General features: G+C 43.1%; 1 protein-coding gene and 1 long non-coding RNA gene across 3 annotated transcripts; both read left to right on the top strand.

Moving 5' to 3' along the window:
- The first annotated feature begins 62,064 nt into the window (after nucleotides 1–62,064).
- Nucleotides 62,065–69,134, top strand: LOC128413573 (uncharacterized). Its single transcript, XR_008330373.1, has 3 exons — nucleotides 62,065–62,204; nucleotides 67,790–67,850; nucleotides 69,065–69,134. It is a non-coding gene; the product is annotated as an uncharacterized LOC128413573 (long non-coding RNA).
- A 34,257-nt stretch (nucleotides 69,135–103,391) lies between these two features.
- On the top strand, nucleotides 103,392–269,980 carry SEMA3E (semaphorin 3E). Of its 2 annotated transcripts, none has more exons than XM_053387680.1 (17): nucleotides 103,392–104,031; nucleotides 195,785–195,945; nucleotides 203,502–203,561; nucleotides 206,911–207,030; nucleotides 232,048–232,141; nucleotides 240,324–240,452; nucleotides 243,583–243,725; nucleotides 245,963–246,077; nucleotides 247,943–248,012; nucleotides 248,818–248,962; nucleotides 254,080–254,302; nucleotides 256,306–256,397; nucleotides 257,824–257,865; nucleotides 259,610–259,776; nucleotides 262,838–262,905; nucleotides 266,566–266,705; nucleotides 267,823–269,980. In XM_053387680.1, exons 1-17 carry the CDS (start codon nucleotides 103,920–103,922, stop codon nucleotides 268,273–268,275), a joined length of 2,334 nt encoding a protein of 777 aa, XP_053243655.1. In that variant the 5' UTR covers nucleotides 103,392–103,919; the 3' UTR covers nucleotides 268,276–269,980. The 2 variants fall into 2 exon arrangements, with proteins under 2 accessions (XP_053243655.1, XP_053243656.1); XM_053387681.1 differs by having other exon boundaries at nucleotides 103,393–104,031; nucleotides 240,324–240,443.
- The last annotated feature ends 18,378 nt before the right edge of the window (nucleotides 269,981–288,358 follow it).

The following is a 288,358-nucleotide window of genomic DNA, read 5'->3' as shown; positions in this document are numbered from 1 at the left end:
CACATTTTACAAAATACTATTTTTTCTGGCTTTTCTAGCAACATATTCACATACAGTTTCATCATATGAGAGCTTCCTTGCAATGTCATTTTCTAGACATTCTAGACATTTTCTTTATATACATAAAGAATTGAAGCACTCTTCAGCAAAACAGCCAACTTACTGTGACCCTCCATCTTTGCAATATCTTTGCTAAACTTTGGGATTGTTGAAATATATACAGCAAAAAATTAATCAAATTGAGTTGTGTGACTCAAATTGGGTCTACTAGATCCAATCTTTTTTAGCAATATGGAGTATAGGCGCTTCTGGGGATCCTCTGGGATTAGGGGTCCTGAAGTTTAACAACCCTTAGTTTCATAGTAGATGTGTCCATGTCTCCGTATCGATTTCATTATGTAAGGCACTCTTGAGTTGTTTGCTCCAGCCTCATGGCATTATCCAGCCTCTTTTGCTTCATACCAGAACCGAGTCTGAAACTAGAGTTTTTCTTTACCAATAGTTTGAAAACTTTTACCTTTTGTAACTAAGCAATGTTTTGACTGCCTGTGCATGTTTTCTGACTGCTGAATGGAAAAGCACATGAATCTGACCTTTGAAGAGTTTTGTAAGTAAAGCATTTTATGAGGTACCAAACATGGGGTCTATGTCTGTGCTTAGGGAAGTAGGATAACTTCGAAAGAGCTTTTAAGAGGGGACATTTTGGGACTCACTAGAAGGGCACATCTTTGTAGGTTTTACAGCCTATATTTCCATGTTTTTCTGTGCTGCATGTTTTGTGATGTTAAATCTCTGCTGGAGTGCTCTCATCAAAGAGTTCTTGCCCCCAACTTAGTTCTTGGCTTCCAGGATTTCAACAACAACTTCTCCCGAAGAATCCTGAGAACTGTAGCTTGTTAAGGGTGTTGAAAATTGGAGCTCTGTTCACAGGATTATTTCAATGTAGATTGGATATGTTTTATGTTGTTTACCTAAGGTCCTCTACTCAGTTGTTGGCTGAGCTGAGATTTAAAATTCTTGAGGTCACAATATTACAGCAGCTCTTAGTAGCTGATCCTTCTGGGCTTACTTTTGATTTCTCCCACCCAAGTTATCCAGATGAATAATGAACTCTCTATTTATTTTTAACCTACTGTGATTGACATTAGCTATGTCCCATTATTTAAATGTTTCATTTTTGCTGTTCAGGTAAAGCACGACAACAAATGTATCTGACACACTTATCTGATTTTAAGTATCATAATGGCTGGAAACAAGAAACCGTGGATGAACCCAGCAGATTAAAGAATATTTCACCCCTCTAAAGATATCATGTTGTGTTACAATGGGAGGGAAATTCAATCTCTTTCTTTGCGCTTTCATGTGCAGATAGAAGATCTTCTCATTGTGGGGAACTGGGAGACATGGCAAATTTTGGTAATTTTTTCATGTTTGGTAGGTAAACAATGCTTGGCTTTAATTTCACACTGGAATGTTCTCTGTGTGTATATCAAATGCTAATATAATTTGCCATATCAATCTGGAGTTCAACACTGAAAGCTTGAGAAAGAGATAATTCTGAGATCTGTCCATTTTCCATTCCTCTCTTTGCCTGCCTCTGATTTCTATCTGCTTCATATTTCAACACATCAGTCAAATAGATGGTTTGACATGTGAGTTTAATACCATTTAACTTGTCCTGAAATGAATTACCAGGTCACCAGGCTGACTACAGCTAGATTCATATATCTTACTTTGCTAATCCCAAGTACAGATTCTCAGAACAATGTATACATAAACCAATTTTGCACAAGAGTTACTCCTATATAAACTGTCATTTGCTTAGAAAAAAAGAGCAAAGCATTCCTGCATTTTTTTAATTAAAAAAATCCCATTCATGTTGTATATATTTATGTTCCTGCTTACCATAACATTGTCTCAAAATGAGTGTATTCATTTCCCCATATGCTTGTGGAGGATGGAAGTGAAAAGAGATGCTTTCACATGTGAGAAGTACCACACAATCCTATGTACATTTACTCCAAAGCAAGTCCCACTGTATTTAGCGGAGCTTACTCCCAGGTACACGTGCCCATGGTTGCAGCCTGAAATTGGTTCTTGTCTCAGCTGGGTTTGTGATGAAAATGCAAAACCTACATGTGCCAGGATAATGATTTGCATTATAAATGCCTCTCTCTTGCTTTCCAGGCTGATCAAAGTTCAAATGCATAACGCCTGAGCGGCTGAAAGGCAATTTAAGCACCAAGAATGAAAACACTCAGAGAATAATGATTCTACCTTTATGGTATGCTCAGGGCTTAGATTTCACTTTAGAATTCCACTTTAGATTCTCAATCCTTTTTGAAATTAGTGACAAGGTAAGAAGAGTAGGCTTACACCCTACTCTTAGATACAGCCCAAGTTAAACTTGAAACACCGCACACTTTTAAAATAGTTGATTATTTAAGTGGAAGAGGGAAAAGGACCCCCGCACAGGAAGGAGCAGCAAATCTTCAGTCCTGCCTAGTAGAGCAGGTGGGAGGGACAATTCATCCAATAATCCTTTCTATCCCCTGCAGACCTATGTGGTAGGTCCAATGTCACCTTTTTTTGTCTTTTCAATAGCCCATAACTATAGGAAATGTATCGGCATAAGACAAGCAGACACTCTTCTTTGGAAGGAAAGGTGTGTTCCTTGTGCCTGCTTATATAAGCTGATTGATTTCATATCACTCATTGTACAGGGGCCAGAAATACCCCAAGTCCTAATCACATCTGGTCTGAATGAAACAGGGCAGGAGGGTGGGTAGATGGACAGGAGGACTGAGTCTCCTACAAAAGGTAAACAGGCCTTGGAAATGTTTTCTAGAGCAGCTGAATTTTGACGTTCTCCCCAGTTATCCAGCTCCCCAGTTGGAGCCGGCATCCCAGTGCCAAGCCATCACACTGTGCAGGTTTCTTTGCAAAGCAAAGCTCAGATTTATGCACTTCAAGCTCCTTCACTGCTTCCTGTAGCCGATTCTTTCAGGGTGGGACACAGTATTTCACGGGTGCAACACAATCAATCATTGTAGAAGTCACTGGAACGACATGAAGGATGACTGGACATTACGCTCTTGCAATCACAAGCTGGAGGTTCTTGGCAGATCTGTTAGACAACTTCACGTTGTTGCCTAGGACTGCACTGTATAGGTGTTAGCACGCCGGCTGAATTAGCTTATTGGAAAGTACTTCTGCTGAGGTAGCATCTGGAAAGTACTCTTGTGTGTGTGCCAGATTTGTGAAGCTAATAATGGAGTATATCCTCCACAGGCTCGGTTTTGCTAGCAGAATATCACCCTCTTTGGCTTTGGTTCAATAGATTTGTTGCTATATAAAATGAAGTTCTGAAAAAGTATATATTAGAAATCTAGGTTCATTGGACACATGGAAAAGTAAGGATTATTGAAGTACCTACATTTATAAAATATGTGCTGTTCTAGATGGTAATAAACTGTAAACATCATATCTTCTTTCTAAAAGTCCCTGGAAAATTAGGCCTCTAGTTTAACTGGGGAACTCAACATTATGGGCATATTAACACCTTAAAAGTGAGATTCCTATATTGCAGGGGGTTGGACTAGATGACCCCTGGGTTACCTTCCAGCTCTAGAATTCTATGATTCTATGAGATACTGGAATGAAATTTGGTACAACTCCTACCACATTATTCTACATTTGATGTTCAAATCTTGGCTCAACCTATTTTTAAAGGAGCGGGGAGCAAAATATGTGGAAATGGTATGCACATGCAGGATGTTCAAATTGCAGTTGCATATTCAGATCTTTAAACCTCCCCCTTAGATAAATTCAGACAAGACTCAAATTTTGGTTTGGTTTTTGGCAGAATTTAGGCCACAACTTTATTGATTACAGCATAGGCTGGTTGCATAGGCTCTGGTTCGACTAGCTCCTTGCCATGCAGGTAGCACTGACCCAGGGCACCAGCATAGGTCAGCCAAGGGTGAACACCTGGGTAGGCAAAAAGCTGGAAACAGACTATGTTTACCACCCAGATGCCCCCCTAGACTCAGTCACGGGCACAACCCCCTCTCAGGGGTTGACCAAACCATTGAGTCCCTGGATTCCTTTAATGGAATACCCTTCACATAGGGATGGCGAGAGCGTTCTCCCATCCCTATCACCTGAACCAGAGCCTATCGGCAACCTTACAAGTTGTGACAATTTGCTACGCGGCAGGCGAAACCCAAATGGTAACAGCCAATCAGCCAAGTGGAGGAAATTCCTGCCGTCCCCCTGTCCCTACGACAGACGACACACAACGGCATAGCAAGGTCAAGCACACAAGCCCTAAACGTAGGGAGAGGTGGGCGGGTGTTCCAATGCATGCACTGAAAGAGGAAGTTCTGGGTCATGTGCATGGGTTTATATAGGCCCCTTGGTCTGTTTAGTTTGCGTCCCATTGGCCTGATTCAACCCAGCATCAAGGGACCTACCAATTGGGTGTTGTGGCTATTCAATTGAACCCACCCACAACAGAGGGTTTGGTTGCCAGGTCTCACCGCAACACATGCCCTTTGCTAGGGAGGACCTGATCTCTCTTCCACCTTTCATTTGCAAGGGGACCAGGAAAGCTGTAAATTCAGCACAATGCAATACTTCTTGCATGAGAAAATTCCACAGTTTTGCCGTGTAGAAGTACTTTCTGTTGTCTGTCCTGGGTCTTTCAGCTTTATTGGGTGGCCTCTGGCTTCTAGTGCTATAAGGGAAAAATTCTTTCTTTCTCTACTTTCAGCACACTATGAGTAATTTTATATACCTTTCTACATCTCAAGTTCAAACCCCAGATTCACCCCATGCCTGTTTTTGAGGGCGGAGGAAAGATCCCAAATAAAACATGAAGAAACTATTTGATATAAAATAAATGTATGTATTTTATCAGGCATTTTTGGAGGCCACACAGCGAAAGTGCTGTGACATCACAGACATATTTCACAATTGTTTCCTGTTAATTTAAATTAGTATCTCTCATTTGAAATTTAATCCTGGCTCCAAATGAAGGGTTTGGATTTGCTGCAGAAATTCCTTTGTCTGCATGTTCTACCTTTCTGATATCATGATAAGTGTTCCAGTTACTCAGTTCTGGATTAAGTTTGATTTCTAAGATGTTGCACATTGGACATTTTCATTACGCCATTATGCTGATGGAAGGGTACAGGAGGAAAATTTCCTCAAGGCTTTAAATTTCGATATTGAATTCAGTCTTTTGTGAGCAAAAGAAAACAGCTTGTTCCTTTAGCCTCATCATGCTGCTTTCTTGTGGTGCAAGTAATCAGCCATTGTGGAACGGACTGTTTCTATAGACCGACTCATTCTTTGTGGCCAGGCATGTCAATGAGACAGCTCATTGGAGGGTTTTTCTTACCTCCGAAATATGAAAAGTGATCAGACATTTTTATAAAAGCCCCAGGGAGTTTAAGACAAAAACAAAGTTGGTTAGCCACTTGTATTTAATTTTGGAAACTAGTCTTCCTAACTCTTCAAAAAACAAATAGATAAATCAGGCATACCATTTTGAGGAAGCCTTTCAATATCCTGGAAATCAAGCTATTTATAGCAATAGAAAAGCAACCAGTATGAAGCTGTGTCCCTACTATGTTCTTCTGTGTCTCCATGTTGAATTTATTCTCTTACGTTATTCAGCTGAGCTTCATGCAGTAAAGTAGCTAAGAGTCTGAACCGGTCTGAATCTTGCCTGTGCCATGAATTCATGAGGTAGCCTGCCATTTCTCCCTCTGCACACCACACCCCGTCCGTGATGTGCGGAATAAAAACAGGGCTGCCCTACCTTCCACACAGCGTGTTCTTCTTCATGGAGAGTGTTATGTACTGAAGTTCTCACCCTGGACCAGCAGGGGGATACTGTAGATAGTTATGCAAATGAAGGATCAAAAGTGACGTTCAGTGATTGGATAGTTTTAGAAAGTTGTTACAGTAACATTGTACTGGAGCTCTATATAAGCAGGCTGACTGAGCCCTTCAGCTCAGTTCTGTTCTGGCCTCTGAATAAAGAAGAGCTGTTTGAAGAATCGCTGTGTCGTCTGATATGTTCACCCACAACTTAACAGAGAGCACGTGTTGCGGTGGGGTCTAACAAAACATCCCACTGTTGCTGGGCAGGTAACTGTTGTTTGCCACCATTGCGATTGGGCTCCTCTTTGTCGCTGGGGAGAATTTAATGTTGCCATTTTATGATTGACAGCCTAGAAGTTTTAAATTCCCTGCATGCAGCGTTGAGCTTCCTCTTTTGCTACGCACATCGGATCACCTGCCCACCCTCTCTATATTTAGGGTTGTTTGCTTGACCTTGCTATGCCTGGCATGGGGTCGTCTGCTTTTGGGGCAGGGGTCTGGTAGGAATTTTGTCCATTTGGCTGATTGGCTGGTGCCATTTGGTTTTTGCCTACTGCGTAGCAAATCTTCACAACTTGTAAGGTTGCAGTTAGGCATTGGTTTTATGAATTGGTTGGTGGAGGGGTATGGATTGGCTGTGCCTGCCCCTCCAATGCTGCTGCTGCTGCTGCTGCAAGGGTATTCCATTAAAGGAATCCAGGGGCTCGCCATGCTTTTGTCCAACCCCCTGTCAAGGGGCTAGGGCCACCCAAGAGCCCCTGGGAGTATTTGGGGAGAGGTGAGGGCATGGTACCCAGCTCCATCTTTCTCCCCAAAATGTTTTCCCTTTCTGACTTTCGCAGGCGTGCGAATGTCAGTCTGTCCTCAGGCGGGGACAGATAGTCACAACCAATGCCTAAGCAACCTCCCACATTTTTTGTATTTTAATAAAGTTGTGGCCAAAATTATGCCAAAAACCTTCAACAAAATTTCTGTGTGAATTGTGTTTTATTGGGGTGGCTTTGGGACCTCGACACGCAAGTGGTGCAATATGTGGAACAAGGTATGCCAAGTCTTCTGAACACACTTAAGTGCTACGTATATAAATGCTGGCAGTATAATTTATTCACACTGTAAAGAGGCCAGTCATAGAAGAAGGTTTGGGGAAATTATGCTCCAGTCAAAATATAAAGTTCCATGTTTTCTAGCTGAGCCAAGGATTAAGACACGTGGCGTTCCTTGTAAATTCCTAGAGGGTACATCCTTGTATATGCACAAGGCGGGAAGAGAACTATAGGAAAATAATCCTTCCTGCTGCCTTCCTGCTCAGAGAACATCCGCTTTTTCTTCATGCAGCTATAGAAAAAGGATGCAAGTCACCAGATTCAAATCTCAACCATGAATGAATGAATGAATTTATTAATACGGTCACAGACCAGCATCAACACACACAATATCACAGATCATAAAAAATATCAGAAATACAAAGGACAATATGAATATAACAAGGATTTAAATATAAAAATTAAAATTAATTATTAACGTGCCCCCTGTAATTAACATTTAGGGGTTTGGTCACTATGGGATACCACTTGCTTCCTGCGATTGATTGCAGACGCACAGAATTTAGCTACACTTAATGTAGTCTTGGGATTCTTGTCCTCTAGCAGTAGTTTTAAACTATGGTGATCCGATTCTTTCCTGGACTTTTGCAAAACAGGTGTAATAAAAATCAAACGTATATCCTCATAAAAACGACAACGTAATAGTACGTGCGAAGCAGTTTCAACTTCCAGCGAGCCACAAGGGCAGACCTGTGCTGTGTATGGTTTACCCTCAAATCTGCCCAAATCTCAACCATGTATTTTGTAATTGTGAAGCATATTTTCTCTGACTTATTTTACTGCTTTTTTTTTCTTCAATGTTATATGAGTAAACAATATTTTTATCTCCGGCATTACAGACTTCTGTTTAGAGTGTTGGATGAAGGGGAAAATTCAGTCTGCCTGAAGCATCCTAGATAATTATATATATATATATTTTTTTTAAGGAATATTTATTAAATTTTCCAATTTTTTAAACAAACAAACAAACAAAACAAACAGAAACATTAAACACAGGCATAAAATTCATAAACCATACTTTTAAATAACAAATTTCTCAGACCTCCTCATACTTCTCCTTCTTGTATCCCAATTAAGATTATTTGTTCAGCAAATTCTTCATTTAAAGCATTACAGCTTATAACATTACCTTATTTTTCAAACCCTTTCTTTTCCCCATCTATGTTCTTATATATTATTGCAGCTAGAAACCTCTCAATTTCAATCCAACACCATCTAACTTTCTTAAATTTTACAATGTTTCTGTAAATAGTCCTTAATTTTTTTCCAATCTTCTTCAGCCGACTCTTCTCCCTGGTCACGGATTCTGCTCGTCAATTCTGCCAGTCCCATACAGTCGATCATTTTCATCTGCCATTCTTCCAGAGTGGGTAGATCTTGCGTCTTCCAATACTTTGCAATGAGTATCCTTGCTGCTGTTGTAGCATACATAAAAAAGAAGCATCCTAGATAATTATAGAAAGCTACACAGCTTTGTTTCTGTGTTAATTCTGCAAAGAACGGCACATGTTTAACTCTGTTAAACCAGATGTTAATTTTATTCAACTGAATAAAGAAGGATAATTAATAAATTATATATCCTATCCTCCAAATCCATCCCAACTGAAGGTACTTTTCCTTTTCCCTCAAAGCACACTGCAAGTCTGTTCCAGTATAAAGAGTCGACACAGGACAGTCCCATTTGCTCCTTCATCTTTTCACCTGCCAGTTTCTGCCCTTTTCCAGTCCTACCATTTTGCTGACCTGACCTCTCTTCCCCAGCCACAGATCATTGCCAAAGGAAGCCAGGTCCCCACCTATAAAGCTAAAATAATCCAACCTGCCATGTGGCTATGCAAGAATGTAGCTTGCCTATGGTTGTGAGCATGGACAGGGTGTTTGGAAACAAAAGAAATAATGGAAGTTCATGTAATTCTCAAGCTCTTCAACAAAGCCAGGTCACCCTCTTTTCCTTCGTTTTACCCATTTCCATCACTTCTGCTGTGATTTCAGCAGCACCCTGCGCAACGCCAACATTCGACACCCCCTGCCTCTCGCTTTCCATTCTACATCACAGGTGCCATGCCCAGGCTGACCGAACCAGTTGGGCTCCCTTAAATCTGCCTCTGCTGTGATGTAGCTTGACGTGTAGCATCATGCATGGTTTTTGTTTTGTTAGTTTCAAAAGTTCTGCTGTGTTCAGTGCAACCGAAATGTTGACATCGGCTGTTGTCTTGAAAGACCTACATTGGCTCCCGGTACGTTTCCGAGCACAATTCAAAGTGTTGGTGCTGACCTGTAAAGCCCTAAAGAGCCTTGGTCCAGTATACCTGAAGGAACGTCTCCACCCCCATTGTTCTGCCCAGACACTGAGGTCCAGCTCCGAGGGCCTTCTGGAGGTTCCCTCGCTGTGAGAAGCCAAGTTGCAGTGAACCAGGCAGAGGGCCTCCTCAGTAGTGGCACCCGGCCTGTGGAACGCCCTCCCACCAGATGTCAAAGAGAACAACAACTACCAAACTTTTAGAAGACATCTGAAGGCAGCCCTGTTTAGGGAAGCTTTTAATGTTTGATGCATTACTGTATTTTAATATTTTGTTGGAAGCCGCCCAGAGTGGCTGGGGAAACTGAGCCAGATGGGCGGTGTATAAATAATAAATTATTATAATATTATTATTGTTGTCTGAAGGTCCTCACAGCTTGGAGATGGGGTGGTGCTTGCCATTTTGTTTGCCAAAGTTCTGGACAGTAGACATGATATGGTACATGTCTGAGAATGTCTTTCTGGCAGGCCTTTGCAGGAAAACTGAAGGGAGAATAGATAGAATAAAAAGCTCATGGATGTGCTAGGTGAGGTTGTTTGTTCATCACAGATGGCTTTCATTTTACAGTGGGAGGAGGTGGTGGGTTTCTCAAAAAATAAATAAATTAAGGCCGAAGGGTGACAATCTAGCCTAATTAATTATTTCGGTACATATGTTGGAGCTTGTGAGGTGCCTCAAAGTGTGTCTTTCCTCTTTCTTTGCCTGCTTTCTGTAGGTAGGTCTGCTAATTTAGAGAGGCAGTTTCCCAAGCCTCTGTCACATTCCCTTTCCCAGTGTAACATTTGAAGGCTGTTGCATTTCTCCATTCTTGGGAAAGAAAAACCCTAAAGCAGTGCTAAAGGGACCCACTTAATGGACTGCTCAACAGATTTGTTTAATGGGCGGCAGTCATCGGTTTCTATTCCCAACAGGTGACCAATTCTGTTTTCCCCTCCACATCTTTCCCCTGTACTAACTGCCGGCTTTAATTACTGGCAAGAAGTTTAAGCAGTTGCCCCAAAGCACTAAAATTGCCAGTGGGAGAAGGGCTTTTCCTCCAGTAAGTTCTCCAGAAAAGCGCTGAGCATAAGAGCTCCCGTTCTCAGCAAAGAAGTGTGTGCACGCATGTGCGTGTTTTTGTGTGGACGTTTTCTTCAGCATGTGCTGTTAATGCAGATGCATAATTCCACCTGGAGACCCACCTGCAGTTCCCACTGAAGGCCCCCTTATGGTGTATGTTTTGATGGAGATGGATGTTTCCACTCAGGAGCAGAATCCAAAAGGCCTCTCCTCATCCAAGAGGGGAGGTGTTGTGGGCGGGACGCGATTTCTGCGTCATGCAGGGGGCATTACGCCCCCTGCCCCACTCACCTGGCTGGCACACCATGCCCACAGGTAAGCGCCCAACCGGGCGGCTTGGAGGGGGCGTGGTTTGCAGTTTAACTTACTGCTGTGCCAGCCATTCCGTCTCATTTTCCGCCTTCCTATCGCAAGTCACCCACCCTCCACTCCCTTAGAGTTTAGGGTTTAGTTTTTTCTCTTGGCCTTGTTATGGACCTTAGGTTGGTCGCCCAGGTTGTCCTGAGGGCCTGGTAGGAATTTTTCCATCTGGCATTAGGCCTTGTGGTTCTTTCGCCTACCTCGTAGCAATCGCCACAACTTTTTTGGTATTGGCGGGTAGGTTAGGCATTGGAATGTGTTCGTGGTGTGTGGAAGGGCTAGCTGTGGCCATCGCCTACCCCTTCAATTTTGGGTATTCCGTTAAAGGAATCCGGCGGTCGTGGATCCTGTCCGATGCCTGTGTGGCGGGGGGCCATGGCACGACCCTCGGTGACATCAGGGGAGAGCCTATAGTTGTATTAGCATCAACAGGCTCCACCTTCTGGTGAATAAACCCCCTTCGGGCTCACCCCGTCTCCGAGTGGGTGGAGTCAATCTGTCGTGGTCCAATGCCTAAGCCAATACCTTTTCACTTGCTGTAATCAATAAAGTTGTGGCCATTCTTGCCCATTAACCTTATATTCCGTGTCCGTCTGTCTTCATTCCACAAAGCGAGATCGGGTCCTCGAACCACAACATACACACACACACACAAACACACACACTGTGTTTGTGGGAGCAGCGGTTATTGGTTTCTTTTCATTATGTATTTTGTGTTCTCATTTTGTATTTCTATGCTGTGAACCACCCTGTGATCTTTGGATGAAGAGTGGTATACAGATTTAATGAAATAAATGAATAAATAAGGATATCTTATTTGTACATTTGGAATCCAATGAAATTGTCTGGGGCATCAGCCTCATCTTGGAAGTTCAGATCATTAAGACTCCCAGTTTTGAAACATGGTGGTATCAGTGCAAGTTGAGGTCTGGTCATTTCCACATTTTGAATTGTATTCTGAAAACAACTTTCAAGGGGCTGAAAATTCCTTCCCATGTGGTTTAAACCAGGATAGGATGATCTCTGATCTAGATACGTCACTCATCACACTTGTGAGGAAAAGGCAACTTTTCTTGACTTCCCAATACAAAAATTTTATGACGTGAAGCCTTTTTTGCCAGATAAGAAAAACTGCTTTTGCTTAAGGCAGAATTTGGGTAGCTTTCATTTGCAGTTAGTCAAGGGGAAGTCAGCATTGTTGTAGATCTTTAGTCTTTTCCTCCAAACCAAGATGACTTGAATATCAAAAGCAAACACATCTGACATTTCTGGGGAGAAGTCTTATCTGACATCCTAGTTTGTGGGTGAAGAATTACCAGGAGGAGGGGAATGCAATATTATTTCCCTCACTGCTTGTCTCTTTCACTGGATATAACTTTGCAATTGTCAAATGTGGGATTATAGATTTTAACTAAGGCTGTGTACACATGATATTTTAGTTTAGAATCAATAGAGACTGAGTAGTTGTTGTTTTTTCTGCATAGTCCCCGCAGTATTTGTGGTTTTATATTTTGATTTTGTTCTGTGAACTGCCCTGAGACCTCCAGGTATATGGCAGTATATAAACTCAATAAACAAACAAACAAACAAACTACAGTGGTACCTCGGGTTAAGAACTTAATTCATTCTGGAGGTCCGTTCTTAACCTGAAACTGTTCTTAACCTGAGGTACCACTTTAGCCAATGGGGCCTCCCACTGCCGCCGCGTGATTTCTGTTCTCATCCTGAAGCAAAGTTCTTAACCCCAGGTACTATTTCTGGGTTAGCGGAGTCTGTAACCTGAAGCGTCTGTAACCCGAGGTATAATAATAATAATAATAATAATAATAATAATAATAATAATATCTGATGTAAATCAGCCTCATATAATTGTTATTATAGCCAACATGTTTAACTCTAATTAATGCATGAAAGGGTTAAGACCATAGTGTAAGCTGTATTGCCAAAACCTTTGTTTTTTCTCTCTCTTTCACCATGTTAACTGACCAGTAAGGATGTGTAAGCTGAATCCTCCAAGCTTAGACCACATTGCTTTAGCAAGCCATTTTTGTGTTTCTACACAAGTAATTTAGAAACTCTTACCATTTTTGAAACTAAGTTGTACTGCCTGTCTTTTCATGCTGCTGTATGGAAAAGCACATGAATATGACCTTTGAAGAGCTTGTAAGTAAACTATTTTTAACTTACCAAACATGTGGTCTCTTTCTATCCTAGAGGAAGTGGGGAACTTTGGAAAGACCTTAGAAGTGGGACTTCCAGCTTCTGGTGTTAAATGGCACCGTGGCTCATGCCAAGCATTCAACTGTAGCTTGAAGAAACACGTCAACAAGAAGGATGTGATCAGTGCTTTTCAATATAGAAAAAACGTGCTGGTACTCACCATGAAGTTGTTACAGTAAGTAACCTTTAACATTTTTTTTAAAGGGTTCTGGTACTGCATACCCTTGAGTACCCCAAGAAGAAGAAGAAGAACACTGGGAGAGGTAAACAATCTTGTGACACTTTTGCAAGGAAGCATTTAGCTTGCAAAAAGCAGAGGTTATGAACTCTTACTATTTTTGAGAACTTTATACTTGCCTGTCATGTTAGGTTTTTCCATGCAAAGTGTGAATATGCAACCTGCCACTTTTGGACGAGAGTTTGCCATATCGTGTGTATGATGGCAAGACTCTGACTTTAATGTCTGCATCAAATTCGGTTTAATTGCATGATCTACTTTCCAAAGTTTAAGATTACAGAGCAAGGTAACTGGCAAATGAACTCTTATGGCAAATGTAATCAGATGGTTGGAACAGCCTTTTCAAACAACAAGTTGTAATGACAGGATATGGTTTAACGCTCAATGAAGGTAGCATCTTGTGCTTTAGGGTAAATAGTGTTTGGGTTCTTTTTAATTTTCTCCATATTACATGTGTGGACAAAGATGCAATAGAAAGTGTTGTCTTGAGATGAGTGTTGGTTTTAATTGGTACTGTTCAAAGAGAGAATAAGTTTGAATTCCGCTGAGGAGAGGGGGAGATCTAGAAATGAGCTGCGATATATGTTACCAATAGCCAGAACAATTTTCCAGCACAGTGGTTTTCATCTGTGTTTTGGGGATCCCTGGAGTTCTTTGGATCTAGGAATTAGAAGGGTCTAGGCATACAGCCTTGAAGGGACACGGGTGGCGCTGTGGGTTAAACCACAGAGCCTAGGACTTGCCGATCAGAAGGTTGGTGGTTCGAATCCCCGCGACAGGGTGAGCTCCCGTTGTTCGGTCCCAGCTCCTGCCAACCTAGCAGTTCGAAAGCACGTCAAAGTGCAAGTAGATAAATAGGTACTGCTCTGGCGGGAAGGTAAACGGTGTTTCTGTGCGCTGCTCTGGTTCGCCAGAAGCGGCTTAGTCATGCTGGCCACATGACCCGGAAGCTGTATGCCAGCTCCCTCGGCCAATAAAGCGAGATGAGCGCCACAACCCCAGAGTCGGCCACGACTGGACCTAATGGTCAGGTGTCCCTTTACCTTTACCTAGCCATACAGCCTATTCCCTCCCACTCCTCAAAAAACCTCACTAATGCTAATGTCTGGTAAATTAAATCCTCCTTCCAGTGTAGGCAATTGTATTCTTTTAAGTGATATGCAAGGTGAGAATTGCCTCAAAGAAACTTCAGAATAGCACATTAATATTTTGAAAACATGCTTGGGGAATATTTAGAGAAATACCATGTGGCACATATATTATTTGTGTCAGGATATTCTTCTTTAGTGAGTTAAGCTTACCCAAAATCCTATATTTGAGTAGTGCCCATCAGTGGAGTTTTCTGTTTTTCAACCTGTTTTAATTTATTTCAATCATCTAGAAAATTTCTTTAGGGGCCCAAATCCCTAAATATGTTATGACCTCTGGACACCAGTGAAATTGCCAATTGGTATACAAAGCTGGTAATACACACCTGCCCACTGGCATTAATTTATATGAATTACGTTTATGTAAAAATTATCAGCAGCAACTGAAACAAATTTGTACTTAGCCACTTACCTGTGGCAAGGAAGAAATGTCTACAGGCAACAAGGCAGGGGAGCTTTATGACCTTATTTGTTCTTTTAAAAATTAGGCCCAAATGACTAATGTAGATATTTGAGAGCTACTAATTTTAGTGTATTTACTTGCAAAGCTGAACTAAAGTCATGCCTCTATGTGGAGCTACTATGCATGTTACACCTGCATCTTAATTTAGAAGAGGTTCCAAGCAGAACATATACAAATCTGTAGTTTGATATCTATAAGAAAGGAATTCAGGAAATAACCTCAACTCTTTAAATCTGGAACCCGCTCAGTCTGTGCAGTTTCCACCAGCATTGGGAAAAGCTCAGATAGCATTTTTAACAACACAGCACCATTATATACTTTAGTTGATAGGTGGCACTGGACTTAGTTTTATCTGAGTGGAATCAGGAGTTTGCAGAAGAAGAAGAGTTTGGATTTGATATCCCATTTTATCACTACCCTAAGGAGTCTCAAGTGGGACACGGGTGGCGCTGTGGGTTAAACCACAGTGCCTAGGAATTGCCGATCAGAAGGTTAGCGGTTTGAATCCCTGGGACGGGGTGAGCTCCTGTTGCTCGGTCCCTGCTAACCTAGCAGTTTGAAAGCACGTCAAAGTGCAAGTAGATAAATAGGTACCGCTCCGGCGGGAAGGTAAACGGTGTTTCCGTGTGCTGCTCTGGTTCGCCAGAAGCGGCTTAGTCATGCTGGCCACAGAGTGCCTTACATAATGAAATCGATATGGAGACATGGGCACATCTACTATGAAACTAAGGATTGTTAAACTTCAGGACCCCTAATCCCACAGGGATTTAACAATCTCCTTTCCCTTCCTCTCTCACAACAAACACTCTGTCAGGTGAGTGAGGCTAAGAGACTTCAGAGAAGTGTGACTGGCCCAAGGTCACCCAGCAGCTGCATGTGGAGGAGCGGGGAAGTGAACCCGGTTCATCAGATTATGAGTCCACCACTCTTAACCACTACACCACACTGGCTCTCCTGTTGTAACTCCTGTTCAGTTCTTATTTGGAAGGGACAACTTGTTTAGATTCCCCACTGGTGTTTCCTTAAGTCAGGGATGGGGAATGAAGGACCCTCCAAGGGTTGTTGACCTCCAACTTCCACCATGTCAAAGAGCAAGTTGGCAATAAATCGCACTGTGCAAGTTGGAGTTACGTCTTTATTAGCATAAGCACGGCCTTCACAGACTTGGCTGAGTGTCAGGCCTAAAGAGCACAACAACTCATGCCCCATGAACCAGTTGCCGAGACTGAAAGGCCCTGCTTCCCCACAGCTGTCCCCTCCTCTCCAAGGCTTATTCCAAGCAATCAGAGACTGTGTCTGCATGCAGCCTGCCGCTGCTCCGCACTTTTCATGCCTCTCCTGATTCTGGGAGACAAGTGGGATAGGGAGCTTGTTGCAGCAGGAGGGGACACGCTCATGCCTCATCACCAGTTGGACTCATCTCTGCCTCTTGGCTGCCCTCCTCCCACTCACCGGCTTCAGCTTCTACCTTTGATCCTGAGCTTCCCTCTGCCACTGACTTTCCCAGCTCATTACGTCCTGTTGCCTCTTCAGCTTCCGACAACTACCCCCCTCCCAGTCTTCTTCCTCTGACCTCCTCCTCCCATCATCCCACCACCAACACTCCCTGTGCTCTGAGCTTTCTTCCCTTGGGGGCTCCCCAACTGGTTCCTCCCACCATTCCTCTGTGTCCAACCAGTCCAGGACACACCATCATTAGCCATTTTGGCTGGGGCTGATGGGAGTTCATCAACATCTGGAGGGTCACGCATTCTCCATCAATGCTCTAAACCTTCCGTGACTCTGTTGTTTTGATCGTATCCCCCTGGTTAAGAGGGCAAGAGTTTAACTGAAGTTAATTAGAAAATGTGCACTGTAATTAAGTGTATGTTTTGTTGTAGTCAGAGAAGCACACATTGATCCTGCAGCACTTTAATTTGGATGTCATCACAACTACACCTGAGGAAGAGGCCTCTGGTTTGGAAAATGAGCACTTAAATGACCCCAAAAGGTAATCTTATCTGCAAATGTCTTCAAAGAAAAAGCCCCCTCTGTATACAAAACTGTTGAGGAATGTTAGTGAACATTTTCTATGCGGGTCCCAGAGCAGCGAAGAGCTCTAATGGTGTTTGCAAAAGGAAGTTTCAGTGCTAGGAGGAAAGTGTACTGGAGACTTGTAGTGTTTTTTAAATTGCCTGTTTGTTTTTAAATAATGCAAGTTGAGCAGGTGAGAAATCAGAGGGACCCACAGGAATGAAAACTGGTAGTCTTCAAACTCATTCTTTCTTAATGACACCATAATCTGACAGTTTCTCCAGGTCACAACTTGCCAATAACCTCGATAAACTTAGTTGGTTCCTTTGCTAGTCACAATCTATACTCCCACAAGTCTTCGTTTTCAGACCCCATACACTGACACATAGATGCAACCTCTAGTAAACTCCATGGACAATTTGTGCCTAAAGATCTTTAGACAGCAAATTTAAAGAGACTGCCCCTTCTATCTGTTGGCTTAATTATCAAGTCTTAATACAACAGCATTCCAATGCCGTCAAGATTCAGGAATGGTTCATCAGAGCTAGCAATAAATCTGGCTGAAGCAGAGGGGAAAAAATTGTAGTTGATATTGTGGATGCCTATTGAATGCCTTTGTGTGTTAAGATTTCTTGCATTGGCCTTCCTGAGAATCATTGTGATGAAGGACTAAACAGCAGTGGCGTAGCGTGGGGGGTGCCAGGGGTGCCAGCCGCACCGGGCGCAACATCTGGGGGGGGCGCGAGTCCAGAGGGCCCAGCCACGTCGTGCCCTCGGCCCGCCCCTATTGTCAGAGCGGCCGACCAGCCTCCGCCTGCTCCTACCTTGCCCACCTGAGGACTGCGGCAGCGCCCGCCCCCGTGGCCACCTACCCCGCCCCGCCTCGCCCATTGGCTCGCGTCCCTCGGCCCCGCCTCTCTCCGATGGCCGCGGGGGTGTCCTGCTCGGCGCCGGCGCCTTTTTTCAGGAGGTAGGGAGGCTGGACGGGGAGGTGGGGTCGGAAGCGGGCAGAGAAGGAGGGGAGCTAGTAGCCAAAAGGGCTGCGCCGGCCGGCAAAGGGCCGGGGAAAGTTTGGAGAGGAGAAACGCACCGTCATGATTTCCCGGTGGAAGCGGCAGGATTAGGGATGGCGAAGCGTAATTACGCACGAATTTCGCTGGGTGAGAGCTTTGGGGATCGATCGGTGGAAATGGGAATCAATTGGAATATGAGAAAGAGAGAGAGAGAGGGACCATCATTCATAGGCATAGATTTGTAGGGTTAGGGGGCGCAAATCCACGGGTTAGGGGGCGCAAATTACTTGCCTTGCCCCGGGTGCTGACAACCCACGCTACGCCACTGCTAAACAGGCCCTTTTCTGCTATGGAATTGTCTCCTGGAGGTCATGCATCAATATGCATCCCTGAAGCCTATTCATTTTAATAGATTGGCATATGATTTGAGCTGATGCTTTGAATGCCATGGCTGGCTTTTATTGTCAGTGCTGTGTAAAATTGCCTGGCTCACTTTTTGGGTATGGATTTCCTGGCGGTTTTAAATTGCTTCATGTTTTCTTTTAGTATTGTAAATCACCAGGCAGCACATATACATTAAATAATGAGGAACCTTTGAAATAATGTGACCAGTACTATGTCCTTTCATATGGGTGATGAAAGTTGCTTATCAGCTTTACCTTCTTTTTCAAAACAAAAAATATCAGTGATTAAGATGATCATTATTAATTTCCCAGGGTTTCTGACCATTTTCTCCTGGCTTTTAATCATAACTCTACCCAAAACAACTGGCCAGAGGTCATCCAATCCCCACCCCCACACTGTGTTTTGTAATGTTAAACTTATTCTAAACTTAATTATTGGTCTAGGAGAATGTAAGCCACATACACTGATGGGAGAGGTTTACACTCCATTGAAATCAATGAGCAGCCCGATCCTCTGCTTATTCAATCCAACTAAGTTCATTAAAATCATTCCAAAATATTGCAGCCTTAACTTTGGTTGAATCATGCTCACTTCTCAAATTAAGCTGCTTGAGTCTCGTGAGTATAGGAGGGGTTTGTGTGTAGGAAAAATGGCAAATATCATGAAATGCAAACTCATTTCATGAGACCTGGCAACATGCTTGAACCTTCATGTAAGCAAGAGGGGGATATGGGCTTTTCTTTAGGCAACTTTGGGAGAAGGGATTGTTGGAGATCAAGCTGTGCAAGAAAGAAATCCCAGAAGCACAACAGAAGTCACAGGGGGGAAATGTATTTCTTTCCTGTGGGAGAATGCTTTGCATTTCCAGAAAGAGAGAGAGAGAGAGAGAGAGAGAGAGAGAGAGAGAGAGAGAGAGAGAGAGATGCGCTCAGGCCAAACAGAGGACAGTCAGTTTTAATAATCAAAGCTGGAATGGAATGTCACTTCAATGGTACTAGAGCTTCTATTAGTTCTGACAAAAGGGGAGTTTTTCCAAATGATAAAGATCAAAGGAATCGAGCTAGGGCTGGGAGGAGAGCTCAGATAAAATTCCAGTTCTACTCTCACATTATTACCTAGCCTGTGCAGTTTCTCTCCTGTCTAGCCTCCCTGCTGCTCATATGAAATATAGATGCAAGGCTTTGCCTCCGTTCCAGCCACTCCCTATCTCCTTCCAGGTTAATCTCTCCCCTATCCTTTCCAAACACTCCACACAAATTCATTTCTCTGCTATCAGCCTTTTCCATCCTGCTTGTTCTTTGCCTTCCATGTCTCGGTTCCTTTCAGATACGTGCATCATTTGTTATTCCACAGCACAAAGACAATTGCAGCCCACTTTTTGGAGATCCCATTAGTGCAGAGACAGTTTTCTAATTTGCAAAGTGTCTCCATACTCTTGTGTAAGGTGGGGAAGAGAAAATCAACTCTGTGACAAGATCTACCCACCCGGGAAGAATGGCAGATGAAGGTGATGGACCTGATGGAAATGGCCAAAATGACGGGCAGAATCCGGGACCAGGGAGAAGAGTCGGTTGAAGAAGACTGGAAGAAATTTAAAGTCTATTTACAAAAATATAGCAAAATTGAGGAAGTTTAGAAGGAGTCTGGAAAGAAACTGTGTGACTTTTGTATAAATATCATAAAGGACTTAAGTTAAATAGATTGTTAAAGGAAATGAGGGAAAGTAAAATTATACCATGTTAAGATAAATTAATGGTTAAAAATTGGGGAAAGATGGAAAGGATTTGCTGAAATAATTAATTGAAGCAGAATACAAAAAAGGGAGGCGGGAGGAGGTCAAAGAAACAAGCAAATGAAGTTAAGTTAATAAGGTTTATTGCATTTTTGTGTATTTTCTTTCTTTGTTGTTTGTTTTTGGTTTTTCTGTTATTTTTCTTGTTGTTGTTTCCTTTTCTTCTTTGTTGTACTTTTAAAAACCTTTTAAAACTTTAATAAATATCATTATAAAAAAGAAAATCAACTCTGTGTTTTGTCTAAAAAGCCAGTTTGGAATATTGCACCAATATATAAGGTAAAAGAGGGGATGTGCTGTGGTCTAAACCACCAAGCCTCTTGGGCTTGCTGATTGGAAGGTCAATGGTTCGAATCCACGGGACGGTGCGAGCTGCCCTTGCTCTGTCCCAGCTTCTGCCAACTTAGCAGTTCAAAAGCACACCAGTGCAGGTAGACAAATAGGGAAGGTAAACGGCATTTCCATGCACTCTGGCACTCGTCACAGTGTCCTGTTGCACCAGTAGTGATTTAGTCATGCTTGCTACAAGACCCGGAAAAGCTGTCTGCGGACAAATGGCGGCTCCCCTGGCTTGAAAGCAAGATGAGCACCGCAACCCCATAGTCGCCTTTGACTGGACTTAACATCCAGTATATAAGATGGAAGGGTGGTGGGAGAAAAGGAATGCTGTCAAAGTCCTTGCCTGAATAACAAAGATATGCACTGGGACATCTGGAAAAGGGCACTTTCAGTTTGGCCAGAGAAACATCCTCAGTTTCTTTGGCCCTTGAGATTTCAGCAGGTGCCCTGATTGTTGTTTAAGGGCTGATGGGGAATGATTTTCTGCAGTCAAAATCATCCTTACACTAGCCCTAACCAGAGCCTAAATCTCAAGCTGGACCCTAGGAAATGTAGATATGACAATCCAGGTAAGGAAAGACAAATATGACAGGCTAACCTATGGCTACTCCCAATGCAGCTTTGAGAATGTTGCTGCTTTCTGCTTGCTGCGTATTCACAAATAAACCCTTTTAAGGTAACTGCATTTGCTGTGTAAGACATCAAGGCTGCAAGCGTATGACCAGTTTCCTGGGAGTACTTCACTGACCCCAGTAAGGTTTAGTTTGAGTAGGCATGTATAGGATTGTGCCATAGGGGACTCTGGTGCCCATTAAGTTTTAATGACTTGTTTTCCAGATCTATATTTAATCATAGGGGTGTATGGAGGGCTAGGGGAGGGGTAGTAACTTAGGGGTAGTACCCTACATGCTCCTTCTGGGGTAGTTTGTCCACCTTGGGTCCCTATCTTGCACTCAGCTCTCACATGCGGTTCCTAGAAGCTGTCAATATGTGACAGCAGCCACACCCCAGCTAACAGCTTTGACTGGCCAGCCGAACCAGGTGAGGGGAGTCAATGGGTTTCAAACACTCAGTGAGTTAGGGAGTTTCCATGTATGCAAAGACAGGCACCGGCAGATTGAGCAGATGAGACCAGCAGTGGGGCAAGAAAGCAACTACGGCATGTGCTGTAGAGGGGAAACATCTGCACTTGCTGACTTGCCAGACAACTTCAGGAGAAGAAAAGGCTCAGGAGTAAACCCTACACAAGGCTTCCTCAACCTGGGCCTTCCAGATGTTTTGAGACTACAGTTCCCATCATCCCTGACCACTGGTCCTGCTAGCTAGGGATCATAGGAGTTGTAGGCCAAAACATCTGGAGGGCCCAGGTTGAGGAAGCCTGCCCTACACAAATCCAGAGTAGAGTCCCTAAGATGGTTGGATAGTGTCTTGTACGCCTCCTGGCAACTCCTGCAGCCAAGCTGGTGCCAAACATCTAATTTCCTATGGACCACATCAGAGAGGCCTTGTCGCCTGGGCAGTCGAGGACCTCCATACACACTGCCCAGGATTGTGCCCAGGGGACATCAGGCTAATGCAGCAAAACAATGCAGGAGGCAGCAGTTACAAATTACTGGTCTCTGCAGCCCCAGCAGGTGCTGTGATTATCCCACAGTTTGAATTCACCCCAGAGGCACACTCCATTGTCTCTCAATGCAAACAGATGCCAATAACAACAATTTAATCATCACAACATTGGTTTTGTGTTACACTAAGGTCACAGGGACAGCGGGTGGTGTTGTGATCTAAATCACTGAGCCTAGGGCTTGCTGATCAGAAGGTTGGCAGTTTGAATCCCCATGACGGGGTGAGCTCCCGTTGTTCGGTGCCAGCTCCTGCCAACCTAGCAGTTTGAAAGCACATCAAAGTGCAAGGAGATAAATAGGTACCACTCTGGTGGGAAGGTAAATGGTGTTTCTGTGTGCTGCTCTGGTTTCACCAGAAGCGGCTTAGTCATGCTGGCCACATGACCCATAAAAACTGTCTGCGGACAAACGCCGGCTCCCTCGGCCAGTAAAGTGAGATGAGCGCCACAACCCCAGAGTCATTTGCGACTTGACTTAACTGTCAAGCGTCCTTTACCTTTTTTTATTTTTTTAAGGTCACACTAAGCATGTTGATGTTTATGCCCCACAGACTGATTTTATTCTGGAATCTGGCAGGACTATTCCTATATTTGCCAGTGGCAATTTGCATATTTGCATATCTGGTGGCACTTTAGGCAGATGCCTGTTTAGCCAGCAGAATTATCTCAGGCCGACTAGACCTCATTTGTCTGTTCATGGCCCAACTCAGAAGATCCCAGGAGCAGACTTCCGGGTTGGCGCCATTGTTTAATGGCGGATTCCCTCCGAGCTCCGGAGGGAATCGGCTCCGTAGCGTCTGGGTCTGGCCGCTGCGGCGAAGCGGGGACCCTTAAAATCACAGGCGCGGATGCCTGTGAACACAGAGACTCGGCGGGCACCATTTGCGCCCCCCCAATCCGCGCCGGAGCCTTTTTAAAGGCTTCGGAGCGGAGGCAGGGTGAGGCGCGGTGCTGAGAGTACTCCCTCGCCTACGGAGTGAAGCCGCAAGCCATAGACAGAGAGCGCCAACTTCTTCCAAGACCGACTGGACTCTAAAATATAAACCCGTGAGTAATACGGAGATTGGAACGTTAAAAAACTTAATTCTGGATTTGGAACGAGCGGGAAGGGGCTAAAAAGGAAGTCACCCCCCCCCCTCTTTGTAAACAATTTAAAGCAAAGGACTGGGCAACTAAGGTCGAGAGAACCTGTTTCTTAGTGAAAAGATCTTGATTTCACGGTTTTGACACTATAAGGATTTACTGGAGGATAAAAAGAATTTGGGGACTGAAATTTCACCCCCCCCCCCGAGACCCGGGAACGTCCTAAGAGAAAGTCTGTTGCATGGAAGATTTTGACAGCTGTCAAGAGAGCTGCGAGTCAGCTAGTTGCCAGCTGGAAAAAGAGAACATTGTTTCTGCTGTTTTTGTTGTTTTATTTGAAAATAACGAGGGCTGATACAAATTAACTGGACTTTTGGTTTTGAGTTGAAAGGAATATTAAGGAACTAAAATCCCCCTAGAGGGGTAATAGGGATACTACATTACAAAAATGGCTGGAGCACGTAAATTTCAAGCAGAACTGGATAGAACACTCGCTCTCTTGGGAAATTTGAAAGATGAATACAATGTTATGTCTACAAAGATATCACTACTACACTGGACAGTGAACAACAGTTTTGAGCCTGATAAGGACTTGAAACAGGAAGCCTATTTAACTGAACAAGTAAATGAAACTGAAAGTGCAGAAATGATGGAGCAAGGTGCTGTCTTTGAAGAAAATGAAGGAGAAGCAGGAGATGTGCAGGAGTTAAAGGAGAGTTACAATATGAGGCCTGACATGATGATAAAAAAGGACAATAAAAATTGGATGTGGAAAGCCTGGTCTGAATGGGAGATTATAAATCTGCGGAAGGTGAAAGCTGGAGCCTTGGGGACATCTGGATCTGTAAGAAATTTGAAACAAGAGTTGGAGCCCCCCATAGGCTTCGTGTTCAAGTATGGAAGACTGGCTGGAAGCAACAAGGATTCTGCTGGGCCGGAGCCCCTCCGAGACTTGGGGTTTAACATTAAGGACTATCAAAGAGACCGGCAGAAAGGAACTGAGAGAGATAAAAGGGCCTCGGACGTGAGGTCTCCAGGCTAAATAAATAACATAAAGACTGATGGACATTGGTTGGGGACTGGAACCGGGAAAAAGGGCGGGTGGAGGTTGGGATCCAAAGGGTACATAAGGATAATTTGTTTTTCTTTTCATTTTTAATTAGTGGTAAGGAAATTGGGTAAATCGTGGAAGGGAAATTTTGGTCGACTTTAGGAAAAAGGTTTAAGAACAATTAATGAGGTATAAGTATTGATGTGTGTTTTTAATAAGGTAAAATTGGTTTCTTCTTTTTTAAATTAATTGAAAATAAGATTGTAAAAAATAAATGGAGGAAATGGAAAAAAGAGGCAAAGTAAAATAATGGTATGTTAGAATAAATGTATAAATTAAGGTAAAGAAATAAGTTAAGGACTTGCTGAACTGATAATTTAAATTGGAATACAAGAAGGGGAGGTGTGAGGAGGTCTGAGAAATAAGGTTAAGAACAATAAGTATGAATAATTTTATGTGTTTCTTTTCTATTTTTTCTTTTTTTGTTGTTTAATTTTGTTATGTATTTTTTTTTGTTTATTTTTTGTTCTTGTTTAATTCTTGAAAATGCTAATAAATATTTAATAATAATAAAAAAAACAGAAGATCCCAGGAGCAGAGAATGAATGCAATTAATGCAAGGCGTATTCTCTGAGACGGACAAAGCAGCTGACATCTAAACTGTGCTGTATTTTTATTGTAAACAGAGCAGGGGAACATAATAATTGCTGGGATGGTTAAATTCTGAAGCAGTTTGCAGAGGGAAGATGCTGTAGATATATTAACTGCATTTGCTAAACTTATCCTGTTACATCTTATTCTAGTGATCTCTTCTTAATTGCCCTTCCTCAACTATAAAAATGCGAAATGGCATATTTTGCTTTAACATGTACAGGGTGGCACTGCCAACATGATTAAATCATTTTGAAGGAACAGCTGTTTTCTCTCAATGAAAACAAACAACAAGCCTCAGTCTTTTGGAGAATGAGTAAAGCCAATTATTTAGGTTTTGCCATGTCTGCAGCTCTTTCTGAAACTCTCTGATTAGCCTTTCTTTTCTTTACTCCCATGCACAATATAGTTTGCTTGCCAATAACTGGATTGAAAGTATTGGATTCAGACTAAATTAGTTGCACTGAGTTCCCAGTAAAATCCATGGGACATAACTCAAGTCATGGCTAAGTTCTTCCACTGGCACGTCAGCTGCCATACACCTGCTCATTCCTTGCTAATTAAATAAAAATTAACATTTTTGTAGCATTGTAGACAATGCACAAAACGGAAAGAATGGCTGAAGCCGCAGTCCTATGTCTGCCTACATGGGAGTAACTCCCATTCAACTCAGGGGGCCTCAGACGCATAGGATTGCCCTGTGAATTATTTCCTAAGCTGGCTACATAAAAGGTAAAGGTACCCCTGCCCGTACGGGCCAGTCGTGTCCGACTCTAGGGTTGTGCGCCCATCTCACTTAAGAGGCCGGGGGCCAGCACTGTCCGCAGACACTTCCGGGTCACGTGGCCAGCGTGACGAAGCTGCTCTGGCGAGCCTGCACCAGCACAGCACACGGAAACACCGTTTACCTTCCCGCTATAAAGCGGTACCTATTTATCTACTTGCACTTAGGGGTGCTTTCGAACTGCTAGGTGGGCAGGAGCTGGGACCGAAAGACGGGAGCTCACCCCGCCGCGGGGATTCAAACCGCCAACCATACGATTGGCAAGTCCTAGGCGCTGAGGTTTTACCCACAGCGCCACCCGCGTCCCTGGAGCTGGCTACATAAAAAGGTGCTAATCACACCATGTACTGTTGATATTTGTCTGTCTCATAAGACAACGGAGTGCACCTCCAGGGGTGAAGACAAACCTCTGTGTTAGCAGCAGTCCAGTGTCTGCTGGGGCTGCAGAGACCAGTAATTTCTAACTGCTGCCTCCTGCTTTGTTCTGCTGCATTAGCAGCACTGAAGTGACCTCCCTGGCGCGCAAGCCTGGGCAATGTGCGTGGAAGTCCTGGGCTGCCCAGGTAACAAGACCCCCCCTCTCGCCCTTGTTGATGTAGTCCAAAGGAAAGCAGAGCAAGGTATTTGAAACCAGCTTGGCTGCAGGAATTGCCAGAAGGACATGTACAAGGTGCCATCCAACCGCTTTAGGGACTTTGCTCTGGATTTATGTAAAGTTTACTCCTTAGCCCAGTGATGACCAAACTTGGCCCTCCAGCTGTTTTGGGACTACAATTCCCATCATCCCTGACCACTGGTCCTGTTAGCTAGGGATGATGGGAGTTGTAGTCCCAAAACACCTGGAGTTTGGCCATCAGTGCTTTTCATCTCCCAAAGATATACTGCAAGGCAGTGGAAGTTTAGGGTCAGAGTTTTCCTTCCCCTAGATGGGCTAGGTTCCCAGGTTCATGAGCCCCTCACTTCCCTCTACTCTACAGCATGTGTAGAAACCACTTTCTTGACTGTTGGATCCCCTCTTGGTCTCATCCGCTCAATCCACTGAAGCCTGTCTTCACATGCAGGAGAAGTCCCTAACTCACCTAGGGTTTGAGACCCATCAGCTATCCTCACCTGGTTTAGTGGTCAGTCAAAGCTGATCCCGGGATTGTGGCCGCTGTCACATGGTGACAGCTTCTAGGAGCCGCAGGTGAGAGTTGAGTGCAGGGTGGGGACCAAAGGCAGGCAAACTACCCCAGAAGGAGCAAGATGTGTCCCCCATATACCCCTACACCCCTAGCATTAATACTAGACAATATAGGGTCATTAGAAGGGTTACTGAGAAAAGTGTTTAGAATACTCCCAAGTTTCTAATATTATTGTTTTGCTGCAGCATAATTATAGAAAAAAATATTTAAGATACATCATTTCTGTCCGGATCAGTTTGAATATTCCAAATGGTTTTCATGACTGGACAGAATATAATGCAGAACACCAGCAATTGCTGTATTGAACCCAAACATATATATTTTTTCATAAATGGCATAATGTTTGGTTCAAGTTTAATTTCTTATATAAAGCTGTTATAGGCTTACTTGCAACACAATTTCTCAGTTACAGAAAGGTAGCCGTGTTGGTCTGCCATAGTCAAAACAAAAAAAATTTTTTCCTTCCAGTAGCACCTTAAAGACCAACTAAGTTAGTTCTTGGTATGAGCTTTCGTGTGCATGCACACGTCTTCAGATACACTGTGTATCTGAAGAAGTGTGCATGCACACGAAAGCTCATACCAAGAACTAACTTAGTTGGTCTTTAAGGTGCTACTGGAAGGGAAAAAATTTTTTGTTTTCACAATTTCTCAGTCACTCCAGAGGAAGATGGAATTACGTTTGACTATTCCAAAAGCAATGTAGAGACCAGAAAGCAAAACTGTACTTAACACACAGCTATTGCATTTAATAAATAACATCAAGAACAAGAAACAATGGAAAGCTTCCCCCCATCTGCTTTTAAAATGAACCAGTAACACGCTCTATTAATCCCTAAAACATCTGAATGAATCATATTAGCAGTAGAAGAAAGAAATGAGAACAATTTCCCACAGTTTCATAAATGGTCATTAATTATATTAGAGAGACAGGAAATCCATATAATTTATAGAGTTTTAACTCCGCATGGCTTAAGTGGGAGTAACTTAAGGGCAAGTCAGCTGAATGGCCAGCTCTGAAAAAAGTTGCGTTTGTAACAAAATACGGGGGAAATGAACAATATAAATTATCCAGAAGAGGATGTCGGGAGCTGTACGGAATTGCATTTTTATTATATAGCCGTGGGGCTGCCCCCCTGCTTGCTCCACTCACCACCACCCTGCCACCCCCCCCCCCCGCCCACATTAACCCTCTTTATCACTCCATGCAACTGCTAAACTTGCTCTTCACCCTCCCACCCCCATATCTGAAGCCTCTTCTTCCTCCTGTCCCCTGGTGCTGCTTTGCACCCTTGCTTTCACCTTCAGGCACACTCCTCCATGCCTGCCTTTTATGCAACACCCTTGCACACAGACCAACCCCATTGTAAACGTCTGCCCCTTCCAGCCCAGATTGCAACTACTCATACCCAACTGTGAAGCCGCTCCCCACTATTCCTCTGACCTTTTCATGCCCCTGCTTTCATTTTCAACCCCGTCTGCATCTACACAGATAGATAGATAGATAGATAGATAGATAGATAGATAGATAGATAGATGATAGATAGATAGATAGATAGATAGATAGATAGATAGATAGATAGATGATAGATAGATAGATAGATAGATGATAGATAGATAGATAGATGATAGATAGATGATAGATAGATAGATGATTGATAGATGATAGATAGATAGATAGATAGATAGATAGATGATATAGATAGATGATAGATAGATAGATAGATGATAGATAGATAGATAGATATAGATAGATAGATAGATGATAGATAGATAGATAGATAGATAGATAGATAGATAGATAGATAGATGATAGATAGATGATAGATAGATGATAGATAGATAGATAGATAGATATAGATAGATAGATGATAGATAGATAGATGATTGATAGATAGATAGATAGATGATTGATAGATAGATAGACAGATAGACAGACAGGCAGACAGACAGACAGACAGACAGACAGACAGACAGACAGATAGTCCCTTTGGTCTTACCAAGGCTTATTACGTGTATTCAACCCTATGGGGCATTACGGTGTTTGGCTTGTTCCTATTAGTTGTCTGGGCAGAGGACTCTGCAATACTTCAATCTGTTCCATCTGCTCCACGCTGCTTAAAGAGGGCTATCAATCTTCTCTGACAGGGACCCCTCAAATCCTAAAACATGGTTTCCATGGTAAATTTTAATGCCCGACTAAAGATTTACACGGGACGCGGGTGGCGCTGTGGGTAAAACCTCAGCTCCTAGGACTTGCCGATCGCATGGTCGGCGGTTCGAATCCCCGTGGCGGGGTGCGCTCCCGTTGCTCGGTCCCAGCGCCTGCCAACCTAGCAGTTCGAAAGCACGTCCAAGTGCAAGTAGATAAATAGGGACCGCTTACTAGCGGGAAGGTAAACGGCGTTTCCGTGTGCGGCTCTGCCTCGCCAGGGTAGCTTCGTCACGCTGGCCACGTGACCCGGAAGTGTCTGCGGACAGCGCTGGCTCCCGGCCTATAGAGTGAGATGAGCGCACAACCCTAGAGTCTGTCAAGACTGGCCCATACGGGCAGGGGTACCTTTACCTTTACCTTAAAGATTTACAATTGCACCTAGAGGGGGGGAAATGTCATGATTCCAGTTTTCATGGAAAGGAGGGCAATCGTCAACAAAGAAACCAACAAATTGCCCCACTTAGTTACACTTGCTAAAGCGACCATCTCTTCTGGGAATGTGACAAGACAAGGGCACAGCTGGAATGAAACAAGTGGAGCATAATGGGGAGACTTTTCCCGTCCATTCAAGGAAGGACAGTGCGGTAGCTTAAGTCCCTTGCCTTTTTTTCTGCCATATCCTCCCCGGTTATTATTTCCTTTGAAGTTGGGAGAGGTTAAGCAAACAAATGCAGAGGTCGCATCACTAGACCCGAGTTTTGGCAACACCTCTGGCTCCCACTAATCCTCATTTCAATTTGTCTGCTCTTCAGTGTCAAGATCTGCATTGATATCCTTTTGGACCTGGTTGGAGAGGCATGCTTTATCGCTTGGGTGTGAACAAGTTTATAAAATGGCCAGAATGGGATAAGGCGGCTTGACAGGGGATTAGGCCGTAGCTTCTGGTCAAGAGATCCTTAACTAATTTGACATCTCAGATCAAAGCAGCTTTTCTGAATCAGCAATTTTATTGGCCGGTACGTCTCTTTCTGCCTCCCGTCTCCTGACATATATACATACGAAGAATTCTGGCTAAATTCAAACTTAGGAGACATTTCACTTTAATTTTTCAGAAGATGGGGACCATTTGAAGACTCTCCATAAATCATAGAAGCATACGGCTCCACTCTCTTATCCAGTGCTTTCTTTCTTAAAAAAAAATGTTTAGGGGTACTCTCTTTTTCCTATTCATATTGAAATACTGCCCCTCAATGAGGCCATACTTACGGTAGATTCATGAAATGTTATGGGGTATGCGTCCCCCTGCGTCCCCCAGGAAAAAAAAGCACTGCTCTTATCTGATTTTACAGCTAACCAGGGCTGAGGTTATTATTTCTCCTCTTCTATTTAGGTTTGCTTTCTACCATTTTGCTCTCTTAGCCCACAAAATCTGGCCACTTTAGAGGCAAAAGCATGGACATGAACATGCACATTAAAAAATAGAAGCGTCGGTATGTTATGATTAAAGATGGACCCTGAGTCAAAACCACTTGACGATGACTGCTTCTCAGGATTGTCTTCTATAATGACATGCTCCACATCTGTTTGTGAAATCAGTTGGACTCAGGGCTCTTTTTCACAGGACTCATGGGAACTGTTTTGGTGCTGTCTTCCTTCTGTGTTTAGACATTTGGCCTGGCGCAAGTGAAAAGAAAAGTCCCAACTCTACGCAGTGTGAAAAATGTTATTTGGAATTAATTCAATCATATTTTTCTGGTATGGGTTATTATTGGGGGTGTAGTTGGTTATTTGTCGTTGTGGATAATGCTTGGCCTTTGTCTATCATCCAAATGGAAAACCTTTGTACAAACTAAACACCGTTTTCATACTAAGCCTCCAGAACATACTTCGGAATTGGTGCCTTTCTTGTCAATTTCCCATTAAATGGCTATGGAAAGTCAGTGTGGTCATTTTTAATGGCATCAATGCAGAATAATTGAATGTTTTGAGAACTACATGAGCAGGAGAATTTCCAGTTATACACTTCAAGGTCAGATATTTGTAATGTCACAAAAGGTAAAGGTCAGAAGCTAATCCATTCTGAAGGTAATTCATGGATCATATTTAAATCACTTCAAACCCCTGTTTGAAAAAGCCATTGCATTCCATTTGCACAAGCTCTCTTTCTTCCTGTCATATTATGAGCAGTTAAGAGTCCTCCACCATTGCCTTTCACTCTGAAATGTTTGAACAGCTATTTCTAAAACAAAACCTCTTTTGCTAACAGTTATTATAGAGATTTAAACAGGAAGAGAAATGACAAAACGTAGCTGGAAGCAATTCATTGATTTCAAAAGCATGTCAACTCTCCTATATTCATACCTATATCTTCAAACTCAACTGGAAAGAAAATGTACCACAGAAGAAATTTCTGGGTGCTTATTTGCATCATATCCAAATAACTTCTGGATCACTGATGCCAATACCAAAATGGTGTTCACACATTACATTTGACTAGTGTATAATCTGTGCACCTGTGTACATTCACATAGTTCATATAGTTTTTCAATGAGTGTATAGTCTGTGTACCTTTGTACAGAATAGTTGAGTTGTGTCTGTCAGCAAGTGTACACTCTTTCCAACAAGCTCTTCTGCATGTACCTATGTTCAGTGCCATGTGTGAACAAGCCTTAGTGTCCGATAATGTGCACTCCAGTAGATGAAGTGTCTTCCCCTCAACTCATGGTGTGGTTTTGCTTCTAGTCTTCTGTACTGAGGAACCGGCAATAGCACAGCATGGGACACGCATGGCAGGCAGTCTGTTCATGGTTTGTGCCCCAATGTGCACCACAGCTTGGCCACCTGCGCTTCAGATCCATGGGCCAGCAATCAAAGAAGGGAAACCACAAATATAGATAGAACCGTCCAGTGTAACGATGGGACAATGTAATAATATACTACCACAAATAAATAAAAGTTGAATCAAGACATTCATGTACATTATGTTGGCTAGTGGGGGGGAATGTTATGTCCAGGAGTTCTGAAAGAGAAATGTTCTGATTCTCCACCTGACTCTTTAAACTGGAATTTGTTAAGTGTGCTACTTCTGAAAGTCAAAAATCAAATTCTCCTCAGGATACTGGTTCCCCTGTATGTTTCAAAATCATCTTACTCATATGCATGAGGAAAATGTCAGGAGATGCTAAGGTCAACATATTTTCAAAACAGTGAAAACTACTGTAAGTGCTGCAAATGCAGTAGCAGGAAGGTATTCTGAAGCGCACAATCATTTTATCTTCACATCTTAAAGACAGTGAAAATGCTTTTTGTTCTTCAGTCTTCTTTCACAATGCCACCCAATTGTTCTCTGTATGCATAGAAAGCTTTCTCTTCTAGTCCTGGATGTAACACATTGATTCTGACTTTTGATAACGTGCTCCTCTCAGTATTGACGCTCACTTGTTCATTGCTGCATTCAGTGGTGATATGCATACAGGAATGAATTTCATATTACCACAAAGCCAATCCAAATGCAATGCTTCATAGTTGGGTCCGTTCAACTCCTCCCCCAAGCCAAGCTGAATGAAGTGTGTCCCATTTTCTACAAACCTATAAGGGATTTGTAAGAGTATTTATTATTATTTGTTTTTAGTGTGTTTTTACCCTGCCTTTTGACTTCTCAATTTTTCTTGGATCCCTGCTGTTTCTTCAACCACCAACGGGGAGGGGAAGGGCCAAATGGCTGGCTGACCAATGGAGGTGCTCTTGCTGACATATTTCCCTCTGATGGAGCTACGGAGAATTGTTGCAAAAAGGCATTGCGAGGGAGAGGCACCAAACAGCAGTTGGCCCTAGTCAGGCCAACAGAGGCAGCCCCACTGTCTTGCTTCTTTTTCTGATCCTTCCGCCTGGGATTTTCAGAAGGCGCCATCTTGTTCTCCCTCCCCTTCCACTCGCTTCAGCAGCTGCAACCATCTTCCATGGTCTTCTGGCATCCATCCTTCTTGTGGGAAGTGATTCCAGCTTTGGAGACTAAATCTTGTTACCCACCCTCAGAGGACCGTAATCTCTCGAGTCCTTTGTAACAGCAATGGACATGAAACCAACTGAAGGCAGGTATTTCTTTGTATCCAGTCAGTGCTACGGAGAGGTAGCAGAATTACCTACCTGCCATGGAAGCTTAATGGAAAGGCGCAAGGGTCGGGCTGTAAATCATGCAGAGATGCAGCAGAGAGCCTCAGCTGTGTGGGGGTATTGTGGGCTCAGGGGCATTTTTAATCAGTGTACATCCCATGTCACTTATAGCATGTCCAAGCACACCTTTTGGGAATTGCTGTTATACCCAGGGGCGTGGAAGGTTGGCTCATCATTTTATACTTTGGAGTCTGATTTCTGAGTTGAGTTTTATGTGGTAAGTATTTTCTTTTGCTGTTTTATGTAATGCAAGTCTCTAATTTCAGAATAAGCCAACAAGTAAATTACAGTTTCCAGACAATGCATATAGAATTTTCTAGTCATTATTTGACTCTTATTACCTTACGCAGTAACTTGGTTTTTATTTGAGACCACGTTGACTTGCTTATAATCTGTCTTGACACAGCATCTGTTTGTCATTGACTCTGTGGTTATATACGGATGGTCAGAGACATCAATATAACTTATTTTTGATCTCACTAGGAAGTAATTTATGTATTCCACATTTAAGCCTGGATTTAACTTGCTGCTTAATTTTTTATAATGCACTTGCAGAAGCTTCTTCATATAGTTGTTATCACAATAAACTTGATACCAGTGTTGGGGAAATGGAGTCCAGGGTTGCTTTTATGGAATTGCAGTATACTCGTAATGTTTTTAGTGACAGCAGCAAGTTTCAGCAGAGGCTTTTACCTAACCTGGAATATGCTTTGTTGGGTACTACAGCTTCTTACAGGTGTGCACTGCAAATAATGGGTGGGTACCCTAGACTTTGTAGGAGGCTGGCATACATTCCCATACATAATCTGCTTTGTCAGCTGCTTAGAGTATTCATATATATATCGAGCCGATTCTGAGGAAAATACCTCGTAGTACAGACGACACCTATATCAGACACCTCTTAGCTGACAAAGAGCCCGAAATCAACAGGCCTGTGGCAAAGTACTGTTACATTGCAACAAGAATAAGACGAGCAATGATGTCAGCAACGGAGTTCAAATTGTAAACATCGAAGGAACGATAATAAACAGTAGTGACATTTGAATTGAATTCTTAAAACCTTAAAAGTCGAAACCTGGTCATAAATATAAGCACCAATTCTGTGAATTGGCCATATTTCCACTGTTATTTGTAGCACAATACTACTTATAATGTCATATTTTTATAAATTGCTTTCTGGTCATTGACTGTATTAAAGATATTCGAATTTTGAATTTTATTTTTGAATTATTATTATCAATACATTGTTGCTTACAATTGTGTGTCTTTTACCACTCTTGTGGTTGTTATTTAGAACTGTGCCAGATATGTGATTTTGCTAATAAAATATCTCTTCGAAATTACCCCATAGAAACTGGAACTTCGTGCTGAGTGAAAATCATGATACAAAGCGTGTTCTCCTTCAGGGAGAGCACGTGTTGCGGTGGGGTCTACTGAGCCACCCCCTTTGTTGCTGGGTAAGTTCTCCAAGATGGCCAGGGGGCATTGATTGGATTGCCGAGTTGCTGGGGGAAAAGTTATGTTGCAATTTTGGTGGGAGGGGTAAAAGGTTTAAATACTCTGCACACAGCCTTCTACTTTCTCTTTTGCTGCGTGCAACGGATCACCCGCCCACCTGCCCTAGAATAAGGGGTTGTTGCGTTGACCTTGCTATACCTGTCATGGGGTCGTCTGCCTTTGAGCAGGGGCCTGGTAGGAATTTTTCCACCTGGCAAATTGGCTGGCTGGGTGGTTTTTGCCTACTGCGTAGCAAATCGTCACAACTTGTAAGGTTGCGGTTAGGCATTGGTTATAAATCTGGTGGAGGAGGGGTTAGGATAGGCTGGGCCTGCCCCTCCATGGTTGCTGCGGAAAGGGAATTCCGTTAAAGGAATCCTGGGGCTTGCCATCTTTTCGTCCCATCCCTGGAATGGGACTAGGGCCGGCAAGCCTTCGGGGAGCAGGCGGGTGAGAGTTGAGGGTCTGTGTCTCAGCTCCAATTCTTCCCCGACTTGCTTTCCCCCGCACTGTCTTTCGGTGGTGCCCGGAAGTCAGTTCTGTCCCCAGGCGGGGGGACAGATAGTCTTAACCAATGCCTAAACAACCACCCACAGTTTGTATTTTAATAAAGTTGTGGCCAAAATCATGCCAAAAATCTTAAACAAAAAATTACGTGTCCGTTGTGAGTTATTTTGGGGGGTGGATTGGGGACCTCAACACGCAAAAAGTGAAACACATTGTGGGAAGGCAGTATGGAATACCTAAGGGCTATAACAGAAAGTAAACACTTCCAGTGGATAGAATGAAAAAGCCAAAGTGATTCTCTTTGCCAGTTCTACATTCCCAGCCTAACAGAGCTCTATCCAGTTATGCTATACTTTGAGTAGACCTGTTGAAATGAATGGGCTTGACTCTCTGGAATTAAAAGCACAGGTTTTGCATTTCCCTCTTTTATTTCTGCTCTGGGTTTCTTGATGGATAGTGAGCTATTGTTTGTTTCCATAATTTTTTTATTTGTAAATAAGTTATTATTGTTTTTTGTTTTTTAATTCCTAGCATGGTTGATTGACTATTGCAGCATTATAAAAATGGTAAAATAATTATCCCCCAAAAGTGTACCATAGAAAATACAAAGTTCAGGTTCATTCTTTATCAGAATGCTTTCTTTCCATTCCCCCCCCAACACTGTTTTTTCTGTAGCTTATTTCCATGGTGAATCCCAGCAAAATCCCTCCCTTGCTATATTATTTGATTGTTTCTGGAATGAGGACTTAAGCACTGAAATGGCCAAATCCCGATGGAGGTCATTTTACAATATTAACATGCTTGCAACTCTTAAACCGCATTTCACAGAGAAACAAGGCAATCCTATTTCATCTTTAAAGGCTCCCTCTGAACTAGTGAAAGCTACAGAGATATGTTTTGGTTAGAGATGCATGAAGGCAATGTGCTTTAAAAGCACCCTGCGATCATATTCTTTCAGCATGTCCCATTTAGTAAACCTTCTTCAAAACAAGTTCTTAATACTGACTAATGCGCTTAACATGACTTTAGGGAAAACATTGATAGGCCTCAGAAGTAATGTACATTGTAGGATGTGTACCTATAAAACTCAATGGTTTCCTTCATCAAACTTCATATCATAATTAGTACTATGGGATCGGGTGGGGGGACAAATACAGTCCTCCATGCCTGACTGTCTCCAGGCCAGAGCTTGAGAAAGGTTCAAGTTCCTTCTATTCATCTACAAAGCCCTGAACAGCTGAGGACCAGGGTACCTTGGGGACCAGCTGAACTCTTGGGGACCAGCTTGAGATCTTCTGTTGGAGCATCACTGGTTATTCCCTGGGTGTTTTGCCTGACTGGCATGTGTCCTTGAACTCTGATATTGTTTCTTCCTTGCCTGAATGGAGGGCAGAGAGGAGCAGACAAGTGTATGGAGAAACTCCCCTACTTTACAATGATGATGATATTTATACCATGCCCATCTGGCTGGGTTTCCCACTCCTTGTTCTGCTCAACAATTCTGCCTCTGGCTCACTGACATGTGGGAATGTTCAGGGATGCAGGAGAGGATATATTGTTTGATTATATCCTTTCCAACTTGTGTTAACAAGTTCACAATTTAGCAGAGTAACATTCCCCTTTTTAAACTTGCAGTGGATGCATTTGCTCAGGCTCACTAAAGCCTCTATAATAACTGTCCTGGTATTTCCCCCTTTATTCCCTTATAAAAGATAAGATAACGACACAGTCTTCTATAAAAGTATAAAAAGAGTTTACTCACATATCATTCTGTTCACAATTGGATCCCAGAAGGCAGACTTAGCTTAGAAAAGTAACATATATCTGGAAACTATCTCATAAGAAGACAGTCCCTTTGTCCTCTTTGGCTAAGCAGTTGTTGCTTCTTCAATGCATGTAGTCAAAAGAGTGAGAAATGGCTGCCCTGCCCTGTGCTTTTGTCATTACCTGACAGGTGAGGCCACGCCCACCTCTAGTCACATGCAGAGGAAGTCTGTCCCAGCCCAGAAGGAAACAGGAAGTATACCTGCTGGCTGGGCAAACATTCCTCCCCATGTGTAAACATGTTCACTCTAGGAATGTTGTACTTGACTGCTCTTGTGTTTCACATCCCACATGACACGTGACCCTTGGAAGCATGCCCAAAAGGGAATATGTCCCTCCCACTGAAAAAGTTCCTCACCCCTGACTTAAAGCAATAGAGTGAAATAATGATACTACAGCAGCGATGGCCACCAACTTGGGTGGTTTAAAAGAGAACTAGACCAATGCATGGAGAAGAGGGATGTCATTGGCTACCAAGCAGAATGGCTCCACTCCGCCTCCACAGTTGGGAGGTAGCAGTGCTTCTAAATCTCAGTTGATGGAAAGCCGAAGCAGGGAGGGGGCTCTTCCACTCAGATCCTGCTTGCTGGTTCCCATGGGCATCTGTTTGGCCACTGTGAGAACAGGATGCTGGACTAGATGCATCAATGGCCTGATCCAGCAGGCTCTTTCTTATGTTCTTCTGCCCTCTTCTTCATTGGGGATCCAAAGTTATTTTTGAGTTGATCAGAATTAACATTATAAAAAAATTCCTTTCAGTAGCACCTTAAAGGTAAAGGGACCTCTGATCATTAGGTCCAGTCATTACCAACTCTGGGGTTGCGGCGCTCATCTCGCTTTACTGGCCGAGGGAGCCGGCGTACAGCTTCCGGGTCATGTGGCCAGCATGACTAAGCCGCTTCTGGCGAACCAGAGCAGCACACAGAAATGCCGTTTACCTTCCCGCCGGAGCGGTACCTATTTATCTACTTGCACTTTGACATGCTTTCGAACTGCTAGGTTGGCAGGAGCAGGGACCGAGAAACGGGAGCTCACCTCGTTACAGGGATTCAAACCACCGACCTTCTGATCAGCAAGTCCTAGGCTCTGTGGTTTAACCCACAGCGCCACCCACGTCCCTTAGAGACCAACTAAGTTTGTTGGTCTTTCGTGTGCATGCCCACTTCTTCAGATGTGCATCTAGAGTCAACATTCTTTGCTTCCTGCAATTGGGCACTAAACTTTGTTAGCATAAGTGGCAACTGCTTCTGCTATCCTGTCGATTTTCTGTTTAAACCTTCTTACAGCAGTTCAAAAGTGGTTAATAAGAATGAGAATGAAATATGCTCTTTGCTGTGTTTTGAAAGTATTGATATTTGAAACGGAAGGGAGAAATGCTCCAGAGGCTACTTTTTCATGACAATGTTTCATGGATTTACTGCAAACATCTGCCTGCCAGGTAAGACGTGTGCTGCTTAGTGCTCTGATGAACATAAAGGGATAGACTAAGTAGAGAAAAGAAAAGTATTGATTGAACAGTCAAGATGTCGTTCAGGCCAGTGAACATGCTGCTGCCGAAGGAGAAATTAGTTTTCCCTGAAGGATAATGAAGGACAAGTGAAAATGGTTCTTCAATTATGCAAAGGTTTTGTCAGCTGCTTAAAAATTGGGGGGGGGGCAAAATGAAAGAGCTGATTGTTAGCAGTCTGAAGACCTCCACAGAATGCAAATTGCAGTCCATGAGTCATTGATAGCCTGTGTGGTATTTTAGGTTTGTTTGTTTTAAAAAAAAAACCTTTAAAAAAAGAATATGACGCTCTTATCAGGACCAGCTAGCATTTGAAATATTGGGGTCACATATGGTCGTCTCATCCACAACATGCTCTTTTCAGGGCTCAACCACAGTTCTGCTTCTTCCACCACCTCCCTTGCTGCTTACCATTGAATCAGAACAAACACCAATCAGTTTTTTCTGTGAATTGACGTTTGTTCCTATACAGGGCCCATCCAGACTTTTGTGCCACATTTCTAGGCTCAGGTCAGTGCTTTAAAGCACTGTGTCTGAGCGCTCCCCCCCCCCCCCGGTGCTTCCCCCATGAAAACCTGTTCTTTGCCGCTGAATCGGAGCAAACAGCAACCTGCAGAAAACCCAAATTGCCATTTGTTCCAATTCAGCGGTAAAGAGCAGGTTTTCCCAGGGAAAGAAGGGAGACAAATGAAAAACTTTTTAGACCCATTCCTAGAAAGCATGGACAAGCAGAAGCATGGACGAGCCCTCCCTCCTTCATTCAGGGTGGATTCCATATGTTCAATAAATATCTGTGGCAGACTGGGCGCTGCATTTTAGTAGCAGGTGCCACCCACTTGACCTAGATGTTCATTGACATGTTGTGGGATGTGAAACACAAGAGCAGTCAAGTACAACATCCCTAGAGTGGACATAAAAGGGGATGTCTGGACCAGCCAGTCGGAACCTCCTGTTTCTCCTATGCTGGGACAGACTTCCTCTGCATGTGACTAGAGGTGGGCGTGGCCTCACCTGTGCAAATAACAAAAGCATAGAACTGGCCACCATCTCTATCTCTCTCTGACCACATTCATTGAAGAAGCAACATCTGCTTAGCCTAAGATGCTCTCTTGGCTTCCAGCCAAGAGAAGACAAAGGGACTGTCTTCTTATGGGATAGTTTCCAGGTATATTACTTTTCTCAGCTAAGTCTGCCTTCTGGGATCCAATTGTGAAAATAATGTGTGAGTAAACTCTTTTTATACTTTTATAGAAGACTGTGTCGTGTCTTATCTTTTTGTTGTTGTTTAGTCGTTTAGTCGTGTCCGACTCTTCGTGACCCCATGGACCAGAGCACGCCAGGCACCTCTGTCCTCCACTGCCTCCCGCAGTTTGGTCAAACTCATGCTGGTAACCTTGAAAACACTATCCAACCATCTCGTCCTCTGTCGCCCCCTTCTCCTTGTGCCCTCCATCTTTCCCAGCATCAGTGTCTTCTCCAGGGAGTCTTCTCTTCTCATGAGGTGGCCAAAGTACTGGAGCCTCAGCTTCACGATCTGTCCTTCCAGTGAGCACTCAGGGCTGATTTCATTAAGAATGGATGCGTTTGATCTTCTTGCAGTCCATGGGACTCTCAAGAGTCTTCTCCAGCACCATAATTCAAAAGCATCAATTCTTCGGCGATCAGCCTTCTTTATGATCCAGCTCTCACTTCCATACATCACTACTGGGAAAACCATGGCTTTAACTATACGGACCTTTGTTGGCAAGGTGACGTCTCAAGATGCTGTCTAGGCCTGTCATTGCCCTTCTCCCAAGAAGCAGGCGTCTTTTAATTTCGTGGCTGCTGTCACCATCTGCAGTGATCATGGAGCCCAAGAAAGTAAAATCTCTCACTGCCTCCATTTCTTCCCCTTCTATTTGCCAGGAGGTGATGGGACCAGTGGCCATGAGCTTCGTTTTTTTGATGTTGAGCCTCAGACCATATTTTGCGCTCTCCTCTTTCACCCTCATTAAAAGGTTCTTTAATTCCTCCTCACTTTCTGCCATCAAGGTTGTGTCATCTGCATATCTGAGGTTGTTGATATTTCTTCCGGCAATCTTAATTCCAGCTTGGGATTCATCCAGCCCAGCCTTTCGCATGATGTATTCTGCATATAAATTAAATAAGCAGGGAGATAAAATACAGCCTTGTATCTTTTTATGAGGGACTAAATGGGGAATTATGGGACACGGGTGGCGCTGTGGGTAAAAGCCTCAGCGCCTAGGGCTTGCCGATCGAAAGGTCGGCGGTTCGAATCCCCACGGCGGGGTGCACTCCCGTTGCTCGGTCCCAGCGCCTGCCAACCTAGCAGTTCGAAAGCACCCCCGGGTGCAAGTAGATAAATAGGGACCACTTACTAGCAGGAAGGTAAACGGCGTTTCAGTGTGCGGCTCTGGCTCGCCAGAGCAGCGATGTCACGCTGGCCACGTGACCCGGAAGTGTCTCTGGACAGTGCTGGCCCCCGGCCTCTTGAGTGAGATGGGTGCACAACCCTAGAGTCTGTCAAGACTGGCCCGTATGGGCAGGGGTACCTTTACCTTAAATGGGGAATTACCTTTAAAACTTATTAGAGAGGCTTTAGTGAGCCTGAGCAAACGCATCCGCTGTGTAAGTTTAAAAAGGGGAATGTTACTCTGCTAAATTGTGGAACTTGTTGGCACAAGTTGGAAAGGATATAATTAAACAATATATCCTCTCCTGCATCCCTGAACATTCCCACACATGTTGGCAGTGTGCTTATATATGTAAGCTGCTTGGAGGGAAGGTGAGATTTCTAATTAATAAATAAGTGAGATATGAATGGAGAAACACATAAATAATGGGCAAACACTGGTAACGCTGTGTACTCAAGGCAGGCCCGGCTGGCAGAAGTACTGCAATAGCCTGCCCTCATCTAAGAAGGGGAAGAGAGTGTTCCCATGTGGCCTTTGTACACCAGGAGGTGCATTGGGGAAAGGTACATATTTTTTGTGTAAAGTTACAAAAATGTGCGACCATGCAACAGGACTGTGTCACTGGATATTGTGTCGCTCACTTCTGAGATTGGTCCAATGATGGAGAAATCCCAAAAGTTCTCAAAATCCTTCTGCTACTGTAAGCATGCCCTGAATTATAATGTAACGCTTGCTCATTTCCGTTTTCCTGTTCTCAAACCAAAACGATGGCTCCTGTAAATAATCAAACAGTCTGATATGCAACCTCTTATTAAAATGGCATTCTTGAATGTTAACTCATTTAGTTGTCCGCATTCTGTTAAGCCCATTTTGAAATACTGCAGTTATTTCCTTTCTCATTAACTCGCATGCTAATACAAACTTTGTTTGTTTTCAAATCCAAGATCTGCAGAAAGGTCAGCCCCTTGCTACCTCCTTCCTTTCTAAGTCAGTGAAGGTCTGAAAGGTTAAAGCAAGCTCACAATAGTACACAAACAATGAAAGATAACACCAGAAATGAACAACTCCAAAGGAAAGGGCAGCATAATGGGAGAGGAGGACAACACAGCTTTGCAGCTTTATAATTTGTTTGCAGTGCAATGAGCATGAAAAGGTGGCTTAACCCTTAGGCCATTTATGGAGATAAAAGAGAAGTGTGTAGGGGGGAGGAGACCTTGAATGTTTCTCTTCCTTCTCAAAACGTGAATGAACATTGGTATGAAAGCATGAATGGACACTTGTGCAAAAACAATCAAGGCTAACTTGAAATAACTCATTCGCTTATCCAGAGAGACCATATATGTTAGACAATGTTGGTTGCGCCTTTTACTGCAGTTCACATTTTCAAATCTCTTCGCTTGGTTGTATATATGGATTCATAGAGACTAAACAGACCTTGTACACAGGGAGTCAGCAGCCATCTCTGTCGATTGCAAGTGTTGGGAAAGTGCCGCCGGGATGATTCCCAACGTGGCCACTCACCACATGGTTCACTCTAATCCAGGGATGTGAAACCTGTGACCCTCTAGATTTTGATGGATTCAAATCTCCCATCAGCCCCAGCAAGGAAGCTTGGTCCATGGTCATGGCTTAGGGGAACTGCAGTTCACCCATGCCCCAGCGCTGCTCTCAACCTCTTCTCTACGGTTGCATGCTGTGTATGGGATCATGGGGATCATGAACCATTCATAAAACAGAAATACAATATTCAAAAAAAGCATCCAAGTGTATTGTAGCAGAGCAGAACATTGTGTCCACTGTGTTTCGTTGCCTCCAGCATCCATTGATCTTAGGCAACCAACTTGTAAACGGCAGCGCAGCCCTTTGTGTATCTACTCAAGAGTAAATCTCAGTGTTTCCACACCTGTATGTATATGACTGCAGTCTAAATGGGTTAGACCAACTTGAGAAACACAGGTATGCAGATAATATCTAGCCTTCCAGCAGGTGTAACATTTAAACTGTCCTTTGACAGTTTTATGAAGCAAATCCCAGAAATACATTAATTCCCAACCCTCACAGAGCTAGCAGTTAAACAAATAAAAAGCTATTTAATGGTGGTTCCTAATGCATGTTGATGCAGCAGGTATGACAAGCTGCACATTTAGCAGCTAATTAAACTCAAAATATGAATGATGAGAAGAGTTCCCCTTTCACTTTTTTTAATATTTTTTTTACTGCTCCATAAACTCTTCCTATCTTCTTTCTGGCAAAATGAAAGATAAAAATCCTTTAGGGATTCGGTGCCGTGGAACCAAGTTTCATTGCTTTTAATTTAATTTTAAATGGTTGTCTAAATTTCTTACATAGGTAAAGGTAAAGGACCCCTGACAGTTACGTCCAGTTGCAAACGACTCTGGGGTTGCTGTGCTCATCTCACTTTACTGGCCGAGGGAGCCGGCGTTTGTCCAGAGACAGTTTTTCCAGGTCATGTGGCCAGCATGACTAAGCTGCTTCTGGTGCAACAGAACACCAACACCAGAGCAGCACACGGAAATGCCGTTTACCTTCCCGCTGGAGCAGTACCTATTTATCTACTTGCACTTTTTGGCATGCTTTCGAACTGCTAGGCTGGCAGGAGCTGGGACCAAACAATGGGAGCTCACCCTGTCACGGGGATTCGAACTGCTGACCTTTTGATTGGCAAGCCCCAGGCTCTGTGGTTTAGACCACAGTGTCACCCGCGTCCCTTAATTACTTACATACCTACTCTGAAATATCAAGGATTTTAAAAAGATTTCTGCACAAGCTGATAGAGAATGGCCTTCGAGTGGAATTTGCAAAAGGGCCAACTCATGTTCCCCTTTTGGTGTGCTGCAATGTGCTCTCTGTTCTTTGTAGCAAGCACTGAAGAATCCATGTGGATCGCCCGCTCTGCCACAAGAAGAAGAAGAAGAAGAGCTTGGATTTGATATCCCGCTTTATCACTACCCTAAGGAGTCTCAAAGCCGCTAACATTCTCCTTTCCCTTCCTCCCCCACAACAAACACTCTGTGAGGTGTGTGAGGCTGAGAGACTTCAGAGAAGTGTGACTAGCCCAAGGTCACCCAGCAGCTGCATGTGGAGGAGCGGGGAAGCGAACCCAGTTCCCCAGATTGCAAGACTACCGCTCTTAACCACTACACCACACTGGCTCACACCAAGCCCAGGCATCTTTTCATCACGCTTCTTGAAACCTCCACACGCTGCCGCTGCCACCATGCCCATAAGCCTCCTCCTCCCCTCAGATGATTGAATGTATTATATATTAGGCCACACACACCATCCTCTTGCTGAAAAGACTATAAGCAACTGTGTGGGTCATCAAGCAGCCTTTGATATTAGCACTGGGTGTGCATGCAATGCCTTGGTGTGTATTGAGTTGTTCGTCTGTGTTCTGTTCTGTAATGTATATATCATTTCTTTGATATCTCAGAACCTTTTGATGATCATGCTTATGTTTATCATGTGCAGTGCCACCTCCCACACCAGTGATATTTATGAATGGTTAGCAAGGGCAGAGTTTTTTGTTTCCTACAACGGCTTCCTTCCTTTGAAGTTATCCACTCTCTACCATTTCCATTGCATGTTGTGACATTTGGGGAAGGGGAGAATTAAGAGCAGCTCTAGATAGGACTCCATGCTTACCTAGATTATAATCATTTAGACTTTGGAGGAGGTATTGATCTTGGAGTCAGCTGGGCAGTTCTGCTGCCAACACCATGTGGAAACAATGCAGCAATCCTTAGGAAAGGACCAGTGAATAAAAGGAAGCAACGTTAACAGTTGTTCTCAAAAAAAGTCTATTTTTTTATTGCTGTTATAGATAGAAAAAACATTGTTATCGTTTTTATATAAATCACTATCTTATTTTTATAAATCATGGCTAGGCTCCAATGAGCAACATTGGGCATGCCCAGGGATTTGGAAGTTGTTTTTCTAAAAAAATAATGCTTATTTTCTTGAAGTGGCATTATTACAAGCTGCTTTTTGAAGCCCTCTCTGTTTCCGTTTGTCATGTGGCAGGAATGGGAGCTGCTACTTCAGAAAGAGGGACGCGGGTGGTGCTGTGGGTTAAACCACAGAGCCTAGGACTTGCCGATCAGAAGGTTGGCGGTTCGAATCCCGGCAACGGGGTGAGCTCCCATTGCTCGGTCCCTGCTCTTGCCAACCTAGCAGTTGCAAAGCACGTCAAAGTGCAAGTAGATAAATAGGTACCACTTTGGCGGGAAGGTAAATGGTGTTTCTGTGCACTGCTCTGGTTTGCCAGAAGCGGCTTAGTCCTGCTGGCCACATGACCCGGAAGCTGTACTCCGGCTCCCTCAGCCAATAAAGTGAGATGAGCGCTGCAACCCCAGAGTCGGTCACATTTTGGATTTTGGTCTGATTCAAATGTAAATAACAATCCTGACCTGGTAAACATAGTTTATTGGCCCAGAACAAACCATGTGCCTATGGGCTCCTTCTTTGTTCCTCTCTTTCTTTCCTCATTTTATGCATGCAGCTTCAGAAAAAGTATATATATATATAAAACCAGACACAGTTTCCTGTGAATTCTAACCTGTGGGTTGTATTCAATCTAGCGCTATGCAGATTGTCCCATCAGCACAAAGATGTCTCCTAGTGCGACAAAACCATCTCTTCCCCCCCCCATCACAATCTTTTAGGGGATTCCCACAACTCTCTAGAGAAGATTTAGGAACATGTGTTATGGAGGGCTCTTTCCGCACCTGGATATGAAACCAGGGTACACAATTCATTCCATGGTTTATGGATCAGAATCATTACTGTTTATCGGAAACTTACAGTAAGTTCCAGCATTGCTGCAGCCAATAGCTCAGCAAGTGGCCTTAGAAAAGCCATTATCGTTGCGGATCCAGCCCTCATCGGCTGCCTGTGGCTAATAATAATGATTTACCTCACAGTGTTCCTGTTAGTAAGATACAGTGGCACCTCGAATTACAAACGCCTCAGGTTACAAACGCTTCAGGTTACAAACTCCGCTTAGCTGGAAGAGTTACCTCGAGTTGAGAACTTTGCCCCAGTATGAGACCGGAAATTGTGTGCCGGCGGCACAGAGGCAGCAAGAGGCCCTATTAGTGAAAGCACACCTCTCATTAAGAACAGTTTCAGGTTAAGAACAGACCTCCGGAACAAATTAAGTTCGTAACTAGAGGTACCACTGTAATGTATTTGAGTGGCTGCAGAAACCCAGCCAGATGGGTTATTGTTATTGTTGCTGTTGTTGTTGACTGTTACTCTGGATATATTATTGCTTCTATGAAATTTATTTCACATATCAAATGAAATATTTTCAGCTTATCCTCTGTTACTGTCCCCATCGAAGTGGTTTGAAATGGGTTTCTAACATATTTTACACACACACACACAGTTCAAAATAATGTTACATGTTACAGGAGAGAAATTTGTGACAATTGCAGCAGTGTATTTTAATCTCTTCTTGTATGTAGGGGAGATGTAAAGCTTTCCATCCCTGCTACTCCTTACCAAGGGGGTAATTGTTATTTTTTGTGTTTCATTACATATCTGCTTCTCAATTAGTTTCTGTTTTCAATCATACTTGAGCTGTTGTTATAAGAATAAAGAAATCACTTAACAGAGAGAAGATGCGAGGTCCCTTGCCAACTCACCATTATAGTAATGTGTTTTCAAGTAGTTTATTGTTTGCCCTGGCAAACAGCTCCTTTTTGATGCAATTCCATTGCTTATTGAACTTATCTTCTCCTTGGCAGCAAGCGTAACTCCCCCCAAGAGGGGAATGGCTACTTTGGCTCAGAAATGGAGCTGGGGGATAGAGGGAACAGACCTGGGTGCAATCAGTTTTTCTTCAAGGATTTCATTCAGTTGCTGTCCGTGATTAGACAGCTACAGCCTCATTCAACACAATAATAAAGTTGTTGTGCCTACTAGTCACCAAGATGAGCATCTATTTTTCAGTGATAAATCCCAATGTATTTTTTTTAAAAAAATCTCTTGCTATTCATCCCATTTCCGCTCAAAAAGGAAATATAAGTTGTTGTCTTGATAATGTACGCTTTCCAGAACTTAGATATTCAAATTCTGTTTCTGAAAAGCTAAAGGAGATTAAGAAGCAGCTGCGATGCTGAAAACATTTGGGATGCTTAAATCCCATTGACTTCAGGGGAATTAAGCAGTTTGACTGTGTGTGTAGGAATGACTCCTAAAGCAAGATACAGTCCCAGGTGTTTTAAATGTATCTGACCAAATCACACTCAGAGTATACCTATTGAAATCAATGGGCTTAACTGAGTCATATCATAGAATCATAGAGTTGGAAGAGACCACAAGGGCCATCGAGTCCAACCCCCTGCCAAGCAGGAAACACCATCAGAGCACTCCTGACATATGATTGTCAAGCCTCTGCTTAAAGACCTCCAAAGAAGGAGACTCCACCACACTCCTTGGCAGCAAATCCCACTGTCGAACAGCTCTTACTGTCAGGAAGTTCTTCCTAATGTTTAGGTGGAATCTTCTTTCTTGTAGTTTGGATCCATTGCTCCGTGTCCGCTTCTCTGGAGCAGCAGAAAATAACCTTTCTCCCTCCTCTATGTGACATCCTTTTATATATTTGAACATGGCTATCATATCACCCCTTAACCACCTCTTCTCCAGGCTAAACATGCCCAGCTCCCTTAGCCGTTCCTCATAAGGCATCGTTTCCAGGCCTTTGACCATTTTGGTTGCCCTCCTCTGGACACGTTCCAGTTTGTCAGTGTCCTTCTTGAACTGTGGTGCCCAGAACTGGACACAGTACTCCAGGTGAGGTCTGACCAGAGCAGAATACAGTGGCACTATTACTTCCCTTGATCTAGATGCTATACTCCTATTGATGCAGCCCAGAATTGCATTGGCTTTTTTAGCTGCCGCGTCACACTGTTGGCTTATGTCAAGTTTGTGGTCAACCAAGACTCCTAGATCTTTTTCACATGTACTGCTCTCAAGCCAGGTGTCACCCATCTTGTATTTGTGCCTCTCATTTTTTCTGCCCAAGTGCAATACTTTACATTTCTCCCTGTTAAAATTCATCTTGTTTGTTTTGGCCCAGTTCTCTAATCTGTCAAGGTCGTTTTGAAGTGTGATCCTGTCCTCTGGGGTGTTAGCCACCCCTCCCAGTTTGGTGTCATCTGCAAATTTGATCAGGATGCCCTATTCATTTATTCCAATGGAATGACCTCATTAGACATAACCCTTAGTAAACATGAGTACGGGTCCAATCCAATCGGCACTGGCAGGCCTTGATGGAGGGGCGCAGCCCGCACAACACACACACACACCAGGCATGAACACTGGCCAGGGTAGAGGGTGGGATCAGGATAAATGCCCCTTTGCCTCACCAGCTCTCAGGCAACAAAGAGGCCTGGATTAGGCTGGCTGCCATCTCTTGCTCCAGAAAGAAGGACCAGAACCAATGGCTTCAAGTTACAAGAAAAGAGATTGTGACTCAACATCAGAAGGACCTTTCTGATGATGAGAGTTGTTCAACAGTGGAACCGATTCCCTCAGGAGGTTGTGGACTCTCCTTCCTTGGAGGTTTTTAAGCAGAGGTTGCACGGCCATCTGTCATGGATGCTTTAGTTGAGATTGCAGTGGCTGGACCCTTGGGGTCCGTTCCAACTCTACAGTTCTATGATTCCTTTGACCAGATGTCAAAGAGAAGAACAACTACCAGACTTTTAGAAGACATGTGAAGGCAGCTCTGTTTAGGGAAGCTTTTAATGTTTAACAGACTACTGTATTTTAATTCCTTGTTGGAAGCTGCCCAGAGTGGCTGGGGAAATCCAGATGGGCAGGGTATAAATAATAAATTATTATTATTATTATTATTATTATTATTATTATTATTATTATCCTCTGCTGGCCCCACTTTTCCCCACACCACTAGTTACTGTCAGTGGGGACGCTGCTGGCAGTAGCTTCCACCCATTATTTTGGTGGGCACACTTTGCCAGTGGTGCTTACTTGCTGACGGTCAAGCTTCCACAATGGCAGAAGCTGGTGAAGCTGGGCACGCCTGGGCAGAGAGACATCCCCACTCAAACCACTCAAACCCACCTGGTGGATCAGAGGGGCTGGATGGCTTTGCCCTGTGGTCACAGGTATGCCTACAGATATGACACAAACTCAATTTCTGTATTTTCCAAAATCAACATTTTTGCTTCAACAAGCTTTTCTGGCTGGTTTCTGTCTTAGATGTTCATGTTTCATTGCTTTTAAACCAATCTTAAGTTATTTTTTTAGCTGCTTTCAAAACTATTTTCAGCTATGTTTATTATACATCTGTAAATTGCCTTGACACACATGTAAATTACAAGTAATAAATTAATAAATACAAATATGAAGAAATGCATATCTCTTATTAAGTATTTTTGGTTGATTTTATTCTTATAAAATATTCTGATTTACTTTAAATGTTTCCTGTGTCAAGTGTTTGGATTAAAGGAGGGGAACTGCCACTGATAATCAGGTATTTATCATTCTTTCCTTGTGCCTTACATTAAAACAACAAGATACCTGGTTCAAATAAATGGAAGTTAATTGTATCCACTCTCTAATTACAATAAATTATAGAACACAATTATGATCCCATCATCCATAATTCTTCCCTGACAGGAAGCATAAGTAGTGGTGCTCTCAAACTTTCAAGATCATTATCTAAGAAACTTCTTCACAAGGTGACAGTTGTTTTCTCTCTTGTTGGAGGAGATACACCTGACTAACTCTAGCTCTTCCCGCCTATGTTTATTCAGAGGTAGGCTAATTATGATGATACTAATGTGAATTCACAATGGTCTTTAGACCATTAAAGTCATTTATATCACTCAAGTTTTGTTTCAGCACAAAACTTTGAACCAAAAAATAACCTGCTTTCACTATGAACCTACAACCTTGCACAACTGGATTATTTTGAACAGGCTTACACAGTCAAATGAGGAAACTTTTAAAATTGGTTTTAGTAAATAGGTTAGGCTCTAGGTATGTTCAACTTTTTCCCTGGCAGATTAAAACTAATTACAACAGCAGAGGGAGCTGTGTGGGAGGTTTTAAAGATCTTTAGACGTTTCAAAGCAATTTGAAGGTCCATTCTGTTCTTGTTACATAGACTGCACAAGAAATCTTTAAAATCCTCCCGTTTTACTCACATAATGAGTTTATATATAATTCTTTATGTACGCATTTTCACAATTTGAAATTTGGATATAGTATGGGTTGAACTGTGGAATAGAATCATAGCATTGAACATTATCATTATTAGACATAACCAATTTTAAAAACAGTCAAATAAGTGATAAGATAGTGAAACCAGAATGAATGAATTTGGGCAAGTCTGTTGTGTGTTTTTCCATTATTGTCTACTAGAAATACATATTATTTCAGCAAGCACAACTTTGTTGGTTTGGGCATTTAGAACTTGAAGGGAGGAAAGTGTTGAACAAAGCGATAGGTCCTGACACCTTTCTCACTCAGTAATTCTTGCCTCTTTGTGCTAACTTCATGTGCCAGAGTCCAGGTGGGGCAAAATCAGTTTAAAGTGTTCAGGTGGGGGGAATATGTGTGCATCAGAAGGAAAGAAGGCCCCACATAGCAGGTGATACCAATAGTCAGTATTCTGTACACTGCCTGGCAAAAGCCAGTGGGTGTACAAGATGGGTGACACCTGGCTTGAGAGCACTACATGTGAAAAGGATCTAGGAGTCTTGGTTGACCACAAACTTGACATGAGCCAACAGTGTGACGCGGCAGCTAAAAAAGCCAATGCAATTCTGGGCTGCATCAATAGGAGTATAGCATCTAGATCAAGGGAAGTAATAGTGCCACTGTATTCTGCTCTGGTCAGACCTCACCTGGAGTACTGTGTCCAGTTCTGGGCACCACAGTTCAAGAAGGACACTGACAAACTGGAACGTGTCCAGAGGAGGGCAACCAAAATGGTCAAAGGCCTGGAAACAATGCCTTATGAGGAACGGCTAAGGGAGCTGGGCATGTTTAGCCTGGAGAAGAGGAGGCTAAGGGGTGATATGATAGCCATGTTCAAATATATAAAAGGATGTCACATAGAGGAGGGAGAAAGGTTGTTTTCTGCTGCTCCAGAGAAGCGGACACGGAGCAATGGATCCAAACTACAAGAAAGAAGATTCCACCTAAACATTAGGAAGAACTTCCTGACAGTAAGAGCTGTTCGACAGTGGAATTTGCTGCCAAGGAGTGTGGTGGAGTCTCCTTCTTTGGAGGTCTTTAAGCAGAGGCTTGACAACCATATGTCAGGAGTGCTCTGATGGTGTTTCCTGCTTGGCAGGGGGTTGGACTCGATGGCCCGTGTGGTCTCTTCCAACTCTAGGATTCTATAATTCTATGATTCTATGATTCTCCATGCTTTCAGACAGAAGCAACCTTTCCCAATCTGACCTGGAGATGCTGGGGATTGAATCTGGGGGTCTTCTGCTTGCAAAACAGATGCACTGCTATCGAGTTGCAACCCATTAATGGGTAGGGAAAGGTTAAGCCACCTCAACCTACCTGCCAATGCTCTGCTGTTAGTCTCTCTCTCTTCGTGTGTATACACACACACACAAAACAAGGGTTTCAGAACTCCAAGTTCCAGATTTAGGCTTAAATCCAAATTCTGGGGCTGGCCAAAAGCTTTTAGTGGCTTTCTCCATCCACTGTTTCTACACAAACCTTGCCACACTTTGGAACATTCTAACCAATTACTTCACTCTTCCTTTGGCACAATTTTTGGTGTGTGACTTTGCATGGATTTTTAATGACTGCTGATGAAGCCATAACTTATTGCAATGTGTGTGTAAGTATTTTAGTCTATAGCATGTAACAGGGAGGGGACGTGGGTGGTGCTGTGGGTTAAACCACAGAGCCTAGGACTTGCCAATCAGAAGGTCGGCGGTTTGAATCCCTGCGACGGGGTGAGCTCCCATTGCTCGGTCCCTGCTCCTGCCAACCTAGCAGTTCGAAAGCACATCAAAGTGCAAGTAGATAAACAGGTACCGCTCTAGCGGGAAGGTAAACGGCATTTCCGTGCGCTGCTCTGGTTCGCCAGAAGCGGCTCAGTCATGCTGGCCACATGACCTGGAAGCTGTATGCCGGCTCCCTCGGCCAGTAAAGCGAGATGAGCGCTGCAACCCCAGAGTTGGCCACGACTGGACCTAATGGTCAGGGGTCCCTTTACCTTTACCTATGTAATGGGGAGCAAAGCGGGGACTGCCTTCTGCAACGCTGGCCAGCTTCCCATTGGCTGCAGGTAGCTCCTGCAGCCAATGGGAAACTGTGCATGCCTCCTTCATGCCGGAAGGAGCGCCAGAAATAGCGTTTGCACATGTACGTGCACACTCCGGCCCACTGACGCGTCTGCAGGACCATGAACCAGCCCAAGCCACAAAAACTTTGCCGACCCCTGGTGTAACACCAGGTGGGAAGAGTTTTGCCACACATCCATTGCAAACATATAGCAAAATGTAAAAAATGTTAGCATCTATTCATAAACTTGAAGAATCTTTGTGACTTTCAGTACAGTAGAAACTTGCCTGCTAAACTGATGTACTGATTGGAACTTCGTGGTTTTATCACTTCCTAAATGTTCTGGTGCTCATAAAACATATCAAAAATGCATTTCAGAAAGTGCATTTTGAGAGAAAATACTTTTAAATATGGATTTAAATTGGGTTCTAAATAATAATATTAATTCAGAAATGGCATGGAACAGATTTGTGAATAAGAAAACAGTATCAGTCTTTTTCCCTTGGTAAGGGCACAGAGAGTCTACCCGTATTGTCGTTTTGTAAGGTTCCACGTGCTGGGCATATAATTCAAGAGGATAATTTGCTCTGTAGATGTAAGGTTGTTCCGTACAGTTCTGTTGATGGTTTCGGTTACCTTCTGCCAAAAATCTTTCAATATAGGACAATGAAAAAAATATGTTTTAGAGAAGCATTATCCCTATTGCATTTCCAACCGTTAGATACCTTAGATAGCCCTTTTCAAAACAAACGTAATGGGGTCCAGTATATTCTAAATATTATTTTTTGTTGGATGAGCCTCAATTTAAGATCCAGAGACACCCTTGTTATAGCAGTTAAAACAGTTTCCCACTGTTAAAGGTGAGTCTTCATTCTGCCAAGCCTACCATTCTTTCGTAGGCAGAGTGGGGGTACATTTTGGATCTATTACTGTTGGGCTACTTTGTCGGGGATTAGAGTTGCCCCCTCGCTGTGTTTTGCCTGCGTGAGAAAGATCTATTTGTGTTTACGTGCCAGACTCTGGACCTTACCAATCCCAGCGCCTTTCGCGACTTTGCCAAGCCCATGGGGGCGCAAACCAGAGAGAGGAAAAGGAAATTTCTCCAGCGTCACGAAGAAGTAGAGAAGAGCGAAGGTATTTGTCCCATTTCTACCCCCGCTTTCTGTATATGTTGGGAAGAACCAGGAATATAAATTATAATTATAAATTATAAATTAACTCCTGTTTCTTCCCAACTTTATACTGTATAATGTGGTTATGATGTGGTACTGCACCAGCAATAACTAGGCCAGGGGTAGACAACCTAAGGCCCGGGGGCCAGATGTGGCCCAATCGCCTTCTAAATCCGGCCTGTAGATGGGAATCAGCGTGTTTTTACATGAGTAGAAGGTGTCCTTTTATTTAAAATGCATCAATGAGTTATTTGTGGGGCACAGGAATTTGTTCATCCCCCCCAAAAAAATATAATCCGACCCACCACATGGTCTGAGGGACGGTGGACTGGCCCATGGCTGAAAAAAAGTTGCTAACCCCTGAACTAGGCAATAAGAAATATTTGTCCATCCATTTGTGCTCACATAGGCTCTCAGATTTAGTTGAAATTAAATCCTGCTGATGTTAGGAGTTATTACTTTCTGGTAATTATAATAACTGTAATTATAATACTTCTTTTTCTGGTAATTATAATACTTCTGAGTAATACCCCTCCCCACCTTCTCACTATATAGAAGGATCTGGCAACTTCTGTTTCAGTGTATCTGAAGAAGTGTATGTGCACACGAAAGCTCATACCAAGAACTAATTTAGTTGGTCTTTAAGGTGCTACTGGAAGGAAAAAAAATTTTTGTAATAACTGTGAAGTTATCATAGGTCACTAATTAAGTGTTGTCTGTGTGTGCCCCCCATTTCTACACATTCCTACATATATTCAGACCTATTGCTGCTTGTCTTTGCTGTTTTTCCTATCCCATTTAGTGCTCTGGTAACCGTTTGGCTGTATAAACATACTTGCACTGACTGTATAACACAGTAGTCATAAAGTAATAACAACATTACAGCTTCAGAGTGTATGCTATTAAAAATTTCAATGCAATGTTACGATGAGGATTTTAAAAGCCAGAGAACTGTGTGATTCCCCACAGTAACCACCATTTAGTCCTCTGCTGACTTATATAACAGAACGGGAGATGTAGGCAAGGTTAATAAGCATTTAACAATGTGGCTACGAAAACTGTGAAAGCAGAACTCAGAGGCTTAAAAGTTTTAAAATCACAACGTTCCCTTACCTACAGTAAGTAAATGAAATCCATCTTCTTGAAACTTAATGCCTTTTGATATCTTAACTAGGTGCAAAGGTGTTCATCAACTGAAACATTTTTCAAGAATAAGGGTCAAAAAGTGAAGTGGCTTGGAGTGGAGTCAGGCAGTGGTGGGTTTGCATGTTGAGGTCCCCAAGCCACCCCCAAATAAATCACAATTCACACAGAATTTTGTTTAAGGTTTTTGGCATAATTTTGGCCACAACTTTATTAAAACACATAAATGTGAGTGGTTGCTTAGGCATTGGTTCCAACTATCTGTCCCCATCCAGGGACAGAACTGACTTCTGGATTCCAGCGAAAGTAAGCGAGAACAATATTGGGGGGGGAAATGGAGCTGAGACCCAGGCCCTCACCTCTCCCCGCATGCTCCCAGGGGCCCAAGCCCCACACCAGGAATTCGGACGAAAGCATGGCGAGTCCCTGGATTCCTTTAACAGAATTCCCTTGCAGCAGCAGCATTGGAGGGGCAGGCACTGCCAATCCATGCGCCTCCACCAACCAAAAATTAACCAATGCCTAACCACAACCTTACAAGTTGTGACGATTTGCTACGCAGTAGGCAAAAACCAAATGGCACCAGCCAATCAGCCAAATGGACAAAATTCCTACCAGGCCCCTGCCCCAAAAGCAGATGACCCCAAGACAGGCATAGCAAAGTCAACGCAAGAGCCCTAAATTAGGGAGGGTGGGCGGGTGATCCGGTACATGCAGCAAAAGAGAATGCTCAATGCCTCATGCCCTGCATATAAAACCTTTGGTCCATCCCACGAATCGGCAACATCAAAATTAGCCCAGTAACCCAAATAGCCCAATCACTGCCAATGGCCATCTAAATGATCCTGCCCAGCAACTGAGGGGGTGGCCTGTCAGACCCCCACTGCAACACGTGCTCTGCATGAAGGAGAACGCGCTTTAACCATTTGGCATGGATTCCAGTTGCTAGGCTTCCAGAGTGGGGAGGCTGCTCTTGCACCTGTGCTCTGCTTGTGGGCTTTGCTTCTAGCTAGCCCCTGAGAGAACAGGATACAGGACCAAGTGGGCCTTTGGTCTGGTCCATTGGAGCTTTGCTTATGTTCTTATTAACAGAAATGTATAAGAAAAAGAGAAATGGGGGCAGAGAGGAGCAGAAGTAATGACAAAACACTGCTCTGCTTTTTTAAGCTGCCATCTGGATAGACATTGGCCTTCAGCTTCCCCACTTTTCTCCTTTCCAGTGCTGAAAAGAATATATTTGGACCCAGAGGTATTCTGGGGAGAGGGTGTTGGCTGGAGGTCTGGGTGACTGCAGCAGATTGCATCTCCCCCCTTTCACCATTTTCTTAATACATCTCAACTCTCAATGTATTTACCATGGCCAGGATCCAAAAAGCACACTTGAGGGATGCCCAGATTTTCTGATATTTTCCCCTGGAGTATCAGAACCTCATGCCATATTGCAACCTACTTTTGAAATTCCTCTCAACCTCAAAAGAGGCTTACTATACGGAATGGAAGACTGCTCTTTTGAGGAACAAAATATCAAATCCCCATTTGGTGCACAGAACTGAATTGGAAGGTAGAAATTGAGGGATATAACAGGAAGGGAGGAGTAGCAGCATTATATGTAAAGGATGTGGACGCTTGTGAAGAGGTCCAGTATACCTGAAGGAGCATCTCCACCCCCATCGTTCTGCCTGGACACTGAGGTCCAGTGCCGAGGGCCTTCTGGCAGTTCCCTCACTGCAAAGCTACAGGGAACCAGGCAGTGGGCCTTCTCAGTAGTGGTGCCTGCCCTGTGGAATGCCCTCCCACCAGATGTCAAAGAAATAAACAACTATCTGACTTCTAAAAGACATCTGAAGGCAGCCCTGTTTAGGGAAGCTTTTAATATTTGATGAATTATTGTATTTTACTATTTTGCTGGGAAACCCAGCCAGATGGGCAGGATATAAATAAATAAATTATCATCATCATCATCATCATCCATGATCTGGAGCATGGAAGGCAGATTGAGGGTGTGGGGTAAAAATTGTAGGAGAGAGAAGCAACACTGACCTTACTATGGGTGTGGGTGTCTACTAGATAGATAGATAATACTTTATTCGGCTATAAGCCCACAAGGTAAAACCAATCAATAAATAAAATAGCATTTTACATTCTAAAATATCAACTAAAATATTTCAACGCATAATCTCCTTCACGTTACATACAATCTCTAGATGTACCATATTGTGGCCTTGAATATAAAGATGGTGGATAGAGTTTACTAGATTTTTAATAGTCATGCAGCATTCCATGAAGTCTTTTATATGAAAGAACTGAATTCAGGAATCTGGCAACCTGTAATGTTCTATAAGAGTCAATGTCCTGGAGTAAATAGGCTAGATGTAATTCAGGTGGTTTAGTAACAGTTTCCAAGATGATTGAACTCAGAATCCTTGATCGGGGAACAATATATAAAGGACAATTAAACAAGATATGATAAAGGGATTCTATTGATTTGCTGTCACATGCGCATAAAACAGAGGTTTTACCGTTAGAAAATCTATTACTCAGCACATTTGAGGGGAACACATTAAATCTGGCTCTAACAAAAGCGAATCTATGCGACGCAACCGATAAGGTAGACAGATATCGAGGTATCTGGGACATAAATGTAATGCCCTGATTTATCGGGGAACATGTACCTCCACCTGTAGTAAGATTTTGTTGCAAATCAACCTCCTCCAATCTTTGTTTGATGACCTTTTTTGCTGTAATTAGATCTAAATTTAGTATATCGGAAGGAGAGATTCCATAAGACAACAGTTTGGAATGGATTTTTGTTGCCCATGGGCTGGTAAATTCATCTCTCCAAAGGCACTGAATAAGATGGTAATTGGGCAATTTATGCCAAAGGGACAGCCAGTAATTAAAGGCATGTCTCCACATCAGGATCTCTAAGGAGGGGGTCTTAAGTTCTAAGCGAATAGCCGAGTTGCTTACACAGGAGGGTAGTTTCAAAAGGCGTCTGAGAAAAAGATTTTGCAATGTCACCAGAGGCATGAAGTTTACAAAAGCACCCCATAAAGGGACCGCATAGACCATAGTTGCAACCACTTTTGGGTGTCTACTGTAGACCACCAAGCCAGACTGAAGACATGGATGATGCCTTCCTAGAACAGATTACTGAACATTCGAAAAGGAGAGATATAGTAGTCATGGGAGACTTCAGCTTCCCTGATATCTGTTGGAACTCAAAGTCCGCCAAAAATGTAAGGTCTCACAAATTCCAGAAGGTGGGAGAAACAACAAGGGCATCATCTACATTGGACCTGGTCCTCACTAGCAGGGAGGAACTGATTGACAAAGAGGAGGAGGAGTTTGGATTTGATATCCCGCTTTATCACTACCCGAAGGAGTCTCAAAGCGGCTAACATTCTCCTTTCCCTTCCTCCCCCACAACAAACACTCTGTGAGGTGAGTGAGGCTGAGAGACTTCAGAGAAGTGTGACTGGCCCAAGGTCACCCAGCAGCTGCAAGTGGAGGAGCGGGGAAGCGAACCCGGTTCACCAGATTATGAGTCTTAACCACTACACCACACTGGCTCTCAAAGTGGAAGTACTTGGAAACTTGGGATTAAGTAACCATGTCCTCCTGGGTTTCATGATATAGAGGCAAGAGAAAACTGAGTGTAGTCGGACATGCACTCTGGACTTTAAGACAGCTAATTTAAGAAGATTCTAGAACAGATAATTCAACAGAAAAGGATGCTGTGATTACTAAGACCAGGCATCCCCAAACTCAGCCCTCCAGATGTTTTGGGACTACAACTCTCATCATCCCTAGCTAACAGGACCAGTGGTCTGGGATGATGGGAACTGTAGTCCCAAAACATCTGGAGGGCCGAGTTTGGGGATGCCTGACAAAGACCCAGGATGGGTTTCTCAAAAACAAATCATGCCAAACAAATCTCATTTCTTTTTTCTTCTTTCTTTTGATAAAGTTGTAAAATTGGTGTAAGATGTAGTGAATCTTTATTAAAGTATTTTGAAAAGTCCCCAATGATATTCTTGAGGAGAAGCTGGTAAAATGTGGGCTGGACTAGGTAACTGTTAGGTGGATTTGTAGCTGATCGAACCCAAAGAGTGCCCATAGATAAAGGACTTAGAGGAAGGAATTGAGGGGATGCACAGAGACACCAAACTAAGAGGAGTAGCCAGAAGAAAGTATGTGTAAAGTATTTGCTATGCTCAAGTTAAACTTTTGGAATTTGACTTCTAATACCTAACAAAACCAGGTAAAAAAAACCCCAAGTAATTAGTGACTTCAAGCAGTCAACTGGATTTTTTTTCTTTCTGAGTTTCATAAAAATTTAGAGAAAGAATAAACATTGTAATGCAAGGTTAGGAACTGTAATTTTGATTTTGATTTCTGACCTCCACAACAGGTAGATACTGGTGGTTTTTTCCCAGGGAAAAAAGAGAATCATTTTTATTAACCCCTTTTGCATGCATTCATGGCTACAACTATTCCCCAATACTGTGTTCCAAGTGGTCATGACTTTTAAAAGGTCAGGGACTTGCTGGAGGAGAGCATCTCTCCAGCTGCATAGGTCTGTGTACTTTGTATAAATTCAACTCTTGATGTGCCTTGTATTTTTCCTTATTCTGTGGTTGCTGAATGTATTATTTCACCAATGTGTTTCATTTTGAAATATATTATTTCAGCACCTTGTGTGCCAGAACAAAAATTATATCCATAACGCCACCTCATAAATTTGTGAGCCTGCAGATGTTACTCAACCCATACGCTGCTTGTGAGACTTCAGACTGATTAGCAAAGCCCCTTTTCATCTTTAAAAGGATATTAAAAGAGAGGGAGTCCTGGAATTACCATTTATGGTCCAGTAGCATTTTGTTTTTAAGTTGCCTAAGCTGAAGCCTTCCTTTGGTGAGAAGTTTCCCAAATCCCTGTTGTATTTCAGTAGACTTAGTCAATACAGTAGTGATCATTATTAAATTATATTCACTATCTTGCAAGTTACGCATTGGGAAACTTATTCTTCACTAGTGGTTTTCACGTGTGAATCGGGGGGACTCCTGGAAGCTTGTCAGGGGGTCCTTCAAATGGGAAATCAGCTGTTGTGAGTAAAAAGTAAAGGTAAAGGACCCCTGTATGGTTAAGTCCAATCAAAGGCGACTATGGGGTTGTGGCGCTCATCTCACTTTCAGGCCGAGGGAGCCGGCGTTTGCCCACAGATGGCTTTCCGGGTCACGTGGCCAGCATGACTAAACCGCTTCTGGTGCAACGGAACATCGTTTGCCTTCCCACCACAGTAGTATCTATTTATCTACTTGCACTGGCATGCTTTCAAACTGCTAGGCTGGGAGAAGCTGGGACAGAGCAACGGGAGCTCACCCCGTCCCACAGATCCGAACTACTGACCTTCACTGGGAGCTTCCTTTGTTGTAGCATACACTCACTGTTAACACAATGGGGTCCAACTAACCTGGCCAATGACATGCATGAACTTTGCATCCTCCGGCCCATACCCCAGTATCCTGGCCAGTTATGGGGGTCAGCATGGTCAGGCTCCCACACCATAGCGAGTGGAGGGGGTGGCTGACAAGAGCAACTTGGAGCTGTTCCTTCTCTTCACTATCATAACCTTCTTGTTTGCCTGCCTCCTGTTCTACCCAATGAGTATGAACAACCAAACAACTGTGGGTGTGAGAGGGAGTGCCTGGCACTGCCTTCTTACTCACTGTCTCCCTCTGGGAAGCAAATGGTGAGGCAGAGGAGCAACAGAGCCAGCAAGTGGGCCGACTTACTGAGGGGGCCCACTGAGGGTGTCTTGCAAGGCTAGCCACCTACAAGTCATCCAAAAAGAAGAAATGCATCACCCAAAATGGACACATTGGCATTTGCGATTGCTGATATATAGGTATAGATGGGAAATAATTACTCTAATTTAAATAGAAATAGAATGCCTCTCTCCATAGTGGAAAGGTCTGGCCAGGGGACTTGGGTGCCTTCACAGTCTGCTGTCCAAGTGTCGATGAGCAACTTCAAGGCCTCTCTAGCCCTCTCCTCTCATCGTTCTTGATCCCTAGACAGAAAGAGGACTGAGCAGGCCTTCAGACAGAGGACTGTCCTCCAAAATGCCCTTCAAACAGAGGACGGTCCTCTGTGAGATAGGACACATATCAGGGCTGGCCCAAGACATTTTGGCCCCTAAAGTGAACCACAAAATTGTGCTCCCTCTGAACCAGGGGAGAAGGGGTGGGAGAAGATCTGCAACAGGAAAAGGGGCTGGGCAGAGGAAGATCTACATCAGGATCTGTTGCCCCTGTGAATCCTGCTGCCTGAGGTTGTAGCCTCAGCTGTCTCACAGGTGAGCCAGCCCTGACACGTGGCCAGGATATGTCCTGCCCAGTTTTGGAAGCTAAACTACTGTCGCACATTAGTATTCTCAATGCAAGGGTTTTCCAAACTGCATACAGCTCTGTGTTCTTGACTTTGTGACCCACTTCTCTTGAGGTACTCACTACTATTTCAAAGTGGTCTTGCTTGTTTCTGAAAAAATTGAGAGAATTTTTTCTGTATGCCACGGCTGCAGCTCGAACATTGATAGCAATGAACTAGAAAGGGGAAAATGTTCCAACCATAACGGACTGGCAAAATAAATTATAGGAATATGTAGAAATGGCACAACTGACTAATAGCCTGAGAGACAACACAAGACAAGTATTTGTACAAAAATGGGATAAATATAAGAAATATTTATGAAATTATAACAGTTGTATAACATCTATGGCAGCATTTGATTGACCCTTATATAGTGAAACATATGAGAAATAAGTCAAAAGGTACTAACTGTTGTAAGAATGTATTAGAAGGAATATAAAGAATAAATCAATAATGATAGGTATATTCATTATAGAATAAGGCTATACACCAGGAAATGATAGGAAGTCAAACAACACCTTTTTCTTTTTTCTGGTTTTTTTCTTTCTTTAATTCATATTAATAAATAGATAAGACAACAAAAGATAGTAAAAATGCGAATCAGTTTAATTTATGTATGTAAACAAAATACTACTTGTATATGGTTTTTGCTTACACGGATTATATATATGTTTACTCAAGAAGATGTATGATACATATGTATATGTATATGTTATACAATATATGCTATATGAAATGTGTCATATGATATAAGAGATTGTTAATAAAGGGGGGAAAGAAAAAAGGGAAAGAAAAATAATACGTTGTGACCTGCTTCTCTTGAGGTACTCACTAATATTTCAAAGTGGTCTTGCTTGTTTGTTGCAAGGGGTTCTGGAAACCAGAACAAGGACTTGTGAATGTTTGCATTCCCTGCTTTTTATAATATGCAAACTGACTGTGATTATATCAGCTAACTTATCCTTCTATCTATCCTGGTAGCCCAGTCTGGAGGAACTAAAAAAAAAAATCAATGGAGAAAACATGGCTGTTTTCAGAGTCAGCTACAAAGACCATCACTGTCACTAGGAAGGCTCTCATCTTTCCTGCTTTTCTGTGATGCAAAATGTTTTCCATGGGGCACAGGGCCATGCCAGCTGGTTACCATGGCAACACACCGTAGTTCTTTGTTGAGTTCCACGTTCTAGAACACTGTTCGCCTTGTAATTCCTTAATCGCTACCTCCAACCTAAAATCGGAAAAACACAGCTGGTTTCCTACAGCCACCCACGTGGGCCGACATTTATACCTGCATGTTTTAATAGCAGACGGAGGAATTTCACTTTCCAGAGGCACAATATAACCAGGTGTGGGACGGGTTTCCTGTCTGTCTCCCCACGCTGACCTTCTTGGCAAGGCGTGAGAGGCTGCGCAAGGGAGGAATCCAAGGCCGTGCTTCTGTTCACTTCTTTCATACTTGCTTCAAAGTCTGAATATGTTAGTTAATCTTCGATATGCAGCATGTAAAATATGTATATCAATGATGTGTGGCACATGGCATTGGGTCATTTCTGTGCCAAATGGCCTGTTTCTGTTCGGAAATGCCCCTCAGAAATGCCCCTCATCACCAGAAGAGATGGGGATGACTATGTAAACGATAGGGGACGCGGGTGGCGCTGTGGGTAAAAGCCTCAGCGCCTAGGGCTTGCCGATCGAAAGGTCGGCGGTTCGAATCCCCGCGGCGGGGTGCGCTCCCGTTGCTCGGTCCCAGCGCCTACCAACCTAGCAGTTCGAAAGCACCTCCGGGTGCAAGTAGATAAATAGGGACCGCTTTCTGGCGGGAAGGTAAACGGCGTTTCCGTGTGCAGCTCTGGCTCGCCAGAGCAGCGATGTCACGCTGGCCACGTGACCCGGAAGTGTCTGCGGACAGCGCTGGCCCCTGGCCTGTTAAGTGAGATGGGCGCACAACCCCAGAGTCTGTCAAGACTGGCAGGGGTACCTTTACCTTTACCTATGTAAACGATCATCCATCCTTCCTCTTTTCCCTGTGCTTTCCATTGGGGAAAACCGCTCTTTAGTGCTCTTTAGTGCTCTATCGGAGCAAACAGCAATTGGGGCTTTCTCTGGTTTGACGTTTGCTCCCATTTAGCAGTCAGGAGCAGGCCTTCTCTGGGAAAGGAGCAGGGCAATATGAAGATTGCTCGGACTCATGTCTTCTAGGCATGGAACAAGTGGAACTGTGGACTTTGGGCTTTCAAATGTCAGCGGTGCCCTCTGCAATGACAAAATTTGTCACCCTCTCACCTTCCATTCTAAGTTATTGTTGCAGCACCCCCTGGAGCACCCTATCATTTTGGTGCCCAGTGTGGGTGAACTGGTTGCGCTCCCCTAAACCCACCTCTGTTAACAGCTCCCTTTTGAGTTCAGGAACACACAGCTCTGTTGCTGCCGACCCCCTTGTTCCTGCTCTAGAACTCCGTAGCTCAGCTGCAGACCTTTCTGGCCCTGCTGTGACCCCACTTTATAGACCAAGTACTGATCATGGGCAGGGACGCGGGTGGCGCTGTGGGTAAAAGCCTCAGCGCCTAGGGCTTGCTGATCGAAAGGTCGGCGGTTCGAATCCCTGCGGCGGGGTGCGCTCCCGTTGCTCGGTCCCAGCGCCTGCCAACCTAGCAGTTCGAAAGCACCCCCGGGTGCAAGTAGATAAATAGGGACCGCTTACTGGCGGGAAGGTAAATGGCATTTCCGTGTGCTGCGCTGGCTCGCCAGATGCAGCTTTGTCACACTGGCCACGTGACCCGGAAGTGTCTCCGGACAGCGCTGGCCCCTGTCCTCTTAAGTGAGATGGGCGCACAACCCCAGAGTCTGTCAAGACTGGCCCGTACGGGCAGGGGTACCTTTACCTTTACCTTTACTGATCATGGGCAGGTGGGCCCAAGATGAACACCACCACCATTGGGCTGGAGCCCCAGCAGCTGCCCCAAAGTAAGCAGGGTTTCTTTAGGCCATTTTGATTTTCAGCAGCAAGAACGGAAATTTGCAAAGGTTTGGCCTCATTCAGGTAAATGGCCTCATTCTTTGACTGCAAAGTCCAAGAATCGAGTGGCTTGCCAATTAGCTGTCACTATTCATTATTATTAACACAGTGTTGCTGCAAGCCATATTTAGGGCACTGACTTTTTGAAGAGATTAAGATTACACCTAATAAACCACTTTTGACGACAGGAGAAAAATGTGCCAGGAGTGCATCAGCATCTGTCACTGACGCAGCTTCTCTGCCTTTGTGCAGTCACAGTGGCTTGTAAATCGCAACTCCCTGCTGTCAAGTGCGCTTGATTTGTGGGGCGTTTGCATTTTGCAAATCCCTTCGCAGAGTGGAGCGGGATAGAAAAGGAGCAGAAACTGGTCTGGTTCAATGTCTACCCCCAGGAGGCCAGGGACACAACAGTGGCTCCATAATGGATGGCAACGTCTTAACACATGGTGAACTTACGGTCATTTGTTGGTTTCTGAGATTTCATTTAATGGAGCTGTGAATGTGGCAGATTCAGAGAGGGGTGTCAATATTTTAAAGTTCTGTATTCCAATGCAGAGGATTGTGTTAAGTGGGGCCCGTGGCCATTCTCCTTCCCCATCCTTGGACAAAGCCATGTGCCCCACAACACACTATTAAGTTTTGTTTATTAGTGCATTATCTGATCCCTTCTTGCACATGACCTCAGTGTCTAGGAGTACCTTTTACCAGCTTCTGTTAGCAAGACAGCTGCGGCAATTTTTGGCTCAAGATAGGCTGACTTCTGATGTCAGTGCACTGGTGGCAATCTCTACATTTCATTGCTACAATGTGCCCTTTGTGGAGTTGCCATTGAGGCTTACCTGGAAGCTGAAGCTACTGCTAAATGTGGAGGCCTGGCTGCTCCCTGAGGCAGAATATCACTGTCATATACCGTATTTTTCGCTCCATAAGACACACTTTTTTCCTCCTAAAAAGTAAGGGGAAATGTCTGTGCGTCTTATGCAAATAATACTGTGGGGAGGAGGGACGGACAGGAGCCATGGCTCCCATCTGTCCCTCCTCCTCGGCTCCCTTTAAAGCATCAAAGCGGGACAGGAGCCACTTACACGGGTGTAAAGCAAGCACAGCAGGAGCAATGTAATCCCTCCGCCCCCACGCTTGGCTGCCCCATTGGGATGGGAGGACGATACTCTTTTTTTTTTAATAATAAATATTTTTATTAGATTTTCCAATAAAAAAAACATTTTTACAAAATTATACATCCATTTTTAACTTAAACCCTTTTTTCCAGAACTTCCCTCAGCTTGTCTGATAATTTTCTGTTTATTTTTTATCCTCGTCTCACATTTCCCAATATTATATTGCACTCAAATACTCTTAATCACATCATATTTTTTAAACAATATTTCTAACAGTAATTTCACAGAACTTCTTGAAAGCCAACGAACGTTGTTTGCTCATCACAGAAATTTTTGATATACTCTGTAAATTTCTTCCAGTCCTCGGAGAATCTCTCGTCACGTTGGTTCCTAATTCTCCCCGTCAATCTGTCCATTTCTGCGTATTCCATCAGTTTCATCCTCCATTCTTCTTTCGTGGGCATCTCTTCCTGTTTCCATTTCTGTGCCAGAAAAATTCTGGCTGCTGTTACTGCATACAAAACTAATTTCACATCTTTTTTACTAATTTCATTATCCAGTATTCCCAACAAGAGAGCTTCTAGTTTTTTTAACAAAAGTATATTTCAACATTTTCTTTAACTCATTATAGATCATCTCCCAGAAGCTTTTTACCTTCTTACATTCCCACCACATATGGTAAAATGTTCCTTCTGTCTCCTTACACTTCCAACATTTATTACACACTTTATACATTTTACCCAGTTTTACTGGTGTTATATACCATCTATATAACATCTTCATAACATTTTCCTTAATCCTTAATCCTTAACAGGCTGTAAACTTTAACCCATCCTTCCATAATTTAGTCCATTTCTCAAATTCAATATTATATCCGAAATCTCTAGCCCAACTAATCATAACAGATTTAACCTCTTCGTCCACAGTATTCCATTCCAACAATATTTTATACATTTTAGATAAAATTTTCACTTCATTGTTTAAGATTTCTTGTTGAAATCTAGATTCTTTTTCAGAATATCCCCTCTCTAAAACCTCTTTTTTAAACATTTCATTTAACTGAAAATAATGCAGCCAATCCTTAACATATTCTTTTACTTCTTCATATGGTTTCAATTTCCACTTATTTCCTTCCTTTTCTAATAGTTTCTCATATGTTATCCATCTCCCGCTCATATTTATCTTTTTAATACTCATAACCTCTAATGGTGATAACCAATGTGGAATCTTTGGTTCTAATACATTTTCATACCTATTCCAAACTCCAATCAAAGATCCTCTAAAGATGTGGTTCTCAAACCCTTTATGTATTCTTTTTTTATCATACCATAAATACACGTGCCAACCGAATCTCTTATCATAACCTTCTAAATCCAATAATTCATTATTTTCTAACTTCATCCATTCTTTCAACCAACAAAGACATGACGCTTCATAATATAACCTCAGGTCTGGCAGGACGAAACCTCCTCTTTCAGGATGGGAGGACGATACTCATGTGGGCAATGTCCCACATCCCCACAGGTGACGTGCCACCACGCAAGACCCTCCCTCCGCCACTGGTCTTGCTGGGACAGTAGTGCCTTCCTTTGCGGAAGTGTGAAATTTGAAGGGCAGCTGTGGTTTGGTCCTTGTGTTGTGTACGAAGGTGTGAATTAGGTAGGTTTGACTTTAAATGGGAATTGAATGAGATTTCTCCCTCATTCCTCCCTCATATGAAAGCCCCCAGAGCTCTCTGCAATGAACAAAAAGGAAGAAAGTCCCACTTCTTTTGGCTTTATTAAAATAATTGTTTAGCACCAAACCATACAGTTCTTAGATCTAAGGGACTCAATGTGGGAAGCTCATATATTTCCATTACCTTCCCCCCTTACTAGGGGATAAAGTCTCTCTTCATTTATTCAGGACAGTGATGATGGTTCTTCATGCCACTGTTGACTGCTGTTCACTTTACATGGTTGAAATATTATTCTGATATACCGGTAGTTTATTAAATAGTTTAGCACAGTGGTACCTCGGGTTATAGACACTTCAGGTTACAGACTCTGCTAACCCAGAAATAGTACCTCGGGTTAAGAACTTTGCTTCAGGATGAGAACAGAAATCACACGGCAGCAGGAGGCCCCATTAGCTAAAGTGGTACCTCAGGTTAAGAACAGTTTCAGGTTAAGAACGGACCTCCGGAACGAATTAAGTTCTTAACCAGAGGTACCACTGTACAACATTTGATTCAGAATATATTTTTTTCTTGTTTTCCTCCTCTAAAAACTAGGTGAGTCTTATGGAGCGAAAAATACGGTATATGATGCTACTGCTGAAAGATTTGCACTTGCTGCCAATGAGCTTCCAGGCTGGGTTCAAGGTGCAGGTATTGGTGTACAAAGCCCTGTAGAACTTGGGATCCTACATACATAGGTTCAGTGATTAAACTAAGCCATCTCCCTGGCCAGTGGGGATGAGGAGGTGTTAATGAATCGGGACCAATTTTGTAGTGTTTCAAGAAAACTCGAGCCCTCAGCAATGAAACACAACCCCAAGCACCTGCCATTTTGAATCAAAGTTCTGGTCATAAATAATTTCAAGAAAGGTTATATAAAAACAACATGTTTGTTTCTCATATGGAAGATGAGTGGAGGAAATTGCTAAGTAGAAAACCCTGTTGGCCCCGCACGATACTTCGGTTCCAAGATATGTTTAAGGCAATGGCTTTTCCTTTGAATTTTTCAGTGTATTGAGGTGCTCTTGGGAACAAGTAGTATCATTTCAGACATTCTTTCATGTCCTGTTAAATTTGCAGGGCCGGAGTATCCATCGCAGCTGCCAGCAATAGAAGTCAACTTTGTGCCCCCACCTTACAGGTAAGGACTTGAATAAAAATTGCATAGGTTTTACTTGTTTGGGGAATATATTTTCCTAGCAATACCCATGAAGGCAACATTTATGCAAGCAGGATATCAGAAGGAGACTGCGGGTCCCTCTGGGTGTCATTGGTTTGGATTCTCAAATGCTTGCAAGTTATGGTAACATTTTAATTAGTATTTTAGAGTTACCATTTTCCACTTGGCAAAAGGACTACAGTAGGCCTTTCAGATATTCTACTCATTATGTCTTATTAGAACCAGGCAAGTCAACATAAATCTTGCTTCCCCCAGGATGAATAGATATCCCCATTGGCTAATAGCTATCGACCAAGGAATTTCTCTTTTATTATATTTGTATGCCTGACATATTTTTGTAGTATGTTAATAAGCATACATAAATGCCTGAATAAATGCACCGTGGAGAATACAGGATATTCTTTCCTCTTTACGGCTTGGATGAATGAAAGCCCATCTCTGCTGTTGCCTCTACTGCTTGGGAAGTGATGCAGTCTTCCCATGATACTGAGAAGGGCTAGAAAGCCTAAAGGTCGCCTGGGAGAGGCCACTGACCATGGTCTAAGCTCCTGGGAAGCCAGGGCTGACAGAAGAAGTAGCCATAAAAGGGCCCATAATGCACACCAGCTCCAGCTTTCAACCTTATCTCAGTGGAAATGGAAGGAGCCATCTTTGTAATGATCCATACACTGCTAAAGTACAGAGGTGGAGCTAGCTGCTCTGGCACCTGGAGCGATGCACACGCTGTGCACCTGGGGGCAGGGTGAGCGTCCCACAGGGGTGGGGCGGCGAGTGTCCTGGGGAGGCGGCACAGCAATGTCATCCCCCCTCAGGGATGACACCCAGGGCGAACCACACACCCCGCATCCCCTTCCTCCGCCAGTGCTAAGGTAACAACATTATTTACCCTCAGCAGTTCACAAACGAATTCTGTAAAGAGGATAAAAACTCTTTAGGAAGAAAGGCGAGGTGAACATTCCTTTTAGTACTGTATTTCCAAAGCAGGAACCCAGCCAGGGTATCAACTAGATGACAGAGAGCAAAGTTTGTGGGAGGATTGCCATGATATGGAGACTGCTGAGGCGCTGTTCAAATTATTTGAATCTGGAGCAGTTATTGGATAGATGATGATGATGATGATGATGATGATGATGATATCTTAATCTAGAACCAATTTTTTTTTTGTATTTTCCCAGAAAGAACTGAGCCAAACACTGGTGACAAAAGATGATCTGATAAATTAAAAACAAACAACTCACCCAGGAAGCAATGCCTCTATGCTGTGGACTTCCTAGTTGGCTGAGCACTATTAGAAATGAGATGCTGGACTAGACAGGACATTTGTCTAATTGTGTCAATTTCCGACTATAACTGCGCTCTATGAGCTTTATCTGATCTGTGGTCCCAAAGAAGGTGTAATAGTAACTCATTTTAAAAATAACACCTTCCATCCAAAAGGCCACCAATCAAATATTTTGAGAAAATAAACCTATAATTGCTTCATTGTATCAGGCCAGGCCCCGGACAAAAAGAGAGACTGGTTTATAAAGTGCTTTGGACTTGTCGAAGAAAATACTCATCAAACTCTTTCCATCTGCATTCCTTTCCCTTCTCATCAGTAAACCTAAGTGTGGAATAACATTTAGTATTTGCGTACTTATTGAACTCTTATAACAACTTTTCTGTTGCAGCTGTTAATTAAAAAAAAAAGGGATTTCAACATAACTACTTTGAACATGAAGATAGATGGTATTTCTACTGAAGCCACCATTCTCTTTGAAGTTTATATATCAGCTCAACACATTTATACATTTTCAAGGTCAGGAGGAAAAATGGAAAGTAGATTTTAATGGCATCTCTGCCTTTAAACCCAGGATATTGGAATGCAAAGGGGCATATAACCTCAGGGAGTGGTGTGCACTTGAATTTAATGTTTCAGATCTGAACATCACCTCAACTGGGCAGCCATTTTCACAAGGGAGTTGGGGAAAGAAATAGCCAAACATATTTTTATGTGAGATATGCCTTGATGACTAAGATGCCATAATGAAATTTGGTGTGTACATTCAGGATACTATTCAACATTTCAGGTTTAACTCTGGCACCCATTTTCACAGTAGGAAAGAAAACAATCCAAATACATGGGATCTTAAGACCTTTAAATCACCAGTTTTTACTAGTATTTTTAGCCTGTGGTTGAAACATGCAATATCCTCCTAAGACTTTGACCAGAATAAGATAAAAAATCCAAATTGATCAAAATAATGTTCAGGAGACATGACTCACACATGACTTTGATGCACTCAGTTTTTTGTGCGCTATTTTGCATGGCATGGTTCCATCGCAATTACTTTTCAAAAATATGTAAGCCTCAACTGCCTTCTCCAATTGTTGTGGAAGGTCCTTTGATCCTTCTAGGCAAAGAAGTCTGGAAAGTGTTTTTTTTCTCTCAGTCGGAGATGGAAATGATGTAAACATGCATGACTTGGCAATATCACGTGACCCTTATTTTTCATAATTATAAGAGGCAGCGGGAGTTGGATCTGGCACAGTAAACTAATCAATCTAGCATGGAATATGGCTTCACCTCAGCATTTGTAATGATCTTTGTTTTTAACTCTTTGCAAAATAATTAAACATTCGTGTGAATTTGCACTTTTAAATAAATTCCATCAACTACACTGATTATTCCCATTCCTTCCATAATGCAGCAATCCATCAAATCACAAAGCACCCTCAATGCAAACCTAGGATTCACTTTTATACGTATGGAACGTATCAACACAAATAAGTATGGAACCATCAACACAAATAAGATAAATCGTGTCCTCCCAAAAAGAGGGCATCTCCTCCTGCTGCTGGTCTTCCTTTGTTCTATTTGCTTGCTCCGCCTCCTACTTCTTGGAGACTCAGGTGCAGCCAATTCCTTCTCCTCTGGAGCTGAATCCAACCCCCTTCTACCACCTGCCTCCTGCATCTCTATGCTGCTGCGAAAACTTACAGGCAGCATTCCAGACCGACAAATTGTGTCCTCCCTAAAAGAGGGCACATGTTGCAGTGGGACCTGGAGACTGACCTCCTCATTGTGGGTGGGTCTCTTGGATAAGCAACATCGCCCGATTGGTGGGTCCCTTGTTGCTGGGTGTAATCTGGCCAATGGGGTGCAGCCTAAACAGTTTGAGGGACCTATTTAATCCCTTGCACATGACCCAGAGATTCTCTTTCGGCTTGTGCAAATGGAACACCCGCCCACCTCTCCCTATATTTAGGGCATTTTGCGATTGACCTTGCTATGCTGTCGTGTGTTGTCTGTCATTGGGACAGGGGCACAGCAGGAATTCCCCCCACTTGGCTGATTGGCTGTTGTCATTTGGGTTTCGCCTGCCACGTAGCAAATGGTCACAACTTGTAAGGTTGCGGATAGGCACTGGTTCAGGTGATAGGGATGGGAGAACGCTCTTGCCATCCCTATGTGAAGGTATTCTGTTACAGGAATCCACGGACTCAACTTGGTTTGGTCAACCCCTGAGAGGGGGTTGTGCCCGTGCCTGAGTCCAGGGGAGCATTGGGGGGAGTGAACAGAGTCCCCGGGCTTTTCACCTACTTCAGGTGTTCACCCTTGGCTGACCTATTATGGAGCTCTGGGTCAGCGCTACCTGCAAGGGTGTATGGAGCTAGTTGAACCAGAGCCTATGCAACCACTCACTCTTCTGTAATCAATAAAGTTGTGGCCTAAATTCTGCCAGAAGCCAAAACTAAAATTTGAGTCAAGTGTGTATTTATTTAGCGGGGAAGTCTCTGTGTCTGAACACGCAAAGGAGGGCATTAAGCTTCTTGGTTTTCTCAAGGATTATTCCTAAGGTTGTTCCTAAGCTGTGGGGCTGGTGTCGGGAAGAGAGCCCGGCAGATCTGTTCTACCACGTGCCGCACCAGCATGGTTTGTGAAAGCTTTATAAAACTCTCAGAGGATAAAACCACTCTTTAAAATAACAACAACAACAATAGTTCACTGGTAACAATTTTATTTTCAACTTAATTGGACCACAGCATATCCTGAATTTTATGTAAATTCAAAGTATTGCCTTTCATATTGAGTTGACGATACAGAGGAACTCTTTTCAGAGTTTTCTTAATTCTTCAGTCTTAAAAATCACAGGCGAAGCTGGGTGCAATCCAACAGAAAGCAGTTGACACTAGGTTCCTTTGAAGCTGCAAGTGATCTTGGCTGGATCCAGGTTTGAAGGGGGCCCTTTGTAGGTCAGTGATGGCAGCAGTGAACACCTGTAAGTTAGAAAGTTGAAATTCCCATGCTTCCCTAGAAAGCCTGACATAACATTGCTCCAGAGCACAGTCAGTAATGTGTCCTGCTAGTCAGGGTGGCCCATTTCATTTTGCAGCCTGAAGCAAAACAAGAAGGTGTTGCCATCCCCACCCTGGCTGAAGCCTTGCTTACAAGCTGCAGCTTCCAGTGAGGTCTGCAAGATATCACTGCCACTTCTTCTTGCTTCTCCTGCACCTGTGACCGGTGATGAGGCATCACAAGGGTTCTGCGAGAAAAAGCCACATCTCCTCATTTCTCAGCGGCAATGGCAGAGGCAGGCAGGGTTGGAGAGTCCACCACTTGACGTAGCTGCCTCCGTCAGCCTCGTGGTGAGGCTGTCCCTGCTGTGGGTTTCAGGCAGAGATCCAAGGTTGCCGGTGGTGATGCTGACCCTGAATGGGATAGGATTTTGTCATGGCTAAGTAAATCCCACTGACTTCAACTGGATTTAGTTATCCATAACTATTCTTAAGGAAATCAGCCCTGAGTGGTCACTGGAAGGACAGATCCTGAAGCTGAGACTCACTTTGGCCACCTCATGAGAAGAGAAGATTCCCTGGAAAAAACCCTGATGTTGGGAAAGATGGAGGGCACAAGGAGAAAGGGATGACAGAGGACGAGATGGTGGGACAGTGTTCTCAAAGCTACCAGCATGAGTTTGACCAAACTGCGGGAGGCAGTGGAAGACAGGAGTGCCTGGCGTGCTCTGGTCCATGGGGTCACGAAGAGTCGGACACAACTAAATGACTAAACAACAACAACTACTACTACTACCACTGGCTTTTTCTTCCAAGCAAAAGTGAAAAGGTCATATGGATGCCATAACATGGAAGCACGATTTCTTGGAGTGTGGTTTTGGGAAATGTTTGATAGGTGGCAAGCAAATCTGCTCTGTGCGGCATTCACTGTTGCTTTAACACTATCAATAAAGATTACGTTTATTATAAATTACATTAATATAGAAAGTAATGTGGCAAGTGAGAGGAGGCTGAGCCTGAACCATCGCTTGGTGAGAGCACCAGCCCTGCAGCCACTCAGGGAGAGCTTTCAGGTAGTTTTGTGTAGCCTGGGCCTTTACAGCTTTTGACTCATCAAGCCAAGTATAGCCTACCAGCGACATAAGGTGGTGCTTGATATATTCCCTGTTCTTTGCTGTTGTCCTGGGACTGGGAAAACAGGGTTATCAAGCAGCACATAAGATGTAATATAGGATTGATGTGGACTGTAGTCAGTTTGGTTGTTCACCAGCTTCACAGATCTTCTTTAGGGTATATGGTGCACAGCTTCTAGAACTAACTGAATGCCTACATGACTACCTCTCTTCCATCCTTCAAATCTCATTTTTCCAGGAATTCTTTGGATTGTAAGCTCCCTGGGGTAGAGACCGTCTCTCTTGTCCTCCAGGAGACACTATATTGCTGTTGTGCATATGCTACTACTAAGAACAACAGACACCTCAATTCTAAGCAGGTTAGGCACGATCTTAGGCGGAGATCACTTCTAAGTCGGTGGCATTAGTCGGATTGAAATGCTGCCTTTGCTTCTGTGAACTTTGTTATTGCCATGCCTTTTTATTTTGGCTACTTCTACATATGCATAGCAAAGGAAATTTCTTCAAAACCACAATGACAAAAAGAACGTAGCTTCACCATCTGCCCCTGTATTTACTGACAGGTGCTAATTGGCATAAACAAAGGGATTCCATAATCAACATTTTGCTCCATTGAGCCAGGCTCTGTATTCAACTGCAAAATGAAAGTTCTTTGAACTTCACCAGTTGATTGAGAACTGGAGTTTGGCAGGATATCAAATGCTTAGCTTTGTATCGAGGCTTAAAAGTGAAACTACTTGTTAACTGTCAGGGCTGGGAAGGGGTGTAACAGCTTGGCATTATAATAAGCTTTGATTGGAAGTGAAAAGAATTTTAGTAGTGGTATGTATTTCAAGCACTTATTTTTTTCTTTTAGCATTTACTGGGCAATGCATCATAAAGGACAGAAAATCCAGAAAATGTGAAGTTATTCAGGCACAGGCTGAGCTGTTTTTAATGGGTCTCCTCTACCCTCTGACAAGAAGGTTAATTTTACAGGATGGAAGTTCCTATGGTGTCATGAGCCATAATGCTTCTGGCTCAATCCTGCCCACTTTTATTTGGAAATAAGTCCCACTTACACTCCAGTTTCTTTTGTCTACTCAGATTGATATCCTAGGCTTAGCACACCTGCATTTTCAGCAAAACATTTGACAAAGTCTCCAATGATATAATTTCTTTTTTGGAGGGGTCCACGGTATTAATTTTTTAAAATACAAACAACATCAAACATACTGATAGAAAAGTGGGAAAGGAAAACTAGAGGGAGGGGAAGAGAAGGGAAAATAATACCATACATTAATTTGTGTGATACATCGTTTGTAATCATAATCACAATCCATCAAGAAATCACTTTATCATAATCTTCTAAACTATATGCTCTACACAAACTTAAATGGATCATCGGGGTCCTATGTTCCGTCGTATTAATGTATATCAAAATTTCAGACCAAATAGCCCTAATTACTCCCCTAGTTACTTTTCTTTGATATGTGAGGCACTCAAAAAGACCTATATCCCAGACTCTATGAAACCAATAATCAATCAAGGGAGGTGAGCAAGATTTCCATTGACTGGCTATTGGCATTCTTGCTACTGCTAGTAATAGAGAGACCAGTATCTTATGAGATACTCTGGCATTTCTATTGCTTTCTATCGAAAGCAAGGCCAAGACTGGATCTGCTGTTAGTGATTGATCTATGATTTGAGAGATAATGATAAAAACCTTTATCCAAAAACTATATAAAGCTTCACATTTCCACCGCATTTACATATAATGTCCAATAGTATTACAGCCTTGACAGAAAAGTGGAGAGAGATTTGTATTGATTTTGGAAAAGTGCACCAAATGCCACCTAAGTATCATTTTTAGAGCTGATTCTTAAATCCTAGGAGATAATAGTTTTAATGGAGAATTTACCCAAATGAGATCCCATTTATGTCAATCAATCTGACATTTAAGGTCTCCGTCCCAGGAGGTCCTAAAACCCTGGGAGGAGCCTATTTGATACCAAGCTTTTAGAAACCAGAGATATTTGAGCAATTAAGGGTTCAAAAGTAGTTAGAGAACATAAACCCCATACAAGCCAGAGATTTAGCAAATGTAGTAATTTGGATTTATTGAATCCATGTATGTGGTATATTTCCATTTTTTCCCTTTAGGGAAATGGGACATCCTTGTTGATAAGCTGGGCTGCATGATAATGCTGTTCAAAGCTAGTTGAACAAAGTTACCCAAGTAGTGTAGAATCATAGAATTGTAGTGTTGGAAGAGACAACAAGGGTCATCTGGTCCAAACCCCTTAAAAGGGAGGAGCCCAATGTGGGGCTCAAACCCACGACCCTGAGTTTAAGAGTCTCATGCTCTACTGACTAGGGCTGCGCTCCAGTTTCGGCTGAGGCCTGAGCAAAGTCAGGCATGTCCAGAGGGGCTGACGGTTAGGGTGAATCACATCCACACAGCCATGGATCGCTGTGAGTTTAGTTGGATTGGCCTAGAGCAGGGGTAGCCAGCTCCCAAGAGACTGTGATCTACTTACAGAATTAGAAACTGGCAGTGATCTACTCTCATTTTAAGGGGGTTCTACCAGTAGATCAGGGACGCGGGTGGCACTGTGGGTAAAACCTCAGTGCCTAGGACTTGCCGATCGTATGGTCAGCGGTTCGAATCCCCGCAGCGGGGTGAGCTCCCGTCTTTCGGTCCCAGCTCCTGCCCACCTAGCAGTTTTAAAGCACCCCTAAGTGCAAGTAGATAAATAGGTACCGCTTTATAGCGGGAAGGTAAACGGCGTTTCCGTGTGCTGCGCTGGTGCTGGCTCGCCAGAGCAGCTTCGTCACACTGGCCATGTGACCCGGAAGTGTCTCCGGACAGCGCTGGCCCCCGGCCTCTTAAGTGAGATGGGCGCACAACCCTAGAGTCGGACACAACTGGCCCGTATGGGCAGGGGTACCTTTACCTTTACCAGTAGATTGTGGTCGACCTGTTGGACACCCCTGGCCTAGAGAAATCCATGGCTGCTAGGAGGTAGGACTTCAGGCAGGATGGAGAGGGAGGCAGGTGGGGAAACTACACAAAAAAGCACACGAACACAAAGGGAACCGGATTTGCTGATATGTGATTGAATCCCACCCAAATATAGCAAAAGTCTGAAGGAAACTAAGGTTTCTTGGCCAACCTGCAAACTTTACAGTTAAGCTGCACCTCCTGTCAGCTGTATAGCATTGGCTGGCTAGAGGCAGATGGAAGTCTTTTGTTGCAGGCAATCTGATGAAGGCAATATTGCCTGTGGTTCTGCACATTAAACCTACTGTCAGCTCTGGTAAATGTGTTTTGCTTTCAATTAAGACAACAATGGAACAAAATAAATGAGGCAATGGTCCCTTTATCATTTCCATACTGAAGTCTCTCAAAAACTGCTGCTTATTTCCACACAATGTTTAGAGCCATTTCAGACTCTCACAGACTCCAGGGGCTTCTCCCCTTTAAGGAATGGAAGAAGACCAGATTGTAAAGTGATAGACGACTAACCCAGAAAATTATTGTCTTAATCCATAGCCTGCAGATAATAATTGGAAACTTAGAGTATGGCAAACTGACTGGATATCCTGGAGGCAAAATATGGAAATCATTATTGTCAAACCCCAAACATGATACATTTTGTGTGTGTTTTTGTTTAAAATTTATGAAAATTGGTGTTGTGTGGCAAACCAAAAATGACAGAGTAGAATCTTAAGATTCATATCTGAAATTACTGACTCTGTCTTTCTCAACTGCATAGGACACCATCTGTTGTTTCTTCTCTGAATATTCTCCTATCCTTTTTTCCTCCTCTTGCATGAATATCCTAAATCAATTCCATTGTTGAGTGGTGATGGAGAAACGCATTTAATCAAATGGCTTTTAAGGTAGGAACAATGGGGGGGGGCACTGAAAAACAGGAATCAATTGCTAAAAATAGAGAAAGAGTTAAGATTATGTAAAAAATAAACAAAATGGAACACTTTCTTGCCTGCAGTAATAACAGGATCCCTTCTCCTGACTGAAGGCATAGTTTTTCTAATAGATTTATAGAACAGTAAATGAATAGGCTCTTCATATTTGTTATTTATAGGTCCCGGCCTTTTCTTCTCATTTTAGCCTCCTTTCATTTTAGAACATTTTCTCCTGATCCCAATGAACATATTGACTCTAGCTGTTTGTACTGAATTCTATGGATGCAGATGAAAAGAACCAGCTGCTATAATTAATGTTCTTGTCCCTATTGTTTACTCTTCTACTGTAGTTTCAGACTGGAGGTGAGAGGCCTTTGTGCTGGACACTGAGCAAACATAAGGGAATGGAAGGAGAAGTCAGCACAGATAGGTCATTGGGCTGTTTTTAGCTAGGTTACATGAGAGATGTCCAGCTCTGGGGTCATAAAACTGCTGCAAACATACTCTCAGAATGCCCCTTCCACTCTATGATTTCACCAAAGGGGAGCAGTCATTTTCCATCTTCTGGAATCAACTCTGCTCACAGAAGTAGACCATTCATATAGCAGCATTTGCCGTGGGTAGTCAGCTACAGTAAAAACTGCATTGACTCTTTGAGTCAACCCACAAACTGGTGGGTTGTCCAAGGTTAGTCCACAACAGGAGCACTACCACAATGCAAATATATGGTAAAATGTTAATAAATGAGTCCCCAAATGTATATTTGGGTTAAAAGTGGGTCCTGGGTCTGCAAAAGTTGAAGATACCCTGCTTTTCTAGGGTTTTATATTGTACATCACAGCAGGTCTCCCACCACAGTCAGTCACCTTCCAATGCAGAGAATAACAAGGTGAAGGCAGAGCTCAATATGCTCATCCCTCGCCTTTCTGTTGATTTAATCCAGAAGACAAACACTGAAACAGGGCTTGCTATGTTCTCCTGTTTTGCAGAAACGCTGTAACTCATCTATGTCTAATATAACAGTGATGCTGACCAGATACGTCACAGCCTTTTAGGAACGGTTGATAGATAAAGAATTCCACAGCAGTGGAGTTGAAAAAAATTGTCACAAGAAAGCTTGTCTCCATATGTGTTTTCTTTCCATCTATTTTCTGCCACTTTATCCTGCCAGAATTATCAGCGACGGAAACTCTAAGGAGTTAATAAGTTAATGACTTGGTCATTGGGATCAAGAACTGGAAGACCCTGGACTAAAGTTGTCCACCCTGAGAAATACCAGCTGCCCCCCCAGTTGCCAACCCAGAGGGAAGTGTATGTAGAATGTGGTTGCTCTGGCGACATGACTTGTGGGCCGTTTGCTTTGCAGTGCAAATGAACCACCACTGGCCAAACACCTGAGAGCATGACAGCTCTGATGCTTTTCAGTGAAGTTAGTTTGCAAGCTCAACTGCGAGAGGCTTAATGCTGCAGTCAAAGGCAGCATCTGTGAACCAGCCAGATAAGTCTGAATTGAAAGCGAACTGGCATCATCACAAGTGATACAAAGATAAATGGGATAATGTTATAGCAGTGTATTTCAGAGGGTGGGGATTTTAATTAGTAAGAGCCCACCATTCTATTCAGTTTCAAGTTGTCTCTGGAGTCTCTTAATGTCCTCACTCTGGTGGTTTTAAAATCTGCTTGGTTATCCTTCTACACTGAAAAACTGCTTCTATCTGCAAGCTGTCTGAGTGACCCCAATTTTGAATGAGGGACTAATACCTAACCTCAGTCAAGGTGGCAAAATTTGATTTTCTCTCTTCTAAATTGTATCAAGGCATCAGATGTCAACACAGGTTATAAGGTTTAAAATTCTGCTGTGTGTTCTCCCCTTTTTTCTTCCGCTTGTGCCCTCTGATCAGCAGCGCTGCCCTCTGGGTAGGAATCTGATCTTGTGCTGGAGTAGAGTCAGCAATATAAATAATAATAATAAAGGTCATTCCTTGAGCATGATTAATTAATTTAACATCTCCTGCCAGCTAGGAAGCAGTAGGAGGGAGACCTGGCACATCCAGCCGAACAACGGGCTAGCCTTCAAAATCTTTGCCAAACCTTCAGGAAATAAGGTCAGAGCCTGATCTCAGTTAGGCTTGAGGGGATGAAAACATTAACCAAGTAATAACTCTTGTGCTCCCATCACAGTGACAGCTAGTCACTAATTGAAGAAAGCAGGGTTCCTGTTCCAGTACGGTTATTCCGATCCTCTTTGAAATGGCTGTTTGACCGAGAGGTGATCATGATTTACCTTTCTTTTGGTTCTGTTGTGTAAGAGAAGAAAATAATATGAATTGGATGCGCATGTCAACATCTAAACAAACACTTTTTAAAATGAAGGTTGGTTCAATTAGTGATTTGGCTATAATGCTGGGAAGGCATTTTGCTTCTAGGCTCAGCTGAACAGCAGGAAAAGGTGGCTGCTGTCTGATTTAGGACAGTGGGACCGGTTCTTCCACATTGGGCACCTGGCTTATGGGATGCTGCAAGGCAACTTAATTAATTCATTGCAGTGAATTGAGTAAAATGGAAGGCAAGAGGCAGGGGGTGCCAATTGTGGCTTCACACAGGGCACTGCTGAAATTTGAAAAACCAAAGTCCAGAGAGAGAGAGAGAGAGAGAGAGAGAGAGACTAGGGGCTGCACCTCTGCTGACTTCATTCACCAACCTTAGACCTCATCAACTCTCCCCAACCCCAGTTTGTTAAACCCCTTACAGCTCTCTTAACCTCCCCTTCCCACACAGTTAGCCAAAAAGAACCCTTGCCCTTAGATCTCTTCTTTAGTGGTAAAAGCTTATTTTTCAGCTTGGATTATCCTTTTTCTCATGGGAAGTGGTTCCTGTAAAGCTTCTGCCATGGGCTTATCATCCGTTAAGAGCAAGACTTTGTTCAGCTTCTTGCTCTGAAAATTTGTGATCGTGCAGTCAAGTATTCTGAACCTATGACCGAAGTATCACACGTATATGCCTTTTTGTTTTGTTAACTGGCTAGTCTTCCATCTTTGTCATACATTGGACCTCTATTCTACTCTGGTTGTCCTTCGTAAATGTTTTCATGCGGCACAGCCCAGAACTGAATCCACTTGAAAGGCTTCTAAATTACAGCTTGCCTCGTTCTGCACACCAGTACAGCTGTAACATGCACCACAATGGAAAACAATAAGTACAGAGAAGCCAGGGGAACACTAGCCCAAAGTGCAGACTGCCAGTGGTCAATTCAATGGAACATAGTTACTGATGAATCTATTTATGTGTTCTTCCAGAATACCAGGGCAGCTTGCATATGGTTTGCAGACAGTCTCCTATCACACAGCTTATAGGGACAGATGTGCCATTTTCCAGAAGCTGAACTGTATTATGTTCCTTCCGATCACACCCTGTTATAACAATTTGATACCACTGCTGCTTGGCTTAATATTCACTACTGATGGTTCACGGTGTGGTTTAGGTAATTATAGGCTATTTGCACATTTCTATTTACTCTGGCTCTAGTGCATTTCCACCAAGAACGAATGACATTAGCCAAAACCCATATATATCCTGCAGTCGCTGGAGAGATACTGTGCGCTTTCCTTCAAACCAGCTTCCATTCAAGTCGAAAACGTAATTCACAGTTAATCTGAGGTGGCGACATTTGAGACAGCCATTGCAAAGGCGCAGAGGTCAGCTTTAGTGAATTGGAGTTCAGCGCAGCAAAACAAATCGAGCAATGGGCATTGGGTGGAGACATCCTCAGCCCCGCAAGTGTACAGCAACGTAAAAGTGTGACTTGAAATACAGCAGAGGGAAATAACCTTGCTGTGTTTTGAGGCATTAATGTGTACATTGGCTTTGATTCTGGGCATAATGGTCTTTTGATCTGGTAAGCCAGCCCTGCAGCATTGGAGGGTGGGATTCTGCTAATTCTGCAGAGTGGGGCCCTGGACCTCTACCCTGACAGCACCGCTACTGATGCAGCAGAACCAAGCAAGGTAGCAGAGCAGGCAAAGAGGAGAAAGTGTCCTGGAGTCCCACAACCGCACACTGACAGACCCCAACAAATTTGCACCCATGTGACATTCCACCTTCAAGGCCATTACTTACAGAATCAAGCAAGTATCCTGTTTCCAGAATTCCCTGTGGATGAGCTCAACTGCTCACTGCACCCTGTGCTCAGTCACCCAGTGGAACATACCTAACAGAACAATGTGTGAGGAGTACTGGCTTTACCAAGGGACCTACTGGCATAACTATTTGCATGTTCACAGGACGGTATGACTGGACGGTCGACAATGGCAAGGGCTTTCCTGCAGCAATTGTGCACTGAAGCTTCCGGTAGTAAGATATTTTGGAGACAAGCGATAGGAATTGTGGGTTCATTTTCCAAATTAAAAAGAGAAATTCAGTCTCCTGAATTAAGAACACACTGCTCCTTTTTATGTGCAAAGCTAAAAATTATTAAATATTCCATAGAATGCCCTATAATTATTTTATAGTATAATTCCAATAACATAGTAAAATCGGGGGTTATAATGTCACATTCATCTTAAGAAAAACATCTGTAGACCAGAAACCTCAGCTCTGTGTGAGATCTAAAACTTGTCAGTGTGCAAAACCGGGGGGGGGGGGATTCTGGTTTATGGCGTGCCCTGGGAAAGAATTGCAAATCTTGATGGTTCATGTGGAAATTTACTGACGGCTCTGTAAAGTGGTGTTTTCAACTTTCTCACTGTGGAAATTATCCAGAATTCCTGCCAACACTGTGATTTGGTCCCATAATTAGTGCTAGTTCCTAAACAAGCATGGTCTATTTTTGGAACTTCTTTCATAGCTGGCTATTCAGCCATCCCTTATTTTTCACATTTTCCCTACATTCATATAAGTGCAGGCTTTTATCTGTCTGCTTTCTACCCAATGATCATTAACGTTTCCAAGGGCCTCCTTTGAGAACCCAAGTAACCGGTGCTTTAGCTATGAGTAACACCGTAGATATTTCTCAGGTAGTTCTTTTCATACCAGGCCTACAGGTAGCCCCACAGAAAAATCTTGGAAGATCTCATTTGACTGTTTCTTTTCCTACTTGACTGGTAGTTGTGTTTTACCATTTGATGTCATGGGTGTCGGAAGACAACTTGTGGGTTTTTAGACTTAATATTAAAACTCTAATCCAGTACTTTAGATCCATTAGCAATAATTTCAAAACTCAACTAAACAGTCCTCTCACTGCAAGCCTCCTTTCCCTAAATCTGCTGTGGGTTTTCTCCCAAGCCTCCAGAGCAGATTTTTGGGGGGCTGGGGTGCAAGGAGAGGATTCAGAGGGGAAGTTCCATTGCACAGCCAAAAGAATGTGTGTTTCAGTATCACACATTTGGTCAAGCTTTCCTCCTGCACCATCCAACATAGCTGTGAAGAGGCGATCAGGAGTAGTTTTAAATTAACTGCTGTTTAGTGTGATGTCGGAGTCCAAAGAAACTGTGGTTAGTCTTAACTTAAACAAGCCAAATTCTAACTGTGGTTTATGAAGCTGTGTCGTTTCAATAATTCATAGTTTAAGCACCATTTAGGTTTCACATATAATAACTAAACGGCCTATAACTGAAAATGGAATTGATGGCTTTTGCTCTCCTCCTCGCAGCTGTGCCAGAGAAGAAAAGTAGAGGGCAGAAGGATATGAGCCCAAAATTCACAGCTTAGTGTTAGGTTTGAAGCAGAGTATTCTCTTGGGGGCTTGTAAGAAAATTCACCATTGTTGATAATCCAGATACATACAGTGGAATGTCTTATAATCAGCCATTTGCCGACACTCCTATGGCAAGAGGGAATTCCAAGCAGTCAGGAAGATTTCATAAACTGTAAGGGATCACAATCCCAAACAGATTCACTTAGAAGCAAATTCCAGGTAAATAATGGATTTTATTTCTTGACAACAAACCTTAGGGTGGCAATAAAAGCTTTTAGGGAGTGTGAGTCCACCCCACCTTTTTTTCATCAATTTCTACTTTTTAATAATGAAACAGCAGGTAATAATTTTGCCCTCTCTTAAAGTGGCGGACCACTATTCTAATTCTATATTAAAAAGTTAATATTTAGGTTCCTGTGATGTTTTCATAGGATAAGCTTACCTTGCACTTTCTTTTTCCATTTCCATTTCAACTGAGACATTCGGTACAAAGAGTTTTTGTTTTTTTAATATTAGACTCTGGAGTCAGGAAAAAATTCCAGAGTTCTGTGTAAAGCAGATTCATACAAAGTGGGGTGTGCACAAATTTAACTTTGAATTTGGATGAAAGTCAGGCTTAAATATACCACTCCAAAGGGCTTTAAGTTCTGAATTTGAGTGAGGCTAAAGTTATATTGCAAACTTGTGCTGGCATTTGCTTCTTTGACTTGGATTGGAATGTCTAGAATGCCTTTTTGTATTTTGGTCATTTGAATTCAAGATTGAATAGAAGGCAGATGTAGCCCAATCCCTTCCAGCATAAGAAAGTTGAACCATGATTAAATGTGGGTTGCATTTTTTCACATTTAAATTATCATAATCCTGCCAAAATTGAATAATTTACAGTGCAGTCCTTGGAGTAAGACTCATTGAACTCAATGTATTGAGAAGCTCATTGAACTTCTGTTGTTGTTTTTAAAGTAATATTTATTGCTTTTAAAGATTACAAAAAAAGAAAAGAAAAGAAAAGAAGACAAAAGAGAAAAAACAAAAGAGAAAAAACACAATACAAAACAATATATAGACAATACAAAACACAACCCAAACCCATTAAACTAAACACATCAAACTAAACTAACCAAAACCCACTCCCTAACCCTAACCCTAAATAAAACAAAAACAATTTAAAAACATACATATATCATCCCTTTTCCATTCTCTATCTTTCATTCCCTTGTTTCCTCGACCTCCTCTCACCTCCCTTTTTGTATTCCACTTCTAATAATTGTTTCAGCAAATCCTTTCCATCTTTCTCCATTTTCTATCATATTGTAAATTTTTTAACCTTATTTTCCATTAAAACTAAAATACTTGCACCTGTCCAGAAGGAATAAAAGTATTGTTAGGTTGGAGTCTCCCCGAGATTTGATCTTTAGCATCAAAGAATATGAAGAAGACCTGCAGAAGGGACTTGGAAAAGAGTTAAGAGCCTCGGACATAAGATCTCCAGGTTGATGGACTATATGGAGTTGACGGAAAGGACTGGCAGAATCCGAAACCAGGGAGAGGAGATGGTGGAAGAAGATTGGAAAATTTAAAGTTTATATATAGAAATATGGTAAAACTAATGAGTGATAGAAAAATGGTGGAATGATATTTTATGGACTAAGCAGAAATGTTATAAGGAGTTAAGCATAAATAAGTATTTTAGTTTTAATGGAGAAGCTCATTGAACTTCTGAATGTAACTGTTAAAGTTTCAATGATTTGAAACAGGTGCATCACAATCCTAAAAACGCTTGCTCCCTAGGTTCCAAGGGACTTACTCTTAAGTGTGCATAGGATTGCATTCTTAAGCTTGTGCTGAATTCTTACAGAAAGAAATGAGAATTAAAAGGTTTAATTTTGGCCGGATCATTCCAAATATTATTTTAAACATCACATAGTTTTCATTACACTTACAAGTAACAGTATCACATTTAAACTGTATTATTATCTTTTTCCAGATTTTAGTCATCATGAATTTATTCAAATACTAGCTCTCATTTACTACACTCTCATTCTATTTGTGGTAAAGGTAAAGGTACCCCTGCCCATACGGGCCAATCGTGTCTGACTCTAGGGTTGTGCGCCCATCTCACTCAAGAGGCCAGGGGCCAGCGCTGTCCGCAGACACTTCCGGGTCACGTGGCCAGCATGACGAAGCTGCTCTGGTGAGCCAGCACCAGCGCAGCACACGGAAACGCCGTTTACCTTCCCGCTATAAAGTGGTACCTATTTATCTACTTGCACTTAGGGGTGCTTTCGAACTGCTAGGTGGGCAGGAGCTGGGACCGAACGACGGGAGCTCACCCCGCCACGGGGATTCGAACCGCCGACCATGCGATCGGCAAGCCCTAGGCACTGAGGTTTTACCCACAGTGCCACCCGCGTCCCTCTATATCTGGTGGTTCTTCCCAAAACATAGAATCATAGAATAATTGCAGAGTTGGAAGGGGTCCTGAGGATCATCCAGTCACACCCTCTGCAATGCAGAAATATGCAGCTGTCCCATTCAAGGATCAAATCTGCAACCATAGCATTATCATTGCACCATGCTCTAACCAGCTGAGCTATTCAAGCTGGATATTAGCTTTATAACATTCAGCATTTATCTCAATGAGAGTTTGTTCTAACAGAGAGTAGGTGAAACAGCTAGTACCAACATAAAGCAATTATTATGGCTTTCTGAATATAGCTTCTTTATTATTATTAAATAACCAAGAGATGAGAGTCTCCTTGTTGATAACTGGAGACATGTCAAAGGTGCCTTTAGGCTCTTTGCTTGGGAATGTGTTGTTAGATTCATCACAGAGAATTAAAGAAAATAGTGACTTCTAAAAGCTGCAGTTGAGTCTGAAGAAAGATACTTGAGCTGAACTTCTGTGTTAAAAGCTCTCTTAGTCTCCCAGTGAAAGACATCTTACAATGTGCTCCTACATATCTACTCAGAAGCTGTGCCGGATTTATGTATAAACTAAACAAACTATAGCTTAGGGCCCCACTCTCTTGGGTGCCCCAAAAAAATTCAAAGGGAAAAAATTGGATGTGCATTTCCAAAATATAGGATATAAACAAATAAAATAAAACCTACATACAGCAACAGTGTTTTGTGTTGTGTAGGCTCCTATGATGTAAGTAATGGGCCCTGCCTGCTAGCCTGCTCCCTAAAATATCACTGGTTTGCTCATTTCTATATACAGGGTGCCTACATTCTGCATGGACTAGTTGCATGGCAACATGTAGGTCCATAAATTACCATATAGCATATAGTCAACACAAAAAACAGCAATAATTTGCTGTTGACAAAAGACAGCTAGACATATAAAGGGCCCCATTACTTTCAGTAGCTTAGGGCCTCATCAAACCTAAATCCAGCCCTGCTCAGAAGTAAGCCCCACTGAGTTCCATCCAACTGCCAGGTATAGGATGGCAGCCTTATAGCCATTTCCTCCTGGCGCTACTGATGTTTCAGTCCCCATAAGCCAGGACGTGGTATCCCGTGGCCCTGCTAGATGGTTTTCTCTGAGCTAGGGTGCCTCTCCTGTTCCCATCACCTCTGATCATGCACCACGCTGATGAAAGTTGGACTTCAGCAACATATGGAGGGTCACAGGTTCAGTACCACTGAAGCATCACCAGTTGCATTGATGACTATCATTCACAAAGACCTCTTAATTAATACACTTAACTGGTCTAGCAGTATGACCAGTGCATGCAGTGCCATCCAAGCAGGTGCAGGGACTGTCTCAAATGTACACACTGCAATGTGAATGTGACTTAAATTTTCCTTTTGGATTGAAGCTGGTATAAGGGATAACACAGAAACCAGCAGCATTTCTCCAGAAACTGGATAGCTCTGCACTGTGGGTAATGGAGTACAAAGCTAGCAGTGGGAGCCAGAGTACATGGCAATGTGTGCACAGGCTGAGACTGAGAGTGTGTCAGATAGCTGGAGAGGAGTTCCAGGATCAGGACTCAAAAATAGCCAGAGGGGCCTCTTAAAGATCTGGTGCCTTATCGATCCACTGCTGCAAAATCCATTTCGGCCCCAAATTAAACTGATAACTTGGTGGGTTGATAACTTGGTGGGTCTGGGCTTCCCCTAACCCTCAGCCACCTTGTGCAGTTCTCTGCATCCAAATAAAATAAGTATTTCAAGTAAGATGCAAGCAGAAATATGGTTAGTGCACAAGGAGGGGTGAGAAACATGAGGCACTTAAGCTGTTGCTGGAGTTCAACAACATCTGGGGGGTCACAGGTTTCCCCAGCCCTGGTGTAACAGAAATAGTTTTAATTAATTCTCTCTCTGTGTGTGTGTGTGTTTTGTGGGAGTGAATGATTGATATCTCGAATGACGAGACATCAGTAATGTTACAGGTATACAGGAGAGAACCTGTACATAATATTAATAACACCTCCTTGGACGGTTGAAAGGTGTTTACTGCAATTTCGGTTCCCTCTCAGAAACAAGTTGAGTCACGGTTCCAAATCATTTGAACAATTAAGTGATGGAAAAATGCAACCGATCTTTGATAGCCATACCAGGAAAGCCACAAAATGGATGAGCCCTGAAAAATGAATTGCGCTCCAGCCCATTTGAGGTGAAGAGTTAAGACAGGGCGAGAGATAAAAGCCTTCCACGTCCTTCCGGTGAGGCTCTTCTGAGATCAACTGCCAAAGTTTTATCCCCTGAGGCTGGCAGTTCAGCATCTCCTTATTAAATTCACACAAAGATGGGGATGGGGGGAGATTTAAAACTATCTCAACGGTTCTTAATTGTGCTGCTAAGTGGGGTCAGATTCCTCTAGGAAGCTAATGGCTGCAGGGAGGGGAGCCTGTTCACCAACCCACCTAAGAAGATTTCACTTACGGAAAAAGTCCCAGCTTGTCCAAAACAGCTGGTATTAGGAACCTGGAAGCATTATCAGGTTACCCTGTGAATCTGCTCATTAGTTATATATTTAAACATTTCTATACCACAGAGCCTAGGACTTGCCGATCAGAAGGTCAGCGGTTCGAATCCCCATGATGGGGTGAGCTCCCGTTGCTTGGTCCCTGCTCCTGCCAACCTAGCGGTTCGAAAGCACATCAAAGTGCAAGTAGATAAATAGGTACCGCTCTGGCGGGAAGGTAAATGGTGTTTCCGTGCGCTGCTCTGGTTCGCCAGAAGTGGCTTAGTCATGCTGGCCACATGACCAGAAAGCTGTACACCGGCCCCTTCAGCCAGTACAGCGAAATGAGCGCTGCAACCCCAGAGTCATCCACGTCTGGACCTAACGGTCAGGGGTCCCTTTACCTATACCGCCCATCACCAAAATGGTCACAGGGCTGTTTAGATAAGAATGAGGCAAAGCAAACTGAGCTTAATATAGGCCACCCCAGATATATGCCACACCACTTTGAAAGCAATACATACCTTCCAAGTGTCCCAGTTTTGAAATTGGACATCTTCCAGTGTTGGGTTAAGGATGAACATGCAGCAGGAACCAGGAAGGTAACTACCGGTAGTTCTTTAGATTTAATGTCCTTATTTGTCCCTTCGAATAGTATGAATAAAACAAGTATTGGAGTGAATTGTATGCAATCTTTAATGATTTTTTTTAAAAAAAATATGTAAATGTTTCTAGTCATATTTGTTGCGCTTTTGGACACGCCCACCACAAGCACCCTCTAAAGTCTTGATGACAAAGTCTTTCCTGAACGGTGACTCTTTCCTAAAGATCAACTTTGGACGTTAGGACTTTGGAAGTTGCTAGTTTTCCTTTCCTCTCCAACCAATTGTAAAAGCAAACTCTACAAATACAACGAAGAGTTGAACACATTGTAATAGAATTTCCTGCTGCCCGTTTAGCTAATAAAAAAAGGCATGAATAATTTGTCCAACTGGCTTAATTTCACGACAGCAGTAGATTAGCATCTAGTGAGTAAGCCCTCCTTTTAGAAGTTTATCATGGTAGTTGTTATGGTAGTTATTTGCAGTAGTAAATTTCTGCAGTGAAGTCAAACCACTTATTGACATGTAAATCAGGGTATCCCCCAGGCAGTTGTATTTCGTCCACTTTTCTGCTGTTACCTACTGTTACCTCTCTGTTTCAGGGAATGGCCATGTGTTTTGTGTTAGGGGCAGCCAAGCCATAGCAAATGGCAGTCTGCAATTCTCCGCTTTAGTCATGCCCTCCTTTGGTGTTTGGAGGGAAAAGACCACTTCAGTCCAAACACAAGCTTGTGAGTCAGAAAACTGCCTGCAGAATAATGACTGAACAAAAGCAGTGGTTCCCCCCCACACAAAAAAATAAGTTTTTATGAAGAAACTGTTCCAAACAGCTGACAGTGACTAGGTGGGGCTCCCTGTCACACGCACACACACGCACGCACACTGCCCCGTGGCAGCGCAAAACTGAGGGGCTGCATGTTGCAACTTATTCGGCCCTTGAGGGGTGTGTATCTGATTGCAGAGATCTCAGTGTGATTGTAGATATCTCACCTGCCAAATCCTGCCACTCAGCTATTATGAAACATAGAAGTCTATTTTGGAACGGAATAACATGCACTGGCCATAATTTAGATTTGGATTTTTTGAGTTTTGGAATTCTTGCAATTCCAGCTGCTATTTCCTTCTCCCTTGGTGTCCCCTTTCCCTTCACTCCAGCTCTGCTACTTCCTCCATTTTCATATAGGACTGATGATGAAGATGATGATGATAAATATTTATTAAATTTCTATACCGCCCTTCATCTGAGGATCACAGGGCAGTTTACAACATAAAAACACAAAAAGACATAACATAGTAACCAATAAAAAAAAATTAAAAATTGTCCAGTAGCACCTTAGAGACCGACTATGTTTGTTCTGGGAATAAGCTTTTGTGTGGAAAGAAGTATCTGAAGAAGTGTGCATGCACACGAAAGCTTATACCCAGAACAAACTTAGTTGATCTCCAAGATTTTCTTGAAGAAACCAGAGGCCTTTCTCTTGGGCATGGTCGGCCAAGTGGTGCCAAAGAAGGACAGAACTTTTTTTATGTATGCTACAACAGCAGCAAGGATACTCATCGCAAAGTATTGGAAGACGCAAGATCTACCCACTCTGGAAGAATGGCAGATGAAAATGATCGACTGTATGGGACTGGCAGAATTGACGAGCAGAATCCGTGACCAGGGAGAAGAGTCGGCTGAAGAAGATTGGAAAAAATTTAAGGACTATTTACAGAAACATTGTAAAATTTAAGAAAGTTAGATGCTGTTGGATTGAAATTGAGAGGTTTCTAGCTGCAATAATATATAAGAACATAGATGGGGAAAAGAAAGGGTTTGAAAAATAAGGTAATGTTATAAGCTGTAATGCTTTAAATGAAGGATTTGCTGAACAAATAATCTTAATTGGGATACAAGAAGGAGAAGTATGAGGAGGTCTGAGAAATTTGTTATTTAAAAGTATGGTTTATGAATTTTATGCCTGTGTTTAATGTTTCTGTTTGTTTTGTTTGTTTGTTTGTTTAAAAAATTGGAAAATTTAATAAATATTCCTTAAAAAAAAAAACTTAGTTGATCTCTAAGGTGCTACTGGACAATTTATTTATTTTTCCCTGACAGCGTCAGACCAACACGGCTACCTGAATATAATAACCAACAAAAAGAGTACCTCCACCCCAGTTTAAAAGACCATGGATGGTTTAGTTAGTCAAAGGCCTGGGAGAAGAGGGATGGTTTTGCCTGGTGTCTAGAGATATGTAATGAAGGTGCCAGGCGAGTTTCCCCGGGGAGAGCATTCCACAAACAGGGAGCCACCACAGAAAAGACCTGTTCTCATGTTGCCTCCTCTTGTGGAGGGCCCCAGAAGATGACTGTAGGGTCTGAGTTGGTTCATATTTGGAAAGGCAGTCCTTGGCGTATTGCAGTCCTGAGCCATTTGGTGCTTTGTAGGACCAGGATTGGAAATATATGCTCAAACTGTCTTGCCCTGGTGAGCAAGCAGGCTGCAGAATTCTGCAGAATGTCAAATCTGAGCAACAGCACAAATACGTGATCCCTAGATTGTGAAATATTCAGCAGGGAACACCCTTCTGCTGACCTGACTAGTTTCCCCCCCAGATAAGCTGTGCATTTTATGTCAACCTATGACATCTATTTTCTGACATTGGTTATGCTACAGGTTCAAGGCATAGTACAATTTAATCTCCTATTTTATAGGTCGCTTTCAAAACACCAGATGTCTTATTGCTTTGTCAAAAAATGCAACTATACTTTCTGGTGCCTTAAAAGTTGTCTTCGGCACCTCTAGAAAGTCATGCCCCCCCCCACCTTCCAACCATCCAGATTGGCCAATCAAACTTTGAGATACAAGAGAGCAGTAAGTACTTTCACACTGCAACACACCAATGGCCTAACTGGAACAGTCACTTTGCATTCCATTGCACTATTGACAAACGTGTAATTATTTCCACAAGATTTGTGTCTACTTGCTTTCTTGCTGACTCAACAAATAGCACTTGAGCCCTGTATCTTTATTTAAATCCTAAGAATTACAGCATTCTGACAATGGATTTTAATTTTGATTCTAAAGTACAGAGTCTGAAACCACAGTGCCTGTTCTCTCTTTTTGGATGGATTTCCATGCAGTGATTTGTGGAACGTTTTGAAGATAGGGAGCTGTGCCTTGCTCATCCATTCCTGCTAATGATGTGAATGTTCTCTGCAGGGTGCCAACCAACTCCCCGAAGATAGGAGTGTTCAACTATCTAGCAGCTGAAACAGGAGGTACTGCTACTTCTGCATCTTCACAAGGTCATAATTTAAAGGATTACTCACATGCTGTTTGATGTCTTGTCATATATCCTCCTGCTAGCAGATGAAGTGGTTGGGTCGCCACTAAAGCAAGCCTCTTCAACCACTGGATTTTATTTTTTTTTAAGTAGTAGTTGCAAGTCTGCCCAAGTAAATATACATCCAGTGGCTGATGTCAAGTGTAAAATGTAACAATAATAACAATGATCAGCAAAAGCGTTTCTGGTAGAATGATCACCCAAGAGAGAGACTCTCGCTCTCAAGCGATGCAGAAAAAGAACCAGTGAGTTATGCTCTCACAAGATGTTCTGTTTGGAAGAAAATGCACCCTGTGCTCATTGTTCTGGCAAATGTTTTTAATCCAGCCATAATGAATGACAAATACAGTTAGATCTTTAGGATTTTCCATTGGTAACTTGTCTGAGTTAGACATTTGGGACTGCAGCTGGAAAAAATGATGATTCTGAAGTAAACTGCTTATATTTATTGATTGTACTGAGTTAACTTAAGATGGAAATGTTGGTTACCAGTAAGTCTCTGAACCCAGTGTCCAAATACCAAAGAGACACAATCCGTCTGAGACCAATAGTCTAAACTCGGGTATCTTTATTCTTGATTACAGAACCCAGGTCTCTTGACAGTGTAAGAATTTATCTCCGACTCCTGAATAAAACATGTTTTGAACCCTGACAGTAGAGGAACCAGTACTAATATGCATTCAAGGATTAAACATTGTATCACACACAGTCCTCTGCCTTCACACAAACTGGTAGTGAACACATTCACTTTCAGAACCTTCACCACTTCAGTAAGCAAAATAATATTTTTTCTGCTTTTGTCAATTTTAGTAGATATGTGAGCCCAATACTAGTGACAACAGATTAGTGATGACTACTTTATTAGCTGTGGTTTCCTTTGCTAGCTTTTCCTCCTATCGTTATTTATCCCTTGCTACTAGGTTGAAAGGGACACGGGTGGCGCTGTGGTGTAAATCACTGAGCCTTGGGCTTGCTGATCGGAAGGTCAGTGGTTTGAATCCCCGCGACAGGGTGAGCTCCCGTTGCTCGGTCCCTGCTCCTGCCCACCTAGCAGTTCGAAAGCACATCAAAGTGCAAGTAGATAAATAGGTACCACTCCAGCGGGAAGCTGAACGGCGTTTCCATGCGCTGCTCTGGTTTCACCAGAAGTGGCTTAGTCATGCTGGCCACATGACCCGAAAAAACTGTCTGCAGACAAACATCGGCTCCCTCGGCCAGTAAAGCGAGATGAGCACCGCAACCCCAGAGTTGTTCGCGACTGGACTTTACTGTCAGGGGTCCTTTACCTTTACTAAGTTGAAAACCATTATTTGCACTATTTACGGATAAATGAAAACTGGCATAAGTCATTGGTTTGTATGCATCAATTGCACCATGAAGCATCGATAGCTAAATACATTTCTTGAATTAGTAGATTGCATAGTGTGCCCAGAGTACTGTTCTCCTGTACATTTGTTATTTGAATCACCATCATCCCAGAAAACTACATGGATGAGAAAACCAACCTGCAGAGTGTCTCTGAGAAAAGGACATGCGAGCTTCAAAATTTAAAAAAAATCACAACACACACAAGTTGCTCTGGAATCTCTGGTGCATCCAACATGGTTGCATGTGCAGATTATTTATGCAAAGAGTTAAATGAGCATTTGAACTGGCTCTTGCAAAATATGAGCTGTCTTTTATAGCCCAATTCTATTTCTCTTTCCTAGGAAGGAAGCCTCATTCATTTCAAGAGAATTCAAGTGTGCACAAAATTGCACTCCCGCCCCCCCATATATTAAAATGGAATTTTTGTATTGTGTATTTGGGGTTATGGCCATAGCATTTGCAAAAATGAAGCAACTCTTTATGTGTTTGTTTTTTTAAAAATATTTATACACTGCCTTACCTAATAAAAATTGCCCCAAGGTGGGGGATAAGAATGCAGAAAATGTAACAGAATAAAACGGCCCCCCTGAAATTCCCAAAAACAATTTAAATGACATGTGATGCAAAGCATAGTTCACACACCAAGAAATCAGCAGCAAAATATTCCCACAGCTGAACAATGTTGCCTGTCTAAAAGCTGCCTGAATCATTGTTCATCCATGGTTATGGCAAATATTATCCCCAATGTAATTAATATACTCATAATTCATAATTTCTTGCAATTTTGACATTAGGATGTCAAAAGTAGAACTGATTTTCAGATCTCTCAAATGAAACTTTAGATGCCTGAAACTGGTTTCAAGCCTGAAACTAATTTGTGATTAAAACGGTTTATTATTTATCATTTAAGTTACATTTAACAAAATAGCCATGTTAAAAATGACCTCAGAGTTGGATATAAAATACTGTAGGATCAGGATTTGCTATTAAGAAGCTAATCAAGTATATTTGACATATTTGGGGATGGGGCGTCTGTCATATCCATGTCTCAGTGATGTACAAAGGGACCAATTAACATAAAAAAGAGTGCATAAAAAGGTATACTTAAATAGCAATAGGCATGTCAAAATATTTTAAAAGATAGTGCTATTTAAAAACTACCCCCCAAAAAAAAAACAAGACAAAGATTTGCGAAACAAAATAAACTTTACTAACATTACTTATTAGAATTGTTAGTAGCTCGTTACCAAGTGACTTATACAACGTATTTTAAAATATTAATATTAATACATTATACCATAAAAACAAAACAACCCTCCCCAAAAGGTGCTGTGTATGCGAACCTTCCTTGTTATGGCAGACAGCCAATTATAAGATTCATTTTTAGAATTGTCATGGCTTTGCAGACAGCTAAATATTAATTTCTCTCAATCGGAAATGAGCATGTATCTGTCTACAGTGACAATAAAAAAGGACAGGCAGAGCACCTTTATTATTAAAGCAGAAAGGGACTGTCCTCCTTCAACAGGTGTTCAAATGTGTGCACATCATAGCAGCAGGACAGCATTAGCTGTCACTAGTTTCTCTAGTTGTGGAGAGGAATGTGCATTCGAACACATGTCTCGCTGGAAGTAAATCAGTGCTGACAGATTGTGGCATTCTGTTATGCATTCTGTTTTCTCTCTCTGCTTATCCTGTGCAAGAGTTTCTATGCCCAGCCCTTTGTGCAATAGTTTCTGCATCCCTCCCCGCCACGGAAAATAAATTAAAATCAGATACACAGAGGTTTCAGGATAACTATCCACACCCAGACAAGCAATAAAATCCATCTTAGAAAAAGAACACGATGGATTGTCACAGCTTGTTTGTCAAAAAGAAACCAAGAACAACATGGAAACGGCACCTCAAAAATGCATTTTTGGCAACTTGAACTGAAAGCTTGAGGTTTATTAAAAACCGTTAGACAGAAAACTAGATCCTGTCCAAAGGCACCCAACTTTGAAAAACTCTTCCCATTACGGGGCTGGGGGGGGTGGAATTTGGCCAAAAACAAAGAACTCCGGAAGATCATGGTTCAGCAACTGATGTCAACTAGATTTAGAGAAGGAGCCCTTGATGTACTTCGGATGTTGCACTTAGAAACTGACGGAGCGAATTCCACAAAGCCATGAGATGGAAGCCAAATAGCTGGGGAAATGCCTTTGCCCAAGGGGGACACTTTATACCAACAGTACTTACTGGGAAAGCTCAACTCCTGTGCCCTAGATGCTCCATAGTAAATGGAAGAAAGAGGGCATGCTGTAAGATAGAGGTTGAAAAATTGGCTTTCTAAAACTAGGGGTCAGCTGGGCAAACTATTGCGGGGGGAGAGAGGTAGTACCAGAACACAGAAGTTTAGCTACCTTCTTGTCCTGCAGCCATTAATATTTTTTGTTTCATTTTGTTTTTGTTTTATGGATTTGGGAAGCTTTCCCCACCACTGTTGTTTCTCAAAAATGAATGGTATTTGTGTATAGAAGCCTTCTTCTAATATACTATTTATTGCCGCATCTGCTAACAGCTTCAGTGCTAGATTATGTAAACACTATTGACAGGAAACTACTGTAAATATCATAGCAGCTTATATAAAACAACTAAAATACAATTTTTAAAAATTACAATTTTAAAAAAACCCGTATGAAATAAAATAAGCAGATCTAGAAAATGTTTTTTTTAAGTGGATCAGGAAGTCTGGGGAAAGAAAAGCTGTCCCCTCCTGGTACCAATATGCTACCAGAGAAGGGGCCAGACAAACTTTTCTGGGGAGAGCATTCCATTTTGGAGGAGCTATTCCTAGACAGGTTATTTCCTTGGCACAAAAAAAAGCATGAGAGACAAAACGGAGCCATGAGACTTCCAGGTCCACTTTCTGGAAACTACGCTCCAGAAAGAATCAGAGCCATCAACATCGGATGGCGTGGCTCTTTAAAATGCCCTTGTGCGTTTGGAGGGTGAGGTTTAAGCCATCGAAGGTGAACAATATGCTTTTTAAAAATATTCCCATTTCTGTTCCCGAGGGCAGGAAAGGGGATTCCCAGCTCCAAGGACTGACAGGAGGTTCTGTGTTTATAACAGGCTGTTAACTTTCTAGACCAGTTTTTAAAATACGGTAAGGACATACATTGACCAATTCCCAGGCCCGGGGGCTTCACAACAAAACTTCATTTTGTTTTATAGACTTGACACAGAAAATTTATTATAATGTCTTGTTGTTCAGCATCATGCTTTATATCATGTCGTTGAATTTACATTTCAGTGTACATGTTCCTCCTCTGCATGGCAAATCTGGGAGGGGTGTTTAGTGTTAAAAGCCCCCCCACCCTTTCCCAGGGGTTATCTTAGAAGACTTGAGAGCAGAATGAGCATTGGAATTGGGCAATCTGTAGTTAAATTATAATGGTGCTTATTCTGGTTCAATAAATATTTATAGCTTTGCAGGGAAAGAAAAGAAAAAAAATCATACCCTGCCTTAATGATGGAGACATGTATCGAATAACGTTTTGTTTGTTTGTTTTTTGTCAATATGCAAAATGTCCATTCAAAAGTGGGCTGCTGAAGGCTGGACCAGAAATGTATCATCATCACAAGGACATGACTGTCATGTTTTGAAACTCCAAAATAGAGAAGTAGAAACCACTCTTTCCTTGCTAATGACAGTGAAGACCAAAAAACCATATATATCTCTCCTTATAACCATGAGGGCTAGTAGCATGATATTTTGTTTTCAATTTCAAAGGAAACCTTTAACAATCATTGTTTCAATATCTGTATCAGTTGTGTATAACTTGTTCTCTCATTTTGTATTGACTAGAATAATAATAGTAGTAGTAGTAGTAGTAGTAGTAGTAGTAGTAGTAGTAATTTATTTATACCCCCGCCCATCTGGCTGGGCTTCCCCAGCCACTCTGGGCGGCTTCCCAAAAAATATTAAAATACTGTAATACATCAAACATTAAAAGCTTCCCTAAACAGGGCTGCCTTCGCATGTCTTCTAAAAGTCTGGTAGTTGTTGTTGACATCTGGTGGGAGGGCGTTCCACAGGGCGGGCGCCACTACCGAGAAGGCCCTCTGCCTGGTTCCCTGTAACTTGGCTTCTTGCAGTGAGGAAACCGCCAGAAGGCCCTCGGAGCTGGACCTCAGTGTTCAAGTAGAACGATGGGGGTGGAGACTTTCAAATATACTGGACCGAGGCCATTTAGGGCTTTAAAGGTCAACACCTTGAATTGTGCTCAGAAACGTACTGGGAGCCAATGTAGGTCTTTCAAGACTGGTGTTATGTGGTCTCGGCAGCCGCTCCCAGTCACCAGTCTAGCTGCCGCGTTCTGGATTAGTTGTAGTTTCTGGGTCACCTTCAAAGGTAGCCCCACGTAGAATGCATTGCAGTAGTCCAAGCGGGAGATAACCAGAGCATGCACCACTCTGGTGAGACAGTCCTCGGGCAACCTTTTTCACCCCAGAGGCTGCATTCCTTTCTGAATAACCTTCCAGGGGCCACATTTGAAAGCGTGGTGCCAGAGCCAAGAGTGGATGGAGCAACAAATGAGAGTTTTATTTTATTTAGTTATTTGTTTTATAAAACGTATATACAGCGTGATTTAAAAACAACACCAACAACCTCCATGCAGTTAAAAAGAAAAGAAAAAGACAATGAAATCATCCCTAAAAACCTTTGTGCAATAGGCTAGTTTCTATGCAAGCTCATAAACCCCTCTCTCTTCTCCATCTAAGGAAGCTAGAGCAATGATCAGACTTCAAGGACACATTTGAGCCAGGCAACACTCAAGCAAGGAGTGAAGCAGGGCCACTGAGTGGGGTGTCCTGGGGAGAGTCCCAAAGGCCACACTGAGAGGTATTTGGCCGCCAGGAACTGAGAGCCCCCACCCCTGGGCTAGAAGACAATGCTACTTATTTGCTCTTCATCTGTAGACAAAAGCACCTCTGAGCTTCACAATATTTCCTGCCTCATTTTCTAGTTCTCCGAAAAAAGTACCACTACAACAGCAGGGCCTGCAGCAGAATGTTCCACACAGAACCTGAGCCCCACGTCTCCATCGTTCTTCAGGAAGAATCTTTGTTCTTTTTCCAAGCATGAAGTCATCGCTATCAATTCCAGTTGCTGGAATCACCTGAGTCTGTTAACATTTAATAGAGATGCTCCTTTGAGCCATAGCTTGGGTTTTGCTATTGCAAACACAGGAGTTGTCTTGGCCTTGGCTATGGAAGACTCCCAGCGCAGTACAGCTTCTATACCTTCTTGTACACTTCATCATAAGCAAGGTTTTACAGCACACCACACTTACCCGAGACGTTCCTTTAACTTCTTCCATGGGAAGGAATCTATGTCTTTGAGGACATCACCCCCTCTCACCGCAAGCTCCACCAGGGTCATACATAATGCCACACCGAAGGGGTTGAGGGGCAAAACAGGGGTAACATGAGAAAGACTTATCACATGGGCCCACATGTACATTTCCTACCAAAGCCTTCTGTTGAGATCTGCTGAAATGGCCCAGAAAAGAGGAGACTGAGAGGAGATATGATAGCCATCTTTCAGTATCTCAAGGGCTGTCACATAGAGGAGGAGGCCAGCTTGTTTTCCCTTGCTCTGGAGGTTAGGAGTGGACAACCAACTTTTGACTCCTGCCTGGCATCAGCACCAATGTGTGGCCTCCAAAAGATTAACCCCAAAGGAAGCAGGCCTACCCATCTCTGTTGACTGGCAGGGGATCTCCAAGATTTCGCACAGGGAGCTAGAAATGCCAGCAATCGAATCTGGGACTTTCCAAAACCTGTGCTCTGTCACAACCCTTTAAGTTACCCAGCTCTTTTGCATTGTCTTTTGTTGCAAAGTATACATCTGAAATCGAACAAGGAAGCTGGAGGGACTGAATAACATAACAATGAAAACCATTCAGGTGAGCAGCAAAATTGTCCCTAGCACTGTGGGAAGCAGAAGTCTCCTTCAGGAAGTGGGATAGATTAGCAAAGGGATCCAGAATTAATTGTCCTTTCCAAGGGAACTGGGCAGTCATGAAAGTAGCAATTAGAAGGCCGTAAATCTGAACAACAGCTGCTTGAAGGAGGTTCTTGAAGGGGATTTGAGGGAAATTTGATGTCAGTCACACAAGGGCAACTGGAGAGGTGGAACTCAAACTTTTCCTTCAGTCTCCCTATGCACACGCATGCTCTTGGAGTCTTCAGCATCACAAGGGTGTGTGTGTGCTTTCATAATTGCTCTATCTTTGCCATCTAGCCTGGATATATCCATATGGCCTGAATGAATGCTGGCCTCTGCCACACCGTTGCATTTCAGCTGGGAAAACAGGATCATTTTTTTTAAAAAAAAGAAGAAGAAGGAAGACATGAGAGAGAGAGAGAGAGAGAGAGAGAGAGAGAGAGAGAGAGAGAGAGAGAGAGACTCACTATGGGTGTGTACACACACATACACACTCACACACTCACACACACACCAGAGTGCAGTGAAGTTTTTCTCCATGTATTTCATAGCTCTTCCCCCCAGCTTTTCACATTAGCAAGGCTTCATTCACTTCTGTGTTCATGCCAGGGGGGGAGCACTGACAGGGTGGGGGTGTCTTTATCCTACACACACATGCATTTTGGATAATGTCCTATGAATGTATATTTAAAAACCCCACACTGGAAATACAGAGTGCACAGTAAATGGGAGTGTGAACACAGCCATACTCTCCATTTATCAAATTCTGAAAAGCCCAGGATCCATCATCACATGCTGGTGTCACATTGCCAGCAAAATTCAACTAGGTGGCTGCATTTTGGGAACCTAGCCAGCTCCCATGACTGAATTATGCAGTTTTAATCTGGGGCATTATTGAAAGGGGGAAAGGCGGGGGGGCAGATCATCTCCCTGTGGAACTGGAAGCCTCCAGGGCTTAGTTGAGATCCCACCACCATTGCGTCTTTGAGTGTAACCCTGTATTTCTTCCAAGTATAAAGTAGGCAAGGTCTCATTCACAGATGCCATGCCTTGAGCTTGTGCCTGTTTAGTGTCTCCTAGCTAGCTAAGTGCAACAGCTGCTTTCTTATTACATTTACGTGGGGGTTACGTTCCAAGGCACCACACAAACATACACGTGAAGCTTCGTTTATTTGAAACACCATCGAATACGGCTGCAAACGCCCCACAGTAGTACCTCGGGTTAAGGACTTAATTCGTTCCAGAGGTCAGTTCTTAACCTGAAACTGTTCTTAACCTGAAGCACCACTTTAGCTAATGGGGCCTCCTGCTGCTGCCACGCCACCGCCGCGCCATTTCTGTTCTCATCCTGAGGTAAAGTTCTCAACCCGAGGTACTACTTCCGGGTTAGCAGAGTCTGTAACCTGAAGCGTATGTAACCCGAGGTACCACTGCATTCCACCCCTTTTTGTGACTTTTTTTGGGTCACCTCTGAGTGTGGTGTAATGGTTAGGAGCGGTTGACTCGTAATCTGGTGAACCGGGTTCGCGTCTCTGTTCCTCCACATGCAGCTGCTGGGTGACCTTGGGCTAGTCACACTTCTTTGAAGTCTCTCAGCCCCACTCACCTCACAGAGTGTTTGTTGTGGGGGAGGAAGGGAAAGGAGGATGTTAGTTGCTTTGAGACTCCTTCGGGTAGTGATAAAGCGGGATATCAAATCCAAACTCTTCTTCTTCTTTGGGCTGATGCACATATGCATAGTTGCACACATATTAAAGAGGCGTAAATGGGGAGCTGCCCATATTCAGGTGTCTGTCCTGTTCATATCACAAGAGGTCCCAGGATATAGAATCATAGAGTTGGAAGGGACCCCAAGTGTCATCTAATCCTACTCTTTGCAATGCAGAAATAGGCAAGTGTCCCATACGGGGTTTGAACCTGCAACCTTGGCATTATCAGCACCACGCTCTAACCAACTGAGCTATCCAGGCAGCAACAGACGATTTGAATCGCAGAATTGTAGAGCTGTAGAGTTTGAAGTGACTCCAAGGGTTGTCTAGCCCAATCCCTGCAATGCAGGAATCTCAGCTAAAGCACGTGAGGTCGCCACCTTGTTGAAGCTGTGCAGGTCTGGGTCTGATTAGGGCTTGGATGGGTTAGGGTTAGGGTTAGGAACTACGCCTTGGAACTACGCCTTGAGTTGCATGACAGAAGAAAGATGGGATAGATAATAATAATAATAATAATAATAATAATAATAATAATAATAATAATAATGGAGTGGGTGAAAGGAGCAGAATTCTTCCCCACTTTACTTGGCTGAACACTGAAGGACAGAAGTTTCTTTCTCAGCCTGGTGGGAGTAAAGGGCCTATAGTAACAAGGCCTGAGGGAGGAAGGCAACAGCATGCCTAAGGTTCAGATCCACTCAGCCAGGGGTGGGAGACCTGTGTCCCTCCAGATTCTGCTGCACTACGCCTCCCCATTGACTATTTTGGCTGGGACTGATGGGAGTTGGAGCTCCACAGGTTCACTTCCCTGCCCTCACCCTTGTACACATTTTATTCTAAAAATCACTCGCCTGCCACTGTAGGGAAAAGGGAATGGGAAAGAGGCCGAAAGCAGCCACTCCTGCCACATTTCAATTATTTCTGTATAATGCTTCTTTGTGCAGATCATGTGCACTATACAGTAAGCCTGCAGCTCACACACATTTAACTTGTGCACATTCAGCTTCACATGTGTGGGGGGGGTCAGAAAGGGAGCAGGGTTCTGGGAATATGACTTTGGCAATCCCACCCCCCATTGAACTCAAGATTTTGGTTTTACGAGATTTTGGTTTTAGGCATGATCCCTGAAATGTACTCGCCATGTAAGCTGCAGGTTTACTGTGCTTATAAGAAGAGCCCAGTTGGATCTGGTGAAGAGCCCGTCTAGTGCAGCATCCCATTTAAATGGTGGCCAATCAGATGCTCACGGGATGCATGCAAGCGGGACTTGAGGGCAAACATGTCCTTTGGGCAGTGGGTGGATGAGGACTTGAAATGTATAGGCCCCTGTGTTACTGAATGACTACACTAAACTGCTAACTATCCTAGAGAGACAATCGATTCCTCTCATTTTTTGTTTCATATACAGTGGTACCTCAGGTTAAGTACTTAATTCATTCTGGAGGTCCGTTCTTAACCTGAAACTGTTCTTAACCTGAGGTACCACTTTAGCTAATGGGGCCTCTCGCTGCTGCCACTGCATGATTTCTGTTCTCATCCTGAAGCAAAGTTCTTAAGCCGAGGTACTATTTCTGGGTTAGTGGAGTCTGTAACCTGAAGCGTATGTAACCGGAGGTACCACTGTACAGTATTTCAATTCCGCAAAAGAAATGTTTTCTTTGCATTGGAGTCTGGAAATAATCTTGGAAGGAAATCCCATTTAAATGAATGGGACTTAACTTCCAAGTAAATTTGATCCTTTTGTGTCCCCTCTCCTCTCTTTGACACACACACAAATAAATTTATCCATAGCATTAATTGGTTTAGGCAGCATTTCTATTCAAAAGTAAGCCCCATTGAGTACAACTGGACTTACTCCCAGGTAGCTATGTATAGAATTGTATCCTGCAGTTTATTTTATGCAACGGGACTATAAGTTAAATGTGTTTCTTTAAGAGTATTTAGGCTCTGCTAAGTTATTGCAATATGGGCTGAAAGCAAAAAGATCTTTCGATCTTTGAGTGCATTAAATGGTTACCTTCCTATTTCCCTTTCATGTGTTAGAAAAGAAAGATTCCTCTGCGGATATCTTTGTAATATGCAAAATGCAAATTCCTTCCCATTTAATTGATTAGTGCGCATCGGAGGACAATTATTTAATGGCTTGACAGCCCGTCTAATTATCTGTCTGTGCGTCTGGCTCTCTAGATACAGAACTCGAACCGGGAATCCGGCAGCATCGCTTGCTTTCGGCGCGTGGTGGCTCAAACCGGGCTTTAGGAACATGCTCCCCGCTGCATTTCCCCAAAGGGTGGTGGGGCGGGGAAGAGAGAAACGTGGACCTCGTCCCTGGCCATTCAGCCCCTGTTCCCGGGAGGACCGGGGGGCGTCCATCTGCACGTGGCCGGAGATGCTCCTTGAAAGAAGCCGCTCCCCGCGCCGGCACCTCGCCAAATCGCCCTGAACTTTGCCAGTGACTGCAGGGAAGCAAGCTGCATCCCTGCTTAGGGGTGGATCCGACAACTGCAAGAGCCCTTCTCGGCTCCAATTAGCCAAAGGAAAGAGGGAGAGGGAGACAGGGAGGGAGTGGAGGTGAGCTGCGGATTGGGGGGGGGGGAGGAAGGAGTTGCTTGGCAAGTCCGAGCAAGGGGCTGAGTTCTGGAGAGGACCGAAGAGGGCTGCTTCTCTCCTCCAGCACCCGCTGGCGCGCACGCACCTCCTCGCCTCTGAAGGAATCGCCTCGGAGCGAGCGAAAATCGCAGCCTCTTCCTGGACTCGAGTCGCAGAGTTTGCTGCCACCGAGCCCAACAAGACCCAACAACGCAGCCCACTTGACGCCTTGCTTGTGCAGAAACCACCGTCTTAGGGGAGGGCGCCTTCTTCTCTTCCTCATTCTTCCTTTCTTTCATGATATTGGCCAGAAGAGGAAGAAGAAAATGACTGTTTCTCTGGAGATCCCTGAATTTCTTCTCCTGAATGATTTCCCATGAAATGCTCCACGGGGAACCTGGGGTGGGAAAGATCTAAGTACTCTTCGGAGTGAAAAGCGGAACTTCTGAGCTTTGCTATTATCGATTTATTAACCCATTAAAACAAAGAACATCCTCATTATTCTGGGACAGCATGGCAGCTACAGACCTCTTCATTTTGGCACTGTCTAGTGTTTTCCTAGACTTCTGGAGTCCGTGCCACACGACAGACACAAGCCAGCCAAGGTTACGCCTGTCACATAAAGGTAAGGCAACTTCCGTATTTTTGTGTGAAATGCCTTTTTTAAAAATAAAAATAAAGAATGCTCTCATTGGCATGGAATTGTGCCACCAGCCGTAAGTGCCATTTTCTCCCAGGCGTTTCTGATGCGTTTTTTAAAGATTTGCCTTCAGAGGACACCTTCGCTTCCACTCTTGCCAAACACGTGCACCTGCGTTGTACTGTACCAGCCAGGAGCTTGTGTGTCTTTAAGATGCAGACAGCAGAGAGTGAAACTCTGTCATTCACGTTCACCCTCAGCAAGTGTGAGCAAGTCTAGATGCTGCGATGTAGCAGTCTCTTTAAGATGAGCTGGCGAACGAGGCTAACACAGCCAGCATCACACACCTGGAATATGTTCAATTACCGTGCAAAGTGGGGGTGTCTGAATTCTAGGAGTTTGCCCCTTAAAAATATAAAGTTCAGGGAGGGATGTACTGAGACTTCTCTGTATTGTGAAGCTGCCTCCTGATTCAGGCAGAACCAGCCCAGGCAAGCGGCTCAACTTTGCAATTCTGTGCTCCCCAAAATAATCATTAGGGCACCCCAAATTGGTGTATATATTGCCCTGCCATTGAAGGACTGGTCCCCATTAAGAATTAGCAGGTTAAATTGAATCTCTCTTTTTGGATCTAGGCTGAGTATTTGGCAGAGTGGGGGTGGGCTGGATTCCTAAGCCGCCAGATGAATCATCTTCCAAACGAACAAGTGTCATCACACTGTAATTAAGCTGACTGACTGCCAATAGCAGTCTGCTTCCAGCTTAAATATATAGCCCAAAGTCAAATGTTACTTGACTAGAAAATATTTGTGCCTTTCTGAACTGTTTCTCAACTCTCCAGGTTTAGTGAAGGCAAGAGTGTCAGAAAGAAAGCACCTCGTCTTCCCAAATCCCAGAGTTTAAAACCGCGCATCTGCTAATATTTCATCTCTGCATAATGCCTGCAGCAACCCAGGAAGTGAGACTCTCATTTGCTCATGATGGGATTTGGTGAAAAGCGGCTTTGACAGAGAGGCTCACCTGTGGCTCCTAGGGAGCAGGGGCAGGGCTGAGCATTTGCCTAGTTCCTTGCAGACGCAGCATAGGTTGAAAAGTTATAAACCCAGGAGCAAGGGCCCCCGCCCCCATACCTCTGGGTAAACATGCCTGCACCCTGACTTGCACTACAATGGTTGCAACAGATGGTGCTTCCATGTCCAAATACCAAATCTACATTGAGCCTCATCCTATTCATATGTAAGGAAGTGTCATTGTGTTCACTTGGGCTTATTGCCAAGTTAATGGAAATAGTTCTGCTGCTGTGAAGCTGCATCTCTGCCTATGTATACAGACACGTGTTCCACTTTGTTCAGGGGGGCTTACCCCAAAGAGAGGGTGCAGACATTTACTTGGGAGCTAAGCCCCATCGAACTGTGTGGGGCTTGCTTCTGAGTACGCATAGAGGGGGCCTGGCTGTTAAGGCTCCCACACCTGTGTTCACGTTCTTGGGAATAAACCTCATGTCATTCAGTGCGTCTTGCTTCTGAGTAAACTTGTGCCCTCCAGATGGTTTGGACTACAAATCCCAGCAGCTGTGCTGGTTGGGTTGATGGGAGTTGTAGTCCAAATCAGGAGGGCACCCAGCTTGGCAAGTACTTTTCTCAAACCAAACTATAGGCAATAGAACTATTTAAATGGTTAGACTTCAGACATTAGAAAACTGCTGCATTAGTCTTAAAGTGTTTCTCAGATTTCTTCTTACTGATCACCAGTTGGAGTGTTTAAAATACGTAATATTTTTGTCATTATTGAAGATGAGTAATGTGCTTTAGACAGGGATGATACTGATAAGTAGCTTAGTATTATATGGCCACCTCACTTAACAACCCCACTAGCATCTGAAACATATGAGTGAGGTGGCCATATAATACTAAGCCATATATTAACACTATGTTTATAGCCATATATAAACCAGAGTAATTGCTCACCATTCCCTGGTTCTCTACTCACTATTGTGAGTTAGAACCCCCATTTTGACACTAGACATGCCCTCTAAAGAGAGTGGAAGGAGGAAACTCCATTGACCAGTTTGATTCTAGTTGTGGTGACAGGTGAACGACAGGTTGCCAAGAGGAAACTGCGAACTGATCTTCAGTATGCATCCTTGAGTTGCAACTATGCTTCGTAGAGTGATACAAACTGCTAATTGCAAGGAGAAAACAGAAAGATGGAATGAACAACAAAGTTGACTATTCTAATTTATCAGAGTGTTTTGCTCAACCAATACTCTAGATTAGGTTTGATTTTGTTGTTGTTTGTTTGTTTGTTTGTTTGTTTATACCTCACCTTTTCCCTTGATGGGACTCAACATAGCTTATATAAGAATAAAAACAGCTAAACACATATATTTTTTAAAAAATTAAACATTGATAGAATTGCATGATTAATAAAATCACACATGGCTTACTATGGTTTACATAGCATATCCCTACAAAGCTCTCTGAAGCACAGTTGTATGGGGCACCCCATAAGAAAATAGGTTTGTGATTTGTCTGGATCTAAACACATCAGCACCAATCAATGTGCTTGCAGTGCTGGTGGAACATTCCTGCCATGTGCATTTATACTGTCCTACCTGAGTTTCATTCTGGCCCAGACGTAAAAGTAATGTCTCATCGTTTGAACAAACAAGTGATCGATTGTCCTCACTGAAAGGAAATGGCTTGATTGATTCTCCTCATTCCCTCCATAAACATTTTAAAAAATATATCTGAAAAAATCTCTGGTTACAGGGATTTCAAATTACCCTAGCAACTATTAACCAAACAATTGTCCTCGCTGGAAATAATTGCGGCAATCAGACGGTTGCGTAAAACCCCATTGATCTCAAATTGACATCCACACATAATACAGTCCTGCAACTATCACAATGTACAACAGTCAATTCCCATAAAGTGGACATAACTTTAGACTGACTGTGTGCGGTTTTGTGTCTGAGGTGCGTGTGTTACTGTCTGAAATAAATAAACCTCTTTTTGTACTTCTGCACAGCAGTACATTGGTTGACAGTTTGGGCTGGCTTCCTGCTAGGTTGCTATTGGTATTAGTGCTTCTGCATTCACTTGCTAGCATAAATGTTTTCCCGATGGTTGAAATGAATAGTGCATTTCACTATGTTTTTCTTCAAGTATTGCAGGGAATCAGTAGCAACACATCATAACTCTGGCAATTCTTTTACATGAAAAAATGTCTTTCCTAGATATTGCTTGTACTTGAGTCAGCTGCCATTCATCCCAATGCATTCTTCAATATGATGAGAATTTGTCAGGTTAAAGGTCCATTTTCCATGTGTGTTTTACAAAAGCATATAGTGCAAGCTACTTATCATGAGTAAGCGGCTGCAACTTGGGTTGTGGTGGTCAGAGCAATGGGGAGGGGAGGCCCAAGCAATTCGAAGCAGCAGACTTGCTTGTACCCTGGGAACAGCAATTGCCATTCTCCCAATCCAAAGAACCACAAGAACAATGGGCAAATGCTGCTGGTGCTATTCAAACATGTGTGCATGATTGTCTCCTGTCTGAATTGTATAGTCCAGAGGATGTTGCTGTGGGTGCCAAGGGCACAAAAACATAAAGATGTGGAGATTGCACCACAACCTTTTCAGCAAAGACAGTCTAAGCTTTGCAGCAAGTTGCCATTTCGTTGTAATTAATCCCACTGTGTGCCTAAAATGTAACGTTCGTGTTAGCACTCAGTGATCAACATTAATGAGTGCATGCAGAGTTCTTATGATGTGGCCAAGCACAATGGAGAGTTATTATTTTAAACAAAACCAAGCACCAGCCTTCTCATCACCCGGTGCTTTCTTTATCATGTGATGTGCAGAATTGGTAAAAGGTGATTTCTGCAATCTGAAGAGAAACCACAGTGTGATGTGCAGAATCGGTGTGGATATGCCCTATAAGAAGAATAATAGGATCATAGAATTATAGGGTGGGAAGGGACGCCGAGGGTCATCTAGTCCAACCCTATGGTGGCAGTGCAGGAATCTCAACTAAAGCACCCATGACATGTGGTAGGCTGGTACTAGGTTTTGTAAGAGCCCAGCAAGTCTACCCTTCCAATGGTTGACTTATCTCAACTGGAAGCACATACCAAGAAGGCTAAGGGAAAGGGGTGCTTAACTCAGAAGGCGGTCTTGCCAGTGGTGGAGGAAGAGGAGAGTAGAGGGTGCACCACCCCCAGCAGCATGATTCTGGTGGGGTGCCATCGTGGCTGCCCCCCCCACGCTGGGTGCCACGCCCCCTGGCAGTGTGCCACGCCCCCAGGATGCCCGCCAGCCCTGCTCCCGCCTGCTCTCCACCCCGTCACCCCCCCGGTGCCAGGGCATGAAGCTCCGCCACTGGGTCTTGCTCCAGGGGTTCATATTATCCTCTGAGGTTCCAGGCAAGTTCCTCCTATGAAGAGTCCAGGGTTCAGGGCTTATTGGGCCACTTTCTAGATTTGCCTATGGCAATGAGGCACACTACACATCAGAACTGTGTTGTGCACAAACACACACAAACACGCACTACACGCTAACATGAAGATCCAGCCTCAATCCCAAACCATGTTGTTTAGAATCAACAGATTGGCGTGACCCAGCCTTAAACTCTATACAAAATTGCCTAAATGGCTATTCACTTCCCCAGGTGTTAGATATTCGTACTATGACATTAACACACACCCCAAAAAATTGTACTGGAAGGTTAAGAGAAAAATTACAGTGATTCTGCCACAGGCCAAACCCAGCCCCATTCGCAACGCACTAATTGGATTGTGCAAACTGCCCCTCTCTCTGTGAGAAGCCTGAGGGCAGGCTCTTTTTTTTGAATGGAAGCTTGGATTATTGGGAAAAAGAAAATTCTGTACTTGTTTCCAGACACGGCATGAAGTACACATAGTTGGGATTCGGATGGCTTAAGCTCGCTTTTTGTGAAATTCGAATGCTAAAATATTTCACCCATCCAAAAGGTGTTTAATGTTCACTTCAGTCTACGTTACTCAAATACTCCTGCGGATAAATGCTTAACTAATTAGATGGCTGAACAGGCTTTCCAGAAATGTCACTGCAGAAAGCAATAAAATGAAGTGTGTGAGAGAGACAGGCATAAATAATACCTTCCACTCTGAAGTAATAAGTTGTTTCCTTCTTCGATTGGTCTTTTATTGTCTTGTTGATGGCCAGTGATTTGTTACATTTGCAGTATTATGAAGTGTTAGGTAGTTATGTACATTTGTGAGGTGTAACTTCTTAAACAACTGCTTTCCATCTGTTTTGCTTGCGTAGAATGACTAACATTAAGACTCAGGTAAGAAAGAGCCCACTTATCACTCAGCAACTTGCCAGTCACGTTCTGAACTCTTGAGAATGCATTGTAAATATTAGCATTTTTGCAAACATCTTTATCTTCTATTTTGCCACGACTTTCCCTCGTAATTGCTTTTGGTGATAAACTGACATGCAGAAACCTGTTAAGAAGAACAGTATAATTGGTGCCTGGTGCATGTGTTCATGAAGCCATTCGTGATTCAGAAGCATTTTACAAAAGAAACTGCAGTTGAACATTTTAGTGAAATTCTCAAGGGTGGGGTTTTTACTTTAAGATGGAATGAAGGGCTTCCCTTAAAAACAAGACAAGTAAGAATACTGTTATGTACTGAAGTTCTCACCCTGGGCCAGCAGGGGGATACTGTAGATAGTTTTCACTCAGGTCCACATATGCAAATAAGGAATTGAAAGTGATGTTCAGTGATAGGATAGCTACAGAAAGTTGTTACTGTTGCATTGTAGTTGAGCTCTATATAAGCAGGTTGGCTGAACCCTTCAGCTCAGCTCTGTTCTGGGCCTGTGAATAAACAAGAGCTGTTTGAAGAATCGCTGTGTCGTCTGATATGTTCACCCACAACTTAACAAATACCAGTCTCAGGCCCTTGGTAGCCAGCCTCCCCAGGTCCCCGTACTTTGGGTACAGAACAAGAGAAGACATTGTCTGGTAACTTCTCTCATGGGGAAGGCAGTCAGGGAGGCTGCAGGGAAAATATTTAATGGAAATAAAACCACACAAGTCACCCTCACCCATCTCACAATGATATGGTACTATCTACCCCATACACACTGAAATTAGGAAGAAATTCTGAAGTGCTCTGAGAACAAGGAAGAAACACAGAGGCCTCTTTTTGGGGGGAGAGGGGAAATTTGAGGAATTGGGATGTCAGGTTTCAGTACCGTACTAACTTTGACTCATATATTGTGGTTGCTGCCTTTTCCAGGTTAGAAAAAAGAGACAATGGACGGACTTTTGTAAACCAAGAAAATATTTAATAAAATTATTTTAAAAGAAAGAAAGAAAGAAAGAAAGAAAGAAAGAAAGAAAGAAAGAAAGAAAAGGATAAGAAAAGCATTTGAGTCTTCTTCAGGAATTCCTCATGTGCAAGCATAGTAAAAGGGGATTAGCCCTGTCCCCAAAGCCACACATCTTCTCCCATTCCTGTTGCGTTGGGCATTATTTCTGAGGAAGGTAGTCTGCGCCAGTAAGTGTTAAGTTATCATGGGAGAGGCAATGGGGATTAGCATGCTAGCTCCTCTCTCTGCTCATAGCTGTTGTCCTCATCCTCCAACCCATTTAGGGCGATCTTCTAAACTGAGAGCATCCTGTGCCCATGGAAGAGGAGTTTGGATTTGATATCCCGCCTTTCACTCCCTTTAAGGAGTCTCAAAGCGGCTAACAATCTCCTTTCCCTTCCTCCCCCACAACAAACACTCTGTGAGGTGAGTGGGGCTGAGAGACTTCAAATAAGTGTGACTGGCCCAAGGTCACCCAGCAGCTGCATGTGGAGGAGCGGAGACGCGAACCCGGTTCCCCAGATTACGAGACTACCGCTCTTAACCACTACACCACACTGGATATCAAGATGCTCAGATGTTTTAGGGGGATCCTTGGGAAAAGATCAGGGTTCTAAAATACATGGGGAACCACTGTAAGTACAACAGGCTTCCCATTTCATAAGCTGACCCTCCAAATGTTGGGGGATGACGAGAACAGTGATGAGGTGGCAGAGCTACCACGCTTGTCCTTGCTGCCCCATCACATGATGACGTGGCGCTTATTGGTGATGCCTGAAAAGGTCTATAGTTGCCCAGGGTTCTAAATCACAAGGGGAGCTTCCACCTATTAGCAGGATTCTTGCTTGAGAAGTTATGCCCAGCAGGGCCACAGGGGCAGCTGTGTGACTTTGGGGTTGGACACAAGAACTCAAAGTCTCTTTTAGCACTTTGACCTTCTTCATGCAGCCAACACCCGAGGAAAGCTTTGGTGGAGGAGAATTGCATCTTATGGTTGCTAGAGAGCAAGAATGCTCATCTTCTACAACAAGGGATAAAGGCCAACTTGAAAATCAATAGCAAGCTGAACAGCAACTTATTGTGTATTACATGCATAATGAAAAGTTAAGACTTTGCATAATGTTCTGCACAAATGCCAAGACTAGGGAGACAAATTGCCTTTCTAATCTCTTTTGTACCTTAAATGTTGACTGGGTACACAAAAGGGTGGACAATCTTGAGGCTTGTTGGGCCATCTTTTTCTTTTCTTTTCTTTCTACTAGTACCCCAACATCTACCAAGCTGAGTCAGGTACAAATGGCATAGAATTAAACTACAGGGTGCCTCTGATCACATTCTGAGCCTAGGAATTTGTTTTCAGTACCTGAGTTCACAGTTCACACAAAAGTCCTGCCCTACTTTGCTTTCTTCAATTCAGCAGCCTAATCTGGTTGGGAAAATCATTCAGTTGTTGCAGTTGGCCAACAATTAGCCTGTGATTTGGACAACTCTGTCTTGAAAGTGTGGCTTTAAGTATTCAACTTCCTCACCCTACCCTTTCCTATTGAGGCCTGGTTATTTAGACTTTAAGCACTCACCATGGAATAGCCCCAAAGCATGTTGCCAAGTGTTAAATTGTGGGTGAACAGCGATTCTTCAAACAATTCTTGTTTATTCACAGGCCAGAACAGAACTGAACTGAAGGGTTCAGTCAGCCTGCTTATATAGAGCTCAAGTACAACGTTACTGTAACAACTTTCTAAAACTATCCAATCACTGAACGTCACTTTCGATCCTTCATTTGCATAACTATCTACAGTATCCCCCTGCTGGCCCAGGGCGAGAACTTCAGTACATAACAGCTTCGTACCCATGTTTTCCTTCTCACAGATCCCAATGTTTGGTGGGGGTGGGACACACACATGTGTGAGAGATTTGTTCTTCCACCCCTAGTACCTGGAGCTAACAATGGCCAATTGGGTCTTCTTCTGAGTTACCCAAAGGGCCTCAGTGGGACCTACATGTAAAGGACAAAATCATGAACATTTCAATGTTGTGAGAAAACAACATCTGTGTCTATGTAGTAAAACAGCTACTTTGAGATCTTGTATAGAATGTCCTGGGAGACTGAAGTGTTCTCCTACTGGTTTCTCTGTCTTGTGATTCTTGATGTCCGATTTATGTCCGTTTATTCTTTGGCGTAAGGTTTGGCCTGTTTGTCCAATATAGAGAGCTGAAGGACACTGTTGGCATTTGATGGCATATACAATGTTAGACGATGAGCAATTAAATAGTCCCGAGATGGTATGTGTGATGTTGTTGGGGCCAGTAATGGTGTTGTCCGGGTGTATGTGGCAGCAAAGTTGGCATCTGGGTTTATTGCAGGCTCTGGTGCCAGTGTCCATGTTACGTCTGGTTGTAGTATTATTGTGGGTTAGGAGTTGTTTAAGATTGGGTGGCTGTCTGTAGGCAATGAAAGGTCTTCCTCCCAGAGGAAGGAATTTCAAAGAAATACAAATTACAAAGGAATTTCAGAAATAGACTGGAAAGAGAAGCTGCTGAATTGCAACTCATTACCAAACTTAAAACCATGGAGAGACCTGGTCTGAACAAAGACATTGGATTCTTATCTCATTATACATGACAAAGCCATTTTTCACCTTCTCACCCCTTGCTTTTTCCTGTAAGACCTATTGCAGTCGTTAAGAGTCGTCAACAGGCTCATCACAGCTATCTGCCAATCACCCATTCCCACCACCCTTCTGAGTAATACCCCTCCCCACCTTCTCACTATATAGAAGGATCTGGCAACTTCTGTTTCAGTGTATCTGAAGAAGTGTGCATGCACACGAAAGCTCATACCAAGAACTAACTTAGTTGGTCTTTAAGGTGCTACTGGAAGGAAAAAATTTTTTTGCTTTGTTGTGTCTATGATGCAAGACTGGTCACAGCAACTTCACATATCATGGGATAATTGCAGTTATTGTTGTAAATTCAATTTATATCCTGCTGTTCCTCTTAAAGGGGCCCAGGGCAGCCAAAACCAAAATGGCAAGACAATACCATTTAAATGAAAACATGTTTAAAACATTTTAAAACACATACTTGTTTCCTTTTGACTTCGTGAGAAATGTAAGTGTTGGAATTCTTAGGCTTGTAACAAGATCCTAGAAGCTACATAAAATGGCCTCAGCATCGCCTTATTCTTTGGTATCTAATTCTATGGATCTAATTCTACTCTGGTGGTCTAGCCTGTCGCTGATAAGTCTTCCAAATTGCAATTATTCACATGGTCCACAGAGACAATTGCACATTTATATTAAGCCGTACTGTATCTGTTTACACGCCTTTGTCTCTGCCTGCAGATATAGACTTGAGAAACAAACATGGAAAGCACAGGAAACAGACACACACACAAAAGTAGGCTGCTCATAGTGTTTGGAAAGGTGAGAATTGTATTATGGCGAGAGCTTATATGGAGTGTGAATACAAACAGGAATGATAATCGGAATTTATATGTGTTTGGGAAAGGCTACACAGCAAGCTGTCTGTGACATTCTTGAATCCTCTAAGAATGCAATTGTATTAAGCACTGTTTACTTCCACTCTGTTTTGTAACTTAGTCTATATATAACACAGTCAGACAAAAATTGATGCGGTTGATCAAGCTCAAAATTATATTCCGATTGCATGATTTTTGCGTGTTAAGATCCCAAGACCTCCCCCAATAAATAAAGACACAATTGACACAGAATTTAGTTTAAGGTTATTGGCATAATTTTGGCCACATCTTTATTGATTATAGATCATGAGTAATTTGCTTAGGCATTGGTTCCTGACTAGCTGCACCTGACCTCAGCAGGGCAGCACTGATGACTGGACACTGGCAAAGGTCAGTACAGGTAAACATCGTGGGGGAGCATTGGACCAGGCACAGTCTCAAACTCACGCCAAATGCTACCAGGGGCTCTGGCGTGGCCCTAACCCCTGAAAGGGGATCGGACAAAAGCAAGGCAAGCCCCTGGATTCCTTTAATGGAATACCCTTTAGTGCATTGGGAGGGGCAGGTGTGACAACTCTACTCCACCTTGAGCCAATGCCTAACCGCCAAACCTTACAAAGCTGTGACAATTTGCTACGCGGCAGGCGAAACCCAAATGGCACCAGCCAATCCGCCAAATGGGAAAATTCCTACTGGGCCCCTGTCCCAAAACAGACGACCCACGATGGCATAGCAAGGTCATAATGAACCCTAAATATAGGGATGGTGGGCGGATGATCCGATGCACGAAGCGAAAAAGAGGAAGCTCAATGCAATGTGCAGCGGTATATAAAGGTCTCTTGGTTAATGCATGAAATGATCCCATTAGCCAGATTTACCCCAGCAACTGAGGGACCACCAATCGGGTTGTTGTGGCTATCCAATTGCTCCCACCCACACAAGCAGTGAGGTCAGTCCTGATGATCTCACCACAACACGTGCTCTCTGGGAGGACAACACAATTTGTTAGATTGGCCAGGTTTGCAGCAACTGCTCAAAATTTGAGGAAAATGATTTGTTATTATTATGTACAGATAACTTGCAACTTATGCACATTTAGCTTGTGTGCATGCAGCTTTAAACGCTTGACTTAAAAAAAAAAAGGAAAGGGAGTGGGGACCTCTGGGCAAATAGACAGACAATCCCACCCACTCTGAACCCCAATGCGTTTTGACTATATACGGTTTTGGCTTTATGCACAATGCCCTGCGTAAGTTCAGAATTGCCTGTATTGCCGTATTGTTGTGATTTATCATTGTAGGCTGCCTTGTGGAGATGCTTTCTTGAAAGGTCGGTTATATTTACAAAAAAGCAAATAATCCCTTGTATTTGTTCGGACTCATCTTTAGTTTTCCTCTAGAATTGCTCTACTCAAGAGAACTGGGGAGCGAGGCAAACAACTGCAGTGCTTCTTCACATATGGAATAACATTAATTATCACTATTATTTTGCCAGAAGCTGTGGTAAAGGCTTAGATGGCCCTTTAAAAGGAAAAAGTACATGTTGGATGGGTCTAATCATAGTTGTCAGCCGTGATGTTCAGGCTGCCTCTGTTTCTGAAGCAACCTTCGCTTGCACAGACTCTGGACCTTGGAATAGCAGGTGCTGGGGTCAGCCCTCTTCATGCTTGGCTCATGGACCCGATGAGGCATTGACCTCCCACTGTTGGAAACAGAATGATGGGCTGTATGGACCCTTGAAAGCATTTCTTGTATTCCGTGAGTAATTTAAAGCAATTGATTTGGTAGCATGCAAAGTGGCCATCAGATTCGTGGTAGCTATGTTCAAGATTGTTGTCTCCTCGTTTATCTGAAGCCGAGCTGGGCTTTGTATGCTTTAGATCTCCCCTCAGCTCCTCTCATAACTGCATCTTGTCAACAAAAGCTTCTGTGGATTTTGTGCAGCAGGACTTGGAAGGGTTTGAAGTTGCTTGGCAAGAAGAAGACGGCAAGCTGCGTCGACTTCACTCCTCAGGCTGTTTTCAGCTTTTGTTCTTTACATTGGAGAAGAACTGAGTGTCACTTGAAGTTACAAAACATGAATGGGCTGGATGTGGCTGTTTCTGTTCTCTTATCTCTCTGCTTTCAAAGTGACAACACCATCTGTTGGAAACTTTATGGTGCAAGTCAGGGCAAAACAAAAGTTTTACTTAATGTCGCATTAATATTCTCGAGGTGATTTACTGTATGCTGTGCAGCAACACACATCTGTTTTCAGCCTTCCTGAGGAACCTTGGGTCAACGAGTACTGTAAAACGTTGCAGTTGGGAATACTTAGCATTATTAAATCTGGTGTCCTGGTTCTCTTCATGCTGCCAGACAAAGATGATGAAACGGCAGTGTGCAGTCAGCACTAATTAGGAACCCCTCGTCTTTTTTTAAGAAACATGCTTCCCCGGGAGAGGGAAAGGATAGAAAACCACTTCAGTCCATTTGAAACATTTGTTCATTTTCGAAGCTCTTTTCCAGTTTAGCTGGTGGCCATATGTCCAGTCTGCTGAAATCCCCCATGGGGAGCAGTTTTGCAGCCACAGGAGCATGGAAGAAGGAGCATACGAGACAAATGGGCCACTGAGTTTGCCAGGAGCACCCTGCATGAGGCCACTGGCACATTTCTTTTACCTGCTGCGTAGTCAGACTGCTCATATATTTGTTCCTACTAAGGATGGCAGCTTGGGGGATTTTAGCATGAGATGGAATGGCACTGAACATTCCAGGGCTGATGAGGCATGAAATGGAGTTTCCTGTTCAAAAACAGATGGGGAGCTTTGTATCACAAAATAGTGAGACCAAAAGACCATCTAGTCCACGGGTGTCAAACACAAGGCCCGCGGGCCGAATCCGGCCCGCCAGACCTCGTCATGTGGCCCGTGTAGCCGTCGCCGGCCGCCAGCCTTCACCTTTTATTCTTGCTCTTTTTTTTGACACAAGAAAGCTGCCTCTTCAGCGCATGCGTGGCAGCCTACAAGCCAGAGAACGTCTGCCCTCTAGCGGCGCCAGCCGTTCTACACAGGAAACCTCCACTTTACATGCATTCAGGAAACCTCCACTTGTTTTTATATTGAGCGCATGCCATCCTGTGATGTGACAGATCCAACAGCTGCCTGAACCCTTCTCTCCTGTACTGTAAGTCCTACAGATACAACCAGCCCTTTGAGGGTGACCAAACTGCTGATGCGGTCCCCGATGAATTTGAGTTTGACACCCCTGCTCCAGTCCATCAATTCTTAAAGTTTTGTTGTACAGGGGACCACTGTTATGGTTTGCTTCTTCTTTGTGAACCTCCACAAAGTATAGGAAATGATGCATAAGATGGAATAAAAGCATCCCAGAAGTCTCCAGTCAAACATGGGTAGAGCCCTCAGGCTTCCCAGAAATATTATGTTGGAGAAGGGAGAAAGTGGTAGTGGTGGGACACTTTGTTCCTCATGGTGCGGAGAATGGTATATAAGTCCCTGCATCTCTCATGGGGAAAGATGCTCTGCAGCACCCATCTCTTCCTTCCACCTGCTTCAAGGTAAGTTTCTGGGGAGATTGGGGCTAAGAGAGACAGCAGTCAGTTTGCAGGTTCAGGATGGCCACTGTCTTGTTCACAACAGGGATACCATCAGGGTTGTGTCCACCCAGATCCTGCTCACAGATATTCAATCAAATGAGCACCAGAGCAAATAGTCATGACAGTTCAAAACACTCCCAAATTAAGGGACAGCAGAAGGTGAAGCATTGCAAGGGAGGGAAGCTTGGCTAGTTGCTGAGTGAGCATTACTGAAATACCGGTAATAGTGGCAAAGTTAAAAGAATAGTGACACAGCACAGCAAGCCTTCTATTGTTTCCCCTTTTTCATCACTGCATGCACTCAGCAGAACCTGCTTGAGATGTAGAAGTGCAGATCAATCAACATTAATCACCTTGGCATTTTCATCTACTTTCATCTGGGAGACCACCTGAAAGTGCCCTTTGGGCAACATGTAGTCTGTGGGCCACAGTTTAGAAATGTGGAAGTGTACCTGTGACACAGGGCCAGCTATCTCACTCACCTTTAGGGTTGACATATTTCAAAAAGTAAAAACAAAGACACCCTGAAAATTGTTGAGCTTTTTAAAGGAAAACCCAAAAGTTGTTTATTTTTCTATTGACTTGTCTAAGATCCAGGACTGTGCTGCCTTTCGGAAATTCCCTCTGAATATCAGTTCCACCTTTGAAATCCAGGTAATCTCTGGGGGAAACCAGACGTATGGCAGCCCTTCCCAAGGTCAGTCCCACCATGTCCCTCAAGTGAAGTACAGGTGCAGAAGAAGACAAATGATGGGGAAAGGCAAAAGGAGGAGGAGGAGGAGGAGGAGGAGGAGGAGGAGGAGGAGGAGGAGGAGGAGGAGGAGGAAGGATCACTGCCAGTGTACATTGAAACTTATTAGTCAAATCATCCCAAGAAAAAATTAACTGGGTGCATCTCCATGGCACCTGGTGTAACAACCCCTGGTGCTTCAAAATAGGCTTCCATCATTTGTGACTCATCAAGTGGAATCCAACCCTTCAGCCATGTACAGAGGCCCACCCCTTTTTAAAATTATTTTTTAACCTACTTGGAACTTGGGTAATTAGTCAGGCCACAATGTATGATTGGCGGCTTCATTGAATTTGGGATGCTGCACATTTTGTTGCCAGAGGCAGTGTGGTGGAAAGAGCCTAAGGAATGGGTTGTAGGAGGAGAGACTTGCTTGAGAGGTTCTTCTCACATCTGTTTTCTAATTGTTGTCTTCACTGTGGTTTAGCTTCATTTGCCTTATGATGCAGCTGCTAAGTCATTGTTATTTATTGGACCTGATTTTATGATTTCTGAATTTTTGTGTTTTGTTATTTTTTCCCCCTGAATACATTTAGTACTTTGTTTTACTGTTCCCTACTTTGGGATTGAAAATATTCAGCGAGCAGCTGGTACTGGGTCACACTCAGGACTGAGGAAGCAGGGGAAAAACAGGGTTACGTTCTGTGTGTCCATGTACAAATAAGTGTGAACCATCTCAGAGTCTCCTATCCTATACTTTTAGGATCCTGTTTTTGCCTTCTTAAAGAAACACAGGAACTGCATTTCAGAAAACGCTTCTACAGTCTTCATGTCCACTGTCAAGTTCAGTTCTGATAACTGTATTTGCCCTGAGTCGATCACTTCTTAGATGCAAACAGCTTTGGCCACAAGAGGAAAGAAGGAATGCTTAAGCACTCTCCTGTTTGCCGGAGACATTCCTTTTGCCCTTGGGTTTCTTGCCTCTAGATAGTTTCCGAGGTCACCCAGATGGCAACAAATGCCAGCCAAGCATCTGCATAGTTTCATTCTGGAGAGTGAATACCTTAAGTCAAAACTTTGTGCATCTCCTTGTGTTTCAGGGAACATCCTTAACCATTGCAGATACAGTGAAACTAAGCAAGCAAACGGTCGGTCCACAACTACACACTTAGGTGGTTATCTGTAAAACACACAAACAAAAGAAAGTGCTGAACTGTCAAATGTCTCTCTGGTATTGACAGAATACGTGCACTAGGGCTGGGAGATATCTATTTTTCAATATATCACCAGATCAACATTGTGATATATATATATGTATATATATATATATATATATATATATATATATATATATATATATATACACACACACTGATGTATAAGCTGAATAAATAATAATAACAATACTGATATATCAATAATGTGCTAAATAAAGATGGAGCTCTGTAGAGACACCAGCTGGCCTCACGGTTTTTCCTGCATCCTGATTTTTGCATAGCATACACATCATGTTTCGTGATATATAGCCAGGTCAAAAATTATGAAACCGATATCATGATGTGGACTTCAAACCAGTTTTGGACAATATATTGATATATCACCCAGCCCTAACATGCAACAGCCTGAGGAAAACTAGCTTTAACATTCTGCATGCTCCTTGCAGGTGCCCATAAATATATATGCACATAGGTTTGCAGCCCAAGCCCCTCATTGGGCACGTGTCCCTTGCATGTCATAGCTGGGCTTTCCACTTATGGATCTGGGCCTTAGTGGTAATGTAGGAGGGCAAGTTGTCAGTTGTCAGACTGAAACATCAAACCACTCTCCTTTCTTTTGGTCAGTTTTGGTGGCTGCATGCCACACAGGTAGACATTTCTGTGTGCTGTGAGTCATCTAAGGACCCAGATGTATTGTAACTGGTTTGTAGGCCATCATAGTTCCATAACTTATGTTTTTTCCTGTGAGTTTTTGACAGCTAAGTCCACAGTGTAATATGCCTCTGTTTGAGGCAGAGATATACTCCGAAGTCTGCAGCCAATCCAAACTTAGCATAGCATGAATGAGTGATCCTCGAAACCATAAGTAGGCTGGAAATTGCAATCTTCATCAGGAAGTAAGGATAATTCACTGAATAGCATATTTGTTAAGAATTATTTGCTCAGCATCTTGCTAAACTCCCTGTTGGCTGCAGTATATGATGTTTGGTCGTATGCCAATGCCCTGAGAAAGGGCAGATATATGGTCCTCTCTGGACTCACGGGCTACAGTAAAGCGGCAGCTGTTGAGGAAAAGAAATTTCACAGTAAGTGTGTGATCCTTACGAAATCACATTGCTCACATTTTTTGAAAGTTTCATCAACACGGAAGCAGCAACATTTTCCAAGCCGTATGGTCCTGTGAGTGCATCATCTGAACTTTATCATTTTGCCTGTTTCCAGATTCCTGGCAAAATGAATATTTACTAATAGATTGAGAAGGGACTTAAATGAAACCCTTTCATATGGTAATGATTATTTTTGGCAAGCAGTTAAATGTGGCAGTTCTGCAAGCCAGCGAACTAATATTGGGAAGAAAGGCGTATAGAATCCCAAGTCCTTCTGCAGTTTGGCATCTGCTCCAAACTCCCCTCTCTTCTGTTTATTTATTTTTTATCTAAAGGGCTATTGGCTTCAAACTGTGATGCAATTAAACTTCTATTGGAAGTCAAATGGGAAGCTTCTTAATGGTTCTAAATTTGTTTTATAAGGATGCGGGATTTGAATTGTTCCTTGTAATGTGCAACAGATTTATTTAGCAGGCTTACGAAAATAGAGAGAAGCAGCTGTAAATCATTTGACTTGTAGCTGCTCATGAGACCGAGGGGTATAATTTATTTACTGATGAGTCAAGAAACAAAGCAGAAGAGCTACAATCTATAAAGTCATGATCCCCCTTTTTTAGCCTTCCGGAGTGACAAGCCTGTAGCCGACAACTGTACCATATTAACAGGAGTTAGTTTGCTGGTGGCTTTGTTCAGTTTATTACTATTCTCACTAGCTGTACTTCTGAAGGCTTGAAAAACGTTATGGCTGCTTATTTTAAAAAGATATTTGGCCTGAGATTAAGTAGCTGGCATGCTTACCTGTAGAACAAGATGATTTTTGCTACACCTTTTACAGCAGCAGCAATCCATTTGGGGGGGGGGGGAGAAAGTGAAATTCAACCCCTTCTGTCTCAAAACAGATGGTTACCGGCACTGTCAGAGCAAACAGCAATGACCAGCTTGACTGGGAGCTGTCCACATCACCGTTATCAAAAGGCACTGTGATACATTCAGAGCCTGGAACTAGGGTAATAATCAGCTTTATTTGTTGTTTTTCTGAGTATTCAGCATATGGTTAAAAAAAATGCATGATAAGAACTCTGGGCGATAGGCACACATAACATTCATAATGACATTACTTGCCACCGTACACATAGCAACCTCAATACCTGCAGTCTAACACTTGGTTTGTGTTCAGTTTCTTGAGCATGGCCACATTTAATCCTACAAGCTTGACACTTCAAATGTCCAGAGCAAACACTTGGCTCTCATGGTTGTTATTCTCTTGCAAATATAACATTTTAAGTGTGTTTTAAGTGCATTATTCAAATGTGACACTAGATGGCAATGGTGAGCTTATGGCAAATTCGATATTTATATATATTTTAAAAAATTAAAAAGCATTTCCACAGCGTTATTTATATATGTCTAGATTCCACCTTGGTTTCAATTCTGGTTGTGGTTCCTCCTGCTAATGCTGGGTAGTTCTGATACTTGCTTGCAACTTGGCCAGCAAAGCAATTAGCCATGTGACCCAATCAATAAGTGCTATTCTGCAGGCCATATTCTTTCTCTCACTTTTGCTGCTCGATAGGGCAAATGCAAACTATTATTTATCTTTTAGGAGCACCATTTAAAAAATAGAATCCATTAGCTAGGTTACTTATGTGGTAGAGATCAGCCAAGTCATCCCTGTTTGGAACTCTTGAAAATCTTTTTCTTCCTATACAGTCGTACCTCGGAAGTCGAAAACCGTGCAAGTCGAACATTTTGGCTCCTGAATGCCGCAAACCCGGAAGTGAGTGTTCCGGTTTGCAAACGTTCTTCGGAACCCGAACGTCTGATGTGAGTTCTGTGGGTTCCGATTGGCTGCAGGAGCTTCCTGCAGCCAATCGGAAGCCGTGTCTTGGTTTCCGAACATTTTGGAAGTCAAACGAACTTCTGGAATGGATTCTGTTTGACTTCCAAGGTACAACTGTAATGTAAAAACAATAGGGAAGTTCAGAGGAAACGCCTCCTCTACTGAGAAAAACACAAAAGGGAAGTACTGCCCAACCTTGGTGATAATAGAATAAGTAAGGAGGATGCTGCAGTCCAGTCTAGGAAGAGAGGTGGTAAGGGAACACCTAGCTAAAGGTAAAGGGACCCCTGACCATTAGGTCCAGTCGTGACCCACTCTGGGGTTGCGGCACTCATCTTGCTTTATTGGCCAAGGGAGATGGCGTACAGCTTTCGGGTCATGTGGCCAGCATGACTAAGTCGCTTCTGGCGAAACAGAGCAGCACACAGAAACGCCGTTTACCTTCCCGCCAGAATGGTACCTATTTATCTACTTGCACTTTGACGTGCTTTCGAACTGCTAGGTTGACAGGAGCAGGGACTGAGCAACGGGAACTCACCCCATTGTGGGGATTCGAACCACCGACCTTCTGATCGCCAAGCCCTGGGCTCTGTGGTTTAACCCACAGCGCTACCCGCGTCCCATGAACACCTATCTACTTTAAATGAATTCAAATCCAGGGGCTGATGAGTTGTACCCAAGGGTACTAAAGGAGCTTGCGGGTGTAATCTCACAGCCTCTGCCTAGGATGTTTGAGAATTTTTGGAGAACAGATGAGGTCCCTAAGAACTGGAAACAGGCAAATGTTTTCCCCATTTTTGAACAGGGGGGAAATGAAGATCAATGTAACTACTACCAACCAGTTAGCTTATTGTCAATACCAGGAATGGTCCTAGAACAGATAATTAAAATGTGAGCACTTAGAAAAGGATGCTGTGATTACTAAGACCCGGCATAGGTTTCTCAAAAACAAGTCATGCCAGACCTATCGCCTTTCTTTCCTTTTTTTATAGTGTTACAAGATTGGTGGATTAGGAGAATGCTGTGAAAGTAGTGTATCTTGATTTCAGCAAGGTTTTTTGACAAATTCCCCCATGATATTCTTTCAAGGAAGCTAGTAAAATGTGGGTTGAATGAGGTAACTGTTAGGCGGATTTATAGCTGGTTGACTGGTTGTAGCGGATACATGTGAAAAAGATCTAGGGGTCTTAGTAGACAACAACATAAGTCAACGGTCTGATGCAGCAGCAAAAAAGCCAATGCTCTTCTTGGCTGCATCAACAGAAGTCTAGTGTCCGGATCAAGGGAAGTAATAGTCCCACTCTATTCTGCCTTGGTCAGACCACACCTGGAATACTGTGTCCAATTCTGGGCAGCACGATTTAAGAAGCATGTTGACAAGCTGGAATGTGTGCAGAAGAGGGCAACCAAGATGATTAAGGGTCTGGAAAGCCTTATGAGGGACAGTTGAAGGAGCTGGGTATGTTTAGCCTGGAAAAGAGGAGACTGAAAGGAAATATGATAGCCATCTTCAAATATCCCAAGGGCTGTCACATGGAAGATGGAGCAAGCTTGTTTTCTTCTCCTCTGGAGGGTGGGACTCAAACCCATGGCTTCAAGTTATAAGAAAAGTGATTCAAACTCAACATCAGAAATAACTTTCTGACAGTAAGAGCTGTTAGATAGTGGAATGGTCTTCCTCAGGAGGTTGTGGACTCTCCTTCCTTGGAGATTTTTAAACAGAGGTTGGGTAGCCATCTTCCATGTATGATCTAGCTGAGATCCCTGCATTGCCAGAGATTGGACAAGATGACCCTTGGGGTCCCTTCCAACTCCACAGTTCTATGATTCTATGGTTAGTTGTGGCTATTAATTTCAGTGGATTTATTCTGAATATGACTAACATTAGATACAACTTGTTATAATTGGAAAAGGGAGAGAAGTTTGCTTCATTTTATGATGCTTTTGCAGTTCAGAAACAATTGTTACTCAGTACTCTAGACTTTACATGCTACTGTCATTTATAATTAAGCTGGATGTTACAGTGTGGGTGGGTGGATTAAGCAAGAGTAAAAGAACATAAAATTGCCTCTTTTATTTATCAGGCATTGAAACAGCTGGTTTAGACTGTTGTGGTGCTCTAAAGGCTAGACGGATTTCAAAAGCCAAAAAGCTTATAAGACGTGGTGTTAGTTTCAGGATCTTCTTTCAGTGAGAAATTCATGTGGTATGTGTTTAAAAAGTCTTTCCTCTTATCTCTTTTTCATCTTACATCACACTTTCCATTTACAAGAACTTCAAAGGAGCCACCACCAATATTCTGCAAAGGTGTAGAATCAAATCCCATTTAAGCTGTTGGGGGGTTTTTTGGACAAGTGTGTTTGTGTATCTGGCAGCATGGAAAAGAAAGGACAGCTCAAACTGCATGGCTTTTTTAAAGCACTGAATGGTTTTGTTTTTTTCCTTGCACCATGACTGGTGCCCCCTTCACATGTAGTGCACATGAAGAAGAAGAAGAAGAAGAAGAAGAAGAAGAAGAAGAAGAAGAAGAAGAAGAAGAGTTTGGATTTGATATCCCGCCTTTCACTCCCTTTAAGGAGTCTCAAAGCGGCTAACATTCTCCTTTCCCTTCCTCCCCCACAACAAACACTCTGTGAGGTGAGTGGGCTGAGAGACTTCAAAGAAGTGTGACTGGCCCAAGGTCACCCAGCAGCTGCATGTGGAGGAGCGGAGACGTGAACCCGATTCCCCAGATTACGAGACTACCGCTCTTAACCACACTGGCTCTCTTAGGGAAACCTTTGCATCTCGAGGTGGCAGTGAGGCTGTGTCCCTGGTCTCACACCTGCTGCCACAGGTGTCTCCAGCATTGCCTAACAGCATCCACACATAAAGGTGGACAACTGCAACAGGGGAGCCTGTGCTCAGAGACCTGCATGAGCTCCAGCTTATATGGAGCCTTTGCACATGGAGGTCTATGCATGGATGAGACAGGGCCGCCCAATGCCCCAACATCATGTGAAGCCCTCTTCATGTGTACAATGCATCGAGGTGAGCTTAGCTCTAGTGGCAAAGTGAAATTGCACTTTGGGAGGGCAGCTGTTCTCCCATTCCCTGATTCATAGGCCGCCAGCAGTGATGCTCTGCTTTGTGTGAATTCACTATCATGATCGTTATCATTTATTAAATTTGTATACCGCCTTTCATCTGCAGATGCCAGGGCAATTAACAACAACAACAACAACATTATTATTATTATTATTATTATTATTATTATTATTATTATTATTTTATTTATACCCTGCCCATCTGGCTGGGTTTCCCCAGCCACTCTGGGCGGCTTCCAACAAAATAGTAAAATACAATAGTGCATCAAACATTAAAAGCTTCCCTAAACAGGGCTGCCTTCAGATGTCTTCTAAAAGTCTGGTAGTTGTTTTTCTCTTTGACATCTGGTGGGAGGGTTTTCCACAGGGCGGGTGCCACTACCGAGAAGGCCCTCTGCCTGGTTCCCTGTAACTTGGCTTCTCGCAGCGAGGGAACCACCAGAAGGCCCTTGGCGCTGGACCTCAGTGTCCGGGCAGAACGATGGGGGTGGAGACGCTCCTTCAGGTATACAGGACCGAGGACGTTTAGGGCTTTAAAGGTCAGCACCAACACTTTGAAATGTGCTAAAACGGTACTTGATGCAATTGGACCATTTGATGCCCTGGTCACCCACTTTACAACCCTCAAAAAAGGGAGGTGAAATTTAATGAGCGAGGGCTTTCTGCAGTCAGGACACATAAAGAGGAACGCCACTACAGTGGAACTCACGACCAAAATCCGTTCCAAAGGCCCGTCCTTATGGCGAAACGGGTCACTGGGAGAGGCGCCATTGTGCGCAGGTGCGGGCGGTGATTGCCTGCTTCTGCGCATGCATGAATGGCAATTGCTGCTTCCACGCAGGCGCAAACAGTGATCGCAGCTCCTGTGCATGCACGAACAGAGGCAAACCTGCCAGTTACTTCTGGGTTTGCTGTGGTCGCAACTTGGAACGTCCGCAAGTGGAGGCGGTTGTAAGTAGAGGTTCTCCTGTACTGGCAGAAACTTGGGCTGACTTCGTTAGACATCCTGGAAAGATACTTGGTTTTGCATTTGCCACTCAGCTCCAGCTTCATCCACAACATAGACCCTGCTTTACCCACAAATAAGCCTGGAATCATGACTCTCGCAAAGGGAGCTTTCTTAGAGCAATGTCCCTGGCACATTTGCCACATGGGCAAAGCCTTGGAATCTCACTGAACATGGAATAAGCGGCACATCTTGTCTGACCAAAGTTGGATGATTCAGATCTTCTGCTGTTTACCATGCTGTGGGATTAACCACTAATATAAGCTACTCCATTTCAAAGCATAAAGGAGGATTTTGTTGTGCAGAAACTTCCTAGGTTCTTTCTTGCATTTCCTGGCTAAACTCCCAACAGTATTTTGAACTTGAGGTGACATTTGGTGCTGTAGCTTTGTCTCCTTGCAGCCATTTTGAGAATCCAAGTGAGATTTGGGGGGGCTCTGTTTGGAGGTGAATGAGGTGGCCTCTGATGAAACGAGGTCTCTGGTTTCTCTTCAGCTCTAAATACAAAAGGGTTTTGGCGGCACATCTGGACTTGTAATTTTACTGGCAATGTGCAGTTCTTCTTTACAGTTTCCATTTGGAATGTCTGAAGCATTCTATTATTATTATTATTATTATTATTATTATTATTATTATTATTATTATTATATTCACACTCTGGGGATACCACCCAAAAGGCCATCCATGGCCCCCCACTCCCAAGATCACCTTACACTGATGTCAGCCTTCTACATTGACTATTGTGAACAGCTGATTATACAGCACATGATGCCCATTTAGCATCGCATGCTTAGCCATCACATAGTCTACCAAATATTGCTATCTGATTCTTTAGTACTTTGCTCCATTATTTAAATATGTGCTAAGGCCAAGACTTCTTATTTGCTCTGCCTACAGTGTTTTTGGGAAGTAGCTACCATGGAGGTGTGAAGATCGTCTTTCTCAAGCCCACACCAGACGATGAAGTATATGCTAAATTTATATCCAAGGAACTAGCCACCCACTATTCTGCATTTATTAGTTTTTGTTGCTTTTTTCATCACTCGTGGCACCACTTTCGCTCAGTATCTTATTTCTCTAATAGGACAAGCATACTACTATGCTTTAATTCTCTGCCTTGGGATTTATATCCTGAGATTTCTTTTTTCCTGCTTTGACAAGGGCCTGTTCATTATTTATATAAACCCAGGCTAAATATTGAGGGAGACTACAAGGTAAGCAAGGGAAATTTAACAACTCCAAAGCTAAAACAGTCATTTTGGGTTAAGATTCCTTTAGGTAAAGGTAAAGGGACCCCTGACCATTAGGTCCAGTCATGGCTGACTCTGGAGTTGCGGCGCTCATCTCACTTTATTGGCCGAGGGAGCCGGCGTACAGCTTCCAGGTCATGTGGCCAGCATGACTAAACTGCTTCTGCCGAACCAGAGCAGAGCACGGAAACACCATTTATCTTCCCGCTGCAATGGTACCTATTTATCTACTTGCACTTTGACATGTTTTCAAACTGCTAGGTTGGCAGAAGCAGGGACCAAGCAACGGGAGCTCACCCTGTCGCGGGGATTCGAACCGCCAACCTTCTGATTGGCAAGTCCTAGGCACTGTGGTTTAACCCACAGCGCCACCCGCATCCACACAGAGGCAAACACACAGGAAACACCCGGTGCCCACTAAAATTATTTCATTTGTAAGGGCTGAAATAACTTTTGTTTTCAAGCAGCTCTTCAGTAAAGGCGCCCATATCTGTTGCCATCAATTACTAGCACATTATTTAAATTGCATCAAGCAACTCCCTTCCAGTTGTACAGAACGCTATTGGGTAAAGAACTTTTTTGAAAATGTATTTTACTTTTTTGGGCCACCCTGTCCCTTTGAGTCAAGTTCAAGGTTCAGCTTTAAAATCTGCCCACCAAATAAAGGATGGGTAGAAATTTGATCCCGTTCGATTTTTAATGCAGACCTGCCTAATTCCCATCTACCAAAACAATATGTAAACTGAAACACAGCTTTCATTCAAAATGCACACCTTCCCAAATTTTGTGACACTTCTCCAACCGGATAATGCTTTAAAAAGTGCACATTGGTGGAAAGGATGCATGAAAATGTGCATATATTAGTGAAAATAACAGAAAATGCCTTGTATTGGGGGGAAACGCAGGCAAAAATGTGTATATAAAGCTAAATTACACACAAAACGTGTATGATAAATTTGCACCAAAATGCTGGTGAATTTTTATGACGACTGTTTTAAAAAATTCAGAGTGATGCAGAAATATGGAGAACTGAATTTAAGACTGGAAAAATGGAGAACAAAGAAATGGAATGATCTGCCTATCTTTACCACCAAAAGCCTAAACAAACACAGATAAAGCCTGTCACATGCCCTGTTTTACTTTCGGCCATGAAGCACTATGGAGAGAAAAGATTTGGATGAAGGAAAAAACTGGAGGCTTCTTAAACTGCAATAATAATAATAATAATAATAATAATAATAATAATAATAATAATTTATTTATTTATTTATTTATACCCCACCCATCTGGCTGGGTTTCCCCAGCCACACTGGGCGGCTTCCAACAAAATATTAAAATACAGTAATCAGTAATCCATCAAACATTAAAAGCCTCCCATTTCTGTTTCCAGGGCAGCTGTTTATCAGCTCCATCTGGTACGCAGGCTGAGACCCTATCTGCCTGCGGACTGTCTCGCCAGAGTGGTGCATGCTCTGGTTATCTCCCGCTTGGACTACTGCAATGCACTCTACGTGGGGCTACCTTTGAAGGTGACTCGGAAACTACAACTAATCCAGAATGCAGCAGCTAGACTGGTGACTGGGGGCGGCCGCCGAGACCATATAACACCGGTCTTGAAAGACCTACATTGGCTCCCAGTACATTTCCGAGCACAATTCAAAGTGTTGGTGCTGACCTTGAAAGCCCTAAACGGCCTCAGTCCAGTATACCTGAAGGAGCGTCTCCACCCCCATCATTCTGCCCGGACGCTGAGGTCCAGCGCCGAGGGCCTTCTGGCAGTTCCCTCATTGCGAGAAGCAAAGCTACAGGGAACCAGGCAGAGGGCCTTCTCGGTAGTGGCGCCCGCCCTGTGGAACGCCCTTCCAGCAGATGTCAAAGTGATAAACAACTACCTGACATTCAGAAGAAATCTTAAGGCAGCCCTGTTCAGGGAAGTTTTTAACGTGTGATATTTTACTGTATTTTTGGTTTCTATGGAAGCTGCCCAGAGTGGCTGGGGAGGCCCAGCCAGATGGGCGGGGTATAAATAATAAATAATTATTATTATTATTATTATTATTATTATTATTATTATTATTATTGGACCTACTTTGTGGAATCTTAAGCGCATTTTAACCCCCCACCCCACCCCCAAGCAGAACAGACTGCTTCAGTAAGTAAGGCACCTTTCAAGTACGTTTCACTTTATCAGTTTTAGACCTACCTATCTGGAAAACCAGTGTCCCGCGGATCTGTGATACTCTGCTAATCCATATGCCAGGGTTTAGGCATGTACTTATATGGATGTAGGACCCTTCTGAAATCCATAGGTTTTATTTCCATGTAATTCGTTTAGGAAATAGTGTACGGCAATGAAGATAAAGCCCTGGGAACCATACCAAGCGGTGCAGCTGTTGTTTTGTTTTTGGTGCGTTTCCCTATAATTGATTCTCTGTTCTTCTGTAATAGAAAGAAAAAGCTCTTACCCTATGCAATGAATGCATGGGGCTCCCTTCACTAAGTGTTGAGATTCCTAAGTCTACTTCATGAGCATCATGAGAGCTGTTTCCAGAAGATCCGGCTCCAGGCTCTTTTAGTAGCCTCTTCCTGCAACTGGAAGAGGGATGCGGGTGGCGCTGTAGGTTAAACCACAGAGCCTAGGACTTGCCGATCAGAAGGTTGGCAGTTCGAATCCCCGCGACGGGGTGAGCTCCAATTGCTTGGTCCCTGCTCCTGCCAACCTAGCAGTTCGAAAGCTCGTCAAAGTGCAAGTAGATAAATAGGGACCATTCCGGCGGGAAGGTAAACGGCGTTTCCATGTGCTGCTCTGGTTCACCAGAAGCGGCTTAGTCATGCTGGCCACATGACCCAGAAGCTGTCTGCAGACAAACGCCGGCTCCCTCGGCCCATAGAGCAAGATAAGCGCGCAACCCCAGAGTCGGTCATGATTGGACCTAATGGTCAGGGATCCCTTTACCCTTTTTTTACTCCTGCAACTGGAACAATGGAGGCAGGTGGAATCTAGACCCGGTGGGACATCCAGGTCACAAGGGCAGCATCTAGGAGGTTTCCGTCCTGTGCTCACTTCTCAGTTCACATTGGGCAAAAGATTCCTGTGTTGCAGGGAGTCCCTGTTAGGATTCATCCCCCGTGTTGCAGTCACTTCTTACAAGCTTTTGACGCTCCCGAACGACCAGGAGGGAGAGAACATGCCGGTCGGGCATGTGTCTCTGCTGGACACCTACTCGTGTGTAGGACTTCCTGACAGTCCCTTCCCATTCTATGCTTCTAGGATTCAGTTAAAAAACATAGGGCTGTGTAAGTAACCACATTTAAGTCATACCTCGTCAGGGATGCAAACTTCATTTTTTGTTCAGTTGTGTTTTCTCAAGCCTGTAAAATAATAAAAAGGCAAGACCCCACCTCTACTGGTTGGTTAGTAATAACTCTGTGGCTTGTTTTCAGTTAAGAGAGGAGTTCCAACCTACAGTGGGACCTCGGGTTAAGTACTTAATTCGTTCCGGAGGTCCGTACTTAACCTGAAACTGTTCTTAACCTGAAGCACCACTTTAGCTAATGGGGCCTCCTGCTGCTGCTGCACTGCCAGAGCACAATTTCTGTTCTCATCCTGAAGCAAAGTTCTTAACCTGAAGCACTATTTCTGGGTTAGCGGAGTCTGTAACCTGAAGCGTATGTAATCTGAAGTGTATGGAACTTGAGGTTGTTGTTGTTTAGTCGTTTAGTCATGTCCGACTCTTCGTGACCCCATGGACCAGAGCACTCCAGGCACTCCTGTCTTCCACTGCCTCCCGCAGTTTGGTCAGACTCATGTGGCTTCGAGGTACCACTGAGGTACCACTGTACTTTCTCTCAGGGAAGTGGACAGAGGATTGCAGGCAACTGTTCACCGAAATAAAAGCATAGCAGTAGGGCATGGGTGTACTTGCAACATTGCCTGGAATTTGCTTATATCAATGCCAGCAAGCTGTAGGACCACGGTGGGAGGGTGGAGGACAGTTTCCATCAACCTGGTGCTCCTCAGCTGTCATCCACACCATTCACCAGGACTGTGCTGGCTGGGACTGAAAGAAGTTGCAGTACAGGGCACCTGGAGGGCACCAGGTTGACAAAGGCTGGTTTGAGTTTAAATTGCATGGTGCGGTTGGTTTCTTTTTTTCATGATTTGCTTCTCCCGTGTTTCAGTTCTAGTAAATATCCCAGACCAATTTTCATTTGATCACCCTTTCAGTCCAAACATCCTTCCTCACTCAGACAGGACCCTACTTTTCACCTCAGTTTTCTCTGCCACGTGCCAGCTTTCAATTATTTAAAAAACAGCCTTTCCAGATCCCTGTCCTGCACATATCTCCCACCTCCTAGCAATTCCGGGGATGAAGAGGAGAGAGAGAAAAGACAGCGATCTGCTAGCATTTCCCCTTGTCACATTGCTTTGAAAGCTAGAATCAGCTGGGCCAATCAGCTGAGCCATGACAAAAAGAATTCATTCAGACAGAGATAAAGGAGATTTATATTGCTGAAACGCTTCCAAACTGGGAAATGCAAAGTTTCCCTGAGCCAATTGTTATTTGCTAGCTGTACTTCATGAGAATGGCTCTTATATGAGATCTGGGGAACAGGGAATTGTCAACTCCTCAAGATGGAAATAGCTACCCTAACAAACATGGCTGCACACCTTTCAACCATTTTCTTCCTATTTTTGTAGAAGTGTCAATTATTTTTTCATACCTTGTGTCACAGTTCAGGCTGTATAAGTTTGGCAGCTCTCTCTTTCTGTCTCCCTTTTTAAATATACAGAACTTGCATTTCCTATACAGCATTTAAATTACTGTACTTCTAGTTGTTGCAAACTCCCCTCTTCCTTTTTTTAAAAAAAATATCATTTTTTAAGGGTCTTATGGCACTTTGAAGACTAACAGAGTTTTGTTTGGTCGTGGCATAAGCTTTTGTTGATTATAGCTCAGAAGATAACGGAAGCTTCCGTTGACTGTAGCATATATATATATATATATATATATATATATATATATGTGTGTGTGTGTGTGTGTGTGTGTGTAGCATATATATATATATATATATATATATATACATGGGCATGGAGGGGGGAACAGGAGATATAACTGTGACACCAAAAAAGCTCTGAGATGCACCACTTAATTATTATTATTATTTAATATTAAGTGATATACAAATGATTTTAAATGGAAAAAGGGAATAGTAATCCTGTAACTGGAATAAAAACATGTGAAAATCCAAGTGTCTGTGTTCATGTGGAGATTGTAACACTGCCCTCCAGTACAATTTCATGTCGCTTTTCTTGTTGGGCTTTTTGCAGTAAGAAAGGTGATGAGATAATTGCACTTGGAAGTGCAGGATAACGACCACATTTTGAGCAAATGAAGAACTATCTGGAAGTTGCATCCGTTTCTCCAGCTTAGCCAAAATGTAGTTTTAAAACTGTTTTCAAGCAGAGGTTTGAGGCCACTAACCAGTCAGGGCTTCCCATCCCCACAATTGCAAGCAGAACCTCACTACCAGCACCAAGAGCTTTCAATCCACTAGGTGGATTTCATTCATTCAATGAAAAGTTCCTCCCGAAAAGTGCCAGATTTACGTATAAGCTAAACAAGCTATAGCTTAGTGCCCCACTCTCTTGGGTGCCCCAAAAAAATTGAAAGGAAAAAAGAACTGGATGTACATTTCCAAAATATAAGATAAAAAACAAATAAAATAAAACCTACATACCGCAACAGTGTTTTGTGTTGTGTAGGCTCATATGATGTAAGTCATGGGCCCCGTCTGCTAGCCTGCTCCCTAAAATATCACTGGTTTGCTCATTTCTAAAGAAACTTTTGTTATTGCCAAATGCCAATGTGTTTGCTTTATTAAGTTTGTTGTGAAGAAAAAATCATTTTAAGTTAGAACTTAATAATTATTTCACTATTAATATACTTCTTCATTGTATTTCACTATTAATATACTTCTTTTTAATTGTATTTCAGTTCAACAATTACTTTGATAAAAGACATATTTTGTTATGTGCAAGTGGCTTTAGATACCTATGAGATCCATAAATGACCATATAGCATATATTTGACAACAAAAAACAGCGACAATTTGTTGTTGACAAAGGACAGCTGGACATATAAAGGGCCTCATTACCTTCAGTAGCTCAGGGCCTCATCAAACCTAAATCCGGCCCTGCAAACACACCCAAAATAAAGCTTGCTTTTTTTTATCTAAAGAGTTTCAGTTAAAAACAGTGATCTCTGGATTACCAAAAACAGTGCCTTGCAGGCATCACATATTTTCCAATACCTCCGGAAAGTCATGAGGTCGCCAGATGCACCACACCAGAAAAGACATTCCACAAACAGGGAGTGGCCACGGAAAAGGCCCTGCCACTGGTCAACACCAATAGGGCAGCCCTCAGATAGAAAGAAGCAACATTTCAGAGCAGAAGCCTTGGAGTCCCATTTCCCTTCTCCCTCTCTTGGAGACACAGCAACAGTTAAATATGGAGGCATGGATCAACTCATTCCATCCCAGCTCCAGTCCAAATGGTTTATACACAGCACTTTAAAGCCGTTTAACATGGACATTGTTATGTACTGAAGTTCTTACCCTGGGCCAGCAGGGGGATACTGTAGATAGTTATGCAAATAAGGGATCGAAAGTGACTTTCAGTGATTGGATAGTTTTAGAAGGTTGTTACAGTAACGTTGTACTGGAGCTCTATATAAGCAGGCTGACTGAACCCTTCAGTTCAGTTCTGTCCTGTCCTGTGAATAAACAAGAGCTGTTTGAAGAATCGCTGTGTCGTCTGATATGTTCACCCACAACTTAACAGACATGATTTCTGAATTTTCATTTGGCATGGTCTTCTTTGTTAACCCCCCCACTTGGTTATCCTTTCACTCAGTTCATTGAACTAGTTTTCCGGCTGGTGGGTCTCTCTTGCTTACCAGGAGGAAGGCGAGGACTGAGGCTGTGGGGAGACAGCCTGTCCTATGGTCCTGCCAGTGCATTTGCAGTGCACTGACCTCCTCGCTTCTTCTGCTCTCCTCCTCTCCATCCCCATGACCAGCAGTGCTTTACCTGCTGAGTATCTAGCGTAGGAGCTCCACCCTACCTGGAGAACAGCTTCTGCTTTCACCACACCTGTCACAGATGCTCCTGCGCAATCCACATTGCCAGGGTTTCTTCTCCAGATCTCCGAGCCCTGCGCTCATGCCCATGTTTAATTCACCCAAAGGTTTTAAACCCAGGGAATCTCAGGATATCAACCCCATTAGCGGTTCTAGCTGCCAGAACATCTTAAAGCCTCTTATAAAAAGAGCCTTGCTGTTGTCCGTTCAAGGAAATCATTCCAGGGTCCCAAGGCACTAACTGTTCCCATCTGCCACCCATTTATCCTCCTCTATTAGCTAGATGCAGAGATAGAACCTTCCTGCTGCTCTGAAAAGGTGCTTGAAGCATGGAGTGGGAGAGGTTCGTCATGGCTCTCATTGAGTCCTGCTCTTTGTGTACACCAGTGGTGTTTGTAAATTCACTTCATATCCACATAAAAGGCACCTAAACCCAAGGGCTCTGATGTTACTCCTCTTAATAATAATAATAAATAATATTTTTTTATTTATACCCCACCCTTCCCAGTTTAAAAACTGGGCTCAGGAAAGCTAACAGCAAATATAAAACATTGATTAAAATGCAACTTAGAAACAGCATAAAACAGCATAAAATACAACATAAAATGCAGCATCAATATCAATAAAATTCTAAAATTCAGGGGTCATTTTTTTTTGGGGGGGGGGGAACAAACCCAGTCAGTAGACATCAAATGATCACCAGGGCTAACTGGCCAAGTTGGTCCTACTAGGGCCAGCAAGGAGACCGGGGAAGAATTTAAATGTGGGGTCCCAGAAAGGGTTTCTTCATAGAAGAGGAAAGGGAAAAGGGGATAGAGGATCAGGCTAATTCAAATTGAAGGCCAGGTGGAATAGCTCTGTCTTACAGGCCCTGCGGAAGGAGATCAAGTCCTGCAGGGCCCTAGTCTCGTGGGACAGAGCATTCCACCAGGTTGGAGCCGTCACTGAAAAAGCCCTGGCCCTGGTGGAGGATAGTCTGGCTTCCTTAGGGCCCCAGGACCTTTAATCTATTATTATTCATGGACCTTAGGGTCCTCTGCAGGACATACCAGGAGAGGCGGTCCCGTAAGGAGAGCATTCATTCTTAGATACCGTACTTGGATGTCAAGAATCTCTGTTCAAAGACTTGGGCACAAGTGCTTCATTTTCTGTGCCAGGGGTGGGTGGGATACCTTCAGCCCATGTTCCCAGCACAGATCCCACTTTGGCCTGTGAGGCTATTCCCCCCAGCTATGCCCACCTGCCCCACACCTGACAACATATGTGATGTCATGGGGGGGCAGGTAAGGATGTGGCCATAGAGGAGGAGCCAGGAGGTGAGCTCCCAACAGCTGCTCTGGAAGTGGGACACACATGCAGCACAAATCCTTCCACGGAGGTTTTCAAGCAGAACTCAGATGGCCATCAGTCTGGTAGGATCTAGTTGAGATTCCTGCCTTGCAGGGGGTTGAACTAGATGGCCCTTAGCTCTACAAGAGGGTACTGCTGGATTGCTTCAGGGCCATCACTGCAGATAACTAAAATGAGTCTTGCAGCTACTATTTCAACAGGGGTCAGATGACACCAGCTAGCTAGTAGATTTCCTCCTCCTTCTTATCAAATAGTTGCATGAGGTGTTTCTTCACAGTGAGCTACTCTTTAGTAGCTGCAAGGCTTCCTGCTTTCTGACTCCCCTCTCAGACTGCTTGCAGAACTCTACCCCAGACAGAAGCCAGTTGTTCTTATCTAAATCTGCATGCCTAGGTTTGTTCCAAAGCAATCGTGGAAATAGGTGCTTGACGTGATGGCCTTCAGCTTTAGGAAGAAGTTGTCATAGTTACTGATGTTCTCCAGGCTGTGTTGGTCTATTAGGCTGGAGTCTGCTGGAGATTTATATCTGTGTAGGCCATACAGCCAAAGAATGTAATCCTTTTCGGACACCTTTCATGTAGCCAATGTATTGCTGGTGTGGCCCTTCTGTATCAGAGCAGCAAACCTAGTCCTATTTATTAAAAACATTCTGCCACTTTCTAGAGGAAAAAGTCTTTCCAGGGTAGCTAAGAATCAACACAAGTGCTTTGAAAAGACCTACAAATTTAAGCTTAACACACCAGCATATAAAACAGGTTCTAGTTTGGATTAGAACAGTAGTCCAGTAGAAGCCAACCAACAGTTGTGTGGTGTAAAACACGGAGCAACTGCAGTTTAAAAGCTTGTCCATCAAAGGCAGATAAGAATAAGAAGTCAGTGCAAGGTAGCTTTCCCCAACCTGGTGCCCTCCGGAAGTTTTGGACAACAACTCTGACCAGTCCTTACTGTTGGCAACACTGCCTGGCACTGCTGGGAGTTTGGAGCCCAAGAACGTCTGAAGGGCCCTAGATTGCGACAAGCTAATATGTGGTGTATCTGTCTTCCTGGCTTGTCCTGTGAGGACCAGACCAGCCAGCTCTCAGCTGTGAGTGCTGGCTAGTTTCTGTTCTGCAGTACAAGCAGCAGCCTGCTGGACGGTATGTTCCCTCTGTAAAATGTTTCTGATTAAAAGAGTGGCATTGCACATTCTCTGCATGGCTTCCTCTTCATGATGGCTTTCATGCAGGCTCCTGGAATTGGTGCCTCCGAAAGAATAGGATGGGGGTGGGTCCTGCGCCAGAGGCATGTGAGAGCCTCCCTCCATGTAAACTGACCCACAGAGACTTGATTTAGGGACATATTCAATAGAGCTTGCTGAGTTTTGGACTGAACCTTCTCAATCTGTCAAAATCTGATGTGGAACTTTTAAAAAATTTTGTGATCCTGTTTCACAACATGCAAAATACAATTATTCTCTCTGTATATACTGAGCTATGCCCAAAACTAAATTATATTACTTGTCAGAGGCTCAGGAGCAGAAGAGCAGGGGAGAGAGCAAATAGAGAGCGGAGAAGAGGAATCAGAGGGGAGCGTAGGGGAATATGACAGTGGCCCGAGAGATTCCATGAGCTTCTCCAGCGAATCAGAAGATTCCCAGGAGGGGGCGCCTATGATAAGGGCGAGGCGAGTCCCAGGGGGGACGCTCCATAAACAAGGAACCAGAGGGGACTCCCAAGGGAGTAGCGGAGGATCAGGACCAGTTCCCCCACCAGAGCACAGTGGGGGGGAAGAGTCACATGAGTCAGGACCAGCTTCTCCTCCAGCGGGGAGAGAAGATGAGTCAGGGGTAACCACGCCCCCATCGGGGAGTGGGGAAACGGAGGGAAGGCCTGGTCCAGCTAGCCTCCCCGAAAGAGGGAGCAGTGACACAAGTGTAACGGTCAGAAGGAAAGTGGGAGGCTGCGCGCGCGCGCCAAGTTCAAATGTGGAGGAGCGCGGGACAGCAGAAAACCCGGATTGGGAGCCAGGTCCTAAAGCCCGAAGGAGGGGGGGAGAAGAGTCGGGGGACTCAGCGTCAGAAGAATCTAGGAGGGCTGAAACTCCGACTAGCAGGAGGACCCAGAGAAAGAAGGAACAGAGGAAGAGGTGGAGTAAGGCTAGAATCTTAAGCTGGTGTCAGGGGGGAGGAGATTCAGATGGGACTTCTACGGTCTGAGGCATAGACGTAGCGTTGCGCGCTGCGTGTCTGGAAATGAAACTGAACTTCAATAAAGACCTTTTTACTTGAGGAAGAAGCAGCGTTGATCTTGTGTGAGCTGGGACCTTGGGCAGCGCTGACATTACTGATCTTTTATTTATTTATTAATGGAAGTATTTATATAGTGCCTTCGCATAAAATATCAGGACAGTGTGCAGCAATATAAAAACCCATTAAAAGCAGCACAGGGCAGTTGTTAAAATGACTGGCTACTCAAGAAGAATCCAAACAACTTCATAGGCCTGTCTTCCAAAGTTGCCTGAAAATCAGAAGCAAAGCTAGCTGCTGAATCTCTGCTGGAAGAGGGTTCAACAGCACGGGACCAGAGACACTAAATGCCCAACTTTCTGCTGACGCCAGTTAGGTCTCTGTGTGGCCTAGTGGTTAGAGTATTGGACTGTGACCTGGGAGGACAGGGTTTGAATCCCCACTCAGTCCCCGCTCATTAGGTGACCTTGAGCCAGTCACCATCTCTTAGCCTAACCTACCTCACAGGTTTGTAATGTGGATAAAATGGGGTGGAGGAAGAGAAACGGGGAGGATGTGCACCACTTTGAGCTCTTTGGAAGGTGACATAAAAATGTAATAAATAAATAAAATAAACATGGGGGACGACTAACAGTGCTCCTCTGGAAATGAAGGGTACCCAGAGTAGACCCATTGAAATCAACGAACCAGAGTTAGTCACACCCATTAACATCAATGGAACTGCCACTGGATACAACCCAAATTACATGCCTCAACATTTTCCTGTACTGCATTACTCCAGTACATTCTAAGTACACCCCATGAAACAGTCATAAGATTGTCTGCCCTCTCTAAACTTTGCCTAGATCAGTCAATTTAATCGTATTTATTATGCCCCACACAACATTATCCAATCTTAAAGTTTGGGAGTCAGGGCCGGCGCATCCATGAGGCAAGGGGAAGTGACCGACTCAGGTGGCAGGATCCACCAGGACAGCAGATCCCGCTTCCAAGGGATGTGTTGGTCGCTACAGCTGCCACAGGGCAGTAAGGGCTGTATCATGTGCTTTGGAGGTTGGTTCTGCCACCTTCTTATTATTATTACTTATTAAATTTGTATATACCTTATCGGCAGTTGACCCCCAACTCCACATCTGCAGCAGCCTCTCGGTGAATAGGAGGTGCTCCTGCTCTCCTCCTTCCCTGAGGGGTGACTCAGTGTGCCCTCCGCCCTGCCCAATGGCCTGTGCTTCCCACTTCAACCATCTGGTAAGATTGCTTTGACCCTGATCCCCCATTCCCAAGGTAGCTCTTCGCTCGCCCCATCTTCCCTAGTGGGAGAATGCCATTTTGTGGTTCGCCTCAGGTGCCAACATGTCTTGGGCCAACCCTGGTGGGAGTCCTGAACATTTATGGAAATGTTCAGGATGGCAGGAGAGGATATATTGTTTATTGATATCCTTCCTAACTTGCGCTAGCAAGTTCCTTTACTTAGCAGCGTTTATATTCCCCTTTTACATGCATAGCGAATAGCTGGTTGCAGGCTCGTGTAAGCCTCTGACTATTATACAATTCAATCTGTCTTCAGATTGAATTGTACGTCCTGGTAAGTTCCCTTGAATCCCTCTTAAAAGAATAAAGACGCCACAATCTTATTCAAAGTCAATAAAAGAAGTTTACTTACATCAGTTCACAGTTGGATTCCTGAAGGCAGACTTAGTTACAAATATGTACATGTGGATCTACCCCATGGGGGGGGGATAATCCCAGTGCAGCATTCCTATCCTAGCTAAAAAGCTGGTCGAATGAAGAAGGAAGTGAGAGAGAGAGAGAGAGAGAGAGAGAGAGAGAGAGAGGTGTGCTGCATGACTCATCTTTTTGTTACCTGAACAGGTTAGGTCACACCCACCTTCTATCACATGCAAAAGGAAGGATGTTCCAGCCAGGAGGAACAGGAAGTTTCAACTGGCTGGACCAAACATTCCCTCACATGTCTTCTCTAGCATTACAAGGAATGTTGTACTTGACTGCTCTCAGTGGATTACATCCCACATTTCTCCAGTTATTTAGCAGTTAATACATTAATAACCATTTATTTCTTAGAACCTGATTGTTGGAACTAAATCATTAATATCCCCTAAAAGCATAACAAGTAGATCTATTGGAGGCATATATCCTCTGACTGTTTCTGGTTCATTTTGCACCTTGCCCCAGAATTTCTTTATTTTAGGGCAAGGCCAGAAAGTATGCTGCAGACACCAACGTTTTCAAAGGTCTTTGTTTTTTTAAGGGATTCCATCATTTTAGTTTCCCGAAGCCTTTTCCTTCAACCTTTCATCAAACTGATGAACTGCCATACCATTATTGTTTAAGAAATCTTGGGTGAATGGGCTTTGTAGTCTGTTATGAGAGAGAAAGTACTCAGCTTTTAACTATCAGCCCCACGTTCCGCCTCACAATTTTGTAATGGGGACTCTCCCCCACCACCACCAGAAAAACCACATCCCTGGTGAGCAGCAGTTTCCATACTTTCAATTTTCTCATCAAGTCTTCCGCTGTGAGCAGCCGGCAGGGTGCTGAAGGCGGGTGCATAAGTAACAATTGCTGTTCCCTATGGGGTATTCAGGAATGAGAGCTCCCTGGTGTTTCTGCTTTCCACGAAGTACAAGCCCACCAACTTCCTGGCCTATTAATTAAATGGGGGGACTATATTCTTCATTTCACTAAGGATTAGTTTGAAATGTCTCATCTGTCCCACATCCATGGGGCTCATATAGTAGGCTTTTTGTTTGCATCTTGAGGGATCAGTTTCATCATGTATGGCAGGCAGCGCATCCATAATCCAAATGGGTTTGACCATTGGGAAGGCATAAACAATGCAACACATGCAGGACAGTTCAGTCACAAAACAAAGCACTTTATTCCCCTTCTTTTTCTCAGTATATTTGACAAACTGATCACACTTAAAGATGGGGAAATTGGGATACGTCTCTGCCTCTAGCCAGCCTGCGCACGTTAATGCCAATTAAAGGATATCGTTTATTAAAATAAAAATAAAAGTTGTGTGAAATAAATCCACACAATAAAAACATGACCTGAATTGGTTGGGCTTCTGAATTGGTTGAGCTTCGGTCAGGACATCAAAACAAACAATCTTTGTAATTATTTTTTTAAATGAAAGAATGTGTGATCAACACCTGGTACTTCATTCAAACACTCAAGCAGCTCCACTTAAAATAGCTTTCTCCCCTTCCCTCTGAAGTGGCTACTTACCTTGCAGCTACGGAAATACTGAAATATTTAAATAGCATTAGTGCTTTCCATCTCCGGTTTAACACTTTCCCATTCACGCTGTTTAAGCACAACAGCGCAGCTCCGCAGAAGGACCACAGGCCTAAGATGAGGACAGGGTGGAGGCAACCTATTTTATACAGCTCTCTGCGTGGCCTCAGACCACGGGTCTTCAACAGGTGGGTCTTGACCTGCTCCAAGGTGGGTCACAACAGGAGCAGTCCCACTATGCAAGAATATGGTAAAAGATTAAGAAAGGGGTCCCCAAATGCACGTTTGGCTTAAATGCGGGTCCTGGGTCTGAAAAGGTTGAATTAGACCAGGCATAGACAAACTTGGCCCTCCAGATGTTTTGGGACTACAATTCCCATCATCCCTGACCACTGGCCCTGTTAGCTAGGGATCATGGGAGTCGTAGTCCCAAAACATCTGGAGGGCAGAGTTTGCCTATGCCTGAATTAGGCAGTTCAATCCCGGCCTAATCTACTGCACCAGTGTAGTTGTGAAGCTCCTGAACAGATCTACATTCACAACCTCCTCACTCATTATAACTCATTGGCTGGCTTAGATCTAGTCATTATCTCCCAGCTGAAACTCTCTCACAGAATTGTTATGGGATCAAAATGCATAGCTGTCAACCGTCCCTTATTTGGCAGGAAAGGCCCTTATCCCAGCGCCGTGTCCCGCTGCTGTCCCTTATTGATGATGTCCCTTAAATTTCCCGGGTTTCAAAGGAAGCAGCTCCTCTCCCTCCCTCCCTGCCAGCCAGGGAGGAGGGAGGCTCCAACTGTGTTGCTTGGCTGCGTTGCTCACCTAATAAGGAGTCTGAGAATGACTGGGGGGGTGGAGCTTGCATGCCTTGTGCCGATCAAATCGGCCACGTTGCCGGGGGACTCGCCTTTGCTCAGTGCTTCCCAGCAGAGAGAGGTGATGTGGTTTTCCTTGCTGCATCCCCTTTGCCGGGTTGCTGCGCTGTGGGAACCATCGCTTGAGGCTTCGTTTGGCTGCTGGCTGGGCTTTCTGCCTTTGGCTTGGAGGGGCTCAGAAGTTGAACATATCTGTGTTCTGAAAATCCCTTATTTTGGCTGCTGATCCCTTATTTTCGAGGCTGCTGGTCCCTTATTTTCAAATCTGTAAGTTGATAGCTATGGCAAAATGAGATTCGTCTATATAACCCATTCAGAGTTCCTTCAATAGGCACGTGTAGGGAACTGCTGGTCCTGCAGATTCAGCTATGCTACAGCTCCCATGAGCAAGCAAGGCCAGTGGCCAGAGAGGATGTCGGTTGTGGGTCAGCAACTTCCATAGGACCCAAGTTCCCCTACAGCTACTTCAAGCTACATTTGATCACCTAGATGGTAATGAAAAAGATGCCATCCCTTAGAAACACAGAGCCAGAACATTTACTATCACTTAGTGGCTTTATTGTCTGCAAACACCAAAAGGTCCCTTTTTCTATTTTTAGTGCGCAGCAGTTGGTTACTTAACAACCCACCCATAACCCCATTAGGCCGGATTGCTTGAACTTCAGCTGATTTAGTGCCAGGAAGTTCAAGCACCAAGTACTTTAGATTAATTTAGCTGCGGATCTTGTGGTGAGATTTTGGCTCTTAGGTACTCAAGCAAGTATTTGAAGACTCGTGTTATGGAAGCGTTGGAGGATTTGGGACAGCGAGCTTTTAGCTTGAAGACTCTTGAGAGGGGCAATCCCTGCTAGTTTTGGTGGGGCTTGGTTTCAGCACAATCGTTTAAGGCCAAACAAGATGTCTCGAACTGTGGATCTCTTGCAGCGGGTTTAAAAAGGTGCTTGCAGCATTGAGATGGGAATGCAAAGCAAAGTGCAAATGGGATAACTATAAGAGATATTTACAGAATAATAACAGTAGTACAATATCTATGGCAGTGTTTGAATGACCTATGTTTAAACAAACTGTTAAGAAACTTGGAAAAAGGTACAAATTGTTGTAATAAAGTATTAGAAAATACAGAAGGAGTAAGGTAATAATGGTAAGTACATTCATCACCAGAAAGATTATATGCATCGGGAGATGATAGGAAATCTATTCTATGCTAGTAAAAAGATAGGAAAAAAGAGATCGCATAAATTCAATTTATGTAAACATATGTAAGATTATTAGTAAACGATTGTTTTCGTCTTGGTATATGTATGTTACCTATGAATTTCAATAAAGTATTTAAAATGGGGGGGAGGAGATGGGGGTGCAAAGCAGATTGGAGCTACCCTCGCTTCAGGAGAACAGTTTAACCCTTTCCTTGAGGCATAATCTGTGGAGTGAAGCTGAACCTATGTCTGTGGAGCAGAGCTACAGTGTAGGTTCCACCCCTTATCATGCATATATTCATTTGAATGTCAGAATAGCACCTATATACTTATAGGCCTCTCTCCGTGCAATTTGAAATCCTAAAAATCAAGTTTCCTTATTGCTTGCGAGAGCGTCCTACACGTGAACGGTTCCACCTATGTGGGTTCCATCCTGACCTTCAAACTGGCGTTACAGTTCTGGGTAGAGCACAGATAATTGCCCACCCCCACCCCCCACGCCATGTATGTTTAAACAGTGTCTGGAAAGGACCTACGTTGTAAATACTGTATAAATCATTCCATTCCACTTTTCCTATTGTGTATATACATCCAATAAACATAAGGAAGGTCTGTATACAAATGATAAGGGAGAAATATTGAAAGAAGAAAGGCGCTAAGGAAAAAAAATCAGTAAACACAAGTTGGCACAGCATAAAGTGGCCGGGAGATTCTTTTGAAGAAACCACACTAATCCAAATAAGCGCATTCAGAGTTCAGTGTTTGTACAGCACATCTCATTTTGAAAACTTATTTTAAAGAAACCTGTGTCTGATCCAAATACATTGGGCCTTTATGTGTCAGCTCCCCAGAGAAAGGTGTGCTTGGTCCTCTGTTCTCAGTCACATAGAAAGCCTGTCGACACACACTGGGTTTATTCCCAATAGTTGTAGGATTGTGTTAGGATTCTTGCCCAGTTAAGAACATCCCTGCACACAGAAAGCTAGCATGCCAGGATTTTGCCCTGTACTTTGCTTATGTTGCTCTGCAAATAAATGAATAAAAATCTGGGATGCGAAACCCAGACAGCTAAACATTGACCCTGGCGCATGGGCTGCTGCAGAGGATAGGGAACAGGTTTCTTCCTTCTGTTTGCTGCTGTGGGAGAGGCTGTGCATTTCCTCCTCTTACTTTCTGAGTGCCTAACTGCATCCAGAAGCCAGTGACTGGAAAAAGAGACTGTGATTTACAGGTCAGCTTCATCCCTGACAGCTCTGAAATTAAGCACTACAGGGAAGCACCTGGGCTGGGAGGACGGGGGGGGGGGGGAGACCAGAGCATACCAGCAAGAACAGGATTTCTCCTGTGACTGGTACTTGGTCTCTCCTTCTTCCAAGCTCCTACAAAATCTGCCTGACTCCTAAGTGCAAAATATACATTAAAACTGCACCTTTTAAATAACAGAATCAGTCTGGTGCACTGGGTGGAATGCGGATGATACCCAGCTCTACCTCTCTTTTAAATCGGAACCAGTGAAGGCAGTGAAGGTCCTGTGTGAGTGCCTGGAGGATGGATGGCGGCTAAAGGATTGAGGTTGAATCCTGACAAGACACAAGTACTGTTCTTGGGGGACAGGGGGCGGGCTGGTGTGGAGGACTCTCTGGTCCTGAATGGGGTAACTGTGCCCCTGAAGGACCAGGTGCGCAGCCTGGGAGTCATTTTGGACTTGCAGCTGTCCATGGAGGCACAGGTCAATTCTGTATCCGGGGCAGCTGTCTACTAGCTCCATTTGGTACGCAGGCTAAGACCCTACCTGCCCGCGGACTGTCTCACCAGAGTGGTGCATGCTCTAGTGATCTTCCACTTGGAGTACTGCAATGCACTCTATGTGGGGCTACCTTTAAAGGTGACCTGGAAACTACAACTAATCCAGAATGCGGCAGCTAGACTGGTGACTGGGAGTGGCCGCCGAGACCACATAACACTGGTCTTGAAAGACCTACATTGGCTCCCAGTATCTTTCTGAGCGCAATTCAAAATGTTGGTGCTGACCTTCAAAGCCCTAAACGGCCTCGGTCCAGTATACCTGAAGGAGCGTCTCCACCCCATCGTTCTGCCCGGACACTGAGGTCCAGCTCCAAGGGCCTTCTGGTGGTTCCCTCACTGCGAGAAGCCAAGTTACAGGGAACCAGGCAGAGGGCCTTCTTGGTAGTGGCACCCGCCCTGTGGAACGCCCTCCCACCAGATGTCAAAGACAAGAACAACTACCAGACTACCCATCATCCCTAGCTAGCAAGACCAGTGGTCAGGGATGATGGGAGTTGTAGTCCCAGAACATCTGGAGGGCCAAGTTTGCCTATGCCTGATATATGCATCACAAGCAATGCTTGTGTCCAGTTATGTTGTAATGTGAAATGGAAGGAGTCTAGCATTTGATGGAGTTGATGCGTACTACACTGTGGGCTTAGGGTGTCCACAGAGCTCTTCTGAGATTGGCCAACTGCAGGAGAACCAATGCCATGGGGAGGCAGCCACAAAGCTCGCTGCACTTTGAGTTTGGGAGGAACTTGTGCGTAAGCCAATATGAGGCTTTTTTAAAAAAAGAAAGATTAACAAACTCAAGTTGGCCTGTGGTCAGAACAAACACTGAAATATTTACAAGATAGAAACCCACATGGTTTTGGACCAAGGGATATTTTTTGATTCTCCACCCATTACTCATCATATCACCCCTTGGTTACTGAAATTACATCACTCAGCGAGCTTAATAGAATAAGTTCTAACTTGTGTTCATTATTTTTGTACACCATGAATCACTGCAGCCCAAGAAGATTTTTCTGAAGGAGGTGAATGCAGAATCCAGTAGAGCACTCTCCATTTTGATTTTTTAAAAATTATTTGTAAAAGAGAGGCAAGTGAAATAGCAGCATCAGCACCAGTTTGGATGTTCCAGAAAGTGAATTAGTTCAGCAGTCCTGGATTCCCCCTGAGGTTTTGTGATAACAACTTTCTCACTCTTAAAGCCGTGTTAATGGATTTGGTGTGTTACCCATACTAATGAAGGATTTCATGCAAGCACAACTCACGTTATTTAAAACTAACTTTCCCTTTGCCTGAGGTGGCTTTTTTTATTATTTCAAGGGCAACACTGAGTAATTCCATCTAAATTATTTTACCTCCAGGACTAGCCTAAAGGCAAGTGCAGAATAAGTAGCTGCTAAGACTAAAGGTGCCTAGTGAATTCTCCAGCACAGAATTCTTTTTATAGATATAGCATTAGTCTTTCCTTCCCTGTTTCCTGACGCTGTTCGTAGGTTGGCGGGGAATAGTGTTTTCTTTTTTTAACCAAAGTTTTTTATTACAATTTTTGAACAAGACGAAGTAACATTAAAACAAAACACACACACAAAAGTTAAAATAGAGAACGGGTACATAGGTTAAGATTATCTAACCTTAGAAATTGGAAATGCAAACATACTGGGCACATACTATGATACATAAGTCTCAACCAAACAATCTGTTTTCTTTGCTGTGCTTGTGTTGATGCATTGCAGGTTCAAATGAGGACACAGACTGCAAATAGTTAATTCATTGCTTTGTGGAAGGTGATGACTTCTCCTTCCATGTTGAAGTACAGTATTGATGGTTGATCCTGGTGTACGTGTGCCCAGTGCTTAGTTCATGGCCTAGTAGTAAACTCAAAATAACAGGAATGTAATTCAACGAAGCGTGTATGTCTCTGACATGACTTCACCCCAAACTGGCCTGCAGTGAGGCAGTTTCACATCATGTGGACAAGAGGTCTAATTTCTGCTCCACGTTGCCAATACCTGAGGGACAGAGCTAACCATTTATCATGGAGCCTCTGGAGAATAGGGTGGCGATGCGGTCTAAACCACAGAGCCTAGGACTTGCCAGTCAGAAGGTCGGTGGTTTGAATCCCCATGACGGGGTGAGCTCCCATTGCTCGGTCCCTGCTCCTGCCAGCCTAGCAGTTCAAAAGCATGTCAAAGCCCCCCTCTTGTGGGAAGGTAAATGGCGTTTCTGTGCACTGCTCTGGTTTTGCCAGGAGCGGCTTAGTCATGCTGGCCACATGACCCAGAAAAACTGTCTGCGGAAGTGGACAAACGCCGGCTCCCTCGGCCAGTAAAGCGAGATGAACGCCGCAACCCCAGAGTCATCTGCAACTGGACTTAACTGTCAAGGGTCCTTTACCTTTTACCTCTGCAGAATATCAGCTTTTGTTGTAACAGATGCATGCTCAGGTCAAAGGAGGTAGATGAGACTGTGATGGAGAACCGCTTAAGTTGAACAGGACATTCCAGCTGCCTATTCCACTCATGGAGGTATGATATATCCATCTTAAATCTGTATGAGAACCACTTATATAAGCTGACTGCTGGCTTTGGCAAGCCAGGTAAACCGGGCAGATCTTCCAGGTGCCCTGAGGGTACCGATGATACACACAGTGGGTGAAAATTGGTGGCATTCAACTTTTACTCAGGCTAGCCCATTAAAGTTAATGGGCCTAACTTAGTCATCCATTAAGTTCAATGGGTCTACTGTGAGTTGACTACCACTCAATATGTTTAAGTTCTAGAAACTACCACTTACTTGTGTTTAGCAATGCATGGAACACTTTGAATTTGCCCACCCTATTCAGATGTTGCTCCAAACCTATAACCTGGAAAGGCATCAAAGGCTTCCACATAAAGGTCTTTCTACCTATTTTTAAAACAGGGTTGTGTCATAAAGTTAATCCAGCATGTGCGTATGGACCTTTTCTGACTAATGAGTGAGCGTCTTCCAGTTGAGTGAATGGTCAACTTGAATGGTAGGGAGAGTGGAAGTAGAAAGATTTGAACGGGGCCAGATCAAAAGTTTCCAATTCTAGAGGAAGATGGGGGCACCTGTGGGTGCTGTCAGAGTCTGCCTGTTGTCAGATATTCAGTCTGCAGCTGTGACAAAGATGAGTCGTGTATCACTGGGAACTGAACGTATCTATAGGTTTAAAAATTTCTGGCTCTTCTAGCTCATCTCTGGATTGAAATCTGCTTGTAACAATACAGGAATCAGAAATATCCTGACACTGAGCAATGCAATGAGCAGTGATGTCTGCAGGCTGCTCTTTGTCAAGCAAGCAGGTATGAAAGGCAAAATTATAAATAGCAAATGTGTCTTCTGAAAGCAGGGGATAAATGCTGACGAGCTGGTTTACTGTCAGAAATTACCAGCAAGCATAAGCTTTGCAATCTACAGCTGAAGCGCCCTGTTATTTGGATCTCAGGATATATCCAGGTGTACGCCGTGGTATACTTTGACTGTATAATCATCTTAGCATTTTTGCATGATAACTCATTCTTGTCCCAAATCTCCTTTTCCTTGTGTTGCAAAGTTAGGGATTAAACTGGAGGTTTAAAAGTCAACCTGAACTACAGTGAGCCCGTCTTGTACACAATAAAATATATGGCAGATTAATCTGACATTTGATGGGGGAAATACAGCCTCTTTAATTACTTTATTTTACAGGATCAGCTTGATTTGACTCTTCTCAGCACTGCCTACCCTCATGTTTTAGCCGCATTACTGGGGAAAACTAATAGTTTCCACTCTGGTGGATTCTGGATTCACTGATAGGTCTTGCTGTGTTCACATGCTCTACAAACAAGCACAGCAGAAGCAAATATTCAGGCCACACTCTTTGTCTCCTGTGCATGTGTGATGAAGACAATGAATGTTTTAATAACTGTCTTTGTGTGTTTTGTTCCTTCCAAAGCGCTCAAGGCAGCTGACATTTTAAAACAATGGTTTGCAGTTTAAGACAGTCATGGAGAATCTCAGGCCCAGGTAGACCTGCCAGGACTCCCATTTGGTCACAGCGTGGTTTGTCCCCAGACCTTCCCACCTGTCCATCACTGGGTGCCACGTGACCCACAGGGCCAAATTACACCAGTGGCTGGTGAATACTGGCAGATTTTGAATTGGGTGTCTTTTTCTTTCACTCTGCAGAGACAGAAGAAGACACCTAATTCAAGAAGTACTGAGCTACAGCTAGAAAGGAAGGACTGGGAGTGCCATTCAAATATTGTACTAGGACTTCCTCTGTAGCCACAGCCATGACTTGAAAATAAGTAATTTACCTTTGCAGCCTTGGCTTGCATTCAAGCCAGAGCTATAGTGTTAAAATCTTCTTTTGCAGCCGCAGCTTTTATTCAAGCCAGAGGGAAGGAAGAATTGGGAGTGCACCTAGAGCGCGCTTCTGATTCTTCCTTTGCAAGCCACAAAGTTCAAAGGAGGTTGTGTTCTTAGTTCCGGCAGTGGGAAGGGAATCAGTGTTTTCAATAAAATTAGAAAAATCAAGCCATGAGAAAGAATAAGGCAGATATATGAAATAGTTGTTGGTGAAAAATTCGTTGTATTTCCCTATGTCAAAGTTCATTGGGTCAACAACTTCCATTCTCAAAATGCTTGCTTTGAAAAATAAGAATCTGACAAGAGAGAAGGTTTGATGTGCCGCATATAAGCAAAGAGTAGCACAATGCTGGGACTTTTGATACTGGCTTTCTGCTATCTGCATCCCCTACATGAGAGCCAGTGTGGTGTAGTGGTTAAGAGCGATAGACTCGTAATCTGGGGAGCCGGGTTTGCGTCTCCGCTCCTCCACATGCAGCTGCTGGGTGACCTTGGGCCAGTCACACTTCTTTGAAGTCTCTCAGCCCCACTCACCTCACAGAGTGTTTGTTGTGGGGGAGGAAGGGAAAGGAAAATGTTAGCAGCTTTGAGACTCCTGAAGGGGAGTGATAAAGCGGATATCAAATCCAAACTCTTCTTCTCTTCTTCTTACATGGGGTCCTTGCATGCTCACATTTACTCAGCAAACTGTGTTACAGGCTAGGAAAGTGTTCTGCCAGGAAGTTCTGCTCGTGCTTTAGAGGGCTCTTGAGGAAAATCCCAGTTGTCAGCTGTGCTGTGTGTTGTTCCAAGAATGGAAGACTAAAGCTGTTGGGAGAACGGAGGAGAATTAACAGAATAATACATTACATGTTGCATTTCTTTTTGAGAAATATTGACTTGTAGCATTTGAAGAGAGAAGCTTTATAACCTGACTGGCCCCTGCTAGCAAGCCTTTGTTGTTTTATAAAGGTGAATTTCCACCGCTACTGGAATTTAGCCAACAGTGGGCTAGGTATATATTATTTTTCTTGCCTTTAAGCTACCTTTGATGTAACTCTGTGATGTGCTTAGACAGTGATGCGTTGATCAAAAAGCTTTTTAAAACTTTGTTCCAGCAATGGCAAAAAACACACACCCAATACTCCTATTCATATACACAATTATTTGGAAGTGAAGCCAACCAACACAGCATTTTGTGGATTGTGCTAATACAGTGGTAACTTAGTTTGCATACATCTTGGTTTGCATACGTTTTGGATTACAAACACGTCAAACCCGGAAGTGCCTGTCCCGGTTTGCAACCTTTTTTGGGATTACAACCCATTTTTTTGGGATTATGGACCCATTTTTTTTGGAGCCCCCATTGGCGAAAGTGTACCTTAGGTTACAACCTGTTTTGGTTTACAAACTGACCTCCGTAATGGATTATGGTTGTAAACCAAGGTACCACTGTATCCCATTAATTTAAATGTCACTCACTTCCGATTTAATTGCAAACCTGCAAAGCAATAGGGACCTTGTGCCTGCGAGGACATGATGATACCGGAAAGGGCTGGTCCAGCCCTGCCTCACCCCAGCCCCATTCAGGTAAGCAGCAGTGACACCAGTTCCAAGAGGGCAGCTTTGTGGGTCCACCCAGTGCTTTTCCCCCTAAAAAAAATGTTTAGGGGTACTCTCATTTTCCTACTTATATTGAAATACTGCCTCTCAATGAGGCCAAACTTAGATTCACAGAATGTTTAGGGGTTTGCATACCCCAGCGTCCCCCCAGAAAAAAGCACTGGGTCCACCCCATAACATGTGGGACTACTGAGTACAGTTCTCAGCATGTTTACTCAGAAGTTTGTTCCTCCCAGTTCAAAGGAGCTTACACTCCATTGTGTATTTGGGATTGCACCTGAAAGTAGTATTCTTGTAAATTGTTCGTTATTTCCTCTTGAACCTAGTTCCAGTCTCTTTTCTTTCCCCCACTCATATGGACTGAGGACACCTTTATTAAGTCTCCTACCCAACCCATAACCCATATTCTTAACTCACATCCCTATCCTATGAAGCAAATCCTATGGAATTCAGAGGGGCTTGCCAGGTAAGTGGAGTTAGGACTGCAGCCTGAGACCCTTTTGTTTTTAAAGTTGCGGTACTGCTTAAAAATAATAATAATCCAAAGTTTACAGGAAGAAAATGGAACAAGGCATTTGCATGTTTGCCACTAGGTTGGACACCATATAACATAAAATAAACTATTGTTATTTAATCCAGCCACTCTGTTTCCAACCAAGACTTTGACATCTGCTGCTTCTTCCATAAGCTATTAAAGGTTTCTCAGACCTTTGGTCTTAGGAATTCTGAGAGTCAGGGTCACTCCTGTTGGGAGTTTAAATCTTGAGCATCAATCTCAGAACTGGGTGAAAGAGGCAAAAGGTCATTCTGCATGAGTCGTCTTCATCAGAAAATTCATATGCTCCTGATAATAAATCTGGAAACGAAATGTTCCCCATCTACTGCTTTGAGGATAGCCTAATAAGAGTTTATTAGAGAGGTTAGAGGATGTGGGATTGCAAAATAAGGACAAGATACTCTCAGAGGTATGGGAAGGTTGTTAAAAATGCATTTAGAAATAATATAAATAAGATTTTAAAGGATCGGTAGCTGCCATTTTTTAAAAGCCCAAGTTCTTTTCTTATCCTAAACTTCTTATCCTGCTCTGCTACTCTTGAAATTTATTTTCATATTCCTGTTGACCTAATTTTGGAAAACAGGATCTTGGCTCTGCTTGCTGCCTGCTCTTATGCTGAATGGGTGTGTAATTTCAAAAAGTATTTTGTGCCATCATTTTGATTAATGAGTTTTTGTAAAGGATTCAGAAATCTCTTGCCTCTCTTGATTTCTTCATGATAATCCTTTTAAAAAGGATTAATGCTTTGTTGACATCTATCCAGAATGCCAATCAGTACTGATTTTTTTGGGATGACTGCCACCACTGGGGTATTGCTGCCGTTTCACTTCTGTTGTGTTGGCACAGGGGCAAGGACTTTACCCTTCTTAGCTTAGGCTTTTGTGGAATTGTACTTACCTAGAGAGCAACTGGATTATCTCAACTTTTAATACTTGATCTGCTTCCATTTTTTAAAAAAGTTTGTTTTATGAGCAGATTGTCTTGATCCCCTGCATTGTTAGATGTTGACAGCATCATTAAATTCCTCTAGCTGGGGTAAATTTTATTTAGCATATCTTGTCTGTTTAAGTTTCTATCTCCTAAGGATGGTAGATAGACGGTTGGTGAGAGCACACTTTAATTCTTGAGCTCAGAAAGGTCTTCATAGAATCATAGAATCATAGAGTTGGAAGAGACCACAAGGGCCATCGAGTCCAACCCCCTGCCAAGCAGGAAACACCATCAGAGCACTCCTGACATATGGTTGTCAAGCCTCTGCTTAAAGACCTCCAAAGAAGGAGACTCCACCACACTCCTTGGCAGCAAATTCCACTGTCAAACAGCTCTTACTGTCAGGAAGTTCTTCCTAATGTTTAGGCTGGAATCTTCGACACCTCCCTTTCCATGGAGGCGCAGATTGCAGCTATAACAAAGGCGGCATTTTTCCATCTCCGCCAAGCTAAGCAGTTGGCTCCTTACCTCTCTCGCCCTGACCTAGCCACTGTGATCCACGCGACGGTCACCTCCAGACTGGATTATTGCAACTCGCTCTACGTGGGGCTGCCCTTGAGACTGACCCAGAAACTCCAGCGGGTGCAGAATGCTGCAGCGAGACTCCTTACGGGGTCTTCGCTGCGAGATCACATTCATCCGGTGCTATATCAACTGCACTGGCTCCCGGTGGAGTACAGGATCAGGTTTAAGGTGCTGGTTTTAACCTTTAAAGCCCTATACGGCCTAGGACCCTCGTACCTACGGGACCGCCTCTCCTGGTATGCCCCACAGAGAAACTTACGGTCTTCAAATAAAAACATCTTGAAGGTCCCAGGCCACAGAGAAGTTAGGCTGGCCTCAACTAGAGCCAGGGCTTTTTCGGCTGTGGCTCCGACCTGGTGGAACACTCTGTCACAAGAGACTAGGGCCCTGCGGGACTTGACATCTTTCCGCAGGGCCTGCAAGACAGAGCTGTTCCGCCAGGCCTTTGGCCAGGGCACAGCCTGACTCCCTCCCTCGGCAATCTTCGCGGAGCTCTGGCCCAATGGTGGCCAGTGGCTTGAATTTAATTAATTTTATAATGAATGATTTTAGAGTGTTGTTTGTGTTGTACTTTTGTATTGTTTTATTGTTGTTAGCCGCCCTGAGCCCAGCTTCGGCTGGGGAGGGCGGGATATAAATAAAATTTATTATTATTATTCTTTCCTGCAGTTTGGATCCATTGCTCCGTGTCCGCTTCTCTGGAGCAGCAGAAAACAACCTTTCTCCCTCCTCTATGTGACATCCTTTTATATATTTGAACATGGCTATCATATCACCCCTTAACCTCCTCTTCTCCAGGCTAAACATGCCCAGCTCCCTTAGCCGTTCCTCATAAGGCATCATTTCCAGGCCTTTGACCATTTTGGTTGCCCTCCTCTGGACACGTTCCAGTTTGTCAGTGTCCTTCTTGAACTGTGGTGCCCAGAACTGGACACAGTACTCCAGGTGAAGTCTGACCAGAGCAGAATACAGTGGCACTATTATTCAGTTATAGTTGCTCCCCCAATGTTGTAATTTTGCTATCTTATATTGCCGAGTGAATTATTGCACCTTTTATTTTTATTCTATTTGCTTTTTATTAAAAAAAACAGCTCATATAGATGGTTTTGTACTGTCATGTGTCTCATCACTGCTTTTTTCAAGGGGGTGCAAGTAAATAGAGAGAAATACAGCAAGCATATTTCATTAGGTGTGATTACACACTTAATTGCTTTACCACATCCATTAGTAATTATATTAGTATATTCAAATATAGAGACACACACAAAGGAAATTGATTGTGAAATGTGTATTGAAATAAAATTAATAGTAATAATAGTAATTAAAATGGGGTACATAAGATAGAGCAGGGGATGGAGGAGGAAAGAAAGGAGGAAAGGAAAGAGACAGGAAAAAGGAAAGGAAAAATTAAGGAATGTTGAATGATGTTGGATTGAAATTAAGTGGTTTTTAGCTGTAATGGTATAAAGGAATATGAAAAAATGGTTTTTTATAAGTAAAAATTTAAGGTTATAATAACCTAAGATGTTGGATAGAAAATAAGGTGTTTCTATAAGCTGTAATGCTTTGAGATAAGGATTCGCTGAACAAATAATTTGAATTGGACTACAAGAAGGGGAGGTATGAGGAGGTCAGGGAAATATGTCATTGAAAACTAAGTATTGTGAACTATATGTGTTTTTAAACTTTTTTGTTTGTTTTTTGTTTGTATAAAAATTGGAAATTTTAATAAATATCTTTTTTAAAAAAAGGAAAAAGGAAAGGAAAGGGGACAGAGAGAAAAAGAGAGAAATGGAAATGGGGAATGTATGTGTTTGTATGAATGAATTATTGTACTTTTAAAATATTATTTGTGGCAATAATATACTGTTCACCACTTAAGGGGACTGAAAAGAGGTGTATAAATGAACAACAATGTCAATTATTTTTAAGCAGAGCTTTTCTCATTGATATATTTATAAACCAAAGCAAATGATTAGAGGTCCACAAATTATTTGTGCTAATGTCCAGTTTCTCCTCTCTCTCCTGTCTTCTCTGAGACACTAGTGGAGGTTCTCGCTTCTCGCTTCCTCCTTCCAGGTGTCTCTGGGGTGCCTGAACCAAGCCTGCTTCTTGCACGCTCAAGAGGACTCACAAGGAGGGATGCTCTGTTGCTCTGTGCAAAACATTGGGGGTTGTCCCCAAATGGCCGAAATATTGGGAAATTTTGGAACAAGAGGGAGATAGACTAAAACTGCAGAGTTTTGAGAAACTAAAAAACAAAGTGTGAGATTGGCTTCATTATTATCAGATAATGGAGGCATATAATTTGGACAAGAAAATTGGCTTCCAGGTGGAAAAATCAAAACTAGAAACAGAACTGTTAGAACCCAAAATTAAGACTTTGTCAAAGATGTATAACTTGCTGTTGAAATGGAATACTCAGGATGAAACGGTGAAATCTGCTATGATTAAATGGGCACAGGATGTTGGACATAACATTATGTTTGCTGACTGGGAACAGTTGTGGACCACAGGTATGAAATTCACGGCATGCAATGCCTTAAGAGAGAATATTATGAAAATGATTTACAGGTGGTACATGACCCCAGTCAAGCTCGCAAAAATATATCATTTGCCCGATAATAAATGATGGAAATGCAAAGAAACTGAAGGTACATTCTTTCACCTTTGGTGGACGTGCCCAAGAATTAAAGCTTTCTGGGAAATGATCTATAACGAAATGAAAAAGGTATTTAAGTATACCTTTCTGAAGAAACCAGAGGCCTTTTTTCTGGGCATTGTCGGCCAATTGGTGCCAAAGAAGGACAGAACTTTCTTTATGTATGCTACGACAGCAGCAAGAATACTTATTGCAAAGTATTGGAAGACTCAAGATCTACCCACTCTGGAAGAATGGCAGATGAAGGTGATGGACTACATGGAATTGGCAGAAATGACCGGCAGAATCCGAGACCAGGGAGAAGAGTCGGTGGAAGAAGATTGGAAGAAATTTAAAGACTACTTATGGAAATATTGTAAAATTAATGAATGTTAGAAGGATGTTGGGTGAAAAGTTATATGGTTTTTAGCTACAATGCTATAAGGAGTATGAAAATATTGGATTATTAATAGACAAAAATTTAATGTTACATTATTTTAAGATTAAAGATTAGGATAAGTAAAGAGGGGAAGGATTTGCTGAACTAACAAATTAAATTGGAATACAAAAAGGGAGGTTTGAGGAGGTTCGGGAATCAAGCAAATGAAAGAATGTGATGGAAAGATGGAATTGTTTTTTTATTTGTATTTTTTCTTTTTTCTTTTTTCATTTTGTAAAACTCTAATAAATATCTTTTTTAAAAAAAAAACATTGGGGGTGGTCCAAAGGAGCAAAACAGACTTGCTCACAAGCAGGTGCTCCACTTGGTCAAGTCATGGCGTGCTGGTAGAATAGGCAATGCAGCTTATCAGCAGCCTGTCCACAGACGCACAGGGCTGGTACCTGAAACGCATCCCCTATTCAAATTTCCCTTGTTGCCACCTGTTAGCATGTACCACAACTTTCCCTGATGTTACCACAGGCATTTCCCTGCCTTTCCATACACAGCAGGTGCCAAAAATATATGGAAAAGTGGGGGAAAAAATTTACTATGTTTCACAGCGGGGGGTGCAGCCATGGGCTGGTGTTATGTACTGAAGTTCTCACCCTGGGCCAGCAGGGGGATACTGTAGATAGTTATGCAAATGAAGGATCGAAAGTGACGTTCAGTGATTGGATAGTTTGTATGCAAATGAAGGATCGAAAGTGACGTTCAGTGATTGGATAGTTTTAGAAAATGGCAACAGTTACATTGTTCTGGAGCTCTATATAAGCAGGCTGACTGAGCTCCTCAGTTAGTTCTGTTCCAGCTTACAAATAAAGAGCTGCTTTGGAAGAATCGCTGTGTCGTCTGATATGTTCGCCCACAACTTAACAGCTGGGATGCTCTTTTCAGCATCAGTCTTTGTCAGAGACATGGCCAGCAGAGAAGAGTCTGCAGAGGGGGAGGAAGAGGCAGAGGAAAACAGGAACTTGATTCTTTCACACCATGAAAGTGAGAGAAGCCCTTGCGTGTTCAGACCCAGAGACCTCCACCCTAAATAAAGACACATTTGACTCAAATTTTAGTTTTGGTTTCTGGCAGAATATAGGCCATGAAATATACTTAGAGTCGAGAGTGGATTTCATGCTTTTTATTCAGCTCATAGTGGTGAGGAGGAATGAATGTCCCCTCTGCTTTATATACATTATTTACACAATGGGCTGCACGTGATTGGCTAATTCCGGAATTCTCCTGTAGGCCAATCAGGTTGTGGATTCACTTCCATCGGGAGCCAGATTGGGTGGCTCCTGCAGACCAATCTTACTGCTGCACTGTTCTAGGACCAATCAGACTGCTGCATTTTGGATTCTATTGTTCTAGGACCAATCAGACTGCTGCATTTTGGATCCTATTGTTCTAGGACCAATCAGACTGCTGCATTTTGGATCCTATTCAACTCAGTACATAACAGGCCACAACTTTATTGATTACAGAAAAGTGAGTGGTTGCATAGGCTCTGGTTCGACTAACTCCCTGCACCCTTGCAGGCAGCGCTGACCTAGAGCTCTATCATAGGTCAGCCAAGGGTGAACACCTGAGGTAGGTGAAAAGCCTGGGAACAGACTCTGTTCACTCCCCAGATGCTCCCCTGGACTCAGGCATGGGCACAACCCCCTCTCGGGGGTTGACCAAACCAAGTTGAGTCCCTGGATTCCTTTAACGGAATACCCTTCACATAGGGATGGCGAGACCGTTTCCCCATCCCTATCACCTGAACCAGAGCCTACCCGCAGCCTTACAAGTTGTGACGATTTTCTATGTGGCAGGCGAAACCCAAATGGCAACAGCCAATCAGCCAAGTGGGGAAAATTCCTGCTGTGCCCCTGTCCCAATGACAGATAACACACAGCGGCATAGCAAGGTCAATCACAAAATGCCCTAAATATAAGGAGAGGTGGGCAGGTGTTCCGATGCACAAGCCGAAAGAGGAAGCTCTGGGTCACGTGCATGGGTTTATATAGGTCCCTCGACCCATTAAGACTGCGTCCCATTGGCCAGATTCAACCCAGCAATGAGGGACCTACCAATCTGGTGTTGTGGCTGTCCAATATACCCACCCACAACCAAGAGGTCAGTCTCCAGGTCTCACTGCAACACGTGCCCTCTTTTAGGGAGGACATGATTTGTCAGTCTGGAATGCTGCCTGTTTTCGCAGCAGCACAGAGATGCAGGAGGCAGGCGGCAGGTGGTAGGAAGGGGTTGGATTTCAGCTCCAGAGGAGCAGGAATTGGCTGCACCTGAGTCTCCAAGAAGTAGGAGGCGGAGCAAGCAAATAGAACAAAGGAAGACCAGCAGGAGGAGGAGGAGGAGGATATGGCATATATCTGGCCTTGGGAGGGGCCAGAATTTGGTTGAGTCAACTGACTCCGACAGTGAGGAATGAGTTGTGGGAGCTCGGACTGCTAAATAAACCTCAGCTAGAATAACTGCCAGCAGCCCATGTCTTGTGTGAAAGAAGTGCTAAACCTACTTCCGGGTTAGCGCCATCGGCTAATGGCGGATTCCCTCCGAGCTCCGTAGGGAATCGGCTCAGTAGGAGTTGGGTCTTGCCGCCGCGGCGACGCGGGGACCCTTAGAAATCACAGGCGGTGAAGCCTGTGAACTTGGTGACTCAGCGGGCACCATTAGCGCCCCCTCGACCCGCGAAGGAGCCTTTTTAAAGGCTACGGAACGGGGGACGGGGTGAGTGGCGCGGTGCTGAGAGTCGACTGCTTCTCCTGCGGAGTGAAGCCGCGCTGCCATGGCCGGAGAGCGCTGACTTCTTCTTGTGAATTGGACCTCAAAACAACAACCCGTGAGTAGTACAGAATTTGGATTTGCAAAGAAAATCTTTTTTGAATTAGGCCCGATCGGGGAAGGCGTAAACAGGAAGTCCGTCTCGCCGTCCTGTAAACAACCTAAAACAAGGACCTGCTAACTAAGGTCGTGAGAATCCTTTCTCTTTATTGGGCAAAAGACACTAATTTCACGATTTGGCACTACAAGTAATTGTACTGGAGGATAAGAGCTAATTTTGGGAGCTGAGGTACCACCACCCCTCAGACCCGGGAGTGATCCGCGAGAGAGCCTGTTGGAAAGGTATTGAAGAATTTGACAGCTGTCAAACTAGCTGTCAAGACAGAAAAAGGGAACTTTGTTTCTACTGCTTCTGCTGGCTATATCTGTGACAATTTGATTATACTTTGTCGAAAATAAGGAAGAACTGATACAAACTAATTTGATTTTTGGATTTGAACTGGAAGGAACACTAAGTAACCAAAATCCCTCTAGAGGGGGTTTTGGGACATTACAAGAATGGCTGAAGGAGGTGAAATTCAAGCTAAGTTGGACAGAGTCTTTGTTCTCTTGGGAAAGCTACAAGGCCAAGTTGATGTTTTGGCCACAAATGTTGCAACTCTGGACTTAACAGTAAACAAATTCATTGAATTTGCTAAGGATTTGACTCAGGAAGCTTATGCAGCTGGCCAAGAAGAGAAACTTGAGAGATTTGAGAGTGAGGGGAAAGAGGTATATGTCGTTCCTGAGGAAAAGGAAGGAGGAGCTGCAATGTTGTCAAAGATAAAGGAAGGCCAGAGGCCTGACATGATGGCTACAAAGGAAAATAAGAACTTGATGATGAAAATCTGGTTTGAATTGGAAACTGAAAAATGGAGGGATCTCCTTATGTGGAGATCTGAAGACCTAAGGATTACAAATTTGATTAAGGTGGAAGGTGGAGCTTTGGGGACATTTGGACTTGAAAGGATTAAGAAACAAGATTCAGGCTCCACTTTTAAATATGGAGATCTGGCTGGAAGAAACATGGACCTTATTGGGCTAGAGCTTCTCCGAGATTTGGTGTTTAATACCAAGGACTACCAAAAAAACCGGCAGAGAGGAATTGAGAGAGAATTAAGAGCCTCGGACGTGAGATCTCCAGGCTGATAGTAGATGGACTGATGGACATTTGTTGGGGATTGAAACCGGGAAAGGGGGGGTGGAGTCTGGGAATCCAAAGGGTGTATAATTTAACCTGTTCTGTTTTTATTTTGTTTGGATATTTGTATGAAAATTGGGGAAATCGTGGAAGGGAATTTAGGCCGACTTTAGAAAAAGGTTTAAAGAATAAGCAATGATGTATAAATATGAAGTCTATAAGGCAAAATTGGCTTTTTTAAAAAGAACTAAATATAAAAAGGTTTAAAAATAGGGACAAAAACTTGTTGAACCAACAATCTGAACTGGAATACAAGAGGGGGAGGTGTGGGGAAGTCAGGGAAATATGTTATAGAAAATAAGGATTGTGAACATTATGTGTTTTTAAACTTTTTTTGTTTTTTCTCTTTTTTTGATTTTTTATTGTACTATGGGAAAATCTTAATAAATATCTTTAAAAAAAGAAAGAAAGAAGTGCTAAACCTGACAGTCTGTGAGTCTTCTACTTCTTAGTTCCTCCCTTGCTTTCCTAGCATGACATTTGCAATAGCAGGCTGAATAAATGAATAAAATACTAATGCCTAATTAACTAAGGAGAATCCTGTGGCATTTTCCCTCTCCCTTGGGAATGAACTTTTCTTTGATTTTTTTGAGACCATATAATAGGAGGTCGCTGCTTGCAATGATGGATTCAGTCTGCCTTCCTCCTGGCAGTTCTTCTTACACTTGCTTGGCTTCAATCATGTCACAACCTTTGTTGTTTCCCGACAGAGTCCCAGTATTATGGGCTAGCTGACTGCTTTCATGGCTTCATATTTGACACCTGTCATAATTTTTTATAAAAAAATCAGATGCCAGCAGTACTGAAGTATAACGTCCCATGAATTTTAAATTTTAAATTTTGCACTTGCAATTTCCGCAGAAAGTGTTGGGCTTTATAAAAGTACCACCCCATTCCTATTATATAATCATATTATATAGTCCCCTTCATGACCATCACTGTGGGGAAATATCCATTCGGATTTAGCATGATATTTCCAGAAATGCTGTGCAACCTTGTTCCGATGTATGTCATTTTCTCCCTAGTGAACAGACTTCATCGCTGTGTGATGTTCTCATCAAAGGGATCAGGCAGGTGAAATATGGTGTGCTCATCTGCACCTTCCTGATTCAGATTGCGCCGTTGCCTCTGGCAGAGAGATAGGCAGGTGCCGACTTGTTCCATGAAAAAAACTTGCAGGTAGGGAAAAAAAGCCCAATCATTTTGTTTCAGCACCACAGCACCCTTTCAACCCCATTCTGGTCTCAATTTTTTACTTTAAATTAATTTGGGGGTAACTTATATTTCAGGTGGTGGCAGGGGAAAAAAAGGTACTGTCAATATTTTATTTCCCCTCCCCACCCCAGAACATCAAGGTAATTGTGATCAAGCAGGTACATTTTTTTCCAGCTGTAGATCAGAAACTTAGTAGCTGTGATGAGGGGCCAATCAGCTTTTAAAAGGCAAAATGAGCTTTCAGCTTGCATAAAATCAATTGTTTGATACTGTATAAGGATTAAAAATGTGGTTGGTTTTTTGGTGTCGTAATTGTGTTTTTGGTGAACCTGAAAAGGAATCTTATTTTGGGCAAAGCATTTCAAAATACAGGCTGCAATTCTGAACACATTTACCAGGGAGTAAGCCTCATTCCACACTGGCCCACTGTCATGTGAAAATTCACAGGGTTTGGCTGAAAATCAATAATATTTTCACTTAGCCAAACCCTTATCCAAATCCACTGTTGGTATATAAAAAGATTCCATCATTCCAGTTTAAAATGGTAGAATATTTACCAGGATGCTTAAAGAAAGTGAACTATTTTCTTTTCCTCAGAAGCCATCAATGACTAGTGGGGCTGGACTGTTGTATTCTGTGTTCAAAGAACTGCAGGACCCAATGGTTCTTTGCTTTCATATATTTCTACCCTGTTTTTTAATAAGCAAACATGCTCACCAGCTGGCTTACAATGATGTAATAAAACAACAGAAAATTAAAACCAATAGCAATCTTAAAAATTAAATAAAGACCATAAAAGATTCTCTCCCCCCCAAAAAAAGAAACCCGATAAGGGAACCTATTGGTGATTAAAATGATATTCTGAAGTCCATTGAGAGCATTGTTTCCAAAGTCACAGCAGGGAGGGGCCGTATCTGAAGTGCTCTGATACCAGATATGCATCCATTTCCCCAATGTGGATACTGATTCCACATGCTGTCTCTAGTTTTCCCAAATGCGCATGTTCAGCATAAGGGTGAAAGTGATCTATTCCATTGTTCTTCCATGCAACTGAGAACCACATTTATACATGGAACCTTTTTTAAAATTATTATTTTTTTGCACTATGGCTGAACGTGAAGATATCAGGGAATGGGGCCTACAGGCACACCAGTTTGGGGATCTGAGGGCTGAATACGCAACATCTTCCCTCAGCACCTGCCCAGCGAATCCATGTATGGAACTACAGAGTCAAAATATCTATCACACCAAATATTCTGACCAGCAAGAAGTCCACTGTGCAAATGGCAGGACAGCAAGTCCTCTGGCACAATTCCAGCAGTCCTGTTCCAACCCTCTGGGGGCTTGGATCAAGGGCTCCCAGCTGCTAATCCTTGAAGGAAGAATTTTAGACTGTATTAACTGTCATACCTGAATTTTTGGATGTTGATTCCTAGGAGAACTTCTCTTGTTGCTTTCTTCTCCTACTTAACCTGTTTTAGCTTTGGATTGTAAACTCATGGCAGAGTCTGCTAAAAAAAATATCTAAAATGCTATGTACCCAATCTAGCATTATTTATGAATGACAATTAATATGTTTTCCATCTCTAAAATGTATGAACTTGGACAGTGGTGGAACTTAGAGCTCTATTAGAAATCAAACTGAGGAACATTCAACGTGTCATTCCTTAGACGTAACTGCCCTCTCACGGGAAAAACAGCCTTTTCAGTCTCCCAAAGGAGCTTTCTCCACTTTTCTGCTGAAGTCAAATATTTCAGTGCTTACGCTGCATGATGCCTGCGAGTGGAGGGCTCTGAAAATCTAGGAGCAAAATTACAATAATATTGATCTACCGAAGTCCATGGGGTTGATGCTCTTCCTGGCTTCAGTGCTTTCTTTCTCCAGTAAGCCATGTTCCCATTTGCGGCTGCTTCTGATAATGCCGCCTTGAGATCTAGCCGTGCTTGGAAGCCAGCTAGCGGGGTCAGCCTGCTTTTATGACGCCTAATTGATCCTGTCTTAAAGCATTTCGGCATTTCTCAGAAGTGTAATTCTGTTTCCTTTCAGTGTGCCTGAAAAGGAATAATGTTGGGAGTTTGTCGTTAATTCAATTATTTTGCTCTTGTGAAAATGTTGACAGAGTTTCCTACCGCTGGGGGGGTTGAGAAAGTGCCCTGGTGGTTAAAAAATGATTGGCAGCCCAGACACAACTTCTGAATTGCAATGTGAAATTCTGGCATTCTTGGCTCTTTTGCTGCATATCCTTTGTGACAAACCACTAGGCAATACATTTAAGCCATTATTCCAGCAAATTGATTTTCAACAGCAATTAATGACTAATTTGTTGGATAATGGCCTGACGGAAAACAGACTAGTCAATGCCTATTTGGGTGATGTACAGTTTTTTTAAAAAATATTATAGGGTTTATTATCATCCTCCTAAGTTCTTAAAGCGTCCTGTGTCTGACTTGATTTCCAGGCAGCTCTGGAATAAGGAAAACGATTCCCTCCTGTGTACATTTTTGAAAAATAGTGTATGAAAGTGAGACTTTTCGGAGGGATGGAATGCAAACTTGTCAGCAAGATTTGTGGAACGCCCTGAAGCAAAACATCTTCCAAACGGATGCCTAAGTGATCGCAAAGCCACTGCGAGGGGCTGGGACAGCTAAAAGCTGCGTGGAAATCGGGGTTTTGATTCCTGCTCCTTGGCTGACCTCGGGCCTCTTCTGTGCGCCTGCTCTCAGCTCCACCTATATCACAGGTTTGTTGGTGTCGTGGTAAGAGTGCCAGACAGGGCTGGTCGACCCACGCTACATGATTCAGAGCCCCCGCCCCTCCAAGTGGCCCTATATTCCAGGGACAGTCCTGGATTTACAGAAGCCATCCTGGTTTCTGATTTGATCGTGGAATATCCCGCTTTTCCTTAAGACGTCCCTGTTTTCATCTGAGAAACGTTGGAAGGTATGTGAGCCCCGAGCCAAGGAGATAAGGAACTATACAACCTTCAGAAGAGATCTGAAGGCAGCCCTACATAGGGAAGTTTTTTAATGTTTAATGTTCTATTATGGCTTGGGCAACCCAGTCAGATGGGTGGGGTACAAATAGTATTACTGCTGCTACTACTACTATTGAATAGGGTGTCCCTATTTTCATTGGGTGGAACACAGGTGGCACTGTGGTGTAAACCACAGAGCCTAGGGCTTGCTGATCGGAAGGTCGGCGGTTCGAATCCCCACGATGAGGTGAGCTCCTGTTGCTCAGTCCCTGCTTCGGCCAACCTAGCAGTTCGAAAGCACATCAACATGCAAGTAGATAAATAGGTACCACTCTGGTGGGAAGGTAAACAGCGTTTCTGTGTGCTGCTCTGGTTCGCCAGAAGCGGTTTCGTCATGCTGGCCACATGACCCGGAAGCTGTCTGTGGACAAACGCCAGCTCCCTCGGCCTATAGAGCGAGATGAGCGCACAACCTCAGAGTCGTCCATGACTGGACCTAACAGTCAGGGTACCTTTACCTTTTTATTTTCATTGGAGAAATGTTGTAATGTATGCCTGCCCCCATGTCAGCCTTTGATTCCCACTTCAACTGTTGGGTGAGGTTGTTTTCCACCCTCCTGTTCCTCCCCAATGTAGATATTCCCTCCCTTCCCTCCTTATTCCTTCCTTGCTCCTAATGTAAATATTCTCTCACCCCTTCTTCCCATTTTGTGGTTTGCCTCAGGTACCAAAATGTCTGGGGTCAGCCCTAGTGTCAGACTAGGACCTGTGAGACCAGGGTTCAAATCCCCACTTGGCCATGAAGCTGACTGGGTGACCTTGGGCCGATCACTGCCTCTCAGCCTAACCTACCTCACAGGGCTGTTGTGAGGGAGAACCATGGATGCCATGAGATCCTTGGAGAAAAGGAAAGAAAACTTCCAAGTACTTTGGAGGAAAATGCCAAGACACAGATGTGGTAGGCAGACAGGGCAGTAAATATTCTGTACCACAGATTCTGTGCCAGGAGGAAACTAAATGTTGTGTCCTGTGCAAAACAAGCAATTTAAATAATTTCTCTAGTTTTGCAGAATATATTCTGCTTCAAAGGGAAAGTCAATGAATTACCCAAAGGCCCTGAGGCCCAACTCTGACCACCTGAAACCTCAGCGGTTCCTCTGACTGTTTTGTCAGGCAAATTTGTATTATCAAATTTATATTTATGACCATAGCAGGGCTGCTCCTACCACTAGGCAAAGTGAGGCGGCCTCCTCAGGTGGCACATGCAGCCTCCTGACCAGGGATGCCAACTTGGATAAAATATTGGGGGCAAGCAGGTAAGCCCCACCCTGCGGAATCAATCACATGACACAGAGCATACACACCATTTCAATAGCAATGCCCATCAACTTTGGGGAGACAGCCCCCTCAAATATTTTATTGGGGGGGGCAAAGGGACCTTGGCCCCTAGAAGTTGGCTCCTATGCCCCTGACCATCCTTCCTGAGACCACCTGTCATTCCCCTCCATTGCAGGACAGAGCTGGGCTTGGAAATTTGCTGTATCCACTGCACCTGCTTCGTAGTGTTTTTTATCAACAGCAATGGAAAGTTATGCACCGCATGTATTGTTTCTAATTAGATTCAATCTAAGGTCAATAAGAAATGCTATGTGTTCAAAGTAAATATTTCTGGCTGTTTTTGTTCTATGAATTAGAAAGCCAAACTTGCATTTTTGAAACTGCTTAATTAAATTAAAATATGTCGTCTGTAGATACCTGATTTTGTTTTCAGACCTGTTAGGATGTGTTTTATTAGCTGAAAGATTACTACATAGCTGAAGAATTATTCTCCCATTTGCTAGGCATGTAAATTAGAACAAAATTCTTGTGCTTCTCCAAACTATGAACTATGTATGCGGCAGTATGTTATGGCTGAGTGCATGTGGTTTGCGCATTTTGTTTTTGTTTCTTTTTGCCTTACTTAATCCATCAAATAATTTGATAGTATCTTTTAATAACATTAACAGTAAGTAAGAAAGAAAGAAAGAAAGAGAGAGAGAGATTTTATGACCCTGCAGTTTGAGTACCATGATTTAAGATCCCACATGTAGGGCAGAAAAAATAAACTGCCTTCCTTAAGAAACTTTAAAGAAGGACATTAGAGTATCAGCATAAAACGACCCTGCAACAAGTACAAAGTGTTCTAGCAATTTACTTAGCTGGATCTGACCATTTCATTCATCTTTATCTGCACAGTCTTCTCTAAAGACTGCTTACAGATTCTCTTTGGACTATGATTACTTTGTGTGATTGTATTTAGATATCAATTTAACTGCAACAATAACCTAGCCCAGCCCTTGGTTCCACGGAGCCATCTACCTGAACGGAAAAATAGCTACTCTGTTCCTAAAGTGACACAAGGAGGCTTTGGGGATAGCTCCACCTTGAAATTTAAAGTTATAGACTGTCTCAACCTGAAAATGTTGGAACCTGTATTTGCATTTTCTTTGCGGTGTGTGTATATTAAATATGAATTATGAATTAAATGAGAAATATCTCACCCATGGACAATCCATGAACACAATTGCCTGACACAGTAAGCTATATCTAGGCAAGCATCTGCCTTCTATAGACTGGCTAAGTGTCCTATTTTACAGACGCCAGTCCTCTGCTTAGAGGACTGTTCTCTATTTTGAGGAGCTTTCTAGTCCCAACCTGATATAAAGATACAGAACCATTAGAATGGAGAGCAAGCCTATTGAAGTTGCCCATCAACAGTTAGCTCTGCCTAATCTGCAGACTGATAGGAACAGAGGTCCCTTGCTCACAGCCTTTCCCTCTGTGGTGAGATGTCTTCTATTTCTATTTACAGCTTTACTCAGTCTCACTTTCTGAACGCCATACCGTTTTTGAAGAGACACTCTTTTTAACATAAGGAAACTGCAAAGACTTTTCCCTACCCACGTTTAGGGATCGTCCACATGTCTGCTTGTCCTGTGCTTAGAAAGCATGGGTTGAGCTGCTTTCTGTTTGCCCTGCCACTTTCCCTGGGAAAACACGCTCTTTAGTGCTGAATTGGAGCAAACACCCATCTGTGGAAAATCCAATTGACCTTTGTTTCCATTCAGCAGCAAAGAGCAGGTTTTCCCAGGGAGAACCAGCAGGACAAGCAGAAGTCTGGACTAGCCCTTGTAGGCAGTCTGAAGTAGGGTAGCAATGCATCCTACCTTACAGAAGCAGTCCTTATTTGAAGAAGACTTCTCTTTGAAGGGCAGCCTGGTCCAACACTGGTTTAAAAGCTGAAGAACCTTAAGAAGGAAGAGCTGGAGACCTGAAGTTTCCCATCCACAGTTAGCACCTGGGCAAATGCCTCCACTGTGGAGAGATGGCCTGTGCATCTCTACATAAGAAGTAGCATATGTGAAGTTTATGAAAATCTGTCCTGTTTGGGGATGCACCCCTATTTTGGTGATCACCCAAGCCTGCTGGTGGCTCTCTCAGCTCCACTAACAGCTCTGGCCTGGGCAGGTCTAGAAGATAGAAACAGGGCATGTTGAGAAAGGCCTTGCATCCTTCTCCCACTTCAAGCAGGCCCTCCTTTCCATCCCACCACCCTCACAGGGACGTTGGTGGGGATACAGGTGAAAGCCTTCTTGGTGGCTGCTGCCAGACTTTGGAATTCTCTTCCCCAAGAGGCTAGACTGGCTCCCTCCTTCTTGCGCTCATGCTGGCAGGTGCAGACTGTTTTATTCCAACAGACCTGGGGGAACTGTCAGCTTTTAAGGAAAGGGCTTTTCCTACCGCCGTTCTGTTTTCACTGGCTGTATTTTAATGATTTGTTTTTACTTTATTTTAATTCTGTTATAGTTTAATTGCTTTTCAGCTGTTATATTTTATACATCTTTAGCTTTCTGTGTTTCATTTGTGCTTCTTTTAAGTAAGCTGCCTTGAACCCCAGCTCTGAGAGGAAGCTGGTATACAGTATAAATAAATAAATAATAAAATAATGATGATGATGATAATAATAAAATAATAATAATTAATCAGAATATTCTGCATGCAAAACAAACTCTTTACTCCAGGCCCAGTGTCAGTGCTGAGTTTTGCTGTTCAGCGATTTCCTCTGAGACCGAGTTCTCCTTGATTAAGTTTTTCAATAAAGCCCTCCTTTTCCTTGTCTGGCCTCGCCACCCCACCCCGCCAATCTCAAAGTGAGAAAGAAGACACCAGTATGTAGAAACTTCAACAAATAATACTATGGATTGCATGGAAGATTCATGTGCGAGATAATAAGCTCTCTGCTTCTCCCTGCAGGTCCCCTGCTCCCTTCCTTCCATTCATCTCTCTGCATCCCTTTTCACTTAGAAGCACCCAACGTCTGGTGCATTCCCCATGCAACGTATTCAGAAATAGCTCAAAAGATGACTGCTCTTGAAAACCAAAACCTGATGACGTGGCCTCAACCTGCCAAATGCAGCTGATTGTGCAAACTGCTGATTGTGCAAACCGCTGCACTTACGAGCCTGGGCTCATTTTCCCTTTGACAAAGTGTATGGTTATCAGGGTTATTTAGCTGAGCCAATGAAATCCTGCCTTTAAAAAATGGGTGTTAAATAAAGTGAGGAAGGCCGTTAATGTTAACTCGCTGCAGAAAGCCATCTGGGGTTAATTTCGATTCGTATTAGAGGCTTTATTATTTTTAAGTACAATTTGACAGCAAAGGAAACACAGACACGAGGTACTGATGGACACAAGGATATCATTAGGAAGGTGTTTGTTTTTTTTAAGACGGTCTTTTAAACATCTTTTGTACTGAACAAGGTAACACCTAAATATGGCTAAACGTGATTTGTATCATCTCTGTATGATATTAAGGAAACCCATTATTCCAGAGAGAAGCTGTACTTTCTCCCTGGAAGGGACTGGCCCTGACATTAGGATGAGAATGAGTTGGCTGTGTCAGGTAGCAGATCTTGAGTTTGTGGGGTGGGCATTGGTCATCCTGGCAATTCCTCCTGAGTTGGCACCATGATAGTGATGCTTGCTTGCTGCTGGGTAGGGCTGGTTGACGGATCTTGCCAGTTGTCTTCCCACAGACAGTGGCCATTGGGCAAGACCCCCAGCCAGGTGGACAGGGAGTGAGGCAGCCAGCCTAGTCCACACCTGCACATGAGATACTCTGGTCCCGTGATGTAAGCACTGCAAGAGGGAGCCGCTTCAAGCAACAGCAAGGTTGCTGGAGGGCAGAACTGCATCTTCTTAGCTGGGCTGCATCCCTTGGTGTGATGCAGGATGCAGTCCCACCCCTTTCCTACCCTGCCACTTCGCTTCCAGAAGCATCTGGCTGATCAGTTTTGGAAACAGGAAGTTGCGTGTTCAGACCAAGAGACCTCCCTCCTTAAATAAAGACACATTTGACTCAAACTTTAGTTTTGGTTTCTGGCAGAATTTAGGCCACAACTTTATTACAGAAAAGTGAGTGGTTGCATAGGCTCTGGTTCAACTAGCTCCCTACACCCTTGCAGGTAGTGCTGACCCAGAGCTCCAGCATAGGTCAGCTAAGGGTGAACACCTGAGGAAGGTAGAAAGCCTGGGAACAGACTCTATTCACTCCCCAGATGCTCCCCTGGACTCAGGCACAGGCACAACCCCTTTTTGGGGCTAGCCGAACCAAGTTGAATCCCTGGATTCCTTTAATGGAATACCCTTCACATAGGGATGGCGAGAGCGTTCTCCCATCCCTATCATCTGAACCAGAGCCTATCCACAGCCTTACAAGTTGTGACAAATTGCTACGCAGCAGGCAAAACCCAAATGGCAACTGCCAATCAGCCAAGTGGGGGAAATTCCTGCCATGCCCCTGTCCCAACGACAGACGACACACAACAGCATAGCAAGGTCAATCACAAAATGCCCTAAAAGTAGGGAGAGGTGGGCGGATGTTAAAGCTGAAAGAGGAAGCTCTGGGTCACATGCATGGGTTTATATAGGTCCCTTGATCCGTTTAGACTGCAACCCCATTGGCCTGATTGAAACCCAACATCGAGGGACCTACCAATCGGATGTTGTGGCTATCCAATAGACCCACCCACAACCAAGAGGTCAGTCTCCAGGTCTCACCCTCTTTTAGGGAGGACACAATTTGGAGTACATTGGCTTCGTTTCTTTATGTTCCTGAACCTGTTCTTACTCCACCCATTGCAGCTCATTTTGTACTGGGGGGGGCAGTGAGGACTTAGCCAGCTCCTGTTCACACAGGTCCCTCTTTTCCTCTACAAAACCTCCCTCCAAATCTCATATCTTTGCTATGCTACAGTGTAATAAAACCCAGGGTATAGTGTCTGGCTTGCATTTTTTAAAAAATAAAAATCAAACACCTAGGTGCCAGGGGCCAGTCTCTCCCCCTCTCTCTCTAGGAGGCCATTCAACATTAAAGTCATTCCCTGAGTTGCCTTCTGACATTAAAACACAGGCAAGTCCCCCCCGTGCACATTGCTCAAGGCAATGCAAACAAACTGCAGCACGGACGGCCTCCGTGACTCGCAGCGAGGGTGCTTGCTGTGCAGCAATGAGCGGCCAAACTTGGCTGGGCCTCTGGCAGCACCGTGTCAGGGCTGCTGCGTGAAGTGCTATGAATCATGTGCTTGGGAGACCGATATATTCAGATGCCTAAGGTTTTCTGGTATCGAGAGGCAGCCTGTGCCTATAATTCTGCATTAGCGTTAGATTAATGTGTACGGTTACATTAACTCCGGCTGCCTTCTGAAATGTGAAAGCACTACGTAATGACAGCAGATTATATTAGAAGCACGGAGCACTAAAGACTTTAGATTTATGAACTCTGAATTTCCCAGGAGCAACTATATTCCCAGCGTAATTTTGTCACCCCAGCAGATGGAAATGAAATAGGAGTGTTTTCTCAAGTGCTAAGTATTTCCAGTTAACTTCTCCGGTGCTCCCCTCCTTTGCTCTAAGCCCTCATTGTTCGCAAATCCATGTGGCTAAAATGAGGTTATCGCCAGGCGGTTCCCTTTTTAACTTTTGCAGTGGAGAGACTGGTTTACCAGGTAATGGTTTTCACATATTCAAAATAGCCTGTAGTTTTGCTAGTTTAGATCAAAGCTCTGTTTGGCTGTTTGGTGTCCTTGGGTACCAGGTGTGTGAAAGTGCCTGCAGGAATAGGTGCCTCAGAGGCAATGTCCCAGCTGACACACGAGAAGATCAGTTTGAGCCTTCTGCATGCGCAGGCTTTTCGGAAATGGAGGCAAGGACTTTAATTGACCAGAGTTCCCACTCCCTTCAGATGAATGCTGACCAAGTCTCTGCTTGGGGTGTGGCTGGGGTATATGGCATTTATGGGACATGGCTAGGCCATGACTTCCCTTCCTATCTTTAATACCTATGGCAGTGGACTAATATGATTCTTTTATCCGAAGTAAAAATAAAAAATAAAGATTTTACCTTAAGGTTTGTATATTTTTGCAGTCATGAGGGTTAGATCCTTGCCGAGATTTTCAGATTTTCAGGGTATGTGCATTGGTACACCAATAGGACTGCCATTTCCCCAGACATGAATCAAAGATGGAATTGAAGCACAACAATTTTAGTGGTTTCCCCCGCAAAAAAGTTTCCGGGCGTTTTTGAAATATAGCAATGCTACCCTGCAACATGGGACGCGGGTGGCACTGTGAGTTAAACCACAGAGCCTAGGACTTGCCGATTGGAAGGTCGGTGGTTCAAATCCCTGTGATGGGGTGAGCTCCCGTTGCTCAGTCCCTGCTCCTGCCAACCTAGCAGTTCGAAAGCACGTCAAAGTGCAAGTAGATAAATAGGTACCGCTCCAGCGGGAAGGTAAACGGCGTTTCTGTGCGCTGCTCTGGTTTGCCAGAAGCAGCTTAGTCATGCTGGCCACATGACCCGGAAGCTGTACACCGGCTCCCTCAGCCAATAAAGCGAGATGAGCGCCTCAACCCCAGAGTCGGTCATGACTGGACCTAATGGTCAGGGGTCCCTTCACCTTTACTTTACCCTGCAACATTTCTCAGAAGAAAATAGGGAGGTCCTCTTCTACACCAAGAAGCTTCTCCTGCATTTGATCTGGCTGCACACAAACATCATATACATCTGTCACCCAGCAACAAGGCTCAATACTCAAAGTTACAGGAAAGGAATAAACACTCCATGTGTTTCCTTAAAAAAAATGGCTGCTTGCTGTCAGTGGCATAGCGTGGGTTGCCAGCCCCTGGGGCAGGAGGGAGGGAAAAGGAGTACATGTGTTCATTCAACTGCCTAATGGTGTCCGCATCACCCAAGAGATCGCAGCTACAGAGATATGAAAAGAAGAGTCGTTCTGTTGTCTGGAGAGGTCACATCCTGGGTTGCATGGAGAAGCCGTTTTCAACGGAGCCTAGTGATGGAAGCGTGCAGCTGTATTGAGGCAGCACCAGCTATTGAAATATTGTGCCCCCCTAACAATTTTGCGCCCGGGAAAACCGCTCCTGCAGCCCACTCACACTATGTCACTGGCTGCTGAAGCATTGCAATTAAAGAATTTAAAGTGGATTGGTGACCTTTCCCTTCAAAAGTGTAGGAAGGGCTTTGTACACCAGCTTCACCATTTCCTTCATTTGGTGCAGGGATTTTATTTTCAGTAGAAACAGGACTCCATGTTTGCACCTGCCTACCCACCTACACACAACAACAACAGCAAATTTTAATAGTTGCCTGAGGCAGGAAGGGAAGGGAAAAGGAAAACCAGGACATTCCGGGATCAAATCAGAAAGAGGGATGGCTTCTGTAATTCCAGGACTGTCCCTGGAATAGCACTTGGAGGGTATATTGCTATAGTATAGAAACAGATCTACAACCTCAAAAAATATAACTTTAGCAGGAGCACTTAGTAACAGGAGCAGGTAGGAAGCAGAACAAAGAGCCCCCTCCCTAAAGGAAACACCTTCAGCAGTAAGAAAAACAAAGGAGAATATCTGTTCTGTAGTAATAGTAGAAAATATTATTTCTTTTCCTGAAAAACACATATTTCAAAATCTTCCATGTGCAATCAGCAGGTCTCTAAACCATAACAGAGTGAGTTTGCCCTTTTCAGCATAACTAAATAGAGAAGGAGCAGAGGTCCTGCTGATATATCACATATTCGTGCAAACAATGGTTAGGCATAAACAGCAGGGAATCCTGTTCATATATTTATCTAGGCTATGAGATGTGTTTTAATACATGCAATTGAGCAGAGGCGTTAGATCCTCTGTTTGTTTTTCTTCCTATCTTCGTATTTAATGTCTTTAACTCCTAGAGATATTTTCTTAGCTTCTGGCTGATTCCTTGCTAGAAATGGTACTGTGGGGAGTGCCTTTTGCAGTGCCTACATTCTCCCCATTTGAATCACAGAATTGCTTGTGTTTATAAAGTCGTCTCTGGGGTAGGAATAATATACCGTCCAAGAATTCTTGTCACGTCGTTAGACGTGATCATTTTCAGTTTGCTTCTTTCTGAGTTTAAACGTGAACACATGTATGCCAGAAAAGGCAAAGCATGGGGCAGACTGCAACATGGGGCAGTGGTTCACATGATTTTCGCTCCTGATACTTATTTATGTTACCACATGAAAGGAAGTTGGTAATTGCGATAAAGAGGACTGAGACACTTGAGAGTTAAGGTGCGCTGAACTCAAGTGTCACTTGCTATCAAGTAAACACATACGCTTGGACTGCAAGGATTGGGGCTACAATTTGAAATACAATTTTAAATGTATATAAATAATCAGAGTGTTATTCCCACTGTTGATTCCAGAACTGTAGTGTGGGGAGGTAGGAGAAATCAGTTTTGCCCAAAGCTGTTGATTTTTTGTGCAAAATCTCAAAAAAACAAACAAACCACCGTAACTTATTGAGCTATTTTTAAGGAAATTCACCAAAATCTACACTTCTGACATGGGTTGCCATACGTCTGGATTTTCCCGGACATTTTTAGTGATTTCCGCCTGGACGCTGCTTCCAACGGCCAAATCCTGGCTATGTCCAGGAAATTCCAGACATATGGCAACCCTAAGCATAGGTAAAGGTAAAGGTACCCCTGATGGGTGGCGCTGTCGGTAAAAGCCTCAGTGCCTAGGGCTTGCCGATCAAAAGGTCGGCGGTTCGAATCCCCGCGGCGGGGTGCGCTCCCGTCGTTCGGTCCCAGCGCCTGCCAACCTAGCAGTTCGAAAGCACCTTCGGGTGCAAGTAGATAAATAGGGACCGCTTACCAGCGGGAAGGTAAACGGCGTTCCGTGTGCTGCACTGGCTCGCCAGATGCAGCTTTGTCATGCTGGCCACGTGACCCGGAAGTGTCTGCGGACAGCGCTGGCTCCCGGCCTATAGAGTGAGATGAGCGCACAACCCTAGAGTCTGGCAAGACTGGCCCGTACAGGCAGGGGTACCTTTATCTTTACCTTACCCCTGACTGTTAGGTCCAGTCACGGATGACTCTGGAGTTGGGGCGCTCATCTCGCTCTATATGCCGAGGGAGCCAGCATTTGTCCGCAGACAGCTTCCGGGTCATGTGGCCAGTTTGACTAAGCCACTTCTGGTGAACCAGAGCAGCGCACGGAAACGCCATTTTCCTTCCCACCAGAGCGGTACCTATTTATCTACTTGAACTTTGACGGGCTTTTGAACTGCTAGGTTGGCAGGAGCTGGGACCAAGCAACGGGAGCTCACCCTGTCGCAGGGATTGGAACCACCGACCTTCTGATCGGCAAGCCCTAAGCTCTGTGGTTTAACTGACAGCGCCACCCACGTCCAACCCTAAGTATAGGCAGCAGTAAAAAACAAAACATAAAATAACAAATTGCTTTAATATGTGAACGATAGCAGAGTATTAATGTATAGAAGCACCAGTGTTCATATCACTCAGACACCAATGTTGGAGGTCCTTCTTCATGTGCCAACTCCACAAGAGGGTGTCAACATGAGAAAAGGGCCTTTTCTGCAGTGGCTCCCTGCTTGTGGAATGCTCTCCCCAGGGAGACTCACCTGGCACCTTCATAAACATCTCTAGATGCAAGGCAAAAACATTCCTCTTCAACCAGGCCTTGGGTTGATCCTATGTCCTTTCAAATGTGCCACCACCCAACAAACCTCATTTGGTAGTAGCCCAGTGGGCAGGGTCTCTCAAGACAATCTTAGCACACAAGAAGGGGACCATTTCAAATACTTAGGGCCCAAGTTGTTAAGGGCTTTGTACATTAGGAAGGTAAGATTGTATGGTGCCCAAGAAGGGCCAGCGGGGAGGGGAAGCAGCATGGATGTGGTCTCTCAGGAGCCATGTCACGGCCGTGTACCAAGGTATAGCAGGCCGTGGCAGAGCTTCATGCTCCAGCACCGGGGGGCGGAGAGCAGATGGGGGCGGGGGGCGCGTCTCGTGGTGTGGTGCGCTGCCCGCAGGGGCATGACGTGCATCCTGGAGATGTGGCATGTCTCTTGCGGGGGGTGGCACCCAGCACTGGTGGGGGGCAGCCACGATGGCACCCCATCGGGATTGCGCTACCAGGGTCAGTGCACTCCCCCCGCACTCCTCTTCCTGCGCCAGTGACAGCGGGGCACAGTGGCACTGAAATCAGGGCACATGGCATTCCACATTGTGAACCCACAAACCCCCTGCCATCCTGGTAACCCCTCTGACTGGTGCCCGCCTTGTAATTCCTTCGTTCCCAGGCTGAAACAGTTTTATTCTCTCCTACATTATAAATTAAATTAATTGGTTTGGATCAAATGGGAATGCATTTCAGAAAAGGATTCTGCTCTCTGAGTTGCTTTTTTAGATGCATTTGGAAAGTGCTATTATTTTGTGTTTTCGTAGTCATTTAATAACTTGGTTGCATTTGAATTGAAAAGTCTTATTTCCATCTCTCCACCCCTCTCACTTCCTCTCAAAGGAGCCCAGGGTAGCAAATGCCACAATGTTAGCACAACACAATTTAAAGTAAAAATTAATTAAAACCACCTGGAAACGTTGAGATGCACTTAGAATATCTAGAAATGGTGGGCCATCCTAAGGTTTTGTGCCTGGAGGGTGGCATGCAGAGATACCTTAAATATATAGAAATAGAGTTTGGCAGCATAGAAGTGGTGCAACCTCATTTATCCGGTGTTGTGGAATGTCTCCTTTCCTCTTCTGCTTTCCAAGAATGCCCAAAATCATTTTCGATTTTTGAAATAATTTATCTTACTTTGGTTTCCTACATTAGTCAACGTTGTATAGAAATAACATAATTTGAGCTTTGGAGTGGGGGGAACTCATTTGTCAAGCTCTGACACATTGGCTACCTTGCAAAAATGTGTAGGAGCCCATCAGTTGTACCTCGCCATGCAAATGTATAAATGAAAAGCAAAAGGAGTGGTGCCACTCTTAAGATATGTGTGATTAATGAGATACAGTCTTAAGTTTATTCATCTTTGCACTTTCTTATTACCTCACAGTTGAAGGGCACAGCAATGCTTTGATGAGCATTCTTATTTCATTTATGTTCAGGGGGAGTTCATCATACTTCATATCAGTCATCATTTTTCTTGTCTGTTCACCCCAGGACTTTGCCTTCTCCACCAATAGGTTTCCTACTTCCAAAAGACTCCATTATTGCACCCCACATCCAGTCAACCTTGATATCCTTCTCTCCCACTCTCTGCTGGGAAAACAATTCTACATTCCACAAGTTACAGGAGGTGCAGTGCTGGGTCCTATTATTCAACTAAAATAAAGGCATTAATAATGTGGCTTCCTCTGTAGAACGCACTCCTGCCTTTGGAGCTGACATACATATGGCATTGTGATTTCTACAGAGAAAAGCAAACTTGCTGTGCATCTGAAATCCAAAGGCTTGTTGACAAGTAACGTTCCAGCATCCAGTAGCAGATAAATGGCTCTGGTCTACACTCCTGGAGGAAATTAGGAAGAATTATGGGGCTGTCAAACAAATTATGGGGGAATGAGAATGTTAGGGGCCCTGACAGAGAGCTTCATGAGGTGGTTCAGATATTGCCGCACAATGGCTGCTTCCCCAGCTAATGGGGTGGATGGCTGTTGCAGCCCATTGTGGCGGTTTCACTGAAGCACCACTTTAGCTAATGGGGCCTCCCGCTGCTGCCGCACCACCAGAGCATGATTTCTGTTCCCATCCTGAAGCAAAGTTCTTAACCCGAGGTATATTTCTGGCTTAGCAGAGTCTGTAACCTGAAGCGTATGTAACCCGAGGTACCACTGTATTGGGTAAGTAGGCAGAGCTTGGGAGCAGATACGGAGTGGTGCAGGCTTCACTCTGGTCTACCCGCCACATATAAAGACCGGCTGCACCCAACCCCAGGAACCGCCATTGGCTGAAGAACATCCCAGAACCTGCATTTTGGGCCTTGGTGTTTGTTAAGTCTAAAAAGCGATCAGTTACTCTGTCAGGGGTGCCCAAACTTTTTTCAAAGAGGGCCAGATTTGATGAAGTGAACATGCATGAGGGCCTACCAAAGTTGTTTGTTGAGTTTTTCTTTTACCCCAGGACATGTACTGCCACGGGGGCCGGATTAAATTGACCGACGGGCCGGATTGGGCCCCCAAAACGGGCTTTGGACATGCCTGCTCTACATCCTTTCGACAATGGCAACATTAAATTTAAATAAGAGAAGAAAGACACAGTTTACATATGAGCAATGTTTTCTTTCATGTCACTATAGCTTGTTGTTGTTGTTTAGTCATTTAGTCGTGTCCGACTCTTCATGACCCCATGGACCAGAACACGCCAGGCACTCCTGTCTTCCATTGCCTCCCGCAGTTTGGTCAGACTGATGCTGGTAGCTTCGAGAACACTGTCCAACCATCTTGTCCTCTGTTGTCCCCTTCTCCTTGTGCCCTCCATCTTTCCCAACATCAGGGTCTTTTCCAGGGAGTCTTCTCTTCTCATGAGGTGGCCAAAGTATTGGAGCCTCAGCTTCAGGATCTGTCCTTCCAGTGAGCACTCAGGGCTGATTTCCTTCAGAATGGATCGGTTTGATCTTCTTGCAGTCCATGGGACTCTCAAGAGTCTCCTCCAGCACCAGAATTCAAAAGCATCAATTCTTCGGCGATCAGCCTTCTTTATGGTCCATCTCTCACTTCCATACATCACTACTGGGAAAGCCATAGCTTTAACTATATGGACCTTTGTTGGCAAAGTGATGTCTCTGCTTTTTAAGATGCTGTCAAAGACAAAAGGCATATAAAAGTCACTAAAGCTAGCTACCCAGAAAGCAAGCAGGCATGAAATTGTTCACAGGTATCCTTTTCTGCCCCACACCTCCCTAAAAGAAGCTTTCTGACATTTTGCATACTTGATTCTTAAAAATGACCCAGAATCCAGCCTCAGTTTGCTTGTCGGTTTTTCCTCCTGTCGCTGCTCAGTGGTTTTGGATGCAGTTTGTACTTTCTCAGCCCTTGTCCTGGCCACAGCATTTGAGTCGGCAGGCTCCCATGCAAATCCACCAGGATTCTCGGAGGAGTTCTGAAGCATCTGCTTGTTTGGATGTCATTGCAGGAGCAGAGTTTTAATGCTCGCACTTCTGGGGGGGGATTTGAATTTCCATTAAATCTAAAGACTTACAAAACATTTTCAGTCTATACTGTAATGTGTGGCAGGCTGTCTGCTTCTGGCACCAGTTGGTTGCATTAGCATGACTTGAAGCCCCTGGAGAAGAAAGTGGTCAGAATGTTTATAGTCCAGCTTCTGAGAGGGAATGTAAATTGGCATGCCAGGCCAAACCGGCTGACATTCCCCTGCTATAGCACAGTTAAAGGTGCAAGAACTCTGCCCTCTTCTTCCCCTTGCCTCTCCTCTCCCATGCACACAACACTTGGTTAAAACAATTTAAACTGGATAGAGTAGTGAGAATAAAGTAAATATTTAAATAAAGGAAATTTCTTGCATGTCTTTAATGGAATTCACATAGAACCCAGTATTTCAAGAGGCATAAGCAGTATAGTATATACAGAAAGCATGAGTGCGCACATAAATGTCTATCACTGAAATATTTCCCAGTATAGAATGTGGAGAATTTGAAAAGAAGAAAAGAGGCATGGCTATTCTTAACAGAGAAGGTCTTCTTCAAAATTTGTTCCAAATAACAGTGCAGCCCTCAACTTAGCAGGGTTGGATGGAGCTGCCAGTTCTGGTTCTCTCACTTTTTTGTTTTTCCAATCTTAAATTCAGTTCTCTACATTTTACAGCAATTCATTATTTATTTATTTAAGTCATCATGGAAATCCCTCAATATTTTGGCATGAATTTCTCCCAGTAAACTCATGTCTATCTGCATTTTTGACAAATGTACACATTGTTGCAAGCCGTTTCCCCATATGCACTGCTTAAGGTTATTTTCGCTAACGCCTTCATTTTTATGCATATTTTTCTCTAATGTATTCTTTTCGCGCAAACATTGGTTGGAGTACTGCATATAAAAATTCAGATAAGCGCAAATTTCAAATGATAGCTGTGCTTTGCAGCTTATATTGCTTTGTATAGTGCAGATTTGATAAATTTCACTTTAAATGCTTCCGGAGTTGGATTTCTCTTCCATCCCTGCTCCCTGGTAAGCGTTGTGGGACTTCGCAGGCTCACTGTTAAGACTGTGTTTGTGGAAGACAGTCTTACTCAGGTACGAGTGATCGCCAAAGAAGAAGACGAACACATATATGACATCAGGTGTGGGGCAGGTGTCCAGGACTTACCTGAAACGGCATCACATGCCAACCGGGGAGACCTGGCAGTTCTCTTGAGATAACTACAGTGGCTGCTAATTTGGGGGATTTCCCTAAAGGGCCTTTTTCTGGTGAGGGGAAAAATACTACTCATTTGTAACATTATTTTTTAGAAAAAGAAAAGAAACATGCTGCTTTACTTTAGCCCCCATTAAATTGCATAGTGAACATGTGAAAAATGTGTGGGCACAAAGTATATCAAGCAAATTAGAGAACTGAAAAAGAAGAAAGAAAATTTTGTGTGGCTGCAAGGTAAAGGTAAAGGGACCCCTGACCATTAGGTCCAGTCGTGACTGACTCTGGGGTTGCGGCTCTCATCTCGCTTTATTGGCCGAGGGAGCTGGCGTACAGCTTCCGGGTCATGTGGCCAGCATGACTAAGCCACTTCTGGCGAACCAGAGCAGCGCACGGAAATGCTGTTTACCTTCCCGCTGGAGTGGTACCTATTTATCTACTTGCACTTTGACATGCTTCCGAACTGCTAGGTTGGCAGGAGCTGGTACTGAGCAACGGGAGCTCACCCCATTGCAGGGATTCGAACCGCTGACCTTCTGATCGGCAAGTCCTAGGCTCTGTGGTTTAACTCACAGCGCCACCCGCATCCCTCCTGTGTGGCTGCAAAGTTGACCACAATTTGCTATCGAATGTGAAAAACAGTGATAGGCATTCCTGACCCTGTCACTTGCAAGGCAGGTATTTAACTGTTTCTCCACCCACTTATTCCGTGCTTGAAATTCCCTCTTCCTGAAACCGCCATGGAAAATATAAATAAGAAGGCCTCAAGGATTTAAACATAACGTTCAGTTTGCCCCAAGGCTTATGACTAACAGCAGCAGAAAAATTCTTTGAATCCAGAAAATATAAGCAAAATGGCTTAATTGCAATAGTGTATTTACATGGCATAACACAGCATTTTGTGCAGAACATAGGGTACTATGAAAAAGAAAAATATTTTAAGTCCAGAGTATACAATAGTAGCATTTTCTAAAGGTTGCCATTTCTCTGTTTCCAAGCCAAATTAAAATTATCAGCAGTTGCTCACACCCAGCCTAAATTCATATGAAAAATATACCGGTAAGTCTGCTTTTGTTTGGGTTGCTATTTTATGTGTTAATTTGGCAACATGGGTTTTTCTGCCCACTCCTCCAGCACTGTTTGTGATGGCAAACGGCCTCTTCCACTAAAATAGTTTCACATTATAAAACAGCTGGCACCAGCTGCATTGAATGTTTTGCTACATGCATACGTTATAATTAAAACATACACATTTTTATGGGCTGTGGTGCCTTCCCCTTCTGATCTTTGTTTGAACTGGCAGAGGAGATGGGTTATGCAATGGTGTCCATTTAGTCTTCTTGCCATTCATGATTATATTGTCCCAATGGTCTCTACTCCAGCCAGTGACCCACAACCAATTCCCTGTAAGCCATCAAAGAAATCCCTCGCAGAGTGTGAATGATATCATGGAGATTACATAAGGAAACAACCTCGCCAGACCCTTCTGAGCCTCTGGAGGTCTTGACGGCACCTACAGAAATTTTGCTCTGGAGAAACAGGCATTAGAATAAAACATCACAAATGCAAGGCCATGCTCCAGTGCACCACTTTAATTCAGAATTGCAACTACTTGTTCCATAACAAGGCAGGCTAATCTTGTGGCTGCCACATGGAAGAAGCCACTTTAGATCTTTCTATGTGGCGGTCTTAAGTTGTGGATGTCAGGTGTGCGTGCAGGAGCCAGGCCCTGTGACCAGTAGGACTCTGCAGGACTAGGGCCTTCCTAAGTTTGTTCTGAAGAGGCAAGGTGTGGTCACACAGGTGAGGCCAGTTGGTAACTCACTGTTAAGTTGTGGGTGAATATATCAGACGACACAGTGATTCTTCAAACAGCTGTTGTTTATTCACAGGCCAGGACAGAACTGAACTGAAGGGTTCAGTCAGCCTGCTTATATAGAGCTCCAGTACAACGTTACTGTAACAACTTTCTAAAACTATCCAATCACTGAACGTCACTTTCGATCCCTTATTTGCGTAACTATCTACAGTATCCCCCTGCTGGCCCAGGGTGAGCACTTCAGTACATAACACTCACAGCACCTAGTGGTCAGAGCCGGGAAGGGATATAAGGTCAGCATTTTCCCTTCGGGTCTTCGCCACAGCAACATGTTCCATGCCTTGCTGCGTTTGACTCCTTGCCTCTTGATCCTTGGACCCTTGCCTTCTGGACTCCCGTGTCTCTGACCCTTGGACTTTTGCCTTTCTGACTCCTGGCTTCTGGACTCCCGTTCCTGCTCCCACCCAGCCATCTTGCCCCCGGTCCCGACGTCCCCGGCCCGTGAACCGGACCGTGACAGTGGAGTGCTGCATCATGCCAGTGCAAATTTGGGATCTAGGGTTTGGTTATGCTTAGGGCTATCGCTTACATTCTTTTAAAAATGCAGTAACAATGGCGGACCTTTGCATCTCAAATTTCAGTGGCACCCTGTGTGACGTCAACATTTGGCACACACAGAGCCTCTCGTCTTCCATTCAACATCATAGATGTGGTATCCCTGAGCAGTGGCGTAGCAAGGTCTGGTGGTACCCGGTGCGGGAAATTTCTTGTCACCCCCTCCCACACTGAAATCTTGTTGGACTCCCAAGAGACTGCGATCTACTCACAGTATAAAAGGACTGGCTGTGATCTACCTGTTGTCATTGCCAGGAGTTTTTGAGCTTTTTTTAGGGAAGGGTTGACCAAAGTTGTTGAGCTTTTTGGGGGTTACAGAGTTTGGGTCCTGAGTTGAGGGAGCTTCCCTCCTTCCCTCCACCCGCTGCTTCCTTCCCATCCTCTCCCTGCCTGCCTGCCTCCTCCAGCAGCCAGGGAGCCCAGGGCTGTCAAAACGAAGGGGAAATGGAGGAAGGCAGCCGTCGGCTCGGGATAGGTGGGAGTCACGGGCGGGCAGCACTCCGAATGTTACCCTCCTTGGAGATGACATCTGGGGCGGCGCCACCACTGCCCCCACCTTGCTCCACCCCTGTCCCTGAGGCTTCAAACCCAGGGCGACTGAACCAGTCAGGCTCCCCGGCATCTGCCTCTAGTGGTAGCTACATTCCATGCAACTTTGAAAACTACTGGAATCAGATGGCAGAGGACTGCAGTGTTTTCCTCCTATGCTGACCGTGCATTGGATAAGGGCTGGAGAGATCCAGCTTCAAATCCCCACTCAGTCACGCAGCTCTCCGAGAGCCTAACCGACCACAGAGAGTTGTTGTAAAGATAAATTTCATAAATCGTTCAACCCTGTGGCTGGCCCTCGTTGTTGTGGTTAGCACCCATCTGTCTTGAGAGGCAACAGAGAGTGCCTCCCCCGGTGAAGTCAAACCACTGCATTACAAAGGACTGAAGTGCACTGGTGGAGGAGGAGGAGTGGGGGGGAGCCCACTGCCACCTGGAGCGTGATCCCGGTGGGGTGCCATCGCAGCTCCCCCCCCCTTTTCGCGCTGGGCACCATGGCCCCAGGATGCACGCCACGCCCCTGCGGGCAGTGCATCTCACCCCCGGGACGTGTGCCAGCCCTGCCTCTGCCTGCTCTCTGCCCCCCGGTGCCAGAGCATGAAGCGCCGCTACTGCTGAAGTGACCTTCCCAGGTTGCAAGTCTGGGCAGTGTGTCTGGAGGTCCAGGGCTGCCCTGACAACAAGACACAGACACCCCAGCCTCGCTGGAGTGGTCCAAAGGAAAGGAAAGCAATATGTTTGGCATGCTCAGCAGGAAGGAAGACAGCAAGAGCCTCAGTCGAGGAGGTTTAGCTGTCAGGGGTACTGCAAACATTCACTTGTCCCTGCTAACTAAATGTGCTCTATATTAATCAATGTACTTCTACTGCAAAGCTTCTGTCTACAAAAACGCAGAAGTGGCAGAGCTCCCTGCTTTGTGCATGTTGCTATGTGTGAAGTAGATGAACGGATGCATGAAGTACTTAATAGATCTAAGCTCTGATAGGAAACACAAAGGAAGCCAGCCTCACACAACTGATGGAAGCTAAAACATTTCGTGTTTGTTTTCTTAAGCAGCCTTGAGCTTGGGCAATGCTGAGTCTATAATTAGAGATTGTTGGCTCCAAGTACACAAAGTCTGGGCACATATGTTCTACCAAGTTTTTTCATACCTAGGACTCGGCTACACACCTGCAAATAAAACGTTTTAAATATGTTGTAAAGTACAATATTCAAATGTGAGACTAGATGGAGACAGTGAGCTATGCAAAATTCAATGTATTTTTCAAAATGTTTTTGTTTGTTTGTTTGTTTTTTTTAAAATATTTTCACAGCATTTTTTAATATAGATTCCACCCTAGTTTCTGAAAGGCTAGCATCTGTGATGCATTGCAATTGTTCATGGCGACTACAGAGACAACAGCTGTATTGCCCAGTGAATGTATCATTTCATTTATCATACTTTTATCCACATCAAGGCAGTGCATGGAATTTATCCTCACAAACACACCTATTACATATGCTGACAGGCCTATGCAACGGTATAAAATTTTCTGGAGTAGTCAAGTCATTTAATGATTGTTCTGTACTGCTTTTAATTGTTTTTCATGTTGCTGTACACCACCTGATGTGTCGCAAGAGGACAGTATGTAAATATAAGAGCAAATAGTCCCATTGGGTTGTGTGTCTATCGGGTCTCCCTTGTGAAATCTGTTGAACTGTGACTATAGAATTCGGGCTCCATGTAGACCAACAATGATGTTGTTACAGAAAGGTAGCCGTGTTGGTCTGCCATAGTCAAAACAAAAAATTTTAAAACTAAGTTAGTTCTTGGTATGAGCTTTCGTGTGCATGCACGAAGAAGTGTATCTGAAGAAGTGTGCATGCACACGAAAGCTCATACCAAGAACTAACTTAGTTGGTCTTTAAGGTGCTACTGGAAGGGAATTTTTTTTTGTTTTTAATGATGTTGTTGTTGTTGTTGTTAATTAAATTTGGTATTGGCTTTATTTTGCCCAGGACAACCCAAAGAAACTTACATCCAATCAACCAACCAACTAACTAACCAGACAATAAACCCCACAGTGATACATTAAAACCAAGAGGAAAGAGAAATACATTAAAAACATCCCACCCACTTCTAAAAGGCCATAGTTAGCTAAAGGCCAAAGGGGGAAGTTATCACCTGGCGCCTAAAGATTTGTAGTGAAGGCGCCAGGCGAGCCTCCCTGGGGAGACCATTCCACCACTGTAGACAAGGCCCATTCTAGAAGATGGTTGTCCTCTGGGCAGACTGCCAGGAACTCAAGCTTTCCTACAGGACCATTGCTCCCATAGCAGCCTCCTCAACTTGTGGTCCAGAAAGGCACAGGAAGCTGCCTTGTACTAAGTCAGTCTATAGTTTATCTTCCAGCACAATATACGGCAATCTGACTAGTATCATTGTTTTAGATTGTTTAACCTCAATCCTTAACAATACTACAATATATCACTAAATTTTGTTTTTGGCGTGAGTGTACTTATTGCGGAATGCCCCACACACTGCCTCAGATATTCCTTCAGAGCCATAATTTCAAAGTATGTTTCCTTCAGTCCTTACTTAAGTTAAATTATAATGTGATCTTATAGGCGAGACTATTCAGCTATGCAAGTGGTTAAAAAAAATAATGAGTCATGCTTAACAATTCTGTTATTAAAGTTGAGAAGGAGGAAATCTAAATCTAACAGAAAAGCAGTGACTTCCAGACTTTAAATGCTGGAGTCTTTCAAAATCTACACACACACACACACACACACACACACACACGGGATGAGGCAGGTATTCAAGATGTGCAGAGCTTGAAATGAAAGAAGGTGATTTTGTTTTGAGTTGGGGCCAATGCCCTTCAATCTGAGCCTGACTCAAAGTGGGGCTTGCTCCCCAACTTCTGCAAAAGGATATCCTGGTTGATGATACTGAAAGCTGCCAAGAGATCAAGGAGGATCAACAGGGTCACAGTCCCCCTTCTCTCTCCTGACAAGCACAGGTCGGCCAAGGTGGTTTCAGAGGTGCTCAAACTGAGCCAAACCCCTGAATGAAATGGATCCCCAAAAACAGCCTCAGCCAAACTGCCTGGATCTGGTTGGCAGCCACCTTATCAAGAACCTTGCCCAGGAAGGGGGTATTCATAATCAGCTTATATTTAGGGCTTGCAGGTCCAAAGACAGTGCCTTCAGCTTCAAAAGAGCTATGTAAAAGCTTTCAGTCGGATGGTGCATGTGTGTGAGTGCCTGTATCTTACTTTTCATAAATCAAATAAATGGGGGTGGTTCAGCGCAGAGAATATATGGATCAAGGTCAAATCTTGCCTCTGCTATGAACTCACAGGGGAATCTTAGGTCAGCCACTCTCAGCATCCGCAATGTGGATTATGGTAATTTTGCTGGTGGTAAAATCTCAGAGGTACTGAACATATTATGAAACATTATATACCCACTTAATGGGCTGTATGTACTCACTGTTAAAATAGAATATTGCACTTGGTCAATCCAGATTTTCTGTCAAGAGAAGCCAAATTGTACAGCCTGTATAAATTATAAAAACTTGTATGCTTTCCCTACTCTCATTGTGCTGAACATGAGAAGGGCAAGGATGCCAAAGAATCATCGCAAACCACTGGAAAACTGGTTCAGCCTCTTCTTTAGCTTTTGAGATTTCAGCTGCCACAGAAACTTGCTTTAAAAGAAGGGGGGGCAGAACGGGAAAAAAAGGCTAAGATTCTCAGTAAACTGAAGCTGATTGGTACTATTCATCAGTTTTCCTCTATGGGCACAGCAGTCACTCTGGAGCCCAAATTCCTGTGGAAGTGCATCACAATAAAGTAAGACTCTGGAGGGGGGGTTGTGCAAATACTATAACATGCTAATAAATCAGACTTGTGAAAATTCACAATCTGATTTAGCTGGATTATTTTGCTAATGATGGTATGCTTGTGTGCATCTATAATTCCTGCTGATACTCTGCAGAAGCTCTGAACGTGCAAAGAAGGCGCTTATTGGGACAGTACATAACAATACAGCAATTTGTATCAACTGTCACGTTTCGCAGGCTGCACGAGATAGGAAACATGTGGCCTTATCCCGTGCAAATCAGTAAATCCCTGCACATTGGAATGAGTGGCGCCTTTCCAGTTGTTAACGCCAACTGAAAAACGCTGCCCCTGTACTGTTTTTGAAAACTGTATCAGTCCAAGATCCTGCTGCTCCACGTGGGATGGATTGATCCTAGTAGCGATGAGAACTTTCTTTTTACACATCATTTATTAACTGTTTATATTTTCTGATTCTGGACTCAATTTGTCACTTTGCATTCTTCAACAGATATGCCATATTTTCCCCCCATCCCCAGTTTTAATGGCACAACTTGAAATCTATGGGTTTCTATGGGAGGGAAAATGTCCTTTTTTGTTGCTGTTCCATTACTTTCTCTGCCCCCGCCTTTCCCTTGTCAGTACAATGCTGCTTTTGTGTTGTTATTCCTTTAGATGTTTGGGGATCAAGATAGCTTTACATGAGCTGCCAGTCACATGCCATGCTAGCCTGTGGATTGAAGGCCCAGTGTAACTCTCCAGGGATAGATTGCTTCTATCCATTATTTCAAAGGAAATTCAATTTAAACATCATTCCGAAGACCAACCCTCCCTGCCCCCACCTCTTCAAATTCGGCATCTTCATTTTAAATGAAGGCAGCAGATACCTTTTCTGTCAAAACACTGTAGGAAGAATTCCACTCTGTCTCAACTGGTAATAAGCGTGTAGTGACTGGTACACCTTAATAAATCAGCGTCCCCAAGGACCTGTCTGTCTGTGGCTGATCAGAAGAAATACGTTGCTTTATTTGAACCACGTGTGCTTTCTAAAACATAATGATCCATGATTTCAACTATTAAAATGATTTTAATTTGATGTGTATTATAAAATATTTGTAACCACACTGCTGCCAGATAGAAAGAGCATTGTATCGTTCCACATTCCAGACTGTTTAAATGTTTCCGTGACCTTTTGTCAGGAAAAGTATTGGAGACTCGCATTGAAGTATTGAATGCCTATTCATTTTACAATCTACATGTTGAATAGGGGGCAATGAGATAGGTGTGCTAGTTTGCAAAGCAGTACCTAAGTTCCCCCAAAGTACCATGTTTGGTGACCTTCAAGTCACCAAATTTTGGGGTCTAAAGCAGGCATAGGGAAACTCGGCCCTCCAGATGTTTTGGGACTACAATTCCCATCATTCCTAGCTAACAGGACCAGTGGTCAGGGATTATGGGAATTGTAGTCCCAAAACATCTGGAGGGCCGAGTTTGCCTATGCCTGGTCTAAAGGTTCCTGAAGCATTCACTCATTTCCCCAAATTCCTCCCTCTCCCAAATTTTCCCATTCAAAACTCAGGGGGGTTTTGATGATGTTCAAAATAGTTTACTCATTTCCCTGATGTTCCCTGAGACCAAGGTGAGGGATTCTATGGAATGCAGATAGAATTGATAAGAATAATGATCTGTTGTGACCTTCTTGTGTTTTGGCTCATCCCCCCCTTTTCTTCCGTCTCCTTCTTCTTTCCTCTTTCTTTTTTCTTTTTTCTTTCCCATAATGGCTTATGTTCTATGCCATGTACTTTGATATTCTTTGTAGTTTTTTAGCCTTTTCCATTATTATTATCAACGATTTTTCTTTTGTAATTTTGGTTGTTTATATTTATTTGTATTTGTTTAAAGCAAAATAAAAATAAAACAAAATAATTTACTCAGTGTGTATTAATAAATCACCAAGAACTCAAGGACTAATGAGAGGCATTGACTCTGGTGAAAGCTTTTGGAGAATAAAGATAAAGATAAATTTTATTGTCATTGTCCATATATACACAGTATACACAACAACGAAAATCAAACACCCACCCAAAGACCGGGTTCACATAAGTGGTTGATCAGAGAAAAATATAAACCGTTTTCCCCAGAAAAGGTTTCTTCATTATGATTGTTTTTAACATACAATTAAAACAGTAAACTATGACAATACAAGCAAACATTGGTGTACGGTGTCTGTTATATCACAGCTCTGGACCAGGTGTTGGATTTTAAATTAAAGCTCCTGATTAAGAGGGTTGCATTTATTTTTTTCCTGGAAGCAATTAACATGGAAATGATTACTAAGCTTCCAGTAGATTCCACTAGATTTTCAGAAGACACTTTTATGTTGTGTAAAACACTACGTAAGGAAGTGTCAGGAAGTCAGAATACGCTGCTGTCTGAATGTTCATGACTAGACAAATGGTGGCTTGCTTGTATGAATTCATTTATCTAACATTACTTCAAAGTTTTCATTGGAGTCAGTTCATGTGATTAGCTGATACATATGACCCAGAACTGTGATGGGGCTAAAAGCTCTTGGCATTGAACTTTTCTGTAGAGATACTGCCCTATTCTACGAAGGCAGGTCACTGTGGAGCAGCCACCAAGGAAGGCGTCCTGCTGGAGTTGACCATGATGTTCAGATAGTGTACAAAGAAGTGTTCTCTTACTCATTTCCAAGATTAGTGTGGCAGTGTTGCTGGCTGGTTTTATAGGTATATCATATCCCCTTCTCCATAATGTTGTGATACCTCAGTGGAGAGGCTATAACTCAGTGGCACAGCATGTGACTTTGCAATGAGGAAGATCTCAGGCTCACTTTCCACCTTAATTTAAAGGATCTTAGATAGCAGGGCTGGGAGGTTCCTCAGCCCAAGACCCAAGGCTCCCAGTTAGAGGAAATAATACTGGATCTGAGTGGGTCAACTGTCTGACTTGGCGTAAGGAAACATCACATGTTCCAGTTTAGACAATTCTTGGAAATTTGCTTCTCTGAATTATTAGTGTGACATAGTCTCAGCCCCACAAATCTGACCCAGTTGTACAGTTGACATCAAGTACTTTGCTGACAGTGAGACTGTCTGTCACATATTGATGTCAATAGGAATTTTGATTTGGCAGAACAATGGGAATCTCTATTATCTAGTCTCAAAATCTTCAACCTTTCATCTGTGTGGAGAGTTATAAGCCTCTGATATATATATATAGATAGATGATAGATAGATGATATAGATATTCTGAAATGCAAAAGAACCCTCCCAAACAGTAAACTTTATGCCCACCCTCACTCCCTTTTTTTTTAATGTCTCTTTCAAGTTTGTTTTTTGAGAAGAGACCACCAATAAAATGGTTAACATTTTAATGCTGTTCTCTTCCAAAAACTCTGAAGGACGATTGAAAAAGGATACTAGAGAACTTGTTTGTTTCAATATTAGATTAGGGATTTTATTAGATTATAATTACCAGTTTGTTATTGAATTAGTTTATTTGAAAGGGTGCTCATTTATTTGTTTGGAGAGGAACCTGTTCCTAAGGTTAAATTGTAAAATCTGAAGCTATACAAGTTGCCTAATGTTCATATGTAGAGTTTCTGCCCCAACCCCTTTCATGGAAACTCCAATCTCCCAGTGGAAACCTGGGAGGGGAAGCAAACACCATAATTCTTTGTGATCATGAACTTTGGTTTCAGTAGGATTATAAAAAGACTCCTGCCATAGATCTTGGCAGGTTTGTTATGTTTTATATTTCCATTGTTAAGATCTAAAAACAGATCAGTTTCAATGACACTAGCTGAATTTGATATGTGTTCACAAAGGAGCATAAACCAAGTTCTTATAGGAGATGACAGAGGAAAAATTAGGAAAATAATTTCAGTCATACAGAGCCGCTTAAAAATCTAGACAGGCTGTAACCAATTTTACAGTGTAGATGTGTCTCGTGTTTTTACAGCCTTTTGGATTCTGTGCAGTAATAGCAACCAGATCCAACTGAGAAGGGGAAATGTAAACCACTCTGTCTTGCTTGTCTTCAGGATGGCTCCAGTAAAAAAAAAAAAGTGTCCAATCTTTTCTTTTCTTTTTTAAAGTGTGAGGATAAATTTCTGAACTTCATGAAACACTTAACCTGCTCTAAGAACAATAATCACTCTATTTAATTTCAGATGTTGACTTGTCTTTATGAATTACAATTCGCTTTTGCACCTCCAGTTTATGGCATGGGAAGGCTTTAAAATAAAGCACAACTCTGAACAATTCTGCATGCCCACGGATGAGATTGCTTGAGGTATCTGGTCCATTTCCCCTTTCTGGTAAAATCTAGAAAGAGACATTATACTGCCCCTTCCATCACCACCACCACCCCACCCCTGGGTGGCACGAGCAGCAGGGCTGCGTAGACAGCAGTTCTCCATCAGGCCTTGCAACCACTGGCCAGGGGGTTGGGTTGTCATCTAATTTTGCTCCCCCTCCAAACAAGAAGTCTTTCTGTCTTCCCCACACACCTGACTATGTCTATCATTTTTTTAAAAGGCATTTTTTGCATTCTCTTCTCCAGCAGGTACCAAGAAACGTAGACAAATTAAATGTCTTGGTAGCCTGCCAAGATCCTGACAAATATTCCCAGGTTTAAGAATGGCAGGAAATCCATTTGACAGCCCTTTACTAAACTGATAGTTGAAGACACGAGGTGCCCGTTAGATGGTCTGCTCACATTACATGAACTTTGTAGATTATTACATTATACAGTCTGGGATATTATTGCTTGGGACATATGGTAACGTGGACCGTTGCTCCATAAAGAAATCATGAAAGGGGTTTCTTGCATATTGATGTGTTCAAAATGCCGCTCACCAGTGCCCCACATCTGGAAGGCATCTTCCTTGAAGGATGCTCTATATAATTACTTGAGATTGAGGAAGATTTCACAAGAGGTTAGACAATGTGTGAAGTAGCTCTGCTTGTGCAAACGATATACTCTGTAAAATCTTTCACCTGTCTGTCAGAAATGTCTTCACAGCTCTGACTGGAATATCAACTAGGTGTACAATAGATAATGACTGAGGTGCCTTCCACTGAAAAACTATTGGGGGTCATGGGATTCACTGTTCTAAAAGAATTCTTTTCTTTTTTTTCATTTTGGTGCTAACTTCAGTCACCTTTCTATAAAGCTTCCCATTGTGTGACCAGGCAGTGACAGCTCCAGCCCCCAGGGACCATAAGGAAGGAATAAAGACTCTGACAACGTTATATGGAATTAAAATTAGGCCACAATTTTATTGAACTTCTGACTATAGGAAGACCTTGGCTTAGGCCTTGGGCGTGTATCCCTCCCAGCCCCCCAGCTGGGGGGAACTGGGGCTCATCAGGGTAAATGGGATCTGGGGGTGCTCTGCCAGACGTAAGTGTAGCAGGCAGCCCAGCCCATATCCCCACATGCAGGGTAGTTCACTGATGACCTTTTGGTGTATGGCCAGTGACACCCATATATATAACCACTTTAAGAGGGGAACCCTGGAATCGCCGCCGCAGGGGGCTGAGTCACCACTTCACCCCCCCCCATATAGGGAGGAAGAGACTACAGGATTCCACCCAAGGCCATAACCGCCAAAGTTGTGATGAATTGCTACGGGAAAGACAAAACCTGCCAATGCAGGAAAATGTCTTCCCAGTCCTTCAACAGCAACCAGTCAAAGACCGTAGCAGCACCCGCTAAGCAGGAAGAGAAAAGTTAACCTGCAAACAATAAAACGTTAAACAAAGGGAGGGGAGGGAGGGTGAATCTCCAGAGCCGACTGCCTGGCTATTGTCAGCTCCACCCCCTATTTATAAATGGGGCTGGCCCCACTTCCCAGCAAGAAACTTGATTACTGAGGCTGGGCATGAACCTCCAAAACTAACACTGAGAGGCAAGCCAGCCCCTGTTGCCAGTAAGCTCCCTGGGAACTGTAGCACCATGAGCGATCCCGCACTATACAATGTATAGTGTGAGTGCTCATTATTAAAATGAAATATGTTGTCAGTTTTCACACTTACTTGAGACTAAGAGTAACCTGTATCTGCTTAAATACACATCAAATCAAACTGGGAGGAAAATATTGTTTTCCCCTCATGTGTTTCAGTTGAGAACCTGTTTTACTTTCAGTGCAAAGCATTGGCCATGAGATCCTTTTTGCTTGTGATGAATTGGTGCTATTGAAAAATGAACATCAAAATGTACTAAGATTCCGTAAAAAATGTACTAAGGGATGCTGAATATTGTAAATATTTATGTACGGCCTATTGTGCCTGGTCACATGAGAACAGGACTGAAAAGTCTCTGCTAGGGCTCTCTCACCCAACAGTAAAGGTAAAGGTAAAGGTACCCCTGCCCGTGCGGGCCAGTCTTGCCAGACTCTAGGGTTGTGCGCCCATCTCACTCAAGAGGCCAGGGGCCAGCGCTGTCTGGAGACACTTCCAGGTCACGTGGCCAGCGTGACAAGCTGCATCTGGCGAGCCAGCGCAGCACACGGAACGCCGTTTACCTTCCCGCTGGTAAGCGGTCCCTATTTATCTACTTGCACCCGAGGGTGCTTTCGAACTGCTAGGTTGGCAGGCGCTGGGACCAAGCAACGGGAGCACACCCCGCCGCGGGGATTCGAACCACCGACCTTTCGATCGGCAAGCCCTAGGCGCTGAGGCTTTTACCCACAGCGCCACCCGCGTCCCATACAGTACTTACCACAAACCTGAACCCAGGAATCCAGTAATTCTCCTTTTTATTTTATCTAGTATTTTTCTTTTAGCCAAAGTTCAAAAGCCAACTGGTTTGAATTTTTGAACAGGGGGTGAGCCTCAAGATGGGTCCTGTGGAAACTAGCTTTCCGCCTTCCTTCTAGAAGGTTTCTCACCTGAGATCTTAGTTCTTTCCCCATTCAGAAGGAAACTAAAATCCTTAACTCTTGAGTATTTCCAGAACATTCATATCTTAAAGATGAGGCTGATGAAGCGTCTCCTTTCTCCTGCAAGCTTTTCTCGCCTCCAGCTAATGTTCTCCTGTCCCTAGTGCACAAGTGTAAGCTTGCTTGAGAGGTAAGAGTAGACTGGAAAACACTCTCATGTTAGGTTGAGCTGGGCCAAGTGTCATTGACTTGGAAGGCTTCAAGAACACACAAATTAGGAAGCAGGCCAGGGTTTCTCTTAACTAAGAACAGCAATAGGACATCTATGACGGAACCCAGGTATAGCTAAGGTTTAGTACCTCTTAGTGACCAAACTGTATAATGACATTATCTATACCATCACCCAATCACTTGAGGTCTTTCTTTCTATATTTGAAATTGTGTGCTTCTAAGCTCCAACCTTTGCTCCATCAGACATCAGACCTGATGGCGTGGTAGTGTATTTTTATTCACCACATATATTTATATACCTTTTGGCCCAAAGTCTAATGCAAAATACATATAAAACGAAAGTACAATGCATAAAATACATCAATCAAAACAATATCAAACAGCAGAAGCAGTCTACATGTCTAAGGTTCACTAGAACTTGCAGCTCTTTATGGCAATGTTTCTGAAGTAGAAATTGTTTTGATCATTTTCCAAGGCTGCAAAAGAAATGGCCTTGCTTTTTCATCCTTGCCAACATGGGGTTGATAGGTTCAAGACATAACCATGAGACTAGAATGCATATTTTTGAATAATAGTCACCAAAGATATCACAGCAATGGTTACACCTCTTGGAGACATGGACATGGCTTGTAGTATCTTGTAATACCTTTATTATGGCATCTTTGGTGGTTGTAGGGTGTGTGTTTTTTGAGAAGAATTTAATTTAGGATATATAATCTACAAATCTATATTGTTAGTCCTGTAGTAAGTGTCAGCATATAATTGTGTACAAAATCTAGCTATCCGGGTATAAACTTGTTAGGCATTAGACGATTTATGTCAGGACAATACAGTTGTATATCTCTGGCAAGTAGAAGGATGAAATCAATTGATTTAAGCTAACCTTTCTGATTTTTTCTAAAGATATCTTTCTTGAAAAAAGAAGACTCTCCTTATTGTGTGAGTGTACGAGTGATGTATTGAGAAGCAATATTGAATAGGAAAGCTCTTCACTCAGCCTTCCTTTAAGGTTCAGGGAATTCAAAAATGAAACCCCAGGTATTCCATAAAGTTAAAAGCTTGGGAAGATCTGACTGTCCCGGAACCATTTTCCTAATTTCCCAAGGGAATATGAGTGTAAGGCTTTTCAGCACTTATAATGTACACTTTGTTTGTGTTTCAGAGCTCTGGGATTTGAACAGAACATCAGTCTTCCATAGTCCATCTGGATACCTCGGCCTTCATGTAATGCTTCTGGATGAGTATCAAGACCGGCTCTTTGTGGGAGGAAAGAACCTGGTATATTCTCTCAGCTTAGACCGAGTCAGTGAAAATTACAGAGAGGTACAGTAACTATATATGCTACAGTAATAGCAAGACATTCTTTATAATGTCTTATATAATGTCTCTCTCTCTTTCTTTCTGTTGTGGAGCAGGAAGGAGGCTGGCTTACCAAATGGAATACAAGGAGCACAATACTCCAGGAGCACCATTTGAGCAAGCTCATTCCAAAATGTCCACTTCAATGAGGCCTTATGCTGGATAATTGACCTTTAAAGCCCTTTGTGGTCTAGACCTTTAAAGCCCTTTGTGGCTTAGGGTCCTCGTATCTACGGGACCGCCTCTCCTGGTATGCCCCACAGAGGACATTAAGGTCCATGAATAACCATAGTTTAGAGGTCCCGGGCCCTAAGGAAGTCAAACTATCCTCCACCAGGGCCAGGGGCTTTTCACTGATGGCTCCGACCTGGTGGAATGCTCTATCCCATGAGACTAGGGCCCTTCAGGATTTAACCTCCTTCCGCCGGGCCTGTAAGACAGAGCTATTCCGCCTGGCCTTTAATTTGAATTCAGCCTGATCTTTTATTTTCCTTCTCTTCCCTCCCCCTCCCTTTTTATGAAGATCACCCACTCTGAGATCCCATAGCTAATTCTCCCATGGCCTCCTCGCTGGCCCAAGTTGGACGAATTCAGCCAGCTAGCCCTGGGGATTAACTAACTGATTTTTGATTTTTATTGTTATTCATGTTTCTATACCGTATTTTATGCTGCTTTTATAATTGAGTGTTTTAAAGTGTTTTAAATTTGTTGTTAGCCGCCCTGAGCCCAGTTTTTGAATGGGGAAGGGTGTGGTATAAATAAAAAATTATTATTATTATTATTATTATTATTATTATTATTATTATTAGTTTCCTCATGTGCCAAGATCTTGTGTTACCTTGAATGTAACACATAACTGGGGTAATTGAAAGCGATTGTACATAATTTTTCTCTTTTTTTAGCATTCACTTCTTGCATTTACTTTGAGTGCACAGTTTCTCATGAGTTCATTTGTGCAGACTCTTGCCTCTTCGTTGCTCTGTCTCTTAGTAGATAAAGTTGCCACTAAGTTCAGTTGTGTACATGCTCCCATTCGCTCTGCATCCGTGGCTCCCACTGCTGATTTAGAAAGCAGTGTATGTATGATGTCGGCCACTATCCGTATCTATCCTATCTATCCTACCCTGCCATGTGTTGATACATTTCCGCCCCAAGCCAGCTTCAATCCAAACTAAGAGAAGGAATGACCTGTCTGCGTTTTAAGCCACAAATGTTCGTGCAAGCTTAAGGGAGGAAGGATTGCTTTGTGCTGGAGGTAGAGAGTGGGACGTGGGTGGCGCTGTGGGTTAAACCACAGAGCCTAGGACTTGCCATTCAGAAGGTCAGCAGTTCGAATCCCTGTGACAGGGTGAACTCTCGTTGCTCGGTCCCTGCTCCTGCCAACCTAGCAGTTCAAAAGCACGTCAAAGTGCAAGTAGATAAATAGGTACCGCTCCAGCGGGAAGGTAAACAGCGTTTCCGTGCGCTGCTCTGGTTCGCCAGAAGTGGCTTAGTCATGCTGGCCACATAACCTGGAAGCTGTACACCGGCTCTCTCGGCCAATAAAGCGAGATGAGCGCCGCAACCCCAAAGTCGGTCACGACTGGACCTAATGGTCAGGGGTCCCTTTACCTTACCTAGAGATTGGTAGAGATGTAACAAAAATAACAAAAGTTACATGCCATTTGACATGAAACCTCAGAGATGTTAGATCTAAGGTTTTGGTTTCATTTGACATCTTTCACCTTTCTACCACCATCTACCACCATCTTTCACCTTTCTACCACCAGTTGAAAATTGGATGGAGTCTTCAGAAGCTCCACTGCCATCTCTTGCCTGTGACTTTTAGCTCAGCTTGGGAAATGACAAATGTTACACCACTTATATGCCAGCAGTGGGGAATCCACCAATTTTGTGAATTATATTTTTTAAAAGCCTGACCGCTTTCATCTGCATCAATTCAAAGCATATACAGCACATCTAAAGATGCAGCTTTATCTGATTACCATGGTATATAATTTCAGCGTGATAAGCAGGTGCCACAAACACTCAAGAGGTGCCCATATACGTTTATCTCAATAGGAAAGCAATCTCTATAAGAAGTAGCATCAGAAATCCTTCAGACAAGAATAGGGAAGATTTACTGTAAGGCAAGCTATTATTTCCATCTGATTATGTCCACTGATAGCATACGGATCCTGGATTGCAAGAGGATGCAAAGGCATTTAGAAAGTAATGTATTTTTCAGCTATTAAGACCAAGTCTGTATCCTATGAAATGACACACTGAATATTCAATGTCTGTTTGCAGGAGGAATTTTTATTCCGTTTGAACAGATTCTTTAGATTCATAACTATTGCTTCACTTCCTGCATAGCTCATTGTTTCGCCTGGAGGCTTCAGTGCAAGACAGCCAAATAAATAATAAGTATTTGTGAAACACTATGCAAAAAAAATGTGAAAGGGGGGAGATGTGTAGAGGAAAATAGTCTATATTATTATGCTGTCGAGACGCAGCATTGCAAGTTTTAGTTTCCTTTGGATGAGAGACAACTGGAGTCTTACAGTATCTTATAAAATGTTTTATTTACAAATGCACACCTGAACCACAGTGGAAGCAAGCAGACCATTAGCAGTTGATAGGGTGGGGCAGAGGGTGTTGCATTCCTTATTCGTCTCTTTTTAAATTTCTATCCCAAGTTATCCAATGTGCAAAAGAAAGAAAAAAGGTCATAGTATGAATGAGCAATGTGTTGGACAGGCTCCTCAACAGACCTGAGACCTATAGCATAGGATAATCACAGAGCAGTTTACAGTATATACATGAAATGTTTGCATGTAATAATTCTACATTTAATAATAATTCTACATAATAAAGAAGGCTGATCGCCGAAGAATTGATGCTTTTGAATTCTGGTGCTGGAGGAGACTCTTGAGAGTCCCATGGACTGCAAGAAGATCAAACCTATCCATTCTTAGGGAAATCAGCCCTGAGTGCTCACTGGAAGGACAGATCCTGAGGCTGAGGCTCCAATACTTTGGCCACCTCATGAGAACAGAAGACTCCCTGGAAAAGACCCTGATGTTGGGAAAGATGGAGGGCACAAGGAGAAGGGGACGACAGAGGACGAGATGGTTGGACAGTGTTCTCGAAGCTACCAGCATGAGTTTGACCAAACTGCGGGAGGCAGTGGAAGACAGGAGTGCCTGGCGTGCTCTGGTCCAGGGGGTCACGAAGAGTCAGACAAGACTAAACGACTAAACAAAAAATAATTGTACCTTAATGCTGTCAGATTCCAACTAGGGGTTGTGTTCCAATTAACGAACGTGTAGTTGATTGGTCATCTGCCTCTTAACTGAAATCTTGATTAAACCCGTCCAAATAGCTGCTTTTCAGTTTGCAGCAAATTCACCACAGCTGCCTTTTTGTGTGTCAAACAACTTGCAGTTTCATTAACAAATAACATCACTTGTTATTGGAAGGAAATGCCATTTTTTATATTTTCTCTTTCATTCCCAATTACAGAAAGAAAGAAGTACTAAGATTAAAAAATTAGGGCTGAGTTGGAGTCCTTCTAGAATGTTCAGTCCCAGTCTTCAGCAGAAAAATTGAATGGCATTTCTGTGACTATTTTCCAGGAAAATAGTCAATTTTGGGAAGCGGGGCCCAGCTTATTCATTGTAATGTTTCTGCCATGATTTGTTAGCTATCTTGGAGGAGTTTTTCTCATTATTAGAGGCAGAAGAACAATGGGACAATGGGTTGACTCCAACTAAATTACACACAGAGTAGACCTATTGAAATTAATAGACCCAAGTAAATAATGGTCATTAATTCCAGTGTGTCTACTCTGAGTAGAAATAGTTTTGGATGTAACCCACAATTACAGTCTGATATAGTGAGGAATAGTAATGTATAAGAACAGGTAAATAATCCTGTCTACTTTCCCCCTCTAAAGACTAAAGTCAGCAGAACTAATAGAAATACTTTAATTACTGTAATGGTGCACAGTCTTAATAAATCTCTTTTTATCTTCAGTCCCATGAAAAGGGATTGTATTGGATTTGGTCAGATTGCTGTGCTGTTCACATTTCTCCAAGAGTGGCTATGAACCGAGGTTTTATTTAGCCGGCTTGGCTTCAACCTGATGGATGATTCTGATTAACAAATATTTTTCAGCAACAGAAAGGAAACATGTTCATCACAGATGTGTTCGCGCTCTCATTAAACAATTGAATGATATCTTAGAAATTTCAGCAAGAAGGAATGGTTTAGGAATCTCCAAGGATGAAGCAATAAAAACTTGGGTGGATATAAAATGCACTTGGATTTTTATGAGGCCATAACTTGAAAATAACTTAATTGGCAAAGAATGTACGGTGGTCACTCTCTCTGGGCTCCTTACTTTATGGCTATTTCTTCTGGTCCCCAAAGGTCACTTGGTTCAAGAAACACATTTAAAGTAAATTAAGTAGGATCGTACTTGTGAGTTGCTTGTTTGTGTGTCCGGGTCCGTGTGTGTTAAAAAAAACACATGTACAAAAAAGTTCTACTATGAATCCCCATATTTTCCAATCTCTATCATCCAAGGAGCTCAGGAAGATTCAGGAGCTATCACATTTAAGCTGGGTTGGAAGAGATTCCATTCACTTCACCGCTCAATCAGCTACCTACAATATGCCGAGCATTCCTTTAAAATAAGATTAGGGCTTCTTCTGAGGCTACAGAGAGGCTAGGCGAGATTTTTTTTTTAAAAAAAAAGCTATTTATTAAAATTTTCAATTTTTATACAAACAAAAAACAAAAAAAAATTAAAAACACATATAGTTCACAATACTTAATTTTCAATAACATATTTATCTGACCTCCTCATACCTCCCCTTCTTGTAGTCCAATTCAAGTTATTTGTTCAGCAAATCCTTATCTCAAAGCATTACAGCTTATAAAAACACCTTATTTTCTATCCAACATCTTAGGTTATTATAACCTTACATTTTTACTTATAAAGAACCATTTTTTCATATTCCTTTATACCATTACAGCTAGAAACCACTTAATTTCAATCCAGCATCATTCAACATTCCTTAATTTTACAATATTTCTGTAAATAGTCCTTAAATTTTTTCCAATCTTCTTCTGCCGACTCTTCTCCCTGGTCACGGATTCTGCCAGTCATTTCTGCCAATCCCATACAGTCAATCAGCTTCATCTGCCATTCTTCCAGAGTGGGTAAATCTTGCGTCTTCCGCTAGGCGAGATTTTGTACTACTGTATATGTCTCATTTGCATAGCTGCTCTTTTTTTATGCTCAACTTGGTTACATTTATATTATATTAAGTAAAGGTAAAGGGACCCCTTTACCTGTTAGCTAGGGATCATGGGAGTTGTAGTCCCAAAACATCTGGAGGGTCAAGGCTGCCTATGCTTGGTCTAAAAGAAGACATGTTTCAAAGCTACTTCCTGCTATCGTTTCAGCTTCCCCCCTCCAGCATAAATTTATTGCGTGCTTTGTGTATTTCAAAGGTGAAATAAATGTGATGGTTAAAGAAAAATTGCTCGTGTTGAAATGCTTCAGAGACTGACTCATGGTCATGACAGTTATTGAGTAACTCTGTTTGAACAAAAAAAAGTCACACACAAAGGCCAACAAAATGTGTGCTAGTATAATATCATTCCAGCTCAAATGCTCTGGAGTAATCACTGAGCGATAGGGATTGCCAGTTTGCCAAAAGGTTGTCATCTTGGCAAGCACCCAATACCAAGTTAAAGATGTAGTCATCATGAGGAATTCTCCAACAGTATATAATACCTAGGAAAATCACACATGGAGGGCTAAAGGCCACCATTTACAATCAATTAGTTTTTGGCTTTATGTACTGTGCAAACATAGCTTACATTATCTGCATGGAAAATATTCAGCAATTAAACACTTGCAATCAAGGAGAGGGAATGCATTGTGCAAAGGCTATAAATCCACTCATGTGCTGTCTGTGCATATGTGCAAAAAGGATGTTGGCCAAGTTACTTTCTTCGGCTGAAAGATAGATTTATCCATGGTAATACCCTTTCGTTGGCTCCATAATCTGCTGGTGAGAAGTTGCAAGTTTCCACGTTCTTGAACGTCATCCTGCTTTTCAAACATAAACTGTTTAAAACTCAGTCGGAAATGGATAATGGTTTGGATTTTGACTGTCCATTGGGAATGCCCTGGCCCATACTGCCACTTGCGGAATGAATTGACTTATTGGACAATTGTATGGAGGCTAGATTATTTATCTGTTTAGATGTTTATTTACATGATATATTGATTCCCACCCCATCAAAAACCATTTTTGAGGAGGCTTACTTATCATAAAAATAATAAACAAAAAATACCAGCTGGCAAGATAACATAACGCCCCCCCCCCTCAAAAATTGAAGATGGGAAAAACAACATCTAGCAGAAGGAAGAACAACTGGATATTATTTTGGAGTGAACATTTTAAATATTTTGAAGAAATCCTGTACATATATACAACTGACTGACAGACAGCTGGAAGTTCTGCATATTTTTATTTCTTTCCATCTATTTCTATTTCTTTTTTCTCCTTATCTTTCTCTGTTTCATATCTCTTTGTTACCTGCTGATAGGACTCACCTTTTTTCTGTTTGGGACAAAAGTTGAGATATACCTGTGAGAGAAGACCTTTCCTTTCTCCTCCTCTCTTTTTGCTTTTTAAAATTATTTTTGGGCTTAGATTAGTTTGTTTTTTATTGCAGCTTGAAAAATCTTAATAATTTTTTAAAGCCTCATTTTGCCTATTGAGTAGGCCAGCCCATCCAAAATCTTTTCTGCCTAAAGTATCCATGAACTTCTGTAAATGTCTGAATTCGTACTGCCTGTCACATAACCTCAGTTTCTTCTGATAAATTTTCACTTTCATTCTGTTCAGTCGAGAACAGAGGCTGCTCCATACAAGGAAAGATGAGCAAAAGGCTGGATTAGTATAAACTGAGAATTATAGCCTCATTTTACCATCACTGCATAAGTTCCCAGGGCTCACAGGACAATTCTATACCTCCCTGCTGGTTTCAGATACCAATCCTGCTACAGCATACAACATTGCCAGATTCTGCAGAGCAGCATTCAATATTTGTCAGATGATAACCTGTGCCACAGGCTGGATGTGATGAGAACTCGTACTGGAGTGCTCTGTAGACTGATAGCTGTGGTCTTATATATACTATCCTTTTGCACTCTTTCACCCTTATCTGATGTTCCTAACCCTTCTTTTAGACTTTCTTAGCCTCTTTTGGATTCTTATGGATTTTTATGTATATATTCTGTTTTAACTCCTTTTAGTTTAGTTTAGTTTTTTAAAAAAAAAAACATTTTTTTAAAAAAGATTTTAAATGATTTTAAATGATTGTACCCCTCCCTCCTTATGCTGGTCTACGACTATAATAAAGATTTTTTGTTGTTGTTGAGCTAGCTCCAGACAAGGAAAGATGAGAATTACAGATCCTTTATCCCAATTATTAAATAATTCATTTTATTACAGATTCATTGGCCTACTACATCCCTGCAGGTGGAGGAATGCACAGTCAAAGGAAGATATGCTGTATGTATTAACTGGAATATTCCTATTTACTGAAGGGAGGGGAGTATCAGAGCCGGGAACCCCTCTTTATGCAAGACCCCTCTCTCCCGCATGCACAGGGCCCCCATCTTACATGGCACTCAAACAGGGTTGATGATGTTTGCCTCCTTTAGCATCCGCTCATGAACATGAGGGCACAGCCCCCAGGTGCAGACCCTCCAAGTGCCCCTATTTTCCAGGGGTGTCCCTGATTTAGAGAAGCCGTTCCTGTTTCTGATTTAATCTCTGAATGTCCCGCTTTTCTGAAGGACATCCCTATCTTCATTAGAGAAATGTTGGAGGGTATGGAGTTATCTGACCCCTGAGCTGCCTGAAGGCAATCCTGAATAGGGAAGGGTTTTTTAAAATGTTTAATTATGTTTTTATGTATGTTGGAAGCCACTGGGCAACCCAGTAAGATGTGTGGGGTATAAATAGTAATATTATCATTATGAAATGGGATGTCCTTATTTTCATCGGAGAAATGTTGGAGGGGGGAGGGAGAGAGAGAGAGAGCACTTGACCCTGCCTTCATTCTGGCTCTTATATGTTATTCCTTTCCTTCGAGATCATAGAAATGAGGCTTAAGCCCTGAATTGACCACCTTAGATGCAGGAGAGGCACACAGGTGTATTCCTGTTATCAGCATGTTATAAAAAAAGCTGACCAGCTGCAACATAGGCCACATTGTTCTAGCAGCCCTGGTGGGTACAAGAGATGAGCAGCCAGCACCTCACCTGGGACAGCTCTTTGATACCTGGTGTAACAGCTGATCAGATCAGGTGTAACAGCATATTCCTTAAAGGTTATAGCATGTTCCCTCGGCCCTAAAGGTGTTCAAGGCAAAAGTGGTTGCCGTGCTTGCTTATGCTGCCCCGCTCTGGGCCGTGATGACAGATCTTGCTCCCCTTGAGACCCTGCAAAGCCAATTCCTACGTCGGCTCCTAATGCTCCCCCTGTGCGTAAGCAATGCAGCCATGCGACTAGAATTGAAGATCGCATCCTTAGAAACTTGTCTGTGGAAGCAAGTCTTCAATTACTGGTTATCATTGTGGCATAGATTACCAAACCATTACCTTGTCCAATGCTTATGGCGAGATGAATTCTCTAGCCTTTGGACTAGTAAAATTCATGCCAAACTCCTGAGTTATGGAATCTCTCCCTCAGATTCCCTAAAACTAGACCAAATCACTGCTCAAAGATTGATCCGCCAAAGACTGGATGACATCGACTTACAGCGAAATTATACGCTGGGGGGAGGTGTTTGCTCGCCCCAGAACATTGGTATCACTTTAACTTACTGCGTTCCATCATACCTCTCCTCCCTTTCGACTGTTGCCCATAGACTGGCCTTCACCAAAGCGAGGTTTAACGTTTTTCCCTCCAATGTCCTGAGACATAGATTCTCAAAGGGCCAAGCCCCCGCCGTGTGCGAATGTGATAAGGTGACGCCGGAGTCGCTCCAGCACATTATGTTCATTTGCCCCTTGTTCAATGTGCCACGGGCAAATTTGTTGGGATCAATCATTCAGAAACTAGAGGGTACCCCACCAAAATTCCACCTTGCCCAAATCTTGCAAGACAAGGATACCCACACGACCCTGAAGGTGGCTAGGTTCCTGGTCGCTGTCCTTTCCCAAAAGCGACGACAACGAGCACTACAAGCTAATTAAGGCGTAGTATGCCTTTCCATCTTATAGTATTTTATTGTTATAGTGGTGTTTTAGCGACTGTTTTTTTTTTCCCCTACGGCACAAGCTGTCACTTATGTGTTGTTTTTACCTGTATGGGCCTATGGCCGTAATAAATGAATGATGGTTATAGCACTGACTGAGGGAGTCTCCTAGGTGTATGTAAAGAGTTCTTCTGTTATTTTAATTTGACACTGAGGCCCATCTGAACTTCACAGTTCAGAAGGGTGCACATGAAACCATCTTTAAGGTTATAGTTTTCAAGAGCGTAAGATGTTACCATGGATAGGTTACAAACATTTTAAATACTGAAGTCACTTTCTCTCTACCATTTAAAATAACTTCTCCTTTTGACTTCCTAAGCTTTTTATCTCATATCTGTTTCAGAAAAATAAATCATTCCGGAAACATCCCCTTCAAAATTCTTTCAAAATGCATAACTCAAAACATGTTGATTTTGACGCACCTTGCTTATAACTTGCTTCAGTCCTGAGCAATAGAACATTTAGCAGATGTTTTCACGCTTTTCTAAATCACTTGTTTAGTAGTGATTTAGCACTACTGCATCCTTTGATAGCAGGCCTGGACAACTTGTGAGCTGTCAAGCCAAACATAGCTCAGCTTTGAGGACTCTCCCACCAGGACTTGGTTTTGGATTCTGTTTGGAACTGCAAAACCTAGGGGCAGTCAGATATCTAGCCAGCCACAACACCTCTGCAAAGAGAAATGAGACCCCTTACAGTAGGTTAGAAAGGGGTTTTTTTTTTGCAGCGGCACCATGTCCCATTTAAGAGTTGCTAGGCCTCAAGGTTTGGCCTGATGTTTGGGGGAGTTTAGGCTGTGATTTTATACAGTGGTACCTCGCAAGACAAATGCCTCGCAAGACGAAAAACTCGCAAGACGAAAGAGTTTTTCGTTTTTTGAGTTGCTTCACAAGACAAATTTCCCTATGGGCTTGCTTCGCAAGACGAAAACGTCTTGCGAGTTCTTGCGAGTTTGTTTCCTTTTTCTTAAAACCACTAATACCGTTAATAGCCGTGCTCCGCAAGACGAAAAATCCGCAAGACGAAGAAACTCGCAGAACGAATTAATTTCGTCTTGCGAGGCACCACTGTACACAGTTATCTTCTAGAAGTAAGCCCCAAAGGGACATGCTTTTGAGTAGGACTGAGTATAGTCATGTGTTGTCACCTTCATTCTCAGGGTTTCCAAGAAGCAGTATATAATATTAGCATTAGAATATGGAAAGAAGGCCTAGGCCCCTTTTCTGCTTGGCTTGTTGAAAGGAATGTGATTTCTTACTATTAGTTCTTCTCTCACATCCATCAGACTCTACCTCTGATGCGCCAGATGTTCTTCCCTGCCTCCATCATCTCCCAATTTGGCCGCCCCCCTCCTCTCGCAGGCTCATCTTCCGGATTCCCTGAGTCTGAGGCTCTGGAGACCTGACAACTCTCACTTATTTCACCTTTCTCCTCCGTGGAAAGGGAACTTCCATTTAGAGTTGGAAAGCACATCCATATGCCAGATGGATAGAGGAAATTTGTTCAAAGTGCAGTCTTCATGATGTCACCTCAAGAGTCAGAAGGATTGCTTTTAAACGAGGCCTACTTAATTGCAGTTCTTATCTCTCCTCTTAGGAAGAGTGCGCAAATTACATCCGTGCCCTGCACCGATTCAACCGAACACACCTGCTGGCCTGTGGGACAGGAGCTTTTGATCCCGTCTGTGCCTTTATCCGAGTTGGCCATCAGTCAGAGGTAAGAAACACTCTGTACAATTAGCCCAAAGAAGTCCTCTGTGAGTATGGGAGTGGGGAAACTTTGTATAATAATAATAATAATAATAATAATAATAATAATAATAATAATTTTTTATTTATACCCCGCCCTCCCCAGCCAAGGCCGGGCTCAGAGCAGCTTACAAGCAATAATAAAAACAAGATGAATGATTACAACTTAAAAACAAAAATTAAAAACAACATTAAAATAATGGAACATTAAAATATTAAAATGTAGCCTCATCACAGGAGGAGAAGGAAAAGAAAAAAGAAAGAGAGGGAGGGAATCAAATTGGCTCCAAGCCAAAGGCCAGGCAGAACAACTCTGTCTTACAGGCCCTGCGGAAAGAAATCAGATCCTGCAGGGCCCTGGTCTCATGAGGCAGGGCGTTCCACCAGGCTGGAGCCAGAGTTGAAAAGGCCCTGGCTCTGGTTGAGGCTAATCTAACTTCCTTAGGGCCTGGGACCACAAGGGTGTTGTTATTTTTGGACCTTGAGGCTCTCCGTGGGGCATACCGGGAGAGGCGGTCCCATAGGTACGAGGGTCCTAGGCCGTGAAGGTCAAAAACCAGCACCTTAAATCTGACCCTGTACTCCACCGGGATCCAGTGCAGCTGGAAAAACACTGGGTGAATATGCTCCCATGGCAGAGACCCCGTGAGGAGCCTCGCTGCAGCATTCTGTACCCGCTGGAGTTTCTGGGACAGCTTCAAGGGCAGCCCCGCGTAGAGCGAATTACAGTAGTCAAGCCTGGAGATGACCGTTGCATGGATCACTGTGGCCAGGTCGGGGCGGGAAAGGTATAGTCTTCCTTCAGGTCTCTGTGGCTGCTGTCTTGGGACTGAAGCTCCCCACACCAGCTGCATGGATTCTTTATCGGCTCTCGGAAACCACCCTTTCCCCGAAGGCTGCAGAACCACAGATGGTGAGCTAGACAGGAGCTTCAGAGCCACTGCTGATGGGCCTAGCTAGTTGGAGATGAAGCTGCTTGGAAGGAGAGGAAGACAAGGCCATGAGCCTTGAAAGGTCTACAGCTCCTAAGCTCCCAGCTTCATTGAACTGCTACATTGACGAAGCCTTTGGGGAAAGTGATACATACTATGACAGCCAACGTGGTCCCGAAGAGAGATAAGACCATTATTACTCAGGAGACCTGCATTCTGGTCAGAATGCGTCTGTGGAGAAGGAAAGCTAGTTGTGAAGACCAAGACAGCCAGATCTATTGGCTCTCTAAGCTGCCATTCTAATTCCAGAGCCAAGTGTGATGGTCACAAGACCACCATGATTCTTACATGAGTGTGATTGTGTTGTATCATTCATACTCTCCCAATAAGAAAATAGAAAAGGGTATAATGTTCAGAAAGCAGCATTAGATTTGATTTAATGTATTTTTATTGCATGAACTTTCAGCTGCGGCAGAGAGAGCCTACCAGCTTAGGGGTAAACATCAACTGACATCCCTACAGACACAGCAAAGAAGCTTAGAAAATATATGCAGTTACAAAGACTGTCCTTTCCATTTACAGTTTTTATCCAAACATATCAGAATGTTTGCCAGAATAGTTTGCATTTTATTATAAACTATCAATCAAAGAGTGTGTACATATAAATTCTAGCCATAATTCCCAACAGAAAAAAAGTATTGCTGAAGGATTTCCTAGGGAAAGATTTGGATGAATTGAGTAGGATCTGCTGTTTCCTAGGATATTGAAAATCTCCTCCTAATTGCTTGGAGCAGAATTCGTGAGCGATATTTACATTGGTGTAAAAATACTGTATACAAATCACATATATTTTTCGTCAAATGTTACACTTGTTTTGAAAGTGTGGTTTCAGTCAGAGACATTACTATAGGAATGACATCCATGTTTATGCGTGCTCAGCCTGAATAAATGTTCTTGCTATAGCAGTAATATACCTTGCATTCTCAATTTAAGGCCTGCCAGCTGGAGCTGTTACCTTAGTCCTGTTTGTCAAACAGGCTATAGGGAAGCAAGATCATACATGTCAATGGATATACTATTGGTTTTGTGAGGGAATGTTCACAATCACCCTAGTACAGCAATGCACTTTGTATATTTTTATTCTTAGGCTGCATTTTTTGTTTTGCCAATATGTATCTCAGTGTGTGTGTGTGTGTGTGTGTGTGTGTGTGTGTGTGGTCTGATCAATAAACTTTGTTGTTGCTTCAAGATACATCTATCAAGAGCCAAGAGCCTAGATACATAGCTAAATAGTCCCTCTACCTCCAACCGTGTTCAGATGAACTATATAGATAACAAATAATAACCAGAATCTGCCTCCCCACCACCCACCCATTTCAAACCAGCCATTGCACACACACCCCTTTTCTTGGATTGCCATTTCTTAAATAAGTTCCCACCCACAAAGAGCTATTTTACAACCTATCTAACAATGTTAGCTGTTATGTTAGTGTACTACCTGTTCACTTTATCACTTTTGTTAGTTTACGTGGAAATTGTTCGATTTGGTTGTGCACTTTTTGGTGATTTTATTGTTTATGACTACTTTTTATGTTTGTAATTATGCAATCTCTTATATGTTGTAAGCCGCCTGAGCATCGTTTTAACTTTGGAAAGGTTTGATTGGAAACGTCGGATTGATTTCTTAGTGTTTTTTGTTTTTAATTATTTGTAGTCACTCTACTTCTATGATATTGTGAGTTGCCTTGGGTGGGTTACGTCCCCTAGAGGCAGCCTATAAATGATTTTGGAAATAAATAATGCATCCAGTTGAAAAAGCTGCCAATGGTTTGTTCCGCTTCAGCATTGACTAAATGCTCTGTAATTAATTACTTAGTGAATTCTTGCAGGCCTGTTTCTCATTCTTGGTTCTGTTAGCTGTTTTGTGAGCTTCCATGTATTTCCTCATCAATCAATCAATTAAAATGAAAAATGCATAAAATGAGGAGGGATGTAGTGCTGCAGCTAAGAGGCTGAGCTCAGAATCGGGAAGACAGCAGTTCAAATTTCACCTCCTCCACGAACTCAGACACACAGCCTCATTCCCCAGTACATACATGGGAGTTATGCTCACTAACCTATGTAGCTGTTGTGTAAGGATTACAGCAAACTCATGTCCGTGAAGCATTTTGAACACTCAAAAGTGCTCCACGGGAGGCAATGGTTGTTCTGATTGCTGTGGTTGTTAATTCTGTCTGGATTGTACTGGGATGTTTGATCCCACCTTTCAAGCGACTAGGCTTTTTCTTCATTTGTTGTTTTTTAAAACAAACAAACAGAATGCTAAAGCTGCAATTCTCCCTATGTAGACTTGAAAGTGCATCCCACTGATATCAGTAGGCAGTAAGCCACAAGGAATTCAATAGGACTTGATTTTGAGTGGCCGTGGTTAGGAATGCACAGAAAATCTCATTGATTTCAGAGGAGCTTACTCATAAGTAACTGTCCTGAGGACTAAAGCCTTAGAGCTGTAGTGGATGAGTTTGAGCCCCGCGTGATGAAAAGAAGTGCACAAACATTTTGATCCTCCCCCTTCCCCCAAAATAGCATTCTGGGGAGTATGCTAATCTAGAACCCTTTTTCTGACTCTTTTGTTTTGTATTTGATTTTTCCGCTGCCATGAAACAATAAGGGGCTTCTGCTCACCTGTTTTAGCTCTTAATGTGACACAAACAAGGTTAGGATTAGGGTGTAAATCTACCTGAGCCCAGCATTTCCTACTGCTCTGTGCATGAATGGAGATTTTACCTGCCATTTATTATCTGTTGAGCTCCAGTGCATTGTTTGAATTCACAGACTTTCAGTTCATTGTTTCTGCTCTCTGTCCTTCTCATGCAGCCTGCAAATAGATTCCCTTAATTCTTTCAGTAGTTATAGGCACCCAGGAAAAGCGCTACAACTATCACAAGGGAACTGGGATATAAATTTGTACAGCTGTCACAGGATCTAAATGTGGCCTATGGAATGTCCTTGGACATGCATGTATTGGTGTTGTGTTTTTTTTATTTTAAAAAAAAACACCAGGCATTTAAAACTGACAAGTTGAAATGCTTTTTATTAATTGTCTCTATAATCAAAATTTATGTTGTGGCTCCCCGCTCCGCACATCTGACAAGTAAAGGAAATGTGGATAAATGGATATTGTTATATTAATAAGACATCTGTTATATAGGATTAGTGATATTAGTCAACCGTGAGGCCATGTGACAAAGGTTTTGAAAAATGTGTTTCACCTCATGGTAAGTTATAAAACGCTTGCGTGAATCCACCAACTGAAAGAAAAGGAGAGCCGTTTCTAAGTCCTGTGGCACCTTCAAAGATGAACAAATGTTCTGGGGCGTGAGCTTATATGAGCCAGACTTCACCCAAGGCATGAAGTATTCACCTAAATTGGTGTAATGAGAGAAGGGTTGTTGTTTTTTTAACTGATGAGGTAAAGTGGTTAAATAATACAGAATAATGACCACTCCCCGCATTAACTGTGGTGCGGCTTTTGCGTGGTCGTGCGCAGCCCCCCCCCGGAGACTACTAGACCCCCGGCAAGGTAGCTGGCTTCGCTGCCCCCCAAGCTGGATACCTATAGGTTCCCACCTAGCCTCGTCAATTAGCCAATCCCAGCAGGGGGGCATTGCCAAGGGAGTTGGCCAAGTAGAGTTAGGACCGCCCACACGCACAATAGAGGGTGTAACTTACCTGTTGGTCCTCAGTCGGCTCCTGAACTTCCCCCACCCTGCCCTCCATCAGTTTATGCCTTCTTTCGTTTTTTTTTAAAGAATATTTATTAGATTTTCCAATTTTTTAAACAAACAAACAAAAACAGAACAAACAAAAACATTAAAAAAGACATAAAGTTCATAAATCATACTTTTAAATAACAAATTTCTCAGACCTCCTCATACTTCTCCTCCTTGTATCCCAATTAAGGTTATTTGTTCAGCAAATCCTTCATTTAGAGCATTACAGCTTGTAACATTACCTCATTTTTCAAACCCTTTCCCCCCCCCATCTATGTTCCTTTATATCATTACAGCTAGAAACCCCTCAATTTCAATCCAACACCATTTAACTTTCCTTAATTTTACAGTATTTCTGTAAATAGTCCTTAAATTTTTTCCAGTCTTCTTCAGCCGACTCTTCTCCCTGGTCACGGATTCTGCTCGTCAATTCTGCCAATCCCATACAGTCAATCAGCTTCATCTGCCATTCTTCCAGAGTGGGTAGATCTTGCGTCTTCCAATACTTTGCGATGAGTATTCTTGCTGCTGTTGTAGCATACATGAAAAAAGTTCTGTCCTTCTTTGGCACCACTTGGCCAGCCATGCCCAAGAGAAAGGCCTCTGGTTTCTTCAAGAAGGTATATTTAAATACCTTTTTCAATTCGTTATATATCATTTCCCAGAAAGCCTTAATCCTGGGACACGTCCACCAAAGGTGAAAGAATGTACCTTCATTTTCCTTACATTTCCAACATTTGTTATCGGGCAAATGGTAGATTTTTGCAAGCTTGACTGGGGTCATGTACCACCTGTATATCATTTTCATAATATTCTCTCTAAAGGCATTAGATGCCGTAAATTTAATCCCGGTGGTCCACAACTGTTCCCAGTCAGCAAACATGATATTATATCCAACGTCTTGTGCCCATTTAATCATTACAGATTTAACCGTTTCATCCTGAGTATTCCATTTCAGCAGCAAGTTATACATTTTTGACAAAGTCTTAGTTTTGGATTCTAGCAATTCTGTTTCCAATTTAGATTTTTCCACCTGAAAACCAACTTTCTTGTCCAGATTATAAACCTCCATTATCAGATAATAGTGAAGCCAATCTCGCACTTTGTCTTTCAGTTTCTCAAAACTCTGCAGTTTCAGTCTATCCCCTTCTTGTTCCAAAATTTCCCAATATTTAGGCCATTTGGCCTCCATGTTAAGTTTTCTCTGAGCCTTAGCCTCCATTGGTGACAACCACCTTGGAGAGTTTATGCCTTCTTTCGCAGTTAACCTTCTTCTTTACAGCTATGCAGGTGCTGCTGCGGTCTTAGATGGTCCCCGTTGAGGGACCAGAAAGGAATTCCCCTGCATTGGCAGGTTTCACCTTCCCCGTAGCAAAACGTCACAACTTTGGTGGTCTGTAGGCCTTGGGTGGAATCCTTTAGTCTATTTTCCCTTGATTGGGGGGGGGCATGGAGTGGTGACCCATGCCCCCCTCCTGCGGCGGCGAACCCAGGGTTCCTCGTTAAAGGGGTTGCTTTGAGGGGAGGCACTGGCCATACGCCAATGGGTTGTCAGTGCTCTCCCCCATGATGCGGTGAAATGGGGGGGGCAGGCTCTCTGCTTGAACAGACATTCTCCAGAGTCAGCCCAATCCCCACACACTTCGGATAACCCTGATGTTTCCCAGATCTCCAGCTGGGGACTGGGAGGGATAAATGCCCAATGCCTAAGCCAAGGTCTTCCTACATCTGAGAATTTAATAAAGTTGTGGCCAGTTTTAATCCCATAACACGTTGTCAGGTGTCATTATTCCTCCCAGGGGTCGCCTGGGGCTTGCGGGTCTCCGCCTGTCCATGCAAAACAAAGTAGTACAAGATTTCGTGAGTGACCAGCAGCCACTGGTAAAGAGCAGATTAGGAAGTTCTGTGGTTGAAGGGAACACCTAAAGAAGATTCATTTCCCACTCCCAGGATTCTTTTTTTTTTTTATAATCTTTTTATTGAGTTCTTGAAAACAACATCAAAAAGTACAAAGATATTAAAAAAAGTAATAAATAACAAAAATAATGTCAACAGAGAAGAAAAACTGAAGAAACACCTATAAACATAAAACAAACAAACCTACAAACACCACTCAATTGACTTCCTTCCATCTCAGTTTAGGCTAGATAAACTCGTAACCTTTCTGCAGTTGTATTATATCAGCTCTATACATCGCAGGTTTTAAATTCCGCCCACTGTGATTTTAGTAATACCTAGATTAACTTCAATGTAACTTAAAAATTTATTCCAATCGTAAACTTTACAATTTTTTGATGCCTGATCTTTTGTGTCATTCTCGCTAATTCTATATACTCGAATAGTTTCATTTGCCATTCTCTGATGGTGGGGATGTTAGAAGTTTTCCAGTTTTGTGCTAACAGAATCCTGGCGGCCACCATTGCATATTGAAAGAATGTTTGGTCTTCATTTTTGATCTCCTCTCCGATCATACCTAAAAGGAACGCTTCAGGTTTTTTGGGGAAGGTGTATTTCAATATTTTTTTTAATTCATCGTAAATTTGTCCCCAAAATCTTTTCACTTCGTCACAGGTCCACCACATGTGGAAGAAATTACCCTCTTTAGTTTTCCACTCCCAGGATTCTGAAGTCCATGTTGCAGAGCTGAATTTGACCCAGGTCAAGTTCATGGGGCATAATCTGCTAGTGAACTCTAATTCCACGGCTTCATAAATGCAAATTGAACCAAATTTCTCTCCTTATTCCTACCCTGTGCTTGATTTGCTTTTTCTGACAATGGAGATTGAGGCCCTTCTTTTGATAAAAGCTGTATTATCAAACTGGCTAATGAGGCTCATAACTTTGGCGCATGGTTTTCATAATAGGGTACTGTTTGAGGCAGCAGTGCTGCCCATTACCTCAAAATTCTGTGTGTTTTGATTTGTAGTTTTTTAAGTGGTCCACCAAGATCCCTAGCAATGTAAGTGATCTGTGGAGAAGAAAGTCTGAGAAACCTCTGCTGCAAGGCAATTTCATAAGACATCTTGTGTCAGGGACTGGACTGAAGAGGAGAAGGAATGGTGGAGGTCGCCCCCCGCCCCCTTCCCCTGTAGCTCCCAGAGAAAAGGAAGGCATTCTCAAATTACAGCAGGGCTTTAAGGAAGATAACAGCTCAGAGAGAGGCAAACAACAGAGTTATGAGGTGTTAAGAGAAGCAGGAGGGGAGGCAGAGCGGTTAGCTGACACATCACTGGGCAGCCTAACCACCACCAAAATGCGCATTCCTTACGAGTGCAAGAACGAAGAGCACAAAGACCATTGACCACAGACTGACACCGTAGAGGCAGGTGTTGTTGCTAGAAGGGAGAGGGGCGGAGCTCAGTGTGAGCAACGCCATCACTGGGGAATGGCTGGATTCTTTGTCTTTCACCGTGATGACTGAATAAAATCATAAGTAAGAACTTTCTTGTTTCCTCCCTGCTTCTTGGTGCCATTGGGGGAGGAAGCGAATTCCTCACGCCTGACACCTCGTTTTATAATTTTGCGTTGCCTTTGTAACAATGTCACAATGGCCCACATTACCCAAAGCAAAGTTTTCTTCTTTTTTTCATATAATATTTATTGGAATTTTACAAAAACATCAGTTTACAAAATACAAAAAAGAACATATGAAAAGAACAAAATAATAAAAAAAGAAAACCTAAAAAAAATACATAAAAAGAAAAAATACAAATAAAAATACAATATACAAAAAACGAATAGGTAAAAGAGAATTAAAAACAAATCCATTTTTTATAACTTTATGCTCATTAACTTGTTTCCTTGACCTCCTCACACCTCCCCTTTTTGTATTCCCATTTAAATAATCAAATCAGCAAATCCTTACCCTCTTTCATTTATCTTAACTCTATATCTTAACATATTATAACTCTATATTTTCATCCATTATCAATTCATTTTTGCATATTCTTATTAACTTTGTTGCTAATACCCCCTATTCAATCCAATCATCATTTTAACATTCATTAATTTTACAATATTTCTGTAGATAGTCTTTAAATTTCTTCCAATCTTCTTCCACCAACTCTTCTCCCTGGTCTCGGATTCTGCCAGTCATTTCCGCCAGTTTCATATAGTCCATCACCTTCATCTGCCACTCTTCCAGGGTGGGTAAATCTTGTGTCTTCCAATACTTTGCAATCAGTATTCTTGCTGCTGTTGTTGCGTACATAAAGAAAGTTCTGTCCTTCTTTGGCACCAATTGGCCGACTATGCCCAGGAGAAAGGCCTCTGGTTTCTTCAGGAAGGTATATTTAAATACCTTTTTCATTTCATTATAGATCATCTCCCAGAAAGCCTTAATCTTTGGGCACGTCCACCAAAGGTGAAAGATTGTACCTTCATTTTCTTTACATTTCCAACATTTGTTATCAGGCAAATGATATATTTTTGCAAGCTTGAATGATGTCATGTACCACCTATATATCATTTTCATAATATTCTCTCTTAAGGCATTACATGCCGTAAATTTCATACCGGTGGTCCACAACTGTTCCCAGTCAGCAAACATAATGTTATGACCAATATCTTGTGCCCATTTAATCATTGCAGATTTAACCGTTTCATCCTGCGTATTCCATTTTAACAGCAAGTTATACAAAGTTTTCATCCTCTTAGCTCAGGGGTGCGGAGCCCTTCAGGTATTGCCAAACTACAAATCCCATCATGCCCAGCAAACATGGCTGGGGATGATGTGAGTTGTGGTTCAGTGAGACACCCCAATCTTAGCTATATTGTAACCATCACTTTCTAGTGTGAGAGAGCCCAGATCCATCTTTACCACATTGTAATCAGCTGCCAGTAATAAAACTGCCTCATCTTCAATGAGTAGATAAATGCCTGCCGGCTCATTTGATGGAAGAGTCATATATTAAGGCTTTGTTTTAACAATTGTGGTATGTAGAGACCATAGCAATCACTGCTGTGCGAATGAGGAGCTGTTAATTATGGACATTTATCTTTTAATGTGCAATTGGGTTTTTTTACTTATAAATTGCCATTTTTGCATTGTGGTATATGAAATAATAAGTAATTAAACTTATTTCTTTATTTTAAAATATTTATAGGCTAACTTTATGATTGAAACTGGGGGGGAGGGTGTACCTCTACACCCAAAAAGCAATGAAATGTTTTGGTTGAATGCATGGGTCTGCTGTGTGTGCCCTGTTCCCTCTTTGCAGGCAAGATGTGTGATTTGATTAAGAGGCTTTTGAGAGTGAGAAAACTGTAGGAATAAGTAAAGAAAATGAGGACTATTGACTCAGCTGGTTCTTTAAAACTAGAGTAGTTGACCTTTGTAATGAAGGCACTTATTAATACTTCTTGAGCAAACTACTGCAGAGAAAGTCAGGTGTCATTGTTTTGAAGGAGTCTTTGTATGAGACATAGGATGTGTGGATAGCTGGAGAAGGCATGGCTTTGTCTTGTTATACACTTCTCTGTGCACATCCTGCCAGTGTGAAATGAGAACTGGGAGTAAAAATGCATTATTGGTTTTTTTGAAGAGTCTAGTCACAGCCTTTCCTGGTTCCATATGACCCACTGCCTGTTCTTTCCCTCAGGTGGTCACGTCAGATGTGTGAAATCACTCAGCCTTCAGGTACATCGTCCAAAGAGCATTTAGACATTTATCTAACTACGCCAAAACCAGAAGAAGCAGAGTGGGCTTATAGTTTCTGGTCCACACTTAACCCCAGCTTGTCGTGAGGAGGGGGAATAAGATTTAGGTTCATGCATTTTCTTTGTGCTCTACTCTTCTGCACAACACAAGTAGAAAGGGATCTGAAGTCTATGTATATACATCTGCACGTGTGATTCAAGCACCAGGGCAAAAAAAAGTGCAAGCTTTGCACAAGGGAAGTCTACCTGCCTATGGATTGTTTTGAGTTCCATCATAAGCCCAGAGCCACGTGATGTGTTGCTCTGTACGAGGTGCACATTGTGGTTGTTAATCACCCTCTCTGTTCTTCAGTACTCTTGATGTAAGATTGTCCTCATGAGCAATCAATTATTTTCTGCCTGATGACACCTACATTCTGTGGCCTCACTGATTCATGAGAGCCAAAGGAACAATGGGCAAGTTTCAATGCAACCTCAGAATTCAGATTTTCATATTTTATAAGGGTCAGACTATTTGTCTGGCATAGTGTCATCTACTCTGTCTGGTAGAAGCTCTTACGATTACCTACTTCCAGAACCTTAGCAAGAGCTGCCAGAGACTGAACCTGGAACAGCATGTGCTCTGCTGCTGTTCTTGATCATCAGGACCTCAATTCCATTCTGGGGTTAATTGCATGGTGCTACAGCACAGAGATCTGATGCTTCTGTCAAAATGAAAAGATAAATAATGTACTCCAAATTTAACAGAATACTTGAGTGGATCCGTGCTGTTATGGTCCCTGCCTTCTTCCTGAATTGGGCAAAGGTAAATTAAAATTTCATTTTGAAATGGTGTCTGATGCATAAACCATCGGCCTGACCTAAATATCACTGCATATCATTGTCACGGTGCTACCTTATCATTATAGGCTCCGTGTCTTCTAATAGCTGAGATACATATGCTTAGCGGGCAAAAGATACTGGGTTCAGTCCCTGGCAAATTCAGGAAGGGCTAATCAGAGGAACCCCACTGCTGCCTTCATGTCTCTCTGTTTCAAACATAGGCATTAGGGTGGAGAGGGGTTTCTGGCCCACAGGTCATATTCAGGTCATATGGCATGCAAGCTGTTGCTCAAAAACCATTCCCACCTGCCCCACACTTTACCTATATGATGGTGTGGATCATCTGATGATGTGGCAACATGGGACGCAGATGGCGCTGTGGTCTAAACCACTGAGCCTCTTGGGCTTGCTGATGGGAAGGTCGGCGGTTCGAATCCCCGCGACGGGGTGAGCTCCCGTTGCTCTGTCCCAGCTCCTGCCAACCTAGCAGTTCGAAAGCACGTCAAAGTGCAAGTAGATAAATAGGTACCACTCCAGTGGGAAGGTAAATGGTGTTTCCGTGCATTCTGGCACTCATCATGGTCCTCTGTGTGCCAGTAGTGGTTTAGTCAAGCTGGCCACATGACCCAGAAAACTGTCTGTGGACAAACACCGGCTCCCTCAGCCTGAAAGTGAAATGAGTGCCGCAACCCCATAGTCACCTTTGACTGGACTTAACCATCTAGGGGTCTTTTACCTTTACCTGGTGTGGCAACACCACACCTTGCTGGTGCAAGGCATGCTTCTACTGCCAATCAGCTGATGGGTGGTGGGCATGAATGATGGGTGATGGGTGATCCATGGGCATGAAGCTGTTTGCACTGAAACCATTGCTAAAATGGAGGCATTTAGGGGTTTTCACAATAACTCCTGTTAACAGTGTCTGCTGGATGAAGGCTAGCCCAGAGCAGCAAGAAGTCCTGCTACATCTTTGCATCAGGTGACTTTGAATGACAAATCACACCCACTGCAATAATTCTGCCCCAGGGCAGGCTGATTGACAAGAAGTGTGGGCAGGGCAAGAATGTGTGCAAAGATACTTTGGACTTTGCCTGTTTAATTGATTTGCTTTATTTGCAGCACAATCCTAAACTTGCCCACTCAGAAGTCTATTGTATTCATTGGGATTCCACCCAGATTTAGGATGGCAGCCCTTTTCCTCATGGCGTATTGGTACAGGAGTGCAGTTTACAAATTACTGTTCTTGCAAGGCCACTTCATGCAGAACCACGTTAAGTGCATGAAATCATGCCATAATTTCAAAGCTTCCTAAATGAGTTCACATAAACAGTGGATTGAAGGGCAGAGCGCAGCAAGCAAACAATTTCAATAGTAACTAGCACTGCATATTTGATTATATAACTGGATTTGCTTGATAAACAGCCCTAATTGGTGGCTTTCTGGATGGTTGGCTTCTTGACCAGACAATGACATACTCAGGCACACATAAGCAGTGTGTCTGGCTCAATACGCTCAGGGTAAGAATTTGTCACACTCTTCATCTAGTGAAGGGCTGACTCCTGTTTGATCAGCAAAACCAGATGTTCTGCCTCCCTAAGCCCCTACACGTTGGGCCGCGGAGATGAGGTCATAAGGAAATGGATCCAGGAGAAATAATTGCACTGAGCTGCCTTGGTTTGGATTGCAATGTGATAGGTCAAAAAAGATAGCTTCGAATAACAAAAATAAATATTTGTACAATCACGGCTCTCAAGTGAATCAATGAGGTTTGGGTGGGTTACATTCACCACAAGCCATTAGGAAAGCGAGCACAGGCCATTGAGAAAGAATGTGAAGAAATATCATAAGCGAACCTTCATCATTCCCACCTAAATTGATGTCTTTTACAACTAGGGTTGGTTCCCTAGGCTTTGCCTACATTCAGAATCACCGTGTTCTGTGTGTTTCTTCTACAGCCCATTCTTTAAATGGTTCACTCACAAAGCCTGGGATTTGCTTCATAGTGAAGCCCTGCTAACCCTGAACTGTTGCAACCTGACAGCCAAGTTTACTTGGAATAAGCTCTGGACTGCTGCACAGAGTGCTTGAGCCTCTGAGGAGAAGGCAGGATAAAACAACCAAATAACAAAATGGCTCCATTGGTAGGGCCTGCTTCAAACGTTTGGCAGCAGCTCGATTCAAGAGTGATTGTGACATGTGTAAGCACCGTTATAGCCTGATCCCAAATGTGTTGACTCAGAAATAAGACCCACTGGGATCATTGGGAGTTATTTCCTGGTAATTCCACATAGCTGTCCACGTTCCTCCACTTTGGCAAGTCCTTTGAATGGAGTCATTTCTTTGAACACATTGCTGATGAGATGGGATGGAACACTTCTGTTCCTTTGAATTCTGCAGTGCAGAAGGTTCCAAGTGGACAAAACACTGATAGGAGAGTTGCTCAAAGTTGAAAAATGGAACTAAGCCTTCAGAAGGAAAGCTTCCTTTGCCCAAAGCCCCTTGCTCATTTTCATGTACGTCCCCTGGGCCTGGCTACTCATTTATTGAATGTCTGTGATCCTCCACTCCTTAAAGACAAACAGTGCTCTCCCCACTTTCGCTTCTCTTTGTCAAGATGCATGGAAGTTTCGCAGGACAAATGAATATTTGTTGGCCGACAAATATTTTTTCTAGATTCATTAACATGATACTTGGAGCTTCAGGTTAATGATGATGTCTTAAAAAAAAAAAGCAGTCCGAATGTAACTTGACATCTTCAAGTGATCCTTCATATTCTTCCAATGACTGACAAATTGCTGCAAATGTGAGAAAATAAGTAAATAAGTTGATTTTGGACCTGTCTTCAGGTTTCATTCTGCTAGCTCCATTTGACAATTAATCTTTCAGCTTGTGATGACTCCTGCTGCTATTCATGAGCTGACTGTGCTGTAAAGTACTAGGCAACCGGAATAAACACTAAATAATCTGTATTTAATAATATTTGAGAATTATTCCGGAAGTATCCCAAATTAATTAATGGTTTTTATCAAGAGACTCTTCACTTCTCCTTTTTCCCTGTCTCAAAAAGGTCATCCCCCTAGGTGTGCCATCTTTTCATTCTCCTCATTTTCACGCAGTCATTCATGTAGAATGCTAATTACATCTTAAATATTCATAGGCTTGAAAAATTGCTATACTTTCCATTAGTTTTTTTGGGTTTTTTGCTTGTTTGTTCTTCTGATAAGCTCTACAATTTCCAGTAACCAAATCTTGTTTTCTTTTCTTGCTTTCCTGCTGTACTAAGCAAGGGTTTTGCACCTTCCGTGAAACTGCAGGTGGCAAGTCTTTCTTTTCAAAAGACAGGCAATCTGGGTGGGGTGATACTGAATCCCACCAAGTCAGGGGTTGAGCCTGGAAGAATCTCTAAGCTCATGCTTGCAGATTCTAGCAGGACAGAATCTGGGAGGGTAGAAGCTGGTGGATTATGTTAGAAGTCTGGCCTGGTGGAACCTGACGGAATCAGGGAACAAACTAGCTTTTCAGTTTCTATTCTGCAAAAGCTAATGCTGTAATACATTGTTTAATCTTTACGGTGCTACATGAGTCTTCATTGTTTTCATTTGCAATGTATGGTTTAGCTAGGCAGAGTGCATTTTGAACTGTGGTATCTTCACAAAGTGGTGATGGAACATGGGGTGGGGGAGTTCCCGGTGTTCAACAAAAGCTAGAAAAATAGGTCTTATGGCAAGGGTGGGAAGCTGTGGGACTCCAAAGCCTATCAGCCTTGCCCTGCATGGCCAGTGGTCAGGAATGATGAGAGCTGTAGTCCAGAAACGTCTTGGGAGCCACAGGTTAGTTATCCATGGCCAGAGGCAGATTTAGGAGAGCGCAACTAGTTTGGTCACACTAGGCGCTGAGCCTTGGGGGCACCGCAGGGGATGCCAGAACTATGAATTAGAATGGAGCATGAGAAGTCAGCTACTGCTGTGGCTCACAGCATCGACATTACCATCATTAAAGTGAACTATACACCCATGCAAAGAAAAGTTTGGGCAATTTTCAATCGCTGTTTTGTTGACATGGTTACCATTTTGAATGCCTAACTGTGCAGTTGGCTCTCCAAGCAGTAAGCTAACCAATGCATTTTTTCAAAAATTAGGTTTTATTAAAGATTTCTTGTGTTATAAAACAGACAAATAAGCAGAGAAAAGTACAATTGGGAGAAAAGAGGGGGAGGGGGAGGAGGAGGGAGAGAACTGATACTTGCATGGATTTCTGCGCTCAGTATGCATTAAATCAAACCAGCATTTCTTGATCACAGCAATCAGGATGGCTATTTTGATAGGAATCCCAAATTTTTAAACTTACAACAAGAAGGAGAAACCCGACTTCACTCCAGATTTTCCAGTATGTTTTTACTTTACAGTTCCATATATTGTCTATATCATTTATGTGTAACAAAAATATAGACTGCAAAATCATACTTTAGGTTATTATTTATTATCTCTCTTTTGCTGTTTATCTTTAATAATAAAGATTTCATGACCTAGCACTATTGTTATTCAATAAATTTCAATAGTAAAGAAGATTAAAAACAGATCTTAGGGGAAATGGCTGCAAAGTATTAACTTTCAACATGCTCTTTAGAAAAGGAACAGATGATTCTATGTAGCTTTATATTAACTGATTTTAAATTTTCAATGTGTTTGAAACAATTCAAGTTCATTGTCCCTTTGGCCCAATATGCCATCAATAGTAAAGTTCTTAATGTGTCTAAACACCACAGAGATCTCCCTATGCTCACCTGTTTAAAGTCCACACGTAATCAATAGCATAAGGAATATTCTTTCAGCAAATATTTCCCTGAGAACTTTCTATGTATGGTGTAATAATCTGATCATTTTATATTTGATTTGATTAATCTGATTTGCATCACTTCACATTAAAAGTTCACAAAGTGACTTACAATAGATATAATACAATGAAGCATGTTAAATAATGTGAAGTATCAGTCCTTCAAAAGTTCTTTAAAAGCATAATATGAAAATGTAGGACAAAAACAAATTTCCTGTCCCGTATTTACCCAGATACAAGGTCTGTTGCAGATACTTCGGGTTCTGGATTAGAAATTTCAGAAATTTCAGTTTCTTAAGTCCCTGAATATTCAGTCCAGCACAGATTTACACATACTTTCCATTGATACCTTTGGCCTTAATTACCCAGCTTTGACATAACACGCTTCATATCAACCTCCTTGTTTTCTGTATTCATCCGTTAATGCCCTTCTCTTGGTGCCACCTTTGTCTGAAGTGGGGTGCAGGAAGAGAAAACTTTGTTGGCTATGGAGCACACTCCCCAAGGAGGCTTATGTTGCACCAACATTGTTTTCTTTCAGACACCAGGCATAACCCTTCCCATTTGCCCAGAAATTTAACAGTTTGCTGAAGGTTCTTTCATCTGTTGGTACATGCTTCTTGCAATTGTTTCTCTATTAATCCAGGCACACCCACCCACACTTATGAAGGTCGCTGTGAAATAAATAAATAGATTGGCCCTCAGTTGACCAGTCTCCACCACCTACCTTGCATCTGCTCCCCCATCCTGGCACCAGTTCTGCTGGGTGCCCTTCTCAGCCCTCGTGCTCTGTGGCCAGCTGCTGCCACACACACTGGCTCCCCACAGGCAGGCAGGCTCAAGACAGGCTAAGCAGTGGCCCTAAGCAATTTCCAGGCTGAGTGTCTCTCTTCCCGTCTGTCTCTCCTTCCCCTATGGGCCCTCCCTATAAAGTGGGGTGCTCCCCACTTGACACAATTCCACTTATGCACTCAGGGCCCCAGAACGTAACCCCCACATAAGTGGGGGGGGACAGGATGCCTGGATATTTGATATTTGGTATTGCTTTAAACTTGTATGTGAGCCTTTTTTAACTCACAAGCAAGGGGTGCAAATAAACAAAGACTGCCCTATTGTTAACTTTCAGCGGAGAACAGAGGGGAAAGAGCGCAGCAAGCTGGGGGCAGGAGGTGGGTGGGCAGGGAGTATATAAATTTGTGGGGCACTTCTGGTTACCAGTCTATGGTTTGGCAATCGGGTAGCATTACTTTGAACTGCTGACCTGGTACAGTACATCAACATGACTTAGATGCAGGAGATGTGAAGTATAAGTGAGTTGCGCTTGAAGTGGTGTGAGGTACAGGAAGGTGCATTGCTTGAGTTTTTACATCTATGGTCAGCTGTGCTTGTTATAATTAATCCCAAGTGCCGGCTCACACAAGAGCACCACCCAAGATATTTCTTCTCATGATCATACTCCACACAGAAGTTCTCTTAAAGCTTCTATCCATATGTCTTTGTCCAGATGCATCCCACAGTTAGTGCAGTACATTTTTGGGTCCCTTGCAAGTGGCCTCTGTACATCATGAGCTGCAGTTAGCAGAAGTTAGAAGTGAGAAGTACTTCTTCATTACACTAGTGCCTCAAGCGCAGTGGGCAAAAGATGGTGGAATGAGAGATAGCCATGCAGCCAGGAAAATTTGCACGCAGAAGAGCTTCTCAGCAGCATTCACATGGGAGGGGGGATTTGAAACACCCCCTTTTCTCATTTATAGCTACATCAATAATGCATATTCCAATTTTCATGGAGGTGACTGGAAGCATGCCTATTGTGGATCAGTGTCAACACTCCTAATTCCATGGAGCGTCCACTATTTCTCTTATTTGCCTTTGCTAAATTGTCTTTAGCGGTAATATGAAGGCCGTTGTCTCAAAAGAGCAGAGGGGAAATGCAAACAGAATGAAGTTTGCATGGACACAGACTGAGTGGATAGAGAATAGCTAGCTGGATGCAGAGCAGGATCAGGGCCAGAGGGTATTTCTGTGTTTGAAGAGCTATCAAGAACAGCTTAGGATAATAATTTTCTCATTAATATTAACATTGCTTATTTCATCAAATGTGAAACCTGTAACGAGAAATGGAGTGGGGTTTTGCATGATAAGGAATTGACATTCAGTCCTGACCTTCTTCTCTCACAAACTACAAAGAAATAGATACACATTGTCTTGATGTGTGTTTTCAAGCTTTGCCTTCATTTGCTATTAAAGGGCAATATACTATTTAACATAGATTACTTACAAATACATCCATGTTTTTGAATGCTGTTTTAAATAGTATATATTCTGAAGTATAGGGGGAAAACCAAAGTTACCAGCTTTCCCCTCCATCTGCAGTAATGATGTTAAATCCACGCTACAGAAGCTTTATTGAGGTTGGCTATATCAGCTGAACTCTGACTTGTACACGGTATTTTTAAACCTGAAAAACCACAGGACATGTCAGTAAATCAGCAGAAAATTTAGTGTTTTGTTTAAATCCAAGCACAGGCTCCAAACTGAACTCTTAACTCGGTGACCTCACTAAGCTGAACGTTCCAGCTCTTCATAAAAGGATGGGGAGATGTACTGTATGAACACAATTGATCTAAGGAAAAACATACGGTTAAGAAAGTAACAACACACTTATTGGGTTGAACCAGTGAGTTTTTTTTATTTCTTGCCTGCTTTTCTTAAAGCAGCCATCACAGTATGGTAAAGTATGTAAATAATAGAAGAATACATTATAAATCAATTGGGGGCAGGGGGAATCAGCCGCTCAAACCTTAAGAATCTCTGGGGTTTCAGAGAACTTTGGAGAGTGAAGCTTATGCTATGGGGAGCCCCCTGAGTTGTTCCTGTCATAAGGGTTGAGTTTATAGGATTATTTCAAAACTGATTTATATGCATTTTCACATCTGTGGAAATTAGGGCGTGAACCAAGTTATTGTGGGTGCAGATGCTTGGTCAGAATGTATTAAAGGAGCTGGATGTTAAAGCCTGAGTCTCTTACGCTCATGCCTGTCTGATATACATTTTAACTGATTTTAATATCGTGTTTTTCTATTGTAACCTGTCCTGGGATCTTATGGCAAAGGGTGCGTCAGAAATCCAAAACGTGCATTTGTCTCATTTATGCGATAGAAAGGATTAGCTTTAAAATCTTACGTACAACAAAATAATATCATTGGCCCTAAGACAAGAGCTCATTGAATGGGACGTGGTTTCTCTTTATCGTATATCATCTTTTGGCAAGTGCTGCCTTTGGATGTCATTGATTCATACCCTGTTGCTATGTTACAGAGTAGCTAAGACTTCACGAAACAAATAGTGTGGTGATTTTTATTTTATTTTTAAAATGGCAATGTTAATGCCCGATGAATACTTCTCAGGTTTCTTAAGTCATAGGTACCATAAATCAAACCTTTTCCTTCCCAGCTACACTGAGACAGAATAATCTCTAGTTCCTCTTCTGTGTTTTCCTCTATGACTCTATCCTAGTCATTGGAAAGAGACGGAGACATGACTAATGGCAGCAAAGTGCTACCTCATATCCTGTAGCGTGTCAGTTTTTCTCCTGACATTTCTTTTACAGCACTGTTCTCACAAATGGCAAAGAGTGGCTAAAATTACAGTGCTGGTCCTTGAAACTGATATTAATACAGAACCGTTTTCCTTTGAAATTAGCATCATGTGGAACTTGACACACACAAATCACTCGATTCATGGTGAAAAACACCAGTGCTGGATGCTTCAGAGCAGCCAGCATTGTAGGCCACAATGTCCTGAAAGGTTGAGATGGAAAAACTCTACAGGAAAATAAAAAAGTCAATGTTGAAATTTTGCAGACCATTTCCCCAGCGATCCTGCGCATCTGCAAACATTTATGAAGAATATGCTTTGGTTTCTGTCAAATCGGGTAAGATTTACTGAAAAAACACACCTCTATGTTTCAGTGGAATATAAATTGTGGTCCACCTTAACGTGGAAGGGTACCTTGAAGAATGTAAACCACATTATTCAATCAGAAACTGCAGCTGTGCAAACATAGATAACAAAAGACAGTACGAGCACCGCCTAATTTACTTGTTAGGCTTAAGCCAATACACCAAGCATTTTGCACAAGAGAGAATTTTCGTTTATGGTATAAATGGAGAAGATTTGGTTCGGTAAGAGTAAAAACCTAATGTCAGTGAAAATTGTTCAAAACAGTTTCATCAACCCAAATTTTTAGTCTTAAGCAGAACTGTTGTAAACAATGAAAGCAGAATGTGATGTTTAAAACCGGCAGCAATTTACAAATAGCACAACTTAATTGCCAAGTTAAAAGTAAGTGTTCAAACAACCAACTGTCCCATACAGGGATTGAACCTGCAACCTTGGTGTTTGTCATCATCATGACCTAACCAACTGAGCTATCCAGATGAAGTCTGAGAATCAATGCTTCTCAAAATACCAAGATCTGTTGTGAGGGAGGGCACTCCAGTACAAGCTCATTAGTGCACCCTCCTAGTTTTGTGTTGTTTTATTATTATTATTTGTTGAATTTCTATACTGCCCTATTCCTGGAGGTATAGAAAGGTACATAGTTTGCTGCTGATTTGACAGGGTGTGGTGCTCCCTGAACTGCTCTTGAAAGGTATTGTACAGGTGCTGGTGACGAGGACCAGCAGTTCATTTCTGTTGTTAAGAGAGAAGAAGCAGGGATGTACCTGGGCCTTTGCTCTTGTAACAAACACGATCTACCTTCATTCCTGCTGCAGGATATTCTGGCATAGTTGTAGTTGCCTCAATGAGTGTAAATGGCCATCAACAGGTCTTTCCATTTGGACACATTGTTGGTTTTTGTTAGCCAGACATAAACCTCTTCCTTTCGGCTTATTGATTTGCAAGTTTGAGCTTGGATTTAGATGTTGCCTTGATTTATTCTGAGATGTTATTAGAACCAGGTTCCCCCTCCCTCCTCCCCCCCAACACACATCTTGGGATAGCTTTGATTTATGAGACTGATATTTTGGGCTTGTGTGCACTCCCAGCAAACAGGAGAAGGTTCAAATAATTCAGCTAGTCTTCCATTGATTATTTTCTGCAAAATGTATTTCCAGTATAATAATACAAAAGTATAATATTCCCAGTCTTCACCCTATAAAATTCATTTTTCATTTCTAACTACTAATTTTCGCTTGATTCTCTTAAAGTCTGCTGGTTTAAAATTTCATGCTGTCATAAAGAGAAAAATAATATGATATCAATACTCTTTCTTTTCCAGTGGTTGCTTCCCAGATTGATTAAAGCTGTTCCTTTTAATGGAGTAATACCTGAGCAGCTAATAATTTCAAGGAATTATAGTTTACATAAACAATATTTCCATATATAATTTGTGGGGGCTGTCCCCGTAAAAATACCCTACCAGCATCCAACTAAGGGACACTGTACATAAAACAGCTACTGATAAAGCTATAGAACCACAGTAACCCGACCACTTACATGGGGTTACATTCTGGGGATGGTGCCTAAAGCTAAAATCCTGTATAGCCAAAACACATTGGGTGCAATGGTGCGTCATGGGATGCAGGTGGCGCTGTGGTCTAAACCACTGAGCCTCTTGGGCTTGCCGATCAGAAGGTCAGCAGTTCAAATCCCCACGAAGGGGTGAGCTCCCGTTGCTCTGTCCTCCAAACTTGTCACCCCCTTTTAAATTTATATTTTGCCAAGTACATAAACCTGAATGCGCACAGGTTAAATGTGCAAAAGTTGTGGGCATACGGTATTAGTTCTGAGAGTTGAGTGATGGCAGATTAAAAGAAAAAGGCACAACTTTAAGTTCCACCTAGTTGTCATCTTGCTTAAAAATATACCGAGCGTTTCCTGAAATGGCTTTTCAAGATTCACCTCTTCTATGGAGACTTCGGCCAGAGGTGAATTTAGGAGAGAACAACTGGTTCAGTTGCTCTGGGCGCAGAGCCTTGGGAGAGATGCAGCTATGAGTTAGATTGAGTGTGAGAGGCAGGGGATGCCAGATTTTGGCGTCTCACAGGGTGCCACTGAAATTTCCCCAAGATCCACCACTGCTTTGGCTTGACCCTCTACAGAATAATCCTATGCAGATATACTCAATATGTAAGTCTCCTTTAGCTCAGTGGGGGACTGACTCTGATACAGTTGTAATTGGCAAGGCAGCAGCTCTTACCTGACCTTCTGTCACAGGCACTGCTAGGGCTTAGTGGGAGAAGGAGGGACAAGGTGGAGACAAGGTCAGCATGGTGCAAATGCACTAGCAGGAGTGCAGGATTGCACTCCTCCTCCTCACCAACTCCTACTGCACTGAGGTAAATGTGCATAGACCTGCATAGAACAGAACCTGAGTGTATATATAGCTGCATTTGTACACACTTAGCCCTGCATTTCATTTCCTCATTTATCTGCTTCTCTGTGACGGTTTAGATTGTAAGCTTCTCAGGACAGGGACTTGTCTTCTGTTGTTGTCGTTTTTCTCCTTTGAACAAGTGCGCCATCACCAGGATGCAGATGCTGATTGTTTTTAAGGTCAAGGTAAAGGTACCCCTGCCCGTACGGGCCAGTCTTGCCAGACTCTGGGGTTGTGCGCCCATCTCACCCTATAGGCCAGGGGCCAGCGCTGTCCGGAGACACTTCCGGGTCACGTGGCCAGCGTGACAAAGCTGCATCTGGCAAGCCAGCGCAGCACACGGAACGCCGTTTACCTTCCCGCCGGTAAGCGGTCCCTATTTATCTACTTGCACCCGGAGATGCTTTCGAACTGCTAGGTTGGCAGGCGCTGGGACCGAGCAGCAGGAGCGCACCCCGCCGCGGGGATTTGAACCGCCGACCATGCGATCGGCAAGCCCTAGGTGCTGAGGTTTTACCCACAGCACCATATCCACAAAGTACTGTTTCAGAAATGGACAACTATGACACTTGCGTTACCAGCGATTGGCAAACATGGGGCAAGCCTGTCACCATCCAGTTAAGCTAGTGTTTATCAAACCTGGGTCTCTAGTTGTTGTTGGACTACAACTCCCATCATCCCTAGCAGGACCAGTGGTCAGGAATGATGGAAGTTGTAGTCCAACAACAACTGGAGACCCAGGTTTGAGAAAGATGGATACGTATTCTTTGCTTCTAAGCATGGTATTTTGGACTGAGGTGGGCAGCCCTGAAGATTTTGCTGGACTGGGAACTTCCATCATCCTTGACCATTCACCACTCGGCCTTTTTTATTTCTGTGGATTTTCTGTTGGCTGGATTATGCTTTATAATCTATTTCTGAACACTGCTCAAGTATATTTTCTGAATGTACAGCAGCTTATAAATCATGATACAAAATATTATCTTACTTAAGGTAAAGGTAAAGGTACCCCTGACCGTTAGGTCCGATCGCGGACGACTCTGGGGTTGCAACACTCATTTTGCTCTATAGGCCAAGGGAGCCAACATTTTGTCTGCAGACAGCTTCCAGGTCATGTGGCCAGCATGACTAAGTCGCTTCTGGTGAACCAGAGCAGCGCACAGAAACGCCGTTTACCTTCCCGCTGGAGTGGTACCTATTTATCTACTTGCACTTTGACGTGCTTTCGAACTGCAAGGTTGGCAGGAGCAGGGACCGAGCAACGGGAGCTCACCCCGTCGCAGGGATTCAAACCGCCGACCTTCTGATCGGCAAGTCCTAGGCTCTGTGGTTTAGACCACAGTGCCACGTGTATCCTAATAACTTACTTACGATGGCCAAAAGGAGGAGGAAAGCTGGCATAAAGGAGTGATCTATCATTCTCCAAGGCATAACTGTGTTGAATGCACTACTGTGCTAGACATAGGTGCCAATTCCCTGGGACACCTGGATGCCCGATCACCCACAAAATTCCCCATGAAGGGGCTGAGCACCCACAAATTTCAGAGCCAGTGCCATGCATGCCGCATGGCACCCATGGCCCCAGGCACCCACAGTCGTGGGGCCAAACTGGTACTCCTGGTGCTAGAGGTGCACATACATTAACAAGAGAGTGTCTTACATGCACAAGTATCCTATGTTGAGTCTTGTTTGAATGAGTTTCTGTATTACTGATTTTATAAAAGTATTTCTGTAGTACTTTTCACATGGGAAGGGGGTACCAAAGTTATGTTTCCACATGGATAAATCAAATCAATCAGATGAATCAAATATACAGGGAGAAAGTCTCATAATGAGCACAATATGAAAAAGTACCAGGATGTACAATTTCAACAAGTGCCTATTGGCAGAGTATCATCAGCCATCTAAGCGTTTGAACAAGGGCTCGTGATTTACCGTGTTTTTCGCTCCATAAGACACATTTTTCCCCTCCTAAAAAGTAAGGGGAAATGTGTGTGCATCTTATGGAGCGAATGCAGCAGGGAGGCAGGCAGGAAAAGCCCCCAAGAGCCGCACACAAGCTCCACGCGGCTCTTGCAGGCTTTTCCCCAGGAAGGAGAAAGGACTGACGCGGCCAGTCAGTCCCTTCTCCCTCCTTGTAGAAAAGCCCGCAGAAGCCACACGCTCCTTAAAGGGTGCGCTGCTCCTGTGGGCTTTTGCGGGAGGTGGGCGTTTTGCCATAGCTGCACACAGCCCCTCTGGCGGGGAGAGGCTGCATGTGGCTATGGCTTCTTTAGCCGCGCACAGCCTCTCCCGGCTGGAGAGGTTGCGCGCGGCTAAAGAGGAAGCCAAGCAGCGAGCGGGATCCATCCTGCTCGCTGTCTTGGCTTCTTTGCTCTTTGGGGCTGGGGGTGGGGGGAATAAGATTTTTTTTTTTCTTGATTTCCCCCTCTAAAAACTAGGTGTGCCTTATGGTCTGGTGCGCTTTATGGAGCGAAAAATACGGTAGTTGTTCCTAAGCCGCAGCACTGGTACAAAGGTAGCTGCAGCTTCGTTTGTATAAACCAGAACTTTATATATGCTTTCTGTACTTCTTCTTTTCAAAGGATCATCTGTTTTATCTAGAAGCACACAGACTGGAGAGAGGACGTGGACGGTGCCCATTTGACCCCAATTCCTCCTTCATCTCCACTTTATTTGGTAATGGCTTGTTGTATGTTATAAAATGTCTTTCTGAGTTTTCTTCCCCAACTCTCTTAAGATGTTGTCACTATTCTTTTACATGCCTTTGATGTTTCTGTTCTACCTGTGCCTACGTTTATGCTGCATTTAATTCTCTTTGTTTCATTAGATCAACCATACTGTATAGCCAATGTTCTTCTGGTGTGTTTTTTTTTTGTTGTTTTTTTTTTGCCAGTTTGATAGGTAGACATGCAATGGTTGCATAATATTAGGGAACTTTTCAGGCACAGTAATTTAACTTCAAAGCAATACTGCCCACTGAGTTCTGATTCACTGTATATTAGATTCAAATAGATAGATAGATGATGATAGATAGATATAGATAGATAGATAGATAGATAGATGATAGATAGATGATAGATAGATAGATAGATAGATAGATGATAGATAGATAGATGATAGATAGATAGATAGATAGATAGATAGATAGATAGATAAATAGATAGATGATAGATAGATGATAGATAGATAGATAGATAGATGATAGATAGATAGATAGATAGATAGATAGATAGATAGATAGATAGATAGATATAGATAGATGATAGATAGATAGATGATAGATGATGATAGATGATATAGATAGATAGATAGATAGATAGATAGATAGATAGATGATAGATGATAGATAAATAAATAATGCCCTCCATATCTGCCATCACAGATCAGGACTACAGGTTTGTACAGATGTTGATTTTGAGTAGGGACATAGATCCACAATAAGCCTATTGACCCTAGGCCTGATTCCAGAGATCATCTTGCAGGTCAGTAGCCCATGCCTGAATTTTCAGCACACTACCATCTCTCTCAGTGAAATACTGATGGTTCATGATGGCAGTTTTCCCTTTGTTAATTACCTGTTGGGAAATGATGGGATAGATTTGCTGATGATCATTGTCCAAGTGCAATTCAGGCACCCCAGGCGCTGCCAAACTTTATTGTTTGGTTGTTCAGTTTTCCTGCTGTATATATCTATGCAGTGTACAAAATACAAACTTTAATACAAAAACAAACAAACAAATCAACACAGCATAACGAAACAGCATGTTCACAGAAAGTCACAGCTATACAATATGGGTGGGTTATCTCCAAGTGAAGGCTTTCTGGAGGAACCAAGTTTCAAGTTTGTGTCCTAAAAGATATGACAGGCAGTGCCAGCTTAATCTCAGCAGGCAAAGAGCTCCATAACTGTTTGGGCACATGGACTAGACACCAAAAAGTGATTTAAGAACAGAAGCCTATTTCTACCTGGATTGGGTTAAACGTAGACAGGACTATAGCTTTACCCTCTTGGCACACCTTCCCCCCAAAATGATGTGATAACATGTTGGCATTTTAAAATATCACATGCAGTTGTTATGTTCTTAAAATCCTGTTTGTTTATCATGGCTTCAACAGAGATTGATACATAGCAGAGGACAATCCCCGATACTTCATTCTTGGTGATTTTCAGTTCATTAGTTAAAAATACTAGGGACAATCTAGCCAAAACTAAGCATGCCTAAGATCTGAGGAAGCTGCTTACCTTTTCTGTTGAAATAGACAAGATTTCAGGGTGGCACTGTTACCTGGGAGTAAACCCCATTTCGTTTAGTGAGATTTCCTTTTGAATACACACATAGGATTGCACTGTGAAGTGATTAATTTGCGTTGGATTTCAGTTCCTCCTTTTCCCATTGTTTAGGGGTTTTTTTCTTAAATTACCTTCAAAACTTACTTTCTCTTGACCTGGTACTAAGGAAAGAGGCAGCAAGGAACAATTTCATTTCTGAATAAACTCAGAGTAAGTTGTAAATTACAATCAGGAAACAGAACAGACCTTCAACCGCAGATAATGCTACATAAAAATGTTAAATGGTTAGATAAATTCCATAAAGAATTTTTTGGACCTAAGTACCCAAAGCAAATGAATTCTCCTGTCTGTTTCCAATAAAGCAAAGCTCTACTTGGTAATAGATCTCATTGGCAGGTTGACAGAGACCACAGAAGTTCTTGAAAGGATAATTTTCTTCAGGCGCGTGGCTTTTGATATGTAGCACACAGTAGTAGCAGCCCTGTTATCTGCGTCTTTTCTAGCCCAGATCTTTTCTGCTGCTGAGACTGAGATGTGACTTATCCCCATGACTGGGTAGCAGTGCAAATGCTTTTTATGCAGAAGTGCCCAGATCAACCCCCGACAGTTCCAGCTAAAGGATCTCAAGTAGCAGCAGAAGGAAATATTGGTGTTGGATAATGGTCCATGCTTGGGTGGAGGAGACAGAGCCAGCACATGTCACACGCTGCCGGTGAAGCAGCCCTGGGCATGACCTGCTTGAACTTGCGTGTCAAGACCCCGCAGCCACCCCCTCATTGGAAATAACTCACACAAGGACACAGATATTAGGTTTATGTTACTGGGCAAATTTTGGCCACAACTTTATTGAAATTAAAGAATGTGAGCGGTATTGGCTTAGGCATTGATTGGACCTGACTATATCTGACTCCTGCCCATTGTGCAGGAAGTCCAGTAAGGGTAAGCCACCGGTAAGGTGAGCCCTGTCGATGGGAACCAACTCAAGCTCCCCCTGGTGTTCCCACTGGGGTCGTGTCAAGGCCCTAGCCCCCAGCCGGGCTTTGGTCAAGATCAACACCCCTGGAATCCTTTAACGGAATACCCTTAATCATGGAAGGGCAGGTGATGGCCACACCTCCCCTCCCCCACACAAGGTCAAACAATGCCTAACCGCAACCCTAACAAAGTTGTGGCGATTTATACGAGGTAGGTGAAAACCAAGTGGCCAGTGCCAATTTGCCAAGTGGAAAAATTCCTACCAGGCCCCTCGGACAACCAGGGCGACCAACCAAAGTCCATAGCAAGGTCACTGCCTAACCTGCAAAATAGGGAGGGAGGGTGGGTGATTGAGGAAGTGAGCAAAGAGGAAGTCCTCTGGCTCGCTCCTCCGTTTAAATGGCCCCGGCCACACCGCCCGCCCCCGGCCAGCGGGTTGGCTGGCCGGGCTCTGATGTGGCCGGGATTCCCCAGGCAACGGGGGACAATGTCCCCCACCCCCGGTGGGGAGTGGGTGGCCACGCGGTCCACCGCAACTCCTCCCCACTGGGAAGTGGAGCGGATTTGTGCAACAGGACAACTCTTGTGCCTCACCTTATCCCAGGAACCCCCTAGGTTTCTTTGGTCTCAGCTTGTGCCATGTCTCTGAGTAGCACCAGTTCAGAGAAGGGCCCTGTGAAACCAGGGATGTCAACTCTCCCAGCTAGATCAATTCAGAGATCTAATGAGAGGACCATTCTTTATATTTCTATGTATGTATAGGCCATAAAATTCTCCAGTAAACACAAGCACACACACACACCCGCCCCGGACAGTATATAACAATACAAAATCAATTCATTTGTATTTCATCATTGGTGATGGGTCAGGTGAAGAGTAGTTGCAAGAATTGAAAGGCCACAATAACATTCAGATGCCACATTTCCGATATGTAGAATCAGCATAAGTGCCCTGAACAACGTGAAACTTCCTTACTCTTCAGGACATTTTTGAGAGGGGGCGGGGAATAACTCCAGAGAGCTTTTACCTCACACTGAAGCATGATTTCCATTGGTTTTGTTCTGTGGTTTTTCCCATCCTTCTGTTTGTCATTAGTTATATATTAAAAATAATATACCCATTTAGGTGCCCTTTCCATATGTATATTTTCCTGACTTAGGGATTTAGACTAGAAGGTAGGATATAAATATTTTTTTTTAAGATATTTATTAAATTTTCCAATTTTTTAAACAAACAAACAAAAACAGAACAAACAAAAAAATTAAAAAAGACATATAGTTCATAAAACATACTTTTCAATAACAAATTTCTCAGACCTCCTCATACTTCTCCTCCTCGTATTCCAATTAAAATTATTTGTTCAGCAAATCCTTCACTTAAAGCATTACAGCTTATAATATTACCTTATTTTTCAGACCCTTTTTTCCCATCTATGTTCCTTTATATCATTACAGCTAGAAACCACTCAATTTCAATCCAACACCATTTAACTTTCCTTAATTTTACAATATTTCTGTAAATAGTCCTTAAATTTTTTCCAATCTTCTTCCGCCGACTCTTCTCCCTGGTCACGGATTCTGCTCGTCATTTCTGCCAATCCCATACAGTCAATCAGCTTCATCTGCCATTCTTCCAGAGTGGGTAGATCTTGCGTCTTCCAATACTTTGCAATGAGTATTCTTGCTGCTGTTGTAGCATACATAAAAAAAGTTCTGTCCTTCTTTGGCACCACTTGGCCGGCCATGCCCAAGAGAAAGGCTTCTGGTTTCTTCAAGAAGGTATATTTAAATACCTTTTTCAATTCATTATATATCATTTCCCAGAAAGCCTTAATCCTGGGGCACGTCCACCAAAGGTGAAAGAATGTACCTTCATTTTCCTTACATTTCCAACATTTGTTATCGGGCAGATGATAGATTTTTGCAAGCTTGACTGGGGTCATGTACCACCTATATATCATTTTCATAATATTTTCTCTTAGGGCATTACATGCCGTAAATTTAATCCCGGTGGTCCACAACTGTTCCCAGTCAGCAAACATAATATTATGTCCAACGTCTTGTGCCCACTTAATCATTACAGATTTAACCGTCTCATCCTGAGTATTCCATTTCAGTAGCAAGTTATACATTTTTGACAAAGTCTTAGTTTTGGATTCTAACAATTCTGTTTCCAATTTAGATTTTTCCACCTGGAAACCAACTTTCTTGTCCGAATTGTAAACCTCCATTATCTGGTAATAATGAAGCCAATCTCGCACTTTATCTTTCAGTTTCTCAAAACTCTGCAATTTCAGTCTGTCCCCTTCTTGTTCCAAAATTTCCCAGTATTTTGGCCATTTGGCCTCCATGTTAAGTTTTCTCTGAGCCTTAGCCTCCATTGGTGACAACCACCTTGGAGTTTTATTTTCCAATAGATCCTTATATCTAGTCCAAACATTAAACAGTGCTCTCCTGACAATATGGTTTTTGAAAGCTTTGTGTGCTTTAACCTTGTCGTACCACAAATATGCATGCCACCCAAATACATTGTTAAAACCTTCAAGATCCAAAATGTCTGTGTTCTCAAGAAGCAGCCAGTCTTTCAACCAACAGAATGCTGCTGATTCATAATAGAGTTTAAAGTCTGGCAGGGCAAATCCACCTCTTTCCTTTATATCAGTTAGTATCTTAAATTTTATTCTAGGCTTCTTGCCCTGCCAGACAAATTTAGAAATGTCTTTCTGCCACTTCTTGAAACAGTCCATTTTGTCCAGAATTTGCAAAGTTTGAAACAAAAACAACATTCTAGGCAATACATTCATCTTTATAGCTGCAATTCGACCCAACAAGGAAAGCTTCAAATTCGACCAAATTTCTAAATCTTTTTTTACTTCAGCCCAACATTTTTCATAATTATCTTTAAACAAATTCCCATTTTTAGCTGTCATATTAATCCCCAAATATTTCACTTTCTTAACCACAGTCAGACCTGTTTCATTCTGAAACTTCTCTCTCTCAATCGATGTTAAGTTTTTCTCAAGAACCTTGGTTTTTAACTTGTTCAATTTAAACCCAGCAACCTGACCAAATTCTTGAATTAATTCTAAAACTCTTTTAGTACTAGATTCTGGCTCCTGTAGTGTCAAAACTAGATCATCTGCAAATGCTCTTAATTTGAATTGTTTGGCTCCGACCTGTATCCCTTTAACCATCCGGTCCCTTCTGGATATAAATATTTTAAATAAGTAAGAACGATATGAATAACATGCTTTGTATGCACAATAACATAGGACGTGTTGTTCTGCCTGGTTCATTATTGTTTCCTACACTGACTGGAAGCCACTTTCTAGGTTTTCATACAGGGAATTTCCCCAGCTGTATCTGCAGATGCAGCGGCAAAAAAGATGCTCCATTACTGAGCTGTGACCATTCCCCTCTGCATATCTTTATTAACAAAGAAGACTTACCTGTTCTACAGTTTTAGATCCAGATAGTTTAGTTTGCAATTATGAAACGACGTCTATTTTTACATAGCACATCTAACATTTGACTGCAAACTCTATTCTTGTTCAAACCGTCACTGGGTCAAAAAACTATTCCATGAATGGAAGAACACGTTGGATACAATCCAAAGTATATTTGTGGAATTGAAATGCTACCAATATCCCCTTTTAATTTTTCTTAAATTCCAGTACTTTGTGGGCATGATTGCACCAGATTTATGATTCCGGCAGAGGAATAAGACTGCTTGCTTCAGCACCTCCCACTGAAATTGGTGGGGAATCTGAATGGCTGCTTAACTTTAGCCTGATTGCTCCCTTTGCTTCTGACAAGATGTATGTAGTGAAATGCCTAAACTGAGTCTTTTCGGCATCTAGCAACAGCATCTGACACTGAAGCGGGTTTACAGGCTCGCTCTCGCATGTGACTGCAATCAGTGCTGGCAGCCCCAAAGCAGCCATCCTAGGGCTTTAGGTTCTCTCCAGTAAGAAAATAAACACCAGTGTGCAAAGTGACAATGCCTCTACGAATGCTCAAGTTTCCCTTATCTCACGGCAGAGTGGGAAGACCCTCCACGTAATGAACTGTAAAGCCCTTGGCTCTCGACCAACACGCACTTCCTCTGGGAAATCAAAGTTACCTCACGAATTTAAAACTTAGTTTAAGAATTCGCTTTGTAAGTCATGCATGACCTTCATTCGGCCAAGGATGTCTGTAGTCTGAGAAAGGCTGAAAATCACACATGTGTAGAAAATTTCCTTGTGGAAGTTGTACACTACACAGTTCGCATGTAATGCTAAGCCGAACTGTAGCCTCAGCGCAAACATGCAGGCTTACAAAAACACACACAAATGCTTCTTCCAAGGCTGCTGATAACACACACACACCCTTTTGCAAGGGTGAGCTGTCATACTGTTTTGGCTACATAAACCCAGGCACCTTGCGAAGTTGGGAGTGATTATTCAGGTGTTTGGAGACTACAGTTTTCATGCCATCTCAAATACGTAAGGATTCCTTTTTCTCAAGAACTGCTGTGACTTATTTACTTTACTTGCTAAGGTGTTGTTCCTGTGCGAAGCTGATCTCCGCGTGGGTTTCTGGGTTTGCCGTATCTGCTGTACTTCCGCAGAATATTTAGGCTTATTACAGTATTAGGAACTGCCGGATCATTACTTCCAAATGCATCAGTTGCACTGAAATCAGATCCACACTTATTTGTAGACAGCAAGTAAAAGATTGTAAATCCTTGAGAGATAGGGAAGTAGTAATAGTGATAATGAAAATAATTAAAAACCATAACAGTAACAGTAAAGTTAGTCAAATATGCTTGCTCATAGATTAAAAAAAGGTTGAAAGTATTCAGGTTTTTGTCAGAGGGCAGTAAAATATCTGGCCAGTTTAATTTAGACTGTCAAAGGGCTAATTTTCTTCCCGTTCTGAAAGGATGGCTTCTTCCTGCTTCTTTTGTGGTACTCGGGTGCCATCCTGTGGCAAATAACTGTAAGACACATTGAGAAAGGGGGAAAGCCAAGTTTGGGAGAAAGGAAAGTGCAGACTTACTGTATTCATGTTTTAAAATGTTTTTTTTAAAAGATACATCAGTGATAAAAGATGGAATACCTCAACTTCTTTAAGTGTGGGTTATCCATTGACTTCTTGTTGATGTCTCTGTTTGTATCATGTATAAAACACATTGGGACTTTTATCCCTGCTACTGTAAATTGCCTTAAGCTTTTATGCCAGCTTCATACTTGCGTGAATACAGCTTTTCCTGTAACACTTGGCCTACAAGTTGGGCCTTGACAACAGCATCAACATCCCTGCGCATAGAATAACAGAATGCCAGGGAGAAGTCTGGATTGAAACCTCCCTGCTATATTTTGTCATGTCCCCCCCGCTGTCCCTGCCCTGCTTCTACCCCTGACCTCCTCTAGAAGGGCTGTAGAGAAGCACTGAAGTACGCAACTCTTCGCCTGCACCCTGAAATGGTACGATCCAGGAAAATCTGTGTCCACAGGACTGGTCAAACGCCTCACCTGTGATGTAACATGTATGTCGTGTGAGTGTGGCAACCCTCTCTCCACTTACCACGGATGCATCTGACCTTCAGGTGGTGAGTTGTTCGCTGGGCTCTACAGTGACTACTGGGGGCGAGATGCTGCCATCTTTCGCACAATGGGCCGTGCGGCACACATCCGGACTGAGCCAGACGACGAGCGCCTGCTGAAAGGTACAAGGGGTCCGTAAGAAATCTTCGTTGTTTAATAATAGTAATCATAAAAATAAACAATAGTGTTTTGCCCAGATGCTTCAGCAACACAAGGTTCTAGCCTTATCCTCCCTGCAAGGTTCTCTCCAAATCATTGCTAATCCCCTTAGCAGTCAAAATTTGCAGTATCAGTGATGATCCCTTGAAAAGATCTCAGGGGAACAGTACTTTTGCTTGAGAGTCCAGACTGGGGAGGGCACTGGGGAGTCCAGCTATAAGTTGTGCATTGGGTCCTTTGTTGTTGTTTAGTCATTTAGTCATGTCCGATTCTTCGTGACCCCATGGACCAGAGCACACCAGGCACTTCTGTCTTCCACTGCCTCCCACAGTTTGGTCAGACTCATGTTTGTAGCTTCAAGAACACTGTCCAACCATCTCGTCCTTTGTCGTCCCCTTCTCCTTGTGCCCTCAATCTTTCCCAACATCAGGGTCTTTTCCAGGGAGTCTTCTCTTCTCATGAGGTGGCCAAAGTATTGGGTCATTTAGGTTAGCATAAATATCATGTGTTTGGCCAATTGTGCAATACCAATTGTTCATAGAGACCAAATTGTTCCCTGCTAATTCTACAGAGAAAGGAAACAGAATTTGCACACTCAGTCAGCTGACGAGGACTCCATAGGCAGAGAAAGAATCAGCATGTCCCATCCCCCTGGACCTTTGAGATGCACATTTGTAGACATGATTTGTTTGATCCTTCCCCTGCAAAAAGGGATGGGGAATTCAGACATCTGGTATATGGATGTGCATAACGTCACACTTTATTTTGCTCACGTCAGGTTTGGGAGAAGTAAGACATGCACAACAGCTCACCTACCATACATACTTAGGTCCTCATGCACCTGTGTGTGAACTGCGTCGCTGTTTGACTCTCTCATTGCCCCGAGCTATTTTGAATGTGCGCTCTGGAAGACTCACTCCCTTGGGTTTCTTAATTTTTGCTTGAGTTGTGAGCGTCATGTAGATTGAGGGCCATGATGACTGTCAAAGGATCGTCCCTGCAGAGCCTTGATGAGTTGAGTTATTCTGATCTATCCCAAGGGTAAACGTCAGTGTTTGGTTTCTCATGGCCAAGTCACATGGTTCCAATTTGACAACAAAAGAGGCGAAATGCTTTCAAATCTGCACATCCCTCTCGCACAGTGTCTTGCTTTCCCCACCCCCACCCCCAGTGGCAAATCAGTCTGCCTCAACAGCTCTGATTCCTGTTTTGTATACAGCCACAGATGGTTGTATCAAATGCATGCCAAGTTTCAGGCTAATATAAATTAAAATAAATGAACCCCAGAGAGTAAGATTGGAAAAGGATCTTAGGGGTTTTTTTGTGTATGTGTGTAAGAAAAAAAATATTGATATGTAAGTTGGAGCTACACAAATATTTTCAAAGCTGATATTCTCCATATGTTCATTCACTTGCATGAAACACTTTTTAAGTTTGTCTGTTGGTCCCCCTTGAGATCTTGGTTGTTATTGCTTTGCAGTTCCATTCATATTTACTAGAAATATCTATTGCAAAAGTATGTTTGTACTTAAGGCTATCTTCCTCAGGACTTAGGCACATTCCAAATATTAGAGCAGTATACTGGAGAGGAAATTTGGCTTCCCCTCTCTGTGAGCCAGGATCTGAACCAAGAGGTATTGCTAGAGTAAACCCATGAGGTAGAGACCCCAAAATATTTCCTGAAGTGTCCCACATGCTTCTGGGTCATTCATGAATTTGTAATAAATTGAATTTGGTGTGTATAGGATATTAATTTTAGTAAATGAATTAATGTAAGACTACTTTTACAGATGATTTGGGGGTTATGGAATGGGTGTAAGTGAAGGGGAATTTAATTGATTTAGAGCAGGATATACTGGGAAATTAACTGGGGGTAAATAAATTGAAGAGGAACAGATTTGGGGTGATTTAGAGTAGGGTGGAAATTGACAATTTGTCTGGAGTGATTTGAGTGGGAAATTGTTTGGCCTGCCCTCTGTGGAACTGAAGTTTTTAATTTCTTTCTCTTCATATACATTTGGAGATGCAAATATTACTAAAACTTGTGTCTTTGTGCATTTTTGAAGTACCTCACAGTGCCCCACTTTGTGGCCACATTTAAGCAGGAATTGGGAAGATGCTGGTAAATGCTTCCCTCTTTCTGGTGCCTTTATCTCGCTCCAAAAATCAGAGAGAATCTCATTGTGGGCTTACCTGCTCACCACTTAAGGCCCCCCGTAGCAATCTATCATGAGCTGCACAGTCAATGCTAATGTGCCAGCATCCTGTGTGTGATGTATAGGCCACATTATGGCCAGTCCACATCATTTGTACTCCTTCTAAAATTATTAACCTCAAGCAGCCCTTGCAAATTCATCACATTCAATGACTGCATTGCCCTGCAGCAGTTTGGCAAGCTTAGAACTGCAGTCCTGTTATTTCATTGAGATAAAACACTTGCTATCTTGTGCCTGAATTCGGTCAGTTCCAAGTGTGCGAACCCAGGTCTGTCAGCTTGAATGGGAAGACTTCCTGTTCCCTTTCCCAACTGTGATCCGGAGTCTGTCCATTTAGTTCCTAATGATACACATCAAGAGACTAGAAATGAAGGCACTCTGGTTTTCGGGATCTCAAAATGTTCCTGGATTGTGACCTATAACCCCCCTCCCCAAGCGAGCCAGTGTGGTGTAGTGGCTAAGAGTGGTGGACTCGTAATCTGGGGAACCGGGTTCGATTCCCCGCTCCTCCACATGCAGCTGCTGGGTGACCTTGGGCCAGTCACATTTCTTTGAAATCTCTCAGCCTCACTCACCTCACAGAGTGTTTGTTGTGGGGAGGAAGGGAAAGGAGAATGCTAGCCGCTTTGAGACTCCTTCGGGTAATGATAAAGTGGGATATCAAATCCAAAACTCAAGCCATAGATAGCTCAGTGCTCATGTCTGCCTTGGGCCAGTCCATAATATCTGGAATAAAAAGTGTGCTATCTGGTTGCACTTATACATGTTTTTATATATGCATGATTACCAGTGTTTTTCTAAAATAAATTTGATTCATCCCTTTTTCCTTTTGCTTTTTTGGTATCTCTTCTCTCCCCCCCCCCCCTTTTCTTTGGTTTTTTTAAAGAACCAAAATTTGTAAGCTCCTTCATGATTCCTGACAATGAAGACCGGGAAGATAACAAGGTGTACTTCTTCTTTACTGAGAAAGCGTTAGAGGCTGAGACAGGTGCTCACGCCATCTACTCCAGAGTCGGAAGAATGTGTGCCGTAAGAAACCTTTTATGATAAAACTTCTGCTTACAGTGTGTTCCTTCTTTTTGCTCTGGAGTTTAGATGCTTTGGGTTTGGGAAAGCTAAAAGTAAAAAATATGTGTATTTAAAAAAACAAGAACATCCAAGACTGAATTCTGACTTTCTTCCTGGCTCCATATTAAAGAGCCCCTTGTCCACAGACAGGGTGGGAGATGGTTGTGACCACCCACCTAACTGTGGTTCTGGCATAGCTCAGCAATGAGCTGCATCTGTAGAGTTCATTCCCTACTGAGTGGCATAAAGTAAAACTTGAGGAGAAACATAAAAGGGATCAAGAGAAACGGGTATGGAAAGAAAACAGTCACTTGAGTGGCAGGCCGCATGCAAAATTTTGGTCTGCGCCTTATCTTGTGTGTGTGTATGTTTTCCTAAATTTAACTCAGAGCTTCTGTTGAGGGAAAATAAAATTACAAAAGCTCAGCATTAAGCCCAATAGAAGAAACCAAAAGAGCTTTGCATGCTTTGGAGATCCCACTACCACCACCACACCTGATCTTAATCATGTTTTCTTAGTGGAGAGTCCAATTTATTTCAGCGCAACTTGCTTTTACATAAATGTGCTTGGGGTTGCAGCTTCCCAGCCTTCTCCTGCGCATGTTTACTCAAATGCAAGTGCCACTGCAAATGAATGATACTTCCTTCTCAATGAATGTCCGTAGGATTGCAAAAGAAGGTTTGGTTAAACAGTGGGAAATACCTCTATGTAAATATGCACAGAATCTCATAAATGTCACTTTTCTAACTGCAAAAAAAACAAGATAAGAACAAGGAGGGAAAATTCCCTCAGAAAGTTTGGCATACGAACCACTAGTTGGAATGTCGTATAATCTCTGCATGAACATATTGGGAACATTCAATAAGCAGAATAATAATAATAATAATAATAATAATAATAATAATAATAATATATTATTATTTATACCCTGCCCATCTGGCTGGGTTTCTCCAGCCACTCTGGGCGGCTTCCAACTGAATATTAAAAACAATACAGCATCAGACATTAAAAACTTCCCTGAACAGGGCTGCCTTAAGATGTCTTCTGAATGTCAGGTAGTTGTTTATCTCTTTGACATCTGATGGGAGGGCGTTCCACAGGGCAGGTGCCACTACCGAGAAGGCCCTCTGCCTGGTTCCCTGTAACCTCACTTCTCACAGTGAGGGAACCACCAGAAGGCCCTTGGCGCTGGACCTCAGTGTCCAGGCTGGATGATGGGGGTGGATAACTTCCCCACAGGTTTTGTGTCAGCACATCAACATGGACGCTCAATAAATAGCCAGTCTAGAAGCTCAACCATTCATTCAACACTATATTAACGTTAAAAATTAAATTTAAAAAAAATCACAAGACCTGTCACAGAATAGGGCAAGTCAGCACCATTCATAGCCAGCTTTTAATGCAGATTTGCAGAACAGGCATGATTTTATAGCTCGGCCCTGGGGAGAGAGGGAAATGTTTCTTTGCACCCTTAGGAAAGGAGGGTAATTAGTAACTGTAGTCATTATATACAATATTTTTTACTTTAGGATTACAGCACCCAGACCATCTGCCTCAGAATGAGTTCCATGAAGTAACTCGAGTCTGAAATAAACAAATGTGAGGGTCATTATTTCTTAATCTCACTGAACTAATGCTAAGGGTGATTAATAAAACAAAGAATTTAACTAACTGGCTAGCATATTTGCTTCACGGATGTGCCAAAATTGAGTAATTGGAAAGGGATTAATAATATCTAGACAGTTAAAACTTGTTATTGGCATGATTTTCATTAAAAAATTCTTACCAAACTATAGCTTTTAATAAGTGCTTTGATAGTTTAGATAAAATGTAGACTCCGGAGTAATAATGTAAGCTATATAAAAAGCAAAGGAGGTCACTGTAGGACATAAGAAAAAAAGGGGGGAATCCGCTATAGGGAAAGATCTTTATTAGGACCAACAAAAAAATCACAAAATACTGAGCAGGTTGTGAGATTCTCCAGAACTCTTCATCATGTTGGATACTATGCAAAGCAAGTGAGGGAAGAAAAAAGGCTGCCTTGGTGTTAAAGCCATAAAGTCTTCATACACACTGGAAGTGTCAAATCTACTCGTAGCAGCAAAGTTGTGATCCAAAATTTCCCCTCCAATAGCAGGAGAACACAACACGTCTAACCTGTCCCTGTGTTTGTCTTCTCTTGTTCCGTCCTCTCCAGAATGACATGGGTGGACAACGGATGCTGGTGAATAAATGGACCACTTTCCTCAAAACCAGGTTGATCTGCTCTGTGCCAGGAATGAACGGAATCGACACACATTTTGATGAACTAGGTGAGCTTCCTGCTTCTGCGTAGGTGGAAGGCACAGCCCATTGTATTTATTTATTTTTTAAGATATTTATTAAGGTTTCAACATTTTACAAAAATAAGAGAAAAACAAAAAACAAAAAAAGAAAATACAAAGTAAAAACAGTTAAAAACAGATCAATTTTTCCGTATCTTATCTTTCCTTTGCTTGTTTCCCTGACCTCCTCACACCTCCCTTTGTTGTATTCCAGTTCAATTAATTAGTTCAGCAAATCCTTTCCCTCGTTGATTTCATCTTAATCTTTTATCTTAATACATTATAGCTTTATATTATCACCTGTTAACAAACCATTTTATATATTTCTTTATAACATTACTACTAAAAACCGTTTAACTTCAATCCAACATCATTCTAACATTCATTAATTTTGCAGTGTTTCTGTAAATAGTCTTTAAATTTCTTCCAATCTTCTTCCACCGACTCTTCTCCCTGGTCTCGGATTCTGCCGGTCATTTCTGCCAGTTCCATATAGTCCATCACCTTCATCTGCCATTCTTCCAGTGTGGGTAGATCTTGTGTCTTCCAATACTTTGCAATAAGTATTCTCGCTGCTGTTGTAGCATACATAAAGAAAGTTCTATCCTACTTTGGCACCAATTGGCCGACAATGCCCAGGAGAAAGGCCTCTGGTTTCTTCAGGAAGGTATATTTAAATACCTTTTTCATTTCATTATATATCATCTCCCAGAAAGCCTTAATCCTTGGGCACGACCACCAAAGGTGAAAGAATGTACCTTCAGTTTCTTTACATTTCCAACACTTATTATCGGGCAAATGATAGATTTTTGCAAGCTTGACTGGTGTCATGTACCACCTGTATATCATTTTCATAATATTCTCTCTTAAGGCATTACATGCCGTAAACTTCATACCTGTGGTCCATAACTGTTCCCAGTCAGCCATCATAATGTTATGTCCAACATCTTGTGCCCATTTAATCATAGCAGATTTCACCGTTTCATCCTGAGTATTCCATTTGACACAGCCCATTGTAAACTCATGCAGATTCACAGCTGTGCGTAAGTGACTGGTATCACTAATCTTATGCTAAGTTCCTATGAACTTAGGGACTTTGAGCATCATGATGAAACATGGTTTATTGTGTTGAGAATGAGTCAAAATTTGCATTGGCCTTTTATGCTTCACACCAACCCTTTCCTCCTCTGGCACAGCCATGAGGAAAACAGATTCTTTCCTTCTATTTTTTTAAAAAATTAACTATTGGTTTATTACTCTTATATGCCACCTTTTCCTCAAGGTGCTGTGACTGGCTCTCCTCTTCTCTCTGTGAGGTACGGCAGCCTGACTGAGGGATGTTGACTGGTCCAAGGTCACCTAGTGAGCTTCATTGCTGAGTGGGGATTTGAACCCTGGCCAGGGGGTTGGACTCGATGGCCCTTGTGGTCTCTTCCAACTCTATGATTCTATGATTCATAGTGCGCACCTTGATGTTTCATCCAAACCCAGGAATTTGTGGCTAATCTTAACTATAGTTTGTTTGAAACCATTGATCGTAAAGTTGACTGCTACAACAAAATGTCTGGTGTAGCGCTAAATTGTGGACGATCACAAACAGAAGCAAAACCTTCTCAACTTGTCCTCACATTCATATCAGGAGAGAAGAGGGAAGACACATGGCAGCTTGTTCTGGTTGTGTTCAATTGTGATTTGCCATGACATCCATAATGGCCCTGTGTGTCAGTGGTGATGAGACAGAAATAAGAATGTAAACCTATTCATTTACTAGGTTTTATAAGCAGTCACTAAGACTACTTTCTTCCATAAATGGTTTATTCATACTTAACCAGCAACATGCCTCCACTTTGCAGAGGACGTCTTTTTGCTCCACACTCGGGATAACAAAAACCCCGTGATATTCGGACTCTTCAACACTACAAGGTAAGCAGTTGTAATGTAGCCCCCCTAGATGGAAGATGGATACATTTTGAGGAACCTGCTTTATGGTGAATGTGAAAACACCATATGCCATATTAGCAAATGAAAGGGTCTGGTTAGATATATTTTCTGAGGTGTCAATCGACATAGTGGACTGGGACTTGGACATAGAATAGAAAGTATTTATTTAGCAACTGCCCTTCATCAACTGATCACAGGGTGGGCTACAATATTTCAATAAAACAAGCACAAAAATGCAACCATTGTGATTGCATTTGTAACATACGATACAATTTAAGAACCCGTTTCTTCAGGTTTTTTACCCATAATACCATGATAGCAGCAGACCAAATCAATAGTAATACCCAGACCCAAGTACAAGAGTATCCCAATGGCCTGGGTGAATAAGTACCTCTCAAGTTGGCAATGAAAACTCAACATTGAAATGTTGGGTGCATCTTCAAGGAAAGGGACTCCACCACATAGAAGGTCCCAAGAGATAGCACTCATTGGAGAGATCATTGCAGATCTTAACATCCAGACTGACAAATACTGGAAGAGACGCCACTTCAAATATTTGTTCAGACCTTTATATCTCAGCATATAAATGGGTCCAGAAGCATATCAGTAGCCAATGACATTCTTGGACAATTGGTGTGTTATGGTCGGTACACCCTGCACAGCCCTCTAGTGACACACTCTGCCAGCTGCAGCTTCTGCACTGCCGTCAAGGAAAGTCCTATGTAAAGTGTATTGCAGTAATCTGAACAGGAGGTTACCAGAGTCTTTCTTGATTTTTGTTTTGCAGCAACATATTCCGAGGATATGCTATATGTGTCTATCACATGGCTAGCATCCGGGCAGCTTTCAATGGACCATATGCTCATAAAGAGGGACCTGAATATCACTGGTCTGTGTATGAAGGGAAAGTGCCATACCCAAGGCCTGGATCAGTAAGTGAGAGAAGTTCCCCTCCACCCCCCAAATGTCATAAAATAGAGTGCCGTTGAAACAAAAAACAGACAAATCTTGTAGATAAGAACTCAAGTTGCCGGGGCAGTTGGTCGGTTTAGGGCCCATTAACACACCTCTGACTTCAATAATAATAATACCTTTATTGTCAATGTACAAGCTGTGTATGATGAAATTAACTGAGCCCCCCTCCCCCCCAAAACATTCAATCTCATTGCACTCTGTGTGCTTGTCGCACAACACACCAACCCCGAAAGTCAGTTGCACTATATTATTTTCCGTTCAGCAGCCTAACAGCCCACAGATAGAAACTGTTTTTTAGCCTGTTGGTACGACTGATTATACTTCTATATCTCCTGCCCGAGGGTAGAAGATTAAAGAGGTGCTGGCCAGGGTGTGAATCGTCCCTGAGAATTTTTCTCGCTCTCCTAAGGCAACAATCCCTTGTGACGGCATCTAGCGGGCTCAGGGGACAGCCTGTGATATCATGTGCTGTGTTCACCACCCTCTGTAAAGACTTTCTGTCCATGGCTGTCAAGCCAATGTACCACACTGTGATACAATATGAGAGGACACTTTCTATTGTGGAGCAGTAGAAGGAGGTCATCAATTGTTGTTTAATGTTGTTCTTTCACAAGACGCTGAAAAAATGAGTCTCTGTTGGGGCTTCCTAACCACCTGAGTTCTATTGTTTTTCCAAGTGAGGTCTTCACTAAGGTAAACTCCCAGGTATTTAAAGGAAGAAACTCTCTCCACATAACACCCCCCCATATACAATGGGCTAGTTCCCCTCTCTTCCTCCAAAAGTCCAACACCATCTCCTTTGTCTTGCTAATATTTAGGTGCAAGTTATTCTCTAAGCACCATGTAGATACTTTTTGAACCTCCTCCCTGTACGCTGATTCATCTCCACCTGTATTTAGACCAATTGTGGTAGTATCATCTGCAAACTTAATAATTACAGTGGATGGATCAGATGAAATACAGTCATATGTATACAACGAGTACAGGTAGGGACTCAGCACACATCCCTGCGAGGTGCCAGTGCTGAGCTTCAGGGAGGTAGATGTAACAGACCCGATCCTCACTGTTTGTGTCCGATCCCTCAGAAAGTCTTTAATCCTGTCACAGATGGTAGAAGAAAGGTCTAGTTCCATCAGCTTTTTGATAAGAATGTCCGGAAGGATGGTATTAAAAGCCGAGCTATGATCAATAAACAACATTCTAACATAATTCCCCGGTCTCTCCAGATGACTCGCTGCAAGGTGAGTCATCCCTCTTTGCTTTCCCCCATATGAACAAAGGGCTGCCATTCATTGCACTTGGAGCTTGCTTCTGGAGGGGGCAAAACCTGCTCCATATCAGTGGGACTCCCACTGGCAGAGATCCTAGGTGAGATATGCCCTTTCCCTGGCCCAGAAAGGAAGGTCCATAAGCAGAAGCCAGTTTCTCTGCATGTAGCTAGAGCAGAGGTCCCTCCACGCTCTGCCCTGCCTCTGTTCTAACCTGGCATGGTGTTTGATATGGAGGGGCCTGTCAGAGCTCCTAGATGTTGTGGGTGACTAGGGCTTGGCTGGGGTGGGGGACATCTACATGGGGTTCTCTCCCTTTCTATCATGACACCGGGTGTAAAGGTAAAGGTACCCCTGCCCGTACGGGCCAGTATTGACAGACTCTAGGGTTGTGCGCTCATCTCACTCTAGAGGTCGGGAGCCAGCGCTGTCCGCAGACACTTCCGGGTCACGTGGCCAGCGTGACGAAGCTGCTCTGGCGAACCAGCACCAGAGCAGCACACGGAAACGCCGTTTACCTTCCCGCTATAAAGCGGTACCTATTTATCTACTTGCACTTAGGGGTGCTTTCGAACTGCTAGGTGGGCAGGAGCTGGGACCGAACGACGGGAGCTCACCCCGCCGCAGGGATTCGAACCGCCGACCATGCGATCGGCAAGCCCTAGGCACTGAGGTTTTACCCACAGCGCCACCCGCATCCCTCTCAACACTGGGTGTAGTTAAGGGAATTATTGGCTGCAAACCTGGAAGTGGGAACAGGACATAAAATACTTTGACTTAGGAAAGGATAACTGCACACTCCTTAACTTACTTATTTTGGCCAGTTAAAATTCCACTGCATCAACTGCCTTCTCAGTCAGAACACCTCTCCTTTGAGTAAGCAGAGACTTGGTGCAAATGAAGAGGGGAAAATGGTATTTGTGCCACTGGATCAGTGGCGTGCAATGATTTTTTTTGTAGGGGAACAGTTAGGGCCAGAGGTGCCAGGTTGTGAGGGTGATGTGGGGGGAGCAACATCATGTGTGGGGGCATCACACCTCCCTCCCTAAACCGGGCAAAAGCTTCCCAGGCTTTGGGAAGGAGGGTGCAGGCTTCTGACAGAATGCTAGATCCCTGCTGCCTCCTTCCCAAAGACAGGAGTACTTTGGGGAGGTGATGGGAGGGCTCTTGGACCCCATCGGAGCATCGCGCCTGCCTCCCTAAGCCAGGCAGAAGCTTCCTGAGCTTTGCGAAGAAGGCACCAGGCTTTGATACTTTAATACTCTAATTTACTGGGAACATTTAGGGGACTAGCCTGTCCCCCTTTAGTCCAGTGACCGCACAGCACTGCACTGGATCTTAAACATTGATTCATTCTAAGGCAAATCCCTGCTAGAGCTTCGCAGAGCCTCTCCTGTTGCTGTTGGCATCTCTCTAAACAGTCGGCTTAATTGCTTAATGCCCAGCATGGCGCTTTCAAATGCAGCACTACAAAGCAACCCCAAAGAATAATAAAACCCCTGCCCAAAATGTGCCGATGGCCTAAGTTAGCCTTGAAGCGATTTACACATATTTTTTCAAACATTTTGTTTTAAATCCATCTAAATGATACATTCTCAAATCTTGCTCAAGCTGGAACTTTTCAACAGGATTTGGCATTTCTGTTTCATTTGCAACCAGACGTCCGAGCTCCTGCTTGAAAGCCACATGTGACGCCTTTTAGGATGAAAATCCCACTGCTGGCTGATTAGAAAATGCACTTCAAAACCAAGGCTGAGCAAATACGTCAGGGCATAGCCAAGACCCAGGGAAAAGAAAATAAACACTGCCCCATTTGACAAGTGCAGGAGTTTATTAGAGTCAATTACAGCCCTTGCCGCAAGTTGAGACTGAATGTTTCCAGTAAACATAAAGAGTATTTTATTTCACTTTATTGATTGAAAATCCAATTTAAATAGGGAGAGCCTGCTACTGTGGCTGGGCTTGAACCATCTCTTAAAACCACACTGTTTTCAACAGCCATGTAGGAAATAAATGATTACTGAAATATTTCTAGCAAAAACCTTAAATGGTTCTAATTAAAAGTGCACAAGGTAACTTTTGAACAGAAGACTCTGTAAGGAGCTACTTCTATCGAGTAATTTAAAGCTTCCTTTTCAGGATAAAAACGTGCCTATTTTAGTACAGTTAGTGAACTTAAACTTGTGACAGCAACTCCTCTTGCCCCTGACTCTTGAACATGCTGGCTGGTGCTGATGGGAGTTGGGATTCCAACAGTGTCTGGGGGTCGACAGCTTCCTCTGCCATAGAAGCAAACATCAAATTGCTGATGTATAATCTTCTACTTGCCTGATGTGCAGAAAGGAGTTCCATAGCAGTACCCCTCTCTTGCAGGACAAAATGTTGGCATGCATGGCTGGGGCTGAATCCTACCCCATGGTTGTATTTTAGAAGATGTTTAGGGTGAGGATAGAAACACTGGCATGTGCTATAGCTCTGAGGGGTGCTCACTCAGCACATCTGTCTTTTGCAAGGCTATGGGTGTAAATCAAAGGAAATTAAGCTAGGGATTGGAATCAAATATTGCTGACCGATTCTTTTCTTTTAAAAAACACAGCATTAGCATTTGCATGTTTGAAGAAATGGAACACTTAACATCTTTTTTTTTCTATCAGACCGATATAATTTATTGTTGCACGGCACCCCAATTTCCGAGCTCTGCGAGATTCCAAGCACTTATTAAGGATTCAGGTTTCCTTTGGAAATGAGGCACTGTGGAGACTGTGGTGCCTTTATGATATATGGTTTATTTGCACACATACCTGAGCCTAGGATAGAGGGGTTCCCAGCATTACACTCCAAGAGGGTCTGACTTCTGCCATGGTCACAGCAGCCTTGGATTCAAAAAGACTCCAGATGTGGCTCAACCTCTCTCCAGCTTGCCGCATTTTTACAGACTGCAACTATTTTCATCCAGCCCACATCATCCCCAATGGCAATCCTAAACTCTCCACTCTGCTTTGTCTCTGTGAACCATCCCAGAGCTCGGGGAGGGGCTCAACCCGTTTGCCAGCTGGCACAGAGTCTTTAGTTTGCCAATGGTCCATCTTTGCCTTTGTTAATGGCCCATCCCTCAGGCGATCTCCTGAACACACGAAGCTGAGTCCAGCTATTCAGAGTCTGACCTCCAGTTTAACTCTCCAAGCATTCATTAAATTCTAACACCTATGAGGCCCAGGGATTTAAGGGAGCCTTTCACCCACAAACCCTGGCACCACAACTCTTATCAATATTGTTTTAAATCTGTCCCATCAACTATTGTACACTTTTTGGAGAAGAGATGTTTAGAAAGCCATTTGAGAGACAGACTGCTAGAGAAGTTACATTTCAAGGGAAAGTCATTGAAACGCATCATTGCTCTCCACACGTCGGAACAAATCCCTCAATCTTCAAGTTCTGTAGCTGCTTTGTTGTCTACATTTTTTCCCCAGCTTTGGCATTATCCAACTTCCAAAGTGATCACAAGTTCACAGTTGCAACTTTCTATCTACTCCTTTTTAAAAAACCTAGAAATCTAATCTATTCCATGTATTTTCTCAAACTGCAATGCTTACTGCAAAATATATCATTTGATCTTAGCCAGAATCTGGATGCTGTGCAGTGCATGTGAGTCCCAATCTGTCCAGTGATGCTTGTACCTTAGTAAATGTGTATACGGGAGCAGCCTTAATCTTACAAAATAAAGCAGGACCCACCTTTTACTAGCTCCATGTTCTTCCATGGATGGCTATCGGCATCATAACTGTAATCTACTTTGTGTTTCCTAGTGTGCCAGCAAAGTGAATGGAGGTATGTACGTGAGCACCAAAGACTATCCGGATGAAGCAATCCGTTTTGCTAGGAGTCACCCACTGATGTATCAGTCGGTTAGGCCTGTTCATAAGAGACCAGTTCTTGTGAAGACGGATGGGAAATACAACCTCAAACAAATAGTCGTAGACAGAGTGGAAGCAGAAGACGGGCAATACGATGTCTTATTTATTGGGACAGGTAAATGAAAAAGAAAGAGGAGGGGTTAAAAGCACCCACTTCCCCTTCTTTTCTTCCCCAACTCAGCTTCCATGAACTTAGGTGAACTCTGAGCAGTCTTCCTTGGCCTAGCTACCTGCAGGCCTGAATTTCTGGCTCCCAGCTGATGCTCATGCTCTGCTTTCTCCCTAGTCAATGTTCACTTCTTGGGTTTTTTGTATTTTGGTTAAAGGAAAAGATATGGTATATTTAAAGAGAGAGAGAGAAATCCCTGGATGCCTAAGATCCAGGTTGGGGGGCAAGTACTCTTGGGCGAGAGATTTAAAATCACAAACCTGTGCCCCTCCAGATTTTGTAGTACTATAACTCCTGTGTTACCTGGCCATTGGCCATGCTGCCTTGGGATAGTGGCCATTTGAGTCCTAGAACTTAGGAGGTCCACATGTTCACCACCCCTGTACTAGGGCATGCATGTCCGTTGCCCGGCAATGAGGCTAGTACTCTTCAGATATCATTCCTTGTGATGGGCAGGGCCACACTTCTGTCATCATGGCCATTGGGCAATTGGCTATTCATTTCACTGCCCTCCTCCAGCCTTGGCTCCTGGGGTGCCTCATGCCAGATGTTCTGGAGGTCTCGATTTAGCTGAGATGTGGCTTCTCCGCTCTGCACTTGAACAAATTGTTGGAAGTTGTGCAGTATGAATTCTGGGCATGATTCCGATTTATTGAGTACTTGCATGCTGTGAGTTGTGAGGGAGTAACTTAGTTTAAACGCTTGTCAGATCACTTTAGTGTCCAATTACTTTAAAACTCAGTCCGCTCTTTGCTGGGGTAGAATTCTTTCATCCTCAGGCCTTTCCTTCCGCAGGAGACTTCTAAATGGGGCCATTTTCTCAGTTTGAAGATTTATTGCTGTGTTTTCTAACTAAAAGTTTTTTAGAAGCGGTGAAGTCTGCTGTCTTCCACAACTCCTTTCTTGTAAAGGGACCTTAGCTGTGATCTTCAAACCACTGTGGTGACATTGTTCCTAAGACTTTTAGGATAATTGCCTGTGTCAAATAATCCTAGAGCTGTATTTTGTGGTTTTATATTTTGATTTTATTCTGTGAACTGCCCTGAGACCTCCGGGTATAGGTCAGTATAATAATAATAATAATAATAATAATAATAATAATAATAATAATAATACAAGCCTGTTATACGCTGTTGCCATTTTGTTACCATCAATGATACTGGTCAGTCAGGAAGGTCACCAGTTCACATCACAGTTTTGCCACAAATTCAGTTGCATGGCTGTAGCAGAGTTGCCACCTCACATTTTGCATACCCTCCAACATTTTTCTGATGAAAATAGGAACATCCTATTCCATAATAAGAAGAAGAAGACAAACTTTACTATTTATATCCCACCCATTTGACTGGGTTGCCACTCTGGGTGGCTTCCAACATATACAAAACATAATAAAACATTAAACATTAAAAAACTTCCCTTCAGATGGCTCGGGAGTTGGATACCTCCATACCCCCAATATTTCTCCAATGAAAATAGGGATGTCCTAAGGAAAAGTGGGACATTCTGGGATCAAATCAGAAAATGGAATGGCTTCTGTAAATCGGGGATGTCCCTGGAAAATAGGGACACTTGGAGGGTCTGCTTTTGTAGGATATTCATGAGTGACCTACCTTACAGAGCTGTCAAATGATTTTTCTGAGCTGGGGTAGGAAGAGAAAGTCCCATTTCCACTCAGCCAGAAGCTTTTGAGGTCATATTGGGCCTCTCTCTCTCTCAGCCAAATCTACTTCACAGATGGGAGGAAGAGAACTTCTGTCTCTGGCCATTTGTATTTTCATATTTTAGAGTGGATGAAAAATCACATTCTATTTCCCTTCAGAATTCTTTTGGTCATATTTGTTTGGAAGCATTTTGTACTTTACTGGTGTACAAATAAATATGGTTGACAGTCCTGAGTTCTCAATCTCTCTCTCTCTCTCTCTCTCTCTCTCTCTGAAACTCAACTGCAGATAATGGGATTGTACTGAAAGTCATTACAATTTACAACCAGGACACAGAATCGATGGAAGAAGTGATTCTTGAAGAGCTGCAAGTGTTCAAAGTAAGGTATTCTTTTCGGTCTGACTTCATATCCACCAAACTGCAGAGACCGCAGTCCTGCACACACATGAGGCTACTTAAAGCTCATTGGGGTAAATAAGTTTTAAGCGCCCTGAATGAGCACAGAATTTCAGCCATAAAGCCTATAAATTAGCCTTTGTATCATCTGCACTGGTAACATTGTACTGGACTGTGTTTCGGTATAAAACTGAAAATCATTCCAACCAAGACATTTTCCCTAGTAGAGTGTATGGACTGTGACTATGAAAACTGCTGAATTTTGCAATGTTTGGGGGGTATGGGGAAGAATTGGGGGAAGCCAATGCAGCTTCTAGGATTGGCTTTAACAACTGTCCTGGAGATGATGATGATGGTGGTGGTGGTAATAATAATGTGGTGATGATGATGATGAAAAGGCACACCAAGCTGCAGTGTATTGTTGTAATATATGGTTTTGATTATGGTTTCTGCCTGAGCTCCAACACAAAACTGCCATGTAAATAGCCAAAAACATTTCCTACTTGAGATCATTAGAATTTTGATTCTATGAAAGACACTGGTGGTCTGAGAAAGCTGTCAGTGGCACGGCCTCCATGTTCCTGCGCCTTCTTGTTTCCCACCAGGTGATAATAATCCCAAGGGCAACCCTCACCACTCCTTTGAATGCTTTGTTGCTCTCCTCTTCTGGTTTTCTTTCTTCAGAAATCCATGTCTCTACACCATGCGTCATAATCCCTGTCTCCCAGACTATGAGATGACGATGTCCAGGTTATTAGTATACTTTGCAGAACAGAATATTCAGCAACATTGGTAGAGCACCTGTAAATAACTCGAGTGCTTTTCATTCTCTGTCAAAATATAGTTACAAATGCATCAGAATTGGTTAATCACTGAAGCAATATATACATTACTGTGATGTCCACTATGTAGGTAAGACTACTGCTGACCTACACACACATTCCAGAAACCAGAAATATGCCATTTTGTCCAAAAAACAGGGAGCAACCAGTTGCCAAAAACCTCAGTTCTGAGAACCGCAGCCTGTCAGACTTACCAATAACTGCAACAGAGATGCCAACTGATCCTACGATGTAAGCACAGAGGGATAACTTCTGAACGTACACACTGGACACATTTGACGCCAAATGGAGAACAGTACCACCATCACTTATCTTTAGCAAATGAAGACTTTCCATCCTCAAAGCTCTGTAACTGCTGCCTTGGCAACAGCACCCTTTCATTTTTATCAGAGCTACTGATGAATGCAGAAGCTTCATAAATAGATAAATAATAAACATTTTGTTAATCATTCTATCTATCTATCTCAACTTCACTGTGTGTGTGTGTGTGTGTGTGTGTGTGTGTGTGTGTGTGTTATCTACAGAGCTGGTCTGTTTCCTAAATAAAAGAAAATTATTTACTTTCAGGTGCCAGCTCCTGTTATATCCATGGAGATTTCTTCCAAAAGGGTGAGTGTTGCTCTGTGTATAAGACTACATGACTCAGGACTGTGATCATGTATACCATGTATAAATGAGAATTCCCACTGAGTTTCATATGAAGCAAAATTCAGAGCGAATTTTGAGAGTCATGCTCTGGCGAAATGACTAAAAGAATTTTTGAAGAAAGTGAAAGGACGTTGGAAGCAAAAATAACTTAGATAAGCAAGATGATTATCTTATAGGTGTTTCACAGATCTCTATAGCCCCATTCTTATTGAGAGGGCAAGCCTGTTGAAGAAAACTGATAAAGATGGAACAAATTACCAGTAAGCCGGACGGGTTTACCTGTCAATAGATTGAGGCAACAGTCTGGAAAAGAGCTGGAGACAAAGACTCAGAATCCCAGACTAGGATGCAAGGAGTTGTGTGTGTACTCCTCTCCTCATTGTCTGCATTGCAGTATTAGTTCAATATCCCCTGCTCTGGTCTCATTTTAACACCTTAGCAGCCTTTGTGCTAGGCTGGCATGCTCAGGAGCAACCCACGTCTCTACAGGAGTTGAGAATCTCCAAAGTGTGGATGCAGAAGAACCAACTGATAAACACACCGCATTGTTGGGGTACATAAAAAGTTAGGGTCACAATATTGGCCCACAACACAATGAGTAATAATAATAATCCATATTAGGGCAATACCTTTATTAGACCAACCAAAATGTGCTTAAGGAGGCAATCCTAAATGTAAACATTTTAAAAACCAGCATAATTTCATTAAATAAAATTAGGATCACAGCATCATATTTTTACTGGCATTGATCATTACGGCTGCTGTTGCCATCTTTCCCCTCACTTCAGAAAGAGGGAGGATGCCTCTGTGTTGATAATAAAATGTCATTGCTACCATGGTGTGACTTAATATGCCATCTAAAATGAGTTTCCATGGAGTGATGCTGGAATTTTGAATATCAAGACATTCTCACGCACTGTTTCCCTATGAAATATTCAGATGTATCCCCCTGCCCCCCCACTTGTCTTAAGCTGTTTTAAATGTTGTGTCCTACATCGGCTGCAAAGTAAGCAAGCAGCCATCCTGATTCATGAGAGAAATGGGAACTTGATGAGAATGCAGTAGCTGATAAATGTAGCACGGCTCACTGAAGAAACCTGAGGGTTTAAGTGTTTTAAGGCAAAATGGTCAGACTCTGTAGTCTATCTACCTTAATATATATATCATGGCATCTTATCAAAGCCTTTCCATGGTTCCAGCACACTCTAGCGTGGCCACAAAATGGAAAGCTCTCTGGGGGGTTCTGAAGATGATATGCTGATGTGCAGGTGACCAAGATGAGCTTAGGCAAGACACCATTCTGTCAGCCTGAACTGCCCCACCCTGCCCTAGAGAGAGGCCAAAGCCAGCTCCTGAGTTAGGGAAACACAGGACCCAGACCCTCCAAGTGCCCCTGTTTTCCAGGGACAGTCCCGGATTTACAGAAGCTGCCTTGGCTTCTGATTTGATCCCAGAATGTTCTTCCTTTCCTTAGAAATGTTGGAGGGTATGCAGGCACTGTATTGTCTCTTCCCTCTTGTTTCCCTACACCAAAGCTAAGTTACACTTTGAGGGTGTTGTTGCTCCTTCAAGGAGAACAGGTCACCTAAATAGGCTTTGTTTCTTGGTCCTTTCCCACCATGCTATAGAACTCTGGGGACTGGCTGTTATGGCTCAACAGAAGGAGCCTTCCAACATTCTTCTAATATTGGTGCTTTCCTTACAGCAACAAATTTATGTTGGGTCTGAGTCCGCCGTTGCACAACTGAAGTTCCACCAGTGTGACATGTATGGAACAGCCTGCGCTGACTGCTGCCTCGCAAGGGATCCTTACTGTGCTTGGGATGGGATCTCTTGTTCTAGATACTACCCAACAGGAACACAGGCAAAGAGGTGGGACTCCTTTCTTGCATGCAAATTCGCATTCTGCAATAGGTTCTCCATACCAGGCTGAGATGGTTCCATTTCTTCCAGAATTAGGAAGCGCCTTTGAGAGTTCTCTCTCTTGTTGAAGGCCTTCTAGCAGGATGGATGGTTTGGGCAGCCATCCATTAAAAAATACACCAGCTCTGGATTCCCAGCATCAAGCAAGGGGTCAGAGTAGATGCCCTACAAGGTCCCTCTGGTACTATGACTCTGAAATTTACCCCCATCACCCTATCTGCACTATAGATTTAAAGCAGAATCGTACCACTTTAAACAGCCATGGCTTCCTTACAATTCTCATAGTTGCCTGGGAAGAGAGATCGGCTGTAAAAACACTCTGAGAACTGCAGCCCTATGAAGGAAGTAGGTGTCTCCTGACAACTCTCAGCACCCATAACAAACTACAGTTCCCAGGATTCTTTGGGATAAGCCATTGCTGCTTACAATGGTATGATACTGCTTTAAATTTATAGTGCAGATGGGGCTTTATTGTACAAGGAAACTGAATTAACTTATTGTAGGCAGTTGTTTATTAGCATAGTGTTTGGGGATGTAAATTAATTTATCAGTGTATAGTGATGTACAGAAAGATATTTGATTTTGATTGTTTTTCTACAGTCAGATGCCCTGTACTTCTTTTCACTTGTTTTTAGAACGTATTTCAGGAGATACAATATAGTGAATAATAAATGTTTAAAGGGTGAAAGAAAGAAAGAAAGAAAGAAAGAAAGAAAGAAAGAAAGAAAGAAAGAAAGAACAACAATGTGCATTGATTCATTTCAACAGTTTCAGGCATTGAACCGTGAGGTACGTCTGGCTGTAGAAGAAAGAAACTTACAATCAGATATTCTTCATGGATTGGAAGCAGACATATTAGGAAGTGACTGCTCAGAGCAGATTCAGAGAAATCTGATTCTACTTTCAAATCTGAAGATCCATAGATGTGTGAAGCAGGATCAGACCTCCCTATTTTTTCTTACACCCCCACCTCCACTTAAAAGCATCTGATGGGAGAAGGGGGAAGGTGAATAGGACTGAAACAGGCCTGGAAAACTGGGGAGGGAGATAAACCCATTTCTCAAGAGCAATGGTGCCAAGCCAATAAGAATGTCTGGGAATTTCAATGGAAAAGGAAATGTCCAATGTTTGCCTATTGGTCCTATGTGAAGAACGGAAATCAATCCAAAGAAAGCAATTGGTATTCACTGTTGTTGTTTTCAGTTCACACAAAAATGCACACCAATGCATAATTGGTCACATGCACACCCAATTTGTGTTGTGTTTTTCAAATCGATAAACTGCTTCCTAGACTGAGGCCGTCAAAACAGATGCCCTTGTGAAGCTCGCAAGTCCGGCATGATGGTTGGTTACCCTCCTAAAAGCATAAATTGTATTTCCTTTTCCACAAAATACTTGATCCCCAAATCCTTGGGACAGACTTCAAGGCATCTGTTACCAAACTAGCACTATGTATCTTCTGTGTAGTCATGGAGATATCTACTTATGCAGGGGGTTACATTTCAGGCCCCCACGTCCATAAGCAAAAATTTCTAACTGGGGAAAACCCTCTAAAATACCCTTTAAACTCCCTTTCTGCCTCTCCTTTTCCAATCCAGACCAGTGGAAACAACAGCAAAAAAGAAGAGGAAAGAAAGAAGGTGGGGTTGGCCCCCTGTCAATCAAATGACATCATTATAACAACACATGATTGTTGTTATACCCACAAAATCCCTTCCAGAGAGTTTTTCACTATTATGTAGAAATATGAAAAGACATGAAGGAAAACTTTGATTATGCTCAAATTTTGGCCAGAACAAAGTTTAGAAATATTCTTTTCCAATAGTGGCACATTATTTTGTTTAAATGTAGAAGACAAAGTGGGAATCTTCAAAACTGTTCTGCCTTTGTCGTCCCGTTTCCTGAACATCACTCAGGGAAATATTCCCAACAGAATAACTTTAGATTTTTCATGTGCTTAAATCAAGTAGAATGTGGCTGTTCCACATGGAAGTGATGGAGGGGGATGCATTGCCCCATCTGGACTGGGAAATATGAAGAATCATTCCCTACCACGTGCACCTTGATTGGATAGAAATGTTTATTGCAAATTAGGCATGTGTATGCAGTGTAATTCTATATACTGTTATTTCAACTTTCTGTCTAGCAGCACAGAGGGAAGGTAGGCAACTGACAGAGGGAAAGAAATGTAACAGGAAGAAAATGCCTCCAGCTGAGTTACATGTACTTGGCCTTAATTTCACTAGGGATTGGAGACCCTGCAATGGCCATTTTCAGTCTATTAGCTTTGTCACAGTCCACAAATGCAAGAAGCATCTCTAACTGTGAGATGCACCCCTTAGATAGCACTGTTCGCCTAGAGGTCATTAGCTCCTGCAGGATATATTGCATACCAAATAGCTGCTAAGAAGGAAACGACCTTAATCTACACACCTATATCAGGCACTCTGCAAACAGGAGGAGTGCTACTCCTGGGCCTGCGGCTCATTGAACATGAGAGCGATGGTCCCCTCCATGAGGCAAAGCAGCCTAAAGCCAAGTTCTCAACCCAATGATATACCTATGTCTGGGGTAGGGGTGTTCACATGATGACATTTTCTTCCATACCTAATAATAGATAATTAATTTATCTACAAAGAATGCTAGATGTAAGGGGGAAAGGTTCTGGCCTAGGCTTCTCCAAATATTCTAGTTTCTTGTTTATTTATATGCTGTTTGGATCTCCAATCTCAAAGGTTGGGTGAGTGGTCCTTTAATCATAGCAGAGATTAGAGACCTTTTGTAGCCACTCTGGATTCTGGAAATGAAATTTCCATAAGCACCTCTTACGGGTTTCCCTAAAATACTAGACATTTTCCTTCCAGACCTTAGAAGAGCATTTTCAGTTAAAGGACCTCAAGATGACACAAACATATGAATTTCCCACAGGAATTGGGGAAGGCTTCTGAGGGTTGTTCACAAGTTGTATTTTTTTCAAATTGTTTTGTTTTGTTTTTTTACTTTTCCCTAGACGTTTCCGCAGACAAGATGTCCGTCATGGAAATGCAGCTCAGCAGTGCTTTGGCCAGCAATTTCTTGGTAATTCTCATGCTGTGCGTTAGAATGCTTTAGTGAGTCAGCGCATCAGGGATGGACAACCTGTGGCTCTCTAGAGGCTGTTAGACTCCAGCTCCCATTGGCACAGTTAGCATGGCCAATAGCCAGGGACAAAGGGATTTGTTGTTCAGAAACAGCGTGGGGACCACAGATTCCCCACCTTTGAAATACAGGGAACTTAGCAATGCATACCTTTACAAGAAGAACCCTAAGAGAACTTAAATCAATGATTTCATTAATTTAGGTACATCATCCTGATTGTCTGCCAATACAAGTTTGTGTATAAATGTATAAACCAAGGAGATCTGGTTTGGGTTATTGCTTAGGCAAAGTTCTTTGATACATGAAGCTTTTTCAGTGGCCCAAGAAAACGTTCTTAAATTGTCAAGAGAAAACCTTTTGAGTGCTAGACTTGATGAATTATGCAAATTTGTGTCAGGATCTGCTGGAACATGAATATGGTCACCTGGCCACTGGTAGGATTTATAGACTGGGATGTTTTTTATAGGGTTGCCATATTTCAAAAAGTAAAAACCAGGACACCCCGAAAGCTTATTTTAGGAAGACCCTGGTTTTAGGAAGATCAATTTTTTGATTGACTTGGCTAAGATCCAGGACGTCAATTCCGCATGTGAAATCCTGGTAATGTCCGGGACGCATAGCAGCCCTAGATTTCTAGCCCAGCCAAGTTAGGAGGAACCAGTGGGTTAATCTGGCTGCCATTGCCTTCATTTGCACTGAATGCTAAGGCAAAGCATGGTTTAATGCAAATGAGCAAATCAACTCCCAGAGATGACTTAATGTTAAGTGCTAACCAGCCATTTTGTGTGTGTGTTAAAATGCTAAGTCAATCCATGGCTTGCTTAGCATGAAGGAGCAGACATGGGCTCCCAGAATGGTTTGTCTTGTGATTTATCTGGGGAAGCTAAACCGTGAACACAGGTTTGGACGACACACTAAGCCAGGGGTTGGCAAGCTTTTCTTGCCTCGGGCCGGTGTCTCCAGTTACGATCGTGCGGCGGGCCGGAGGGCGGGGGAGCATGTCCCATACACGTGTGCACACGCTATTTCCAGTGCACTTCTGGGTCGGAGGAGCATCGGAAATAGCATTTGCGCACGCATAGGAGGGCCCTGCGCATGCACACAAGCTATTTCCGGTGCTCCTCCGACCCATAAGTGGGTCCCTGTGCTGCACCGCAGCGCACTGGTAAGAGCGGGCGGCGGCAGGGGGCGGAGGGCGGTGGTCACCATGGGCCAGATAAACGAGGGACTTGGGCCTTATCTGGCCCCCATGCCGGACATTGGTGGCCCCTGCACTAAGCCAAATCATTGCTTAGTTCAGCACTGCACACTAAGAAAGGAACTGGGGAGCAGCATAACAGCTGCAATCTCCTCTCCAGAATCACTTTTACTCATTCTCGGTAAGCCAAATTTTGGCTTAGCGTTCAGTGCAAATGAGAGACAAATGAACTCATTAGTTCTTCCTAACTTGGCCTGGCAATAAATCCTTCCAGGTCAAGCCTAACAGGTGCCTGCCACTCTGTTTAAGTATCTCTACCTGCCTAGTCTCCCTAAGCAACTGCTGCCCTCTCTAGCTGCCAGTTTTCACATCTGTCTGTTGGGTCAGCTTTGCTACAGTTGTCCTCTGTGTAGCAGCCATCTTCTACTGGACTTGGCCCTTGCCTCCAATGGTTCTGCCTCTGTTAATCTTGAGTACTAGGACCTAACATGAAGTTTCCAAAGAGAATTTGCAATGAAGCAGAAATAAATCTGGAGAGAAACAAAGGCTAGCAGGGGCCAGAAGCATAATGCATTCATATCCTTGAACCTGCCTAGAACTCTCAATTACCGATCTCTTTAATTACTTTCCCAAGTGCACCATTTAGATAGCAGGCATCATTTTGTGGACCAGACCCAAAGAGCTTTACCCTCCCTTCTCCTGCTAAATACCTTGCCAGAGAAAGCTTTGATGGAATCATGACTCCATGTAGGGCAGATTAGAATCTTGAAGGGAAATATTTCTCAACGCAAATATTTTTCAGATTTGTCTGGTGATGTGAGGAAATTCCATACTGTTTAGGGTTTTGATGCAATTCTCTGAAGAGTTTGCTGCTGAACAGAATATATAGCACACTGTCATATTTAACTGTAAAAAAAACCCCATGCATTGGAATTTTATATAGGGTTGTAAGATACTCAAGAGACCTTCAGATTAGAATGTGGCAGAGTCATAATTCTAAGAAAAACTGAAGTTTTTATCATGGAAGAAAGGCAAATTATAAAATAGAGACAAAAGACATTGCTTTGGCCTCCTATTCTTCAAGAAGCACCATTGAGTGGGCATTCATGGTTCTGGCACTAAATGCAGCCTACAGGAGGACTGTTTCCACAAAGAGCCTTCTATTCAGCATGGCATGTGTCTTGCAAAGGGCTGCAAGTTCTCTTGGCAAGTTTATGCAATTTATAAAGATCAGCAGATGACTAATTTCTGGCCTCAGGACAACAAAATCATTTGCTCAGTGGCAGCCACTGAAGACTTGATCCCACCAAGTTGTTAAGCAGTGGTCCATTCAGACTTAATTTAACTCCTGAATGTGAAAGCAAGAAGTCCAGTTTACAAGCATTTAGCTGGATCAAGGGGTATGAGTATAGACTACTGATGAATCTCTGTTCTACTAGATAGAGCATCTCCTTTCATGGGAAATGAAAAAAATGATAATAACCTTTCCCCCTTTTGACAGAAGTGGATAGAATTTGCATGCCTGGCCCCGTTGCCCTGTTGATGCAAGTGTCGTGCTTTATTTCAATCTGGTATCGTAGCTCTGTGGAGCACTTTGAGGGGCTAAAAGCAAAAGCCAGTACTGCTAGGCATGCACATTCTGCAAAATCCTGTAACTCAGACACAGAACTACTCATTTCCTTCAGGAAAGAGGCAGTGCCATTCACGTCACACAGACATATGCAATGCTTATATAAAAAACATATTATCTAAAGTAGCCCTTTGGCAGATACTGCTTTGTTAGCACTTTTAACAAAAGATCAGCAGCAGAGGCTGCTTCTAATTGAAAAGCCATTTGCAGACATTTTCTTTAAAACAAAAGGTCACTTTCTATGATCTTGGGAACCAGAACAATAATAAATTGCTCAAGGAAGGCGTACGTTGATAAATCCTCAATTGCCACCAGTCGTTATAATGGAAGTTATTTGTTATTTTGTGTCTTAAAAGTGAAGCCTAATTTTTTTCCTAGAAGTCTGGAGGGGGCTCCGTGTGAAGGCCAGGGCCAGTCCTATCATGTGCCACCCTGAGCCACCTGCCTCAGACGGCAGATTGGGAGAGACAGCAGACAGAGTGCCTTTTGCTGCCTGCCCAGGCCCTGCAGGTCTCCCAGAAAGAGTGGGTCCCTTGCCAGGCACTGCCATGCCCCTTGAGCTTCCATTGCTAGCAGCTGCCTGACCAGGAGTTTTGGTGAAGCCTCACAAGAGCTGAGGCCCTTTCTCTCTGCTGCCAGCAGTGGGCAGCAGCTGTCAGCACTGTGGGATGCCGTAGTGTCCAGCTTTATCATCTCAGATGGCAAAATGGCTTGGGCTGGCCCGGGGGAAGACAAATGAAGACAAAAACCAGGTTTTTGTGTGTGTTTATAGGAGACATCCTGGATAAGACCGAAGAGCGACTAGTATATGGAATAGAATACAACAGCACTCTCCTTGAATGTATACCAAGGACCTTGCAGGCCAAAGTGATCTGGTTTGTACAGAGAGCACACGAAGCACGGAAGGAAGAGGTACTTTTTCACTGAATGGAAGGGGGTAACCTCTCTTGCACGGGCCCCCTCGTCTACTTCACATCCTCCAGTATTAATGGCATTTTGAAGCCATCATCATATCCTTATCATCACAATATTGTGCAATATTGTGAAACGTTCTGTTGTGCTTACTGCAGTCAGTGTGGTGTAGTGGTTAAGAGCAGTGGACCCGTAATCTGGTGAACCAGGTTCGATTCCCCGCTCCTCCACATGCAGCTGCTGGGTGACCTTGGGCTAGTCACACTTCTCTGAAGTCTCTCAGCCCTACTCACCTCACAGAGTGTTTGTTGTGGGGGAGGAAGGGAAAGGAGATTGTTAGCCACTTTGGGACTCCTTCGGGTAGTGATAAAGCGGGATATCAAATCCAAACTCTTCTTCTTCTTCTTTTTAAATTAAAAGGAAAGGTTGCTCTGTAAATATTTATACTGCATTTAAATAACCAGTTTATTTAGATTATGGGGAAGGGTACTTGGGAATGATGCCGTTTTCTTTGATATGTAATCTCTCCTCTGTGGACCAGTTCACACATGACATGGGTAGGCAGGTCATGCACATCATGGTCAGAGGAGCAAGCCAAGAGCTTGTGCACTCTTCCTAGAGTCGAGCCTGTAATCCACCAGGAAAACCCAAGATCTGCATTTCACCCATTCATGCTGTGTTATCAAGCACCTCTTTCAGTTATTATATAATTATTCTGACACATGGATCCCCCACGAGCACATCAACTTCCACCCCAAATATCATTGATTTCAGTTAAAGAGTTGATCTCTCTTATTAAAATGAGTAGTACCTTAAGGTGGTTAGTTTTTGACTGCATTGAACCCAAAGATGTTTGAAATAAACACACACAAATTATGCTTCCCTTTGCTCCAACTTCTGCACTCAAGTTGCTCCTGATAAGCTTTCCAGAAACCCAATGAAACTCCATGATTCTGTTATCCTGTCATAGTGTTTCTAATTCCCCTTACACTTTTTTACCTCCTTTTTCCTGATTATTATTATATTATTTTTAAAACCACACCCATGTGATATTACTGTATTACTGTATTGCTTTATTTCCACTGAATAACACCATTTCCTTGTTGCCCACCCTCAGGTGAAGACTGATGAAAGGGTACTCAAAGTGGACTTTGGCCTCTTGTTCTTAAGGCTGCACAGGATGGACGCCGGGACGTATTTCTGCCAGACAGTGGAGCACAGCATTGTTCACACAGTAAGAAAAATCACACTAGAAGTTGTGGAAGAAGAGCGCGTGGACGACATGTTCAACAAAGACTATGAGGAAGATGCATCGCACAAGATGCCCTGTCCGGCTCAGAGCAGCATAGCCCAGGGCTCAAGGCCTTGGTACAAGGAGTTCCTGCAGCTAATAGGCTACAGCAACTTCCAGAGAGTGGAGGAGTATTGTGAGAAAGTGTGGTGCACGGACAAGAAGAGGAAAAAGCTGAAGATGTCTCCGTCCAAGTGGAAGTATGCCAATCCGCAAGAGAAGAAGGCACGCATCAAACCTGACCATTACCGTGTTCCCAGGCACACTGCTGACTCTTGATGGGAAAAAGAAATCCCACAGATTCAAGGAAGCTTTTTTGTTTTTTGGACCTAAGGAAAGGGAAATCCGTCTTGGATTTAGTGACGAATACAGGTTTATATATATATGAAACGTTGAGACTGGAAATGGGGGGGAAATGTGTTTTAAGTAAGTTATACACTTCATGTCTGTCTAGATGCATTTTTAAAAAAGCAAATCTGCTTAATTCTTTGGTCTACTTACCGGTATATCATTCCACAATGAGTTTTCCATTTAAGGACAATCTGACAATCATCATATTCAACATTTAGTCCAATTAATCAAGCATGGACCATGTTTGTACTGTATATTCTAGTGTGTTGTTGGGGGTATTTAAGTGAACACAAATGCTAAAGCATCACAAAGCAACAATGTATGGTTTCGTTTTGATTTCACAAACATCTTGCAAATTTTTGACGTGGCATATACCCTGCGTCCCACGGGCTCCAGTTTTCATTTCTGAAGAGCAGTTTCTGGGGCTCATTGCTGCAGAAATCTGTTTGTGTATGTGACAGTAGCCACGGCTGTGAACAGAAATGATGAAGGGTCATAAATAAAAGGACTAAAAACAAATAAGGGGGGGGGACACTGAGTACAATATAGCAAAAGCAAGCAATGATTGTATCTCATTGAAAGCAATGGAATTGGTTGTGGCTAACTCAAATCCCACTTGATGCCAAGGGCAGTTAATCATGACTAATTGTAGCTGTGCCCAAAATATCTTTGTTCAATTTCTGTGTCCCGTTTACCACTAATTCTGAAGGCTGACTCCAGTGTCCTCTTTTGGGGAGAATAACTTACCAGGAAGAATTGTCTTTCTAGGACGAAGGGCCATCACTCAGAGGTGCAGCACCTGCTTTGAACACAGAAGGTCCCTGGTTTGATTTCCAGGGAGGGTTGGAAGAAGGACTCCCTCTCTGAAATCCTAGAGGGTTGCTGCCAATCAGTGTGAACAGTACTGATCTGGATGGACCAGGGCTTCTTAAGATCCAAGTGCTGTGTGCCCAGCACGTCCAATTTGGAATTTTCCAAATTTACTAAAATTACGTTCAGATTAGCACAAGAGTCCATTTCCTCCACCCCTTGCCTCCTTCACGCTTGTTTCCACAAAGGATTTGCTTGTCATAATCCGCCTCCCATCAGCACAGGGCCTGCATCTTTTTTCTGTGATCCAGGGGGCCCAGCCTGGATCACACTTAGGTGCATAAGATGCAGCACAAATACAATCAGGTTCATTTTGGCACGCCACCTCACACTAATGCATTTTCTTAATTTGGAAATGATGAACAGGGTGCCCGTCCCTGGTTCTTAGAGCCATCAATATTGTTAAAAGCCTGAAGAAAATTGCTACTTATTTCTACATTTGACTGATTGATTCCATTTGCATCTGAACCACAGCCAAGTAGTACCATTTGATTATGCCAGATGTTTTTTCTCTCTCTCTCTCTGGGAGGTCGGTATAACCACCTACCAAAGGAGCAAAGCATCCTCTCTCAAAAGCTAATGCGATCTCCCTCTTGTGGCAATGAAACAGCATTACATTCTGCTCTGTGCAGTACACAGATTCTAAATTTCAATATGATGCAAAAGATTATTAGCACTGCAGGAAAACTATAGAAAGGTTCATATTCTCTATTTTCTTTTTCGGCAATTTCCAGTTGACACTCCAAAACTACATGTTCACATTGTTTCATTTTTTTAAAAAAAAAATAATGATATTTATTCAGAATTTCAAAAGTACAAGAAAAAGGACAAAAAATAAGGAAAAAAAGAACAAATACATCACAACAAAATAAAAAAGAAAAAGCAAGAAAAAAGAAAAAAAGACAAATCCCATATTACATCTTTTCATTTGCTTATTTCTTTGACCTCCTCACACCTCCCTTTTTGTATTCTAACTTAATTCGTTGTTTCAGCAAATTCTTTCTGTCTTTCTCAATTCTTATTTAGATAGTCTTACCTATTAGTTAACTCAACAAATCCTTTCCATCTTTTGCCATATTCTGTTATTCAGTTTACCTTGATTTATTTAACCTTGTCTTACCATAAAAAGAAAACCTTAAAGTTCAAAATTTAAAACATATTTATACATAACTCCTTATATCCTTTCTACTAAAGCCAGATAGTTCCATTCCAACATTTTCCCTAATATTTCATTAGTTTTACACTAATTCCAAAAATAAAAAGAAAATTTTCCTTTTATAGGCTTTCCCCCCCTAATTTTTATCCAACATCCCTTCTTCCTGTTCTCGGGTTATGTCAGTCCTTACTGCCCATTCCATCCAGTCCATCAACCTGGTGATCTTATGTCCGAGGCCCTTAAGTCTCTTCTATGCCTCTTCTGCAGATTTTCTTCTTCTTGTTTATGCTTACACTTTTCCTTATCTTTTGTTGGTTTCTTTCTTAATTTCTTCCCTTTCTCCTTGAGGAGTAGGTCTCTGGGGGATTCCAACCGATAGTTATATCCATCTTCCTTCATCAGACTAGCCCATTCCCCACAGTCCCACTCCCCACCATCATCATTGTAATCCAAATAGTAACTATCCAAAAAATAGTTGTCAGCATGTTTCCAAGTCCCACCAAAGTTAAGAGCCTCCTTAACTCCAGGCTCTCCCAGGCCCACTCCAAATTCAATCTTCCAGAACAGCGGCTTATGCTCCTGCAGGGCTTCGGATCTCTCCATTTGTGTTGCTTGGGGTGCGATCGCAGCCTCCTCCATCTTTATCTGCCCTTGCACTTGCCCAGTCGAACCAGTTTCCTGAGTTGGTCGCTGTATAATTTCTATGTTTCCTGTTAGTCCATATTCACTGGCTACAGCAGTCATCAAGTCCAACTTCTCATTCATCAAATCCATCTTCTCATGCAACTGCTCCAGGAAAGCATTTGTCTTGCAAAAAGCAGACACCAAAACTTCCTCCCAACACATTTCTATTCAAGGTCAAACGACTGGTCCCACGATCCCAATCTCGCAGCTGTGAGGTCTCCAAGTAAACTGCAGCAACAAATTGACAAGCTCCCTCTAGGGGACACAATTTCTATTTGTATCCATCTTTTTGAAACATGTCCAACAAAAGAAAGTTACTTTCAATTTTCAAATACTTTGTTTCTTTAAAATGCAGAAGACAGCAATGAAGTCAGTTTGGTTCTCTTTTTTAACTATCTGTCAAAATGCTCCACATACAATCAATGGATGTCTCCAGCAATTTCTGTCCTGACACCCCGTTCCCAGGTTTGAGACGATGGAAACTTATTTTCCTTTACTCCCTCTCCTGCAGGCTTAAACAGTCAGATCCCCCCCCCTTTTCACCTGCTTCCAAGGGGGTTTTATTAGTTGTAAATGCAGGAAATTCCAACCTTTAGGGCAACTTTCCAGGCTATTAGATTGTAAGGTTTTTGCTTCAGTCTATTTACAAAAAGCGGGAGGCGGACTTCCTGTTTTGAACCTTCCCGCTTCAGAGCCTAATTCAAGTATTTCTTGATCCAATTTTCCGTTTTTACTCACAGGTACTTGTTTAGGGTACAATTTTTACCCGTTTACTCACGGGTACAATTGTCAACAGGAAAAAGTCAGCGCTCTCCAGCGATGGCTGTGCGGCTTCCCTCCGTGAAATTAGCAATCAGTTCACAGCACCGCGCTACTCACCCCACTTCGCTCCGGAGCCCCAAAATGGGGTTCCCCGCGAGTAGGGGAGGCGCTCCTGGTGCTCTGCCGAACCCCACGTTCCCAGGCTCCCTCCACCTGGGATTTCTAGCGGGTCCCCACCTTCGCCGCGGTGGGAAGACCCAATTTCCACGGAGCCCGTTCCCCCGATCGGAGGAACGCCGCCATTCGCCGATGGCGCTAACCCGGAAGTCCGATGGCGCTAACCCGGAAGTCCATGTTCACTTTGTTTCAGATGTTCTTGATGTCATTTTCTTTCCCCAATCGGTTTTGCCCTCACCACTAGGCTTTCATTTGCCCCAACTGCTGTTTAACCTTGCAGTATCCTTTCCTCCAGGATAATCAGTCCTTTTAAGTCCACTAGTGCTCTAAATTAATCTTCTGATTCATACACCGAGACAGTCCTAAGCAGGCACATTTTGCTGACGAGTACAGTAGATGTCAACGGGGTGAGCTCCCGTTGCTCCTGCCAACCTAGCAGTTTGAAAGCACCTCAAAGTGCAAGTAGATAAATAGGTACCACTCCGGCAGGAAGGTAAACGGCGTTTCCGTGCGCTGCTCTGGTTCGCCAGAAGCGGCTTAGTCATGCTGGCCACATGACCCGGAAGCTGTACGCCGGCTCCTTCAGCCAATAAAGCGAGATGAGTGCCGCAACCCCAGAGTCAGCCACGACTGGACCTAATGGTCAGGGGTCCCTTTACCTTTACCTTTTACAGTAGATGCAGGCTGAAAGCTGTACCTTGGCGTGGCGGCTTAGCTAATAAATGGAGTCCCACTGCAAGATCCGTCTTTCTAAGGCTGCATTCCAAATGTTGAGTCTCCCTCCAGCCGATCCAAAACAGCTGCTCTGACCTTCATTGCTGGAGTGGTGTCCCTCCTCTCATGCAGACCTCAACATCCTCCCTATGGAAAGTGCAGGCAGGTGGAAGTGTGGGTGGCAGCCCACAGAAAGACCCCCCCCCAGTGGATCATTCCCATTGCAGGGAGGGACTGAGCCGGCCTGGGTTCCTGAGCTTGCCACCCATCACTAGACATCATAGGACCAAGCCAAGCCTTTCCTGCCACTACCCGCCTTCCATCCTGGCTGGCATGAGCAGTGGCATTGCAGATGTGGCCCTGGCTATGGCACTTCATCGCCCCCCGCTGCTGTCCAGCTGGGGTTAGGGTTGCTTTGCCCATTTTACAGAAGACCAATTTTGACAATCCTGCCAGGTGTTCCGTGAGATTGGTTCTGGTGTCGTTGGCTCACCGCTACAGCCACGAGGCTGACCACCTGGCATGGAGCAGGCATTATGGCAAAAGCTCTGGGCGAGCAACATCTCTGCTCTTTTGAGAGAGACTCACCCGATGGACTAACAGGCTGTGTGGAATAAAAAGAGTCTGCCAATGTGGGTTTGCCAATTAAGACACTTTTACTGAAATAAAATGGAAGTCCATGTAGATGTTGAATACCATTCCTGTCTAATACCTGCTTCTCTTTGTTATAGGCTAATTAAATGTGAAGTAAATGGTCAGAATTCTCCATTTCCTTTTATTGTGTGTGGGCTCGTCATGAAACCCATGGACGGACATTCTGTTCGGATAATAGGCTAACACACACTGTTGCATATCCTCCCGTAAATTTTCATCCAACTGGACATGTTGAGGAAAGTATCCTCAACATGAGGATGATCTCCCCCCGCCCCAGAAGACAAAGAGTATTTTTTCACCTCATTCTTTTGGAAAAGAAAGCCACTTGGTATATTTTTCTCTGAATAATTGCTATCTTTTTATTTTATTTTTGTAGTGGCCATTTGACACCAGCTCTGGGGCATTATGGGGATGCAAGTTGGTGGCTCATTTGCCAGCACATTTTCTAATGCTGCCAATTGCACAATAAAAAGGAGGTTGGGAATCTACAGTGGTACCTTGAGTTAAGAACACCTCAGGTTACAAACGCTTCAGGCTACAAGCTCCACTAACCTGGAAGAGTTACCTTGAGTTGAGAACTTTGCCCCAGGGTGAAAACGGAAGTCGTGTGCCGGCGGCGCAGCAGCAGCAAGAGGCCCCATTAGTGAAAGCACGCCTCTAGTTAAGAACAGTTTCAGGTTAAGAATGGCCCTCCAGAACGAATTAAGTTTGTAACTAGAGGTACCATTGTATTGCCATTGCTAAATGATGAGCCTCACTCCCCAAAAGCTCACCATTAGAGAGATTGGGAGAAGTGGTGGCTTAGCCAGGAAGGCAGAGAGTGATCTTTTGAGGCCTCTGCCAAGTGCTCCTCTGTGTGCAGTCACACTTAGGGAGGACGAGACAGAGATGGGCCAGTCCTTTAGCCTTCCATGTACCAGGAGGATTTGCTATCTTTAAGCTGCTTGTTACTATTCCCAAGGGATGCGGGTGGCGCTGTGGGTTAAACCACAGAGCCTAGGACTTGCCGATCAGAAGGTTGGTGGTTCGAATCCCCGCAACGGGGTGAGCTCCCGTTGCTCGGTCCCTGCTCCTGCCAACCTAGCAGTTCGAAAGCATGTCAAAGTGCAAGTAGACAAATAGGTACCACTCCAGCGGGAAGGTAAACAGCGTTTCCGTGCGCTGCTCTGGTTTGCTAGAAGTGCCTTAGTCATGCTGGCCACATGTCCCGGAAGCTGTACGCCGGCTCCCTCGGCCAATAAAGCGAGATGAGCACCGCAACCCCAGAGTCTTCCGTGACTGGACCTAATGGTCAGGGGTCCCTTTACCTTTACTTTTACCTTTACCTTTACTTTCCCAAATTAGTTTTCTGAAAAAAGCAAGACAAAGCTTTCAGTTTCCAGTTATTTTTCAAGTGTTATAATAAAACCAATTGAACAACTTGGCAAACCCTTTCTGTACCAGCTCCCCCTTTATTATTATTGTTTTTCATCCCATGGCTGAAGGCATTTCCAAAAATCATAAAAGAAAAAGAAAACAACACAATCCTTAAAAACAAAAAACACCTAAATAGTCAATGAATCAAGTGTAGAAAATAACAGAAGCAACTCATCCAGCGAGGTGCAGCTACAGGAACACCACCACTGCAGCATCCCTGCTGCCTACCAGGAGGAGAAGGGGATGCTGAGGTTGGGGCTGCATGGGCTGAGATGGGTGGTGGCCACTGCGTGGGGAAACTGGTGGAGCCAATCTGGTGGTCTCACTGCTACACCCTTGTGCAAATTAATTGAAACAAAGACATCTGAAGGCAGCCCTATTTAGGGAAGCTTTTAATGTTTGATGTATTAGAGGATTTTAATATTTTTTTGGAAGCCGCCCAGAGTGGCTGGGGAAGCCCAGCCAGATGGGCGGGGTACAAATAATAAATTATTATTATTATTATTATTATTATTATTATTATTATTATTATTATTATAGCATGTTTTCTATCTTACTCGTAATCCTATACTCAAAGCAAAAATGAAAAGTCAGTTGATCATTATGGTGTTGGAAGCCTGCAGCCAATAGAAGGAATGATGCGCTCGCCACAATATATTGAGAGTTATTCCAGAGTTATTCCAGAGCTGGAAAAGAGGTATCCTGACAGTACTGGGATATTGCAGCACAACCTAGCCCCCTGTCACACATCAAAAGTGGTGAAGAAATTCATGACAGAGCAGCAAATACAGGTACTTGATTGGCCAGGGAATTCCCCAGACATGAATCCCATTGAGAATTTGTGGGCTATAGGCAAAAGTTGCCTCCATGCTGTAGACTGTACGACTATGGAGAAGCTCATTCAGGCGCTGATTCAAGTGTGGTACAGGGATCCAAAAATCAACAGAGACTGTTCGAAACTAGTAGACTCCATGCCAAACCGTGTTCAAATGCTGCTTTAAAATAGCAGGTCATATCCATTACGAATGTACATATACGTGAGTTTTGTACATTAAACTACATTAATTGTTTCAATTAATTTGCACAAGGGTGTGCATCCTCAGTCCCAGTGATGCTTCCAGTAGGCTGTGACTGCAACTCTGCTCCACCAGGCAAGTTGCACCTGATAACAGTGGAAACAATAGATAAAAGCAACTTCCTTCTTCAGCTGCTTAATGCCTGCCAGAAAAGTTCTAGCACAAAGACCTTTCCATTTCCACCGATTACCCTAGAGCAACAGAAGAGTCTGGAAGACACACGTTAAGTTCTTGCTTCGCAGAAGCATCTTGCCCTCCAGGCTTGTGCTCTGCAGTTCATCACTCAGCCACTGTCGCTGTGTGAATTCCTGCAAAAGTTCAGGCTGTTTGTGCTCTGTATTGATGCAGAAGTGCAACTGCACACCACAAAATGGACCAGACCAGAACTGCAGACCAGAAAAAGGTTATGTTTCTCCCATGACTCCACCAGTCCTTCCACCACAATGGATTATTTCTCAAGGTGCTTGAAGGATTAGCTCTTTGAAATGAAAAGACCAGACTAATGAGTGAATTAGACCAGAGATCAGCAACCGTTTTCAGCAGTGGGTCGGTCCACCGTCCCTCAGAGCATGTGGTGGGCCGCACTATATGGGGGGGGGGATGAACAAATTCCTGTGCCCCATAAATAACTGAGAGATGCATTTTAAATAAAAGCACACATTCTACTCAGGTAAAAACACCAGGCAGGCCCCACAAATAACCTAGAGGTGCATTTTAAATAAAAGCACACATTCTACTCATGTAAAAACATGCTGATTCCCAGACCATCTGCGGGCTGGATTGAGAAGGCGATTGGGCCACATCCAGCCCACAGGCCTTAGGTTGCCTACTCCTGGATTAGACCTTAGCTATCCAACTGGACTTAACTGTCAGGGGTCCTTTACATTTTTAACCATTTAAGGTGCCAGCATGGAACCCCATCAAAGAAAAAAGAAAGGAGTACCTAGCCTCTGCTTGGCTACTGTTCTCATTCTCTGATCTCCTCCATCATAATTTGGTAAACCTCTCTGGTGCAGCAAGATTTATTGTCACAATGCTCACTTGCCAGAGCCAGGAGGCTTTGACAGTTTCCCCGGCACTCTGAAAAATTACATCATCACTCTTGCTCAGGGGATGGGTATCCTGGCTCTATGCTTGCCTGCCTTTTCTGCCCACTGCACCACTGGCACTTGCTTCCAAGCAAATACACTTCAAATAATGCTGTAAGAGTGCTCTCTCCCTCTCCCTCTCCCTCTCCCTCCCATGTGTCGCATGAATTCAGTTTAGTAACAAACAAGAAAGAAGGCAATAATGTTTCTGCAATTTGCAGCCAAGTTTTAGAAAACTAACATCTAACTTACTGAAACATGTCATTAAAAATATATATATTACCTGTCTCCTGAATGCTAAGCAACAGGTCTGGTGCAGCATAATTTTTACTGATGCAAAAAAAAAAAAAACCCAAAAAAAAAAACCCCACACAACACTGGATGGTGCATGAAGATTGAAAAGGAAGGAAAAAGGAATTATAAGAGTGGCAGTTCAACTCATAACCCACCTGCTCTCAGCAGCCAGAAACACCATAACCAGACACTGGAGAGACCTGTCAGAAGTAAGCATGGACCAATGGTACCAAATAGTATGGGAAACAGCCCTACTAGAAAAATTAACTAATAAACTGAAACTGACACGGGGACAAACAGAAGAAGACGCCTTCACCCCGGTATGGCTCCCCTTTATCACATACACAGCCCAACAAGACAATGACAATAATCCACCAACAGCATACAAATCAATATGGCTAACCTGATCCAAAACACCCACCCACCCCACTCACACATGAAAACAAAGATCACCACAGCCAATCACAAGCAAACAATCACACCCTAGGCCAACCCCAACCTCTCTCACCACCAAAGGAACACAAGTGAACAACACAAGCAACGCTGACACCAAACTCTACATACATTAAACATAATAGAAACACCGCCACCCGACCCCACCCCCATCCATCTTCCCTCTCTCCACCCCCCCTTTCTTTTTTCTCTCTTTTTTCTTCTCCCCCTAATGCCTCAACAAATGAAACGGATTTGTAAAAATGTTACATGGAAGAAGAAGAAAAAATACCAGGCACTACACTTCTGTAAAACAAGAAAATCCTTAATAAAAAATATTTAAAAAACAAAAGTGGCAGTTCAAGATGAGAAGGGGAAAAGGCAAAGGGATGTTGGGAACCTGAAGAGATTTGTTTCCTTCTCTAGTTCCTAAATTGCTCTGCTTAGTAAGGATGAAGCCTATGCCTTTATCAGTCGCCCAGCAGAGCCACAAAAAAGAGAAGGGAGGTAGCTTGCGAAACTGAGGCAAATCACTGAGGTCTTATAAGAGTAATGCAGTGAAGACTCATGTTTGGAAGCAAAGATGGGAAATGTAGTGGAAAAATGCAGCTTAGGCATTTTTGGATGCTTCACTTTAGAGAATAAGCAATTCCTAGGTAACAAGTACACTCAGGACTCAGATACATTAGTAAAAAAAAAAGTGTTTTGAACGCATTATAAACATGCAACACCAGATGGTGCTAGAGAGCAAAAAAAATTCTAGGAGATTTTCCATAGCGTTTTTTCCCCCTTTCGTTATAACCATTTAATTTCTGACTTATTCCTAGCGGTTTTTTTCCTGTGTGTAGATCAGGCATAAGCAAACTTGGCCCTCCAGATGTTTTGGGACCACAACTCCCACCATTCCCTAGCTAACAGGACCAGTGGTCAGGGGTGATGGGAATTGTAGTCTCGAAACATCTGGAGGGCCGAGTTTGACTATGCCTGGTGTAGATCGACCCATAGAAAAGGCCTATTCCCCCTGGAACTGCAAGCACAACCAGCTCAAGACATTCTGGGAACTGAATGAAACAAGATGGTGCATGCATGCACACACACACACCACAATTCCAGAAGCTAAGTGCATTGGCAGCTGAATCTTGCACTGATACTTCACCCAGGGGTGATCTCTGCATTCAGCGAGATTCATTGCACCACTGCCAGCCTCACTGGGGCTTTGCCAGCGCCACCAATACAGCACCTTTGCCCACACTGCTGCCACTGCGACCTTGCCGCTGAGCCATGGCAAGCTGGATCTGCAGTGGGGTGGCAGGAGCATGGATTTCAGACATGCAAGAACATCACCGTGCTGATTTTAATATCTCTGCAGGGCCTTAGGGGAAAAAAAGTAGATACTTTGCAGTGTCATCTCCTCATCGCAGGGAAGCTATTTTGGGAAACGGAAAGCTCAACTCTTTTAAGAGAAGCCACTCAAGTTAATTGAATTAAAATGCAGTAAGAAGCCAGATCCTTTGAGTGGCCTTTGTACATTAATTTGAATGTTAAAAAAAAAACCTAGATGGAGAAAGCATTTTAAAGAAGGCTCCCTCCCCCCTTCAAAAAGGTGGGACTTATTCTATATCAGCGTTTTTACATGCAGACATTTCCTCCTTATAATTCGAAATTCTCCTGGGACTGAAGAATGTGCTAATTTATTTTAGGTCTAGCAGCAGGAAGGGAACAGGCCCGGCAATTCCTTATTGAAGCAGGAGGGAAGAATCTCACAAATGTCATAGTATTTGCAACTGGCCTAAAAATAGAATATAGGAGCTCAAGCAAATTAGCGAGCCCTCATATTTAAGGGCTGCTTTATTTTTAGCAGGATGCACAAGTGATCTGAAGAGGTGGCGCAGGAAATGCTGCGCATCAGATACTGGCCGGAGATCCCATTGGTTATCCACTCAAGTGGTAGCTCAGTTTTCTTTTCTTTTTCCTTTTTTAAATATTTTTATTTAATTTTACACACATATTGCGAATATACAAGCATACAAACATACATTTCATACAATCCTTAAAAGTGTTCAAACATACCCACACTTAATCTCACAGATAATTCCTTTTCCCCTCACCATCCACCACCCCTCACCCCACCTTTGTGTTAGACTTCCAATCTACTCAATTGCAATTTCTTTCCACTTCTATTACTTTCTTTCACACACCTTTAACCTAATTTCATACTTCTTCTTTTATTACACATTGTTATCCATCTTATTTAGTATTTCAGTATTTGAAACGGAACTTGTTTATTCTAATAGGAGTTCTGATTTTTCGATATGGTTTTGCAAGTATCTTTTAAACACCTTCCAGTCCCTGTCTATCTTCTCTTTTGAGATCTTTCCAATTTCTCCCATTGTTTTGGATATACTGTAGTACTCCAATAATTTGGCAAGCCACTCTATTTTTGTCGGTACAATACCACTTTTCCAATTTTTCGCAATCAATAGCCTTGCAGCTACTGTTGCGTATAAATATAAGGTCTTGTCTTCTTCCTTTAGGCTTCCTGGTACTATTCCCAATAGAAAACCTTCTGGTGTTTTCCTCAACATTTTTTTCATTTCGTTATATATTGTTTCCCAAAATTGAAATAACAAGGTATCTCAGTTTTCATATTGGCCTGAAATGCATAACACCAAACGTTACTCACTATCACTGCTACGTGTATAGAGGCACTCCCTTTTTTGTCACGTGAAAAAGCAATTCAATGTGAGGGACAACTCCGAACATATATGGGCCCTTCTGAAAATGAATGTCATGGTGCTGCGATTTTTTTTTCTTTGATCAAGGCTATTTTGGCATCCATGTGTTGTTGTTGTTCAGTCGTGTCCGACTCTTCGTGACCCCCTGGACCAGAGCATGCCAGGCACTCCTGTCTTCCACTGCCTCCCGCAGTTTGGTCAAACTCATGTTGGTAGCTTCGAGAACACTATCCAACCATCTTGTCCTCTGTCGTCCCCTTCTCCTTGTGCCCTCCATCTTTCCCAACATCAGGGTCTTTTCCAGGGAGTCTTCTCTTCTCATGAGGTGGCCAAAGTATTGGAGCCTCAGCTTCACGATCTGTCCTTCCAGTGAGCACTCAGGACTGATTTCCTTAAGACTGGATAGGTTTGATCTTCTTGCAGTCCATGAGACTCTCAAGAGTCTCCTCCAGCACCATAATTCAAAAGCATCAGTTCTTCGGCGATCAGCCTTCTTTATGGTCCAGCTCTCACTTCCATACATCATGGATCACTGCCTTGCCGTGGCGAAGGGGCTTGAATAACTCAGAGAAGCTATGAGCTATGCCGTGCAGGGCCACCCAAGATGGACAGGTCATAGTGGAGAGTTTTGACCAAACGTGATCCACCTGGAGCAGGAACCGGCAAGCCACTCCAGTATCTCTGCCAAGAAAACTCCATGGACAAAGACAACAGGCATATCGGTGTGTTACTGCTGTGTAATAGGGAATGGAACAGGGGACTAATCTACACTGGTGAGTTAAAAATGTGTTATAAAAATGTGACACCAGAGGGCGCTGAAGAGCAGTGATCTGTCGCCAATGGGGAATTGCATTGGGAGCTATATTTATTAATAGCATTTTTTAATAGCATTTCCCAAATCAGTGTAGATCCAGCCAGTATGAAAGGCAGCCTTTCTTTCTATCACTGTGTTTCGCTACATAGTTAATTTCTCAAAAGGGTACCCATCTCCAGTTTTCTCACATATTGTTGGAAATGCAACAGCAGGGATCATTCAGTTTGTAACTTATGGATTAATTCTGTTAGTGTTCAAGTCAAGTAGCTGCAGGGAGGACAGGCGCTTAGCAACCAAGCAGAGTGGCATGATATTCACTGAGGTAACACATGCTCTAATTGGCTGGGTAGTTCTGAGGGAATCTTCCTCTTTATGTTTAGTTAAATTTCTCCCTGCTGTGTACAAGACCTGACCTAAGATAGACGCAAACTCTCTGTTCCTTTCTCCTCTAATTATACACCGTTTTTGTTTTGCTTAGTAAAGTGTTATCAGGACTTTTATCTCTGGAGTCCTTCTGCGTTACTTAAGTGACTTTGCTAATACAGATATTGACTCTGGACTGCAGAATTGTGTGTGTCATCTTTGGGTTCCAAATTGCAATTTTTTGGTAGCAATTATATCTGTCACCTGGCATAGATTTCAAGGGACAGAAATATATTTCCAGTCCCTTTTAACTGGTTGACTATGTGCGTCAAATATTCATTTTTTGAAATGGTGCACAGATTGCATTCCAGCTTAATTGACATAGCGGTAGAACTGATCATATGTGTGTGTACACACACACACACACACCCTTTTGGATGCCATTGAACCATATATATTTTCTTTTTTGAAACCCAAGTCTTTTTCTTGTCTAATTTTACCTTCAGCAATGAGGTCAGAGATATGTCTACCTCCTTATGTCTCAAGGTTCAAAACATTAGAGATGGTTTTGAAAGCTGCACTGTCCAGATAACAGCTATTGAAAGTGAGCTTTCCACATTTGTAACCAGGCCGGATGTTTGTAATTCCTGTCAGCCTTCTGAATCTATTTCAGTTCAAATTGCCATTTTCCTTGAGATTTTAGATGTGCCGGGGGGGTAGACCCTGTGACAAATTGTTGGTGAGGATGGAACTGCATTTCTCCCATTTTAGCTGATTTTTATTTATCTATTAGCACTCAGAAGTGATTTCCCCCCTCTGTCACCGCAACCCAGAAAGTAATTTACCTGTGCACTAGTGGAAATGCAACAACGGACAGGTTTATGATGCATCAAACACAAGAAACTAATAGCTATTTAATACCAGTATTTCAGACCATATCCATAATAATTCCCTGTACAAACACACAAACACACCCTCCGCAGTATGAATGGGACAGCAAATGATATCAGTCCCCCATCCCAATGTGTAAAGCCCTGTGAAAACCAACAGACTCCTTTTTATTCTGAAGTTGCAATTCGATAAGTTATTTGGGTTTCAGCCTCCATTAGTTAAATGAAAATTAGGGATGGACATATTTGCATATTTCAGTTTCTCTCTTTTTAACCCCCCCCCCCGCCCCATAAAAAAAGGTTCCTCAAATATCGTGTATTTTTATGTTATTTTCACTGATATATGCAGTTCTGCGCAGATTCTTGGTTGGAAAACTCCACTGGAAAATTCAGAGTAATGCAAATTTCAATAATTGGCTGCATTTTGGTTCAGATGCCACAAGATTGCCTTTGCTTTAGATCCATGTTGGCAGCACTACAAAGTACAGCTAATGGGTGGGTTGTTCTTATGTACATACAGGGAATTAAAAAATATAGACATTTGCTGTTAAAGGAAAGCCCTCTCCATGTGTTACTCTCACGTAGGGGATCACCATGTTTACTTGAAGCAGACCTATATTTTAAGGAACACCCCGAATATTGTGACTCATTCCCTAGGCAGCTGCATGTTTGAAGAGAAAGCGCAAAGCACAAACTACTCACATGCAAAGGTGGCTCCATGCAACTGGGGCGTGTGCACCCTAACCAGGGGGGGCTCATACACACAAGCAGAAGCTCCGCCCTTGGGCTTGTCACTCCAGACAACAGTGAACAATGCAACATCAGGAGTGGAGCTAAAAGCCCTATTTCCAAATAACACACTCCACACAAGTAAGGCATGGATGGGACTTAAGTATCCCTGTGATCCTATACATGCTTCCTCAGCCTTTTCATTGAATTTCACGTGGCTTGTTGTTGTTGTTTAGTCGTTTAGTCGTGTCCGCCTCTTCGTGACCCCCTGGACCAGAGCACGCCAGGCACTCCTATCTTCCACTGCCTCCCGCAGTTTGGTCAGACTCATGTTTGTAGCTTCGACAACGCTATCCAACCATCTTGTCCTCTGTCGTCCCCTTCTCCTTGTGCCCTCCATCTTTCCCAACATCAGAGTCTTTTCCAGGGAGTCTTCTCTTCTCGTGAGGTGGCCAACGTATTGGAGCCTTAGCTTCACGATCTGTCCTTCCAGCGAGCACTCAGGGCTGATTTCCTTCAGAATGGATAGGTTTGATCTTCTTGCAGTCCATGGGACTCTCCAGAGTCTCCTCCAGCACCAGAATTCAAAAGCATCAATTCTTCGGTGATCAGCCTTCTTTATGGTCCAGCTCTCACTTCATTCATGTGGCTTACCCCCAGGTAAGTGGGCATAGGATTGCAGCCTCAGGCAAGTCAGCACAGCACGGCCCATTCATGTGCGTTGGCCAAATGGCAAATTGTGCCATTTCTTTTCCTTTTCCCCCGTGGAAGAGTCAAGATGCAGAAATAAATAAAATGACCTTTTGCTTTCTGTGAGAGCTGGACCTGCAAATTATAGGATGCTGTTATAAACAGCACTTTGCAGTTGATCTGCTATAATAATTAACCTTAACTCGACTAAAAGAGAGAGTGCTTTTCTAATACATCCTTCCTGGGGGGGAATAAGAGCCTTTTACCAGTAAAGTTTCTTCCTGAAAACTGCAGTATTTTAAACTTATTTTAAAAAAAAGGCATGCCACATTTTTCTTTACTTCTGTAATAACCCTAATATAGAGATGGCAGATCAGCAAAATGAGAACATTAAACTAAAAGATATTGCAGTGCCTCTGTAGGAGAATATCAATACAACAATAATAACCGAGAACAGGGGGAAATACCAGGAGTTACAAATCACACATTATGTGGACAGTGCCACGTTTGCTTTCCTTCTCCTCCTCATCCTCCTGGACAGCCTGACCCAGTATCTTCAGCAGTTTCCTCCCTTGAGAGTCCAAAGAGACAGTCACATTTGATACCAACTGCTCCCTGACATTTATGGCACTCAAGGAAAATCCTGTGCAGCAGAGTGTGCGCATCCTGGGCCACCCATCATGTTCCTAGACTTCAGCTCCCATCAGTCCCGAGTGTGGCTGAGGGGGTTTGTCTGGGTGTCCCCTAATCAGGATGCCATGTCCCAAAAGGCTCAGAGGAGGTCCACATCTGGTAGTCCCAGCATCCATGCCCATTTAAGGCAGTTGAGCACCCCAGCAGCCAAGGGCCTCAGCTGGATCTACCTGAGCTGGTGCTTGCTCATGGCTACACCCACCTGGGACAGTTCTCCAGCACTGCCAATTGGATGCTCCCTAGCATTGCATTATGGGATAATAAAATGGCAGCTGATATGGTACGCAGGCTGAGACCCTACCTGTCTCGCCAGAGTGGTGCATGCTCTGGTTATCTCTTGCTTGGACTACTGCAATGCGCTCTATGTGGGGCTACCTTTGAAGGTGACCCGGAAACTACAACTAATCCAGAATGCAGCAGCTAGACTGGTAACTGGGAGAGGCCATCAAGACCATATAACACCGGTCTTGAAAGACCTCCACTGGCTCCCAGTACGTTTCCGAGCATAATTCAAAGTGTCGGTGCTGACCTTTAAAGCCCTAAACGGCCTCCGTCCAGTATACCTGAAGGAGCGTCTTCACCTCCATCGTTCTGCCCAGACACTGAGGTCCAGCACCGAGGGCCTTCTGGCGGTTCCCTCACTGCGAGAAGCCAAGTTACAGGAACCAGGCTGAGGGCCTTCTCGGTAGTGGCACCCGCCCTGTGGAACGCCCCCCCCCCACCAGATGTCAAAGAGAAAAATAACTATCAAACTTTTAGAAGGCATCTGAAGGCAGCCCTGTTTAGGGAAGCTTTTAATGTTTAATAGGTTATTGTATTTGAGTGTTTTGTTGGAAGCCGCCCAGAGTGGCTGGGGGGACCCAGCCAGATGGGCGGGGTATAAATAAATTATTATTATTATTATTATTATTATTATTATTATTATTATTATTATTGGCAAGTGGCTATTTGGCTCCTTTAGGAAGAAGGCCAGCATTCCCAGGCAAGGTGGTGGGAGCAAAACTGTGCAGGTTTTACTCTGTGCAGGCGGTAGCAGCCTCCGTCAATGAAACCACTAACACATGATGGCAGCTCCATAATGAGAGAGACAGCAGCAATAGCACTGGGGAGTTTATCCATGCCACTATGCTAAACCTGGTGCAGTCCTTGCTTCAGGAGCAATGCCCCAGTCTGAGGAAGTATTGTAGGTGAAATAATATATGTTCAGCAAAGGCATAACCCGTCACTGAAATCTAAGCCACATATTAACAAGACATGAGAAACTATGGCAGGATAGTGAAAGACCAGCATTTAATTTGCTGAAATGAGAGAGAGAGAGAGAGAGAGAGAGAGAGAGAGAGAGAGATTGATTTCTGGAGGTGTGGGGAAAGCAATGGAGACATGTACCACATGTGGTGGACGTGTAGAAAAATAAGAGAATTTTGGGGCCTGGTATATAACGATCTGGAAAAAAAATCTTTGGAATAACATTTTTTTTAAAAAAAAACAGAAGCGTTTCTGCTAAGTATTGTTGGTAAATATATTCTGAAAAACTTAAGAGAAATATTTTTATACACCACCGCCACAGCCCGAACACTGGTAGCAAAAAATTGGAAAGGGGGAAATGTTCTGACTTTAATGGAGTGGCACAATAAGCTACAAGAATATGTGGAAATGGCGCAATTGACCAACAGTTTAAGGGGTAATTCAAGACAAGAATTTGAAGGGGGGAAATGGGACAAATATAAGAGATATGTGCAAAAATATGCCAGTGGTTTATCGTCTATGGCAGCAGTTGATTGACTTTGGATAAAGAAACGTGAGAAATAAGATCAATGGTACAAATTGTTGTAAGACTGTATTAGAGAATATATAAAGAATAGAGTAATAATGGTAGGTACATTCGCTATCAAAATAAAATTATACAACGGGAATTGACAGGAAGTCCAAAGTCCTTAGGATATTTTTTGTTAATAATTTTTGATAAGAATTTTTGTTAATAATAGCATAAAAGGTAACATAAATACAGCAGAAGTTCAAGGTTTATATATAGGTAAGAAAAGATAAAGTATATGTTTTTCTTTTCTTTTTTTGTGTATATGATTGAAATTTCAATTTACTTTATGAGATGTATCATATATTTATGTAATGTATTGTAAGACTATTAATAAAGGGAGGGGAATGCTAGAGAAAGATATTTTACAACAAAAGGGTAGAAGAAGAGAGAAGCCATCCGGTTTATGCTGCGTTTGACTGGAAGATATTTATTTCTTAAGCAACTCAGTATCAGAATCTGGCACTTAAAGACGACCACAGTCAGATGAGAATGAGCTGGAGGTAAAATTTGAATGACTGTGCAAATAATGGAGCTAGTAACGTCACAATAGGTAATAAAAGAAGTGGCAGCCAGAAGTGTCCCATAGGAGCAACGACAATAATAATAATAATAAAAAGTCTGAGTCATGCACCACATATTTTGGCTCACCTTTTCCTAGGTGGTAACTCGAGAGCTGCTGCTGAGTCAGAAAGTGAGAGTAGGCTACAGGTCCACAGCCGTGAGTTAAGAGCTGGGAAAATGTTTCTCAACTTGATAGATGGCCATAGGGAAACCCAGCTTCCTCCATCAGCTGCATGGTGTAACAAGAGCAGCCTATTATGCAGGACTTCTGCACCTTTAATATTTGTGCAGAAAGACAAAGATATATCATAACTGTGATAATCTATGTTGGAAATGTAAAGAAAAAGATGGAACCTTTTATCATATGTGGTGGACCTGTCCCAAGGTGAAAGACTTCTGGGAAAAGATTTATAATGAACTGAAAAAAATGTTGAAATATACATTTATAAAGAAACCAGAGGCCTTTCTTCTTGGAATAACAGGTTTGGAATTGCCCAAGAAAGATGTTAAATTATTTTTGTATGCCACGACTGCTGCGCGTATTCTGTGGAAAACCCAAGAATTACCAATGATAGAAGAATGGCAGATGAAGATGATGGATTTTTCGGAGCTAGCCAACCTAACCAGAAGAGTCCGCGACCAGAAGGAGGAGGAGTATCAGGAAGAGTGGATTAAATTTAATGATTACTTAGTTAAATATGTTAAGTTAAATTAACTGAAAACAGCTTGCAGACATTTAATTGGCTTAGGATTTTATTTATGTTAAGTGTCAAATTAATATGTTTAATTTCATAATGTGAAGATCTAAGGATGTTAATGTTTAAGTTAAATTTTACAAGAACTGTGATTTGGAAAACCGTTAAAAGGATATGCAATGAAATTCAACCAAGGGGAAGTGAGGATGTCACTTAACAATGTTAATAAGTGTAATTTTCAATAAGGTTATGATTTATGTTTGTTTGTCTTATGTGTTTGTTTGTTTGTTTATAATGTTGTGAAAACCAATAAAAAAATTTTTGAAGAAAAAAAATTATTTGTGCAGAAGAAGGAATTCCTCCTCTTCTACCCAACTACCAGTGGCGCTGGCTCCCTGTCCCCATACGCACCCGGCCACTTCAGGATTAAGAGCTTTAGATGTCAGTGATCCAGTGTGTCAGTGATCTTTTAGCATGTGGATTTGGGCTACCAAAATGCCCATGGTCCCTCGCCACCCCAGGCTTTCCTCAATAAGAGAGGTGTCTCTCTGTGCCACACGCAAAGGACTTGTCCGTCAGGGAAGCCAGTGATTCTTTTCCAGTTTGGATTCTCATCAGAGCAGGAGAAGAATTTCAGGGCTTGTAAAGTTCTCTTCTCCTTTGAGGAAAGCTTCTATGAGCCACTGAAGTGCTTATCATTTT

The sequence above is a fragment of the Podarcis raffonei genome, chromosome 5 (assembly GCF_027172205.1).
Source record: "Podarcis raffonei isolate rPodRaf1 chromosome 5, rPodRaf1.pri, whole genome shotgun sequence".
Taxonomy (NCBI): domain Eukaryota; kingdom Metazoa; phylum Chordata; class Lepidosauria; order Squamata; family Lacertidae; genus Podarcis; species Podarcis raffonei.
This window is presented reverse-complemented; position numbering and strand designations above follow the sequence as displayed.

Excerpts from the sequence above, each read along its gene's own strand:
- SEMA3E (XM_053387680.1), top strand. The coding sequence starts at position 103,920 with ATGGCAGCTACAGACCTCTTCATTTTGGCACTGTCTAGTGTTTTCCTA. Across the intron at positions 203,562-206,910 it reads CAGTCAAAGGAAGATATGCT|GAAGAGTGCGCAAATTACAT; the intron begins GTATGTATTAAC and ends CTCTCCTCTTAG. Across the intron at positions 259,777-262,837 it reads ACAGGAACACAGGCAAAGAG|ACGTTTCCGCAGACAAGATG; the intron begins GTGGGACTCCTT and ends ACTTTTCCCTAG.